Genomic DNA, 267,175 nt, shown 5'->3' with positions numbered 1-267,175 from the left:
ACAAGGGGCAAAATGGAAGCTCTTCTTAAGTATTTTAAGGACAGGAATGAAGTTTAGAGGCCATAATCTAAAACTAGAGCCTGAGATGGGATGGAAGGAAGTTTTACTTTACTGAGAGGGTGGTAGATTAGTGGAGCAGCCTCCCAGCAGAAGTGGTAGAGGGTAATACAGTGAGGGTATTAAACATGCATGGGATAGACATCCGGCTCCTGAATCTAAGACGAGACCAACGACTGATTAAGGTTTGAGTCTTTACAGCAGGAGAAACGGGCGACTAGACGGGGGCCAGATGGGGCCGATCCGCTGGCAGCTTCTAGGCTAAAAGTTATAAAAGTTATTTGACACGTAATAAAAAATTCCGGTTTAAATTCACGCGCCCGGACATGTTCAGGCCGGGGTCACCGGGATGTGGATCCCGTTCGCCACCAGCAGGGGGAGCTACGAGCGCGGCTAAAAAATATATATTTCCCCAAACAGAATCCGCTGAAGATTTTAGACTTTTTCCACCAAATGACTTTATAACCCGGCACATAAATTCCTGCTAATTTATCATCATTCTGAAAGGAGTTCCAAGAATAACACTGGTTGCTATAGTGATTGCACCTGCTGCATTATACTGGAATTTTAATCTGTGATTGTAGGAGGGCGAAACAAACCAAAAATCACACACAGATCCTAATGAATATATTTACTTACTGTCTCTCATCCATCCACATGAAATATATTTGCAGTGAACGTGGGGGGAGCCATCCTGTGTCGGAGACAATGTTGGTGGCAGCGATGGGATCCATAAAAAAACCCCAAAGAGAACGTTCTAATCCGTAATGTATCCAGCACCTTGTTACAGAAAGGAAACATCAAATGTAAATGAATTAGCGGGGATGACGGGATCTTCAAACCATGGTATAGAATATGACAGCAAGCTGTGGGTTTCTGAACCCCCACTTCTTGGGATTTATTGGCTGATGAATGAGAAACAACGTTGCAGACCACCCAAAAATGTTTCTTTTATGCGGTTAGAGGGGTGGCTGTTTCTAAGAAAATTACTTTATCTACCCCGTTTAATTTATAAAGCCGTTCCCTGCTGTTTCTATACACATTATCGGGGCTTTTAGGGCCGTAGAACTCTGCGATCCCCTCATACCCCACAAACATTCTGACCTCCTAGAAAAGAGGGGCATCAGGGGGGAGAGGGGAGTATCACGGGGGAGAGAGGGGCATCAGGGGGGACTGGCCAGACTAAACAAGGACACATGGGAGGTATGCCGATGAGTATATATATTAGATACCTCCTGTGGCCCGTCGGTTATTTCCGTGTTGTCGCCCACGTTGGGTCATCGCGCATGCTGTAGGGGCTGCAGGCTCTGTGCTCGCCGGTGAAGCGAGAGTAACGATAAGTGGATTGTTTGCAGTTTTCTGGGTGGCCTTTCTGGTGTTTATTGTTATTATTACATTTTATTTATTATTATATTTATTTTATAGCAGCTTCCGGAGATTCTATTTCCACGACTTTAACCTTTACAGCCAACTTTGGGATCAATTTATGGGAAATGTACATAAAATCAAAAGGGACGTCATATGGAATAAACAGTAATATAACCCCCAGCGCTGTATACGGTAATATAACCCCCAGCGCTGTATACAGTAATATATCCCCAGCACTGTATACAGTAATATATCCCCAGCACTGTATACAGTAATATAACCCCCAGCGCTGTATACGGTAATATAACCCCCCCAGCACTGTATACAGTAATAACCCCCAGCGCTGTATACAGTAATATAACCCCCAGCGCTGTATACAGTAATATAACCCCCAGCGCTGTATACGGTAATATAACCCCCAGCGCTGTATACAGTAATATAACCCCCAGCACTGTATACAGTAATATAACCCCCAGCGCTGTATACAGTAATATAACCCCCAGCGCTGTATACAGTAATAACCCCCAGCGCTGTATACAGTAATATAACCCCCCAGCGCTGTATACAGTAATAACCCCCAGCGCTGTATACGGTAATATAACCCCCCCAGCACTGTATACAGTAATATAACCCCCCAAGCGCTGTATACAGTAATATAACCCCCAGCACTGTATACAGTAATATAACCCCCAGCGCTGTATACAGTAATATAACCCCCAGCACTGTATACAGTAATAACCCCCAGCGCTGTATACAGTAATATAACCCCCAGCGCTGTATACAGTAATATAACCCCCAGCGCTGTATACGGTAATATAACCCCCCCAGCACTGTATACAGTAATATAACCCTCCAAGCGCTGTATACAGTAATATAACCCCCAGCGCTGTATACAGTAATATAACCCCCCAGCACTGTATACAGTAATATAACCCCCCAGCACTGTATACAGTAATATAACCCCAGCGCTGTATACAGTAATATAACCCCCCCAGCACTGTATACGGTAATATAACCCCCCCAGCACTGTATACAGTAATATAACCCCCCCAGCGCTGTATACAGTAATATAACCCCCCAGCACTGTATACGGTAATATAACCCCCCCAGCACTGTATACAGTAATATAACCCCCCCAGCGCTGTATACAGTAATATAACCCCCAGCGCTGTATAAAGTAATATAACCCCCAGCGCTGTATACAGTAATATACCCCCCAGCGCTGTATACAGTAATATAACCCCCCAGCGCTGTATACAGTAATATAACCCCTAGCGCTGTATACAGTAATATAACCCCCAGCGCTGTATACAGTAATATAACCCCCAGCGCTGTATACAGTAATATAACCCCCAGCGCTGTATACAGTAATATAACCCCAGCGCTGTATACAGTAATATAACCCCCCAGCGCTGTATACAGTAATATAACCCCCAGCGCTGTATACAGTAATATAACCCCCAGCGCTGTATACAGTAATATAACCCCCCAGCACTGTATACGGTAATATAACCCCCCCAGCGCTGTATACAGTAATATAACCCCCCAGCACTGTATACAGTAATATAACCCCCCCAGCGCTGTATACAGTAATATAACCCCCAGCGCTGTATACAGTAATATAACCCCCCCAGCGCTGTATACGGTAATATAACCCCCCCAGCACTGTATACGGTAATATAACCCCCCCAGCACTGTATACAGTAATATAACCCCCCCAGCGCTGTATACAGTAATATAACCCCCAGCGCTGTATACAGTAATATAACCCCCAGCGCTGTATACGGTAATATAACCCCCCCAGCACTGTATACAGTAATAACCCCCAGCGCTGTATACAGTAATATAACCCCCAGCGCTGTATACAGTAATATAACCCCCAGCGCTGTATACGGTAATATAACCCCCCCAGCACTGTATACAGTAATATAACCCCCCAAGCGCTGTATACAGTAATATAACCCCCAGCGCTGTATACAGTAATATAACCCCCCAGCACTGTATACAGTAATATAACCCCCCAGCACTGTATACAGTAATATAACCCCAGCGCTGTATACAGTAATATAACCCCCCCAGCACTGTATACGGTAATATAACCCCCCCAGCACTGTATACAGTAATATAACCCCCCCAGCGCTGTATACAGTAATATAACCCCCCAGCGCTGTATACGGTAATATAACCCCCCCAGCACTGTATACGGTAATATAACCCCCCCAGCGCTGTATACAGTAATATAACCCCCAGCGCTGTATAAAGTAATATAACCCCCAGCGCTGTGTACAGTAATATACCCCCCAGCGCTGTATACAGTAATATAACCCCCCAGCGCTGTATACAGTAATATAACCCCTAGCGCTGTATACAGTAATATAACCCCCAGCGCTGTATACAGTAATATAACCCCCAGCGCTGTATACAGTAATATAACCCCAGCGCTGTATACAGTAATATAACCCCCCAGCGCTGTATACAGTAATATAACCCCCAGCGCTGTATACAGTAATATAACCCCCAGCGCTGTATACAGTAATATAACCCCCCCAGCACTGTATACGGTAATATAACCCCCCCAGCGCTGTATACAGTAATATAACCCCCCAGCACTGTATACAGTAATATAACCCCCCCAGCGCTGTATACAGTAATATAACCCCCAGCGCTGTATACAGTAATATAACCCCCCCAGCGCTGTATACGGTAATATAACCCCCCCAGCGCTGTATACGGTAATATAACCCCCCCAGCACTGTATACAGTAATATAACCCCCCCAGCGCTGTATACAGTAATATAACCCCCAGCGCTGTATACAGTAATATAACCCCCAGCGCTGTATACAGTAATATAACCCCCAGCGCTGTATACAGTAATAACCCCCAGCGCTGTATACAGTAATATAACCCCCCCAGCGCTGTATACAGTAATATAACCCCCAGCGCTGTATACAGTAATATAACCCCCAGCGCTGTATACAGTAATATAACCCCCCAGCGCTGTATACAGTAATATAACCCCCAGCGCTGTATACAGTAATAACCCCCAGCGCTGTATACAGTAATATAACCCCCCCAGCGCTGTATACAGTAATATAACCCCCAGCGCTGTATACAGTAATATAACCCCCCCAGCGCTGTATACAGTAATATAACCCCCAGCGCTGGATACAGTAATATAACCCCCCAGCGCTGTATACAGTAATATAACCCCCCAGCGCTGTATACAGTAATATAACCCCCAGCGCTGTATACAGTAATATAACCCCCAGTGCTGTATACAGTGATATAACCCCCAGCACTGTATACAGTAATATAACCCCCAGCGCTGTACACAGTAATATAACCCCCAGCACTGTATACAGTAATATAACCCCCAGCGCTGTATACAGTAATATAACCCCCCAGCGCTGTATACAGTAATATAACCCCCCAGTGCTGTATACAGCAATATAACCCCCAGCGCTGTATACAGTAATATAACCCCCAGCGCTTTATACAGTAATATAACCCCCAGCGCTGTATACAGTAATATAACCCCTAGCGCTGTATACAGTAATATAACCCCCCCAGCGCTGTATACAGTAATATAACCCCCCCAGCGCTGTATACAGTAATATAACCCCCAGCGCTATATACAGTGATATAACCCCCCAGCGCTGTATACAGTAATATAACCCCTAGCGCTGTATACAGTAATATAACCCCCCCAGCGCTGTATACAGTAATATAACCCCCCCAGCGCTGTATACAGTAATATAACCCCCAGTGCTGTATACAGTAATATAACCCCCCAGCGCTGTATACAGTAATAACCCCCAGCACTGTATACAGTAATATAACCCCCAGTGCTGTATACAGTAATATAACCCCCCAGCGCTGTATACAGTAATATAACCCCCAGCGCTGTATACAGTAATATAACCCCCATCACTGTATACAGTAATATAACCCCCCCAGTGCTGTATACAGTAATATAACCCCCAGCCCTGTATACAGTAATATAACCCCCCAGCGCTGTATACAGTAATATAACCCCCAGCGCTGTATACAGTAATATAACCCCCAGCACTGTATACAGTAATATAACCCCCAGCGCTGTATACAGTAATATAACCCCAGCACTGTATACAGTAATATAACCCCCAGCGCTGTATACAGTAATATAACCCCCAGCGCTGTATACAGTAATATAACCCCCAGCGCTGTATACAGTAATATAACCCCCAGCGCTGTATACAGTAATATAACCCCCAGCGCTGTTTACAGTAATATAACCCCCAGCGCTGTATACAGTAATGTAACCCCCCAGTGCTGTATACAGTAATATAACCCCCAGCGCTGTATACAGTAATATAACCCCCCAGCGCTGTATACAGTAATATAACCCCCCAGCGCTGTATACAGTTATATAACCCCCCAGTGCTGTATACAGTAATACAACCCCCCAGCGATGTATACAGTAATATAACCCCCAGCGCTGTATACAGTAATATAACCCCCCAGCGCTGTATACAGTAATATAACCCCCAGCACTGTATACAGTAATATAACCCCAGTGCTGTATACAGTAATATAACCCCCCCCAGCACTGTATAATGTAATGCCAGTCGGTGTTGACAAAAACCTGGTTTTATCCCATTTTGTTCCAATATTTTATCTGCAGACCTGGAGGCTACCAATTTTTATTCGCTTTTTCCCGATCAAACACCACAGACTTTCATCAGTCAGAGTGTCTGTCTGGGTGATTAAGTCGGTGGCAAAAACCTGGTTTTAACAATTTTTCTTTCCGATAATCTCCCTTTATCTGCAGACCTGGAGCCGCCGTTGCTGTCAGTCATGTGATATTTTGGGTGACTTTCCCGGCTCAAACACCACACTGAGCTGATGCTTTATGGCGATGCTAATGAAGTCCGTTCCTCCATAGACTTTCATTAGTCAGAGAGTCCGGCCGGGTGATTGAGACTGAGTCATTCTATTGTCCTCCACAGGCAGTATGATAAGGAGTCGGGGGGTTTAGTAGATCGGGGGTCAGATAACAGAGCGAGAATCATACAAACGGGGCAAAAACTACAACTGGGGGATAAAAGAAGTTTAGTAAGAGAATGGTTTAATGGCTGCTCCCCCATGGTGGATGTAATGAAGGCGACATTCCTGCGTCAGAGCGCCAGGTGACCGTCTTTGAAATGTTTGCTCGGTGCTTTCTCTATTAATGTCGATTCATTGTGTTCCGTGTGCTTATTAAACAGAAGAGAAACATGATATAAGTCATTCTCTCCCCGTCGCAGACAGCCCATTCATACCTGCAATCAGTTTGTGTTCTTTATGAGCACAAACACTTGTGATCGATGGCCCCATTGTCCTACGACGGCCCGTGGGTTACGTAGACGCGAGTTAACCTGTTAGTGCCTGGGAACGGTCCAACACTTTGCAGGGTGCTGCCACTTCTTGTCATTGCAAGGGTTAACACACAAAAAGACTACTAATAACTCATTCTCGTTATACGTCATTAATAATTCTAATATAATGCAGTCCTTTGATCGGCGGAAACAGAAAAACACGCTAAGAATTTTATCCAATCCAATGAACTCAATTTTCTAGCTGCTGAAAGACCCCCAAACCTTACTTTTTTTGTTGCCCTCGTCCCGTGCAACCCTCAATTCCCATATTAAGGATTAAAATAGCTCCGGGGCAAATCATATATCTGGTGGGGTTAGCATTTGCCCTTCGACTGTCCTAAATTTGAGGACGTGGTCACCACTAGTAAGCACTTTTGTTAGTTGCAATGCTCCAAGTGTCCACAAGGGGGAGACTCAAGTCAGAGACATTGTGTCTGTATATTATATATATGTAATATGTGATTGCCCATTATATATATATATATATAATATGCGATTCCCCATTATATCCGCCAGCCGCTCAGGTCTTAGCCTTTGGCCGAGGGCTAGCAGCCAGTCCCCGGTAGTTATATAACGACGCAGGTCTCTCCGGGTGGTATTTACACAAATTGTTTGTATTCTGGAGGAATTGCCCTTGTGTGAACTTCGTCAGACGCCGATTCCATCCAAATCACGTGTCGTGGCAGGTTTATATATATGAACTATGTAAAGGGCATGGAACGCATGTTCCTCTGCCTTGGCGCTGAGATAAAGTCACGCGGTGTAAGGTACGGTACAGGTAATCAGCCGCTGGCACGCGGCCCACCCTGGCACTAACCCGGAACACCCTCTACTAACATAAAGCCGCTGGTAACAGTAACGAGGCTCCTGGATTACATCAAGAAACAGAACAGGAACCTCGCCGGCCGGCTCCTGCCCTGTCCGCTAACGTCAGATATTTGCATACGGGGACGCACATCAAGGAATACGCATTAACTTCCCAAAAATAGTTAACTAAGCAGGAGTTTTAGCTTTGGCAGGACGGTGACGGCCCATTAACCCTGATAACTCGGCCCGTCCTCTTTAGAATCTGCCCGAGTTCCCAGATAATCAACCCCCCCACCACCCCAAGGATCTGCCCCATTCACATGGAAAATCGATCAAAAAGAACCAGCCTCTTCACCCCCCCGAGAATCTACCCCGCAGTCTCTACACCCAGCACCCTACCCACAAACTCCTCTGTCTTCTGCGCCCGCCGGGACGCCGATCAATAATGAAGAAGAAGTCCGGCCCCGAGCAATGAGGTGTTTGCCCCTGTCCCCGGGATCAGGGCAGGGGTAAAAACAGGGCAGGGGTAAAAACAGGGCAGGGGTAAAAACAGGGCAGGGGTAAAAACAGGGCAGGGGTAAAAACAGGGCAGGGGTAAAAACAGGGCAGGGGTGAAGCAAATCGCTTCTTCGATAGGCGTTGGGGGGGAAGATGAAACAAATAGAATGGTTTCCTGATAATGGATGTCGTTATTCTCTACAAACAATTACAGGATATTTCACACAGCGAAGGAGGTGGACAACAATTCCCATCATCCTCTGAATCGTGGCTCGTAAGGCAGCCGTGAGTATCTCTCTCACACAGTCACCCGTCACATTGTAACAAGCGCTAAAAACAGACAACAAGCGGAATCCCCAGACCCAAAGCCCTGGACAGGTTACATTTTATTGGGTGAGAAAGTGGGATAACGTTTATTTTGGTGAATAAACCAGTAAAGTGGCCGTTAGAGCAGCAAAAGCAGGTTTCCGTGGCCTCGTGGCAGACAAGGGGTTAAGTACGCCGCTGGCCGGAGCCCCGGGTGATTCAGCGCAGACAGACACGGTGTTGGCCGAGGCCAGCGAGATCCCGTCAGCGTTCCGTGATATTATCAGCGCTGTTAGAACAAACAACACGCAACAGGGGAGCCTCCCCAGAACAAAGCCGGGGGCCGCGCCGGACGGGCGGCAGGAACTCGCTGCTCGAGCTCCGGGTGATAAGGATGTGCCCATAAAATCACCTCTTCCCTTCCTGCGACGAGCTGATTTATAGACGTGTTGATAAAATGTCATTCTTCCGCTAGCGTGTGAATGACATGTCATGAAAAACATGCTATGACATCACGTGATTAACCATTTTATTGCCAGAGGAAGGCCAAGGATTACGCGATATGATACTAGCATCTGCCGTATGAGATACATGTATGAGATAATGTTTATGACAGTGTAATAAACCACGCTTTGGACCCGGGACGTCAGCCGGGCCCCGACACCCAGCACGCCCGGCCCTCCATCATTACACGCGGCGTCACCTTTATTGTATACCCCCCCCGATTAGTAATGAAAGTGTTAATAAATATGCAGAGGCCGGCGTTGGTTAGTTTTACGTTTGAAGGGAACCTTCTAATTCCGATCCATGACAGGGTCGCCGGTGACACGTGTCAATAAACACATATATGTACAATGTACCAGGACCCGTCTCGTTACACATTATTAATAAAAGATTCTCTGGGAAGGAATGAGGATCGCGTTCCCTTCCGTGTTCATAACGTGTTCTACATCCTGCGCTGCGAGATCCGCGGTGATGTCATTATCCATCATATTGACGTCCGAGGTATTCGTTACCATGGCGATCGTAGGGCTATAACGTTATTATCTCTGCCCGGGAAATATAAGTGGTAACAGGGTCCTTGTCTGGAAGACTGGGGGTTGCTCAGTTCTATTACTTGGGCATAACCCCGAAATACTCTGTCGCTGGTCCGTACGGAGTGCCCCCCCCCCCGTCAGTCTGCTTCTCTCCGATCCCTAGCAGCTTCAGGAAAGGTTCAGCTTGTGCCATTTCATTACCACCTTTTCCGGGTGGCTGATCGTGTCTGTCCACTGATCTGCCGCTTCCGAGCTGTTGCTGTCGCTGCTGATCCAGACCTGCAGACGAAGAGAATGAAGGATGAAGTCAGGAACATTCCCCCCCCCGACACGAGACGCGGCCCTGCTCCGGCCCCCCTAACCATCTCCTTTAGACTGTAAGCTCTTGTACTTTTGGGAGAGTCGACCTGTATCGGCGGTCTTTCCCCTGTCAAGTTTACTGCACTTTTTTAAGTAACGCCTGTCACATTTACTGCACTCCAGCATAACATTAGAATCCGATTCCTCTCGGTAACATCACACGCTTACCGAACACGTTAAACATACATGTCTAAATACACGCATCTTCCCAGCTCACGTTCCGTGTCCAGAGCGATTCCTGCCGCGTGTCACGTGTCACGTGTTTTTGGGGACAGCTGCACCTGCGGCGATCTGCTCCGAGCCAAGGCACAGAGCCGACTTCCCGTGTTTATTCGTTTTTTTGGGCTTGTGGAGAGAAGCCTGGCTGCTTCCCAAAACGCGTTAGGAAAGGGAGCAGCCGGTCCGTGCCCCCCCCGCCCCCCCCGCCCCCCCCCAACGGCACAGAGGACTCAGTGTCTGCCTGAGAAGCCCCACACAAGGGCCGTAATTAGACTCCGATCCGGACTTTCATTCCCCAGACTGCTTCATTATAAAAGTAAGCGGGGGCCGCCCTTAAATATTCGAGGGGCCGAGGAGCGGGCTTAGGCGATGCGCCCCTTTTCACGCAAACACATTCTGGTGACGCGCTTTGGGCCGCCGCTCACGATCGTTCCTTATAAAAACCCGATTAATATCCGAACTTCTGTTCTTTAGGAGCCAATATTATCCACGCAATATATTTTGGGGGGTATTTCCCCCCCTGGTTTAAAGTTGGGGGGGCAATTTTTTTAAGTTTAATTTAATCTATAATGAGCCACGGCGAGTTGGACAGAGCTTCGCGTCATGAAATTTACAGAAATCTAAGGTTTTTTTAATAGCTATTTTTGGTTGCGTGGGATAGTGGTCCCCCCCCCCGTCTCCCGCTAAGCGCGGATAAACCCCCGCCGGAGGTATCGGTTTGCTGCCCATTGTCACCAAACGTAAGCTAATCCCTGGAACATGGATTTAAAGAACACAATGGATGAATGGGTTACTCTTAAGAAAGCGAAGCGCGTTCCCCTCGGTGTAATTCATACGGCCGGCGGGAGAAAATCCTTTAAGGAGAATCGTAAGACGATCTTCCCTGTTCTTGGAAGCGTTGGAGACGATGAAAGGACGGTCTGTTTCCACCTGAAGTCATGGAAATAAACCGTCGGGGGGGGGGGAGTCTACGGTACGGCGCAGTCACCCCTCCGGGGGCAAAATCCTCGGGCGGGTTAAAGTCACCCCGGCCAATAGACTCACTCGTAGAAGCCCAACGACCAAGAACAAAACATTCCTCCCGATTCTTTATTATTCCGCCCCGATCCCAGCCCCCTCATTCCTACCTGACCGATGAAATGCTTCCGCCGCACCGAGCTGCGACTGTAAAGTTTGACCAGAAAGTTGATTCCCTCCTCTTTCTGCGACACGGGGAAGGTCATGGTCTCCCCCCAGGTGACCCGTCCGCCCGTGGCCTTCAGGGGCCGCGTCTTCTTCTTGTACATCAGCCCCTCGGTGCTGAACATCTCCGCTTTCACGAAGAAATCTGCGGGAGTCACCACAGAACCCGTCACGCTCCGAAATAATTAACCCTTTCAGCGAACGGGGGGGTGGGGGTTAAAAAGCATCAACCCTATCAGTGCCAGCCTAACGGGGGATGGGGGGTAAATCAGCTTAACGGCCTCAATATGAAACCGTACTAATAATGATAGTTTTTAATGTCAAATTCCCAAAATCCTTTTTTTGGATTTTTGCAGCAAATCTCATTGGTACCGGTGTGGGGGGGGGGTCATTAAAAACTTGGACTAAACCCCGGTTCTGATCCCAGTTCCACCTGATCCGCTCAGACTTTGGTTACCGGGCAGGTTAATCCACCTGTACTGCCGCACGTTCAGGAATTCCGATGGGCTGCCAAACGCCATGGTAACGGTGCCACAAACCGCCAGACTTACTCAGACAGAGCGGGGCCGATGAGCCGGGCAGGTTCTGGGCCTTTATGATCTGCAGCTGAATCCTGCTGTTTATTGCTTGAAAACAGGTCCCGATCTGCAGCTCGGCGTGACAGACCTGCGCGGACACACGAGGCGGGGATCAGCAAAGAAACGGTTAAACAGGAATCTTTACGCATTATAGATTTTAGAAGAAAATCTAAAATTATTCCCCCCACTGCTGGGATCATATAGAAGACCCCCAGTTGGTGCTTTTGCTCCCAGTATGTTATGGTTAATATCCCTGCTTGAATGCAGGTGACTCAATTAAGTGTATCTTTAAATAAGGACAAGTCAAGGTTTCCATGGCGACCGGTATTACAGCCATTTGGGTGACACATTTGGCGAGTGGCTGCATAGAATCTTCATGATGGGCTCTTAAAGGGTTAATATTCCAAGTCTCTGAGTCCCCCTCTGTTTTAGTAAATTGGGGGGATTTTTTAAGACGTTCTCCACATCTGGAAGCAGGAATCATAACGGGGTCCATAACGGGGTCTTAAACGTGATCTCCAGAGTGATGCCCCCCTCTCTTCTCCCCCATTTATACCCCAACGTCTCCTGCCAGCCCCCCCACCCCAGTTTCGTGGCCCCCTCTGACTCCGAAAAGGATTAAACGGTTAAATAACAGGTGGGCCTGAAAGACGAGGGATAACAAAAGCTACCCGACGGGCCCGACACGCTGACAATGCCAATCGCCATGACAATAGTCACGGCAAACAATGGCCGCCGGGCCGCCTCGCCGCGTCGCAGCAACATTCCTGCACGGAAGCTGCCGTCCCACCTAGAGAGCCATAAAAGACCGCCGGGCAAACAGCTGTGGGATCCGCCGTGACCCGCCTGCCCCGGGGGGGGGCTCTTATTTACTCTCCCACCACTTCAAAGCTCCTCTCGTCCCCATGGAGTCCCATCACTGGGGGCTGACGTCATGGCAACGACACACAAAAAGGTTTTACTGCGTTCTAAAACGGTGCAAATAATAATAAAAAAAAAGCCGGACTGGTAGACAAATAACGCTTGTGTTTGCCCGGACCCCCGCCGCGCAGGCGCTTCCGTTTACTTTACTGCTGGGGAGGAAATATTTTCTGAATTCCTGTCCAGACGCTACGCGCGCGGGGGGGGGGGATTCACTATGAGGACGGAACGCCGAGTCCTTCACTCACGGACACTTTGGACGACGGCGCCACGTCCAGCCAATACTCCCTCTCGTCCTCGCTGAGGTCGCGCAGGGACACGGAGCACTTGCTGATGGTTCTTTTCCTGGGGGTCAGGCTGAGGACCTTAAAAACGAGGCGCGCCGACTGCAGGGTCTGCAGCTTGATGGCGAACACGAAGGTCTCCATGAAGTCCATGTCCTGCGGGGAAGAGGAAGAACTCAGCGTCTTGGGGCAAACGGGGTAGATTTGGGGGGCAAAAACACTAGGCCGGCGCCTGCGTGATGATGTAAGCATGCCTGCCGGCTGGTTATGAGTGCGAGTGTGTGTTGCTGACGGCCAGCGGCATGCCGGGCACTCTGAGTGTGCCAAATGGGCATTCCGTACCTGTCTGGGGCTGAACTGAGTAAGAAAAGTTACAAGAATAAACCTTGAAGAGTTGCCATGGAAACTTCACATTTTTCTGCTTCCGTGGCAACTCATCCAACAAGCACCACAGAGCCAGAAAGTACGGCATGAGTCGCAAACGGATTTCTTCCTGCACCCCGGAGCAGTTCTACTTTTCTGTCCTTTTTGGACACGGAAGAAACTTTCTGCCGAAATCTATCATAGTTCACTTCTTTCTAGCTTATCATACCCCCCGATCCCTGCTTTAACTCAGGTGACTCTGCTACGAAGACCTGCAGTTACTGCCTGGGATGATTCGTATTGTGACATAAAGTGTTACTTTTACTAAAAGCCCGATTGTCTGCACGGTAACGGCCCGGCGACCAGGATTCCTGGTTCGGGGTAAACAGGAAGTCACTTTTTTTTTCTCTGAAAATACCCCATTACTGAGACTTTAAACGAGATAACGAGGACTTACCAGAGCGCCTTCCTTAGCAGATGACTTAAACTGCACCGGTTTGGGCAACGTAATGATGCCTTTCACGCAGATACTCGGACTTTCTCCGCAGCCCGCCGGCCAACTCAGATCTTTTAACTAAGAGGGAAAAAAAGCCAAAATCCTGCGATTTCCGTTCAATTAACTCCGTCCTATTACTTTTAATTGGCAGCCACTTATTGGCAGTCCGGTATGTGAGTGTGCGCTCTCACTCCCTTTTATACTTGGCTTCTCAAAATTCAATTTTTTTTAGAATTTGAAGTCTAATCATAAAGAGATTCATATAAGGAGGGGGTAGGAAGAAAAGAATTACCCCCCATCTGTGCTACCCCAAGAGCATGGGGCAAACAGGCGGCCGCTGCATGCAAAGTGGGGGGCTTCAATATTTTTTTTTTAAAATTAGACATTAAAATTAATTTAAAAAAATCACCATTTGGTTGAAAAAAAAATAATTTTATTTTTAAATAATTTTTAGAAAATGTTAAATTAATAAAAAATGTCCATCCTGTTGGAAAAATTAATATTCATTTTAAAAAAAATGACTGTTCTGTTGGAAAATTTACAGTCAATGAAAAAAAAGACAAAAAGGAGCGTGAGAAATCAATAAAAGGAGCCAGTCAGGGAGCGGGGTGTGTGTGTGTGTGGGGGGTTGCCGTTATACTTGAACGTGTCCTGGCAGTCATAGTGTTAACCCGGCCCTGGCATTAAGCTTTGTGTAAACTGGCATTAATGTGTAATAAGACACTGCGCTCCGTGAGCGGGGATAAAGAGACTTCTGTGTCCTCACCTGCAGCATGGTGATCCAGATCTGCTCCACGGCCGAGACGTATCGCACTTTGATATTCAGCCTCCCCAATTCCCTCTCGTCCCCCGATAATGTGATTGTATCTGAAACACGCGGTTATGGAGCGGAAAACCCCCCGTTAGTGTAAATACTTCGAATGATGGGAGTTATGGGATTTTTTCATATATGAAATGTATTCAGCCAATAGGAGATGGAGTTTCTGCCCTGCTTATCTTCTATTGGCTGCTCATCCTAATTCCTATTTATTGCCTCCGGCATCACGAACCGGGGGATAAATCGGGGATAAATCGGAGATAAATCGGAGATATATCGGGGATAAATCGGGGATAAATCGGGGATATATCGGGGATAAAACGGAGATAAATCGGGGATAAATCGGGGATAAATCGGGGATACCGCGTCCTTACCCAGACTCCGGTTACTGCCCTGGGAATCCTTTCTGGAGGAGTTGCTGCTCCGGATGCTGGAGACCGAATCGTATCGCTGGAAACACAGAAACCACACAATGTGAAACCCAGAACCCGCCGGCAGATCGGCCCCATCCGGCCCCCGTCTAGTCACCCGTCTCTCCTGCTGTAACGACTCAAACCTTAATCAGTCGTTGGTCTCGTCTTAGATTCAGGAGCCGTATGTCTATCCTGCGCATGTTTAATCCCCTCACTGTATTACCCTCTACCACTTCTGCTGGGAGGCTGTTCCACATATCTACCACCCTCTTAAGGTTACAGGTTAAAAAGCAGAGCATTGCTCCATACCTGCCGGCTGAGATAGTCTGCCAGGTGCTGAGCAGGCGCTCCTTAAATATTACACAACATATTTACCAAGCGATTCATCGTTTAACCCTTTAAGCATCTGCTTTCCGAGGAGTCCTTCTTCTTGCGACAGGTTTAACCCTGTCTTTGCCAAGCTCAACAACTCAGTAAACCCCATAAGCTGCTTTAACATGCATGGAGCGCGCCAGGAATGGGGTGGAAAAACCCCGGACATCTTTACTCTGCAAAGATCCGGACCTGCCTCACGCACTTTGATTAAATAAAGCCTCCTAAAGCCTCCGGTCAGAGTTACTTCGCACATTTATTGTTCTGCATTCCGTCTGTTTCCTGATACAATAGCTGCCATCTCTCTGCAATCTGTACCGCAGGTTCTCGCCGAGACCCGTTCCATGTATACCGTTCCCTTCCCTTATTCTCTCACTGTATTACCCTCTACCACTTCTGCTGGGAGGCTGCTCCACGTATCCACCCCCCTCTCAGTAAAGTAAAACTTCTCTTGCTCTGGTACCTGGAAGCATCGCGTGGGACCCGCCAGATCGTACAGCGAGCTGCTCAGAACCGGAGCGTCGGCCGCTTTAATGCTCCTCAGATCACAAACTGAAAGGTAGACGGAAGCAAAGGAATCACCACGGAGCCGCAAGTCTCTCCCATGCGCAGCCACTACTCCCACAATGCTCAGCCAACCACCCACACCTCCCTTTTTTTGGGATGCGGGATGAGCGTCATGGGAGTTGCAGCTCCCTGCGGACGCAGTCATCGGCCCTCACCTGATCCGTAGAGCCGGGCCGAGCCGGGGGCCGCTTCTCCCCGCCTGCCCAGGTCCGGTGAGATGTGCTGCAGCACGTAGCTGGGGTTGTAGATGACATCGTAGTTCGGCCCCGGGTGATAGAAGGCGGACAGCTCTGCTTTGCGGTCGTTAAAGGTGGTCCTGGCGGACCCTGAAAGCCAAAGGATATTCCAAATTACGTTAGAAAAGCAATAAAAACGCACAGCGCCCCCCCACCCAGAAACCCGGGGGCCACGGGGGCTGCTGGGCCCTAGGAAAGGAACTCATTCAGGGCCCCATATCGCTTCAGTTACAGCCCTCTGAGTGCCAAGTGCATGCGCGGCTCCTAAAGATGTCTCGTAACGTATGGGACGCGCTCTATGAGACGGGCGAGAAGTCTCTGTCCGCCGCCGGCCGCTGTCACTTCTACCTTTGAGCCCCTCCAGGTGAGACGGGCCGGAGAGCGCCCGCGGCTGGATGTACGCCGGTTTGAACGTCGGGACCACGAACGGCACCTCTCGGCCGTCGGCCGGCAGCTTGGAGAGCAGATAATCCTCGCTGCACCCCACCTGTCTCTTTAGAGACACCGAGGACATGGGGGGCAGGTCGACGATGTGAGAACCTTTCCGGGCCGCCTCGGACGGGTCTCTCTCCGCCAGTCCTGAAAAGACAGAAACGCAGAAACCTAGAACCTGCCGGCGGATCGGCCCCCAGCGGCCCCCGTATATACATAGCATTCGGATGAATGAACATTCTACATTCCAGTAGCCATTTTTTAAAATCAGATCATTTTGGGTGATAATCCGGTCCGTTGAGGTCCGTGACGGGCGAAGCTGTTACCCCCCCCCGGGCAGAACGGCAGACGCGGGGCGGCCGCTCCGGGGCAGGAAGAGCTTCTGTACTGAAACTGTTTGCTTTCCAATTCACACAAAGTAACCCCGCAACACTTCGTAAAATCCCCCAATCCCATCACTCCAGCCAGCCGATGGAATAGAAACACAGAACCCTCCGGCAGATCGGCCCCATTCGGCCCCCGTCTAGTCGCCCGTTACCCTCTACCACTTCGGCTGGGAGGCTGTTCCGCTTATACTTAAACTCCCTGATCTTGTAGATCATTAATTTATTATTATTATTGTTATTATTGTTTTATTATTTTTATTATTATTGTTATTATTGTTGTTATTATAATTCTATTTTATTTATATAGCGCCAACAATTCCTGCAGCACTTCTTACAGTCCCTACACTCAAATCTAGATCTGACAGACCTGATACATTAGGCAGCGGCGGCTCGGCTCACGAGCTTACAATCTAGCTGGGTTTTTCCTTGTAAAAGCGTTATATTCCGTATTTTGTTTTCTAAGCCCTCCGGAATCACCCGACCGTCCGCTACAAATACAACGCGCCTCAAACCGACCCCTTCCCGACGCGCACATTCCAGTTCCCTCTCTCGTGTGTTTTGTGAGTGTCCGGCTCACAAGAGGTTAATTTTCGCTGCGAGATGCTCTGAGTGGGCAGCTAGCGGGGTGAATATCTGGGAAGTGCCCCCCCGTGGGATGACGCCCGGGAGCGCGGAGGAGCGGGGTGATGACTGCGCGTATGCACGCACTCCCTTAGTAAATAGATGAGGAGCGCGGAGACTCCCTTCGGACCTTAAATCCACAATTAGTTTGCGAAATCAAACGCCGAGTCATGGGCAGCGCCACGTCCCGGCACCAAGGGGGCTCGTCACATCTCTGACTGGGGCAACAGCATGAACAATATTCCGACAGCATGCCCTGTGATCTACTTTGGGTGGTGGATAAGTGGAACAGCCTCCCAGCAGAGGTGGTAGAGGGTAATACAGCGAGGGTATTAAACATGCATGGGATAGACATACGGCTCCTGAATCTAAGACGAGACCAACGACTGATTAAGGTTTGAGTCTTTACAGCAGGAGGAACGGGCGACTAGAAGGGGGCCGGATGGGGCCGATCTGCTGCTGGTAATGGTATCAACATTTTGTCACAAATTAACCGTTTTAGCGCCGCGCATCACACATTTCTCTGGCACTCCTGGAATATTTATGAATTTTATTATGGGGTGAAGGGAAATCTTGGTTCGTTTGTATCAGTACAACAATTAAAGGGTTAAAATTTTAAAGAGAGTCTATCACCATAGAAACAACTGACATTGTCCAATCAGCAGGGGCATTCCATTGGTTGCTATGGCGTTAAGAAACTTTTCAAACTTTACATTAAACTCACTTAAAAAAAAATAGAAAGATGTGGGGCAATCACCATGGAAACAACGGAATAATACCCCTGCTGACTGCACAAGGGAGGTAGGTGCAAAAAGTAATTCTCCTACGGCGTCTGCTGGGAGGCTGTTCCACTTATCTACCACCCTCTCATTAGAGTAAAACAGTAAAAAAAAAAAAGTTAGCTCCTGCATGCCCCGGCAGCATTCGGCCCGGATCAGAGATTTATTTATTATTTATTTATTTAATGGCCTCTCACCTCTTTTGTTGTCAGCTTGGAAACATCCCTTGCAGCAGCTCTTTATAAACTCTGCAGCCATTATCCATGCGACGCTCCGCTAACCGGGGACCCAGCAGCGGCTCAGGGAGATGGTCCTGGTGATGAGAAGGAGATGGTCCTGGTGATGAGAAGGAGATGGTCCTGGTGATGAGAAGGAGATGGTCCTGGTGATGGGAAGGAGATGGTCTTGGTGATGGGAAGGAGATGGTCTGGGTGATGAGAAGGAGATGGTCTTAGTGATGAGAAGGAGATGGTCTGGGTGATGAGAAGGAGATGATCTTGGTGATGGGAAGGAGATGGTCCTTGTGATGGGAAGGAGATGGTCTTGGTGATGAGGAGATGGTCTATGTGATGAGAAGGAGATGGTCTTGGTGATGGGAATGAGGTGGTCTTGGTGATGGGAAGTAGATGGTCTTGGTGATGAGAAGGAGATGGTCTATGTGATGGGAAGGAGATGGTCTTGGTGATGGGAAGGAGATGGTCTATGTGATGGGAAGGAGATGGTCTTGGTGATGGGAAGGAGATGGTCCTTGTGATGGGAAGGAGATGGTCTTGGTGATGAGAAGGAGATGGTCTTGGTGATGAGGAGATGTTCTTGGTGATGAGAAGGAGATGGTCCTTGTGATGGGAAGGAGATGGTCTTGGTGATGAGAAGGAGATGGTCTGAGTGATGAGAAGGAGATGGTCTGGGTGATGAGAAGGAGATGGTCTGGGTGATGGGAAGGAGACGGTCCTGGTGATGAGAAGGAGATGGTCTTGGTGATGAGAAGGAGATGGTCTTGGTGATGAGAAGAGTTGGACACTGAAGCGACAGAAGGAAATGCTACTCCCTACAAGTAACAGAGATCAGCATTCTGGGTGTGAACAGGCAACATGCAAATAACTCATTGTCCGACTTCTCCACATTCCCAGGAGAACAAGGAATGAGAAGTTCCCGGGCAGGTGTTAGTCACAGCCTTTCAGGAAGGACACGGAGACGCACCGGGCTGGCTCATACGGGGCTTTATTCACTAAGCAGCGCGCTGCAGTGGGATGGAGCATCTCATGCAGGTCTTATGAAGGCGCATCCTGCAACACATGGTTTAGTGAATACCCATCATAGTATTAAACGTGAGAATTCATGTAGGTCACAGGGGCCCCTGAATTAAAGTGGGCCCTTTGACACAGTTTACATTCCTTCTCTGTGTTAGCCTCTACCACTTCTGCTGGGGGGCTGTTCCTCTTACCTACTACCCTCTCAGTAAAGTAAACCTTCCTTCCGTTCCATCTCAGCTTCTGACTCTCTAGTGTTGGATTCCGGTCTCTTTGGAATAATCCCCCCTCCCGTCCTTTGTTAGACCCCTCTATGGGTATTGATGTCCCGGCATCTCGTGTTACGGGAAAGAAGGGTCTGCCACCTGCGCCTCACAACAAAATTAACAAAACCTGGGATTTCCACTTAATATTTCCCATTAAAGGTCCGCGCGGCCGGCCGCTAAGTAACATGGAGCCACCAAAGGCCCACCAAAGGGCCACCAAACATGGACGACAACAATCACAGTTTAAAGCCCAGAAGGCAAGGGTTGTCCATGTTGGTTGGAAACCCAACTTCTCAAGGAGCTCCACCAAGTTCCTTCCTGGTAGAACTGAGCGTTTCCTTCATTTTTTGGTGCTTGAAACTTGTTATTTTTTGGACGGCGAGCACTTGACTCAATAAGGTGACTTTCTGACGCAACCGCCGGGCATCAGATGGGAATTTTCAGAGAACGCGCAGATGTCTACTTCAGACCAAACTCAAAGCCGCGTCCCACGCCAAAGCACACAGTCTTATCAGCTCAAAGCCCAACTTTACGGAAAATAAAAAAAACTCTCAGCTCTCAAATTAGAAAAAAATTCCAAAACAAGATCCCGGATAAGAGGCTGAGATAAGACGTTCCGAGAGGCAACCGACCGGACCCCAGAAACGGGTAGAAAGGAGCTTTATTACCCAAAAAGAAGGGAATTTCACAGAGAAGAATTAAAAATATTATTATTTTATTTATTTTTTTATTATTTTAAATATATTATTATTTTTTTTGTAATAATATTCATTTAATTTTACAGATTATCTGCACTCTACGGTTTCCATGTTTTTAAACATTTTTAAACATGATATGCGATTTAGGGATGGGGGGGTGGAAAATCTCTGACCCCCCCTATCTGCGGGATACTAAGACTCCTATCATGCTTAGACAGCCACTGGAATCATAGTCTGTAGAATATGTTTGCGCATGAAAAAAAAATGGATTTTTCTTATCTTTTGGGACTTTCCGCCGACTTTCCCAAGACTTACGGAACCTTCTAGAGCCCGGAGGATGAGGAGGATTATTTACGCTGCGTGTTACGAGTAATGGGTTAATAACCGGTGTTAGCGCAGAAACTCCAGACGATTAGAGAGCAAAGAACAAAAGACGATTTAGAAGCCGCGGAATGAAATAAACGCTCACCTCTGTCACGCGAGAGCCTCACCCGCCGCAGCGCCGCCGACCAGCCTCCATTTCTGCAAAAAATAGCAAAAAAAAGAAAAAACCCCAAAAAGTTGTTTTTTTCCCTTCTTTTTTTGTATCATACGTAAGCAGGAAACATATTCCTTTCATCGCAAACACTTCATGTCCGGCTGACGGTATCGGGGCAGAAAAGGGAATCTGGAAAGGGAAGGCGGATGAATGTGGCCCCCTCGGCCCTCTCCGGCTCTTTGAAGAGTGACAGCCCCGGCCAGCGGTCTCTGTGTGCGGTGACAGGGGTGTGAGAGACGGAATAAGAGCAGAGAGCGAGCATCACGAACACAGGGCACGGCTTCAGCCGCCGATTAACCTCTTCCCTGCCAGACAGCTGCACACCCATCCCCTGTAAAGCCCATTCACACACGCTCACACTTACCACACACGCACACTAAAGCACATACTCTCATTCCCACGCTTCATATCAATACACGAGATAAGAGACATACCACAACACACTCACCTGAACACGTTCTCACACAGCCACGGAAATTCCATACACTGAGGGGGTGGTGGATAAGCGGAGCAGCCTCCCAGCAGAGGTGGTAGAGGGTAATACAGCGAGGGTATTAAACATGCATGGGATAGGCATACGGCTCCTGAATCTAAGATGAGACCAACGACTGATTAAGGTTGGAGTATTAAAGGGCAGACTAGACGGGGGCCGGATGGGGCCGATCTGCCGGCAGGTTCTGGGTTTGCCCCGTAGTGGGGTAAGTGTGCATGATCAGGAGACGGGAGCAGGTTGGCAGCAGTGTGATAGGGTAAGCGATATGTTTGGGAACGCGCCCGAATCCTCAAATGCCAACACACTATATAAACATGAAACACGCAAAGAACCGTTTACTTCCTGTGCAGAGAAACATGCGCAGCGCCGTGCACACCGACATTCCTCCATCTGTGCATCAAAATAGTAATTCTCGTCCTGCGGGGAATGTGCCCAAACAGCCCTAATCACACAATAACCTCACATTAACCCTGCGAGGGGCTCACAGGTTTTAGGGGACATTCCACCAGTTTTGACTGATCTGGGAACTCAACGTAAGTCTAAAAATACATTCTTTTTTCTTTAAATGCCATGAAATGTACAATTTGCCCGAATCTGACTCATTTTACTGATTATAACCCATAAATGACGTTCTATGTTGTGATTCTGAAGCCGCCTGCTGTATTGGGGATTCTTTCCTCGCACCCTCCGGATAAATCGTATCGTCGGCTCCTTCGTCTTATAGAATAATTGTTTCTGTTTCAGAATCTGGGCATTTACTTTCAGTGCCCGCTAGCGGGGTAACCCGGGGCATGGCAGCCCCCCGGCACAGTCACAGTGATCACCTGCAGCCCATGTGCAGGGACTGGGACCACAGAGACAGGACTGCCTGTAGGCATTTCTCCGAATATCCCACGGATCTAGTCAGGGGAGATTGTAGTGATATATATACGTTATATACCGGTATATATATACGTTACAGGAATGCCCACACACATATACACGCTGCCAGGGACTGCCTTCCATACACAGTCCAGGAGATCCCTCGCCCTCCACCTGCCAGCTGGGACTCACCTGGTGCACACAGCCCGGAGACAGCCGCAGGAGTGAGGCGGGAGGGCAGGAGGGCGGCGGGGCGGGAGGGCAGGAGGGTGGCGGGGCGGGAGGGCAGGTGAGCCCGGGGGGTGTGACTGGGTGTGGGCTGGGAGTCACCTGCAGGAGGAGCAGGCGGAGGGCACAGGGGCAGCACTGCTGGGGATATATGGAGCTACGGGGTCTGGGATTGGGGGTGCTGTACGATTGGGGTGCTGTGTATTTGAGGTGCTGTACGATTGGGGTGCTCTGTATTTGGGGTGCTGTTCGATTGGGGTGCTGTATGAGGAGTTATATTTCACCCCGATCCATATCCTGTTACTGAAATAGCAAATATATTTGGGGTTTCCCCTCATTTTCACTTGAAAGGACTGGAAAGTGTTAATAATTTCACATAATCTGTCACTCAATTCCTTTATATTGGGAAATTCAATCAATTTACCCCGTTTAATTTATTAACCCGTTCCCTGCTGTTTCTATACACATTATCGGGGCTTTTAGGGCTGTAGAACCCTGCGATCCCCTCATACCATGCAAACATTCTCACCTCCTAGAAAAGAGGGGCATCAGGGGAGGAGAGAGGGGCATCGGGGGGGGAGTGAGGGGGGCATCAGAGGAGGAGAGAGGGGGCATCAGAGGAGAGAGGGGAATCGGGGGAGGGAAAGAAAGAGAAGGATGAATGGAGGAAAGAGGGGCACAGAGGAGGAAAGGGGCACAGAGAGGGACTGGCGAAACTAAAAGGAGACTCTTGAGAGGTATGTTACCCTGCCCCCCCCCTGATAATAGTGGCCCATAGTTTCAGATTTGCCGTTAAAAGCACGGTTGCAGGTGACAGCAATGACCACAGGGGTGGGGCTTAATGAAACCACACCCACCAGCACTAAAGCTCCACCCAGATTTTCCTCATGCCCATTTTATCCGTTCTCTCTTTTCTTGATCCTCTCACCTCTGTCTTTTCTCTCCCCTCTCTCCTCCTTTTCCTCCACCCCTTTTTTTTGTTGCCTCTCTACCTACCCTTTTCCTCCTCTCTCATCTCGTTTTTCTCTCTTTTCTTTCTTGTCTGTCCTCTTTCGCTCATCTCATTTCGCCCACAGTAGCTGCCCTTACAGGGGGGCAAATGTAGTCTGAAATTCCCCGAGTAGGAAGCTGCCCCGCGGCTTGGTGGCCAGTCTCGTGCCCGCGGCGGCAGAGCGGTGTTCCCGTGGCCCTTGCTCAGTAACGCGGCCGCCGGGAGCCGCTCCCAATTCTTCAAGAACTTTTAAATGGGCTATTATAAGATTAGCGGGGGGGGGGTATTTACCGGATTGGAAACCTGAGCACCGGGTTCGGCCGAGTTCAAGAAATAAATGCCGACGACGGCCGTTCGTGGAAAGTCCTGCATTAACCCCTTAGTCGCTGGAAGCTTTTTTTACCCCCAAATAATCCCCCCCCCGCTTTTCTTGACCGCCAACGGCCCCATGGCAATACAGAGAATTTTACGTGGCCGGGGGGCATCCGCCAAGACTGGATTATCACCCCCCCATTAATATTAAATAGTTTTAGTTACACCTCGGGCCAGGCATTGTAGTCGCCCCCCGGCTGCGGTCACCTTCATCGTGTTTCCTTTACGTGATGCGATCCGTGAATAACCGGTAATCCGGTGCCGGTCTCAGAATGTTCTAGGAGTTTAAGAAATAAAGCCCCCCCCCCGCGTAACAGATGTTCTTTTCTCCAAGGAGACCCCAAAGACGTTTCCACGAAGCACATATCGCTGCGTTTGGCGATTATCGCTGCGTTTGGCGATTCCTTTCACATCTTGGCCATTGTGTAGCGGGGAGGTCGCGACCTTCACTCCCCGACGGCGGGAACAAGAACCGGCTCCCGGAGATCCGTAAAGCCCGACAAGACGGGAGCTGACGGGGGGCTGATATTAGTACAAGAGGCCATAATCTAAAACTAGAGGTTTCTATGGAATGTAAGAAGGGTGGTAGATACGTGGAACAGCCTCCCAGCAGAAGTGGTAGAGGGTAATACAGGGTATTAAACATGCATGGGATAGACATACGGCTCCTGAATCTAAGACGAGACCAACGACTGATTAAGGTTCGAGTCTTCACAGCAGGAGAAACGGGCGACTAGACGGGGGCCGAATGGGGCCGATCTGCTGGCAGCTCTGCCCTATACCGTCATGTAGCTTTGATTTGGCGCTGAGGCTGTTTCTTATAACATATATATTAATAAAGTTAATATGTTAATAATCACACGAGGCCGAGCGACGGGTCCAAAACATTACTTTTGTTCCTTTTAATAAAGTTCAGCAATAAAAAAAAAAACATTTAAAACATGAATTTTGTTTTTAACAAAATAAACAAAACCTTTAAGAAGTATATCGTTTAAATTACAATATTCCTTTCCCGATGCGACAGCCGCCACGGGCTACAGAAAAAGAAAATACGCAGATCCCGGAGAATTAACAAGAAACAAAGAAATGCAAAAAAAATAAAATAGACATTTCAATGAAAGGGGCGGTAACCATGACTACCTGCCACCGGCAACCAGGACAAAGGGGGGCGCTTGTCACTTTGTAGCGCCGTTTATACAGCCCTTTGATAAGAGCGACGCTGTGATCCAGACCCTTGCGTGTTAGCTGGGGATGATGGGCATTGTAGTCTTTCTTATGCTTTGCTATGGAAGGGGTTCAGATTGCGTAACAGTTCTGTCGGCTCTTATTTAACTACTTAGGTGCCAAGTGGTAAGAAGGCTTTGCCATGGGCTGGAGCTTACTGGTTTTCAAAGAGTTAACGGCGACGTCGTGAATGGAACCCGGCGCAGCGACCGGCGCGCTCAGAAGGAGTACGGCGACACGAAGACGCTCAGCCGGATGACGGAGCTGCCGCGGAAGTTCACCACGGTGTTCACCGTCACCATCTCCAGGTCCAGCACGATGTCCCGCGGGCCCTTGATGGGCCGCGTCATCACCAACGTGGCGCTGATGGGACCCGTTTGCTGCGGGAGAAGCGGGAAGAGACGTCAATTTACAAAAAAAACAAACAAAAACGCAGCTACATGTCAACTAAACGTGCGCGTTAACTCTTCGTGTGCTGGAAATACATTCTGTCAACAGAGAGTTGGGACTCGGCAGACTTCCACCTCTCGGCTGCTCTTTGACTACAATTCCCATTATCATGGAGGAGTTATTATTATAGAAAGGGAAAGCTCTGCCGCGAGTGGCATTTAATGGGTTAAATACCGTAAGATTAAAGGGTTTTACTAATTGTCATTAAAAGAGCAGCAAAAAAATCTATTTAAAAAGTGACTGATTCAGGAGCGAGACCCCCCCCCCGGATTATGACATCACAGCATTGGGGGGCAGCTGTTGGCGTCCCTGTGCTTGGCTGAGGGTGATGGGGGTCCCGGTTCTAGATACGGATTAAAGGTGCCGCGCCGCTCACTCTGCTGAGTTTAATAATCTCCCGGATACTTTATTCATGCTTTTTTTTTTTTTGCCAGGAGACCTAAAGGGTGCAGCCACTGATTGGCCGTTGCCATAGAAACTCAAAAGCTTCTTAAATGTTTCTGTATTGTCCTCGTAATGGAAGCCGGATCCCTGCGTGAAATACGGTAAAGACTCCGACAAACGGCGGGTTGGCCCCCCAAATATCCTCTCTCTTTGGTAACGAGAGGGTCAGAGGCTGAGATGGAATGGAAGGAAGTTTTACTTTACTGAGAGGGTGGTAGATAAGTGGAACAGCCTCCCAGCAGAGGTGGTAGAGGGTAATGCAGTTAGAGGATTAAACATGCGCGGGATAGACATACGGCTCCTGAATCTAAGACAAGACCAACGACTGATTAAGGTTTGAGTCTTTACAGCAGGAGAAACGGGCGACTAGACGGGGGCCGGATGGGGCCGCAGCTCTTACCCTCATGTAGAACTCTCTGCCCTCGTTGCCCGACTTGATCTGGAAGATGTAGTAGGCCCCGGGGTAGCGGGTGGTCGCCTGCATCTGGAAGACGTCGGTGGGCACGGTGCGGCTGGAGACGAGGTCCATGTGCCGGTGGACGATGGTGAACGGCTGGTCTCGGCAGGCCGGGTTCTCCACCTGACACATGCAGCGGCTGCGCAGGACACACAGGGGCTCGTCAGCAACCCGCCTGCCCCCCGAGAGCCCAGAATGACCCCACCGGGGGGGTGACTTTATAACCCCCCCCCGGCACTTACCTCTACGTACATGTCTAGTAAGGACCTGCGCAGTTACTCACTTTTCATTGATCTTAATGTACGGATCCTCGCATCTCACCGCGTCGATGCATTTGTAGGCGCCGGGAATGTTAAAGCAGGTCTGCTGCGCGCTGCACGTGTTGTTCCTCGTATCGCATTCGTCGATATCTGGAAAATGATCGCTAATTAGCTATGGGGAGGATATACGGTCCGTGTCCCTGCTTGAACACAGGTGACTCAGTCAAGTGTGTCTTTTAAGTCAAAGTTTCCATGCGGGCCGGTATTAGAGCCGTTTGGGTGGCACATTTGCTGCGTAGAATCTTGACAATGGGATTTAAAGGGTTAATATTTAAAGCATCCCATGGGGGGGGCAGCTCATTCAGCCGGGGGGGGGTAATTATTCCTCCACCGTATCTCTCTGACGGACGGTTTTGGGCTCGGCTCACCCTGGCAGCTCCGGCTGTCATCGAGAAGCACGTAGCCCGACGGGCAGCTGCAGTAGTACGACCCCGGCTGGTTGACGCACTCGTGCTGACACAGGAATTCCGACACGCTGCACTCATCCATATCTACAACGAGAGGACATACGCCGGTGAGAGGAAAGATGGCGGGATCGCTCTATAGGGGTTCATCTTATACGCAGCCGCCGGCCCCCCGGGGCCACGGCCTGTCATTTACCGCTGCAGTTAACCCCGTCCTCCTCCAGCTCGTAGCCGGGTTCGCAGCGGCACAGGTAGGAGCCGTAGGTGTTGAGGCAGCTCTGCACGCAGGGGTTTTCCGTGACGCACTCGTCCACATCTGCAAAATCAGAGAGTCAATCGGTCAGCGGCGGCCATTCCAGACACACGGCCCAGAAACCGGTTCGGTACCGGACCAGAGAACAGCGTCAGGGCTCAATAAACCAAGAGGGTGGGAGATAAGTGTAACAGCCTCCCGGCAGAAGCGGTAGAGGGTAATACAGTGAGGGGATTAAACATGCATAGACATACGGCTCCTGAATCTAAAACTAGACCAAGGAGCGTGTTTATCTATAGACACCCCCCGTGTTATAACATATTCATGTTCCGCGGGTCGGGGGGGGGCAGCATGTGGCTCGTCACGTACCTTGGCAGGACCTCCCGTCTTCGTTCAGGATGAAGCCCGGGTTGCACGTGCAGGAATAGGAGCCCGGGACGTTGGCGCACAGCTGCTGGCAGTACCCGAAGCGGCACTCGTCGATGTCTGCGGGTACAGAGTACGGAGGATGGTTTGGAGGCAGAGTAACATTTAGTAGTAACAGTAACGTCATCATCATGAACAGAGCTGTCCTAACGTCTCCCGCCTGCGGCTCAAGAACATTTATTCCGCTGCCACGTTTGAGCTGGGAGCTCAGCTCTCGGACTCTACTGAGCATGTGCGAGAAGTGTACTGGGGTATGCTCCCTGCTGTACGTAGCAGCGGAGGGGGAGGAGCCAAATGAGACAGAAGAACGCCAATAACTCGAGAACGCCTGCACCGATTTACATGCCGTAAAATGCACCGGAGTCCGTGCAAAACGCGCTCTAATATGAAAGTAGGAGTTCCTGTACCTGCGCGAGACAATTTACGCAACAATGGCTGCTAGCAATGGCTGCGCATATCCAGCCGTTCGACGCACTCATGTGATCAGGTGGCTGCTGGCCTTAAGGTGCCCGGGCTTCCCCATCATCCCCAGTCCGGCCCTAAGAATCCACAAGAGTATTAAGTATGTTTCAGGCTGCACTCCCTGTCCACAGGCCGCGTCATGGGGTGGGGATCGGTGTGAAGCTTTTACCACTCGGTGACTTAATAACCGCCTCCGAGACATCAGAGGACGAGATTCTTTGAAGTGGCTGCAGGTTCCGCTCCTCTCGCGTTACGGGCAGCACACGGGGTCAGGCGTGTGAGCGTCACTCAGACACGGGATGGCGTCTGCGTTTGATCTCTGCATCATTATTAGCGGAACCCACATTAGGAAAGCCTCAGTCGTTGGGTCTCATCTTAGATTCAAGAGTCATATACCTTTTCCGTGCATGGTAGATAAGTGGAACAGCCTCCCAGCAGAAGTGGTAGAGGGTAATACAGTGAGGGTATTAAACATGCGCGGGATAGACATACGGCTCCTGAATCTAAGACGAGACCAACGGAGAAACGGGAAACTAGACGAGGGCCGGATGGGGCCGATCTGCCGGCAGGTTCTGAGTATTATTATATTGTTATTATTGTTATATATATTATATTGTTATTATGATTATTATTATATTGTTATTATTATTGTTGTAATAATAATAATAATGATAATAATAATGAGATAATAATAATAATGATAATAAAAATAATAATAATGATAATAATAATAATAATAATAATGATAATAATAATAATAATAATAACGATAATAATAATAATAATAATAATAATAATGATAATAAAAATAATAATAATAATAATAATAATGATAATAAAAATAATAATAATAATAATGATAATAATAATAATAATAAAGCCCTACAGGTGACGGTGAAGATGCTCAATGCGCCCTCTTGTGGTCATTTTCAAAACCTACAACTGGATGTTAAACCTTAAATTTGAAAAGGAAAAAAGACATTTTTTGGAGCATTAAAGGCGCGATCGCAAACCTTTAGGGCCGATATGCAGGAAAATGAACTGTTTTCTGCTACAGAGTAACACAGTGAATACACAGAGCGTGGCAGAGAAAGATACGCAGCAGTTATGTGACTTAAACAACGCTGCAGCGACATAACGCCAGATGCGCCTATTTTGCCGCACTGTACCCTAACCACTATTTACTCGTTGGCCCCGACGGCCTGTGCAACATATCTAAATTATGATGTCATCGCAGCCGTTCTTTGATCAGCTCTGACAATCTGCCAGCTGGAATTCTGACACACAGCTGTTCCTGACTGTAAGCAGCATCCACGCTCTCTGCTTTCAGTGTCAACTATTTCCTCTGGGGGCTCCATAAAAAAAATGAAAGCTGAACTTCAGACATTTTACTCCTCGTATCAGATAAAAAAACAATCTTCCGTAAATATTCTTGTTTTCTCTTGCAACCCAGTTGTAGTTTTTGCCCCGTAATATAAAGTTTTCAGGCAGCTGAATATCAGCCGTTTGTAAGATTCTCGCTCTGTTATCTGACCCCCGATCTACTAAACCCCCCGACTCCTTATCATACTGCCTGTGGGGAACAATAGAATGGCTCAGTCTTAATCACCCAGTGGGATTATCTGTCTTATGAAAGTCTATGGAGGGACGGACTTCATTAGCATCGCCATAAAGCATCAGCTCAGTGTGGTGTTTGAGCCGGGAAAGTCACCCAAAATATCACATGACTGACAGCAATGGCGGCTCCAGATCTGCAGATAAAGGGAGATTATTGGGAGAAAATGAGATAAAACCTGACATTACTTTATACAGCGCTGGGGGCTATTACTGTATACAGCGCTGGGGGGTTATATTACTGTATACAGCGCTGGGGGGTTATATTACTGTATACAGCGCTGGGGGTTATATTACTGTATACAGTGCTGGGGGTTATATTACTGTATACAGCGCTGGGGGCTATATTACTGTATACAGCGCTGGGGGTTATATTACTGTATACAGCGCTGGGGGGTTATATTACTGTATACAGCGCTGGGGGCTATTACTGTATACAGCGCTGGGGGGTTATATTACTGTATACAGCGCTGGGGGGTTATATTACTGTATACAGCGCTGGGGGCTATTACTGTATACAGCGCTGGGGGGTTATATTACTGTATACAGCGCTGGGGGGTTATATTACTGTATACAGCGCTGGGGGCTATTACTGTATACAGCGCTGGGGGGTTATATTACTGTATACAGCGCTGGGGGTTATTTTACTGTATACAGCGCTGGGGGTTATTACTGTATACAGCGCTGGGGGGGTTATATTACTGTATACAGTGCTGGGGGTTATATTACTGTATACAGCACTGGGGGGTTATATTACTGTATACAGCGCTGGGGGTTATATTACTGTATACAGCGCCTGGGGGGTTATATTACTGTATACAGCGCTGGGGGTTATATTACTGTATACAGCGCTGGGGGGGTTATATTACTGTATACAGCGCTGGGGGGTTATATTACTGTATACAGCGCTGGGGGTTATATTACTGTATAAAGCGCTGGGGGGTTATATTACTGTATACAGCGCTGGGGGTTATATTACTGTATACAGTGCTGGGGGTTATATTACTGTATACAGCGCTGGGGGGTTATATTACTGTATACAGCGCTGGGGGTTATATTACTGTATACAGCGCTGGGGGTTCTATTACTGTATACAGCGCTGGGGGTTATATTACTGTATACAGCGCTGGGGGGTTATATTACTGTATACAGTGCTGGGGGTTATATTACTGTATATAGCGCTGGGGGTTATATTACTGTATACAGCGCTGGGGGGTTATATTACTGTATACAGCGCTGGGGGGGTTATATTACTGTATCCAGCGCTGGGGGTTATATTACTGTATACAGCGCTGGGGGGTTATATTACTGTATACAGTGTTGGGGGTTATATTACTGTATACAGCGCTGGGGGTTATATTACTGTATACAGCGCTGGGGGTTATATTACTGTATACAGCGCTGGGGGTTATATTACTGTATACAGCGCGGGGGTTATATTACTGTATACAGCGCTGGGGGTTATATTACTGTATACAGCGCTGGGGGTTATATTACTGTATACAGCGCTGGGGGTTATATTACTGTATACAGCGCGGGGGTTATATTACTGTATACAGTGCTGGGGTTTATGCCCAAGGAGGAGAATGTTATATTTTCTAGAAGACTTCCCCTTTAAGAAAGGTCGCCATGGAAATCCATGGTATATATATCACAAAATGTATGTGTTAAAGCACTCGGTGTAAAGCATGTACTTGAGCTTTGGGACCGGCAGCAGGCGCAAGAAAAGTTAGAAAAAATGTCATGTTTTTGGACAAATCTAAAAACTCTGAACATTTCTTTCTACTTTTTAAGAGAAGAGAGGGGAGAGAGAATAGAGTGAAGGGAGGGGGGAGAGAGAGAGAAGAGGAGGGGGGGAGAGAGATGAGAGAGAATAGAGTGAAGAGAGGGGGGAGAGAGAGAGAAGAGGAGGGGGGGAGAGAGATGAGAGAGAATAGAGTGAAGAGAGGGGAGAGAGAGAGTAGAGGAGGGGGGAGAGAGAGATGAGAGAGGAGAGAGAGGGGAGAGAGAGATGAGAGAGAATAGAGTGAAGAGAGGGGAGAGAGAGATGATAGAGGAGAGAGAGGGGAGAGAGAGATGAGAGAGAATAGAGTGAAGAGAGGGGAGAGAGAGATGATAGAGGAGAGAGAGGGGAGAGAGAGATGAGAGAGAATAGAGTGAAGGGAGGGGAGAGAGAGAGTGGAGGGGGAGAGGATTGTGAAATCTGCTGAGAACAGAGGATGGATTTCAGAGTTAAGCGAGATTTCTGGGAGGTCACAGAGCCGCCTTTGTTCCGTTCCCCGGCTGAATTTACTTTCAGATGTTTTCTCCATTATTGCTCCAAACTCCCGACCCGTTCCCAGGAGGAGAGGACTCACGAGGCTTACTTTCACTTTATTAAAAACTTCTTCCTAAGATGCTGAAGACTCTGGAACTCTGGCCCTCCCCGCGCCGGCGCTCATCGCTGCCGGAGCAGAGACCCCGCGTCAGGGGTACCCGGGCTATTATCATTCACTGATCCACATAGCGCCACCATATTGTGCAGCTCTGTACAATGCATTACATAACAAGCAACGCATCGCATAACGACTTACACCGACACAAAAGGTCAGGAGGGCCGCGCTCATCCCGGCTAATAGGATGAGGAGAGTTGTAGTGAAAAAACATCCGCCTTCATAGAATAAAAAAGTTTGATTTTCCAACAAAATATTTAAATTGTAAATCTCATCGATCAGCCGGCTGAGACGTTTTGGGCGATCGGCAAGTTTCTGGTTGAAGGACAGAGCTTTAGAGACCTCAACCCATCCAGGAGACCTCAACCCATCCAGGAGACGTCAACCAATCCAAGAGACCTCAGGCTCATCTGGGAAACCTCAGGCCCATCTGTGAGACCTTAACCCATTCAGGAGACCTCAACCCATCTGGAAGACCTCAATCCATCTGGGAGACCTCAACCCATCTGGGAGACCTCAACCATTCCAGGAGACCTCAAACAATCCAGGAAACCTCAAGGCCCAATTGGGAGATCTCAGGCTAATCCAGGAGACCTCAGGCCCATCTGTGAGACCTCAACCCATTCAGGAGACCTCAACCCATCCAGGAGACCTCAACCCATCCAGGAGACCTCAACCCATCCAGGAGATCCAAAGTCTGTAGGCTACATCAACTCAAAGAAACAGACTGAGGCTGCTTAGAATGTGGAGACTTCTGGTGTTTGACCCGGCGACATTCTGTCTAACACTCGGAGAGTAGACGGGGGCCGAATGGGTCTTACTATTATTATTATTATTATATGTTTTTAAGCGTTCCGATAAAATAGCGGAGCCGCTAGTTCTAGAAGACGAGGTCGCGCTGCGGGAAAGACGAAGGTTTTTTTTTTAGCTCCTTCACTTCTTGAACCATCGATGAAAGACTCCGCTGGAAGCTTCTGATCGCAGAGTTCGGGGGAAGGTCACATCGTAGCTGCTTGAAATTCCAATGAAGCCATAAAACCGAGTTCCCGTCCTCCGCTTCTCTACCCCAAGTAACCGCGAATACCGCCCCGGGGTGGGGTAACCCCAAACTAACCGCAGAAAAAGGGGGGATTCCCAATCTGGCCAAAGTCCCGGACGAATCGGGTCCAAGCAACGGGCGTCAGTTTTGTTACCCGGGACGATGCGATTCGATCCGCGCATGTTCCTGGTCCATGCGCCGTGCCGGGGCATCTGGATCTCATCCCCCCCCCCCGCTGTTTTATAGACGTGTAAAGTACGTGGTGGTGGGGAGAGCGGCTGCATGCCTTCAACCCAACTCCACGCGGCACTCGTCTTTAACCCTTTGGGTGAAGGAACATTCAACAAAACACCGTTCTGGACTAATGGACATTCTTCTCGCTCATATGATCCGCTTTAACTGCTGAGAACAGACTAAACATCCCAGCAAGCAGGGAAAACCCCAGCATATTCTTACTTGAGCACAGGTGAGACAAAGAAACCTACGTTATCACACCTCCAAGCAAGCGTATGATAATAAATCGAATAATCTGGCCGGTAAACGGTGCGCGGGGACAGGCATGGAGTCGGCGGCTTCTCTGAGGGGCCCCCGTTATCCTGCACCCCCCCACATCGTTAAATCCAGATGCATGGTTTCTCAAGGTGAAACATGGGGGGTCCTGGGGCAAGATGGGTGGGCTCAACAGAAGCCAGATTTGCGTGTGACGTTAGATCAGACTGAGCGGCCCCCAATGCCCAGTCCGGGGGCACTTACCTAAACACTGCCCTTCCAGCAGCCAGTAGCCCTCGGTGCAGGAACACGTGTAGCCCCCCTCCGTGTTTATACAGATCTGGGTGGGGTTGCAATGGTGGGTTTCGCTGGCGCATTCATCGACATCTGCAACAGGAAGAGAGGGCGTTAGCGCATCGGCTGCCCCTACTGCCAGAGCCCCCAACTGTCTGACACCCCCAGGACCCCCAATGGCTGAAGAAATGTATCCGGGTCACTTTTTATGGCTACTTAATTACTTAGCAACACGTCAGGTAAAAGACTGAATGAATCCCCACCCCCAGCCACGCCTCCAACCACACCCCCTAAACCAAAAGTGCCCTTCCCGGGGTATTTTATATGTGAGGTGGTTATGGGCTCACCGGCGCACTGACTGTTCTCATCTAACTGATACCCGAAGCGACAGATAAGAGGCCGGGACGGCGAAGGGAAGTTGGGCGCAGGAAGTGGCGCCACGGCGGGCAGGAAGGTGTTGCGGTATGTCGTTCGGAACATGCTGTTGGTCCTGGGGATGCAGAGGTAGCCCCCGTTCTGGTTGACGCACATCATATCCCCCCGGCAGGGGTCGGCGATGGTGCGGCACTCATCCACGTCTGGGGGGAAAAAAGAGGCAAAGCCGGCGTTATTCAATCCATTTAATATCCCTAAATTATCTGCCCCTCCCTCACAATCACCATAGAGACCGGCGTTAGCGGGGAGGAATAATCCCGCAGATATGATGGCTGCTCCCATGCTCTACACATAACGGGGGTTTCCTTCCAGCGGGATTAGCAGAAACCCATAAAGGGTTAACGGATAAAATGTATTCATTTTTTCTGGTTGATTTGTATTTTTTTTCCCCAAAACATCAAACGACAAAATAAAATGAAAACTAATTTAAAACACATTTTTCCACCATTTATCTCCAATTCTGAGTCTCATATCTGGCCCCCCGCGGCCCCTTCCGTGACTGCCGTACCTAAGCACTGCCCGGTGGAGCGGTCCATTTCAAAGCCGTTGTTACACTGCTGCTGAAACACAAGACGAAACACGCACGTTAAACAGTCATACCTGTCAACTGCCCCAGGGTTTTGGGCTCAGTCCTGTCCCGGGAATTATATTATTCCAACATTTTGCCCCAGTATTTGGAAATGTTAACCACTAGGTGTCAGCATAGAGGCAGATGGATCCACAACTCACACTTTAACCCTTTGAGCTGCTCTGCCGCGTGGACGCGCTACGCAAGGAGAGCAATTTAATTTCTACTTATACGGCAGGAATTTCACGCTCATTACCGCCGACCGGCCGCTATTTTCAACCCAACGAGAGGAATTTCACCAGCAAGACTGCGGAGAAATGCTTTGCTTTTTTGGGGTGCGTGCTCTTATGACATCATAAACAGGAAACATGACGACAATAAATATAAATAAAAATAAAATACTGGTGCCGTGTCCAGGATCCCGTTGGCAAAAACAGAGGAATTAAAACCTTATCGCAAACATTACCGGGAACTTATTATTCAGAATAATTGTCTGTTGCGGGGAGGAAGAAGAAGGAAAAAGAAGAAAGAAGAAGAAAGAAGGAAGAAAATGAAGAAGAAGAAGAAAAAAAGAAGAAAGAAGAAAATAAAGAAGAAGAAGAAGAAGAAAGAAAAAAGCAGAACGAAGAAGGAAGAAAAAGAAAGAAGAAGAAGAAGTAGAAGGAGGGAAAAAGGAGAAATAAGAATGAAGAAACGAAGAATGAAGAAAGAAGAAGAATGTGTTTGTTACACAAAGGGCACCCCGGGGTTGTTCGCAGAAAGCAGAGGGCGAGGGTCTGGTTATCCGTGTTGAGCAATTTGTTGAAGATCGTCAGGGATGGATGTTTTTGTTACAGTGAGGTTTAATTTGGGGAAAACCTTAAGATTCTGTAAAAATGATCTATATTTCTTTTTATGGAAACGCGTCCTCTGACAGACCCGGCGCTGATCCTTACCTGAGCGGAGCCGAAATGTGGAAGGTGCAGGCTGAGGGAGAGCAGCGCCAGGATTCTGCAACACGAAAACAAAAGGGTTAACGGCAAAGGGCACAGAACAAAAAGGATCCCACGTTCCGGGCTGGCGGTATCTATCGAACGGAAAATAAAAATGATATTAAAAGCCCATAATGGGGGGCATTCAGTACTTTATTGGTATCGGCATCGGCATTCTGGTGACTGTTCTATGAATGCACTACTCCTTTAACAACCAGACTGTGAATAAATAAAGATACTTTCACTTCGTGATGGCCGCGTCATTTATTGATAAATAACGCTAGTAGCAATTAAAATATTTCTTGCGTTAACGCGCACGTTTTCACTTACTATGTTCTGTAATAAGAAGTGGTTCCCGTACTTTGTGCCAACCAAAACATGGCCGCCGGGGAGCACAATCCAAACCCCAGGCAGGTCTCCAGGGCTGCCAAACCCAAGATGGCGCACAGCCACGTTCCTGTCAGTGTTTAGGGACTCCGCCAACCACAGACGTGATGGGAAAAACCGCCCAAAAACAACAGAAAAGGGGAATAGAAAACTCGATCTAAAAATATAAACCCCTCCCCAGCGGATTTAAAGCCGGCCAATCGTCTGACTGATTCACTCAGCGGTCGAATCATTGTAAATATATTTTCAAGAAATGATTGCGTTCTATCTTTCTGTTATTTGCATGTAAGATGTGACGTCCCGTCAGACGTCGGGCTTGGGGTCGCTGCCAGTAATGAGAGTCGGAGGGGGGCCGTCGGCGGGCCGGTTTAATGGTATATTTTTCTTGGCCGGGCTCCGTGGTCTCTGGTAGTGAAATCATGCGCAGGAATGATTCACTAATTTGTGGAAAAAACCCACAGGAAATCAGAATCATTTTCCACTCCGTTAAACGAGGATCTGGGACTCCCCGCCTACCCAGCCAACGGCCCCGGAACGCACGAGACTCGCTGCCAACGGCCCCGGAACGCACGAGACTCGCTGCCAACGGCCCCGGAACGCACAAGACTCGCTGCCAACGGCCCCGGAACGCACGAGACTCGCTGCCAACGGACCCGGAACGCAAGAGACTCCCTGCCAACGGCCCCGGAACGCACGAGACTCGCTGCCAACGGCCCTGGAACGCACGAGACTCGCTGCCAACGGCCCCGGAACGCACGAGACTCGCTGCCAACGGCCCCGGAACGCACGAGACTCCCTGCCAACGGCCCCGGAACGCACGAGACTCGCTGCCAACGGCCCCGGAACGCACGAGACTCGCTGCCAACGGCCTCGGAAGCACAAGGACCCAGGAATGGCCGATTCCACAGAGACTGAGGTTCTGGACCTGCCAAGCGGACTGAGGTTCTAGTCCCGGGGTCTAAAAAACCCCAAAAGCCACTGTGTGGCCCTGGACCATGGATGGTTAAAGCACCCTGAAGTTATGGAATCCTGCGTCCCACTCCTGCGTCCCGTTCAGAATGCTGGATTTGGACCGGGTCAGACTGGGATACGGATCAACGGGTTCTACGCACCGGATCACAGACAGATCGCTGACTGGGGGTACTGGATCCCCGAGGTGCTGCTCAGGGGATTCCAGACCCCCTCGGACTCGCTGTCACTCCGGATCGCTGCCTCGTTACATGGATTCGCTTTTACATCGCTTTCTTATATTAAAACCATGCTGTAATCTACTGGATCTCTGGCACCCGGATGATCCGATACGAGAACGCAGATACACTAGAAGTTACCCGTGACTCGGTCGCAAGATCCATTTTCACCAGCGACCGGATCACAACATTGTGGAGTGAAGACACCACTGATGGGGGTTATTATTACTAAGTACGGTGATCCTGGTGCAAAGTTTGGAAAGTGGTCTTATCGCCATAGCAACCAAAACTTACTGAGCCGATCCATTGGTCGCCCTGCCGATTAGACCACTTTTTTCAAACTTGTTAATTAATGAAACCACTAAAGTCGCCTCTAAAATGTAAAAAAATTCAGAATAAATAAAAAAAAAAATAATCCCAGATTTGCGGTCACAGAATTCTAAAAAGTATCCATTGTTTTATTGGAATCTGTTTTCTTCCGTGAATTGTGCAAGAAGGGAGCGTTTGCTGAGCGATATTCCGCTGAGAACAGTATGAATGGATTTGGCCGCCCCGCGTCCCCGGTGACCCGCGCTTCCCGTCCAAAACATTCCGGAATATGTAAAGCTGGCGTGATATAGATCGGAGAGGAGGGACGAGGACATCAACGCGGTGTCTTCATTCACAGAGTCGTGTTTCTCGCCATTACCCTGACGGGGAGCCCACCGAGCATTCACCCGCCGGCAGCGCGTGAAATAAAGCTGCTCGTCCCTCTGGCTCTCAAAGGGTTAATCCCAGCGCCCCTTAACGTTCTATCTCTCACACACGCATTGGGTGTAGAAGCGGCACCAAGCTTTAGTTCACAAATCTCAGATAAAGTGCGCACAAACAAAGGGTTAAGAATCCGAATTCTGTAACTGTATCACCGCGTAAAGATTTAAAGAGTTAAATTGCGCCGCTTCTGATATCGGAAAGAGTTTGGGATAAAAACGCGCAAAGAAAGTTACATTTTAAAGGCACAGCGGGTACGGGGTACACAGAAATCAGAGTATGTACAACCCCTGCTTTAATATAGACAGCTAGATTGTAAGCTCTTTGGGGCAGAGATCTATAATTTCACTTCGTTTCAAGCACCTACTCTTTCGGTGTTCTTATAGAAATGACCTCCTGTTTAACAGAAACATTTTACAAAACCACGTGAAAATCCGCCTAAACGTGTTACACGCAGAGACGTGACGTACGCGTTTATAAAACATACGTTCATAGAGAGCACAGAAATATTTACATCGAAACATTCCGGGGACAGCGTCAGGTTTTGTTGTTTTGTCAACAGAAATATTCTAAAAAAAATACGGTAATAAAAAAAAGAACTGCAACATTCTAAAAAAAAATAAACAAAAAGAACTGCAACATTCTAAAAATAATAATAAACAAAAAAGGAACATAAACATTGTAAAAAAATAATAATAATAAACAAAAAAAGAACAGAAATAATCTAAAAAAAATAACAAAAGAACAGAAATATTCTAAAAAAAATAATAAAAATAATAAACAAAAAAAGAACAGAAATATTCTAAAAAAAATAGAAAAGGACAGAAATATTCTAAAAAACAATACGGTACTAAAAAAAAGAACTGCAACATTCTAAAAAAAAATAAACAAAAAGAACTGCAACATTCTAAAAATAATAATAAACAAAAAAGGGAACATAAACATTCTAAAAAAAAATAATAATAAACAAAAAAAGAACAGAAATAATCTAAAAAATAACAAAAGAACAGAAATATTCTAGAAAAAATTAATAAAAATAATAAACAAAAAAGAACAGAAATATTCTAGAAAAAATAGAAAAGGACAGAAATATTCTAAAAAAATAAATTAAAAAAGAACAGAAATATTCTAAAAAAAATAAATAAAAAAGGACAGAAATATTCTAAAATAAATAAATAAAAAAGGACAGAAATATTCTAAAAAAATACAAAAAAAACAGCAACATTCCAAAAAAAAACCTTTCTTTACTGCTAGTGAGTTCTGGATAGAGATATACTGCGGGGGGGGGGGGTGTCTCGGCTGGTGGGACACCTGCTCTATAGCATGTCTGGATCTATAGGAGAATCTGGGTTTTCTGCTGGAATTGCAGATCATTCGGGATTTTCGGTGTTTTCCAGGAATTTTTAGGAGCTGCTTTGGAATAATAAAAGCCGCGGCACTCACCGTAGTGGGAGCATGTTCCTGCCCTGCAGCAAAGTGTGGAGTGAAGCGATGTGACCCGGGGTGGGATGCGTCCGCTCGCTCACAGCCTGGACTCGGGACTGAGGGGGCAACTGCTTGGGTTTAACTCCCCGTCCGTAACTCCGCATTAAACCAATTGCAGCAGGAATGCAAAAAATGAACCCTTCATTTTCTGAGTATGTTAAACAATGCAAACGGGGCCTCGGCTCAGACAGATGGTTCCGATTACTCCGTTCACAAATTGGCCAGACCCCTCACAACAATCTCGGGGTAACTGCCAAGATAGAAGGGGGGCAGGCAGACACAATAAGTGCTTTAACCATTCCGTGGCCAGAAGCCAGCGAGATACAGAGCATTACAGAGCGTAGAGTACAGACATATCACTCAATTAATCAGCAGAGGCAGGCAGTTAGAAAAAAGGGGTATACGGCCACGATAACACCAATATCACGTTTTATATTTAAGTATTTCTTTCTGAATCAGCACGGCAGTGGTATTTATAGACAAAAAAAACCTGCTAATTACATGAAACGCTATAGCAAAACCCCTTTTGGAGTCCTGCACCAGTTGGAAATATTTTATAAATATACAAAAGGAGTGGCTGGGGTTTTTACGCTCTGGAGTCAGTGAGGCTTGTTTGCGGAGAACACAATTTAACCTAATTATATATTAACCACATTAAATACTGGGTCACTTCAACTTTTAGTGAGTTACACATTTGCATTTTTACGGAGGACCGCTGTTGAAATACACGTTAAAAACATAACTGAACCATTAAAGCGATGAAGTGTTGCAAACTTTTCCCCTATGTAGAAGTGATGTAAACGTTTCCCCTATTTCATATTGTTGTAAACTTTTCCCCTATCTAGGGTGATGTTAACTTTTCCCCTATGTAGAAGTAATGTAAACTTTCCCCTATCACAAAGTGTAAACTTTTCCCGTATCTCAAAGTGTTGTACACCTATTTCAAAGTGTTGCAAACCTTTCCCCTATCTGGAAGTATTGTAAACTTTTCCTCTATCTGGAAGTGTTATAACCTTTTCCCTCTCTAGAAGTGTTGTAAACGTTTCCCCTATCAGGAAGTGTTGTAAACTTTTCCCCTATCTGGAATTTTTGTAAACTTTTCCTCTATCTGGAAGTGATGTAAACTTCCCCCCTCTCTAGAAGTGTTGTAAACTTTTCCCTTATCTGGAAGTGTTGTAAACTTTTCCTCTATCTGGAAGTGTTGTAAACTTTTCCCCTCTCTAGAAGTGATGTAAACTTTTCCCCCATCTAGAAGTGATGTAAACTTTTCCCCTCTCTAGAAGTGATGTAAACTTTTCCCCTCTCTAGAAGTGATGTAAACTTTTCCCCTATCTGGAAGTGTTGTAAACTTTTCCCCTCTCTAGAAGTGATGTAAACTTTTCCCCTCTCTAGAAGTGATGTAAACTTTTCCCCTATCTGGAAGTGTTGTAAACTTTTCCCCTCTCTAGAAGTGATGTAAACTTTTCCCCTATCTAGAAATGATGTAAACTTTTCCCCTATCTAGAAGTGATGTAAACTTTTCCCCTCTCTAGAAGTGATGTAAACTTTTCCCCTATTTGGAATTGTTGTAAACTTTTCCCCCTATCTAGATGTGCGCTATAATTTATTTCCTGTATCTGACGTTATTGTGAGACATGTGTGGCGTGTGTCTCGTTGTTTAGCTGCGCTCACATTATTCACTATTACTGATATTCACCAGTATAGTGAACCCGCGTCGATGCTGCGCTTATTCTTTTTTTTTTTTGTAGCGTGGAAATAAAAACACGCTTTAATTTTATTTACTATACAAAATGCACGCTACGGCCCAGAACAGATTATACAAAAGCAAATAATCTATTAACCCTTTCAGTGCCAACAGTGGAAAGGCACATTTTATTTTACAGAGTGAAAAAAAAATGTGCTCCAGTATCATGTGTTTAAAAAAAAAAAGAAAGAAAATTTCACTTTTTTAATGAGAATTATTGTGTAAATTTGACATCTGCCCCATTTCTTGGAAAGATTTCAACTCCAGAGGGGAGAGCGGATTGAGGAGAGGATGAGGAAGGCTCTAGAATCTGGATCGACTTTGCTGCACCTGCGATTACAGACGGGATGAACTTAATTCCTCCCCGCGATCACTGCCGGGACACTCGAAAACAAAGCCACTCCGTGATGTTTGGGGGGCCGTTACGGGCTGGGGGCTCACTATAGAGCAGATCAGGGGTAAATCTGGCAGGGTCAGGGGCAACGTGAACCGTTACACCCTAAAAAAAGCTGAATGCCCAGAAACCTTCTCAAAAAAGCATATATTTTATCTCATTCTGCTCTTTTTCAGGCTCACGCTCGCCCTCCTGTATCAGCCCCCCGCTACAGGGCATTTAATATTAAAGCTCCAGGAGGTGAATATCGGGGTCCGAGGACCCACGGGATCCGAAAACATTCCTATCGCTAACACAACGTGCCGGTGAGGGGGGGGTAATATCCATGCGCGATATCACAGCAAGATCGCTATCGTAACCAAGCACCATTAGCAAAGCCAGACCCCCAGACTGACGAGTGATGGAAGCCAAGACCCCCAGACTGACGAGCGATGGAAGCCAAGACCCCCAGACTGACGAACGATGGCAGCCAAGACCCCCAGTACTGCGGCGACTAACATTTGGGAGCAAACTGTGCTTTTAGTATCCCTGACTATCCCTCTAAACAGCGAATAACTTCATATAAAGAAGCGGAACCAGATCATTGGTGATGAAAGTTACTCTGCTACCCGGGATTTTGGGGTGAAAACCCCCCGACCGGTGCTTTGCTTGTGTTGAGGGGGGGGGGACGCAGCCCAAAAACATAAATTGGTTTTGTTTTGCAGGCTCGTTAGCGAGTCCAAGAATTCCGGCACATCTGGAAGCCATCGCCGGACCCTCTCCTCCCCGCGGTGAACGCCGAGCGCGGGGCCTGCGTGACTTCGCATCCTCCGCTGTCATTTCCTTGGGTCCGGATTAAAGTTCTGTGGTCCGAGACCCCCCCCCCGACGAGGGGCCCGGAGCCACCAAACATATGGGGGTTACGGAAAATGCTGCGGCCTGAGATCATCGGAGACATCACGGGGGGGGGTCTGCAATCAGGGCCAGGGTGAATTTGCCCCTAAGCATTAAAAATAACCCCCCCTTACATTCCACCCCCTGCGTTATCGTGAGCAGTTCCACTAAACGCCTACAGACTGTCAGCTCCGGAGACCGGCGGCTTTTCAGCAACCTGCACGGACATCCCTGCTGAATTTTTCTCATTGGTGCTCAAATTTCAGTATTTTGCCCCAAAAAATACCCCTGTAGTTTTTTAAGATGAAAGATTTTACAGTCCTCGGTCTAAACACATCCCAGAGAGCCCTGAAATAAAGGGCCGATTCCCTGCGCCGCTTAGCGGTTAATCCCCTTTCACCCAAGCATAGAACAGGTGATCTTTTTTTTAGGACCCGAACCCCCTCTAGATTGTAAGCTCCTTTGAGCCGGCGCCTCCTCACCTGCCGAATTATGTTATATATCTATAACTATTGTACAGCGCTGCGGAATATGATGGCGCTATATAAATAATAATCACATGCCTCCCAGACCAGCGCCGACCCGATACTCGGAGAACTGGACCCGTGCAGACCCCCCGACAGACTCCCCCCCCGGCAGACCCCCGACCCCCGACCGCCTCGTTGCATATCTTGATTTTTCACAGGAAAAAGGAATGTTATTTTTTTGATTACGGCGGCTTCTCCACCCAAACCGTGAGAACGTCGCCCCAGCCGCACGTCTTTCTCACCGTAACCCTTCTCGGGGTGAGGCGGCTTGTATTTATAGCCCATTCTGGGGCAAATTTTTTAAATGTGGAGCAGTTGCCATGGGAACCATGAGAACGTTTTTGCCGTCCGCTCCGAATTTGGGATCTTTGCACCAAAACCGTTCTGGTTTTACCAGATTAAGCGAAATTATTTCACCCTCCAGTCGTCTTAATTACCCCCATAATTCCTTTTAGATTTTAAGATCATAAATTGCCCCCCCCAGCCCACCATCCTTGCCTTAAGGCTAGATTGTAAGCTCACGGGCCGGGTCCTCGCCTCCTGTATCTGTCTGTGTAAACGTATCTTTGTTAATCACGCTATAGTTAAAGCGTACAGCGCCGCGGACTATGTCAGCGCTTCATAAAGAATGATGTCGTTGTTAATTAACCCACGCCGTGCTGATTTACAAACGTGATGTGAAAATGAAAACAAAACCCCCCAAAACTAACGGCCGGCGGGGGTGGGGGGGCAGTTTGTCTGGCTCTGGAAGCCGCGGCGCGAGGCCCGTCTGGATCAACCCGTTAACCATTTATGGAGATGCAGAAAGGCCCACGGGGGCCGGTCACGTCGTTCTGCCAACATCCCCATAAAGAAAGCGTTGAGCGGATCTGGCGGCTGCATTGTCTGAGAATGCAACTGGGATCCGAGTCAGCTGGACGCTTTCTGCCGAAAGCCACCCTTTCACTGCCGGAGGGGGAAGGAAAGGGAGCCGCTCGCCTAAACGGGGTGTCCAGAGTCTGAACCAAGAGGAGAAAAAAAAACAAAGTCTGACTCCATATGCAAAATAACTCCTCGTAATTTGCATGCGGAAGCGAATCATGACATCACAGATTAAGTTTTTAACCCCCGCCGGCATGTCGTGTAAACGGCGCTCAGAGCCCAGTGGTATGAAATGATGATGTTTAACAGTTCGAGTGCCAGGCCAGTTAATAAAGTCCTGCCGGCCCCCCCTGCGGTTTTATTCTTAAGGTTTTGCACATCATTAACTTTCAGTTACGTGGGGGGCAGCGAGCATGCGCGTTAACCCCCGCAGAACAAGACGATCCGCGGCGTTCCCAAAGAGCCTCGCATCTTTCTAGAAAACCATGGATTTATGTAGGCCTTAAAAACAGGCTCATCGTGGGGAAAGGGTTAATCCCAGAAATCTGTGATTACAGGAAAATGATGTCTTGATTTCCATTAACCCAAAACACATACGGTTTAAATCATTTGTCTCTACCCCCCTCACAGCGCTGACCCTTATGCAAATTAGTACATAATATATATATAATTCTCTAAACCGACCCCACGGAACCGTTGGGGGGTTTAGAGAATAAAAAGTTTGGTTTTCATAAAAGTTCACAAACTTTTCATACAGTTGCCACATGATATATGAATGAATTGGGGAGGAATAACAGATGAATTCTACACAGTTGAGCTGCAGTGGAGTATCCATAAGACTCAATACCACAGGGGAGGCTCGCTGCTGTGGCACGAGGGGTTAAACCGCCGTCGCCTTCCGCACAGAGCAGGTTGGATTGCAGAGACGGGGGCCGCGGGGGCCGCTGGGTTATTAATGAGAAAAAAATATCATTAATCTGCTGAGAAAACAAACATTTCTGCGGGAATTTCCCGTCTAGCCGACTTAATGCGCTTTATCGCGCCATCGAGGCTCACGGCGGCCGAACGCGAAGCAGCGCAGGTTCTATTCTGAGAAGTCTGTTCATCTAATCGCTAAAAGAAAGAAAAAACACGCTAAAATAGCAGGAAACGGGAACATTAAATACGATATCTCACGTTTCAGGGATTCCGGCCAAAAAAAGCTCCGAAAAAATACGATTATGGGAACCGGAGCACAAAACGGGGGCAGCGCCGGGGCCGCATCGTCTAAACGCCGCCGGCGGGCAGCCGACACACTCTGCGGGGCTTTATTCTCATCCATTAGCAGTTATTTAACATTTTATATAAACCGCTGGGATTTACCCCAAACGGCGAGGAAGGAGATGTGTTACCCCGGGGATCTAGGTGGTTCTAGGGCCGCACTTTAAACGAGACAACCTTAGACCCTGAAGCGTCCCCCAACTACAAAAGTAGCAAGAACATGTAACTACTACCCTCCACCGACAAAAATATCCAGGTGCTCATAAAAAAACCCAATATCATCCAAAAACGTGTTTATTTTCTATACTATAATTTACAAAATCACAAAAATATTCTAAAATTGTTCATACAAAAGTGCCTTAGTGCTTATAATAAATAGTATCATATTATCTTATTAACAATAATAATACATGTTTCATATGCATCACTGCACCCCGGTGCCTTATATTCATATATATATATACACACCGTGTATATATATATACCGTATATAATAATATATATATATATATATACACAGACACACTATATGGCCAAAAGTATTGGGACACCTGACCATTACACCAGCAGGTGCTTTGATGACATCATACACTACATATATCATTATTATTATCATCTTTTATTTATACAGCGCCTACAATTTACGTAGCGCTTAATACAGAGACATTAATATGAAGTCACCCCCCCCCCATTGCAGATATAACGGCTTCCGCTCTCCTGGGAAGGTTTTCCACGAGGTTTTGGGGCATTTCTGTGGGATTTTTGCCCGTTCATCCAGTGGAGCGTCTGTGAGGTCAGACACTGACGCCCGGCTCGCTATCTCCGTTCCGGTTCAGCCCGAAGGCGTTCGGTGGGGTTGAGGTCGGGGGGTCCGTACGGTGAGCTGTAGGGGACATCCCAGGACATTTAGCCGGCTGCCACCTAGCGGCGACTGAACACTTGCTGCAAGCGTTTGAAAATTAAAACCGCTAGAAGCCGACGCAGCCGCTGCATCCACAGCTCACCCCTAAACCCTGTCTTTGGGAGGCAGGGGGTGCTTCGCTATTCTGCGTAAGCAAAGGGTTAAGGATCCTGATTCAGGAACTGTATCAACACAGAAAGATTTAAAGAGTTAAACTGCGCTGCTTCTGAGTGCAAAGAAAGTAGCGTTTTAAATTAATTTCATGCACTCTGCGGCTTAGTAATCCACTCCGGGTGCAGCGGGGACAGAGCACGCTTCGTACGTCTACGTCTACCCCCCGCTTTAAACACAGACAGATTGTAAGCTCTTTGGGACAGACGTCTACAATGTCACTTCATTTCAGGCACCTACTCTCGCTATACATGTTGAGACGAGACGTCCGCGTTTAAGAAACATCGGAAAACATTCGTTTATAGAAAGTACAGAAATATTTACATCTAAACATTCTAGCGACCGTAACAAAACAAAAAGAACAGCTTTAACCATCGCGTGGCCAGAGGCCGGCGTGACACCGAGCATTACTTTCTCACAGCCACGGCCACGACCTTATGATGCGTTTGGGTATTTCAGCCGTCTTTAGCTAAAGCAAAACCACATTTTATATACAATTGTAGCTTTCTTTATTAGCCTAGCAGCAGCAAACCCCTTCTGGAGTCCTGCACCAGTCGGAAAGATTTTCTAAATATACAAAAGAGCGGCTGATGTTTTCCCGAGGAGTTTCCTCGCCATCTACCGGGGAAAGCAAGACAGCCGCTCACGTCGTCTAACTGTATGGTCATATAATAGATTACGTTATAATAATAATATTTAATTTGAGGCCGGAGGCATTGAAACATCGTTTTTTCCCCCCCAGTAGGACAGATAAATCAGGAGTACGTTTTGAATACGGTGGAAATAAAACATACCTTAAATTAATTTTATTTACTATACATATGAACACTACAGTCCTGCAACGATACCGAAATAGTATTTTCCAGAACGGGATTACGGAACCGATATACAAAAAGCAAATAATCTGTTAACCCTTTGAGCGCGAAGGAACTTGGCGTAGTGATGGCCTCCAGCACTCAACGGGTTAAATCGGAGGCTCTGACGGAAGTTGGAAAGAGACAGAGATTGAGAGAGAGAAAAAAAAAAAGACAGCGAAAAATCAACATTTCATTCAGAGAGCAATTAAATATTCTGCATTTAAATATATAAAACTTTTTAGTGGCATTTGTTTTTTTTACCCCTAAAACCGGTTTAAAGGGACAGAAAGCTCCAATACCTCATCGCATGATTACACGGTAAAATAACACTGTTTGCCAGCCGTCCGGGGGGAAATTCTGGTGCGGAGGGCAACTGGAAGTAAAGCAGAGAGGAAAATTGCCCCTCTTCCCGAACACATCTGGGGGGGGTCGGTAACCGTTACCCAGATCAGCAAATGCCCCTCCACATGTTAAAGGAACGGTAAAAGGCAGATTTTCTGTTTCAGTGTGAAGAAATGTGTTAAAAATGGAAGTTCCGAGGGTGCGATACCAGAACGTGAACGGAGGGCGATGTCTACTAAACGGCTGGATTCTGCCCTGTAACGGCACAGCGTCAACATGTATAATACAAAAGGAATGAGGGATTCTACCCAAAATCTGCAAGTCTGACATTTGGCAGGTTTTCCCCCCCTCCACTTTTGTCAATCCTTCGCCAAACCTGCAGAGCGATTTAATAAAGAGAATTCATTCCGAAACAATTCATTCTTTCTTATAAATACAAAATAAAGTCATATAGAAATAAGAAGACGAGGGGCGCGAGAGACGAGGGGCGCGAGGGACGAGGGCGGCGGGTGTAAAGGCAGTTACTGATCTGTACAGAAAGGCCTCTTTGGAATCTTCTATCTACAAAGTCTCTGTCATTAAAGTGCTGAAAGGCGTCCGGCTCGTCTATTGCTTTAGAAGGTCTCTGAGCACGGATCCCGCGCTGCCGTCCGACGACACGGGCAGAGGGGTGAAGGTGGGGAGCGCGTCCGATATCGGCTTTAGGAGAAGGTGCGCGGAGGCGCTCGCTCCCAGCGAGGAGACCGGGACGAGGGGCACGGCGTCCGACCGGGGGGCCAGGAACGGGTTGGAATCTGCCTTCCTGCTCGACTTTGCTGCGCCTGCGTGAGAGAAGACATCGCGATTACAAAAGGGGAGGAAATCCCGTTAATTATTTCACCCGATCGCTGCCAGGGCACTCGAAAAGAAAGCGACTCCGGGAAGTTTGGGGGGGCTTTACGGGTCCCTATAGAGTCAGGGTCAGGGGCAACGTGGAGATTTGGTAGTTTGATGGCGCGAGACTTTTTACGATAAACCTGTAGTTGCGAGCGATCGCTTCCCGCGTTTCCGTACCTGATGCTCCGCCAGCCGTGGCCGTCCTGGGATTCCCAGCTTCTAGAGGAGTGATGTCTTGCAGGGACATCTTGAGAGGCGGAAGGGTGGGAAGCGATTCGGTCTCCAGGAACTTCACAAAGAGCTCTGAAAAGGACTGGAAAGACAAAGCGAGGATCAAAGCGTCTCTTAAACAAGATCCTCGAGCTAAAGACCGTCCTGTTAACCCATCGTGAAACCAGCAGAGCTCAGGAGCGCCTGACGATCACGCTCGGGGGTGCTGGGAATGCTCGCAAATTGCCTGATCTCTTGGGCAGTTTGTGATTCTTCATGCAAGGCCCGGGGCACGGCGTCTGATGATACCCCTGGCAGGTGAATATAACCCAGCGCAAAGCAGCGACCCTCCCTCCACCTGAAAGTAAAGCGAGTCTTAATCCTAACCCTCGCCCCGTCGCAAACTGCGTGACTCGGCCCTCCGTATCGCTATCCACGTTACCCTGTAATACACAGGCACTTACGGTATTAAACATGGAGGAGGAGGTGGGTCTCTGGGGGGTGCTGGGCACACTCTTGGTGCCAGGGGACCCTCCAAACCAGCCGGTCACCCATCCAGTTACACCGCGGCTGTCGTCTGTCAGGAGCTGGAGACATGTAAAGACAACACAAGTGGGACATTCAGTTTTAAAGATGAGATGCAGAATGCTATACCGACCCCGGGTAATGTATAGTTCAATCAGCGAGCCGTCCCCACGTAAATGTACACTTCTATCACAATTCAGCCACAAACTCGCAGTTTATGCAGTTCATTTTCTTGTGATCTTTAAACTTTTCACTTTTTGTTGCCTCCTTACCTCCTCCATCTCCTGTTTATTGATCCCAAGAATGCTTCCCATTAATCTCAGCACCTCGTGACGCTTTTTCTTGGGGGTTTGGAAGTGGCCGATGAACAGGTTTCTCATTAACAACCTAAAAAGTGGGGGGGGAACACTGATTATATTTGCTGCGCGAAATTCAGGATTTTGCTCCAAAACATGCCTCAGTAGTTTGTGAGTTTAAAGATCTTACAGTCCTCGGTCTAAACACATCCCAGAGAGTCCTGAAATAAAGGGCCGATTCCCTGCGCCGCTTAGCGGTTAATCCCCTTTCACCCAAGCATAGAACAGGTGATCTTTTTGGTGTCTAGGACAATAATTTCTGGAATAGCTACCATAAATCATAAAATTCCAGCCATAGCTATATAATAAGGTTCTCAGTAGGGGACACGTACTTGTCGACCTTGCCCTCTGTGCTGCTTATTAAGTTCAGCAGTTTATTCTGCGCTTCTTCCAACATCTCCTGCTTGAGATCACCTGAAATAGAGAGTGGGAGTCGTTACATTGAGCGGGAGCCGGCGACGCGCACCGCAAAGTACGGAACATAAATCGGCTCTGCTTTCCCCGTCACGGATCGCCTCCCAGACCAGCGCCGACCCCGATACCTGGAGAATCAGACCCGGGCAGATCCGAGTCTTTTCTTTGATTACATAATGACCTTGACCATGGTGGGTTCTCCACCTAAAATGTGGAACCAATGGGAACCAATGCTCCAAATTAAGGAACTTGGTGCCAAAACCAACACAGGTAGAAAACATGATGCGCAGCACGTTAAAAGTGCGATATTCTGCATAGAGCTACAAGAAGCCCTTACTCTGCCGCTGCAGCTCCAGCATTTGCTCCTCTTTCAGATCCAGTTGCTCGGTGAGTCGCGCTGCAGCTTCTAACGCGCTGTTTGCTTCATCTAATTGTTCCTGGTAATGAAAAATAGAGGAGTCAGCGACACAGACAGGGACGCGTTCTATAGCGGAAGCAAACTAAGGCTCGTAAGAGGTTCTCTATGTGCTGCGTGGAGTTAATCGCCAGGGGCCACACAGCGGGGTGGAAAAAGAACAAACAATGAACTAAAGACCACGTAACAAGGTAGTCGTTAGACGGGCAGTAATATTAAATATATATCTCTATCAGGATTTCAAAAACAAGTGCGGCTTTGGTAACATCTTAAAAGAAATCCACATCCTAGAGCTTTATGTCCATCTTCTCTCCGTATATCCGCTTGAGCGCAGCATAAACGAAAAGAAATGCGATACAGATCCAGCTCGTGCGCCCTAGAAATTGGTTCCTGGCCTCGTACCTGCAGAGACGCAACCATATTTTCAAGCTTTTCGGCTTGTGCCTTCAGCTCTTTGTTCTGCTTCTTGTGTTTGTTCAGCTCGGCGGAATACATGGCCTTCTCCTCTGCCACGGAAGAAGAAGAAACGGCATTTAGTGTTTAGCTGAACGGCAAACCTTCGGAAACACGGAACAAACCAAAAATACCTCGATCCTCCTCACGCAGGGAACACAACATAAACGCCAGGACACATACCAGGTACTACGCGTCTCATCGGCCGGAGTCACTCACCCTGCTGGAACTGCTCTAGCACCATCTGCAGGTTGCTCAGTGACACTGCATACTGCCTCACTTGTTCTTGGGACATGCGCAGCTGATGGGCGATCTCATCTCTCTGCTTGGAAACCAGGTTTAGCTGTTCTTGCAGAGACTCCACTTGCATCGTAGCCTGAAGACTGAGCGGAACGCAACGGAACAATCATTAGCGGAACGCAGCGGAACAATCATTAGCAGAACGCAGCGGAACAATCACTAGGTGAATCATTTAGCTTTAACAACGGTACAAAAAGACCTGGACTTATAACCAGGGTTCCACAAAGTCCTCCACAGTCCTTTGATCCGGCTTTATCTTTCCAACACTATTAGCGGTAATAGAGGAGTAGTTATCATACCTGGCATTCTGCACGGCACTGGAGGACGTCGACAATTTATTTTCCAGAAGGGACACTTTTTTCCTCAGATCCGTCTCTCGCCCTTCGGCAGCGAGAGCCTCCCGGGTGTACGAATCTTCCATCTCGAGCAGGTGGTGGCGTAACCTCTCCAGTTCCTGGCTTAAACGCTGCTCCTTTTCTCGCAAATGTTGAACCTGACGTCGTCGATCGTATAAAAACTTGGCTTTAGGATCACAGTATCAGCCGATATATCAGCAGATTAACGTCCCCCCCCAAGAAAAGGATGATGGGGATCGCAGTTCCACGACTTCACTTTATAAAGGTTTTATTCCAGATAAACCGGATAGATAAAGCGTTACAGTCACCTTAGCCCCTCACCTCGCTCTGCAGAGAGCCGTTTTCCATTTGCTTCTGTTTCAGGGTCAGCATAACCTGGTCTCGCTCGTGCTGGAACAGAACGGCCTTTTCTTGCATGGATTTCACCTCGTTGAGCAGCTGGTTCAGCTCGCCCGTTTTCCCCTGCATGCAAATAAAAATTCAGATTTCTGGTGACGGTCGATATAAAAGTTTTGCACGGATTATTATTATTTCTCCCCCCGAAGCAGCAAAGACTTTTCCCTGTAGAACAAACCTGTTCTCTTTCTTTAAGAAGGCTCTCGAGCGCCGATGCTTTCTCCCTCATGGAATTCGACTCAAACTCCATCTCGCGGAGCATCATGGAAAACTGCATGTTGGTTTCGTGCAGCGCTTGGAACTCGGTCGCTTTCTCGGCGCCCTTGGCCACGACCTTTTCGTTTTCCGCCTCCAGCTTGCGGATGTCCGTTTCCAGAACGTGCGTCCTTTCCTTAAGGTTGGTGACGGCCTGTTTCAGGAGCTCGTTCTCGTTCTCTTTGTTCCTCAGATTTTCGGTGGCGGAGTTTAATTTGTCACCCTTGGTTTTGATTAAAAGGTCCTTTTCTTTCAGAGATTTCTGCAAAACGTCGTTTTTTTCTTTCAGCTGCTTGATCTCGGCGTCCGCGTCTCTCTGGTCCTTCCGGACGCGCTCCGACGTCACGGCCACCGAGTCCGAGAGCCTCTGATTATTCTCCTGAAGCGTCCGGATCGTGGCCTCCTTCTCTTGCAGCTGGATCTTCAGTCGTTCGCGTTCCTGCAAAGCCTTGGTTGCCTGTTCACCGCTCGGGTCCGGGGGGGCAGCTGACGGAACGCCTTGCCCGGCAGGTAGACCCGACGTACCCGGCTGCAGGCTGGCTGCATCCAACTCACCCAAAATCAGAGCTTTGGCAAGGCTAAGCTGCTCCAGGCTGCGCTGCACGTCCCGCAGCTCTATATTCAACCCTTTCAGCATGGTTTCTTTCTGCTCGTAGTTTTGAACGAGTCGGTCGTACTCCACTTGCAGTTTGGAGTTGGAATCGCAGTCCTCCACCATCTGCTTCCGCAGCTTGTCGAGGTGCTCCTCAAAATGGGCTGACTCGTGCTGCATGTTCTTCACGGTGGTCATCACTTGCTGCTTCCACTCTTCCATCTTCTTCACCTGCTGCTTGAGCTTGTCGCGTTCCTGCAGCAGCTCCTCGAACTGGTTGCTGCTGATGGCCCCGAGTCCGTTGCCGTTGTCCGAGTTGGAGGCCTGCAGAACGGCCAGCAAAGTCTGCGATTTCTGGGTCAGCGCATCGATTTCTATATCTTTCTCTCGGATGATCCGAGACAAGTTCTGGATCGTTTCCTTAAACATTTCGTTGGTGCTGCCCTCCTGGCCACGGGAAAGTCTTTGGTTCTCGTCTTGGAGCTTGAGAAGAGCAGATTCTTTGGCCGCCACCACGTCCATGAGCTTGTGGTATTCCGTTCGGAGTTGGCTGTTCTCGCGGGTCTTCTCGTTCAAAATGGCCAGCACCTGCTCCCTTTCCACGCCGTAGGCCTGTATCTGCTGCTGTAAATAGACAACATCTTGAGAGTAATTCACAGAAGAGACTCGGGCAGACAGACTCTGTATCTCCAAATCCTTCTGCTGGATGATCTGCGTGAGTTTCCCGACGTCCCCTTTCGCCAGCTGATCAATCTGTTTGGTCAAACCGACGTTCTTCTCGTTGAGCGCTTTTATCTCCATGTCTTTTTCTTTGATGCCTTTCACCAGCCTCTCGATCTCCGCTTTGGACAGGTCATGCTTCTCGTTGCCGTTCTCGCCGTTGATGGTTTGGCCCTTGGTGTCCGGCAGGATGACGGTAGAATCGTTTTGGAGCAGCTGCTCGTTCTGTAACTGGGAGCTGATCAGCTCGTTGGTTTGCCGCAGGCTGCCGATCTCGCTGTCTTTTTCCGCCAGCAGTTTCTCGTACGTCTCCACTATCTGCTTGTGCCGTGTCTTGGCCTCGTCCGTTTCTCTGATCTTCTCCCGCAAGGACCGTTCCAGCTGTATAGATTGCTGGCTTTGTTTTTCAGCTGCCGTTTTCAGGAGTTTCAGCTCTTCCTCGTAACTATCCTTGACTTTATTCAGCTGCGTTATCTCGACCTCGAGATCGGTAATGATGTCTAACGTTTTGGGTTCGACCGCTGGCTGAGGTCTACCCTGCTGATCCTTCAAACGCTCGATCTCCTCCTTTAGATGGCTGTTGTCTTCTTTCATAGACGCAAGAGTCCTTTCCTTGTCCTCAACGCTTTGCCGCAGCTTATCACACTCCTTGGAGGTTTCCGAGAGATGTTTAAGGCTCTGCTGTAACTCGCCGTTCTTTTCCTTTAGGTCAAGGACGAATTTTTCCTTCTCATTTATAAGGTCGGTCAACTGCTTCTGTCCTTCTAAGCTGCTACTCAACATTTGCTTGGTCTCCTCATGGTCCTTTTCCAGCTGCTCGAGGATCCTCTTGCTCTCCGCCAGCTCGAAGTCTTTACTTTGATTGAGTTTAACCAGACGCTCGTGCTCCTGTTGTAAGGCAGAGGTGTCCATTTTCCGAGCGCTAGTGAACTCGTCTATGGTGCGCTCGTACTTTTGAGCTTGTTCGAGCAATCTGTTCTCGGTGTGGTTTAGCTCGAGTTCAAGCTGGGATTTTTGCATTCTCAGCGCCTCGATCAGAGTCTGTTTCTCCAGAGCGTCTTTGGCGTTGGCCGACATCGCTTCCTGTAACTGAACTTTCGTCTGTTCTTGAGTGGAAAGAAGCATTTCGTTCTCCATCTTGAGGTCGCAAATTTCCTTTTCGAGGTCTTCATTCGACTGCTTGATCTCCGAAAGCTGAACCTTATTTTTTACAGCCTCTGACTGGCCGTCGTGAACTTGGAACTGGGACGGGGAGTCTTGTTTGTCTGCGGAAAGTTCTTCCTTTCCTCGCTGTATGATTCTCTGGAGTTCTAGGTTTTCCTCCCTAAGGGTAGAACTTGAGGTTTCCAATTGGTTAATCCTTTCAGAAAAATCCTTCGTTTGGCTCGAGAGACGTTGATTCTCCCCACGCAGCTCGTTCAGAGCGGACGTCGTCTGGCGAAGCTCCTCGTTCTGGTTATCTTTCTGTTTCCTGAGCTCAGCGTTTTCTGATTCCAGGCGGGAAACGTCCTCCTTTAGTTTCTGCAGGTCCTCTTTCAGCTGAGCGATGCTCCCGTCGGCCTCAATCCTCTGCTTGTTTAATTGCTCCTTAATTAAAAATAGATGCTGGAAAAAAGGAAAAGATTTAATAAATAAAATTATAATAAGAGAAAAAAAACACAGGGCTGACCTGGATTGGAAAAAGGCACTTGGGCCGTAGTATTACCAGAGCTTCACGGTGCACCTAATATAAATTACCCCAAATCCCTAAAAAACCTTGATGACATCATTATTCTATACGAGGCTACAAAGTTGGGTTCCATAGAAGGCGTTCTGACCCCACTCAGTTGCACGAGACCGTCTGTGGTCCAAACATTAGAAACATATGCTTACTGTCGACAGAGGGGGCCACGTTTTAAACAATTCCGGGAACAGAGCTGTCCAATTATGACCCAAGTTTCTAATCCCAGTACCTCCAGCGCTTCTTGGTTCTGCTTGTCGAGTTCCTCTAACTCGGCTGCCAGCGCCTCCTTTTCCGCAGCGACTTCCGCCAGTCTTAGTTCTTTGGCTTCGAGCTCTTCCCGCGCCAGCCGCGAGGCGACATCAGAGTCCTCGGCAGACCGAATGCGACTCACCTCCGCTTGCAGTTCTTCCTTAAATGAATAAAAACATATTTTTGTCAGAAAAACAAGACTAGCGGGTCATCGTTCTACACGTCTTAAAATAATGAAACCGGGTCTATGGCGTCATAAATCTTGTCATAGCTCTAAAAAGGGCTGGAAAGGGCCCAGAAAGCAGGTCGGCTTCTGTGATGTTCTACGCGGTACTAAACATTCCACCAATAGGGTCACACCGATAAGCTTTTTTTTTTTCTAATCGAGTGTAATAAAATAGATATTTTTCTCCCTAAATTATCCTCTAAAGAGATTGTAAGGGTTCCTTGCGCTGCGGTATTTGGAATGAAGATTGTCGGCTAATGATATAGAAAATCAGCTTTTTTTGTTTTTGGAACATCAGCTCAAAGAGGTAAATAAAATCCACAAAAAAAAAAAAAAACCCAAAACAAACCTAAAGAGCATCTCCCTTTCTAGAATTCCCAGCGCTTGCACCATTTGAAGCAACTGAAACGTATTGGAGTAGATCACCAGCTATTGCTGCTTCGTTTTTAAATTAAAATATTACAGGGAGAAAAAATGTAAATACCTTGTCTTTCTCTAGCTGACACTTTTCGTCTAGAAGAGCTTGTACGGTGCCTTCGAGTTCCTCCACAGCTGTATTGCTCTGCAAAACAAAACACCGGTACGTGTCAGCTCCACGCCTGCCAGAACCCGACGCGCTTCACGTTCCGAGAGGCAAACGTACCCGTTCCGCAGCCTTTAATCCGGTGCCTTCCTTCTGTGCGTCTGAGAAAAAGAATGGATGATATTTTCTTAGAATACTAGATAATAAGTTTAAAGTACAAAATATCCCGATTTTATCAACGTCTCACCGAGCAACGCTTCCCGCAGTCTAATGACTTCCCCTTGCAGAGCGGCCACCTCGGCTGGGCCACCGGGCTGCGATCCCTGCTGCTCCCTGAACTCAGACAGCAGTGCTTCGTAATCTCGGCCCAGCTGGACTTTCTCCTCCATCGCCAACTCGTTCTCTTTTCTCAAGAGGGCTTTCTCCTCGCTGGACGAAGCCAGCTCCCGGCTCAGGTCCGACACGCGACGTTCCAGTTCCTGCATTTTCCGAGCCGCTTCAGCTTTCTCTGTTTCCAGGGCATGGATGGTCTTCTGCATCTCATATATTTTGGATTTCTCCCCGGCACCATCGCTGCCCCCTAGAGACAAAGAGTAATCTGTTACAAATGGCAACATCAGCAGCGCAATGCCTCGCGTCGGCACCACGGCAGCTGAGCCACCATTTACCCGGCTGCCACCGAGCGGCGAGTGAATGCTCGGCACGGACATCAGCTTCAGTGTGAAGAAAACAGCGGCCTCTGAAGGATCAAAGAAGCCAACCAAGAATGGTCGGGGGATTATTGTGTCAGGTAAATGCCCCTCACTGTCTGTCTGTCTGGATAACATTGGGTTCTGCAGCATTATATAGGAAGCGAAGACAGAAACATAGAGTTTGAGAAATCAGACCCATCCGGCCCCCGTCTAGTCGCCCGTTTCTCCTGCTGTAACGACTCAAACCTTAATCAGTCGTTGGTCTCGTCTTAGATTCAGGAGCCGTATGCCTATCCCATGCATGTTTAATACCCTTGCTGTATTACCCTCTACCACGTCTGCTGGGAGGCTGTTACACTTATCTACCACCCTCTCAGTAAAGTGAATCTTGCTTACATTATATCTAAACCCCAGGGCCTCTAGTTTACATTCCCTAATAAAACTATCGTTTATCATGGAAGTGAACAATTGACAGGCAGATGCGGTTACTAAGGTGACACCGGCAGCTCAATGACCGCTCGCTGCATTCTCTGGAAACCTGGCCGCGGCTACACAACGATTAATAAATCGTTATCACTGGCAGCGGGGAGGTGAGAGAGAGCGAGGAATCTATCCTAACCTCGCGCCAGCTGCTCCTCCAGCTCCTCTATCCGGTCTTCGTAGTCCCCCAGCTCGTCCCGGTGCCGCCGCGTGTGCTCGGCAAGCTTCTGGCGATGCGTGTCCTGGAGGGCGGACAGCTCGTGCTGCCGCTCGTCCCGTTCCCGATCCAGTCTCTCCTTCAGCTCCTGCGAGGAAGCGTCAGACAAAATAAAGCTTCACGCGCTTTTAGAATTACCGTCTTTCATAAATAAATAAATAAAAACTAGATTTAAACTGAAATAAACGAAAGGTACGATGACTTGAATACAAAGTCGGACAGGACAGCAGAACATGTGGTACCTTAATGGTATTTCGCAGCATGTAGATCTCGTTTGGGTCAGAATTTTGCAGACCTTGCACTTTTGATGCCTGGAACAAATAAAAAAAAAATTGATTTAAAAAATATAAACATTACGAATGGAGTTTGTTCAGCCCGCTTGTTTTATTTTACGCTTCGGGGTGAGATACAGCAGCCGCTGTGATGTCATCCGTGTAATAAGGCTGGATAAAGCAAACACGAGCTGCAACCGCAAAATATTATATTTATTTAATATTTTTGCAGACCCTGTTAAGGTTCCTCGAATCTGCGGCCCGGACGGACCCCCAAGTCGTAGAAGGGGTGTAGATGCACCTGAGCAAGCTGCTTCCAGTGAGAGAGCTCGGCCTGGAGCCGGGACACTTCGCCGGACAGAGTGTTGATCTCCTGCTGGGACCAGATGACGTCGCCCAGGTCCAGGTCCTCACCCTGGAAAGCCGAGGCGGGGGGCTGGATGCTCGTCATAAAGGGGGACTGCGCGGCCCCCGCGAGGGAGGCGCTGGACAGCTGAGCCGACGCTTGTTTCTTCTGCATTTCGTCCTGGAGGGCGTTCAGTTTGGCTTTAAGGTGACTTATTTCCACCTGAGGATAAACGAGGGAAAAACATAAACGGGATCCCGTCCCATAGACGATGCTTAACCCTTTAAGTCGTAGATGTCCTGTAAATACCCCGCTGGGGCCGCGACCCCCGGATGGATAGGCGGCAGCCGGTCTGTCTTTTTGCCGCGTACCTCTTTTTGCTGCAGCCGGTTCCTGAAATCCAGAGACTGCTGCTTCACCTGAAGCTCGGCCGCCTCGTGCTTCTCCTCCAGCTCGGTGACAAATCTCCTCAGCCTCTCATTCTAAACGAACAAAGAAAAGCAACGCAGAATGAATGGCCCGTCGCGGACAGCTCGGATTCCGCACCGTCCGTCCGTCTGTCTCAGGTACTCGCTCCATATTTACCTCTGATCTCTGTACCCCTTCCAGCTCCCTGATCCGAGCACCGGAGATCTCCACATCCGCAGCAACACCTGGAACACAATAATATATGTGATCGCCTCCAACCCCACAGGAACACGAAGCTGTATCACCCCCCCCATGGTGACACCTCCGTGCCGGCGCTGTCACCAGACACCCCCCCTGACACCTCCGTGCCGGCACCGTCACCAGACACCCCCCCTGACACCTCCGTGCCGGCACCGTCACCAGACACCTTCATGCCGGCACCATCACCAGACACCCCCCCCTGACATCTCCGTGCCGGCGCTGTCACCAGACACCCCCCCTGACACCTTCATGCCGGCACCATCACCAGACACCCCCCCTGACACCTCCGTGCCGGCACCATCACCAGACACACACCCCCCCGACACCTTCATGCCGGCACCATCACCAGACACCCCCCCTGACATCTCCGTGCCGGCGCTGTCACCAGACACACATCCCCCCCCTGACACCTCCGTGCCGGCACCATCACCAGACACCCCCCTGACACCTCCATGCCGGCGCTGTCACCAGACCCCCCCCCACGTGACACCTCCGTGCCAGCGCTGTCACCAAACCCCCCCTCCGTGCCAGCACTGTCATCAGACCCCCCCCGGTGACACCTCTGTGCCAGCGCTGTCACCAGAACCCCCCCTCCGTGCCAGCGCTGTCACCAAACGCCCCCTCCGTGCCACCACTGTCACCAGACCCCCCCCGTGACACCTCCGTGCCAGCGCTGTCACCAGACCCCCCCCCCCCCCGGTGACACGGGCTTAAGTCACGAGCCACCTGTTCTCTAGAAGGATACTCTGTCCCCGGATGCCCCACAGACAGATGCCGGTCCCCGGATGCCCCGCAGTCACTCACCCTCGGCTTCCTCCTTGCCCTCCAGCAGCATATCCTTAGTGAAGCTGGAGATCTGCCCCGTGAGGGATGACAGGCTGCCCCCCACCTGTCCCAGGGACTGCCCCAGGCCGGAGCCCAGGCCCCCGAGCCAGGAAGCCATGGCAGAAGAGTTAGCCGGGAAAACCGAGTCTTAGCCTGAGAGGGATCCGGATCCACGGACCCGGGCAAGATGCTAAGCGGGCTCCGGGTGTCCCTGGGCGGTCGTTTCTCTCAGGAGACACCGAGGCTTCAGCTCTCCGCTCCTCCGGTCACAATAAAAGCTCAACGGCTCCAGGGCTCGCCGCTCATCGCCTATTAAACCATCCCGGCCTCCGCCAACTCAACGGCCGCCATGACAGGGACTTCGAGACTCGATGGTCGGAGCAGAGCGACGTGTCCGGGTTGCGGTGCATGCCGGGATACGGGAGGACTGGGCGGGCGGCAGCTCCACGTGTACCCGGCTGGCAGTCACCCCGGGCACCCGGAGCGTTAAATTATTATTCAAGCGACGGAAGGACCCCTGCGCCAGGGTGTGGGGCCCCTGACATTTACCGGGGCCCCTGCCTGCCAGCTGTTATCGGTCCTTTACTGGATTCACTGATGGGTCCTACACTTACCCCAGGGCAGGGGTTTGGGGGGGCACTTGGTTCCATGAAGCTGGGATAATGATGAGAAAGATACCCCTTTTTACTCAGGGGTGCGATTATAAAAACCGGCCACGAACCTGCTATCCATGCGCACCGGTGCTGAGTCACGCGTGTCTCTTGCCACGAAAGGCAGCGATAGGCAGAGATGATCCAGTGATTACATTCCGTTACCTTCAACATCTCACAGATTCACCCCCCGTCAGGGTAACTCCACGGGAAAGCAGGTAGAAAGGAGACGTGCAAACGGGGCGAAAACTATTGGGACAGGTTTTTTTGGTTTTCCTCCAATCGGAGGAGAGGACGTCACCACGAGCGCCGCCATATTGCGCCGAGCTCATGTTAGAGCGCTTTCAGCGACATCCTCTACCCAGATTCAAAGATCGGGGAGAGGACGTCACCGCAAGCGCCACAATTGCGGTAGAAGTTCCCGCCGGGTTATATCCGAATCGCACAAATCCGTTAACATATCAAAAATGAAAAAAATGATTAAAAATAATAATAAACATTAGCAGGACTCGCGATGATTGATTTTTGCACCAAAAAAAAACTTTTTCAAGAAAAACACCAATTTACTCAAATAAAAAGCATTTCATACTTTTATTTAATAACCTTTGGATAGCAAATCGAACACAGAATCCATGGCTGGACAATCACACGCGTTAAAACGATACAGTGTCTTTTGGTGTTTGTTTTAAGATAAACCCTCATTCATACAAACGTGCCAAAAAATATATTAGCTTTTTAAAAAGTTCCCCGTTAACCCCGAACAGTCTGCAGAGAAGATAAACTACCTGAAACCGCCTTTTTTTTTTTATTATTCCGTTCCGACGATTTCCACGCAGGGTTTCCTTTGAGTGGTTAAAAAAAAATAAAAAAAATAGGCATTTTGGACCAAGACACAAAGTTTCAGGACATAAACCCGTTACACGCAACACCGCGCATGCCTCTGGTACTCAACAGGTTAACGCATTCTGGAACGCAATTAAAAAGAGGTAAACATACGAATCGTTCCGTTTGCAAACGACAATAGAGAGGGCGACACGGGGTCTGCGTTGTACCAGATGAAGACGTGGACATGCGCCCCCCCCATACACAGACCATGCGCGCACGGGGTACATCATTCACTTAAAAGGGACAGGACCCCGGTAACTATACGGCAGACGGATATAATGGTGGACAAAATGACCTTTTACTATTTTATTTATATTATAGACTGAGGTGTAACCCATGCAGCGCCGTCATCACGGGGGGGGGGCTCTGAAAAACGCTTCAACCTCAAACATTTTAAACTGGAATTTAATTTAAAAAAAAAATTAAAATAATAAAGCTTTAAACGTTAATCTTATTGCTCGGCTTCTCCAGAAGTTTCAGGCAGAGGTCAGCAGCCAATCAGAACGGCCGGCCCATTCTCACTCCCGCCAATACAGATAAAATATCTAGAATCCGTATTAAAAAAATACAATAAGTAACATTTTTATCAACTGTCAGATATAGAAATGTTTACTTAAAATGTAGGCTATCCGTAGCATTTAACCCTCGCATTCACCAGCAGGCTCTAAATATCATCTCGAACTAGTAACTCTGTAGTGGCCCCCTATATCTATGGGGGCCGATGCCCTATAGCATCTCGCAGACACACCGAATAGGCTGATCCCGGTTTACAATCAAAATGTGCTGGGGGGGGTAAAATCTGTGCTCAGCAATTAACAGATAGACAGGTCCGGGGGTCTCTGACCCCACTAAAAATGGTGCATGCAACCGCAATAAGAAGCGTAACGCGTTGGTTTGTTCCCCTGGAATACATGGCCGACACGGACAAGAGAACCGCCGGTCTTCGTAAACAGTATTAAAAGCACCGTTGCCCCTTCTGTTGCAGCGGGGGGCAAAATACAGGTCGGATAGCAGTGTTTCCCCCAACAACACTGGGAATGGGCCGGCTGGATAAAGGGGTGTATGCAGAGGGGGTCCGAGCGCACGATGTGATGCCGAAAAGCTTAGTTTGGTCGTTTACAGCTCAGCTGGTTTGGTGAAGCCGGGTTATGCCGTTGCCGGGTTATGCGGTTGCCGGGTTATGCGGTTGCCGCGTGCGACGGAACAGAAAAAGAACGGTCAGAATGCGAGGGTCCGGAGCCGAAGACCACCCGGCTATAAAAAGCCATTCGTAAAACCATCAGGGACACACGGGGGGAGCGCGTCGCAGACGCTGTCATTTCTCGGAGGCGTTGGCGCCGCTCACACCTACATCCAGAGACATTTTCGTGGCGGCCCTCAGCACGTCGTCGTCACTCATACCTGCGCCTGACGAGAGAACAAAAGGGTCACGCATCAACGCCGATAATAAACGGGGAAATCGAGCGCTTCTTGTGGTCCGAGACGGTATGGTGGTCTCGAGACCAGAAGAATGGTGGACTTTCCCAAAGCTCTTTAATTTGGGTGAGGGTCTCTACATCCAGTGGAGTCCCATTCCTTTTCTGACCATCTCAGAACCATCACTGAAACCCCCCGGCCTCCCTGGATTATAATACGGGGGTAACAGGGACTGGAGACCCGGCGCGGAGCGTTCCGGCTGCTATGCTGTGATATAAAACGCTTACCCGTGTCATTTGTTAGCGCGTTACGGGTGTCCGCGTTCGCCTCCGAGGACGGCTGTCCCGACTTGTTGTTGTTGTTCTGCTGCTGCCTGAAAGAAGACGCAATGTCTGGGATGGAAAAAAAAAAACTAAAATCCCTAAAAACGACAGATAACCCCCGCTGCGATCCGCCTCCCGACATCCCCGTCACCTTCTATTTGACCGTAAGGGACCGTATTCAATCTCCCAGAAATTACAGCATTCCCCTTATGATAAATTAAAATAAAATGAGGACGCTGGAGAAAGAATTATATATTTATTACAGTTTGGGGGGGGGTTATTTTTTTGGTCATTGAACGGATCCATAAACCAGAGCGAATTAGAAACGGGGTAATTACTTCTCGAAGTACATCTGCCTCCGCCGCCGCAGCTCTTCGGACGTGAGCGATCCAGGCTCGGATGATTGGGGAACAGCGGCCGACCCGGACTCGGTGAAGTCACTTTGATGTCCGCCTGTTACACGACACGATGGGTAAGAATCGTACGGGAAGCGCGCCGTGACCGGTTATCTCTGCGCCCCCCGCGTGTTACCGAACGCACCTTGCATGCTGAGCTGAATCGCCCGGCGTAAATCCGCCTCTTCGTCCTCCATGTCGATCTGCTGACGGCTGAGGGCGAGGGCTTTCTGCAGGTTCTCCTCGTCCTCGTCCATCGGGACGGGTCTCTCAAACAAGGTGTCCTCCTCCATGGCCGTCTCGCTCGTCTCCAGCCTGTACGTGGGGCAAAGAACCGGGTTCTGGATGGCCGTTTACTTAAAACACGCTACATGAGAACGTCTGGGGTAGAAGACCGCCCTATCCCGTAACGGAGACCTTAAATCCAGAGACGGTTTCTTCCCGCCCAGAAATATTACGATACGCAAGAAGACGTTAAAAGGAAACCCAAGCGTACCGCTGCTCTCTGGCCGCCGAGTCCTCGCCTATCAGTCTGGGTCGCTGGAACTGCTGAACTTGGACCATCTGGAGAAGCTGGTCGGCCTCGCAGTCAGGCAGGTCTCCCTTAACCACAAATATGGAATAACCTGGCACAGACGGAACAGAGCTAAACATAGAATCCGCCGGCAAGCCAGTCCCATTCGGCCCCCGTCGGCCCGTTTCTCCTGCTGTAAAGACTCAAACCTTAACCGGTCATTGTTCTCATCTTAGATTCAGGAGCCGTATGTCTATCCCATGCATGTTTAATACCCTCACTGTATTACCCTCTACCACCTCTGCAGTGAGGCTGTTACACTTATCTACCACCCTCTCAGTAACGTAAAGCTTCCTTCCATCCCATCTCAGTCTCTGACCCTCTAGTGTTAGATTCCGGTCTCTCGCTGTAACTTTTTTCCTCCTTCCCTCCCTTTACGTATTGAAATGTTTCTATCGCATCCCTCTCTCTGCCCTCCTCCTCCAAGCTATCCATAGAATTGTCATATGACAGAAATACACAGACCGGCGGCTCATACATTCACTAAATATATATAAAAAAAAAACAAAGCAGTTGTCGTGATAATGAAACGGATAACAGCCTTACCTTCCTGCTGTAACTGCGCTAGGAAGAGTGCGAGGTATGTGTCCGAGATCAATTCCGGTCCCGTCAAGAGAGAATTCAAGTTAAACCACTGGAGAGAAACACAAAGCATAGAGCAGCTGCATCGGGGACTACAATCCCTATCATCCACACTTTAGGTTTAAGCGCGATTCCCCACATGGTACCAAACCCAGCATTCCCCCCCCCCTGATCTCACCAGAGAGATGGACACGGCCTCCGACCCATACCCCCCCCCCAGAGATCTACAGCTCTGGGTACCAATAACTGTTATATATAACTAATAAATATATATTGTGGTAAAGTGTATGGGAGAGTGGTTGATGGGATATATATATCACCTGGTTACCTCAGCCAGGCATGGTAGCAAACCCAGGTGCTCTCAGGTGAGGCTTCCTAAGCTCGTTACTGGGGAGGAAGCCTTAAAAGAGAGGGCTGTTAGGTTTGCAGAGAGAGAGGAGAAACTGAGTGAAAGAGCAGCTACAGCCAGCGCTGCAGCCCACCAGGTATGAAGCTTTACCCATGCAAAACCTGTTATTTTGCTTTGTGCCAGACCTTGGCTTGTAGAGAGGTATCCGGATGTTTAGTTAGAGCCGGACAGGCTTAGAGTTTGTTTTGTTTATACGGTGCTCTGTGCCTACAGCATCTAAATAAACCCGCTTCACGTTTGAAACCGGTGTGAAGACTGTCATTGCCGCCCCATGCGTGAGCTGTTCCCTACAATTGGTGGAGAATGCGGGCATAGTGGTGCTAGGAGCAACGGCATGACAAAACACTGCATCTGAAATTTGTGGACATTTAAAGGGCCGGAAGCATATGTCCTGAGTGAAAGCTGCAGCACTGTACGGCCCATCCGGCACAATGGAGGAGGTGATAAAGCAGCTGATACAGGCTAACCTGAGACATGAGCAGGCTTTTGAAGCCCAGCAACATGCGCAACAGCAGACTATGGCCCAACAACAGGAAACGAATCGCCTGTTAATGGAGCAGATTGCTGCGCTCAGAGAGACTGTTGTGGCTCAGCCCCAACGAGTGGAGGCAAGCCCCCTTGAGACTGTGGATGTGAGGAGGGCCGTTCAGCGGGGCTTACAAAAAATGACGCCCGACGATGACGTCGAGGCCTACCTCACCGTATTTGAGAGAGTGGCGGAGAGAGAGAGACTGCCAGTTGCAGAGTGGGCAGAAGTGATTGCACCCTTTCTGACTGGTGAACCGCAAAAGGCCTACTATGACCTCGGGGAGCAGGATGTCCGGGACTTTACAAAACTAAAAATGGAGATCCTTGCTCGCCTGGGTGTTACGCCCGCTGTTCGGGCCAAGAGAGTCCACTGTTGGAAATACACCATGGACAAGCCTGCCAGGTCCCAAATGTATGATCTTATTCATCTTGTACGTAAGTGGCTGGAACCAGAATCCACTACACCAGCCCAGATGGTGGAAAAGGTGGTAGTGGACCACTACTTCCGCGCCCTCCCGGCAGAGCTACAACGGTGGGTTGGGCATGGAGACCCCAGAACTGCTGAGCAGCTTGTCAACATGGTGGAAAGGTTCATAGCAACCGAGGACTTCCTCCGTGAGGTCCCTGCAGCACCAACACCTTCCAAGACTGTCAGACCCGCGACATCTTTGGGTAAGAGAGTTCCAGCTGGAGGTGTATGGAAAAATGTGAGCGAGAGCAGGGCTCTAGAGTTTGGGCGAGGGCAAAAGACTGATCCTGAACCCCTGGGGCCCCACAGTCCTAGAAAGGGCTCCCTACTAAAGAGGCCAGGGACCCCCCAGTGCTGGAGGTGCCAGGAGTGGGGACACATAGCCGCCTATTGCCCTCTTAACTCAGAACCCATGGTGTGTGACGCTAGTCGGCGTCAGTCCCTATTTGCAGAACCTGTTTGTGCAGCCATTCCAGAGTCAGAGACTGAGCCACATTTTTGTATGGTGACAATAAATGACTGCTCCGTGAAGGCACTTTTGGACTCGGGTAGCCTGGTGACTTTGGTTCGGGCCGGCCTTGTGGCTATGGACTACGTGCCGAACAAGCACATAAGAGTGCAATGCATCCACGGGGATATTGTCGCTTACCCTGTGGCCCCCATTAAGTTGGTGACCCCATCTGGAACTGTGACCTACGAGGTCGGAGTTGTAAAAAGACTTATGCATCCGGTTATATTAGGCCGCGATTTCCCCTTGTTCTGGGAGTTGTGGAAAAGGGGGAACGTTTCTGCAGCTGGGGAACAAACTCCGGCAGAGTCTGTACCCTTCCCTGTAAATAATGGGTCATGTGAGACGGCCATTGGAAACAATGATACCAGTAAGGGGCATGATGAGAAGGATGTAGGCCCACCTGAAATGTATAGTGAAGGTTCTTTCCCCTTCCAGGTGTTAGCTGGGGAGGAAGAAGAAGAAACTTCCCTACCCGGCCAACAGGTCTTAGATTTAGAAATGTCTCGGGGTAACTTCGGGACCGAGCAAGTGAGAGACCCCACTCTGGGAACTGCACGGTCAAATGTTACCGTAGTAAATGGGGTACCACAGGAACCCGAAGCTGACCAGAAATTTCCACATTTTGCCATGAATGGGGATCTAGTGTACCGGGTCACCAAAGTTAACAAGGAAATTGTGGAACAGCTTCTGGTGCCAAAACCATACCGACACCTGGTGCTGGACATAGCCCATAACCATGTGTTTGGGGGGCACTTGGGGACTAATAAAACACAAGAGAGGGTCCTCCAAAGGTTTTATTGGCCTGGGGTATATGAAGAAGTAAAAAGGTATTGTGAGTCATGCCCCACATGCCAGAAGAGTGCCCCAACACCACACTTCCGTAGCCCCTTGGTGCCACTTCCCATAATTGAAGTACCATTTGAGAGAGTTGCCATGGATTTGGTAGGGCCCATTGTCAAATCTGCTAGGGGACACCAATACATTTTGGTTGTCTTGGATTATGCTACCCGGTACCCAGAGGCGGTACCCTTAAGAAACATGGCCTCCAAAAATATTGCTAGGGAGTTGTTTTACATGTTCTCTCGCACGGGCATCCCTAAAGAAATTCTTACTGACCAGGGTACGCCCTTTATGTCACGGGTCATGAAAGACCTGTGTAAGTTGTTTAAAATCACTCACCTCCGTACCTCAGTGTACCACCCTCAAACAGACGGGTTAGTGGAGAGGTTTAACAAAACCCTAAAGCATATGCTAAAAAAGGTGGTAGAAAGGGATGGTCGGGATTGGGACTGTCTATTACCCTACCTCATGTTCTCTATCCGGGAGGTGCCCCAAGCGTCTACAGGGTTTTCCCCCTTTGAGTTAGTCTATGGCCGACATCCACGGGGTTTGTTAGATATTGCCAAAGAAACTTGGGAGACCGAGGCCACCCCATATAAGAGTATTATTGAACATGTGGCTCAGATGCAGGAGCGAATAGCGACGGTGATGCCTATAGTTAAAACGCATCTGCAAAGAGCGCAGGAGGCCCAGAGCAGAATTTATAACAGATCTGCCAGGTTGAGGGCCTTTAATCCTGGGGACAGAGTCCTGGTTTTAGTGCCCACCGTTGAAAGTAAGTTTTTAGCCAAGTGGCAGGGTCCCTATGAGGTTGTAGAGAAGATGAGTGAGGTGAACTACAAGGTCCATCAACCGGGCAGGAGAAAACCCTTCCAGGTTTACCACGTAAACCTGATCAAGCCGTGGAAAGAGCGGGAGTCTTTGGGGGCGACCCAGGCAGGGGTCAAAGAAGTGGGGCAACCAGTTCCCCCAGTAACAATAGGAGAGGCACTGTCAGTGCCCCAGAAGCAGGAGGTGAGGGAGTTCCTGCAGGAAAACAGACGAAAGTTTTCGGACCTACCTGGCCGTACCCACCTCATAAAACACCATATTAAAACTGAGCCTCACAGTAAAGTGAACCTGAAGCCATACAGGATACCAGAAGCCCGTAGAGAGGCGGTATCCACGGAGGTCAGGCGCATGCTTGAATTAGGTGTTATTGAGGAATCTACTAGTGAGTGGTCAAGCCCCATAGTGCTAATCCCAAAGCCCAACGGGACGTGGAGGTTCTGTAATGACTTCAGGAGATTAAATGAGGTCTCAAAGTTTGATGCGTACCCCATGCCCCGAGTGGATGAACTGGTTGAGAGGCTTGGGAAGGCAAGGTACATTACAACACTTGACCTTACAAAGGGCTATTGGCAGATACCGTTAACTGAGGAGGCTAAAGAGAAGACTGCCTTTTCCACTCCAGAGGGCCTGTTCCAGTATGTTGTAATGCCATTTGGGTTACATGGGGCCCCTGCTACCTTCCAGAGGCTGATGGATATGATTTTGAGACCGCATCGTGATTATGCCGCTGCTTACCTGGACGATGTGGTAATTTTTTCGTCTGACTGGAAAAGTCACCTCTGTAAGGTACAGGGCGTGTTAGACTCCATTAGTGATGCAGGCCTAACCATAAACCCTGAAAAATGTGCAGTGGGTCTGGAGGAAGCAAGATACCTGGGTTATATCATTGGTAGGGGGCTGGTTAAACCCCAGATCAATAAGATTGAGGCGATACAGAACTGGCCTAGGCCAGTAACTAAGAAACAAGTGAGGGCTTTCCTTGGCATAACCGGGTACTACCGTCGGTTCGTGCCCAACTTTGCCTCAATGGCAACACCATTGACAGACTTAACGAAGGGTGATAAGTCAGTGATGGTAAAGTGGAACCCCGAGGCAGAGAAGGCTTTTCAGAGTCTGAAGTCTGCCCTATGTGACCAGCCAGTGCTCGTTTCCTCAGATTTTAGGAAACCATTTCTGGTTCAGACAGACGCGTCTGCTACAGGTTTGGGAGCAGTTCTGTCGCAAGTGGTTAATGGGGAAGAACACCCAGTGCTGTACTTGAGTAGGAAACTGACCCCAGCCGAGGAAAATTATGCCATAGTGGAAAGGGAGTGTCTCGCCATCAAGTGGGCGTTGGAGTCCCTGAGATATTATCTCCTGGGCAGGGAATTCGTGTTGGTGACTGACCATGCTCCTCTGGCATGGATGAAACAGAATAAGGAGAGGAATGCAAGAGTGACCAGATGCTTTCTCTCCTTGCAAAATTTTAGATTTACAGTGGAGCATAGACCAGGGAAGTTACATGGGAATGCGGATGCGTTGTCCAGGGTGTACTGTATGGTTGCTGATGCTGTCCAGACCTCTGGTCTGGAGTCGACGGGGGGGATATGTGGTAAAGTGTATGGGAGAGTGGTTGATGGGATATATATATCACCTGGTTACCTCAGCCAGGCATGGTAGCAAACCCAGGTGCTCTCAGGTGAGGCTTCCTAAGCTCGTTACTGGGGAGGAAGCCTTAAAAGAGAGGGCTGTTAGGTTTGCAGAGAGAGAGGAGAAACTGAGTGAAAGAGCAGCTACAGCCAGCGCTGCAGCCCACCAGGTATGAAGCTTTACCCATGCAAAACCTGTTATTTTGCTTTGTGCCAGACCTTGGCTTGTAGAGAGGTATCCGGATGTTTAGTTAGAGCCGGACAGGCTTAGAGTTTGTTTTGTTTATACGGTGCTCTGTGCCTACAGCATCTAAATAAACCCGCTTCACGTTTGAAACCGGTGTGAAGACTGTCATTGCCGCCCCATGCGTGAGCTGTTCCCTACAATATATATATAATGTAAGAAAAGAAAAAAAGGAGTATAGCAGCACGCGGTGATACCTTTTTTATTGGACTAACATAATATTTAAAAGACAAGCTTGCGAGAATTATCCTCTCCATCAGATCTTCAGACTTTTCTGTAAAATATTATGTTAGTCCCATAAAAAAGGTATCACCAGGTACTGCGATACATTGTGTCTGCTGGACTAATACGGCTAAACTCATTTACATATATAGATATATAGATATAAATATAAATGTATGGAATATATAAATATATAGATATAAATATAAGTATAAATATATGGAATATATAAATATATAGATATAAATAAGTATAAATATATGGAATATATAAATATACAGATATAAATCTAAGTATAAATATATGGAATATATAAATATATAGATATAAATATAAGTATATGAAATATATAAATGTATATTATTGCAGCTTTGTGAAATAAAAAAGTTGCATAAATAAAACAAAGTTGTAAAAACAACCGACAAGAATGCTTTAAAAAACAAAACAGCTACAGTCCAGCCTCTTAATATAAAGCAATTCTCGTGAATACGGCTGCAATGCATACGGGTCGGACCCTTCCACACGCATTACCCCCCCTAAAAGAGAGAATATCCGGCACTAAACACTCAACGGCAGAAAGGAAGAGCACGCAGCGGCCGGGACCTCACCTGTTTCCCCAACTTCCGCACCGTGAACCAGTGCTCTTTATAATTGCAGATGAACGCCCTTTCGTTTCTGTAATCACAAAAATCTCGTTAAACTCGGTGCGTTCGGTCCTGCGCGCCACGCGGACCCCCGGCCCACCGTATACCAAGCAGTATTATTATAGGTTTATTAACAATAAAAGGCAGCAGGCGACTTTACCGCTAATCTTTTAAATCTCCCATCACACCTGTCTTATCCATCACTAATTCATATAGGAATAAAGTAACTCAGGACTTATATTATATATATATATATTATATAGAGCATAAACAAAATCCGCACAGTAGTGGGGGGATTGTGGAAAGGTCTTACATAGGGTCGATCCCAAGGTTCTGATACTCAGGGCTGTTGAACAGAATGAGCTCCAAGCCCCAGACTCTCAGGGCGTCACTTATAACCTGTCGAGAAATAAGTCGGCAAACACGTCAGTCCCGGGGCAACCAAATCGACGGCTATCCCATCCGACGCGCTCGCGGAAGCCTGAGAGCGGCACGGAAGGACGGCAGCTCACCTGGATGGAGAAGAACCCGCTGTCGTCCATGTTGCCAGAGGGTTGCTATGCAGGGGCGAAAAAAAGAATATTCAACACATATTCGATATATGGTATATCCAACGATTAAATAGACATGTTTCATTTATGTGTTCTACATACAAAGGAAGAACCGCAATGTCGGAGAGACGCCGGGCGGACAGACGGCTTTAACCCTTTCTTACCTGCATGAACGTCCGGTATTCCTCGCTCGTTAAGCCTCCCTCGGCCATCCTCATCCTCTCCTGCTCGTCCAGCTGCATCGCGATGGAGGATAACTCCACGGGGCTGAAATACTCTCCCTGCAGCAGGTTATTGAGACAGTGCTGGGCACACAACGAGCCCTCTTGCTGAAAGAGAACACGAAACAAGCATTTTGTATATGGGAATATCCTTCCCTACGCCGCGCATGCTCGGGAGAACCCCCCAGCACGAAGGGGCCGCTGTGTTCTCCCAGTCCCCAGACACATGTGATTTACACATATTACTGTCCAGCACAAGCAAAGCCATGCCCTGTAGTATGTGGAATGTATAAACTCACGGAGCCGAACCAATTAAACACCCCACACGGTACAGGGCAGCACTTTTGCCGGTGCCGGTCAGCCATATGTAATAATGATACGCAGCAGGTTTCCACACTCTGTGCCCCTTTTAGGGTTAAATCCCACACCTAATTGTGGTAAAGTGCCCTGCATTTCATACGGTGTCATGGTAACATGGAGGATGGGGAGAGTCAGCTGGCACCCCCCACCCAGACATAGGAGCCCCCATATACACAGACTGCCCCCCAATGCCCCTGTACTGGCACTGCCCCCTAAAACCACAGGGCAATACCCCAAACAGAACCCCGGCTTCCAACTTACTTTCTCGTGAAATATAGACTCCATGTTTATTTGTCTCGCTTAGCCGACCCCGACTCCGCCCCCTCTTCCATACGTCAGAGACGTGCCGGATCAAAAGCAGCCAATCAGAATGCGGGGATTCTATCATGTGTCCGGCTCACTGTGAATCAGCTGACTAGAGCAGCGTCACGTGATCTGTAGCAAGCCCTATCTGCAGCAGCCGAGCGGCCATGTTGGAATCGGGCAACACTTCCTCAGTATGCCACATACATATATTCATTACATTATTAATCACAGATCCGTTTGTTATTTTTAATCCATGGGGTTGCAGAGATAGTGTTGTCATGGTAACGGTGGGGTGTGAGCTACTTTCAGGATAAATAACTAAAACATCCTGGATAAAACAATAATGAGTGCCATTATTATTATCATTATTATTACCAACAAATTATGCAGATCTGAACAATTTAAATGGGGTGTTAAACACATACATAAATACGCATTAACCCATACAGACATAGCAGGCGTAGAGAATCATTTCATTTAGATTGTTAGCTCTTGAGCAGACCCTTAAAAGCCCACCATTCTTTCCTGGAACTTTTCATAGAAGTACCATAAAACTAGTTGGCAGCTCAAGGGCCCGGGTTCTCAACGGCTTATATGTCTGTATGTATTAATGTATATTTGTTATGTGTGTTTACTGCCCCAGTTATACTGTACAGCGCTGCCGAATTTGTTGGCGCTTAATAACTAAAAAATCATTTTATTTCCCCAAGCATTCCATAAGTGGCACCTAATAAATGATAACACACAACATAATGCACCCCTTTAAATAGAATACCTCCGCCTGAATTCCTTCACCTACAATATCCCTAAGACACGAGACGGACGTTTTTAACATCTATAAAAATATTTCACTTATTCAAAAAGTCACATTGTTGCTAAACAGAAATATTGTAACAAAGACTGGAAAATTAGTTCCTTTTGTACAAAACAAAAAGCCTCGTCTATATAAAGCCAGAGACGGAGTATTTAAGCGAAGGTGAAAACCTGTATAGGGCCAACATAGAAAATATAGTTAAATATGAAAATATAGTTAAATATGCATTTTTTCTTATTAAAAAAGTTAGCAACAAACAAGTTGAATTATAAATGTGTTCCAAATAAGACAAAATAGTTGGGCGATCATATTAAGCAAATAACCTTTGCCTTTTAAAGTGTAAACACTCTTTTATGGAGGATTTGAGTTCCTATAGCAACAGTCTGCCTGTCACATGACAATTAAGCATTCCCCAAACAAAATATGTTTAAATACTCTAAAGTATCTGATGATAAAATTATAAAAAATATAAAATAAAAAAAACGAGAACAATAGGGAAAGGGTACTCATAAATACGGTTTATTTTTAGGGATGAGTACAAACTGCCCAGAAGGCAAACCATTTTATACAAGCGGGTACAACGGCTTTTATCCAGAAAGATTTAAAAATAGATAAATCCCGATTTTTTTTTCTTCTGCTCTTCATCTCCAAGTCACCTCCTCGTTCGGCTTTAGTTCCCTGCGAAGAACGAGAAAAATTAAAACTCCAATTATTTGGCTAAAGAGAACGTGTAATAAAGTTGCATAAAATTGTGTTCCTGTTTCCACGGAGCTTCACCCTAAAATCTTGTTTTATGAATGTAAATGCGACCGAGTTACTAAATGAGATCTTCACGGCCGTCCTCAATGCAATAAATAGACTTCCAATCACGCCAATCGTTCTGTACCAATAAGCTAAGCCTTAACGCGCTTTACGGTTACTCTCAATTCTTAATTGACTTTGTTAAATATTCTCACTGTCACCTATTAACACCGCTACTGACTCTGCTGGAGCTATATAAATTTATGTTATACTGCCCGGGTATCAGGGGGAACTGAGGTTACATCTAGGGGGGCTACTTTAACCAGAGAACCTCTTTTTACCGTCAACCGTATCTTTTAACAGGGAGAAGCAAAAGATCTGCTTCTCGTTGTTCTACAGCAGTACTGCGTTCAAAGACCACGTAGATCCCTTCCGAGGTCCACGCCAGCCATGGCACCCTCTGCATCTATTTCGTGGGAGGGCAAGCGGGGCAAACGAAGACCCCCAGACTCGGCCGCGACACAGTTAACGGCAACCTGAACGTTAATACGGACCCTTGCAGGGACCAAAACTCCAAACCAGAGGTGAAGTATGAGCCATCTAGTTACATCCCTTCAATATCCTAACTATATCTGTATATATAAACCCTCTCTTTAGCCACCTGGGACCCCAAAACACCTAATCTGGACACGTTTTCCAACATGGACCCCCTAAACACCTAATCTGGAAACTTTATCCAACATGGACCCCCAAAACACCTAATCTGGACACGTTATCCAACATGGACCCCCAAAATACATAATTTCGACATGTTAATTCAATATGGACCCCCCAAAACACCAAATCTGGACACGTTACCCGACACGGACCCCCAAAACACCAAATCTGGACATGTTATCCAACATGGACCCCACTAAGAACTTCTTCGTCCAGCTGTGGTCCTCGGACACACCTTGAAACCTTTTTGCCTCTCTGTCCCCGCTTTTTATTCTTTTCCTTGTCTCGGCGCGTGTTATAGAGGTCAGGGTTACAGAGCCCCCTCACCTTTTATACAGCATACTTTTATTTCGGAACGTGGACAATTTCTCATTGTTTCTTCTGTCCAAATACCAACCGATCGCGAAGCCGATGGGGAGAAATACATTAACCCAGTGATCACGAACGAGACCCACGATGTTCACCATGGCAACAGCAACAGCTGCAGATAGAAACAGGATATAAATATATTGATAAAACACAAATAATTGGATATTTTAACCACATTAACCTACATATGGAATCTATAGGTTAGCGTGTGTGTGCAGGTAGATAGACATACATACATACATACATACATACATACATACATACATATAGGTGTCATGTATATAATTGTTAATAAATTAGTAAAAAGCTACAGTTTTCGCACAGATCAAATATAACCACAATTATATGCAGCATATCCTTAATAAGGCCAGTATTTGGAGCCCCATCTCCCCCAGAACAGTGAGGGCCACAAGGGAGCCATGCCCGGGGGCCACAGTCCGTGTGCGGCACCCCACCGAGCCCCTCACCTCTCCGCACCCGGACACCGGCGGCTCTGAGCACTGAGGACAGGCAGAGAGAGGGCAACGGGCGCGACCACTGTAGGGGCGGGGGTGCTGATTGTGGTATAGTCTGTAAGAGGGGTCAGGGTGGGTTTAATGTCCGGGGGTTTATGCATAGGTTGGCACTGTGTGAGGTGGGCAGGCAGCCCGGGACACTACAGATAGATATCCAGACACGCAAAGGAGGAAGGGGTATCTCTAACCCCCTCTGGCGTGAGATGGTGTGTTCCGCGCGCTGGGAACATGGCGCCGGCCTGTGCTGAGCTGCTGGGCTGCGGCCTGTGATTCCGGTACAAGGGCTGGTGCGGATTTTGATCACTGAGAGAGCCGGAGGAGGCACCGCTCGGGCGCTGCTTCAGCAATCGTTTTGACAGGTCGGGTCGTGGAACGGGAGTATGTCGGGGGACATGGTTATTTGGGCACAGGCCTACGCAGGCCGGCTGTGAGTGCCCGGGAAGAGTGGCAGCCTGGCAACGATAGCCATTAGCCCGTACCCAGGGGGTGGGGGGACAGCCTGGCAGCCGGAGCCAAGGGAGTGGGGGGGACAGCCTGGTGGCCGGTGCCCCGGGAGTGAGGGGACAGCCTGGTAGCCGGTGCCCAGGGAGTGGGTGGCAGTTGGTGCCCAGGGGGTGGGGGGCAGCCGGAGCCCAGGGAGTGGGGGGACAGCCTGTCAGCCGGAGCCCAGGGAGTGAGGGGACAGCCTGGCAGCCGGAGCCCAGGGAGTGAGGGGACAGCCTGGCAGCCGGTGCCCAGAGAGTGGGGGCAGCTTGGCAGCCGGTGCCCGGGGAGTGAGGGGACAGCCTGGTAGTCAGGCAATGGGGGCAGCCATTGGTCCAGTCAGAGGGGAGGAGAGCTGGTTAGTTAGTAGTAACTGCATTACTGGCAGTAGGCGTTCTGTTTAATCTTAATGCCAAGGGAGAGCCAGAAAGTGACATCTGTGGAACGCAACAACAAATGGCCCAGGGGCCGGATTGGCACTGGAGGCTCTCTTGCATTTATTAATGCCGGCGTGACTTGTCGGTAACGGGGTTTATGATTAGCTGTCCCCTGTTTGTCGCCCTGAGCTCTTCTTGCTGTTTGCGTGCATTAACAGATTCTAATTCCTTTGGGGATCTAGAACCAGAATTATAAGCTGTCTAGAACACGCAGCCTGGAGCAAAGTTAACATTATTTTTATTTGACTTTTTAGTATTTTTTTTATATAGCGTTCTCTGCAAACATGACGTCCATCATTAAGCTGACGACGCTCTCCGGAGCCCAGGAGGAGTCTGCTCTCTGCTACTTGCTCCAGGTCGATGAGTTCCGCTTTCTTCTGGACTGTGGCTGGGATGAGAATTTCTCCATGGACATCATCGATTCTATCAAAAAGTGAGTTATTTGGGGGTATCTGGTCTAAGATGTTATGCTCGGAGAGTCCATTAATCACTGCATCAAACTTAACGCGCCGCTTAACCCCTTCATGACAAAGCTCGTACATGTACGGGCTCACAGTGCATTGTTTTTAATGGGTTTAAGGACACCCCGTTGTCCTTAAGGGGTTAAACATTTGTCTCTTTATTCATCAGGTACGTGCACCAGGTGGACGCCGTCCTTCTCTCCCACCCGGATCCCCTGCACCTCGGCGCTCTCCCGTATGCCGTGGGAAAGATGGGATTAAACTGCGCCATATATGCCACCATTCCTGTATACAAGATGGGTCAGATGTTTATGTATGACCTGTACCAGGTGCGTCTCCCAGCGACCTCTATGTCACGATCGCCCTATGTCGGTTGTTTTAAGCCTAAACTTGCGCTCGTTTCAGTCTCGACACAACACCGAAGACTTCAACCTCTTCACTCTGGATGACGTGGACTCGGCGTTCGATAAAATACAGCAACTCAAGTTCTCCCAAATCGTGTATTTGAAAGGTGCGGGACGTCTCGGTGACGGTTGCGTTTTTTTTTTGTTTGTTTTTTTTAGTGATTGTCTCGCTTAATAATTTAATGACTTTGACTTTTTTCCAGGGAAAGGTCACGGATTGTCGATCACCCCGTTACCAGCCGGCCACATGATAGGAGGCACCATATGGAAGATCGTGAAGGACGGAGAAGAGGAGATTGTCTACGCTGTCGATTTCAACCATAAGAGAGAGATGTACGTTAAAGCCCATTCGCTTCACATTCTCAGTTAATCTACAGACCTGTGGGTGCTTTGGGGCAGTTTGCGTAGAAAGTAATATTATTTGTGTAGTTAGGGAACTCTTCTGCCCCGCATGTGGAGTCGTTTTAGTCGTCCGTAGATTCTTTTTGCGTTTTAACCATCACTGAGATGATTATGGGTTCCGTTTCAGACATTTGAACGGCTGCTCCTTGGATATGATCAGCAGACCCTCTCTCCTGATCACCGACTCTTTTAACGCCACGTACGTCCAGCCGAGGAGGAAACAGCGGGACGAGCAACTGCTAAGTAAGTAACGGGTTAACGGACTGCGTGTACCGTGTATCTAACACCCCGTCGTCTTAAAGAAATGTCAAAGAACCGTACGTTCCAACCTAAAAAAGGGACGTTCGTATCAAAATCTTTCATTTGCCACCCCAGTATATTATATATACGTCGCGGGTTATATATGTTATATACGTGGTTTGATCGAAGTGCTCGGTAGAGAAGCCGGACAGAGTGATGGGAAATCCTTTGGGGTAATTCGTCCCGCGCGCGTCTTTTACTCTTGTGAGCACCCCGTTGTTTTCTTCTCAGCGAACGTCCTGGAGACCCTGAGAGGGAATGGGAACGTGCTGATAGCGGTGGACACGGCGGGGCGCGTGCTGGAGCTCGCGCAGCTTCTAGACCAGATCTGGAGAACCAAAGATGCCGGCCTCGGCGTCTACTCCTTGGCTCTTCTCAATAACGTCAGCTACAACGTAGTGGAGTTCTCCAAATCTCAGGTGAGTAGAGCTTTTCTAAAGACATCTTAAAATAGAAGCGACCCCCCCCCCAATATGGCGGCGTAAAGTTCGCTATTTTTTCCTCGTTCTCCAGGTCGAGTGGATGAGCGACAAGCTGATGAGATGTTTTGAGGATAAAAGGAACAATCCTTTCCAATTCCGCCACCTCTCCCTGTGCCACGGATTTGCGGACCTCGCTCGTGTTCAAAGCCCTAAAGTGGTGCTGGCGAGCCAGCCTGATCTGGAGTGCGGCTTCTCCAGGGAGCTCTTCATTCAGTGGTGCCAGGACCCCCGGAACTCCATCATCCTCACATACAGGACCACTCCAGGAACCCTCACTCGCTTTCTGATCGATAACCCAACGGAGAGAATCATTGACATCGAGGTAAAGCACTGGGCTTGTCTGTCTGTTACCTGCAGACCTTTCGGGTGACTTTCCCTCCCGAGCCCCCACAAGAATGGGGTTCCCCTTTAACTGGTTAGCCTTTTTTGGGACGAAAACCTGGAGATCGTCATTTAACTAAATTTCCAACTCTATTTAATCAGTATTCTTTTATGCTTTTATAAATATAGATTTATTTTCTTTTTCAAATGCATAGAATATCAGAATGAATGTTACAAAGATATTTAATAAAGCGTTGGAAACAATAAACTGGCCATGTTATAAAGATGATAAAAGCTAGTTTTAGTAGAGAATATCTTAGAACAAAAAAAAAGACTGTCTCTTCTAAGTCAAAACTTATTCAACCCTCCATAGATATGATATATATATATATATATATATATATATATATAGAGATAGATAGATAGATAGATGAGATATATATATATAGATAGATATTTTTTTTTTTTGTCTTTCCAGCTTAGAAAACGCGTGAAGCTGGAAGGAAGGGAACTCGAGGAGTACTTGGAGAAGGAAAGGTTGAAGAAAGAAGCTGCCAAGAAGCTGGAGCAGTCGAAAGAGTAAGCGCTTTATCCCTTCTGCGCGTGGCTGAGAGTATTCCCCGAGCGCGAGAGTCTCTCTTTCTGTCGCCGCTTCCCTAACCCGCCGCTTGTGCCGTTTTTATCCCAGGGTGGACATCGATTCCAGCGACGAAAGCGATGTTGAGGAAGACATCGACCAGCCCACCGTACACAAGGCCAAACACGACCTGATGATGAAGAATGAAGGGAGCAGAAAAGGCAGCTTCTTCAAACAGGCGAAAAAGTCCTACCCCATGTTCCCAGCGCCTGAAGAGAGAATAAAATGGGACGAATATGGGGAAATTATAAGGTGGGCAAATGTGTGTCCGCGCGGGGGGCGGGGGGGTTATACTTCCTTAGAGGTTATAATCCAAGCAGCGGGGTCGCCGGCCGTCCGATTTGTGATCAAGTGAAAAAAGAAATGATGCTGCTGTGAGCTCGGAGATATTAAGGGAAAAGCGCATGTCGCTCCAACAATATACAAATTAAAAGCAAAATCTGTGCACGCTATGGATAAACTTTTTTTAACGTTTTGTTTCAGGCCGGAGGATTTTCTGGTGCCAGAACTTCAAGCCACCGAGGAGGAAAAAAACAAGCTGGAGTCCGGTTTGACAAACGGAGAAGAACCGATGGACCAAGACTTATCCGACGTTCCCACCAAGTGCATCTCCGCGACGGAGTCCATGGAGATTAAGTGCGTAGAGATCCAGCGTAATGCAGATTACGGGTCGTTTCAGGGGGCTGTGTTCAGTTTTTCCCAAATCCAGTTAAGTTTCAGGGTAATAATTTAAAATTCAGTCGTTTTGTACGAGAATACTCAGATTCTGCTGTTTGATTTACAGGGCGAGAGTAACCTACATAGACTACGAAGGCCGCTCGGACGGCGATTCCATCAAAAAGATAATTAACCAGATGAAGCCCCGGCAGCTGGTTATCGTGCACGGCCCGCCGGATGCCAGCCAGGACCTGGCCGAGGCCTGCAGAGCGTTTGGGGGGAAAGACATTAAAGTGTACACCCCAAAACTGCACGAAACGGTCGACGCAACAAGCGAGACTCACATATACCAGGTAACCGGCGACTTGCAAGCATCCGGCAGCCGCCATGCCTTCGGGGAACTCTGTGGGGCAAGCCGTCAAAAATAGGTAGTTTTAGTGCCGTGACCTGCGCGTTACGTCGCCTTTTATTTCTCCAGGTCCGGCTGAAGGACTCGCTGGTCAGCTCTCTTAAGTTCTGCAAGGCTAAGGACACGGAACTGGCGTGGATCGACGGCGTCCTGGACATGCGCGTGTCGAAGGTAGACACGGGCGTCATCCTAGAGGAAGGCGAACTGAAAGAGGACGGCGAGGATTCGGAAATGCAAGTGGACACCCCAAGCGTGGACTCCAGCGCCGTGGCGCAGCAGAAAGTCATAAAGAGTCTGTTTGGGGACGACGACAAAGAGTTCTCGGAAGAAAGCGAGATCATCCCCACTCTGGAGCCATTACCGACCAGCGAGGTGAGTGACGATCTATTCCCGCTCCGGGTAGGATGGGCACCTGCCTCTTAACCCCTTAACGACAATGGCTTGTCCTTAAACCCATTAAAAACAATGCATTGTGAGCCCGTACATGAAGGGGTTAAGATGTGTGCCGTGTCTGAAGTTTGGAGACGTCCCCTTTGTATCTGAGATCCTCGTTATTAATGCGGGTTACGTTGGGACTGCAGCGTTAAAAAGCTGGTCTCTGCTGCCTTCGTCTATACTGCCTCCCCCTCCGCGATGCCCCCCTCGTATCGCCCGCGGGGAGTAACTGGCGTCCGTCCTCTAACGCTTCCCCTCTCTCCCCCCGCGCTCCGCGTCTCTCTCCAGGTCCCGGGACACCAGTCCGTCTTCATGAACGAGCCGAGGCTGTCCGATTTTAAGCAGGTTCTCCTGCGGGAGGGGATCCAGGCCGAGTTTGTCGGAGGGGTTCTTGTCTGCAATAACGTGGTGGCTGTTCGCAGGGTGAGAGGTTTTTATTATTATTATTATTTATTTATTTGACCAATTCCTCCAATTCTTTTCCCATTTTATTCTTGACTCTCCTGACCTGCATATTCTCTATAAACATAAATCATTGATTGGTTCTGCCTGGGGGGGGAGCCAATTGTGTAGCATATAGAATATATAGCAATAATAATACATTAGTACATAGACGAGACCCCCGTCAGAAACAGAACGGTCAGGAAAAAAGTCAATCAAGAGGGATCCTTAAAATTAGAAATGTTGCGAGATGTTAGTTACTGTTTGTTTGTTTGTTTTTTATTTGTTTGTTATTTGATACCGTAGCATAACAGCCCCCCCCCCCCGAAGCTTTTCCTTTGTAATAAAATCACTGTTTTTATTTTTTTCCTCTTTTTTAGACGGAGACGGGGCGGATCGGGCTGGAGGGATGCCTCTGCGAGGACTTTTTTAGGATTAGAGAACTTTTATACGAACAATACGCCATCGTGTGAAGACGGCTCCGAGCGTCCCGGCTGCGACATTCCGCGGGGGGGGGGCTTTTTTTTTTTCTGTTTTTGTTTTTTTTATTATTAAAAAGGAACAAAAATATTTATTTTTATAGAAAATGTAGATGGAAAAAAGTGGGTCCTCGTCCGTTTACGCTGTAATTAACGTTTTCCGGCACGGAGCCGTAAATCAAGAAGTTTTGTGTTTTGTTTTTTTTTATACGAGGGGGGGCCCCCGATTTGTTTTGTCGGTTGTAAGCGTTATGGCGGACGATGCTTGTGATGTTTGTAGACCGTACACGGTTTGTAAAAAAAAGTATTTCTCTGGATCGTGTTCGTGTCTTTCTCCGACGGGGCGGCTGGCTGCCTGAGAGTGATGAGAGTCATGGGGGGCCAAGCGAGGAGCTGGTTTTTGACAACTCTGGGCTTCGGATCCGTGCTCCGCATGCGCAGGGTGTGTTCTACTTCGCTCTGAGCCTTAGGAGGATCTTTAAACAGCATACAGAAACACTATCTTACTATATATATATATATACATATCTATATATAATATACCGTATGAACTCGATTATGGGCCGCACCCTTAAAGTTCGGGGCAATTTTAAAGAAAAAAAACATTTTTTAAGAAAAAAATACACATTAGTGGAATGGTAAAGCAGCATTTTATGTAATGAGCAGGAATGCATGTATTGTAACATTTTTGGTATCTATTATGCAGTTAGCGTATGTTATATACAAACCGAAAATGAAAACCAATAACTATTTTAAGGTTCCCCCTTAATTCATAATGCACATTACTTATAGATATTCCCCTCTGCCCCCCCCCCCCCGATATACACGCTGCATGTCCCGGGTGATATGAATTGCTCATCCCTGCGCTAAACCCCAATTATAGGCTGCGCCCCCGCCTCAAAGACCTGGTTATACGTTATAAAGGTATATATATATAGAATTATATACAGTGAGTGTATATAGAATGATATATAAAGGTATATATATATAGAATTATATACAGTGAGTGTATATAGAATGATATATAAAGGTATATATATAGAATTATATACAGTGAGTGTATATAGAATGATATATAAAGGTGTATATATAGAATTATATACAGTGAGTGTATATAGAATGATATATAAAGGTATATATATAGAATTATATACAGTGAGTGTATATAGAATGATATATAAAGGTATATATATAGAATTATATACAGTGAGTGTATATAGAATGATATATAAAGGTGTATATATATAGAATTATATACAGTGAGTGTATATAGAATGATATATAAAGGTATATATATAGAATTATATACAGTGAGTGTATATAGAATGATATATAAAGGTATATATATAGAATTATATACAGTGAGTGTATATAGAATGATATATAAAGGTATATATATAGAATTATATACAGTGAGTGTATATAGAATGATATATAAAGGTATATATATAGAATTATATACAGTGAGTGTATATAGAATGATATATAAAGGTGTATATATATAGAATTATATACAGTGAGTGTATATAGAATGATATATAAAGGTATATATATAGAATTATATACAGTGAGTGTATATAGAATGATATATAATGTGTATGTGGCTCCCTCTTCATCGTTCCGGACGTTCTCCGGCCCTTTACCCTTTTTTTTTTTTATATATAAAGACAGTAGCTTTGTGAAAACGGCCCCATATTTGTATGTTTTGGTTAAGCTCGTGTAACGTTGTGATTCGTCGGTCCGGTCGCCGGGCGTTCCTGGGTGGCCCCCGGGAGAGAAAAGCTTTAGGAAAATTAACAATTCACACGTTTCTAGCGGTTTTTCTTTTTTTTGTAATTTCTTACAAAATCGAACGGATCTTAAACCCGTGGATTTCATTCGCCCCGAAGACCGCGTATAAGAAGCGTTTATGGGGCGAAGTTTAAAAGTAGCCTAATCGCCATGGCAACAATGGAGCGGTCCGGCTGGCAGTAGTTTTTTACGTTGGTTGCCGTAGCGATAAGACCACATTTTATATTATCTTAAAAAGTAAAACGGACGTTATGAGAAAACGCAAGGGACGGAAAAGCAATGGAAACAGTACTGAGATACTGCCGAGTGTCCTGGGTTTTACACTACAGTCCTGGTTTTCCTGGGGGGGGGGCTTCCAGTCCGTCCCCGAGAGCCCCTTGATTTGACCCTCCTGTAATCAGACTGTGGAGGCTCTGATGTCTCCTGTACAGAAATCATTACATTATGATGACTGTAGTGTAACGAAGCTTTATTTTACTAAAATATGTTAAATATGTGGAACAGCCTCCCAGCAGAGGTGGTAGAGGGTAACACAGTGAGGTATTAAACATGCGTGGGATAGACATACGGCTCCTGAATCTAAGACGAGACCAGCGACTGATTAAGGTTTGAGTCTTTACAGCAGGGGAAACGGGCGACTAGACGGGGGCCGGATGGGGCCGATCTGCCGGCGGGTTCTGGGTTTCTACGCGCGGACAGAATTCCCTCGCTGCGCCGGTTAGTGAGACGCACTTTCTGAATTAACTAAATGCACGTTTTTTTATTCCCAATTCCCCCGTTTCTGGGGGTTTCTAGTTTTTTTTTTTTAACCCCTATAAATCCAGGAGCGGTTCTAAGACGGTAATAACACGAAAAGCACGAAAAAATAAAGAAAAAACTATTTGACAGAAACATAAAAAACGTCCCCGGGGAGAATAAAGCCGGCGAGTAATTGGTTTCCGAGGGAGAGCCGGCTGTCCGAGGAGCCGCAGTCGTGAGTCATCAGCGCCGTGAGCCGCGTGCCTCATCTCACAACGCCGTCATCCCTGCCCCCCCCTCCGGGATCCGCTCGGCCTGTTACCCCCCCATCTATAACCCCCCCAATATAACCCCCCCAAGGAGTTAATACCGCTAGAAGAAAAAAATAATAAAAATGTGCTGAGAAAGAATTTATCCCACTGAAAAGCGATCGATATCAGCAATATCTGCTGGCAGATTCGGCCCCCGGTGGCCCCTCGTCTAATCTGCCCACCCTGTAAAGACTCAAACCTTAATCAGTCGTTGGTCTCGTCTTAGATTCAGGAGCCGTATGTCTATCCCATGCATGTTTAATACCCTCGCTGTATTACCCTCTACCACTTCTGCTGGGAGGCTGTTCTACTTCTCTACCACCCTCTCAGTAAAGTAAAACTCCCTTCCATTCCACCTCAGCCTCCGACCCTCTAAGAAATCACGCGCACAGAATTAAAACTGGGGGGGGGTCAACATTTTAAAGCCCCGTTCAGGGCACGTGATTGGTTGGTGATGGGTGAGCGAGGGGCGTGGCAGGGACAGGGTTAAAATAACACCATAAACCTCTTACATTCCATGAGCTCTTCTCCCTTAAGTGACCGAGGAGCCCCGGGCGGGAGATTATGGGGTCACCGCGTGTCCCACCGCTCACACATCCACTTATCTGCCGCTCCACGCCGCCCGCTTGCTGTCATCTTTCTGTCCCTGGGATGTAGAGTAGTGGGTACAGTTCTGGAGACCCCATCGGCAGAAGGAGATTAACACATTGGAGACAGTTCAGGGGAGGGCGACTAACACAGGGAACGGTTTACTGGATAAAAGCTGTAATTAAACAGTGAGGGCGCCCAATATGGCCGGGGGAGAGAAGAGAGAGAGACGGGGAGAGAGACATTTACATACATTAAGGGGTTAATAAAGGACAGGAGGGAATTTATTCCAAAGGAGGAGAAAAATTAAAACAAGAGACTGGAATCTAACACTAGAGAGTCAGAGACTGAGATGGAACGGAAGTTTTATGTTACTGAGAGGGTGGTAGATAAGTGGAGCAGACTCCCAGCAGAGGTGGTAGAGGGTAATATAGTGAGGGTATTAAACATGCATGGGATAGACATACGGCTCCTGAATCTAAGACGAGACCAACGACTGATTAAGGTTTGAGTCGTTACAGCAGGAGAAATGGGCGAGTAGACGGGGGCCGGATGGGGGCCGATCTGCCGGCAGGGTCTCGGTTTTTCTTTTTTAAGCTTACACCAAAATTTGTCCTTTTTACAGCCATTTTTCTGTTGTCTGAGAAAAAACCCCCCACCTAAAATAGCCTTTTTTTGTACAACCGCATCTTTAAAGGTTTCGTGGGGGGGGGGTCTCTATACTTTTTAGGATCCCTGCTTGAATACAGGTGAGCCAATGAAAGGCAGATGCTGCTTGTAGGTTGTGTGAGTTTCTGCTCCTCTCCGAGGCGTATCGGGGGTTAAAGCCGCATCCACATCATGCTGCGTCAGCGAAAGCCCCCATCTGCCCCTCTAATAGGTTTATCTATGGGGGGGGCACTTTCACGGGGAATGGCTACTAAGCGGTGAGACGGGCTCATGAGACGCCATATGGCCACAGATGTCTCGCGTAATCTCTGCCGTCTCCAGAGACACCTCTAGCGAAGCAGCAGAACATATTCAGCGCCTCCCATCACTCCGAGGCGGCCGGAGGGGCACTTTAGATTTAGGGGGCGGATTTTGGGGGCATTACTGAGAACTTCATGACTTTGGGTTTTCAAGCCTGAGGTTCTTTGCCTCGTTGAAAACGGAGGTCACGTCAACGGAGGACTAAAGAGACCTTCATCTTCTGGGTCCTTCCCGGCCAAAAGGCCCCCAGGAGGGCCACATCTTTTTTGACCCCCTGAAGATGAGTCTTAAAGGGTTAATACCAACTGAAAAGCCACCGAAAAGCCCAATCTGCGGGGCCCGGCTCCATCGGGGGTCCCCAGCGAGCACGGAATGCATAAAACTGGGTTATTAACGTCATTTTCAGTCAAAAACCTGAAAAAAACATCATTTGGGGGCTTTATTTACCCCGTTTCATTTATTAACCCATTCCCTGCTGTTTCTATACACATTATGGGGGCTTTTAGGGCTGTAGAACCCTGCGATCCCCTCATACCCAGCAAACATTCTGACCTCCTAGAAAAGAGGGGCATCGGGGGGGAGAGAGGGGCATCGGGGGAGGAGAGAGGGGCATCAGGGGGGAGAGAGGGGCATTGGGGGGGGAGAGAGGGGCATCAGGGGGGGAGAGAGGGGCATCGGGGGGAGAGAGGGGCATCGGGGGGAGAGAGGGAGTATCACGGGGGAGAGAAGGGGCATCAGGGGGGGAGAGAGGGGGTATCAGGGGGGAGAGAAGGGGCATCAGGGGGAGAGGGGGCATCAGGGGAGGAGAGAGGGGCATCGGGGGGGGGAGAGGTTATCAGGGGAGAGAGAGGGAGGCATCAGGGGGGAGAGAAGGGGTGTTAAAGGGTAAAGAAGGACATCAGGGGAGGAGGGAAGCACAGGGGAGATAAGAGGGGGTGCGTGGAGAGGAGGGGGGCACTGGGAGATAAGAGGGGGTGCGTGGAGAGGAGGGGGCACTGGGAGATAAGAGGGGGTGCGTGGAGAGGAGGGGGGCACTGGGAGATAAGAGGGGGTGCGTGGAGAGGAGGGGGGCACTGGGAGATAAGAGGGGGTGCGTGGAGAGGAGGGGGCACTGGGAGATAAGAGGGGGTGCGTGGAGAGGAGGGGGCGCGTGGAGAGGAGGGGGGCAGGGTTTTGGGCCGTCTGAGACTCTCGTTGGTTAAATTGAAGGGGGGGGCGATGTAATTTTAGGCGCGGGGTAAACGTTAAAAGACTCGCAGCCGTTACCCCAAACCGGACCCTTGTACCCCCGGCCATGTGGGGTCCGTAGCCCCGCGTCTGTTTGTCTCGCTGGATTTGTATATATTTATTTCCCGTTTTAATTAATTTATATCGTTGCCATGGGAACGCGTTGTGAGCTTCGCTCGGTAATCATGAATATTCCAACTTTTAGACCCCCCCCCCCCGCGATCCCCCCCATAAACAGACGGCTCGGCAGTTTATCATTCAGAGAGCTGGTTCCCGGCCAACGCAATCTGCTACCAAACCCACCCTCACCTGGCCACCCACTCCTTCTGGAGTATTCCAAATGCGGATCCGACTCACGGGGCAGGTGGCTTCTTTATCAGCGGAGATCACGGACTCGGCGTATGGGATCCCGGCTCACATATCTCAGAGATACCAGATGATTTCCTTTTAGATGTAAATGTGAGGAAGTTTTACTTTACTGAGAGGGTGGTAATTGTGATCCGGGTTTATTGTGAGTTTTATTCATTTTGCGGATTTTTTTTATAAATCCCAGAAGTCTCTTTTTTTTTTTTCTTTTAGCGACCCAGAAATACCCGGAACGGACTCGATGTAAACACGTGGACGGGAGCCCAGTAAGGATCCGGTTCGGGAATTCTGCACGCTGTGGTTTAAATGCCCCAAATAAGCCCAGCCCACAAGACAGTGTGACCCCTTTTTCCCCGTGTCACTAAAGGAGTAGTGTTCTGTACACAATATTCCGTCTCTGGGAGTTGGTGGGTCCCCCCCCCAGACCCCCTCCTGCCCCTGAGAGGTCAGCAGCCACGTCGGGGATTTTTAAATATGTTCCATGTGATCTTCACAAGACGATTAACGCCGTGAAATACCCCGAAGGGGGGGCGGAAGGTCCAACAAACGGCCGATTGTCTGCCCCGGGACGTCCGCTGACCTCCGTCCTGTCGCTCTCCGCTCATTCTTATTACCCCGTTATATAATATTATCACAGCAAACATGCCCAGAACCCGCCGGCAGATCGGCCCCATCCGGCCCCCGTCTAGTCTGCCCCTCAATACTCAAACATTAATCAGTCGTTGGTCTCATCTTAGATTCAGGAGCCGTATGCCTATGCCATGCATTCACTGTATTACCCTCTACCACCTCTGCTGGGATGCTGCTCTACTTATCTACCACCCTCTCAGTGAGAATGAAATGCTCAGTCCCTCCGCTCGTTACTCATTAAGCAGTATAATATCTCTTCTGTGACTTTCCCGGCGCAAACACCACACTGAGCTGATGCTTTATGGCGATGCTAATGAAGTCCGTTCCTCCATAGACTTTCATTAGTCAGAGAGTCCCACTGGGTGATTAAGACTGAGCCATTAATAAAAACTGGAACTGCGATATGCTTGAAAATTAGTTTTTTTAAGTCAAACTCAATTACAGAACATAATGCGAGTGACACTCACACTCTAACTCCATCCGATAGAATGAATGAGTTGAACGGAGTAGTGGAGACAGTTGGTTGTTTTCCGCCGCCGCCGCTATCGCTGTATCTTTGAAGCCGTTTAACGGATTGTCGCCCGCAGGACGCGATATCAGTTTCCTGAATACATCGTCGTCCGTCGGGCGGGGGTGGGGAGGAATCACGCTGATGATTTCTTCGATTTGTGAACCCAAATTACGGGCAATTTATATGAAAATAGTATTTAAAGAGACAGTAACGGTTAAAAGGTTCCCCTCCATCCATAATGCCCCCCCACGCCATTAAATAGATATATTTGGGACTTCTCGTAAAGATTCAGGTTATATGGCATGTATACGTCTCATCACCCAGAATAAACTGTAATTTAACCCCAGTGCCAGAGAGCAGAGCCTGTTACCCCCCTTGCCACCTGCGGCTTATTAACCCCGCGGCTGCCTCCCGGATCTGAGTCGCTCTGGCGGAGAGGAAAGAAGCGGAGGACGCGTTAACCCCTTCAAGACCAACCCAGCAAACCCTTTCCTCCCATCCATGAAGGGGTTAAAATGGACCCCCCCCCCCAGGGTGCCCACCGATATCTATAATATCCCCACATGGGGCAGTACATACCTTACATAACAGCCCCCCCTGGCTGGGGTATTACAGACGTGTTCCGATGCCCGGGCGCAGGTAGATTTGGGGTGCAGGCAGTCAGTGCTCTGATTGGCAGGACTGGTGGTGGGTGGTGCAGGAGGGGCAGTTTCTGTGCCTGGGTGCAGTCAGTCTCTCTCCCAGGCAGTCTCTCTCTCTCGGAGTGGGCAGTCTCTCTCTCTCAGGCTGGGTGCAGGGGGCAGTCTCTCTCTCTCTGTCTCTCTCTGTCTCTCGGGGTGGGCAGTCTCTCTCTCTGTCTCTGTCTCTCTCTCTCTGTCTCTCTCTGTCTCTCGGGGTGGGCAGTCTCTCTCTCTGTCTCTCGGGGTGGGTGCAGGGGGCAGTCTCTCTCTGTCTCTCGGGGTGGGCAGTCTCTCTCTCTCTCAGGCTGGGTGCAGGGGGCAGTCTCTCTCTCTCTGTCTCTCAGGCTGGGTGCAGGGGGCAGTCTCTCTCTCTCTGTCTCTCGGGGTGGGCAGTCTCTCTCTCTCTCTCTCTCTCTCTGTCTCTCGGGGTGGGCAGTCTCTCTCTCTGTCTCTCGGGGTGGGCAGTCTCTCTCTCTCTGTCTCTCGGGCTGGGTGCAGGGGGCAGTCTCTCTCTCTCTCTGTCTCTCGGGGTGGGCAGTCTCTCTCTCTCTCTCTGTCTCTCGGGGTGGGCAGTCTCTCTCTCTCTCTGTCTCTCGGGGTGGGCAGTCTCTGTCTCTCGGGGTGGGCAGTCTCTCTCTCTCTCTGTCAGGCTCTGTCTCTCGCCGGTCCGAGCTCCGGACTCTCTGACTCTCGGAGGCTGCGATGCTGTGCGGGACCCCGGGCTGCCCCCGCCGCCGCCTGCCTTCCTCCTCCTCCTCTCCCTGGATCCTGCCCTAGGGACCCCGCTCGCTCCCGGGGACATGGGGGGCACCGGCACCGGCGCCTGGACCTGCTACCGAGTGAGGAAGAGGCGGGAGAGGCTGCTGCACCAGGGAGCCTTCATCTGCGCTCTCCTCTTCGTGGTGTGGAGCCTCGGAGGGCTGCAGGGAGCAGGTGAGTGCCCGGGGCTGGGGGGCAGGTAACCCTTAAATGCCTGGGACTGGGGGGGGGGACGGGTAACCATTAAGTGCCCGGTGTTGTGGGGGGCATGTAACCCTTAAATACCAGGGGCTGGGGGGGCAGGTTACCCTTAAATACCCGGGGCTGGGGGGGGGGGCAGGTTACCCTTAAATACCCGGGGCTGGGGGGGCAGGTTACCCTTAAATACCCGGGGCTGGGGGGGGCAGGTTACCCTTAAATACCCGGGGCTGGGGGGGCAGGTTACCCTTAAATGCCTGGGACTGGGGAAAGGAACTCCATTCCTACATTGTCCACCTGCTTTCTGTGTTTAACCCCTTCACTCTCACTAATTGCTCTTGCACCGGGGAGAGGCAGCCCCCCTCACAGGGTACCGGGCAGTGGGGTCACACGGTGTATTACTGCACCCTATAACCCCCTAATGCCCCACAAACACCCCCTGGCAGCTCATCCTCGCCCCTATCCATCTGAATTTAACTCTTGGCCTCCCGGTCAGCTGCCGGAGCGACAAATCCTAAGAAGCTTCACATAAAATGCAGAATGTGCCACCTGTGCTGATCCAGGGAGATCCTGAAAGCCCCCGCTTCTTGTACAGAGTAAAGGTTTAGATGCAGATTATTACTTTGTAACAGTCCTGAGATTTTAGTTCTGCGTCATAAATCTGTGAAAATCTGTTCCAAAGAGCTTGCAATCCATGGGAGATGATAGAGATCCCCGGGAGGCTGCGGAGGCTGGAATCTGACTGAATAATCCCGGTTTTCATAGAAACGAGCGATGTGTGATTATTAAACAATTAGCCTTTTAAACTTTCCCACTCGCTGTGTAACAAACCCACCACACGCTCCCCGCGGGGGCAATGCGAGGAGGAACCCCAGATAATGGATGATTAAATCAGTGAGACGGCTTTCAAGGAATCTCCGTAACCTATACATCATACAGGGCATCCCGCTGATTAACTATACATCATACAGGGCATTAATTTAACTATACATTATACAGGGGCCGGTTCGCTGATTTAACTATACATAATACAGGGAGCCGGCTCGCTGATTATCTATACATTGTACAGGAGACCAGCTAACTGATTTACCTATACATTATACAGGGGCCGGCTCGCTGATTTACCTATACATTATACAGGGGCCGGCTCGCTGATTTAACTATACATTATACAGGGTCAGGTCATAGTTCTGCTGAATCTCCGCGTTGAGAAGCCGTCGCAGGACGAGATGACGTTTGACCTTCCGGTTATATAATGCAGATCGGGATGTAAGAGCTCCACGCGAGTCACGGCCTCTCCCGCCACCCCGCGCCGCGCAGGATTAACCTCCGGCTTTAATTCAAAAATAGACTCTGGGAATCCATTTGGACGCCAGGGAGCTGCTCCGTTAGTCGTGTCTGAATCACATGTTCATTATGTATGAAGTATGACAGAGTAACGGAGGGGCCGCGGTGGAGTTACGGAGGGGCCGCGGTAGAGTAACGCAGTAAGGGTAACAGAGTAACATAGTCATTTAGGTTGAAGAAAGACCCCGGGTCCGTCGGGCTCCAATGCTCTCGTTTCTTTGCGGACGGTTCCTGGCTTCTCCATTCGGGCTCGATGTTTTTTCTGGGTAGTGTAGGACGGATATATTGATACGGTGGGGGGGGTCTCGGCGACGACCCAGAATGACCCAGAATGTCGGGAAACTTAAGAGCAGAACATTCCCCATAAACGGCAAATTAATTTCAAAGCCTCACCCACCACGTGATGGCCCCCATGGGCGGCGAGCCCCGACATACAGCGTCTCCAAACCGAGTGCCGAGATACTCGTTATTCATACGTTACAATAAAAAGCCACCTGAAGACCCCGATAAGCCGTTTGCTGAAATGTTTTCTTTACAGTTCCATTGATCGTTAGATCGCTAGATAACGAGCAATAAATCAGGATGCCGTCCCTTTAAATCACTGACCTGAGGGTCTCAGAACACGAAAATACATTAAAAAAAGAAAGAAATTCTCCAATTTGCAGAGGTTTTATTTTATATAAATATATAAAAAAAATAAAAATAAAACAATATATTTCAGAACCTTGGGATAAAAACATTACCGGGGTTTATTCCGTGTGTTTGGTGTCCGTGTTACAGACAGAAGTCAAATCTTAGTCGGATTTGGCATTTTTTGCAAATATTGACGATTTTTGCCAGGTTTTTCAAGCTGAAAAAGTACAGATCGCAAGAATCAGAGATTTTTAATGACTGGGGAAGAAAATGAAGATTTTTAATGATAAAAAGAATGGAGGGCATGTCTGACCCGAGCGATATTACATACCTCCCAAATGTCCCTGTTTAGCTTGGCCAGTCCCTCCTTTGTGCCTTAAATCCCAATGCCCCTCTCTCCTCCCCCTGATGCCCCTCTTTCCTCCCCCGATGCCCCTCTTTTCTAGGAGGTGAGAATGTTTGCTGGGTATGAGGGGATCGCAGGGTTCTACAGCCCTAAAAGCCCCGATAATGTGTATAGAAACAGCGGGGAACGGCTTTATAAATTAAACGGGGGAAATAAACCCATTAAATGCCCCCTCAAATAGATTGTAAGCTGTTGGGAGCGAGATCTGCTTCTCCTCCTGTCCCAGTCTGTCTTGGCAGATGTTAGTTATTGCAACGACGCCACGGCATCTGCTGGCGCTATATAAATAACCGCGATGAGTAGAGAGCCGGATGCTCGTTAAGTTTAATTTAATGAATCGGCTCCTTAACGATCGCTCTTAATTTGTATCTCCGACGTGTTCAGTGAGGACGTCCGATTAACTCTTCGGTTTCCGGGCTGTATGAGACCGCGGGGGGGGGGTTATAAGCTGACGGTCACGGCTTGACGCGCGTTTCTGTTTTCAGATGTTTCCGGCGATGTGACGTCATCGGTGACGCCGAGGATTCTCCCCGACCCGTGGAGGAACAGGAGGCTGATGGCGTCGGACAACGAGACCCCAGCGAAGAACTGCTCGGAGCCGGGTGAGGGAGCCGTCGCAGTCCGTGCCGTTCTGTGTCCTTGGCATTGAATGTTTAACCCGTTATATACCGTGCAGCTGGCCCGCGAATAATGAAAGAATCGGAAACTTTTAGATTCATGTCGGTTATTTATTTCTGCATCCGGTTGCGTTACGTGGTAGTGGTCGCGTGGCTTGGGGTGCCAGCCTTTGCTACTTAATTTGCTGTGGCGTCTGTGGCTCGGTCAGAAGCCCTTCTCTAGTAACACTTGAGAAATCTTTTCCGTCTGGTTCCAGCGAAACATAAAACGTATTTATTTATTTTTAATCGCGTACAACTTTATTTTCTGACGGGAAGGCTTAATTGTCATGTGACACAAAAGCAGGCACTGATAGGCTGCTGCCATGGAAACTAAAAAATTTTATGATCTCCTTGACATTTAGTGGCGTCTGTCCGAGCCAAACAGAATCCTTCGCCTTTCGGTTGTGCCCCGGGCTGAATGAATAAATAATAATAAAAAAGGCTTTATTTAGTAAGTGGTTGGAAGGTCAGTGAATTCCGTTACATAGAATACCATCATACATGTGATATGTCTCAGCTGACTGTATAACATATGCATCATCGGGGGCTATACATTAGGCTCCTATTGAATAGTGTGGGGGGGGTATGATGCCGGAGGGGGGTCTTCTTTAGTCCGTCTGACCTTTCACCCCGTGTCACATGTTCCAGACAAAGCTCCTTGTGTATAAAATACATTCTTTTTATGTCCCAGAACCGTATCTTCTGCTAATGACACCAGGTGATGTCACACGATACCCGGTGATGTCACACGACACCAGGTGATGTGATGTCACAGGGCTCCTTCTGTAACTATTCCAATAAACAGAACAATCGCTTTTCCTGCACATTTCTTGTTCGGAAACTGGAATTTTAGCAGATTTACTGTAAATCTGATGAGGTCTAATGTAAGGAAGTTTTATTTTACTGAGAGGGCGGTAGATAAGTGGAACAGCCTCCCAGCAGAGGTGGTAGAGGGTAATACAGTGAGGGGATTAAACACCCATGGGATAGACATATGGCTCCTGAATCTAAGACGAGACCAACGACTGATTAAGGTTTGAGTCTTTACTGCAGGAGAGACGGGCGACCAGACGGGGGCCGGATGGGGCCGATCTAAGCTTTTAGATTAGATTTTATAAACGTATTAGAATTTATAAAGGTTTATAATGTGAAAGGTGCTGGAGTTTCTCGCTGTCCCCGTTTGAGTTGAATGATTTTTTTACTGGTTTCCAGTCCCTCTGTCAGCAGCTCCCAGTATCGCCCCGACTCGTGTAATAAAGTATTGGAGGAAGTATTTCCTCCCCGATTACTGCGCCTTCCATACGAAGTAAGAATCGCAGGGAGTGCGTCGATCTATTCCAGAGCTGAACGTTTCTTTTGAAAATACGTATGGTGTGTATAGTGTGTGTGTAAGTATAGTTAATTGTGTGTGTACAGTATAATGATTGTGTGTGTGTGTATAGTATAGTGTGTATGTAGTATGTACAGTATAGTATATATAGTGTGTATGTATAGTATGTTTGTGTATGTGTATAGTGTGTATATAGTATGTACAGTATATTGTGTGTGTGTGTGTGTATAGTATGTTTGTGTAGTGTGTGTATATTGTGTTTTGTGTGTATAGTATAGTGTGTATGTAGTATGTGTGTACAGTATTGTGTGTGTGTGTGTGTACAGTATTGTATGTGTGTAGTATTGTGTGTTTGTGTACAGGATAGTATATGTGTATAGTGCGTGTATAGTATAGTGTGTGTACAATATAGTGTTTGAGTAGTGTGTTCGTGTACAGTATAGTGTGTGTGTGTAAGTATAGTATAGTGTGTGTATATAGTATTGTGTGTTTGTGTACAGTATCTTGTGTGTATGTACAGTATAGTGTGTAGTGTGTGTGTATATAGTAAAGTGTGTGTGTGTGTAGTATTGTGTGTTTGTGTACAGTATATAGTATAGTGTGTCTGTGTGTAGTATGTGTGTATTATAGTATTGTGTGTTTGTGTACAGTATATAGTATTGTGTGTGTGTGTGTACAGTATAGTGTGTGTCTGTGTGTGTGTGTATATAGTATTGTGTGTATAGTATTGTGTACAGTATATAGTATTGTGTGTATAGTATTGTGTACAGTATATAGTATTGTGTGTGTACAGTATAGTGTGTGTCTGTGTGTGTGTGTGTATAGTATTGTGTATATAGTATAGTGTGTGTAGTATTGTGTATATAGTATTGTGTACAGTATATAATATATATATATTTGGTAACGTTCTCTGAAATAAGTTGGTAAATGGTGAGTTGGTTGAATAATCTGATAACGGAAGCGACGCGGTTTATAGCGAGAGTTCAGAGGACGCGGGGGAATCATCTGGGGGGGCTTTATATATCCCGCGTGGGGGAGAGGAGAGAGAGGGAGACGGGGGGGGCATTTAAATCCATAAAGGGGTTAATAAAGGAGAGGAGGGAATTTATTTCAAAGGAGGAGAAAAATTACAACAAGAGAGCAGAATCTAACACTAGAGAGTCAGAGACTGAGATGGAACGGAAGGAAGGTTTACTTTACTGAGAGGGTAGTAGATAAGAGGAACAGCCTCCCAGTAGAAGCGGCAGAGGCTTTTTTGTGTCTTTTTTTAGTTGTTCTGTTTGAATGCAGAGCACCTCGTGTCGCGTAGAGATGGTGCGGCTTAGCAGGACTCGTGTGGCAGATAAAAGCCCCGTGCAATTAAGAGATTACGCGGAGATTCTGCGGGTATTGCTGGCGGATTAAAGCCTCGCGCTCCGGCTCGGGGGTCCGCCAGGCCGCCGAGCCGCTCTGTGACGGGTATGAAGGGATCGCGGGGGGGGGCAAACTCCCTAAATTACAACGGGGTCATTTTCCCCATTATTCACAAATAAAACGACTCGCATAAAATCTGATAAATTCACTATTCATTTTATTGTGTTTTTGAGGATTATTTCCAGGTGTATTTTTTGCCCGTTTTCTGTGTTGGGAATTATCTGCTAAATCCAGAACGCACCACTGGCTGCCCTCTGCCGTTATTACTATTATTATTATTACTATTATTATTATTATTATTATTATTATTATTATTATTACTATTATTATTACTATTATTATTATTATTATTACTATTATTATTTTTACTATTATTATTATTATTACTATTACTATTATTATTATTTTTACTATTATTATTATTATTACTATTATTATTGTTATTTATTATTATTACTATTATTATTATTATTTTTACTATTATTATTATTATTATTATTACTATTACTATTATTGTTATTTATTATTATTACTATTATTATTATTATGATATTTTTTGGATCCGGCTGAATGTTTTTGTCCATCCCAACCTGTTCTTGTTATTTAGGCTTTTTATCGATGTGTGATGTCATAATCTCTTATTTGCTGAGAAATGGGTGGTTTTGGTGAAGCGAAAACCATTTTTTCATTATTTCTCGTCGGGCAGAACGTTGTTTGATGTCCGAGGCCGTTTCTGGAAGGCCTTTCCCCGTGGGATTGGGGTAATTGTATCGGCCCCCTTCTCCTGCTGTAAAGACTCAAACCTTAATCAGTCGTTGGTCTCGTCTTAGATTCAGGAGCCGTATGTCTATCCCATGCATGTTTAATACCCTCACTGTATTACCCTCTACCACTTCTGCTGGGAGGCTGTTCCACTTATCTACCACCATCTCAGTAAAGTGAAAGAAAAAATACTCTTTTCCTTAGTAGCCAACTGGCTTCTCGTGTTCTAGAAGTGTCCTTTGGTTCTCAGTTGGCATCGTTACTCTAGACGCGGATGGCCCCGCCGGGCCGTACGGGCAGCTCGTGGAGATTGCGTAACAATGTTCTCTTCCTTTGTGGCGATATCACCCCGGGGGTCTGTTCGTCTTGGCGCTGAGCTCTGGGGGGGGGGCTTCTTTCACAGTTAATCTACTGTAGCATAATTGGCTCGTTAATAAAAGTATGTTTAAGAGCAAATAAATCCCTCGGTTAACGCGGCGCGGTGATTATTGGCGGCGTGTAACTCGTTCAGACGGCACGTTCCTCCTCGTTATAAATCGAGCGGAAGAAGAAAGGGGGATGCAGTATAGAAGAAAGAGGGCTGGGGAGAATTTACTAAATACCGGGTGGGGGTGAAATAAGTACAGCAGATACATTGTTACGAAATCTAACGATATAAAAGAGACAGACATGCTATACGCCAAATAAACCCGCGCGATAGTGTTTAGAGGTGAAAATAGGCTATTTATGACATCACTGGTTACCCCGTGGGAGCAGTCGTCTTTACTTCCTGTTCTAAGGCTCTGGATGATTATTCCTCCCCATTAAAATATCCTATCCATATTGTTAAGTTGCTCGTTGTTGTTGATTTTTAGAATTTGGCTGGAAATCGGCACATGGGGGGCTTTTTTTTTTTCTTCCGTCGCTTGATAATAGATCCTTGGGGCTCTGATTACAGCCGTTCGTTACTAAAGAAGGTCGGTTGGGGTCCGGGGAAGACCCCCGCGTGATCTCTGCGCAAGGAATGGGAGCGGTCGCACCGGCTCGGCGCTTACTGACTGAGTGGCAAATTCTGCGGCCGGGTGTTGAAAATGAATCGGTGCTGCGAGTGAATTCACTTGGCACGGAATTTCACTTATCTGCAGATTAACCCCTTAAGGACAACGGGCTGTCCCAAAACCCATTGAAAACGATGCATTTTGAGCCCGTACATGTACGGGCTTTGCCACTAAGGGGTTAAAGCCCCCCGTGATGACTCTCAGCCGGCAGCTTCTATTCACAAAGATCGGATCTCTTCCTGCGCCGAATCTTTTGGTTTCCGACAGACCGTTCCTCCGTACGGACCCCGCGCCTCCTATTTATTTATTTATTTATTTATTTTATTATTTTTTTCTCTTTTTCTGCTTTTTTGTTCTCTTTTTTATGAGCTTTCCGCCTCCTCCGGCAGCTTCTCCTCATCCTGCCGGTTTTCAGGTCTTCCAATGTTTCTGTTTTTATTTTATTTTTTATTATAAAAAAATAGGGGGAAAATAAAAAAACCATTTCTAAGCATAAAAAGTCCGGCCCCGGGATAAACCTTTATGAATTTTTCATTTGATGGGGAAACGAAAGCCAAATCCGGAAAAATAATCGCATTTCAGCGACTTTGCCTCTATGATTCATAAACCTGAATAAAACATTTTCAATGCCTTTTCTTATTTTCTATAAATCCCGTCGGGGAGGAATTACTTTTATCTCCCGTCAGCTTCTCAGGTGAACTCGGTGCTATAAAAACCCGACTTAATTACATTGTCTCAAAAGGGATGATTTTACCGTTAAACCGGTATACCGAGCCGGTTAAGTTAAATGAATGCGTTTGGGCTGCTGGGTTGTTTTGCAGAGAATTACAAAAGAATATTAAAAAATATATAGTTTTTCTTCAAATAAAGTAAATAAAAGACTCGATCTTGAGGATCTTCCATTGATACAATGTTATTTTTGATACAATGTGTTTTTGGCATTGATACAATGTTTTTTATTGATACAATGTGTGTTTTCGGGTCATTGTTATGAAAATCACCTTTTTTTGTCGGAGAGGTCGGTAGCGGCAGGGCAGTTTTTTTTTTGTTAAAAGAAGCCCTAAAAAAAGAATAAAGCGGGTTTTTTGATGATAAGGAAGCCGTTGTTCACATGAAGCTTCATCTTCTGGAAAATCTGTTCCAGAAACATTCCAGAGCTGCAGAGACGGAACGAGTTATTCCTACACTTTATACCCTGATAGGAGAATCTCTTCTGGAGCTCCTGTTGGAGGCGGCGGCTGCTCGGCGGCGGAGCTCAGGATTAATGACTCTTCTTTGGCTAAAAAACGTTTTGCTCCTGGCTTTGAGGTTTTCATCGTTGGTGAAGCCGTCTTAACGTCCAGCGACTGATCGACACGGAGAGAACGCGGACGGCTTTATTAAAAGGACCGGCTTGGCAGATACGCTATATGGCCAAAAGTATTGGGACACCTGACCATTACACCAACAGGGGCTTTGATGACATCATACGCTAAATACAGAGACATTAATATGAAGTCATCCCCCCTTTGCAGATATAGCGGCTTCCGCTCTTCTGGAAGGATTTCCACGAGATTTTGGGGTGTAGAGTCTTTGTGAGGTCAGGCGCTGACGCCCGGCTCGCAATCTCCGTTCCGGTTCATCCCAAAGGCGTTCGGTGGGAGTTGAGGTCGGGGGGGGGGATTTGAGGTCGGGGGGGGGGGGTCTGTGCGTTGTGCTAGAGGACATCCCAAGACGTTATATACAGAATAAATCACTTTGCTATAACCCGGTTTGCGGGCCGTAATCGAGGCCGTGGTAGATTATACCCCTTCGGAGACGTTGTCCGTGCGTTGGTTGAACGGCGGTCCTCCACCGAGGGGCTTCCAAGCCGAGCAGCCCCAAAAAGATGGGATTTATCCGCTCGATGAAGTAACGCTCCTCCATCGTCTCGCCCGCCAATGAGTGGGTCTCAGACTTTGAATTTTCGGGTAACTTTGGGCTGTTTTGGGGGCTGAAGGCTGGTTTTGGGTTTCGCAGACGTTGATGAACGCTTTCAATTAGGAACATCTTGTGTTTGGATGAAATTAAAATATATTCTCCCGGCTCGCGTGGTTTCTTGGACTCGTAGATGTTACCATTCACTCTGTTCATCTCGGACAAGTTCCCTTTTTCTTAATAAGATTTTTCTTCTTCTCCTACAAATTGGATTTCCCGAGCAGCTTGGGTGGATCCGACGTCCTCTAATTAAAGGGACCCTTTCATCTTTAGAGTATTTGTACCTTTTAATTACTTAGAGACAGCGACGCTTTGTTAGAAATGTACCCTTCTAATTAAAGGGGCCGTTTGAAAAAAAAAAAAAGTGAAAGTCTTGCCTCGCCTTCAAAAAATTGGGGGAAAATACCAATAATTCTCAGTTCTGTTACCAAAAGGAAATACTTTTTGTATATAAATTGGGTTAAGGATCATAGGACTTGTTAACAGAAAGCGTCATCCTGAATTTACGTAAATGCCCAGATAACTTTATTTTTCTCTATTTTTTTCTTTTTCAATTCAAGAGGGACAGATGTACGTGGAACAGCCTCCCAGCCGAGGTGGTAGAAGCTAATACAGTGGGGGAATTGGATAGGCATCGTTTGGTGAATAAACGGCCTCTCGGTTGGTTTGAGTGAATCTTCCCGCGGTTTCGATCCTCCTATGGGGAAGGTGGCCGCAGACCAAATAATCCTTAAGAAGGACTAGTGAGATTAATAATTAACAGATCCGGCCAGGCGGGGTGAGCGGACATCTGTTCTGTGCTTTTAACCCCGCGCGGTAAGGATGGCGCCTCGTTAACGCTTTCTAACCCAATAAAGAGAACCTTTCTGCTGGGCATAGATTTATTTCTAACACGGACCCCATATCTATAGAAAGACCCTCATAGTGACCCCCATATCTATAGAATGGCCCTCATAGTGACCCCCATATCTATAGAATGGCCCTCATAGTGACCCCCATTTCTATAGAAAGACCCCCTGTTCTGTAACGATGGTTCACGATTTCCTATCCTGCATGTCCTCCCCCCTGTACTGATAGAATGGCCCCCATATCTATCGCGTTACCCCCATATGTATAGTGACCCCATATCTATAAAGCGTCCCCCATATCTATAGTTTAACCGTATATGTATAGTAACCCCATATTTATAGAATGACCCCCCTGTTCTGTAATGGTGGTCCACGATTTACTATCCTGCGCGGCCCCCCCTGTGCTGATAGAATGGCCCCCATATCTTAAGTTACCCCCATATGTATAGTGACCCCATATCTATGAACTATAGAATGATCCCCCGTTCTGTAACGGCGGCCCACTATTTACTATCCTGCACAGTCCCCCTATATCTATAGAGTGCCCCCCATATCTATAGAAAGACCCCCTGTTCTGTAACGGCGGCCCACTATTTACTATCCTGCACAGTCCCCCTATATCTATAGAGTGCCCCCCATATCTATAGAAAGACCCCCTGTTCTGTAATGGCGGCCCACTATTTACTATCCTGCGCAATCCCCCCATATCTACAGAATGTCCCCCTGTTCTGTGACGGTGGCTCATGTTTTCCTATCCTGTACCGGCAGAGACTTGTCACTTAATCGGCCCCCCGTCCGCCGGTGTCTCGGGGGGGGGATTAGGACGTTAAGCGTCGGAAGGGAAGTCTCGCTTTGTGTGATTGTCGGCCGGCGGTGAATCCGTACGTTAACGAGGCTGCCTGCCCGCCGCTGACAGATACAAAGTATCCCAACCGGCCCGCCCGGCCCCCGAGTGTCATCGCAGCCTTCGCAGGAGCCCACACATTGTGTCTCGCTGGAGATGAAGCGTTTACTATTCACAGCCAGTTATTTCTCTCCTGCTAATTAGGAGCGCGGAGGGTTAATCGCTGCGCGTCGTTTTCCTGCGGCGTTGCTGCGTTAGAAGGTTGTTTGTTTGTTTTTCTGTTTGTAAATATAAATATTTTTTTTTTTACTGATTCCCTGGACGCTCCGTGTAAATCTACGTAGAACGTCACAGCGATAAACACGACATCGAAACAATATATATATATATATAGTCTGCCGCAGTGCTGGCCACGCCCCCTCCCACACCAAACGGCCAATGGAAGAAATTCTTCCATCCTCACGTTGGTTGCCGTGGTTACTGAATCTAGGGCATTAACTAGCCGTGTGCGGGAACACTTTATAATTCCAGGTGCTCTGTCTGTACGACAATCGCTTCTAGAACTTCGCTCGGGAATCCCAACTTATAAATAACGCAGTATATCGGCGGGAAATCCCAAAATACTTCAGATTCACCCTGAAAGTTCATGTATTAATGATCTCATGTGCTTGCTGACATGTTTAAAATTCCACGCGTTCCTGTGAAGAACCGGAATAAACTAACTTGCTGACCTCAACATGTTGTCCCCGGTAAACCTCTGGCTGGCCAAGTTCTTTCATGTTGCGTAGCGTTGGAGGAGGTTCTTTAGGTCCATGAGTTGGACCCCCCCCCCGGTACACTGGGCCCACAAACCTACCCTGGTTGGCAGTGTCATACGGGTATTTCAAGGCGTTTGCCCCGGCTCATTGGTTCAAAGTCCTGGTTGGCCCTTGTAGGAGAGTGCGTCAAGAGAATGTCCCATGTTGGTTACAGCCTTGACCTAGTCGTCCTACTAGAAAGCCCCCTCTTTTTGTTGGCCAATGAACGCTCATGGCTGGTGATTTCATACGTTTATTCCAAGAAGCTGGCCCCGGCTTGTTCTCCTAGTGGGCCCTTGAGTAGAGTGCATCAAGAGAATGTCCCATGTTGGTTACAGCCTTGACCTAGTCGTCCTACTAGAAAGCCCCCTGTATATGTTGGCCAACGAACATAGCGTGGTTGGCGATTTCATGTGTTTAGCCCAAGACACCGGCTCCAGCTCGTTGGTTCAATGGGGCGATCTCCTGGAAAGGCTCTGATTGGCCCTTGCAGTTGAGTTCTAGAGATTGTCCCAGGTCGGGATTGTCTTTTAGGTTGGTGGGGTGCTCTACTGGTTTCTCCATCAATTAATGTAAAGCACGGTTTTAACCCTCAGCATCTCACAGACACGGTAGGAACGTATACTGTCTCCACAAAGTGTACTAACCGGCAAGACCAAAAATGAGCCTTTACACAGACAGTGCTCGTTATGATGGTTCGGTACAATTTGTCTGTTTTATCCCCAAAACCCCCAAATCTCATGGATTTGAGAGCGATCATACTCTCCACCAGGAACGGGCGGAACGGCCCCCTATCCTGTGCATATATTTTATTTCCTATGATATTCACCAAACTCGGTCACATCTAACGTTCTGTTTTTTCTCTCTCAACAGCAATTAATGAATTTCCAGAAGATCTGTTTAACATTAAAGAGAGGAGAAAAGGTGCAATATTGCTTCATATCTTCTGTGTAAGTATGAAACGATCCTTTTTATACAATATCTAAAAATACATTTTTTTGGGGGGGCAGAAAAAATGTTAACAAAACAGATGCTTTTTTTTGCTTTAATGCTGGACTTCAAACTCTGACCAACGGCCGGTCCATGGGTCCATTTATCACGCGTATGCTGGAGAAACCCTTAAAAACGTAGGACGGGGGTAAATATTTCTTGTATCTGATAACAGAATTGCACCTGAAATATAAAGCGACGTTTGGCTTCCATCTTGGCCAATCTGGTGGGATTGTCTCGTTGTCCTACGTGGTCCATGAACATTTTCCAATGGAGACGTCCCCCCATCTGTGATCGGGGCTTCCCTACATGGCCACCGCTTGTATTCTACATGAAGTCGGTGGTAGACGAGATGGTTGGCCACATACCAGCGCCACACCTTTGCAGCTTGGGGTCATCCAATATGGCCGCCTTTGTCCTACGCCGTCTTGGAGAACCTCCATCCTCTGAGACGCCTCTTTTAATAATCACCGAGCAGTATGAACATTGATATGAAAAGCCTGGTGTGTCCGTGGCCCTAGGGGGGCCCCCAAGGAGCTAAGGTTTAAGGATATAGCCGTCTTCCTGATGGATCAGGTGGTTCCGCCGAGGTCTCCAGACTAGAAGTCAATCATTTCAGATAATATCCTCGGAGGAGCCGATGCAATATTACAGAAAAGCACAACCAAGCCTAAAAGCGACTGATTTGCCGAATGAAGATGGATTTCCGCGGCGGGGTTATGCCAGATATATTAATTCTGCCGCCGGAAACCTAATTTCCAGTCTTATTGCCGTGCGTGGTGGGGTTTGGAGACGGCCCCGGGGCGACCCCCTCCGCGAGACGCTTCCTCCTAATTTATTTTTAATTACTCGGCTTCTAATGCTTCGGCCGCGGCTTTCGTCAACGGGGACGCAACCTCAGGCCGACGTTCCGCGAAAAGGAGACGGAGTGTTGAGGGTAGACTGGGGGGGGCTGAGCAATTAGGTCGAGGTGGGCTTTTAATCGTCTGGTTTCGATGATCAATGGCTCCGCTCCTTGGCCCCGGCGTGTCATTAGAGCGCGGGGTATCGTTGGAACGGATGACGAAGACGGACCCGGCCTTCGCAGAAGATCAAAGTTGACCCAGTTCCTGCTCCCGCTCGTTCCCGGGGGGCTACATTTGCTTCTCTGTTTAGAAGATCGATGCTAAACTCCCGATGATCAAATACGTTCGGTTTTTTTCATATCCAGCTCGTTTTTTTTTCTCACTTAAACGTATTTTTACAGCGAAGACGTTTCCCGAAGCACATCGCCCCGGATCGCATCGCCGGCGCTCTCACGAGACTTAATAGAACTTTTTTTTTATCCATTCATTGTGTTTTTAAATGAAATTATATTCTTCGTCGTGAAAGTATAAATAGGAGCAGTCGGCGAGGTACAGGCCGTGTGGTAATTCTCGTGTGTTTCTCTCGTAGGCCCTGTATATGTTCTATGCCTTGGCTATCGTGTGCGATGATTTCTTTGTGCCGTCGTTAGAGAAAATCTGTGAGGTATGTAGACGTTCTTTGAATAAATGGGGGGGGGGTTATGTCGTTCCCTGGGGGGGTTAAAAGGGGCTTAACGAGTTATAATGTGATATTACGTTGGCATGCATTTAGAGATTGTGTGTATTGTGCTGCTCCTTGGTTTTTCCAACATGTAAAACCAAGTCAAAGTGTAATGTAGACTTCATCAATGGCTGCCATGTTATAAGGAATTGTTCTTTTTATGATGTTACCGAGGAAGACCCTCTGGGAGGACCAGCCTGGGGGGCCTTGGAAAGAGAAGTGGAGAGGTCTGCGTGAGAGAATTGGAGACCTCTTGGTCTATCGTAACGCGACCAAAGGACTTGTCCAGGGAGGTCACCTCGTGTCTCCGATACTGAGGGGCTGGTCCAGTGAGGTCACCTTGTGTCTCCAGTTCTGAGATGCTGGTCCAGAGAGGTCACGTCGTGTCTCCAGTTCTGAGATGCTGGTCCAGAGAGGTCACTTCGTGTCTCCGATACTGAGGGGCTGGTTGATGGAGCTCCTCTTGTGTCTCCAGCTAGGTCAGGTACCTGCAGCCCAGCAATGGGCTCCCTATGGGCAATAGGCTGAGCAGCCCCTGGTTCTTGCTTGGGTCTCTCTTGTAATACATGGACCATGTACTGAGCCTGCTCCCTCACGTTAAATTGAGAAATCGTTTCTGTTTCAAGTTCCTAAAACCTCCTTGTGATCGCGGGAATCGGAGTTCAAGACGTCAGGGTTACATAAATACTTAATAGTTTAGACATTTTCTACGGCAAGCAACTATATTTTGCCAACGAGTCCTGCAGGATCCATGTATATTGTCATCTATGGTGAGGCTTGTGAACCACGTTGAGTGACTTTTGGTAACCCAAGTTTTTATGTATTTAACACAATAACAGAACAATGTCGCCCGGAAACGGCTTCCACCAGAGACCTCGTTGGTCGTTAATTATTGATATTAATAGATGTTGGATTGAATTTTGCTTGTAGAGGGTGTCGGAATACATTGAAGGACTCCACAATGATGGTGGGGGGGGTAGGTGGGGGGGCGAGCAAAGTCAAGTTTTACCCCAAGGCTTGGCTCCAAGAGTTGCGCAGAAGTCATGGCGGAAAGAAGCCAAGAGGCGATGGGAGCATCCATAGGAGAAGCCTGCTGAGAAGAGGGGTCCTGCTGGCCCCGGGGGGCCCCGCTCCAGACACGTCCGGCCCTCGAGATCCGTCCCATTAAACTGTCCTCATAACCGATCGTAGACATGTTTGAATTGGAGAACAAGTGCCTTATTTGTCAAAGTAGAAATGACTGTGTGTCCCAGGAGCTTACACTCCAAATGACGCGGCGGCAGAACGGATCACGCAGTCTGATTCCTGCAGCCGGATATTTATTGGGTTTTTTAACCTAATTCTGTGTCCATCCCAGAGCCGCGTTTACTGCATAACGATACAGAGCCTTAACGAAGCGCAGCGGGCGTCATCTCGCCTGAAACAAACTCACATTAGGCCTCGTGGCGGCTCTGCGGACAGCAGGGGAGACGTTTCTAGGGGGCTTTAAAACGCTGCTTGTCAGACGGAGCCTAACGAGCCATTTCTGACAATCGTTAGCCCAGAAATGGTAAAAAAATAAAAAATAAAAAAAACAGTAATAAAAGAAAAGCCTTTCTGGGACGCAGAGCTCTGTGAAATGCATTATTCAGAGTGCCCTAAATCCATGCGTTAATAAACCGCGATCTCGCTGGGGATTCCAACACGCGATACGCCGGGAAATCATCAAATTACATTAAAAAAATGTCAAATATAACCCATCAGAGAACGTGGGGTTAAATAACAAGTAAGAATAATTAAGTTTGGTACAAATGGGTGGAAAAACCCTGCTTTGTTAAAAAAAATAAAATAATATAAATCATTAAATATTCCGCACGTTGTATGTGATGACATCACGCTTTAAATGGAAAGTTACAGTTTAGACTGGGAGAGATGATTCTGTAACGGCTCAGGATTCGTTTGCTGTGAGCCTCCTAAATCTTCATTATTGGGGCGGAAAAGCACATTTTTGTATGATAAAATACTGGCTCCATTGTTACTGTAAATATATATTTGTAATAACAGAAAAGACACATTTAGTAACATTTCTAAACATAGCTTGCATTTGTAAGAAACAGAATCGGGCCGCATGCTTCCTACCCGACCGATGTCTTTAGATCGATATAGTGCTACGGCTTGAGATGTGAGACGCGGGGCTGACCCCGCTGTGTAGACCCCCCAGACAGATGCCACCTGTGTGAGCAAGACGTCAGAATCTAAAACTAGATGTAATGCAAGAATGTTTTACTTTACTGAGAGGGTGGTAGATAAGTGGAACGGCCTCCCAGCAGAGGTGGTAGAGGGTAATACGGCTCCTGAATCTAAGACGAGACCAACTACTGATTAAGGCTTGAGTCATTACAGCGGGATATATATATATCACGCCTGCGGACCGCGTGTGTCATGCGTGCACATTTGTAACACACGTTTGGGTTTCGCGTGATGGATCTCTGAGCCGGCAGCCTCTGCTCCCTCCTGCCGCAATCATCCAAACAGATTGTAACGACCTGATATTAACATTTATCTTATAAAAGTATTCAACTAATATTAATATTTATTTATTATTATTATTTTCTACAAAGCCCATCCCCCGGGCTCGGTATGCAGGCAGCCTCCGGGGGGGCAACGCATTCACCCCCCCCGTGAACACGCAAAGGGTTAATGTGTAATAGTGCGAGGGATGTAAAGTTATTTTATGTTTGTTTTTTGATGTATTCGTTGGTTCTCGGTTGTGTTCTGGGTTTGCCGGCTTTATCTCGGGGGGGGGGGGTCGGTTTTCTTTTCGTCGCTCAGGCTCAGGCGATGACAGCCGATGACATCGTGAAATAATTGGTATCGGAGATTTGCCGGAGTAGCAGGGAACAGAGGGGAGGAAAAAGTGACTGTGAAGATCAGCGTTAGGAAAGGGTGGCCCGGGAGACGGGGAGTGACGGGGGAATTTTAATGATTTGGACCACCTTGGAAGAGGATGAGTCTGCCGCAGAGAAGTGGGGGCTTCGCTGGAGACCGCCTTTGAAATGTTGGTTGTACTAAGCTGCCAGATGAGTCCAGCTGTGTGATTAGGACTGAGGCATTCTATTGTCTCCCACAGGCAGTATGACAAGGAGTCGGGGGGGTTAGTAGATCGGGGGTCAGATAACAGAGCGAGAATCATACAAATGGCTGAAAACATCATATTATGGGGGCGTCATCGCGGAATGTTCCCTGTGTAAGAATGAGTCGCTGTGTAAGAATGAGTCGCTGTGTAAGAATGAGTCTCTGTGTAAGAATGAGTCTCTGTGTAAGAATGAGTCGCTGTGTAAGAATGAGTCGCTGTGTAAGAATGAGTCGCTGTGTAAGAATGAGTCGCTGTGTAAGAATGAGTCGCTGTGTAAGAATGAGTTTCTGTGTAAGAATGAGTCGCTGTGTTGGCCGCTCGTTCCATTCCGTGTGGAATCTCCGGCTATTTCTTGTCTTTAGTGTCGATTCATTAATATAAAAAAACCCGCATTGTCTTAGCGGCTCCGCCGGCTAGCAAAGGGTTAACCGCTGTGCTGATCGCCTCGGACCCTCTCGCTGATCTACTAAAAAACGGTTCTAATACTCTTTCCAGCCTGGTTTTGCGGCCGCTCTCCTGGCCCCGAAGCTGAATAATTAATAATTCTGAAATCTGTTTTGTGCGATCGGAGCCAATTCTGAATATTAACCGTTTTTATCCGGATTTATCCCAAAATAACAGAATCCGCCTCTGCATGAATAATTCACTAACATATGTTACGCAAACTGTCTCCTCCGGGGGCTTTTACCCACACGGCCCCCCTGCACCCCCGCCGATAATCTCGTGCGCAGTGAGGGCTGTTAAGCTGGGGTTACCGGGCTGCGCTCGCCGGTCCGAGGTCATGCGCAGCCCCGAGACTTTTGGAACGCGTCAGCGTTTGTGTCTTACAGAGGCTGCATCTGAGCGAAGACGTGGCGGGGGCCACATTCATGGCGGCCGGCAGCTCCACCCCGGAGTTATTTGCCTCGGTCATTGGTGAGTATGGGCATTTTTACTTTAGGGGGTAGTAGATGGGTGGAACAGCCTCTCTTTTATAAACCCAAACAGACACGACGGGTGTTTGTTAAACGGCCAGAAATGGCTGTTCACCGGAGCTTACAATCTAAAACCACACGGTTCATTCAGATATTTATATAAGGTTTGCCTGGACTTCTCCAGCTGAAAGTATGTTCCACGTATCTACTACCCCTTCTGTAGAGCAGCGTATTCTCGCATCGCCCCTCCGTGTCCGGTAACGGTGCTTTTGCGTCTCCAGGCGTGTTCATCACCCATGACGATGTCGGCGTGGGAACCATCGTCGGCTCGGCGGTCTTCAATATTCTCTGTATAATCGGGGTGTGCGGGGTCTTCGCCGGGCAGGTAAGCCGCGCTCAGACATTAACCCTTTATTGCCCCGATGGGCGACTCCACGGAAGGCAGGTGTTTATAGCTCCGCCGCGGGCCGGTACACAGCTCACCGCGTGTTTCTGTGCAGGTCGTCCGGCTCACCTGGTGGTCGCTGTTCCGGGATTCCGTCTACTACACGCTCTCCATCTTGGCCCTGATTATTGTAAGTACCGCCCACACCCGGCCTGCTTCATCCAATGGCTGCCACGGTTTAACCCTTTAGGGACAGTGGAGGGGGCACAAGCTGAGTTGCTCTTACGGAGGGCCGGTTGGACAGCCCTGCTCTTACAGCTGCAGCCTTTAGAAACGTAACATTCATTATTCTTTCTGATGTTTAATGAAAGTAGAATCTTGTAAGAGGTTTTTATGGTCTGTATCTCGGCTGCCAATCGCTGCCTGCTTTTGCGTCACATGACAATAAAGCGTTCCCTGAAAAAATGACAAATGAGGCCAAATGTTTACATGTTCACCCGAGATCGACGCTTGTGACGCCGCGGTCCAAACGCTCTCTGTCCTTTCTTCTCTTCCAGTTTATATACGATGAGATCATAGAATGGTGAGTACCGCGTACCCCCCCCGCGTACCCCCCCCCCCGCGTATCCCCCCCGCGTACGGCTGGGAGTTATAGTAGTGGTTAACCGCTTCAGTCCCGCAGCACGTGATGTATCGGCATTGAGCGGAATGGTAGCGGTAATGGGCGCCTAACCCTTTCCATTCCGAATGGAGGAGCAGCGGGATTTGTGTTGCTCCCATGAAGGGTTAACAGACGTCGCTATTCTTAAAAGTAGCAAATTCTGTTCGTTCCGCTCTGGAATTATTAGTTTTTTATTCGATTTTCTGTATTACTGACGGATTCCTTAACGGAGGGACTGGAATTATTATTATTATTATTATTTATTATTTATTTCTATGGCGCCAACAACCTCCGCGGCGCTTCTTACAGTCCCTACACTCAAAAGGTCGGACGAAACTAGAACCGCAGGGTTACGCTCTAATGCTGTGTATTGATGATTGTTCCTGATCCGTGGGGTGGGGGGGTGGTTAAAATTCTCCTTTTTTTGGTTATTAATTTCCATTTCCCCCCTCTTTTGCAGGTGGGAGAGCCTCATACTCATCATCATGTATTCCATTTATATTCTTATCATGAAGTAAGTGTTTAGAATGTTTTTTTTTTCTCCCTTTACTGTTCAGATTTGCTGCGGGATGCAAATAATTACAGTCACAGCAACACCGGCCTTTCTAAAGACGCCGTTTCTGCCCCAGCTGTTGCTGTGGCGTGCGGCACACACATGGTTAATAGCCACAGCCAATGGTAGAAGGAGCGTCACTGCGTCTCCTGAAAAGATAATCCTTGGGTCGACCAATCAGGGGCTTGCGTGTGAGGTCACATGCTTATCCCTAAAGATTAGAATGGCTTCGTTTGATCCCGAGAACCAGATTAAGGGCCTCGTGGTTTTTAATGAGTTAAATATATGATTATTTTGAAATATTTCGATTTTTTTTTTCTTTTTGTTTGTAAATAAATGGTTTTGTAGCCAATAATTAATAAAATAAAGGAAAATAAGGGAGTAAATAAAAAAGTGACCGCTTCAAGGGGGTCTTATCACCATAGCAACCAGTGGAATGTTACGGATGATCGTTCCGTTGGTTGCTACGGTGATAAGACCACTTTTGAAACTTTTAATACATAATCCCCACGTTTATGATTTTGTAGGATTTCCTACTAGCGCGTTAACCCTTTCAGTGCCAGAGGTATGAGCATCAAGCTCCTTTCTGCCCCTTGACTTGCGTTACCTGGGGCAGGTGGGTAAGGGTGGGGGAGGTTAAGTATTCGGCCCCCCGGGGACGAGGCGGACTGCGTTCTTGCGTTCTTTAGATGTTGGCAGAAGCGCCTGCAGGTGATAAAAGCCAGCAAGAGTATCTGGTCGGCCAGATAAAGCACCGAGTACACAGCTGGGATTTCTTACTCGCTGTCGCCCCCTGCTGGGGAATTTATAATAACGCCAGCCACAAACTGACTATTCCTGCGTCTGCCCCGCGGGAGAGTAACGCGCCGTTTAGCCGACCAGCGCCCGTACAGTAACGTGTAGCCTCGCACAAACAATCGAGAGCACAGAAGTCCATTCTTCACTCGTACTTTTTTTTTTTTAATTATATATAATAATATATTGTCTTTTTAATGTTTAATGCTAAATAGTAAGAGCAGACCATTTTTGTCCTTTTAAGTAATATTCGATGATCTTGAATGATTGCTCCGGGGGATCTTATCGGCGGTTGAGATGTTAACTCACATGTTAAAATAAATAAATAAATAATAATGATAAATAAAAAAAATGTAATTTAATTAAAATCTGAGACTTAACTCTTTGAGGCTTAAAATTCTGTTCTGCATTGAGAAGCGGCTTGGCTTGCGTTTCTCCCACTAAGGGTTAACAGCGTTTTCCGCTTCCGTTGCGAACTCCTAAAGGTAACGACATCCCGTAAATTTTTGGGTCTTATTAATGAAAACCTGAATATTTTTTATTTCTATGCTTTTAAGGCTTTTAACCCTTTCTTGTGATAAGTGACCCCCCCCATAAATGATGTACACGTCGGCTGGTCTTTTGGGGAGTAGCGGGGGCTTCTATATGTTACGGGGTCTGGTGGTGGATTTAGGGGGCTGGCTGGCTGGCTGGGGGTGAGAGGAGTCTGATGTTTTCCGTCTGCCACCCGCCAGATATAACCTGAAAATGCAGCAGCTCTTCACCATCAAACGGATGACGGCCGGCAACGGCTCGGCGGTGGGCAGCGAGCTGGCGGACGGTAATGTGTATTGTGACTTTGTCTGTGATGACCCCTCCGTGCCCCTGCTGTGGAAAGGTAAGGCTAAGCAGACAGGACGGGACCGAATTCTGATTATTTTAACCATTTAATGGCGTTTTCTGCACGCTTAACACTCTGACATAATCAGGATCCTTTGCCGGCTCTCCTGCATCGCTTTCCGTGGCGGGGGAGATGCTTCGATCTCTCTCTCCCGGGATCGCTGCCGGCAGACGGTTTCTTACAAAATGACCGATTTCTCAGTTTCCGTGAAGATTTCCCAATCCTGAATTTTTATTTATTACTATTATCTTATTTTTTATTATTTTATATATTTTATTTTTATTTTATTTATTACTATTATTTATTATTTTATATATTTTATTTTTATTACTTATTACTATTATTTATTATTATTTTATTATTATTGTTTTTTTTGCGGGATTTAATTCAGATTTTCTGTTGCGTTAAACCGGTTTAGAGAGCAACGAATGCAGGCCCGGCTTTGAAAACTTTTTCTGTAATGAATAATATAAATAATATAATTATTAAGCCCGTTCTTGGCTATTTTATTAGTAAATCTGAACAGGTTACGACGTATCTTGTCTGTTCTTATTGCATAAAATGCCAGAATCTGATTTTATTCTTTGAAATTTGTGTGAATATTTCTATAAAACGGGCGCTGCCGTCCCCGGAACCAAATTGGAAGCAAACAAAATATACATTTTTTGTAATAACCGGGCTTCGCGCAGGCGCGGGTTTCGCTGTCGTTCTCCGGCGTTTCCAGAACCGCTCCACACTCTGTTTATTCTCCCCGAATTCCTCCGAGCCGCCCGTAGTCGAGTCTCCAGTCCCTGCCGGAGGGGGGGGGGGAATACGCCGCGTAAGCATTTTTTTGCCTGCGGTGGGAATTCTTTGGCTGCTCAGACGATATTAACGTTAAATAAACTCGCAACCCGACTGTCTGAGCCGCCGCTTCCCGCGCTCGTTTCTGTCGCTAGCGGCCCGAAGTGAAATGCCCCGGCCGCTGCTATGGCAATCGTATGCAGCTGTTCATAAATGAAAGGGTTAACTTTCCCCTTTCTAAGACGTTTCTCCGGGATTTGGCTGAAATTCTGCTTCTCTGATCTGTAACCCGCGATCCGCTTTTGTTTCTTTTTTCTCTCTCTTTTTTTTTTTTTTTTTTTTTTGTTCTTAGTATGTAATTGGCGTGTAGTAACCGTGACGGTTATCATTAATATTTATCATTAATAAATATGACATGAAATGAAAGAAAAGACGCCGGCGCGGCCTCCATAGTCTGCATTAAAAGGATATGACCTCAAATCCCAACGCCCAGCGGTAAGGCGGTGACATCATATCAATCATAAAAAAGACGGCGTATCCTTCCTGCCGGTGGCACGATGACATCATATCAATAATAAAAATGCTGTGTATCCTTCTTCCCTGAAACGCAGTGACATCATACAGATTAGACAATAAAAAAAGACTGCGTAACGCGATGACATCATATCGATGAAGCTTACGCCAGGGGGTTGCGTGTTGCGTGGCGAATTTTAACGATTCTCTTTTCAGGCAAATTCGCTGTTTTCTGTTACTTTACTCTGCCTCCTGTCTGCTTAACCTCCTCTGTGTGCCGTGCGTCTCGCGCATGCCCGCCGGGTCTCTCTGCTCGCTGTTTACTGCACGACTAACCCAAATCCTGCGTAATTCCTATTAAAAAGCAGCAATTTCTCCAAATAATGTCATTTATCCTGCTTTATTCATATCGAGTCTCTCCCGATAAATATCACTCATCCAATCAGATTCATCGATGGGCTATGATGTCATAAAACATCATAAAAGTTAAAGCGTAGCCCTGTCGGCGGGTAGTTGTCCGCCGGGGCCGCCGCGTTGTGGTGATTGACCTTTTTCTCGTGAGTATGTTTCTTTTAACCCTTCGTGGTTCTGTTGAGCAGTGAAGGTGACCCCGCAGTGCCCGCGGAGGAGTTCGGTGGTGATGGTCGATGAGATTATTTGTTACAGTCCTCCCAAGTACCGCTTCCCGGACGCTGGCCTGCGCATCATGATAACCAACAAGTTCCCGCCGCGCACGCGCCTGCGCATGGCCAGCCGGCTCATCATCAACGAGGTGGGTAGTGAGTGCGTGTCTCTGCGCTATGTGTATTCCATACATTATACAGGGGGCCGGTCACTGATTTATCTATACATTATACAGGGGGCCGGTCACTGATTTATCTATACATTATACAGGGGCCGGTCACTGATTTATCTATACATTATACAGGGGGCCGGTCACTGATTTATCTATACATTATACAGGGGCCGGTCACTGATTTATCTATACATTATACAGGGGGCCGGCTCACTGACTACATTATACATTATACAGGGGGCCGGTCACTGATTTATCTATACATTATACAGGGGCCGGTCACTGATTTATCTATACATTATACAGGGGCCGGTCACTGATTTATCTATACATTATACAGGGGCCGGTCACTGATTTATCTATACATTATACAGGGGCCGGTCACTGATTTATCTATACATTATACAGGGGGCCGGTCACTGATTTATCTATACATTATACAGGGGCCGGTCACTGATTTATCTATACATTATACAGGGGCCGGCTCGCTTTTTTATCTATACATTATACAGGGGCCGGTCACTGATTTATCTATACATTATACAGGGGGCCGGCTCGCTGATTTATCTATACATTATACAGGGGCCGGTCGCTGATTTATCTATACATTATACAGGGGCCGGTCACTGATTTATCTATACATTATACAGGGGCCGGCTCGCTTTTTTATCTATACATTATACAGGGGCCGGTCACTGATTTATCTATACATTATACAGGGGGCCGGTCACTGATTTATCTATACATTATACAGGGGCCGGCTCGCTGATTTAACTATACATTATACAGGGGGCCGGATGACTGGACTATACATTATACAGGGGGCGTTGCGCTGATTTATCTATACATTATACAGGGGCCGGTCACTGATTTATCTATACATTATACAGGGGGCCGGTCACTGATTTATCTATACATTGTACAGGGGGCCGGCTCACTGATTTATCTATACATTATACAGGGGGCCGGTCACTGATTTATCTATACATTATACAGGGGGCCGGTCACTGATTTATCTATACATTATACAGGGGGCCGGTCACTGATTTATCTATACATTGTACAGGGGGCCGGCTCACTGATTTATCTATACATTATACAGGGGCCGGTCACTGAGTTATCTATACATTATACAGGGGGCCGGCTCACTGATTTATCTATACATTATACAGGGGCCGGTCACTGAGTTATCTATACATTATACAGGGGGCCGGCTCGCTGATTTATCTATACATTATACAGGGGGCCGGTCACTGATTTATCTATACATTATACAGGGGCCGGTCACTGATTTATCTATACATTATACAGGAGGCCAGTCACTGATTTATTTATACATTATACAGGGGGCCGGTCGCTGATTTATCTATACATTATACAGGGGCCGGTCACTGAGTTATCTATACATTATACAGGGGGCCGGCTCGCTGATTTATCTATACATTATACAGGGGGCCGGTCACTGATTTATCTATACATTATACAGGGGCCGGTCACTGATTTATCTATACATTATACAGGGGCCGGTCACTGATTTATCTATACATTATACAGGGGCCGGTCACTGATTTATCTATACATTATACAGGGGCCAGTCACTGATTTATCTATACATTATACAGGAGGCCAGTCACTGATTTATTTATACATTATACAGGGGGCCGGTCACTGATTTATCTATACATTATACAGGGGCTGTTGCGCTGATTTATCTATACATTATACAGGGGGCCGGTCACTGATTTATCTATACATTATACAGGGGCCGGTCACTGATTTATCTATACATTATACAGGGGCCGTTGCGCTGATTTATCTATACATTATACAGGGGCCGGCTTGCTGATTTATCTATACATTATACAGGGCCTTTTTTGCGAGAGAAGCTCATTGGATCATCCGCAGGGTTTTGTAATTTTTGATGTGTAGTATTTGGGACCCTATATGGCAAAGCACTTGCTGGATACACCTGTGCACAAGTAAAACTCTATTAATTAATCATGAATTGTTTCGCTGCGCTGGAAAGTAAGGCTGCAGAGAAGTTTTGAGGAGGTTTTTTTTTGTAAGCCGAGAGCGGCAGCGGCTGATTGCATAAACCCCGATTATTCAGAGCGCAGAACATGAGATTTACCTAATGGCTTTAACCTTTTGTGCGTTTTGTGGTTATTTATAGCAGGAAAGCAGCTCAGCGCATGCATTACACGGCGGGTGGATTTCCCCTGAGCCGGGCTGACACCCCGTCCCACCCGGGGGGATTCACCTGACTGAAATTAGCAACCCGCAGGGGAGATAATGATGGCAGCTGGCATTAACACTTTCACTCCCACAGGAACTGGACATGAAACGGGCCCACGAAACATTTCAACGCCTTTAATGTACTAAACCCGGGGTCTCTGTCTGTCTGTATCGCGCCCTGTGCCGGGGTCTGTCTGACTGTATCGCACCCCGCGCCGGGGTCTGTTTTACTGTATCGCACCCCGTGCCGGTCCTGGGGTCTCTGTCTGTCTGTATCTCACCCCGCGCCGGTGTCCGTCTGTCTGTATCACGCCGGGGTCTGTCTGTCTGTATCGCACCCCGCGCCGGGGTCTCTGTCTGTATCGCACCCCGCGCTGGGTCCGTCTGTCTGTATCGCACCCCGCGCCGGTCCCGGGGTCTCCGTCTGTCTGTATCGCACCCCGCGCCGTGGTCTGTCTGTCTGTATCGCACCCCGCGCCGTGGTCTGTCTGTCTGTATCGCACCCCGTCCCGGTGTCCGTCTGTCTGTATCGCGCCGGTGTCCGTCTGTCTGTATCGAGCCCCAGCTGTGTGTTTTATTCCCCGCAGAGGCAGCGTCTCCTCCATTCCGCTAACGGCGTGAGCTCGCTGACTTTGGACGGGAAGCAGGAGCTCCTGGAGAACGGCGTCATCCACGAGGACAAAGACGACTTCCAAGAAGAGAACCCGGCCAACTACCTCGTCCCTTTCTCCATCCCCGGTAAGAAGACGTTAAATTCCAGAAATAAAACACGGAGCCCAAAGGTGGCCCTCTAGTCCCAAGAGCTTACACTCTGTGGTCTCGCTTTTCCCAGGCGGCTGCGTGAACCGGTTTAAGTGGGCTTTCTCGTGGCCGTTGATCTGCACTCTGTATTTCACCGTCCCAAACTGTACCCGGCCTCGCTGGGAGAACTGCTTCATGCTCACCTTCCTCCTGGCCACGCTGTGGATCGCCGTCTTCTCTTATATCATGGTCTGGATGGTGAGGATTCCGACCGCATTGCAAAAAAAACTATATTATTGTACAGCGCTGCGGAATATGATGGCGCTACGTAAAACAATAAATAATATTTCTATATAATCGGCCAGAATGCGGTCGCCCCGGAAACGCTCGGAGTCCGGTTTCTTTAATAATATTATATATAATAGGTGACGGTTATCGGATACACGCTGGGGATCCCGGACGTCATCATGGGCATCACCTTCCTGGCCGCGGGGACCAGCGTTCCGGACTGCATGGCCAGTTTAATAGTCGCGAGGCAAGGTACGGTTACGAGTCGCCGTGGTTATCTGCGTCGCGGGTGAGCGCCGGGTCGGGGCGAGAACCTCACCTGGCTGCGTCGCCGGCGTAACCCGCAAAGCAACTTGGTCCGCGGACCCGGCTAACCCTTGCCCTCCCTTCCAGGCCTGGGGGATATGGCCGTCTCCAACTCCATAGGAAGCAACGTCTTCGATATCCTGGTGGGGCTCGGCGTTCCGTGGGGATTACAGACGATGGTTATAAACTACGGATCCACCGTGAGTTCTGCTTTGTTATACGTGCTGCGAAACGCGTTGGGGAAGCTAGAACCACGAATACTCCGTGCAAGTTACTGAATCAGTCACTGGTCTCGTCTTAGATTCAGGAGCCGTATGTCTATCCCATGCATGTTTAATCCCCTCACTGTATTACCCTCTACCACCTCTGCTGGGAGGCTGTTCTACTCATCTACCCCCTCTCACTAAAGTAAAAACCACTTACAATCGCCATTTATTCTCTTTTTAACCGCAGATTCGCTCCTCTTTAATGTAATAAATCTTTGCTGTTCGTTTGCAGGTGAAGATAAACAGCAAAGGGTTGGTGTATTCCGTGATCCTGCTCCTGGCCTCCGTGGCCCTCACTGTAAGTATTAAAATGCCTCTCTTATTGCTGTCGTTGTAGACGGGGATTCTGGGGATTGTAGTCATTTCTGTGTTTCGAGGTCCGGTTCGTGTGCGAGACCCCCGGAGCCCCCGTCCCGAGACCCCCCATCGACTCCTCCGTCTTGTGCCGTTGCAGGTTGGCGGAATCCAGGTGAATAAGTGGAAGCTGGACCGGCGCTTCGGGCTCTACGTCCTCGTCCTCTACGCCGTCTTCCTCTGTTTCTCCATATTGATTGAATACAACGTTTTCACTTTTGTCAACCTGCCAATGTGCCGCGACGACATCTGACGCCGGAGACCCCCGGTCACGTCTGAGACCCCCCCGGCCTCTGCAGCTCCTTGGAAGGTCCCGGTCTACTAAACGCCGCCGCCGCCGACAGAAACTCCAAAACCTGAAGAACGTTAACGGCCGACCCCCCCCTTTACCCTGCTGACAGAGGGTATCTGCTGATCCTTCGATCCGTGGTGGGACGGCCGAGCTGCAGCTTCCGGACCCCCCGTCTTATTATCTATCGTTACAAAGCTCTGTAGCTTCTCTGAATAAACGTGGTTTTTGGGGTTTATGGCAACAGAAATAAACTTGAACACAAATACTGCATAAACCGGCCCGGAGTCCACGTCGCGCTGTATCACTGTCCACGAGACCGCCGTGCCCCTGCGCGATGGCGTCATGGCGTGGAAATCGGCTCGGGGGGGTCTTCTTTTTCTAATATGCTTCTCATTTTTGTTTTTTTTTTCTACATTTTTGGGGCGCATCACGCTATTTTGAGTCCCGAAGTCCAAAGCAGACGGGCCAATCGGGATAAAGCTCCTGAGCCGGGTTTATCGACGCGTCGGAATTTATTTAAAAGCGACTTTATTTTAAAGGGAAAACATCGACCGTCGCGCCCTCCGTCTTCTTTGTCAGCGATCTGCCGGCGACACCGGGCGCTTCGAGCTAAAACATTAAAAAAAAGCACATTTTTAATCCGTAATCCAGGATTCGTTTCTTCGGGGATTTAGGAATAAAAAGAGACATTTTCTGTAACGAATACCGAAGTCGGAATGACAAAGAATGTATCGCTTTGGATATTTTTATGCACGACGTCCGATAACGAATTTATTAACTTTTCCTGAAAACGGGCAAAATCATGTAAAATTCTCCTGAATTCCAGCGAGATCCGTTTATTTTCAAAAAGAAACGGATCTTTTCAGGGCGAGCCGCTGTTTGCGCGGCCGATCCGCTCCCCGGAACGCTTTTTATCTTTTCTATGTATATTTAAGACTATTTTACACGAAGCTCGGTGCGTTTTATTGGTTTATTTTTCTGAAATGACTTCCGACTCGTTTCCCTCCTCCCCGTCCGCCCGCCGCGCATGCTGGGCGAGGGTACTGAAGTCCGCGTTTTATCCGGCAGGACGGGAAGGGAAAGGAATCCGAGGCCGTTTTCCTACCCCCGTAGCAGTCGCATGCCTGCGCCGCCGTGCATGCCGTGAAATACATCGGAGCCGCGCAGAAAATCCGTTATTATTACTGACTCCTCGGGACACGACTCGGAAACGGATGGACGGGGGACCCGTGACCTGAACCCACCTGAGCTCCTTCCACGGGTTTTATATTTGAACTCGGTTTGCTCTGGTGCTCAATGTAAAAATTTTTATTTTGGGGGGCAAATTCCCTTTATTGTGACGTCCCGGTTCCCGGCGTTCCATACGGTGCCCACGGGACGGGATGCGATGCCATCGGGGGTTAGGGTGTTATGTCACGGCGCCCCGTCGTTTCTCCGGGGGGCGACCCTCTGAATATCGGGGCGATCTGCGAAGCCAGCGGAAGGATTTTTATTTTAAAGCAATAAGAGATTAATAAGCGGCTCGGAATCCGTGCTGATAACTGTGTGTATGGAGTGTCACGCTGTACAGCGCTACGGCATCTGATGGCGCTATAATAAATAAAATTATAATATTATACGGTTTAAAAGCTGGCATTGAGATTCATCGCGCCTTCTGCTCGGGTCCAAACTCTGCGGATTCTGCGAACTCCCTGACTTTGACCCAAAACCCCCAGAAATTTACCCGGAGATTTATAAAATGATAGATTCCTGGCCCAATTCCCCTGCCGGTTTTTGGATTTTGTTTTCTTTTCAAACAAATGTGATGATTGGGGAAAAAAATGCTGTTTCAGACTTTTTTACGCAGAACGTTAAGAAATAGGGAACTCTGATTCGGAACGCAAAGGGCTGATAAGGGCCGTTCAGGGGATCGATGATTTTCTGCGCAGACGATCTAATATAAAGTACCCCCCCATGCCCCTCTCTCCCCCCTGATGCCCCTCTCCCCCCCCTGATGCCCCTCTTTCCTCCCCCGATGCCCCTCTCTCCTCCCTGATGCCCCTCTTTTCTAGGAGGTCAGAATGTTTGCTGGGTATGAGGGGATCGCAGGGTTCTACAGCCCTAAAAGCCCCGATAATGTGTATAGAAACAGCAGGGTAAATAAACCCCATTATTCTTCTTCTAAATGCCCCACTCAGTTACACAAATACCCAGCGATGGGGCACAAAGGCACATAAAACCCCCAGCCATACCTCTAACCGCACCCTCTAAAATATTTTTGAAGGTCTGGCTATGACTCACCAGGACGTACAGCGCCGTAGATCATGTTGGTGCCCCAGGAGGGACTGCAGGCTATTCTGCCCCTTTACTCTAATAATCTGCCCCTTCGCTCTGATAATCTGCCCCTTCGCTCTGATGATCTGCCCCTTTTCCATGAGAATACGCCCAGGCACTTTGTAACCTGGTCCCCGAAGCTGACAATCTGCCCCTGTCAGGCTGCCGGTGTGCTCGGTGCATTCAATGTAACTTTGTTTCAACGGGTTAACCCATTAAGTGCCGGATGGTGAGTTCGCCCCCCCCCAACCGTGTGCCCCGGGGCACCGAGCCTTTCCTGTTGCCAATGCTGCCTGTCCAGCTGTGGCTGTGGAGGGGTTAATGCCCCCTCTCCAGATGCTGAGTGCATATAACCTGCCCCCTGGTCCTGCCTCTTCCTGACCCCCTGTGAGTGAGGAGCGCACTCAGCACAGGAAGTCGGACTCACTCCTCACACAGCTGCCCCGGCAGCAACAGCCCCTGCCCCTGACAGCATGTTCGGGGGGCCCCGTGGAGCAGGAAAGGGCCCCCGGCACCCCCTGGCACCCCCTAAAGCATGAATGACCGCGCAGGGATGGAGGCTGCAGCCCGGGAGCCAAGGTGAGAGCGAACTTCTGGAGCTCTGGTGGCTGGAAAGGGTTAATGCCAGCAAAGCAGGGGCAATAAACCCTGCCTGGCATGCGAAGGGTTATTCCATGCAGGGTGTTACTCTCCTTGCACACAAGGGGTTAACCCTAGTCTCCTTTGCATTATCCAGGGCTTAGGGGTTTCTACCTCAAGAGGGGCAGAGAGACCCCCATGGTGGGGGGGGCACTGTGTTTAGTTCAGGATCCCCTACCTATCACTATTACCCCCCCACCTATCACTATTACCCCCCCAGAGGGCAGGGGGTATCTGGCATTTCGCAGCACCCTTCACTGACATAAAAGCTCAGAGTTTCCCGGATCTCACAGGGTTAAAGCCATGTCGTTACACTGTATCGTCTCTGACATTCTGCCAACTTCCTCGGCTTCTTACAAACAGTCCTTCTAAAGAAAGCAGAACTCCTGAAACTTTAGCCAAATATCCCTGAAAAGACTCCGGACGCTGAATCTAAAACTTACAAAACTTTAAAAAAAACTCCCCCAAAAACAGGAAAATTCAAGGGTTTTTAACACAAAACTCGCCAGTCGCTGATCTGACCTAAAACTCTCGTTTATCCTTCAAAAAGGAACTGAATGAATCCGGTGCAAAACGCATAAAATGATATTTTACGTTATTATTCTATAAATTATGTTTAATGTTATGTTAGCAAACTATAAACAAGTCCAAAAAATATTATTGTCTGTGATGTCATAAAGTTAGTTTTGTTTTTTGTTTTGATTCGGCGTCAGAAGCCAGAAAAACCGTAAACGGAAAAACCTTTAAATAATATTAACTTAACAATTTCTATAAACGTTTTAAAATGAATGCTTTTTACGCCAGAAGCAGCCGAAAATCATTCTTTGGAAATAATTCTAAAAAAAAAAAAAAAAAAGTAAATTTTAATTTGTAAATATTGCGCTTGCAGAAACGTTGTACGGCGCTGCGGACTATGATGGCGCTATAGAAATAATAAAATCAATTTCTTTGTGACATCATCATGACCAGGAGCAATGAATCCTTTTGGGTATTTTTCAGGGTTTTTATTTGTAAAATCTACTTTAACCCTTGGTACACCTATCTGCCGTTAAAGGGTTAATTTCCCATAGCAAAGTCTGTTTTGGAGAAAGTCTGGAAATTCTCTTTTTTTACCCATTTCTTTAGGTTTGGGTTCTGAAGGGGCCTTTTGTTTCCGAGGGCTGCTCGTTCACAAGAAACCTTTTGAAAAAAATGTGTATTTTTTTTATTTTTTTTTAAATGGAAGATGGGTTTTACCCCGCGGCCAATCAAAACAGCAGAGGATCCGGAACAAAGCCTCCGTATAGCTCAACATTTTAACCCGTTACGCGCCAGACAGGATTAGCTCACAAGGCTTGGGTGCTGGAGAATAATACGTTTTACTTTACTAAGAGGGTGGTAGATAAGTGGAGCAGCCTCCCGTCCGAAGTGGTAGATGTTTAATCTAAGACAAGGCGAGCGACTAGGCGGGGGCCGAGTGGGGCCGATTTGCTGGAAGATTGTGTTGTGTCATTCCAAGAAACACCTACTTAGAGCCGCAGAGTTCCGCCCTCTGTCTGCCTCCTGGATTTGGAAGGCCTGGCTCCTGTTAAGGGTTTGGCCTGTGGCAGTGAATTGGTTAATATGAATATACCCCCTCCGGGGCTGAATGTCACCAGCCCTCTTCCCAGCAGCGCCATATCTGGTGCAAAACCATTACTGGTGGAGCAATTACTGGGAACGTTGTGCTGGTTTCTGTGGCTTTGCTGAGAGGGTGGTAGATAAGTGGAACAGCCTCCCAGCAGAGGTGGTAGAGGGTAATACAGTGAGGGTATTAAACATGCATGGGATAGACATCCGGCTCCTGAATCTAAGACGAGACCAACGACTGATTAAGGTTTGAGTCTTTACAGCAGGAGAAACGGGCGACTAGACGGGGGCCGGATGGGGGCCGATCTGCCAGGGGGTTCTGGGTTTCTGCCGGTTAGTGATTTCAGTACCGGGCTTTATTCTTGTTGAAGTGGAGGTTCTAGATCAGGGGCATCCAACCTGCGGCCCTCCAGCTGCTGCAGGACTACATCTCCCATAATCCTCAGCCAGGCCCTTAGCTGAAAGAGCATTGTGGGAGATGTAGTCCTGCAGCAGCTGGAGGGCCGCAGGTTGGACGGCCCTGTTCTAGATTATTCTTCTAGAACACCTGAACTCATCATGGATTCCAGAAGGCGTCTGTAGAGGCCGTGACCTCGCTGTACCCGGCAGCTGCCTCCAGAAAACATCAGGGTAATTACACTCCTGCCACCCGATTAACCAGTTCCTCCCCACTCCCCGCCAAATAGCTGCACTCTTAACCCTTTAATGTTTGCCAGCCTCCCCTGGTGTGCAGGAGACCCGGCAGGATGGGTTTATTCCCTCGCCTCCGGGAAGCCTGGAATGCGCTGCGCCGCTGACAGTGTACACACCGCCATTCCCCATCCCTGCCGCGCCCGCCCTGAGTTATCAGCCCTAAACCTGTTTTAGTAAAAAGAGCTGACAGTCTAATCGGCAACTCCCCATTCCTCACAATCTACAGAACTCCAAATTCTTATTGGTCTTAATTTTATTTCTGCGTTTGGGGCAGGAGGCTGATAATTTATTTACTCCGGGAGCTTTTCCACTAATACTGGAATTTGGTTGAAAGCTGCTTTTAAGTTTGCAAGGAAATGGGTGGTGTATAAGTGGAACAGGCTCCCAGCAGAAGTGGTAGAGGGTAATACAGTGAGGGTATTAAACATGCATGTGACAGACATACGACTGATTAAGGTTTGAGTCTCTACAGCAGGAGAAACAGGCGACTAGATTGGGGCCGGATGGGGCCGATCTGTCGCCGGGTTCTGGGTTCCTTGGTTGAAAGGCGTAGCCTGTCTGGTTGTCCTGAGCTTCTGCTTCGGTTGCATGCGCGGTCCGGGCCATTTTAAAGTAATGATGTCATATAATAAATACGTGTGAGGTCAGCATGACAGCCTTTTGGGGACGCTTCTGCTTGCTCCGGCTCCAGATGCTCTCATTAGCTGGCTGCGTTCTCCATTATTTTTGATCACGCGGCGAATGCCAAGCAGCCGCGGCTTCTATAATATTTGCTGTAAAGTTATGGAGCCGGCGGCTGCAGAGAATATCTGTGGCATGCAAAAAAAATCGGCCCCCGTCTAGTCGCCCGTTTCTCCTGCTGTAACGACTCAAACCTTAATCAGTCGTTGGTCTCGTCTTAGATTCAGGAGCCGTATGCCTATCCCATGCATGTTTAATACCCTCACTGTATTACCCTCTACCACTTCTGCTGGGAGGCTGTTCCACTTATCTACCACCCTCTCGGAAAAGTAAAACTACCTCTACATCTCAGCCTCTGACGCTCTAGTATTAGTCAGGCGTCTTGTTGCGCATGTTTTCTGTGGTATAGGTTCGGTGGATTAGAGCGCTCCCGGGGGTGGTTGAGGGTCGGTGGATTAGAGCGCTCCCGGGGCGGTTGAGGGTCGGTGGATTAGAGCGCTCCCGGGGCGGTTGAGGGTCGGTGGATTAGAGCGCTCCCGGGGCGGTTGAGGGTCGGTGGATTAGAGCGCTCCCGGGGCGGTTGAGGGTCGGTGGATTAGAGCGCTTCCGGGCGGTTTATGGCAGTCTGACTGCTTAGTGATCGTTATGCAAAGTGTAAAGCGGGGACCCCTGGCAACGATTTCTGGCCCCCGGGGGCCGAGCCGCGGGTGTCTCTAACACGTTGAGCTCCCGGGGCCGCTGTTTCCGTAGCCGGGATGTTCTCGAGGTCTCTGAGGTTTGCGTTTCCTGTAGCGAGTTTCTGGTAACCGACGTCGTCCTCGAAGCCTCAGCCGTCCACGTCTTGTCTGCAACACCAATGGATCAGCGCAGGGGCATTAGGGCCGACCGCACCGATTGTGCCATGCATTGGTGACATCACACCTGCCCTTCCCAGGGGACATCGGTGACATCACAAAATAAGCAGAACTTTGTTTTGGGAAGAACATTGTTACAATGTTACTGATGGGGGGTTTTGCCCCCTGGCTGCCACTCGCCGGAGTTCAGGGGAGGAATCTGACGGCCGCGCTCCGTTCCCCGGTGGGGCAGATATTATATACATACATATAAACATACATACATACATACACGCACACACAGACATATACACTGCCATTACAGCTTGGGGTCACATAGAAATGTTCTTGTTTTTGAAAGAAAAGCTAATTTAGTCCATTAAAATCACATGAAATGAATGAGAAATCCAGCGCAGACGGGGTTAATGTTGTAAATGACTATTGTGGCTGATTTTTAATGAAATCTCTTCGTAGGAGTACAGAGGCCCTTTATCACTCCCATCACTCCTGTGTTCCGACGGCCCTTTATCACTCCCATCACTCCTGCGTTCCAATGGCCCTTTATCACTCCCATCACTCCTGTGTTCCAACGGCCCTTTATCACTCCCATCACTCCTGTGTTCCAGTGGCCCTTTACACGGTAGTGTATGTATAGTTAGTGTGTATAATAATATATATATATTAGTATCCTATTGTTTATTTCCCTCTCCTTGTGTGACGAGGCGTTACTGTATCTGGTTTCTCATCCGGAAATGATGTATATATTATTATTTATGTATATATATATGTATATGTGTGTGTGTATATATATATATATATATATTATTATTATTTATGTTTATATAATATATAATATATAATGTGGCGGGCGAGTCTTCCGAAGGGTTAAATGGTATGTTTTTGGCGTGTTCGCCCGTGTTCACGTGGGTGTTGGGCGCAGGTAGCTTCCTGAAACTCCAGCACTTTTTTTTTTTTTTTTTTTTTTATATTTCTGGATGTGTTTTTGCCGTTTTGGGCTCCGAGCCGCGGATGTTTTCAGGAAAGGTGCGCTGGCGGAGGAAGCCTCGGACGGGATGCAGATAAGGGCCGTGTCCTCTCGGCACGCAGAGACCCTTACACAGAAATAACAGAAATTCACGGGAAATCCTGAGCACTTCCTGCTCAATGCGCAACGTGATGTCATCGCCAGCGCTCCGAGCCGGGTCTGTCCCCCGAGAAAGGAATTCTTTACATCCCTCCCAGGAGGCCGTAATCTAAAACCGAGAAGCTTCGATGCAATTACTTTACTGAGAGGGTGGTAGATTGGTGGAACAGCCTCCCAGCAGAGGTGGTAGAGGCTGATACAGTGAGGGGATTTGAACACGCATGGGATGGAATACTGTTGGGCTGGGGTTTGATGTCCTCTCGTTTCGTGATATTTCAGCGTTTTACCCTAGAATGGCTCCTGTTTTTGATAAATCTGCGTTTCTTACAGTTTTTCTCAAACTTTTCCATGTTTTTTTGTCTTCTTTCTCTTGATCGCCCGCCCTGTCCTCTCGCCCTCTTCTCCCCCTCCATCCTTCTCTTCTCTCCTCTCCTCCATGGTCTGCGATGTTTTTCCCGGCCGCTCCTCGTTCACCGCCGTCCTCCATCATTCTCTCTTCCAGTCCTCCTGCGGATGCCGCCGACGTGGAGAAGCGACCGCCGGCTGCTGCTGGTCGGAGGATTTGCCCGGCGCTCTCCAGCATCGGCCTCTTAGACAGGCTCATAAAAACCTGCCCCGTCTGGATGCAGCTGTGTATGAGTCAGGAGCAGGCGGCCGACATACTGAAGGGAGAAGCCGACGGGGTACGTTCCTGGAAAGGGCCCGTATTCACTTAACTGCGTTCCTCCCTCAAACATGAAATCTGAACAAACCGCCTGTCCTTTATTTCATAGCTATAGCATAATATTCCCAGAATGCACCTGACCTCCTTCCTCTGATTGGCTGGTCATCTTTGCAAATCCATAACTGGTGCAGGAATCAGCAGGGTAATAATAAGTCTTAATCCTGGTCGGTTTCATTTATTTCTTAAAATCCATTAAAACTGCTGAACCTTATAAAAAAGTTTAGTAGGAGAAATAAAAATATAAATAATAATCATTATAAATTTTTATTTTTTTATGATTTTTTATTTTTCTATTCTGTCCTGTTTCTGACCCGTGAAATGCTGCAGAAAACATGAAACTGAGACTGGAATATTGATGGATTTTGTAATACTTTTTGGAATGGGAAAAAAAATATATTTTTTGTGTTTTTTGGGTTTTTTTGTATTTTTTTTTTTATTTTTTACATATTTTTTCCCATTTTCTGCACACGCCCTTTCCCAGATGCGCAATGCTTTCTAATAGCGAGGAACTTCGCTAAATTTATGTCTGTTCAGTTTGTTTTTTTGCTAAATATATCTTGCGTATCACCAGTCCTTTCCAAATAAGCTTTAGAGAAGTTATTCAAAGGTAGTGGTTACCCAGACAGACCTCTCTGTTGATGCGGAAGCAACACATTTCCTGTTTTCTGCGAGAATAAATAAAAAATAATCGATCGCCCTCTGTTTTAATGGACTTTTTTTGTTAATAAGGTATTCATGGTGACGCGAGACGTGGCCCAGAAGTGCATGGTTCTTCTCGCGCGTTTCGCGGTTCATGAGAAGCCCGCTGTTCTGCGTTTTAACATCAAGGAGGAGAAATCAAGTAAGTTGTTTTTACATATATTTTTTTTTTTGGCTACACATGTGGACATTTAACTAAATGTATGCGGTTGGACACTTTTTTTGTTAGTTTAACAGAAAATTCAGTTTTTATTTTGGTAACAAAGGGCAGCCTATTTTGTAGTTCCACAAATATCCACTAGGGGGGGATGGTGAGGCTGCAATATCAGTAATGAGGAAATTATCAGCGTTGTTATTATTATTAGTTATTAATAATATAATATTTTTTTATTTATATGGGGCCAATAATGCCCACAGAACTATACACGGCCTCCTACATATTTTTGCCATAAAGCAAGGCTGAAAATGAGCAGAAGAAGAGATCCAGCTTAATCCCGGATCGAGGAGACGCGCATGCATGCAGTCCTTTTAGAACGATGTTGCGTCGCATGTCTTCAGGGCATAAAACACGTGATGCGCAGGAAAAGGAACGCGTCACTTCACCTACTAATCTATAAAAAATCACAAAAAACAGGAACCGGGGCATGTGAGAGCGGAGAGCGCCGGGAGAAACCGGGGCGCGGATTCCATGGGAATGGCCTTTATATTATTAGCGATTACAATGTATTTCACATTTAAAGCCACTTCCTGTGATACATTTGGCAACAAATTATAAAGAACTACCATAATTTACCCCGTAATAGAACGGTCGGGGTGTGTGTGTGTATGTATGTGTGTATATTTGTGTGTGTGTGTGTGTATGTATGTATGTATGTATATATATGTATGTATATAATATATATATAAAATAATTTTACACTCACATATATTTGGGGTCTAGCTGTTCTCTGAATCTGAATTATTATTTGGTAAAGTCATCCGTTGTTGGGTGCAAATTGCTAAAAGGCAGCAGGAACATTCCGTTGGTTGCTATGGTGATTGCTCCACTTTGCACAGAGAATTGCTTTTGCTAATATATGCTTAAAGTCACCTGTTTTTTTTTTTGTTTTTTTTCTTTCTCGCTCCTCACTCTCTCTCATTCACTCTCTCATCTCTCTCTCATTCACTCGCTCCACTCTCCTCTCTCATTCTCTCGCTCCTCTCTCTCATTCACTCTCTCCTCTCTCTCTCTCCACTCTCTCATTCTCTCGCTCCTCTCTCTCTCCCCCAGTGATGTGTCTGCAGGGCTCTGCGCTGGTTTTTGAGGAAATCTTCAAACTAATCGGGTTTTACTGCATCAGCAGGTCAGTGCTTTTCATTAACGCTTGGGCGTCCGTACGCTGATCATTGTGTCGGAGGTCCGCCTGTTAGCCCACCGGCAGGTATTGGGTCTCATCTCCCTTCCAGAGATAATGGGAATTGTAGTTAAACAGTAGGCGAGCATCCTTAACGCTTATGTTCAGCTGTCCTCGGATGTCTCTTCTACGTATGAGAAGAGCGCATAGTGTCTCTGGAGACGTTTTACTTTCTGAAGCAGACTGATGAGTTCTCGTGGAGGCCAAACTCGATGTTACCCCTGAGGCGATCTCCCCAGCCCGGAAACTTTATAACGAATGAATATTTGTAAGAGATGCCAGGTTTCTGTTGTAGCGATTATTGTGCAGAAATTCCGTTATTCTCCGCCAAAAATCTTTATTTTACTCCCCCGCGCGGCTGGGATTTCTGGCTTCCAGGTAACCGAATCCCACGTCTCTTCTCGGACGGGGGCGTTAAACGCTTTCACTGATACCCTAACCCATCGCCAGAAAGTAGTGGATCCAGAGAACAACCTCCCAGCGGAGGTGTCTGCAACTATTTCATGTTTGGGTTTTAACAGAGTTAATTTTACCCCCCCCCCTGTATTCATGTATTTTTACTTAAAACATTGATGTCATTTGTTAAAGAAAAAAAAAGGACCTTTCCATACCTGCCTCGTGAACGATACAATGTAACAAGTCTAATATTATAGAATTTTTAATTATATTATTAAAATATGAATACTTAATAAGACTCATAATGATTAAACATGCTATTTTTTAATTAATTAACATTAACGTTAATTAGCAGCAATAACACTAATATTAATAACTAATCATAAATAATTCTTTACGTCGGCCGAGTTTTCCCAGTAGCGGCTCTTTTATAAATGCCCCCCCCCGACAGTCCTTCAGCAGCTTCCTGTAGCCCTCGGCCCCAAGGCTGACGCTTCGTATAACCGGGGGAAGGTTTGTGTGGGACTCGGTGTCGGATGTTGCCATTTTTTGGATAACGTTTACCTCGGTGATGTCTCCTCAGAGATATTCTACCCGCCCCCTTAAAGCTGCCGCACCTGATTGGCCGAGCTCGGGGCATGAGGGACCTCGAAGAAATCTCCAACCTCGGGACAGGTAAATAGATCTGGAATACCCAGAGTCTGGGGCCGGTGTTCTTAGAACAAGCAATCCCTTTTATTTATTTTATTTTTTTGGGGGGGTGTTTTTGCAGGTTTTTGGGCTGCGTCCCTCAAGGAGAAACGGAACGCGAATGTTTCTCGCTCTGGGAAATTTGCTTTGCATGGAAACGCTTGCGGGGCAAACCCTGACCGGCCAACTGCCCCGGACCCGGGCAAATATACGTGCGAGATCGAGGTCTCCGCGGAAAGCGACGAGCGGCTGTGGTTTGTGAACCCGATATTCATAGAAGAATTTGGCAACTCAGGAAACCCTGAGAAACTTCCTCCTGAAAACTGCCTCGCAAACACTGTGGTTAAAACTCCAAAAATTGTCTACAGAAGACCTCCACCGCCTCCTCCTCCTGGTGCGCAGAGCCCTCCTCTCCCTCCTCCTGGTTCGCAGAGCCCTCCTCTCCCTCCTCCTGGTGCGCAGAGCCCTCCTCTCCCTCCTCCTGGTGCGCAGAGCCCTCCTCTCCCTCCTCCTGGTGCGCAGAGCCCTCCTCTCCCTCCTCCTGGTGTGCAGAGCCCTCCTCTCCCTCCTCCTGGTGCGCAGAGCCCTCCTCTCCCTCCTCCTGGTGTGCAGAGCCCTCCTCTCCCCTCCATCCCTCCCTCTTCTCCACCAGCTAATTATAAAACTCCTAACCCTCTTTTAATATCGGTTTCGACAACTTCTGATCCTCTTTTAACGTCATGCCCTCCTACCGACGATCTCCGAGGTTCCTCTTCTGAAGCGACTCCCACTCCGCATAACCCACCTCCCTCGGAGGACGTTTGTGTCCCGTCGAGTCCTTCTTCTGCTTCACAAACGTCCGGTCCGCAGGTCATAAGGCCCCGGAGTCAGCATAAGGACTTATTAAGGACGGCTGAGGTGAACGGTGTTCCTCCTCTTCATGAGAAGATGAAAATCAACAGCTCAGAGGATAAAAAAGATGGTGGAGCAAATGAGGTTGAGACGCCTGACGCTCGCGCCAAAAGCTCATTCCCACCGGTTGTTCCCAGGAGAAGACAATCGGGAAAAGTCTCCGATGGAAACGCAGGTGACCCAGTAGAGCGAAAGGAGATCCAGAGTTCACCCAACGTACAAGGTGCGGAACCCAACATGAAAGAAGAATCCAAAAGTTCACAAGAGCCTCATGAAGAGGAGACTTCAGAGAAGTTGGATGCTTCACCAAGTCAACTGTCGTCCAAGTCCAAGAAGGTTCCTCCCGTTCCACCACCAAGGATAAAGAAATTTTCTTGCAGGTCATCTGCCGTAACTTCTGTCGATGGAAATCCGGTGGCGGAAGGCGGCCGGCCGTCTCCAGAACATCCGCCGGTAACCAACGCTACGGAGGACGGTGGTGCCACCAAGGAAGTGGGAAAGAAACTCGACCGCAATCCAGTTGGATCCTCTCAGGAATTAAAGGGCTCTGATACATCTCTGCATTCCCCGGTGAGCGTGTCCGTTTCTCCGGGGCCGAACGCGGACCAGGACTCTTACTCCACCAGCAGCATGGAGGATGAGGCGGAGAGGCTCAGCAGGCCCTCCATCAAGAAGAGCCATTCTTTTATGTTGGACAAGGCAAAAAACAGGCTGTCCATCGTGGCCATCACCAACGTTCTCACGGCCTTCATGTCCGCCGACAGGAAGCTGCAGAAGAGGATCACGGAGCTGGCCCAGGACGAGGGCTCCTACTTCGGGGATCTGGTCCAGAATTATAAGAGCTACACCTTGGAGATGATGGCGAAGCAGAGCTCCAGCACCGAGATGTTACAGGAGATCCGGCTGATGATGACCCAGCTCAAGAGTTACCTGGTGCAGAGCGCGGAGCTGACGGCCATGGTGGACTGCAGTCTCTACACCGACGAAAAAATAGGCAAGTGGGGTCTTTTGCTTCGTGTTTTTGGGTTTTTTTTTGTGTTTTGTGGTTGTTGAACCATAAAAGAGAGCGATGGAGATGTCTGGTTGGTCCATGATCTCCGCTGCTTGGCACCTTTAGTCATTTTGGGGTTTTTTTTGTGTTGTTGAGGAAACTGTATCCCCCTAAAGAGTGGTGCGTCCATTGAATTGCTTCCCGGTAGAGAAGGCAAAATTCTCAAACACTAAACGGAAAAATAAAAAAAATTCTACTTTGAGCAAGAAGATGTACTTAATTATTATTATTATTTTTAAGGGATATAATGATAAAAGAGAAATTATGGATTTAATAATTATTGGAATTATTTTACTTTCTTAGGAAATGTTAATTTGTTACTTTTCAAGTCACTCCTTTCCATGTTTAAATCCCCTCTACCACTTCTGCTGGGAGGCAGTTCCAGCTATCTACCGCCATCTACAATTACTACCTGTAAGGCATCATTTCTTAGATCATTGTTAATCCTTTTTTTCGTTTTCCTTGCCCCGGGTCAGATGCCATTGTTGAAGCTGCTCTCTGTAAATGTGTCTTGAAGCCTCTGAAGTCCCCGATTGAGTCGTACCTCCGTGAGATCCACTCCAAAGACGGCTCGTTGAGGCTACTCAAGGAAAACCAGCTGGTTATCCAGGACACGACCTCCACGGACCTGGGGGTCACCACCAGCGTCCCGGAGAGCAGCGTGATGGAGAAAATCATTCAGAGATTTGAGACGATGCACAAGACTTACTCCCCGGAGAAAAAAATTACCTACCTGCTGAAGGCTTGTAAACTGATCTACGATTCCATGTCCAGCGGGGGTCCAGGTATCGTCCGTGGGGCTATTATTTATTTATTATTATTATTTATTATTATTATTATTATATGTTATAACCGGTGCAGGAATCAGGGGATGAGTGAACATTCGTGTGTATGTTAACTACTGTTCAAAAGTTTGGGGTCACTGAGTGGTTTTCTACCCATCAATTATCCTTTTAAACTTAACTTGGATCAGCAAACACAACGTGCCATTGGAACACAGGAGTGATGGGAGTGATAAAGGGCCATTGGGACACAGGAGTGATGGGAGTGATAAAGGGCCGTTGGAACACAGGAGTGATGGGAGTGATAAAGGGCCGTTGGAACACAGGAGTGATGGGAGTGATAAAGGGCCGTTGGAACACAGGAGTGATGGGAGTGATAAAGGGCCATTGGAACACAGGAGTGATGGGAGTGATAAAGGGCCATTGGAACACAGGAGTGATGGGAGTGATAAAGGGCCATTGGGACACAGGAGTGATGGGAGTGATAAAGGGCCGTTGGAACACAGGAGTGATGGGAGTGATAAAGGGCCGTTGGAACACAGGAGTGATGGGAGTGATAAAGGGCCGTTGGAACACAGGAGTGATGGGAGTGATAAAGGGCCATTGGAACACAGGAGTGATGGGAGTGATAAAGGGCCATTGGAACACAGGAGTGATGGGAGTGATAAAGGGCCATTGGGACACAGGAGTGATGGGAGTGATAAAGGGCCATTGGGACACAGGAGTGATGGGAGTGATAAAGGGCCATTGGGACACAGGAGTGATGGGAGTGATGAGGCCTCTGTACGCCTATGAAGAAATTCCATTAAAAATCAGCCGTTTCCAGCTACAAGTCATTTACAACATTAACCCCGTCTGCGCTGGATTTCTGATCCATTTCATGTTATTTTAATGGGGAAAATCTGCTTTTCTTTCAAAAACATTTCTTAGTGACCCCAAACCTTTGAACAGTCTGGTGTGTGTATATATATTTTCTTTTCTTCTGTAATGATTATGGAATTGTTTTTGCTCCCCGCTGTGGTTTGGTTTATTGGAATATTTCCAAATCTGATGATAGAATCCGCTAAGCGTTCCGTTTCTAGCCGGATGGTGTAACTCTGCAGAAGTTTCTTGAGAAAATAAAAACAGACGTACTGTTACCACAGCTTCTTGGAGGCAGATGATGTAAAAAAAACAAACAGGTTTCCGACATAGCGGAGAATTTCGAAAGCTAAGTGGGGGATTTCCTCCTCGGCAAAATTTGTTGCATTTTTGAGTCATATCACTGGGTTTAGCGATTTATTATATGGGGAGGAAGCTGCAGCCCCCCTGCCAGCTCCTGCTTTTGGTGAATGAACTTCTTTGCATCCTCATAAACATTTGCTGAATGAATATATCTCCTCTGGGGTTCCTCGCAGGCCGGCCCCACGGGGCCGATGACTTCCTCCCGGTCCTGATGTACGTCCTCGCTCGCTGTGAGTTGGAGTTCCTGCTGCTCGATGTCGAGTACATGATGGAGCTGATGGACCCGTCCCTGCAGCTCGGAGAAGGTAACGAGCGCGTAATCGCGCATGCAGTGCCCCCCCCCACACACGTGTGCTCGACGGCTGCACTCCCTCATTCTACTGCATGGGTTTAACTCTAACGCTAAGGGGTCGTTGCTGCGCGTTCCGTTTCTCCTGCTGTAACGACTCAAACCTTAATCAGTCGTTGGTCTCGTCTTAGATTCAGGAGCCGTATGTCTATCCCATGCATGTTTAATCCCCTCACTGTATTACCCGCTACCACTTCTGCTGGGAAGCTGTTCCATTTATCTACAACCCCCTCAGAAAGACCTTACTTTCACCAGCAAAATTTTTATTTTTTGGAAAACAAATTAGCCCATTATAAGCGGATATTCTGCTCCGTGGTTATTAAGGATGTTGGTGCTGAACGCACTCTGAACCACGTTAATGGTGAGAAGCAGCTGCGAGCGGCGCACGAGAGCCCTCTAGTGACCATACCGGGTTACTGCAAGTGACAGTCTCATGGGGAAAATATTTTCTTGAGCATAACCCCCAGCGCTGTATACAGTAATATAACCCCCAGCGCTGTATACAGTAATATAACCCCACAGCGCTGTATACAGTAATATAACCCCCAGCGCTGTATACTGTAATATAACCCCCAGCGCTGTATACAGTAATATAACCCCCCAGTGCTGTATACAGTAATATAACCCCCAGCGCTGTATACAGTAATATAACCCCCCAGCGCTGTATACAGTAATATAACCCCCAGCGCTGTATACAGTAATATAACCCCCAGCGCTGTATACAGTAATATAACCCCCAGCGCTGTATACAGTAATATAACCCCCAGCGCTGTATACAGTAATATAACCCCCAGCACTGTATACAGTAATATAACCCCCAGCGCTGTATACAGTAATATAACCCCACAGCGCTGTATACAGTAATATAACCCCCAGCGCTGTATACTGTAATATAACCCCCAGCGCTGTATACAGTAATATAACCCCCCAGTGCTGTATACAGTAATATAACCCCCAGCGCTGTATACAGTAATATAACCCCCCAGCGCTGTATACAGTAATATAACCCCCAGCGCTGTATACAGTAATATAACCCCACAGCGCTGTATACAGTAATATAACCCCCCAGCACTATATACAGTAATATAACCCCCAGCGCTGTATACTGTAATATAACCCCCCAGCGCTGTATACAGTAATATAACCCCCCAGCGCTGTATACAGTAATATAACCCCCCCAGCGCTGTATACAGTAATATAACCCCCCAGCACTGTATACAGTAATAACCCCCAGCGCTGTATACAGTAATATACCCCCAGCACTGTATACAGTAATATAACCCCCAGCGCTGTATACAGTAATATAACCCCCCAGCGCTGTATACAGTAATATAACCCCCCAGCGCTGTATACAGTAATATAACCCCCCAGCGCTGTATACAGTAATATAACCCCCCAGCGCTGTATACAGTAATATAACCCCCCCAGCGCTGTATACAGTAATATAACCCCCCAGCACTGTATACAGTAATAACCCCCAGCGCTGTATACAGTAATATAACCCCCCCAGCACTGTATACAGTAATATAACCCCCCCAGCGCTGTATACAGTAATATAACCCCCCAGCACTGTATACAGTAATATACCCCCAGCACTGTATACAGTAATATACCCCCAGCACTGTATACAGTAATATAACCCCCAGCGCTGTATACAGTAATATAACCCCCAGCACTGTATACAGTAATATAAACCCCCCAGCGCTGTATACAGTAATATAACCCCCCAGCGCTGTATACAGTAATATAACCCCCCAGCGCTGTATACAGTAATATAACCCCCCAGCGCTGTATACAGTAATATAACCCCCCAGCGCTGTATACAGTAATATAACCCCCCCCAGCGCTGTATACAGTAATATAACCCCCCCAGCACTGTATACAGTAATATAACCCCCCCAGCGCTGTATACAGTAATATAACCCCCCAGTGCTGTATACAGTAATATAACCCCCCAGCGCTGTATACAGTAATATAACCCCCCCAGTGCTGTATACAGTAATATATCCCCAGCGCTGTATACAGTAATATAACCCCCCAGCACTGTATACCGTAATAACCCCCAGCACTGTATACAGTAATATACCCCCAGCACTGTATACAGTAATATAACCCCCAGCGCTGTATACAGTAATATAACCCCCAGCACTGTATACAGTAATATAAACCCCCCAGCGCTGTATACAGTAATATAACCCCCCAGCGCTGTATACAGTAATATAACCCCCCAGCGCTGTATACAGTAATATAACCCCCCAGCGCTGTATACAGTAATATAACCCCCCAGCGCTGTATACAGTAATATAACCCCCAGCGCTGTATACAGTAATATAACCCCCCAGCACTGTATACAGTAATATAACCCCCAGCGCTGTATACAGTAATAACCCCCAGCGCTGTATACAGTAATATAACCCCCCAGCACTGTATACAGTAATATAACCCCCCCAGCGCTGTATACAGTAATATAACCCCCCAGCACTGTATACAGTAATAACCCCCAGCACTGTATACAGTAATATACCCCCAGCACTGTATACAGTAATATAACCCCCAGCGCTGTATACAGTAATATAACCCCCAGCACTGTATACAGTAATATAAACCCCCCAGCGCTGTATACAGTAATATAACCCCCCAGCGCTGTATACAGTAATATAACCCCCCAGCGCTGTATACAGTAATATAACCCCCCAGCGCTGTATACAGTAATATAACCCCCCAGCGCTGTATACAGTAATATAACCCCCCCCAGCGCTGTATACAGTAATATAACCCCCCCAGCACTGTATACAGTAATATAACCCCCCCAGCGCTGTATACAGTAATATAACCCCCCAGTGCTGTATACAGTAATATAACCCCCCAGCGCTGTATACAGTAATATAACCCCCCCAGTGCTGTATACAGTAATATATCCCCAGCGCTGTATACAGTAATATAACCCCCCAGCACTGTATACAGTAATAACCCCCAGCACTGTATACAGTAATATACCCCCAGCACTGTATACAGTAATATAACCCCCCAGCGCTGTATACAGTAATATAACCCCCCCAGTGCTGTATACAGTAATATATCCCCAGCGCTGTATACAGTAATATAACCCCCCAGCACTGTATACAGTAATAACCCCCAGCACTGTATACAGTAATATACCCCCAGCACTGTATACAGTAATATAACCCCCAGCGCTGTATACAGTAATATAACCCCCAGCACTGTATACAGTAATATAACCCCCCAGCGCTGTATACAGTAATATAACCCCCCAGCGCTGTATACAGTAATATAACCCCCCAGCGCTGTATACAGTAATATAACCCCCCAGCGCTGTATACAGTAATATAACCCCCCAGCGCTGTATACAGTAATATAACCCCCAGCGCTGTATACAGTAATATAACCCCCCAGCACTGTATACAGTAATATAACCCCCAGCGCTGTATACAGTAATATAACCCCCAGCGCTGTATACAGTAATATAACCCCCCAGCACTGTATACAGTAATATAACCCCCAGCGCTGTATACAGTAATATACCCCCAGCGCTGTATACAGTAATATAACCCCCAGCGCTGTATACAGTAATATACCCCCAGCGCTGTATATAGTGATATAATCCTGTATACAGTAAAATGATATTACGGGGTCCCCTGACGCTGTGTTTTGCCTCCAGGCTCCTATTACTTGACCACGACGTACGGCGCTCTGGAGCACATAAAGAATTACGATAAGATCACGGTGACGCGGCAGCTGAGCGTGGAGGTTCAGGACTCGATCCACCGCTGGGAGAGACGGCGGACTCTGAATAAAGCGCGCGTCTCCCGCTCCTCCATACAGGTGGGATAAACCAAGGTATCCGATCTTATTCCCCGCGAGGTCACGGCGCAGGCACGAGGGCACCCCTCACCGTGCGGCACCTGCCCCCTTTTTGCCCCACGGAAGCTCTGACCCTGATGGCAACCAATGAAACGACCTGCAGTTCTGATGAATTAGTTGCTATGGAAACAGAACCACTTCTAATATGTAACCCCTGATGCTGTCGGGGCGCGAGTCGCACTTAACGGCTTTAAATAACTTGAATATCTTCTTCCAGGACTTCATCTCGGTCTCGTACGAGCGGCTGGACTCCAGAAGCGCCACGCTGAGCATCAGGTCGGACACGAGCGTCGCCGCCGTTCTGCAGCAGTGCGCCGAAAAGTTCGAGGTGTCGGAGCCGCGGGGTTACGGACTCTTCGTCATGGTGAACGATCGCTGCCCGCGGCTCGCCGACAGCGCCTTCCCGCACCGCGTCAAATCCCACCTGCTGAAACACGAACAGAAACTGGACTTTCACTTCATTTACAAAGAGACCGGCGCCGGCGACCACGTGGTCAGCGACCTGGAACTGCTTTAACCCCGCGCGGGACCCACCTCTGTAACCCCCGCCGTTCCCACACCAGCTGCGCACGATCCGGATGAAGTGCCGGAATTCCGGGGGGAAGACGAAAGCAAGCTGGCTGTGCTTTAACTCGCGGGGGACTTTTTTTTTATATATATATATATATATATATGTGTGACGTTTGTAAATATAATTTCCTTTTACAAAAGGAGGAAAATATTGGGGGAAATAAATCCTTTACACTGCCACCGCTCTGATCTATTTTGCTTCGGCTTCCGTGGCAGTCGGATTAGCCTTGAAATTGGGGTAAAAATGCTGGAAAACGTCGCCTTCGCCCCGAGGAAGCCCTTGCAGAAAGCCTGCGACAAACGGGGAGTCACAACTTTGACATCATATGTGACATAGCAGAGGCGCTATGATGTCATCAAGCGGATCACCCGTTGGCAATCCCGCGGGAGGTTTAACAAAAAGTAGAAACGTCACAAAGTATTTCGCTGAGACCCTGCGGGGGGGGCGCCTAAAACGGGCGTAATACCAAAGTTAAGCTCCTCTCGTCATAAAGCTGTAGTGGACTCCAACTCCCATCGTGCTCAGTAAGAGGCAACCCCTGGCACGTCAGCTGCTGTTAAGGAAAAATCACCCTCGGCCAGCCCGGGTTTCCACGGTTACTCCAATGTATCTACTTGGACTGTAACTTAATTGCATATATTTATATACAACTCTTTTTGTCACGGAAAAATAAAAACGTTTGTATAAAAGGAAACAGATCCTCGTTTGTGGTGACCGTTATTTTGAAAAGAGCCCCAAGGGGGCCCCAGGGATTACATCGTAGCGTCCATTAGATTTTAACCCCACAGGAATATTTCAGGGAAAATTAGAGTTTTAGGGTTTATTATAGAACTGACTGTGGATTATATGTTGTGGGTTTTTTATTTCTTTTAAACTAAAAATGGATGATTTACAATAAAGTGTCTTATTTAGAAATCAGAAATGATCCCTTGGCATAGGAAGTGGGCGGTGCCTGTATAAACTATTATGGCTTGGCAGCTGTCCCCGCCCCTGAGGAACCCACAGGCTGCCACTCCTATCTCCACCGATTACATTGGTTCTATCCATTTATTTATATATATAGTGTGTGTGTGTGTGAGAGATTATATATATATATTTATATATATATATATATATATATATATATATTATATATATATATATTATATATATATTAGTACTTTGGTGTAGTGGTGGGCTAAGCATACTATTGCTATAAGATGTGACGGAATCTCCAATTGTTATCTTATAGTCCTAGGCTAGTCCTGTATCCATGTGTGTCAGTGTTTTGTGTACCTTTTGCCCTCCTACCCGGTATCATCTGAGGATTCCGGCTCCTCACTCCATCCCCTGTGTTCCTTGCCTTGTTCCTTGTCCTTTGTTGTGCCCTGTATCATGTATGTCTTGTCTGGTTATGTTCCTTGCTCGGTCTCCCTGTTCCTTGCTGTGTTTTGCTGTTACTCTGCTTAGCTTCTGTAACTCCGATCCTGCGCATGATTCTAGTGTTATGTCTCATGCCTGCTCCAGGGTGCTTGCAGGACCCAAGTTTTGTTTGGATTTCCACATCCAGCCAAGTTTAGTTCTGGATAACATCCGCTGCTATGTCAGGGCCCTGGTATGTGGCCGCACAACCCCAGATCCTGACAGGCTGTTGGTCATCTAAAGAAGAGACCTCTGAGGCATTCATGACTTACAAAAAAAAGAATCCATTTTTTTGGACAAACATTTTAATTACTTTTCAACAAGAAGCTGCAGCACAGGATTTGGTAAATTCCATCCCAAATAAGCAGAGAAAAGAATTCTGGGCAACTTTAAAACATTTAGTTTAATATAAACCCCTTGGACATTCCAGATCCAAAAGGGGTTAATACATTCAGCCTATGAGAGACATTGATCTTGGCTCGTTACCGGGCTGACGCCTGCCCATGTGCACACACAAAGGGTTAAACGGAAAATTTCATAACTAAACAATTTAATGCCCGGAGGCGACGGCCGTTAACCAATCAACTCGGGTTTAAAAATCACTCTAATAATTTAAAAACGGTAAAAACTCATGAAAAGAAAAAAAAAAAAGTTCCGATCGCAGCTTCCAAAATCTCAAAGGAAAAAAAAGAGTAGCTAATAAAGAATTTTTTTTTAAAAAAAACATTAAAATAAGAAAGAAGCTCATTCTGTCTAAAAACTATCAACAAAAATAATCAAAATGTAAGTGCCCCGTAGAGAAGTAAGGCTTTAACTCTTTGAGTGCCATAGAGGTGGGCACTTCATTGCTGACCAACACTGGACTTAAAGGGTTAAATGTCAGTAATGCGGGTAGTTGAATGGTCAGAGGACAGGAGGCAGATGGGGGTCTTTACAATCACCAGCTGACTATAGTGTATTCCCAATAGCCCCCCGCTTTGGTTTACGCCGGTTCAGTGGTCCCAGCCCCTGTAAAAGAACTTAAAATTAATTTAGGACTGGTTGTTTTTAACCCCTTGCATGCCGTGTACTTGAAGGGTTATGTCTGTGATGATTTTAGCAGCAGCCGGTGAGGGTCCGCACTCGATCGGTGGTCCGGGAGGACGGTCTCCCTATCAGTACCAGCCCCGGCAGACCTTATCCATGGACCCCTGGATTCTGCAAGTCAAAAAAAAAAAATAATAAAGTAATGAGGAGACCGTTGGGGCCATTATGGGGCCGTCAATATTATAAACTTAATGTAAAAAAACAAAAGGTAACCCGGGAGGAGGGGGCAGATATGTTGTAAATGTTTTCCTATTAAAAAGGGGGAAAAAACCAGAATAATGGGCGGCCGTCCTAAATCCCACCGCCGCGGATCGGATGATCGGTTACCTTTCCAACGGGTATCCAGCTTCACACAGATTGGCCAAAACGTAGAGCTGCCTCATGGCGTATTCATACTGCAGGGAGAGAGTCAAACGTCGTTTCAATTATCAACATATAACAGCGGCAGCAAGCAAACCGGCATCGCTTGTATATCCCACCAGTGACTGTGCTGGCAAATAGCGGAAAACAACCCTAAATCGAACAATCTTAGGTATCTATGGGTTTTTTGCTTTACTGAGAGGGTGGTAGATAAGTGGAGCAGCCTCCCAGCAGAAGTGGTAGAGGGTAATACAGTGAGGGTATTAAACATGCATGGGATAGACATACGGCTCCTGAATCTAAGACGAGACCAGCGACTGATTAAGGTTTGAGTCTTTACAGCAGGAGAAACTAGACGGGGGCCGAAAAAGGGCCATATGTCATACCAGCGGGGAGTGCCAGTTAAAGCACCGGTGTTTGAAGTGTTCGGCGGCACCGATGTAGCAGTCGTGGTCCTTGAGTGGGACCTGATCGTTCAGGAGATCCTCGCTCAGCTCGTTGGCGTCCGTTACCAGGTTCACGATCTTCTTCATAGATTCTTGGATCAATTCCTTGGCCTGAATGAAGAAAGTAAAAGAATGATTTACTTTACCCCGGGGGGGCAATAAAAAGACCCCAAACGCACCCAGAGAAGAAACGTCTGCCCCATGAACTTACCTCTTGGAGAGATCTGATCTCCGACACGATTTTCCTGGCCTCCAGAACGTTGTTGGCGGCCATGAGTTTTCTCTTCAGGATGGCCATGGGCACCTCGGGGCTCGGGGTCAGGTCGAGATTTCCCACGGGGGGCTCCATCTTCATCGGGGGGGAAATGTTTTTGTTGCTTCCCTGGAACTGCTTCACCTTCATCATGGAGAGAGTCTGGGGGGGAAAAAAACAGAATAACGACCCAAATAACACAACAGGTAGATCCCTAGGATCCCGACTCCAAGGGATCCGGTAACCGGAAGCTGAACTCAGAATCGATTGGCAGAGGGAATAACCAATAACATTCAGAGGGATCCAATTGGTTATTAGTCCTTAAAAAATAATGGATGTTAATTACCAGCGGTGGCAATCAATGTAAGAACTCACTGTGAGATGTAAAGGGATGGGGTTTGGCTGAGCTTCTAAAAAAAGTCCTACGATCACTCAGACGGACCCGTTGGCCGGAGATGTTTTTAGAATTACCAGATTTTTTTTCTTTTTTTAATTTCATTTAAAAAACACTAAATCGGGGCGAGGGTCTGCGGGACGAACCTTGTTGCCGTACTGCATGACGTGGCTGGAGTTTGTGTGTTTCTTCACCAGCTTAAACTGCTTGTGAAGAGTTTCTTTGGTCAGATCCTCCTGTAAACAGCGCCAAAAAAAGATGAAACATCCAAAAAGTTAAAACCCCGAGCCGCGATATATATTATAATATCGGTAACGTGTTATTGAGCAGGAAGGGGAGGACACCAAGAGAGCGTCGGGCCCTAATGGGTGCACCCCTAGGGACGCCTGCCCTCCGCCTAGCGATAAAGTCCCTTTCTGCCCCCGATACGGCCGTCCAACTCACCACGTCGGAGTCTTCCATCCAGCTGACGCTGTACAGGTCCCCCAGGTACGTGTCCCGCTCCTTGTCAAAGTAACAGGCGTAGGACGACTCGTGGGGATTGGCCGCTGTGGTCGCGTAAACTGAACAAAAAAAGAAACGCGTCACCCTCACTTTTCCCAAAAAATTGTAAAATTAGCTTTTTTCCCCCTTAATTTCCGGAAGAATATTCCGCGACCGGAGCGGCACGGGAGCCCAGGGTGCACTCTGAATGTTGTGACATTCATGTGACGAGCGCTCTCTCATCGCGGTAATGAGTAGACCGTCACATGAGACCCGCGCAGGGGTTTCTGTTCTGCAATCTGCGGTCAGTAAAAGTTACATACGTTACGATTATATAAATCATTAGCCACGGCTGCACTGTAACACCCATTACTCTGAGTCATAGGAATGATAGTCTCCCAACAGCTGTTTTTCAGGCTTGTTAAGGTCCCGGGGATCGGTTGCATTCTTTAAAGCTAAATCTGATGACATCATACAATGACAACTGTGCAGAATAATGACCTCAGAGTAACATATTCCAGCAGAGCGGGAAGCAAGGCTGGGGAGATGCGTCTGGGGACGGCCCCATCGCTGCAGTCTGGAAGCACCTGGGATAAGTGCAGTTGTATTCCGCTCGCGCATGTCGCCGAGAGGAAGACATAAGGATTTTTTTTACAGTTTGTCTGAGATGACTTTAAGTAGCCGGGGCAGTTCTGCTCAGGGTGCGGCAAGATGTGAGCCGTGCCTCGGATAATACCCCATGTTCTGCCCCTCGCTCACCGTCAATGCTGTTGGGAAGGTGCTCCATCATAGAACCGGATTCACAGGCCTCGATGTAAAACACCATCTGCCAAGGGAAAAAGAAAGATTTGTTATTTCACCCAAAACAACTCTGGAACCGGTATGATGTCATCGTTCTACGACACGCTACTTAAACCTTATCTCACTGCATATTACAGCAGATGTTAGGGCAGCCAACATCCCCAAACAGCTGATCTGTCTCATTTTTGTCCCGCAAACACCTTGCCAGAGCCATCCTATACCCCAAACAGCTTGCAGAGCCATCTTATCCCCCCAAACAGCTTGCCAGGGCCATCTTATCCCCCAAACAGCTTGCAGAGCCATCTTATCCTCCCAAACAGCTTGCCAGTGCCATCTTATCCCCCCAAACAGCTTGCCAGTGCCATCTTATCCCCCCAAACAGCTTGCCAGGGCCATCTTATCCCCCCAAACAGCTTGCAGAGCCATCTTATTCCCCCCAGCTTGCCAGGGCCATCTTATCCCCCAAACAGCTTGCAGAGCCATCTTATCCTCCCAAACAGCTTGCCAGTGCCATCTTATCCCCCCAAACAGCTTGCCAGTGCCATCTTATCCCCCCAAACAGCTTGCCAGGGCCATCTTATCCCCCCAAACAGCTTGCAGAGCCATCTTATCCCCCAAACAGCTTGCAGAGCCATCTTATCCCCCCAAACAGCTTGCAGAGCCATCTTATCCCTCCAAACAGCTTGCCAGGGCCATCTTATCCCCCAAACACCTTGCCAGTGCCATCTTATCCCCGTGTAGACTGATTCAGCATGCAGGATTGGGGAGAGAGTGTGAGCAAGAGTGTGAGAAGCTTTCAAAGGCCCGTTTGTAGGCGCTGAGGTCCCCCGTAAAGATTTCTTACCTTTCTGTACTTTTTATTCTCGTACATATACTGAATGGTTTCAGACAGATTTTTGGCGTAAAGCTGGAAATAAACCGGAAAGGAGAAACGTTAAATCTTTGGCGACCAATAATAACGATCGATAAATTATTTGACGACGATGCAGTAACAGCACGGGCCAGAAGCTGCGTCTCTTTAATCTTTTGGTAAAAGACTCCCAAAACCCCCCGTTTTATCTTGTAGCTGCTTTCCTTTCGTTTTTGTGAATCAGAGAACAAAAAAAAAAGTTAATAAACGGAAAGTTAATAAAGGGAAAAAAATATCGTTTAGGGTCACGGTCAAAACCGCTAGAGTTTTGCTTCTGTTTTTCTGCAGGTGGTGGTTATTTTTTTCATCCTTTGGGTGATAGAATTTCTGGAGTTTAACCCTCAATCCCGGGGGGGGGGTTAGAAATCCACTTACATCGTCATCGGGGAAGGCCAGCAATCCCTCGGCTCCGTGGTCCGTGAAGTACACAAACACGTGGTCATCGGGGCCGCTGTAAGAGACAGAGCAGGTTGCCAAATCCCAGGAGTCTATAACATTCTCGGCCACATCGGCGACTCCATAATACTCTTTTGGGGAAGAAAATTAAACCCCCCCCGGGGGGGTGGGGGGGCGACCTACCTATTAATGACTTTTCCTGATCCTGTTCCTTTCACCGCTTCGGCGTCTCCTTTTAGAACAGCGAGGAAGTTTTCGGGGGTCACGTCCTGAAAGCCGAGGAAACAATGAGTACAGAAAGCCCAGCGCGCTCCATAAACTGCCACCCGCTGTGGGGTGGAGAGTTACTGTGCGACCTACCTCCCCGGTGTAGTCCTTCAGGACGCCTTCATACACGTTAGTCCCGTTGGGGCGGTTAATGATAACGCCTTTGGTTGGATTTCTAGAATATATTACAGGAAGATCCAATAATAAGAGGGTGGTAGATAAGCAGAACAGCCTCCCAGCAGAGGTGGTAGAGGCTAATACAGCGAGGGGAGTTAAACATGCATGGGATAGGCATACGGCTCCTGAAACTAAGTTACATTAAATGCAAATAAATAAATTCAACTGAAAATGCTTAGAAAATCTTGAAACTAATCTGTACCTGTTAAAAAATACAGATATATATAAATTCTCAAATATTAAACAAAATAAAAAAAATTCTATATTTATTAAGACAAATTTAAGGAGAAATTCAGAGAATTTGCAGGAATCGGACGCGGGATTCGTTGCTTAGGATCGTCATTCCTTGTGCCAGAGACTTTTCCTTTGCCGTGTCATACTTACTCGGTGTCGTTCGCGATGTCATCGTACATCATAACGACGATCTGTTCATCCGGAATGCCGTTCCTCTTGACGATCTGGTAGGCGTGACACACGTCGGCCTGCGGAGAGAGAACGGGACGGATTCACTAAACTATGCAATGCGGAGATCCCCGCGCGGACCCCCTACCTGAACACCCGGGCTCCAGATACCTGAAGACTCAAACCTTAATCAGTCGTTGGTCTCGTCTTAGATTCAGGAGCCGTATGTCTATCCCATGCATGTTTAACCCCCTCGCTGTATTACCCTCTACCACTTCTGCTGGGAGGCCGTTCCACTGATCTACCCCCCTCTCAGTAAAGTAAAACCTCCCCCCATTCCAGCTAATCCCAGACGCTGAGTTGAGGACTCCGTAGAAAGTTGAATTGCGTTGTTGGTCGCTGCTACTAACACATGTCATGCGCTGACTTCCTATTCTTGGACCGGTATCACTTCCTTACACCCCCGGCTCAGTCACCGGCAGCCCCCGGCAGTCACCGTCACACGGCTGCTTATCAAACAAACAAAAATCACTATAAAATGTGGCAGTCAGGAGGTTTATTCCGCCGACGCCTGCAGAAATTATATACTTCCTGACGTAAGAAAAAGAGAAAACACCAAAAATCAGCGTTTTCCACTCGAACACATGACTGACGAGGACGCCTCATCACGATATTCAAGATGAACGCAACAGAAACTCTTCCCTGGAAAGGCTGGGGTGGCGGAGGGGGGGTTTAGTAGCCGGATCGATTAATAATCTGAATCTAAGACGATGAAGGTTTGAGTCTTTACAGCAGGAGAAACGGCAGACTAGATGGGGGCCGAATGGGGGCCGATCTGCCGGCAGCAAACACTTTCCAAATGAACAGATATTGACTCATCAAATGTGTTATATGCTTAATTGAGTAACCTGTATTCAAGCAGGGATATTAACCATAACACCAACCGGGAGTCTTTCACACTATCACAGCGGGGAAAGAAAAGGAAGGAGTCGGCTCCAGATCTGCCCCTTCACCCCGTGACTGGGGCAAAAACCCTTTGTGTGTTTAAGGGATTTCATAGATGAGTAAGAGCCCTGGAGATGCTTTTTAATTGGAAAAAATCAAGTGTTTGATTGCAGAACAAACTCCGTAATGTAAAGGTCGCTCCGCAGGGCTCATCAAACAGCGATACCCTTGACTTTTAAATAAATTGGCCCTTAGCACTTCATGCGCACCTTTAAGTGCCCTCACCGGCTCCGGCAATGTTTGTTTGGGCCGCCGTGCCACCGATTGCTTAACTCCTCACTGGTTGTGTTTCTGAAGACTACACAAGGCGCTGTCTGCCGCACCCCCCGGGGTTTCGGGGGTCCCGTCCACTCACGTTCACGCTTACGCAAACAGACCGCAGCCGTTCCAGTGAGTGCCTTCATTGGGTCAATCGTTTTGTCCTGATGAAGACCTCACTAAGGTCGAAACGTTGGCATCGCGTGTTATGGTGTAAATAAATAGTTTTGCACTATTTGTTGCCTAATTATTGGGATCAAACATATTATTATAATTTATATTATTATTTAAATATGCATCACTATGAATAATAATTTGAATATTTATTATTACTATGAATAATAATAATTATTATTTAAATATGTGTTATTAGCATGAATAATAATAATAATTTAAATATGTATTATTAGTATGAATAATAATTATTATTATTTAAATAATAATTACTAATTACTATTATTATTATTAGGATCAATCCCCTGATTCCACCTCCACTACATATTGAGATTAAATATATTTGAGATATTTTTCGTGTCTCGTTTTTTTTAAAAAATTTTTATTGACTTTTATGCAGGGTATTTACGTAACCACGGATACCGATGGGATTTCGGGGAGACAGGAACGCCGAGGACATCGTAGTTTGCGGGAAGTTCAAAGAGAAACTATTATTATTATTATTATTATTATTATTGTTATTCCTATTTATTGTTTGATATAGCACCACGTTCTGTACGCATCACCACGTTCCGTTTCCTGGAAGTGGATATTTGCATATGTTTCTTCTCTGATTCTGCCCCAGCTTGTTATTCTGAATTCCCCTCCTTAACTGAGATCTGCCCCGCTGATATTAGATGCCTCTCGGCAGATATAACATCACGGAAGGTGCCGTTGGACATTAGAACCTGATTATAAGGCTAAATCTATGTTAGGGGGTCCTCGGGCTGGCTGAGAGTTGTGGATGGAAAGTTCTGCAGTGCTGGGGGTCTTGCTGGCCGGACCTAGGGCGGCAGCATATGGGTTAATACCTGATGTCTGTAGTTATACCATCCTCTGGATCCGGCCACAAGTAACACCCAGTGCTTGCCGCTGTCTTCTGGGTCATCGATGGGCAAAGCGCTGGCGACCAGGAGGACCCCGAGCACCGCGGTCACCGGTAGAAGCATTCTCCTCCAACCCAACGAACCTGCGGAGAAAAACACTTATTATACATTTAAAATGCCGTACCCGTCACCGAATCACAAAGCTACTTTTACTGAAATAACAGAGGATAAAGCAGTAGTTTGCACATTATAATAATAAACTTAATTTATTAATAAATAATATATCATATTTTCATTAATAATAATAATAATATTACAAATAAAATGATTGCCGTTAATAATAATACCATTATATTTGTTTTATTACAACATATATCTCATATAATAATAATAATACTTTATTTGAATATATCATATAATAATAATACTTTATTCGAATATATCATATAATAATAATACTTTATTTGAATATATCATATAATCATAATAATAATAATACTTTATTTATTTGAATATATCATTTAATAATAATAATACTTTATTTGAATATATCATATAATCATAATAATAATTGTAATAATAAAAATACTTTATTTATTTGAATATATCATATAATAATAATACTTTATTTGAATATATCATATAATAATCATAATAATAATAATAATTTATTTATTTGAATATATAATGTAATAATAATAATACTAAGTGAGGGTACAAATAAAGATTATGATGGCGACACCTTCAATGGGAAAATGTTATTGGTGCTTGAAACATGACACCGCAACGAGCAGGTATTGAGGGGGCACGTGGCACACAAGGGTTAAAGAAATGGATAGATCGCTAGTCTATAACTACAAGTCGCAGCAAAATGTGTCGACACCAGGAAACCGATCAGCAGAAATCCGCCGCTCATTAGCATGCCGGGGAGTACAGGCAAATATTTAGCGATGTGTCACATGACCCTCTGGCACGGACTGATAACATGTACAAGTTCACGGGAAGTACACGGAAGAAGTCTGTATAATCCCACGCGCTATTTACTAAAAAGGGGGAAAACACCGCTGTACGGAATGAAAATTATAAACACAGAAGCTTCCCCCTCTTAGTAAATCCACCCCACGGCGCAAGTTTTTTGGGGGTATTAAAGAAATTACAATACGGGTCAGGGAGTCAAAGTAGAGATCAAATGCGAGGAGCAAGTGACCCGCAGCAAATAAACGTAACAAAGAAAGATAGAATGATGTTTGTTTATGATGTAAATATTAGGATTTCAGGTCATTGTAGTTTTCTTGAAGTGGTTATGAAATGGAACCGAAAACCTGCAAGAAAAGCCTGAAAGTTTCAAAAAAACCGCTCTGTGATTTCTGAGGAAACCTTTAATGTGAGATTTTGGATTGATGATGCAATAAACGTGCTTTACGGGAAAGCCGCAGGATCTCCGGGACAAGGTGCTCCAAAACGTACGTTTGCAAAACAAATGTCGTCTTTCTTCAGCTTTATTCATTACGAATAGTTTCAAGAGAAGGCTCTCTCTCTCTCGCAAAGAGACAGTCCCGTTTAGTAGACAGCTGGGTGTCTCCTGAGTTTAACTTTAGAAGGTAAATAAAAGGAATTAAAAGCAGATGTTACGTAAGGAAGTTGTGCTTTATTGAGAGGGTGGCAGACAAGTGGAACAGCCTCCCAGCAGAAGTGGTAGGGGGTAATACAGCGAGGGTATTAAACATGCATGGGATAGACATACGGCTCCTGAATCTAAGACGAGACCAACGTCTGATTACGGTTTCAGTCCGCAGCGATATCTGGATCAATAAACTGCTGCCAGCCTAGCGCGGCCCCTCCGGCCCATTCTCACGGGACTCAGCACATTCATTAAAGCCCGTCAGCAGTTCACCCACAGTAGTCCGCTAGGCCATAGTCAGCTCGAGCGGGCAGGCTATCCTGCAGTGCAGGTGTTAATCTGCAGCCATTAACCCTATAGATGACTGTCAGATCACATGACTTTTGAGTCTTTAATCAGTATCCAGAAAAAAAAAACACCCAGAGGCAAGAAGCAATAAACAAGATGTAAGAAGATCCTCCCTCTGACCCGCCTCGGTCACGCTGAATCGTCACCACGGGAAGAGAGATCCCGGATGGGTCACGATGAATATCTCTGCTGGGATCCTGTACCTTTTCCCTTTAAAATACGTGAAGGGTTTAAACAACGTATAAAAGGGAAGGATCTCAGGACAAGGGGCCAGATCCTTAAACCAAAGGGTCAGGGGCTTAGATGTATTATAAGAAGGTTTTACTTTGAGGGTGGTAGATAAATGGAAGAGCTTCCCAGCAGAGGTGGTAGAGGGTAATACAGTGAGGGTATTAAACATGCATGGGATAGACATACGGCTCCTGAATCTAAGACGAGACCAACGACTGATTAAGGTTTGAGGTCTGACGGCAGCTGGTATACGGGCAGGTTACGTGGTCCGTACAGATTATGTGGCAGATCCGGAAGATTCACTTTGTTGGGTTATAATAACAATGTTGCGAAATAAAGTAAGTAAAGTTGAATGTATCCCTGAAAGAAGCAGACAGTTGGGGGTCTACAATAATCTTCACGGCAAACAGCCGCACTTGGTTTAGCAGCGAGATCAGGACCAGGATCCACAGGGATCCAGAGCAATCCACAGGGACAGGTATGAAGAACAGGAAGAACCCGGGGGGACCAGAGAGGGAAACGACTAAAATGTACTGGGACAAGAAGATTAGAAGCTTTATCCATTGGACTGGCCAAGCAAAAACTACCACAGGGACTGCCCAACCAAGCGATCCACTAGATCCAAGATCACCAGAGATCTTCTAAGAGAAATCAGGCTGTAGAATCTCTGTGACAGATCAACACCCTCAAAGAGTGCTGTGATTTACGGAGTGTCATGCAGCCCCCCCTGCCCCTTCATCTTGATTATATGATCTCGTGGACCTCCAAGCTAGTTCAATGTTAATGGATCTTGAAAGGGTCCCTGTACAGCTGATCCCTGGACTTGCGGATCTCTTAATTATGAGACCCTACGCTAGAGGATCCCAAGACCTTCCGATGCACATCAGATCTCTGTGAAACCAGTTCCCCAGGATGGCAGATCTCTGTATCACCAGCTCTCCATTTCTCATATATCTTTATCACCAGATCCATGTACTACCAGGTCCCCAGTTGCCAGATCCCTGTATTACCTGATCCCAAGTCAATACTTCCTTATATTACTGGACTTCCACTTATCAGATCTCTGTATCACCAGATCTCCAGTAATCATCAGATCTCCAGTAATCATCAGAAACCCAATTATACAGAATACATAAACTGTTATCAGATCCCTGTATTACCAAACCTCAGCTATCAGATCTCTTCATATCCCGATCCTGTTATAAGATCTGTTTATAGCCCGATCCCTAGTAATCAGATCCCTTTATTATCAGATCCCTTTATTACCAGATCCCCAGTAATCAGATCCCTTCATTACCTGACCTGTCAGATGCCGGCTGTGGTTTCCTGTCTGTGATCTGCGTGGACTCTGCCCAGACTGCGGCCGGTATGTAGCAAAACACATAAGGGGAGGAGCCCGGAGTGACAGGCAGCTCAGGCAGCCAATACCCGACACAGGCATGCAGCCGGGACAGGGTATGAGTGACAGCTCTCTCAGCCAATCCCCTGCTCAACCAGCCCTATCCCTGGATCACATTGCTCTTGTCTCGTGACCATGACTCACAATGGAGTATTTGAGGAGAAAGTGGCCTCCCTGTTCCCGAAAGAGAAACAAATATAATAATACTATTATTAACATGCATTGCTTTATATAGCACCACCATATTCCGTAGCGCTGTACAATGGGTAGACAGGACATAACAAGTAGTATATAACATAACAATTTGACAATTTTACACAAACAAGAGGTGAAGAGGGCCTGGGTCAAACCAGCTTACAGTCTAATAATAAATAAAATATTATAATAATAACAAAAAAACAAATATAATATTAACCCCTTAAGGACCGGGCTTATTTTTTCTTTTTGTGCCCGAGGTTGTTTTAACACTTTTGTGGTGCTTGTGTTCAGCTGTAATTTTCTCCCCACCCGTTTAGTGTGCCCACACACGTTATATATTGGGGGTTTTTCAGGATAAGATGGGGTTTTTTTCAGATACCATTATTTTGATCATATCATCTTATTTACTATAAAAACAATAAATAAAACATGGTGAAAATTTGAAAAAAACACCTTTTATGACTATTATTTGAAAAATCTTTTACTTCTAGAGATATGTGTGATCAAGGACAAATTCCAGATGTACATGAAAAAGTTATTTCTTAGAACGTATCTAACACATATATATAACTTTAAGAAAGTTATAATTCTTTCCACTTAATTTTTCCACTGAATCTGGATTGATATCTAAGGACCAGTTGGGCCACAGCAACAAGTGGTGGTGAATATAATGGTTTTATTATTCTGAATAGAGGTGAATTTTGTCTCCTTCTATATAGAATTCCCTTCTTCTGGGAAATAGTATATGACATTATAGTATATGGCATTATAGTATATGACATTATAGTATATGGCATTATTGTATATGACATTATAGTATATGACATTATAGTATATGGCATTATTGTATATGACATTATAGTATATGACATTATAGTATATGGCATTATTGTATATGACATTATAGTATATGACATTATAGTATATGGCATTATTGTATATGACATTATAGTATATGGCATTATTGTATGTGACATTATAGTATATGGCATTATTGTATATGGCATTATAGTATATGACATTATAGTATATGGCATTATAGTATATGACATTATAGTATATGGCATTATTGTATATGACATTATAGTATATGGCATTATTGTATATGGCATCATTGTATATGGCATTATAGTATATGACATTATAGTATATGGCATTATTGTATATGACATTATAGTATATGGCATTATTGTATATGGCATTATAGTATATGACATTATAGTATATGGCATTATAGTATATGACATTATAGTATATGGCATTATTGTATATGACATTATAGTATATGCCATTATTGTATATGGCATCATTGTATATAGCATTATAGTATATGACATTATAGTATATGGCATTATTGTATATGACATTATAGTATATGGCATTATTGTATATGACATTATAGTATATGACATTATAGTATGTGGCATTATTGTATATGACATTATAGTATATGGCATTATAGTATATGACATTATAGTATATGGCATTATTGTATATGACGCTATTGCATACGATGCCTTGTGAGACTGCAGCTTATAACCCGTGATAATGACAATGATGGAAAAGGTCTTTTTACCTGTAGATGAAGTTTGACATTATTTGCATCTATTAAAAATGTCACTAATACTCTTTAGACATTATTAAATTATTTAAATTGAGGTATTAGTAACACTGATACAAAGAGATAGTGATATTTGTGTTACTGCTGAGTGGATTGGAAATTTCTTGGTTTGCACTGCACGGGTAATATAGATATTTTGTATTTTGTTTTTACAATAAATAATAGTCGATTGACTATCATGGTAATATTGTGGTCCTACGATAATACTGTCAGCATTTTGTGTATATCCCTAACAATATTCAACATTAATAATTATTATTCCTGAAGTCCTGGTTTTCATGGTGTCTGTGGCAAACCTGCTTATCCGATTCTAACTCCCAGTCGGTTGCAGCCCCCCATCCCAGCAGTGAGGGTCTTATTACCCCTGTTAGCTATGTGGGAACCTTCATCGTCCTTCTACCCAAACTCTATGTCCATCCGGTAATTTTTATCCCTGAGTTTGGTCGCCGCTAAGTAGTAGTGGACACAAGGGTAGGCCGATACATGTTCACCGTCCATTGGACATTTTCCTAAATTAAACTACCTGACGCTCCCCTTATTTTTCTGCTTATCCCAAAACTTCTCTTCCTTTCTGCGGAATTCACCCGGAATTCCTTCTCAGATGTTTTTATTGTCAGTTTTAATGTTATTGATAATTTGCCCCGTAACATCGCTATGGCATCTGCTGGCGCTATGCATTCACAATATAAGATTAACCCCTTTTCCGTGTTACTCCTTGGGGGTTATTTAACCCACTGGCCATGGAGAGTTGCAAAAACTGACCCTGGCCTAAAATTGGCCCATTGTCTTAGTGGCTCAAGCTTTTTCTATATTGTATTGATGAAGAGTCTACGTTGAGTCGAAACGTTGGCTGAATATACAATTTCTGTGGCACCTGATTATGATTTTTTTTATTTTAAAGGATCTCAGTTTATTATTTGATTTTTAACATAACACAAAATAATGTCTGTACCGGGGGGGGGGGGGGGTCCTGTTCTCACTCTGCCCTCCCATAGAACCTGCACCTAACAGCACTTGCTCTGTAGAACCAGACTACGACAGCCACATGACTTGCGTTTCCATGGTTACTCTGCAGCACGCAGGCCTCTGTTTTCTGTTGTTGGAGACTTTGGCTAGAAGGGCTAGTCTCCTCCTTCCTGTCATTCTCCTCTCTATGGTCGTTTGGCCTGCGCCTGCTCGGTTCCCATGGTAGCAGTGCGCTCCTGTCAGGCAGTGTCGCGGACAGCCTGTTTGGGGTCCTGTCATTGCCAGCAGTTCCGGGTCCACGTCTCCGGAGGGGGATGGAGTTGGAAACCGAGGAGAGACCGTAACCGAAGCTCCCTACACCCGGTCCCTGTAGCAACACTGGTTACCGTCTGTCAATACTGGGTATGTGGGTCTAGGCCCCCCTTCCCCCCTGCGCATGCCTGGACTCCCTGAGCTGTCAATCACCCGACTGGCACACTGCCACTGTCATTAGTGTTATTACTGTTGTTATCTTCATTATTATTAGTATTATTGCTTTTATTTTTTAATATTTGTTAGAATTGTTATTGTTTTTGCTATTATTATCAACCTTATTATTTATATTGTGATTCTTATTACTATTATTGTATTTACTATTATATAGTCAACCTTATTATTTATATTGTGACTATTATTATTATTACTAGTAGTATTATTGTTTTTACTATTATTGATATCATCAACCATATTATTTATATTGAGATTATTATTATGATTATTTCTATTATTATTATTATTAGTATCATCAAAGTCTATTTTTATCATGAAAGACACTGTACACGTGTGTATATATTATGTATATTTGCATTCTTGCTAGCAAAATGTATGGATCAAGATCAATTTTACATTAAAAGCATGATTTAATGTCCCGGAGGATTGGATGATGAGCTGTACCTGTCATCATTTTCACCTTGTTAGCTAATGTGCGAACGTGGAGCTGTCTAATAAAAAACCTCTGGTGTTTTTTTTATTATTCAGAGTGTTTTAATGCTCAGATCTTTCTTGAATAACATTCCCGTTTCTTCTCTTCTCCAGGGCATGTGACCGTTTAGACAACTTAAAATCCTTGAAAATCCTTCGTCATGTCTTGGTTTACGGATCTAGCTGGGCGGGCTGAGGATCTCCTGAACTTGGTAGATCAAGGAGCGGCTACAGCTTTAAGCAAGAGTAAAGAAGCAGAATTAATGGGGACTAAGACTTCCGAATACCCCAGCCATTACCCAGAAAAGGAGGAAAGCTCCGAGAAATTCCAATCGCGCGGAAAGTCCGCTTTCATTTCTTCAGCCGCTGAAAACATTAAACATCAGAAGGCAACCGTGTTAGCCGGCACGGCAAACGTTAAAACGGGGCCCCGGACATCCACGGACTCATCCCAAAATGCCTCTGCCAACCTCTCGTCGCACAGGGCTACCAGCCAGTTTGTGAGGAGGAAAAAATCCGAGCCAGATGACGAGCTGCTCTTTGACTTCCTGAACAGTTCCGACAAAATACACAACGGCGGTCTGACTCCTAAGAAGGAAATTATTAAGGAGGGTGTCCCTCTCGCTACCCCTGTAGGATCTGGTACCCTGAAAATGTCTGAACCTGCGGCCACAACCTCTGAAGGTAAAAAAAAAAACAAAAAAAAATGTCATCGAAGTTGACATCTTAAAAGAAAACAGCATAAATCCTCTGTATTTACATTTAGTGCTTGGAGTAAAACATTTTCCATCTCCTGTTCCATGCAGAACAGATATCAACCAAGAACGGTTAAAGAACGTTTGCTAGGAGCAGAGGAGAGGAAGATAAACAGATCCTTTAGTTGCACAATTTTATGGATTTTAAATAAAAAAAAGTTGTTAGCTTTTAGTTTTCTATTCTGCAACAGTAATGTTTGACTCCTGGAAGTACCAATATCTGCTGAAGGTCGCTTTATTACCTGTTTGGAAGGTCAAATGAATATACCTTATTAATGTTTTCTCTTTGTAGAGCAGAAAAATGAACCTCTTTCTGGCAGGTTTGTAATTAAAAGGTTATTTTAGATAATATTTCAAGACTTATTCCTGTTTTCTTCTTTGTTACTTGATCCATTTCTGGAGTCCATGAGTTTACCCCCCACAATGCACAATTTCTGTTCGCAGATTACCTTGTTTTCTGTGATGTTCCCAGGCATTATGGATGCTAATGCATCCCTCTTGGATCATAGGCATTAACCTCAAAGCAAGAATGCCTTATCTGAATCAAGTGCTTATTATTCTGCTTTGTTTGCTTTTGTCTGCCTTCCCTTGCTTGCATTCGTTGATTTATATAAATATCTCCTCTTCTGTTTTCTTAGTTCCCTCAAGTATACCCCACGAGTCGGCCTCTGCGTCAAGTTCTCAGGAGAACGCGGCAAAAGAAAGTAAAGGCTCTGAAGGTGAAACCAACTTAAACCATTCAGCAAGTGGAGACCAAAAATCCCACGAGCTGTCAAATCTTCGACTGGAGAACCAGCTTCTGAGAAATGAAGTGCAGTCTCTGAACCAAGAAATGGCGTCTTTGATACAGAGGTCTAAAGAAGCGCAGGAAGGTAAGCAAACTTCTGATCATCTGCTTTAGAACTTCACAGGCTCCCAAGAAACTCAATTTATGTTGTCTAAGCACATTTAGCTACCCGTAATCGAGAGCTTGGAGGCCAGTGCTGGCCAGAGGTGTTAAGGATACATAGCTCCTTTTTTACAAACGTCTTCTATTACCTTATTTGCCCGGCTGTCAGAGATCAGAGTTCCCCGCATCGGGGCGGCCGAGGAACTCTGACAGCCGGGGAAGGTCTGCGCAATGGACGCAGACAACCCCCGATGCCAACCGCACCTCCTCTCGGCTGCAGCGGAAGTTGTCTATGCGAATCGCGTAGAGCTCTACACGCTACCTGGACTAAGCACCGGGGACTCAGAAGCTCCGATAAGTTTGGAGGAGGGAGAGGGAGGGAGTGTTAAATGGGGGGCATAAGGTATTTCTGGAGGCAGAGTGCTCTATGAAATGCCTTTTAACCTCCTTAATGCCACTCTGCCTCCTGAAATGCCTTTTAACCCTCTATATGCCACTCTGCCTCCCTAAATGCCAGAGTGGCATATAGGGGTATAAAGCAATTCTGGAGGCAGAGTGGCGCATAGGGGGTCAAAAGGCATATCATGGGGCACAGTGGCATATAGAGGGTTAAAAGGCATATCATGGGGCACAGTGGCATTTAGAGGGTTAAAAGGCATATCATAGGGCACAGTGGCATTTAGAGGGTTAAAAGGCATATCATGGGGCACAGTGGCATTTAGAGGGTTAAAAGGCATATCATGGGGCACAGTGGCATATAGGGGGTAAAAGGCATTTCTGGGGCAGAGTGGCAAGCCTGGGGGCAGATGTGCATAACGGGGGGGCAGGTTGAAAAAAAAGGAAATATAAACAAAATATTTTTCTCAATCATAGCTTTTATTAAAAAAAAAAATGTTCACATAGTTTACATGAATTAACATTTACTGGTAAAACTTTTTTCCTATAGGGTCGTCTTATATTCAGGCTTTTTCTTTTTTTTTCATAAATTAATATTCAGATTTTGGTGGGGGGTCGTCTTATAATCGAGCAAATACGGTATTTTGTTTATTAAGAGTTGAATGAAGCTCGGACGAGGATGGACAAATGGAATGGCGACAATTCGAAAAGTGACAGAGTGGCGCGGGAGCTCCGAGCTCAGGTGGGGGATCTTACCGAGGCCATGGCAGCAAAAGATTCCCAGCTGGCGGTCCTGAAAATCAGGCTCCAAGAAGCTGATCAATTACTCAGCAGCCGCACAGAGACCTTGGAAACCCTGCAGAGCGAGAAGTCCAGGTGAGTGGGTCTTGTATGTTTAAATAAAGGAATATTGGTGAAGCGCAGGATCTGCTGTGGCTCTCCCTGTTCTTGGTCTCTTTCCGGCGCCGTATACTTTGTGTGCAGTGCTTAACTTGTCCTCTGAGTCCCCGTCCTCTGACTCCCCGTCCTCTGACTCCCCGTCCTCTGAGTCCCCGTCCTCTGAGTCCCCGTCCTCTGAGTTCCCGTCCTCTGAATCGTGTTGGTTTGCTTTTTCCAGAATACTACAGGATCACAGCGAAGGCAGCAGCCTTCACAGCCAGGCCTTGCAGACGGCGCAGGAAAGACTTCACGACGCAGAGGCGGCTCTAAAACGGGAGCAGGAAAGTTACAAACAGATGCAGGTAAGATGATCTGATATAGAATGTACGATATGAAGCTTTGCTATACACAATATCCACTAGTTATTCATTTCTTTTCTTGGTTTGGAAGAGTTGGGTCCTTTATTTAAGTAAAAAGTATTTTCAGTTGATTTCTGTAAACATCTGTTGTGGTTGGTCTGGATTACCAAAAGTAGGTGGTATAAATTCTGTTCAGGATGATGATAATAGTACATGGACACACATAATTAATCCACGCTGTTTATTTTAGAATGAGTTTGCGGCTCGCCTGAGCAAAATAGAGGTGGAGCGCCAGAATCTGGCCGAAGCCATTGTTTTAGCGGAGAAAAAGCATACGGAGGAGAAGAGAAGAAGCGATGATCTGCAGCAGCAGCTGAAAGCAGCCAAGGCGGCAGCGGACTCGGCGAAGCTAGAAATGGCTGACTATAAGCAGAAGGCCACGCGGATTCTGCAGGTGAGGGGGGGGGGATGTATCGGCACCGACTCAAATAATGGAGTCTCTGTATCTGAAACAGTACTGTGATAATACACAACGAGACGTCCTCATTCCCGATTCTCGTTCTGCTAATCTCTCTATGGCAGTACCGTCTGTTATCCAAAGCCAATTAAGAACAGCTGAAGTTTATATTAACTCCCAACTAACAAACTGTCCCATATATTATTTTTAGGTATTGCTACTGCTGGTATCGACCATACATTATAGCCCATACAGGCTGCTGGCTTAAAGTGCTTGCCAGACATGGGCCTTGGGTAACGGCTCCTTTCCCTGGGTCATAGTTCCATAACTGATTCATTCTTCTTCCTCTGGTTACATCGGGAGATCCTGGAATCTGTTTGGGTCTTAAAAATGATGTCGAGAAAGCCAGTCCCTAACATACAACAATTATGTCTTTCCTCAGTCAAAGGAGAAACTAATTAACAGTTTAAAGGAAGGATCGGGTATCGAAGGCTTGGACAGCCACACAGCCAGTGCGGTGGAACTGGAGGAGATGAGACACGAGCGAGACCTTCAGAGAGAAGAAATCCAGAGGCTCATGGGGCAGATCCAGCAGCTGAAGGCAGAGCTCCAGGTGGGGCCCGGGGCAGATCTTACTGCTTCTTGCCTCCTAACTTAACTATTTATTTGCATATTATGGATTAGTCTGTTTAGCCTTATCAAATTTACTTGAACACACAGAATTTTTATCTCAGCTCACAGTTAACTTTTAAAGAATTAGGAGTTATATAGTTTCCCCTTGTAACTATTTCTCACATTACATACAATGATTATGTTTAGTGATGTCGCCAATTGAGTTTATTCATCCGCTTTCAGGACATGGAAGGCCAGCAAGTGAGCGAAGCAGAGACAGCCAGGGAACAGCTGCAGGATCTCCAAGATCAACTTGCTGAGCAGAAGAGATCCAAGCAAGAGATCGAGGCAGAGCTGGAGCGACAGAAGCAGGTAATGGGCATTCCTAGACAGGATCCCGTGTCTGAAATCGGAGGCTTAACTGTCAGGTAATAAAGTGTCTCCTGGTGGATGCATGGAACAGCCTTTTGGGAGAAGAGGTAGAGGTTAATCCATTGAGGGAATTTAAACATGCAGGGGCGAGACTATGCTGAGTAAAGGAAAAGGACACAAACTAAGTAAACCGTGAGCTGTTATGGCGAGTTTTATGGAATCGAATGGCTCTTATCTACTGTCAGATACTGTATCCCTGTCACCGGAGTACAAATTGAGTGTCATCACACAATAGCATCTTTACATATGTTCCTTCGGCAGCAGCAAATTGCTGATCTCCAGAGATAGAAGGTTAATTCTTTAAACATCTATCACATTGTTCATTAATGTAATTTAATTTACAGGAATTTCAGTACATACAAGAGGAACTTTACAGGACCAAGAACAGTCTGCAGGGCAGGATCCGAGACCGGGAGGATGAAATTCAGAAGCTCAGGAATCAGGTAACTGCAGACTAGAAGTGCTTTGGGGGGGGGGTTTAAAATGTTTCTGGACCTTGCACATTATCTGGCGCTGTGGGAGCTTTAACCTGTTTAATAACAGCTCTGCTATTCCTGCAGCATATATATCCTAAAGTAATCTCTTTTATAAAGGAATCTGTAAGGACTTTCAGGAGATGGAGACTAAAACCTAAAAAAATAAATGGTGTTTTCGTTCAACAAAGTAAAATCATATTCTCACCTGCACAGGGTCTCGGACACCCTACTGACTGAAACTCTGCATCTGGCTGTTAGGATGTTAAACAAGACGTAGAGTTAAAAATGATCAGACGTGATGGCAAAGATCGTTCGACTGCAGCGTTAAAGCTTGTGGTCCTACTTGGACAGTGTGAGGACATTGATTATCGTCTGCAATTGATTATCGTCTTTCCCTGTGTCCTCTATCTCCCAGCTAACCAACAAGGCCTTGAGTAGCAGCAGCCAGACGGAGCTGGAGAACCGGCTGCACCAGCTGACCGAGACTCTAATCCAGAAGCAAACCATGTTAGAGAACATGAGCACCGAGAAGAACTCGCTGGTGTACCAGCTGGAGCGACTCGAGGGCCAGCTCAAGAGTGTCAAGGGCAGCAGCGGGAGCGGAGCCTCTATCAATATGCCCGGAGGGGACAGCGCGGAAGGTAAGCAAGGAGGTGGCCTACCGGTCTTCGTCTTTCTTCACACTAATGTCATACTCTAGTTCGCTTTATAAACAGCTGACCGCATAAGTTATAAATTCAAAATTAAACTGAATCTATCGTCCGGTGCCCTAAAGCGTCGTTTTATTTCCCCAGGTGCCCGCGTGAGGAATGTCCCGGTCCTTTTCAGTGATTCGGACCCAAACGTAGCTGGAATGTATGGAAAGGTCCGCAAAGCAGCGACCACCATCGATCAATTCAGGCAAGTCTTTTAAACTCTTCACGTAAATATAATAGTGACATCGGACTATGAGCTGTCATTGCGTCTTTTAGGATCCTTAGAAAGGGATCCATATTTTAAACAAGCACAAAATAACCCAAAATCCATGTTATAGAAGTAATTTATGCAATTTTATGCCAAGAAAATACGCTAAATAGTTTTTACAGAGTGTTTCCTGCATGTCTTTCTGTTTTGTTTTATATCATTAATATTACATCATTTTCTATATTTTTTTATATCCCCCTTTCTGATGCTGGTAGAAATATCATACTAACGCTGAATTTATTTTCTGCAGTATCCGATTAGGTATTTTCCTCCGAAGATATCCAATCGCTCGGGTATTCATTATTATCTACATGGTAGGTATATATATACACATTATAGCGGTTGGGTAGAAACTGAAGCGGTTAGCCTTAGAAATTGCCCCGAGGGTCCCTCCGTCATCTCACTACAGCCCACATCAGCTTCCATCCCAGGGGTGGAATAAATGTATAGAATAATCTCACAGATCCAAGCACACTAAGCGACTAAGATGGATATGTGACGATGTGACAGATTCTCTGTAGCAAAAACCATCCTAAACGTTCTAATCGTTATTACCTGGATTTACAAATGTTATTTCATTGTGTTTTTTTTAGGCGCTTCTGCACCTCTGGGTGATGATTGTTCTTCTCACGTACACCCCAGAAATGCACCACGACCATCCCTCCGGCAAATAGAGACCAAGCCAAAGAATCTCATCTTCTTCAGAGGTGCCACATTTTCTCTGTTTCATAGAAACCCTTACAGACTGACAGCTGATCGCATCCCTCGATAAGCAATCTTATTCCTCTCGTCTATCATATGTGCTCCGGTGGGGGGGTTATTAGGTGGTACGACGGAAGGGCTACGAATAGACCGGTAGGTGGTCGGTGGTGGTGGTGGTATAAATTCTGCTGCATCCGTGAGCATCGAATCAGTACGCAAACTATAATTCCAAAGGCGAAGGCTGGTCGTCATTCTAAGGAACTGTCCAAAATGTTATTTATTGTCCTGGCAAACTATTATCACATCTCACATGTCATGACACTGACCCATTAGGCCCTTCGCGGGCCAGGGCTGCGCTCGTGTCTGAAAGCCAAACCGTTAACAAGATTCTCACAAATGCGGAAGTTTTGGGTACATTGTGTAAATTATCTATCATCAGGGACTGGAAATGTAAGTAAATGAAATGAAATATATGGTCCCGCTATGTTTCCCAAATTGGTTTTGCACTTGAACAGATTTTAAATGTAAATACAAAGTTTTTTGTTGCCTCTTTAACCGGATGAAATAACTGTCAGGCGATTAGTGCAATCTTTTTTTTTTTTTTTTTTAGTGAATATCTTAAAGTATGAATAAAATATAAAATCTACATTTCTATCGCATTTTGTGACGAGGCATCTTTATTTTTAGCGTTGCTGTGTGTGTATCTGTCACGTTGCTGGAAATGACTGCTGCGAGTTCTTTAATTGTCCTCCAGGAGGTGCTATACGTCCGTCTGTACGCAGCCATCTGCAGCGGCCGCATTTTCTCGCCCTGCAGCGAGCACGGATAGGTGAACGGTATTCAGAGGATGACGATAAAGCTACATTATACCAAAAACGTGTCCGTCACCCTTACCTTTCATAGTTTCTGGTGGTTTCCGTCCATCCGCTTATTTTATTCTGTTACAGCGAACGCAGCACGGGGAGGAGAAATGTGTTTTCTCTGTACGTTTTATCTCGGTTGCATCCAGGTTTTTCGCGGAGTGCCGTGCCGTGCATGTGAAACAGCAAAGGTGCAGAGAATCATCAAATCAGGATAAAAGGTCTTATATTTACAGACTCCTTTCATGAAATGTTTCAATGTATCACCAGTCTTAAAGCATCCCAAACACCCCCCCCAGCTGCCATTAGTTTGACTACATTAGAGGAATCCTAAAACTGAGCTTTAACGGTGGTGCACGACTCCCCTTTGTGTAGCGCAAGAGGAAGAGATACCCAGTGTGTGTCTCTACCTCCTCGTGGGAGGAGTTTAATTAAGCTTATCCCCTCCCCAGAGGATCATCGCAAGTGCGCTAGCATTCTCATCACACCCAACGCCTTAAAGCCCGGGGCATTTCGCCAGTAGAAATCGACAAATGCATATTAAATGGCGTTTCTCTCCTATTTTCGAGGGGCCACTTTTCTGGAATACTGTACTTAATATCTAAGGAGAAATTTACATCAAACAGTCCAAGTATTATTATTTTTTTTTTAATTTTTATTTATCTGGTACCTTTTACCCGGAGTAATCATTAATTATACACATTAGTATTATTATTGATTTTTTTTTAAAGTATCTGAATTTTATTAGCCATTTCCCGTTAAGGAATTGCCAAAACTGCTCTATTATATTTTTTTTTTTAAGTTTTAATTAAATGATTTTCCTTAATACTGCCCAAAAACTGCCAGGTGATGATCGCCCTTAAAATGTGTACTGCGAGGCGTTATAATCTTGAAACTGTAACTGGTCTTAAACGTGTGTTTAATTTGGGACGTTCTGGCCCTCTTCAGTGTTGTAATATTCTTTGAAATGAATTAGAAATGTAAGATTGGTACGGCCAGATCCCTTCGCTTTTACCAAGTTTCATCCATTGCTTTGATCGTAAATGTCCTACTATTGGGTCTTTGATGGTATAAATACACAGGGACACATGTTCTTTTTTTGTCTGTGTTAAAAACAAGCTGCTCGGAGATAAATCTAATAAAACATATTTTCAAAGAAAACCATTTCTATGTTAATGTCATCATTTTGTTTGTAAAAAGAAAGGTGTCTCCCACTCGTGAAGTTTTAAACGGTATTCGATGTCGTACCAAGTTTCTCTGTGATCATCAAAATATACGGCCTCGGTAAAGACCACGCGGAGTTAACGCGCAGCGATGGGATCCGATGCCGGCAGCGAGCGTTCTCCGTACAGCTGCTGCCGACAGCGTCCCGTGCGGGGTGGGGGGGGATGGGTAGCGGTGTTGCTGGTGCCAAACCTGACTTATTTGCTTTGTCTTCTGTAGGAGAGGAGCTCTAATGCCTCGTGGATACTGTAGAGGTATTGTGTTTTCATTGTAATGACATGGATAGTTTCTGTGAATTTATTATTATTTATTATTATTATTATATGCCTAACATTCATATTTTTGCTTCGTTCAGTAAACCCAACATGGTCTCATCTTACTGCACCGTATGTAACGATTGAATGCCCCGTTGAGGACCATTCGACGGATGAAGCCTGGGTAGGAAGCGTTTTGTGAGCTCGGCTGTAACGTGGGGTCTGTGAGCGAGGGAATCGATCCCGTCTATCACCCCCCCCACACTGATAAAGGGTAATAAGAGGGGTCGTTCTCGGAGAAAGCATAAGAGGGAACGTCATTATCCTCATTACTGCTCAGAATTCAGAGCTCTGCAGAAGCCCCGTCCGTCTTTCACGCCATCGCGCGTCTTCTGAACACATACCAGCCATGTGGCACTATTTATTATTTTCAGTCCCTCTTTAGAATCCAAACCTCTGGCATCCAATCACAAAGGTTCAATTGGACTAAATTGGCTGAAAATAATCCACTCGTCCCCAACGTGAACTCGGCCGTCGACTAAATCTGGGAATTTGCATAAAAACTTCCCTGCGTACATTCGACAGGCGAATTAACAAACATAGCGTTAGATTTCAATCTGCCCAACCTGACAAGCAATCGCCGGCTCGACAGACAAGCCTGACCGTTCACTCATCAGCTAATGGACTCCGTGTCAGCTCTCTACAACTGCAGCGTAACCCCTACCTCTGTATACAGTAATATAACCCCCCCAGCACTGTATACAGTAATATAACCCCCCCCCAGCGCTGTATACAGCAATATAACCCCCCCAGCGCTGTATACAGTAATATAACCCCCCAGCGCTGTATACAGTAATATAACCCCCAGCGCTGTATACAGTAATATAACCCCCCAGTGCTGTATACAGTAACATAACCCCCAGCGCTGTATACAGTAATATAACCCCCAGCGCTGTATACAGTAATATAACCCCCCAGCGCTGTATACAGTAATATAACCCCCCAGCGCTGTATACAGTAATATAACCCCCAGCGCTGTATACAGTAATATAACCCCCCAGTGCTGTATACAGTAACATAACCCCCAGCGCTGTATACAGTAATATAACCCCCCAGCGCTGTATACAGTAATATAACCCCCAGCGCTGTATACAGTAATATAACCCCAAGCGCTGTATACAGTAATATAACCTCCCCAGCACTGTATACAGTAATATAACCCCCAGCGCAGTATACAGTAATATAACCCCCCAGTGCTGTATACAGTAATATAACCCCCAGCGCTGTATACAGTAATATAACCCCCAGCGCTGTATACAGTAATATAACCCCCCAGCGCTGTATACAGTAATATAACCCCCCAGTGCTGTATACAGTAATATAACCCCCCAGCATGGTATACAGTAATATAACCCCCAGCACTGTATACAGTAATATAACCCCCAGCGCTGTATACAGTAATATAACCCCCCAGCGCTGTATACAGTAATATAACCCCCAGCGCTGTATACAGTAATATAACCCCCAGCGCTGTATACAGTAGTATAACCCCCCAGCGCTGTATACAGTAATATAACCCCCCAGCGCTGTATACAGTAATATAACCCCCAGCACTGTATACAGTAATATAACCCCCAGCGCTGTATACAGTAATATAACCCCCCAGCGCTGTAAACAGTAATATAACCTCCCAGCGCTGTATACAGTAATATAACCCCCCAGCGCTGTATACAGTAATATAACCCCCAGCGCTGTATACAGTAATATACCCCCCAGCGCTGTATACAGTAATATAACCCCCAGTGCTGTATACAGTAATATACCCCCCAGCGCTGTATACAGTAATATAACCCCCAGTGCTGTATACAGTAATATAACCCCCAGCGCTGTATACAGTAATATAACCCCCAGCGCTGTATACAGTAATATAACCCCCAGCGCTGTATACAGTAATATAACCCCCAGCGCTGTATACAGTAATATAACCCCCCAGCGCTGTATACAGTAATATAACCCCCAGCGCTGTATACAGTAATATAACCCCCCAGTGCTGTATACAGTAATATAACCCCCCAGCGCTGTATACAGTAATATAACCCCCAGCGCTGTATACAGTAATATAACCCCCAGCGCTGTATACAGTAATATAACCCCCAGCGCTGTATACAGTAATATAACCCCCAGCGCTGTATACAGTAATATAACCCCCAGCGCTGTATACAGTAATATAACCCCCCCGGCGCTGTATACAGTAATATAACCCCCAGCGCTGTATACAGTAATATAACCCCCCAGCGCTGTATACAGTAATAAAACCCCCCAGCGCTGAATACAGTAATATAACCCCCAGCGCTGTATACAGTAATATAACCCCCAGCGCTGTATACAGTAATATAACCCCCCAGAGCTGTATACAGTAATAAAACCCCCCAGCGCTGAATACAGTAATATAACCCCCAGCGCTGTATACAGTAATATAACCCCCCAGCACTGTATACAGTAATATAACCCCTCCAGTGCTGTATACAGTAATATAACCCCCCCAGCGCTGTATATAGTAATATAACCCCCCCCAGCGCTGTATACAGTAATATAACCCCCCCCAGCGCTGTATACAGTTATGTCGTTCGGTAACACAACCTAGTCGGGGTGTTTGTCTGGTAGATTGGGGCTCAGAGACTGGTAACCAAAAATCCTTAAATATCCCTTTCTGTTGCTGCTTGGTAACCGCATTAAATAGACGGCGGCCGTTTAGAAAGCTGTAGCCGTGGTACGTGGAGCATCGCGTGTAGATAGCTGTACTTACGGCGGTGTGGAGAGCTGGGTGTCGGGGGGGTCACCCTCTGCGGCCACTTATTTGTTGTTGTTAGTAGCCGAGGGCTTTTCCCAGCGGCTCGGTGGTTTCGTTGGGACCGGATAGAAACGGATACTTTGTGTCAGTAAGAGCTTCGGTAAAACATACTAACTGAGCTATAGATTTGTTTTCTCTATATTATTCGCTTTTCTGCACAAATTTGTGAAGTTTCGCAATCGCCAGAAAAAACCCATAATCACGATATTTTAAATCATTTGTTAATTTCGCCAAGTTCCCTCTATTTTTATCGGCCCCCAGCGGGCGTCAGCCGTCCCGTGCACCGGAACAAAAGAATGAATTCCACAAAGATGGAAAAATAATCATTCTGCGGCCGGCCGCTCGCAAACCGATCCTTTATCCTATAACAGCGATGAATTAGAAGCGATCTCCGCCGGGCTCTCGGCGCACAAAGGAGCTTTTTCCTCCCCAATTTCATTGAGTCCCCCAGAGGAGAGCCGGCTTCGCGGGATGTTTGCTTTTTTCTTCCGTATTTTAGGCTATAGATTTTCTGCCTTTTGAAAGATGGAGATTCTAAAAATAGATTGCTAGCTCTGTGTCCAACATTGCCATGTATGGCAACTGAGAGGGTCTAAAAACAAGGGGTCTTAAGCTACTTTGGGCCTGATAGAACCACAGAACCCGCCGGCAGATCGGCCCCATTCAGCCCCTGTGTAGTCAGCCCCCAGTCATTGGTCTCGTCTTAGATTCAGGAGCCGTATGTCTATCCCATGCGTGTTTAATCCCCTCACTGTATTACCCTCTACCACTTCTGCTGGGAGGCTGTTCCACTTATCTAAAAAGACCTGTAGCCAAGGGCACCCACTGAGTTGTTGGGTACGATCATTGATGCGCTCGTGTGTATTTATTAAATCTCAATAATTAGTTTCAAATTCTCTTGTCTTTTCCCCTTTAAAAGGTCATTTTGTAAACCGCGTAGCGTGCCGCAACCTGCCTGTCCAACAATCGGCCCCCGGCTCAATTACCGCACGTAAATGTCATGTTTACGCAGAGGAGGACAATGGGAGCTGCGTTTATCGGACGTATTTATCTCGACATAATAAGCTGAAGTTCCTTATTCCGTCTTTTCACGGCCCTGATCTGCAAACAGCCGCGCGGAGATTATTCATGTTCCGGATTTGTGTTTTTTCTGAACAAATGTTGGCTCTCCCTTTGTCTCCTTTCTTCTGGCAATCAGGTCGGCGTACGAGTCGAGACCAACTCAATAAAAACGCGGGCCATAAAAAGTGGCCGCCGGTATCGCTTTCCGATAGCAAAGGTGGGAACAGAAGCCTTTATTTATTTTCCTTCCCAAGAATCGGTTCAGGAAATTGCCGACATAAATTACCGAATTACCAGCTGTCCCCGGCCGCCGCTCAATCTCTTAATGAGGTCCAAAAAATTAAATGTTTATTCAACGTCTTTTTAATAACTTTTCTTTTCTTCTTCCATCCTAACCGCTTATAAACACAATAAATATCCCTACAGCCTAATGTTATAAGATTACCACCCCGCCACCCCAAAGATTGTTTGGGCTCGCTTACAAATGTTCTTGTTTTTGGGAAAAAAGCAGATTTTGTCCATTTAAATAACATGGAATGCTGTAAATGATTATTGTAGCTGGAAACGGCTGATTTTTAATGGAATCTCTTCATAAGTGTACAGAGGCCTTTATCACTCCCATCACTCCTGTGTCCCAATGGCCCTTTATCACTCTCATCACTCCTGTGTTCCAATGGCCCTTTATCACTCCCATCACTCCTGTGTTCCAACGGCCCTTTGTCACTCCCATCACTCCTGTGTCCCAATTGCCCTTTATCACTCCCATCACTCCTGTGTCCCAATGGCCCTTTATCACTCCCATCACTCCTGTGTACCAATGGCCCTTTATCACTCCCATCACTCCTGTGTTCCAATGGCCCTTTATCACTCCCATCACTCCTGGGTCCCAATGGCCCCTTATCAATCCCATCACTCCTGGGTCCCAATGGCCCCTTATCACTCCTGTGTTCCAATGGCCCTTTATCACTCCCATCACTCCTGTGTTCCAATGGCCCTTTATCACTCCCATCACTCCTGTGTTCCAATGGCCCTTTTATCACTCCCATCACTCCTGTGTTCCAATGGGCCTTTATCACTCCCATCACTCCTGTGTTCCAATGGCCCTTTATCACTCCCATCACTCCTGTGCTCCAGTGGCCCTTTATCACTCCCATCACTCCTGTGCTCCAGTGGCCCTTTATCACTCCCATCACTCCTGTGTTCCAATGGCTCTTTATCACTCCCATCACTCCTGTGTTCCAATGGCCCTTTATCACTCCCATCACTCCTGTGTTCCAATGGCCCTTTATCACTGCCATCACTCCTGTGTTCCAATGGCCCTTTATCACTCCCATCACTCCTGGGTCCCAATGGCCCTTTATCACTCCCATCACTCCTGTGTTCCAATGGCCCTTTATCACTCCCATCACTCCCATCACTCCTGTGTTCCAATGGCCCTTTATCACTCCCATCACTCCTGTTTTCCAATGGCACGTTGTGTTCGCTGATCCAAGTTTAAGTATAAAAGGCTAATTGATGGTTAGATTTATGTTGCAGCCAGAAATTTCATTGGTTTCCAGGAAAACAGCTCAGCGACCCCAAACTTTTGAACGGTCGTGTAATTTCGTGTAATTTTGTGTTATTTTGGGTCTGTTTCCCATTTAATTGTGAAGCTTTGAGTAAAGGAATTAGGACTTAAGCCAAACTGGGTAATGAATGAGAAAGCAGAGACTTAAGAAGAATGCTGGGACGATAACCCTAGAGGTGCAGATCCACATAGAGCCTTGACATAGGTCATAAGCTTCTTGTGATCGGTGTCACAGTCCTGATTTCAGTCCCAAGTCCCGCAGTTTTTGATCACCCTTCTGGTGTCTTTAAAAAGGATTTCCTACCATTCTTTTCTTATTCTTTGTAATAAGTTTTCAAGTTCTCCATCTGGATGCTGCTCAGTAAAGTCAGCGGAGTTCTTGGATATTCAGGAAAAGATTAATTTCTGGCAACAGAGAATTTGGCCGAAACCCAACAAATCTCTCCCTTTTATCACGTTAAAGAAAGTGAGAGACCGAAGAGCGGCCCTCGAGGCCGTCAGCTTTCATTAAAGAAAGAGTCCTTCTGCTTGACGAGACCCGCGGGACCCCCGACCGCTCCAGGCGAATCCCATTTTGGCCGGAAGGATTTCCTTTATCGTTAGAAAAATTCTCTTCCGCCGACCAATAGAAGAAGAAGTGAATGCGGCCGGCGTAACGGCATCTCCCGAATCTCCCGACGGACACGACAGCCCCCGAGATCGGAACTCGGCAGCGATTGCGTCACGCGTGTAAATATTTACCGTCCTCCGGGTATAACTGTGGCACTTACGGGGTTAAAAAATGATGGGAGACACCCCCCCCCCCTTAAAGCATAGAAGCCGCTGTCGAAACCTTCGGAAGAAACTCCTCCGAAAAAATGTATTACTTATTGATTCCTATAGCGCCATCATATTCTGTAGCGCAGTACATTGGTTTACTGGGGGTCCATCTCTTTGAGACCCCCCCATTCAGTAAATATAATATAATTGCTGCCCTTTCTCGTTCCGAGGTCTCGAGGCCAGACTTTGGAAGACTTAAGGACCTGAGAAGCGGCATCTAATAACGTTCACCCGGCGCCCTCCGTCAGCGGCGATTATCTGCCGACACGAAACCCTCGGCGCTCGGGCTTTTACCCGGTAACCAGGCAACAAGACCATTTATTCCCGATGCCCCTGAATGTTTGAGCTGAGTCGCGGCTCTGCAGAAAAAGGCATTTTGCCATAAATGATCCGACTTGTAATTTAACGCGGTCGGGGGTATAAAGTAGTTAGAAATCGTGGGTTTTTTGTTAACCACCCCGTTAGTAAATGAAGGTATTAATGCCTTCCATCCGCTTCTAGCCTCGTAACGCAGAATAGACGTTCTTATATTTGCAGGAATTCCCCGGACTGGAGAAAAAAAGACTTTAAAGAAAAAAGAAAGTAGTTTGGCGGCTGGAATCCGTTTACGCGGCGGCTCCGAGGTCGATGATGCCTGCTGGGGTCGCTGGTGATTTTTGGAAGACCCCCCCCCCGGAGTGACGACCCAGCGCTTTACAGGTAACTTAATAACCCTGATAATCCATCAGGAGCCTAAACTTACATGTGATAGCCCAAAACCCGTCACCGTGATAGCCCAAAACCCGTCACACTGATAGCCCAAAACGCGTCACTGTGATAGCCCAAAACGCGTCACTGTGATAGCCCAAAACCCGTCACTGTGATAGCCCAAAACCCGTCACACTGATAGCCCAAAACCGGTCACTGTGATAGCCCAAAACCCGTCACTGTGATAGCCCAAAACCCGTCGCACTGATAGCCCAAAACCCGTCACACTGATAGCCCAAAACCCGTCACTGTGATAGCCCAAACCCCGTCGCACTGATAGCCCAAAACCCGTCACACTGATAGCCCAAAACCCGTCACTGTGATAGCCCAAACCCCGTCACTGTGATAGCCCAAACCCCGTCGCACTGATAGCCCAAACCCCGTCGCACTGATAGCCCAAAACCCGTCACACTGATAGCCCAAAACGCGTCACTGTGATAGCCCAAAACCCGTCACTGTGATAGCCCAAAACCCGTCACTGTGATAGCCCAAACCCCGTCGCACTGATAGCCCAAACCCCGTCGCACTGATAGCCCAAACCCCGTCGCACTGATAGCCCAAACCCCGTCGCACTGATAGCCCAAACCCCGTCGCACTGATAGCCCAAACCCCGTCACACTGATAGCCCAAAACCCGTCACACTGATAGCCCAAAACCCGTCACTGTGATAGCCCAAAACCCGTCACACTGATAGCCCAAAACCCCGTCACACTGATAGCCCAAAACCCCGTCACACTGATAGCCCAAAACCCGTCACTGTGATAGCCCAAAACCCGTCACTGTGATAGCCCAAAACGCGTCACTGTGATAGCCCAAAACGCGTCACTGTAATAGCCCAAAACGCGTCACTGTGATAGCCCAAAACGCGTCACTGTGATAGCCCAAAACCCGTCACTGTGATAGCCCAAAACCCGTCACTGTGATAGCCCAAAACCCGTCACTGTGATAGCCCAAAACCCGTCACACTGATAGCCCAAACCCCGTCACACTGATAGCCCAAAACCCGTCACACTGATAGCCCAAAACCCGTCACACTGATAGCCCAAAACCCGTCACACTGATAGCCCAAACCCCGTCACTGTGATAGCCCAAAACTCGTCACACTGCTAGCCCAAAACTCGTCACAGCCTGGGCTCCACCAACCACAATATTCTCAGCATCAAAACAAGTAATGGAACACTTTAGATCAACAAAGGCCAACGTATGTATTTCACGATAATGACTTACCGGACGCCACGCGCTACATCCGCCCCATATCGCACACATATACACGCCGCCACCTTTATCACCGATCTCCACGGGAACCGACGCGGTTATTAAAAAAAGCGAAATAAAATGTTTATTAAATCAAACACTGTTTATTGGTCCCTGTCCGGGGAACGCAGTTTATCTTTTGTGTAAACGCGTTTAATGATTGCCGTAAAGAGACTCAACCGCAAAGAATTAATTAGCAGAGCGCCTCGTGTTTAATTAATCATCAGTCACGCTCTGTAACGCATTTTATAACAAGATGTACCCGGGGCAGGAGGACACAGAATCTGCTTCCTACAGATATATCATATATTTATTATTCATATAAAATAAATAGAAGATATATTATATATATTATCATATATAACATATTTATTATATATGCTAATAAATAATATATATTATCATATATAATATTTATTTCTTATATGTAATAACTATATATAGTATAATATATTTATTATTCACATAAAATAAATAGATGATATATTATATATATATATTATCATATATAACATATTTATTATATATGCTAATAATATATATTATCATATATAATATATTTATTTCTTATGTAATAACTATATATAGTATAATATATTTATTATTCATATAAAATCCATAGATGATATATTATATATATATATATATTATCATATATAACATATTTATTATATATGCTAATAAATAATATATATTATCATATATAATATATTTATTTCTTATGTAATAACTATATATAATATATTTATTATTCATATAAAATAAATAGATGATATATATTATATATATATTATATATAATATATTTATTATATATGCTAATAAATAATAATAAATATATTTATATTTATTATTTATTATCATATGTAATAAACATATATGATATATATATGATATATATTATCATATATAATAAATATTTTATCATATATATTATATTTATTATATATGATAATATATTTATATAACAAAACAGGTTTCCGTTAATATATCCGTAGATCCCGTTGTACAGCGCTGTGGAATATGATGCCGCTATATAAAACAAATATTATTTTAAATAAAAAAGTAGCAGTATTCTAAAATATTGTAAAATTATTTTTGATGAATATTTAAAATAATGGAATTTTTTTCCTATTGATCCTCTTATTTTTATTTATTTTTTTCTCTTAATCGTCTAATGTTGTTTTTATTTTAAATAACGATATTTATATGTTAAAAATATATGTTTATAAACAAAACACGATTGCAGTAAATCCCGGCCAAGGTTCAGGTATATTCCGGAAAGACGTTTTTCGTGGAATAAACGTATTTTTTTTCTGTACGGTTCTAGATTTGTGGATTTTAAAGCCGGGGTAATCATTTCTCTGGAATTTTTTTTTTTCAGTGATTCCATGGATTTTCCAGATAAAAGTTAATTTTAGTAAATCCCCGCGATTTGGAAATGAACACACCGTGCCGGGAGATGATACGCAAGGTGAGCCGGCGGCGTGCGTTCCCGCCGGGTATTAAAGGTCAGTAGCAGGAGGATCCGCCGGCGGCTCGTTCCCGGGACCAGCCGCTCCGTACTCCTCGTTCTTTCTTCTTTTGATTGACAGACAATCAGGTTTTTAACCTTGTTTCCTGCAACCTGCCCTTCTAACCCCACCTGGGATCATTGCTAAAAACCCAATTGCCCCCTGGGTAAATAGATCAGCCATAGATACATAGTATCTGCCGGCAGATCGGCCCCATCCGGCCCCTGTTTCTCCTGCTGTAAAGACTCAAACCTTAATCAGTCGTTGGTCTCGTCTTCAGGAGCCGTATGTCTATCCCATGCATGTTTAATCCCCTCACTGTATTACCCTCTACCACTTCTGCTGGGAGGCTGTTCCACTTATCTACCGCTTTCTCATCAAACATGGACCATGTTCTCTCAGACAGACTTCCAAATGTATGATCTGTACAGATTAAAATAAGCTACCTATATATATATAAATTTGGGGTATATCATTTTGGGGTAAAAACACCCAACACAGAGCCTCCATTATACGTAATTAGCGCTCGGCCGGGTGATTTTATTTGTAATAAAGTGCCGTGCGAACGGGGGCGGTAATTAGGACGGACAGCCGTGATCTGCAGGGGAGGAATAATCTCTCCCGCATTAGAATGAATTGAATGAGGTGTAACGGCTGATCGGCTCCGAAGCTTTATTTTATTATTTTATTTTTGCCCTTTTTGTGTTGCGCAGAGTAACAGACGGATGAACTCTGCGGGGGGGGGGGATATACCCCACCCGGCACGGAAAGGGTTAACATTTCCATTTAATAAACAAAAAGTTTAGAACGGGTACAGCGGGTGTATTTCTGGCTGAGGATGGTGGGAGTGCAGCAGATTGCCCCGGGGCATGGAGGTCTCTGGCAGTGAAGGGGTTAAGGGAGGATGTTTGCTTTCTGTATCTCATCTCATGGGAACAGATGGTCGCCTCACACTCCTCCTCACTACCTTCCCTACCCTCCTCGCTACCCTCCTCACTACCTTCCCTACCCTCCTCGCACTCCTCCTCACTACCTTCCCTACCCTCCTCGCACTCCTCCTCACTACCTTCCCTACCCTCCTCGCACTCCTCCTCACTACCTTCCCTACCCTCCTCGCACTCCTCCTCACTACCTTCCCTACCCTCCTCACACTCCTCCTCACTACCTTCCCTACCCTCCTCGCTACCCTCCTCACTACCTTCCCTTCCCTCCTCGCACTCCTCCTCACTACCTTCCCTACCCTCCTCGCTACCGTCCTCACTACCTTCCCTACCCTCCTCACTACCCTCCTCACTACCTTTCCTACCCTCCTTGCACTCCTCCTCACTGCCTTCCCTACCCTCCTCACTACCTTCCCTACCCTCCTCACTACCTTCCCTACCCTCCTCGCACTCCTCCTCACTACCTTCCCTACCCTCCTCGCACTCCTCCTCACTACCTTCCCTACCCTCCTCGCACTCCTCCTCACTACCATCCCTACCCTCCTCGCACTCCTCCTCACTACCTTCCCTACCCTCCTCGCACTCCTCCTCACTACCTTCCCTACCCTCCTCGCACTCCTCCTCACTACCTTCCCTACCCTCCTCGCTACCCTCCTCACTACCTTCCCTGCCCTCCTCGCACTCCTCCTCACTACCTTCCTCACTCCTCCTCACTACCTTCCTCACTCCTCCTCACTACCTTCCCTACCCTCCTCGCACTCCTCCTCACTACCTTCTCTACCCTCCTCGCTACCTTCTCTACCCTCCTCGCACTCCTCCTCACTACCATCCCTACCCTCCTCGCACTCCTCCTCACTACCTTCTCTACCCTCCTCGCACTCCTCCTCACTACCTTCCCTACCCTCCTCGCACTCCTCCTCACTACCTTCTCTACCCTCCTCGCACTCCTCCTCAATACCATCCCTACCCTCCTCGCACTCCTCCTCACTACCTTCTCTACCCTCCTCGCACTCCTCCTCACTACCTTCCCTACCCTCCTCGCACTCCTCCTCACTACCTTCCCTGCCCTCCTCGCACTCCTCCTCACTACCATCCCTACCCTCCTCGCTACCCTCCTCACTACCTTCCCTACCCTCCTCGCACTCCTCCTCACTACCTTCCCTACCTTCCTCCTCACTACCTTCCCTACCCTCCTCGCTACCCTCCTCACTACCTTCCCTACCCTCCTCGCACTCCTCTTCACTACCTTCCCTTCCCTCCTCACTCCCCTCCCTGAGAGCCGAGGCCGGGCACTAAAGACCCCCGTAGTGCTTGATTAATAAAATCCTAGATAAGGAATCAGTTGATGATCGGCCATTGTTATCACACCCGGGTATTAAATCTCCCGGTATGTTATGTAATGTAATGAGAAAGGGCGACTCTTCTTAAAGAGCGCCCCCCCTACTGCCCAATTCAAGGCGGCTGGACAGAGGAAAATATTAAACGGGAAAGTGACGGAAGGAGGTTTTACTCTAATGAGAGGGTGTTACATAAGTAGAACAGCCTCCCAGCAGAAGTGGTAGCGGGTAATACAGTGAGGGTATTAAACATGCATGGGATAGACATACGGCTCCTGAATCTAAGACGAGACCAACGACTGATTAAGGTTTGAGTCTTTACAGCAGGAGAAACGGGCGACTAGACGGGGGCCGGATGGGGCCGATCTGCTGGCGGGTTCTGGGTTTCTGTCTAAGGTAAAAATACTTTGAGATAAAACTCTCATCACTCTGAGCCGGACAACGCTTTGAAACTAAAATCTGCTTCCTGCACAGACCCCCAGCACCTGCCCAGTGCAGCCGTTTAGCAATTAGAGGCCTAAACAGACGAGGCAGGCGATCTTCAGTAACTCGCTCACCTGCTTTGCTACGTTTAGATTCAGATGCCTATCACTCCCAGCCGCGCCACCTGACCAGAGCCTCGGGGGGATCCTTTACAGGCTCCTTTAATAACTAGATCTAATAAGGTATATATATATATATATATATATATCTCTCTTCAATCTGAGAACCCGCGAGGTTCCGGGGCCCGGGGGGGGGGAGACCCCCAACCCCCTACCCCCAACCCCCTTCCGAGCCGCGTGCGAAATACGAGGGATTTCAGTGGAAATCTGTGAATTATTCATTTTCCACGTGAATTAGAAATGCATTTTATTAGAGAGAAAAAAGCGCAAACCGGAACACTTTGTCCTCCATTCATAAGAAACAAAAGCTTCGAGAGACGGATCGTGACGGCAGCGAGAGAGCGCGGACCCCCCACCCCCATCGCTGCCGCAAACCCCCCCCAAATACTCCTTTCCAACCACGTCGGGGCGCAAAAAAACAACAAATTACCCCCAAATCCTCCGAATTTAAGGGTTTAGGAATTAAAACGTAGAATTCTGTCCTTAATTCTTATTAAAGGAGCCAGAAAAGAGCATTAAAAGAGAACCAGGGAGAGGACACTCGATGGGGAGGAATAATCATTAAGAACAGAGGGTTAAGGCGGCTGATCTCGGGGGGGGGGCGACGACCCAATTAACGGGATTTAATCGTTTCTCCCCATTCCGCGGGGACGTTATCGGGGGGGCTCGGAATCCGCGTACGAAGCGGCTCCTATAAACTGCTGAATTACCCAAAAACAGGTAAATTTCAGTGTTTGGGTTTTTTCAGGTTACGCGTCGCTTGGTCCGCTCCTTCTGATTGGCCGATGTCTTATCTCCGCGGGCGATCAGGGGACGGTTTCGTTTTACGCGGCTCCGCTCCATTATGGATCTGTCTCCTCTTCACCCGATGCATCTGATAAAGCCGGCCGTCCGGCCGGAGACGCCGCCTGTTACCCGGATTCGCTGTAATCGCCCGTAATCTCCGGGGGCCGGGGGGGGGACACGGAATATTATCTCACGCCTAACGCCGCTCGGGCAACGTCAACTAAATGGTGTTTAAGGACACGTCCGAGAAAAATCATCCAGGATAGAACTGGTTAAAATATAACACAGAACCTGCCGGCAGATCGGCCCCATCCGGCCTCCGTCTAATCGCCCGTTTCTCCTGCTGTAAAGACTCAAACCTTAATCAGTCGTTGGTCTCGTCTTAGATTCAGGAGCCGTATGTCTATCCCATGCATGGTTAATACCCTCACTGTATTACCCTCTACCACCTCTACTGGGAGGCTGTTCTACTTATGTAACACCCTCTAATTAGAGTAAAACATCCTTCCTTTATTTGGGGGGGGGTTGTACCCGAGACCTAAACTTATTTCATGTACAATCTTTTAAACCAGAGCCAATAACAGCTGCCCCAGGTGAGGCAAGGGGGGGGTCCGCTTGAGCTGCCCTCTAGTAATGCCCCTCCGGCCCCCACCAGGTTCCGAGGGCCTGGATTACCGTCCTACAGAACAGCAAAGTTAATATTTATTTTATTGCTTTCAGAACGGGACACATTGTTCATCTTATGCTCTTAATAATGTTCTGTGCAGCGAAGGGTTAAAGCGCCGTCGCTGTGGTTCCATTAAACACCATTTTTTTGTTTTTTTAACAGCAAAACAAAGCGTTAACCATTTGAGTGCCGCCGTCGCCCCCATCTGTTTTTCTTTCAATGAATGAGTTAATGGCACCTGCGGATACGCGCGATAATGAATGCCCCCCCCCCCCCGGGTCCATCTGTCACCCCGGCAGCCCTTTTTATATGTTGGGGGTCTGTGTATAAGATTCAGCTTGCGGCCCCCTCCGGTGCTTCTGAGACGATGCAGGGCTCCTCTGCAGGAGCTGCTAGTCCCGAAGGCTTGCACTCTATCTGACGTCAGTAGCGGGATTGTTCCGTTTGTCTGTAAACAGGTTGGGGATTCTCCGCATCGAGCCGTCGGGACGGGATTAGTATCATCGCCCGTCCGTCAGACCGTCTGCGGGGTACCGAGGGGTCTGTGATTAACCCCCCGCTGACATCTCTCCAATAGCAGCAGCTCTGGACTCTCCCTCCACCTCCCTACTACACCATGGGTACAAAGGAGGAGGGGGGGGGCTGTGATGTCATTTCCAGCAGGGCTGTATATAAATAGGGCAGGCAGTGCTGCAGTGCTTAACAGAGAAAGCCAGGCACGGGAGAGGCAGGTGACAGAGAAATAACCCCCCCCCCGGACCCCTTCCTGCCCCTGCGTGGGGCATTTTCTTGGTTCTGTTATTTTCATTTTTATCATTTTTTTTCTCTTTAAGGTTTTGGCTCCAACAAAAGGAATACGTCGGTGAAATGGCAGCAGAAATGCGTTTTCTGGGAGTGATCTTCATAGCCGTGCATGCGATGCGAGGTAAGATGCGGCAGGCGATGCGGGGTAGGATGCGGCAGGCAGTGTGGGGTGAGATGGGGGGTAAGATGCGGCAGGCAATGCGGGATAAGATGGGGGGTAGGATACGGCAGGCGGTGCGGGGTAAGATGGGGGTAAGATGCGGCAGGCAGTGTGGGGTAAGATGGGGTAAGACGCGGCAGGCGATGCGGGGTAAGATGGGGGGTAAGATGCGGCAGGCAGTGTGGGGTAAGATGGGGGGGTAGGATGCGGCAGGCAGTGTGGGGTAAGATGGGGTAAGATGGGGGGTAAGATGCGGCAGGCAGTGTGGGGTAGGATGGGGGGTAAGATGCGGCAGGCAGGTTTCAGCACCGTGGACAGCAGCCACATCCCCCACGCAGCATCCGCCGAGCTCCTTCAGATGACCTCGCAGGGCTCATCCCCAAATAGGATTAACCCCGGGGTTTCCATGAATATGATTATTATTATTATTTATATATCGCCGTCATACTCCGCAGCGCTGTACAATGTGTTATTATTATTATTTATATATCGCCGTCATACTCCGCAGCGCTGTACAATGTGTGTTATTATTTATATATCGCCGTCATACTCCGCAGCGCTGTACAATGTGTGTTATTATTATTTATATATCACCGTCATACTCCGCAGCGCTGTACAGTGTGTTATTATTATTTATATATCACCGTCATACTCCGCAGCGCTGTACAATGTGTTATTATTATTATTTATATATCGCCGTCATACTCCGCAGCGCTGTACAATGTGTGTTATTATTATTTATATATCGCCGTCATACTCCGCAGCGCTGTACAATGTGTTATTATTATTATTTATATATCGCCGTCATACTCCGCAGCGCTGTACAATGTGTGTTATTATTATTTATATATTGCCGTCATACTCCGCAGCGCTGTACAATGTGTTATTATTTCTGTAGCGCCATCATACTCCGCAGCGCTGTACAATGTGTTATTATTTCTGTAGCGCCATCATACTCCGCAGCGCTGTACAATGCGCAAATAACAGAACAGGAACAACAAGCTAAGGAGAGCTCAAAGGAGCTTACAATCTAAACGCTCTGACCCAAATCTGAGCTTCCAGACCTGCAGCCAAGGTCACCTTTTATCCCAAATCATCCACCCGCTGATTAATCCCCAAAATACAGCGCTGCGGTATATGATGGCGCTATAGAAACCAATCACTCATAATAATCATGAAATATTTAACCCCCCCCCCCCGGCGGCAGGGAGACCTCGGACTTCATCGCTTGAGGTTTTAGGGATTTTTAATGAATAATAAAGGAAATCATGAATTTGGTGAAACGGGGATTAAGCTGTTTTTCGGGAAATGTTTTTCAGCGATGTCCCTTCCGGTGTCGAGCCCGGCGAGCGAAGGTGACACGAAGGTGAGTTCATGGACGCCAGCCGCGCTTCTTTACTAGAAATGAGCTGAAAATGTATAAATAACACAAAAAAGACAGGTTTTCAGAAATGTATATTTATTCATTTTAAACAATAACATTATATTCTAAAATATTCTGTATATGTATGGTGTGTGTGTGTATGGTGTGTGTGTATATGTGCTTATAGTGTGTATGTATAGTGTATATATATACTTATGTATAGTGTGTGTATATATGTGTGTATGGTGTATATATGTGTATATATATGCTTATAGTGTTTATGTATAGTGTATGTATATACTTATCTATAGTGTGTGTATGGTATGTGTATAGTGTGTGTGTGTATATATGTGTGTGTGTTTGTATATACATGTATAGTGTATGTATATACTTATCTATAGTGTGTGTATGGTATGTGTATAGTGTGTGTGTGTATATATGTGTGTGTGTTTGTATATATATATATAATATATATGTATGTATGTATAGTGTGTATATGGTTTGTGTGTATATATATATGTATGTATGTATAGTGTGTATATGGTGTGTTTGTGTGTGTATATATATATATGTATATGTATGTATGTATAGTGTGTGTAAATATGGTGTGTGTGTGTGTGTGTGTATGTATAGTGTGTGTGTATATATGTATGTATGGTGTATATATATGTGTGTATTTGTGTGTGTGTATATATATATATATATATATATATATATATATAATATATATGTGTGTGTGTATGTATGTATGTATAGCGTGTATTTGGTGTGTGTGTATGTGTATGTATAGTGTGTGTATGTATATATATATGTATGTATGGTGTGTGTGTGTATATATATATATATAAATACCTGACTACTGTAAGGTGGTTTTGTGTTCAGTGTTTAATGTACTAGTTACTAATATTGATTTTTGGGGGTCCTTTATAAGAGGGGAGGGAGGAATCCAGTATTTACCCTCAAAGACCCTCTGAATGCCCCCGAGACAGGACGGTGATTACGGAAACCCGATGTATAACGCAAACACTAATAATGATTATCCCCGGTGATTGTTTCCTCCTCGGCACACCAAGGGGTTAATATATATATTTTTGTTTTTTAACTGATATTTATGAAATACATTGTGTATACAGTATGTATGTGTGTGATATATTATATATATATATGTAGTATGTGTGTATATAGATAATCTATGTATATATATGTGTGTATATGTGTGTATGCATATATGTAGATTTTATATATATATATGCAGCATAGTGAATAACCCCCAGATCTGGCGGGGGCCGGTTGGGGGGCTGCATTTCCCGAAGCCCCCCCCCGTTTCATTCATTCGCCTGTCGGGTTTTGCGTGCATGAATTCGCAGACTGCCGCGTCAGCCGAACGGCGGCTTTACGTTAATCTCGCTTCATTATGAGTCACCCGGCGCTGGAAGCCGAGACCTTCTTGGCTCTCAGTCCAAGCTGTAAGGGTTTTATGATGTCATAGAGAGCGGTATCGGGGTTCTTTCATTTTAACCCTTATACCTCCGGCCCCACGTGACGCCAGGAAAACCTTTATTTCATGTTTTAAGCTCAGTATTAATATTTGTAATAATAATAATTTAGAAGCATTTGGCCATCGAATCGAGGCGTTCCCTGCCTAAGAATCTGTCGAGGCTCTGAGCCTGACCCAACATTTCATCCCCTACCACCTTCTCTAGCAGGCTATTCCACGCATGCACAACTCTTTCTGTTAACAAATACTGTACATTGCTTTGTTAGCTTTGGCTGATTGTGGGCTCATAATTTATGACAATGCTCTGCAGGTCATTAGAACTCGGATCCAATGCTCTGCAGGCTATTCCCGCTTGTATATAATGCCCCGAAGCCCCGCGCTGCCAGCACCCAATGCTACCGCAACGCTCTGCAGCTTGAAATTAGAAGCCAACCTGCTTCTGACTGCTGACCGCAGGATATCTCGCCCTTTACGTCTTTGGTTACGGCGTTTGCTTCTCTGCAGGTTCCTCTTACTGGGGCGTAATACTCTGATTAAACCAAATATTACGTTGATTTATCAGCTGGTTCAAATTTATATATATATAGAATTTATTTTACTGAGAGGGTGGTAGATAAGTGGAGCAGCCTCCCAGCAGAAGTGGTAGAGGGTAATACAGTGGCTCCTGAATCTGAGACGGGGCCGATCTGTGTTTTAATCTGATTTTCAGTCTTTACGGCCGCGCTCAGAATTTAGAATCTCTTTTGACTAAAACGTTGAATTATTGATTGCGCTTCTGGAGATGCGGCGAGGAATTAGAATTGAGAGATTGTTTCTGCTTATTTTTCTTGGAATGATCTGGTTTTTGGGATTCTGTTACTGGCTGATAATGTGAGTAAATTGCCCCCCCCCCATTGGGGGGGGACCCTCAGGTGGGATCCGCGTCTCATCGCTTCCTTCCTCTCGTTGTTCAGGTGATGAAATGCATCGTGGAAGTCATCTCGGATACTCTGTCCAAACCCAGTCCTCTTCCCATCAGCCAGAGCTGCCTGGAGACCCTCCGCAGAGGTACGTTCATGCGGAACATGCGCGGCCCGACCGCTTATCCCTTTACGCGTTTAACCCTTTTATAGGAAAATATATATATTTTCTGTGTTACTGTTGCTGATTCCGCATCACCTGGACCTCTGCCAGGCGGCGGTGCAATACGGTCACCAGAGATGACTATAGCTTATAGCACCCCCCTTAGTATTTAAGGCCATCGTTGGTATTACACCCACAGCGAATACAATGTATCAGAACAGATGGTTTAGAACGGGGCGTCCAACATGCGGTCCACGGGCCAAATGTGGCCTGCGAGACCTGGAGGTGCGGCCCGTGTAAGATTGGCAGCCAGGGCAACCGATCTTACGCGGGCCGCACCTCGAGCCCTGCTACTTACCTGTGGGAGGGTCTTCTGTACTGCATAGAGGAAGCGGAACCTAGCAGAGTTCACGTGACATCACATGACTCTGCTCCAGTCCTGCTTCCTCTGTGCAGTACCAGAGAACGCAGAGGGAGGCTGCGCCCCCCTGCTGAAGTCTGTGAGCGGCATCGAGGAGCTGCAGTGCAGGTAAGGGGGTGGGGAGGGTGTTTGAATGAGTGTATGTGATGGAGGGAATTAATCTGTGAATGAATGAGTATATGAATGAGTGTCTGTGTGTGTGTGATAGCATGGGTGTGTAAGTGCTGGAACCTAGGCATGATGGGACTTGCTGTTAGCAATCACACTCCTATCATGTCAAGTCAGCTAGTACATGCATAAACCTAGCTAGCTGCCCCCCTTGTGTATTGATGCTGCCAGCAGTATGGGGTCTGCACATCACTTACAGCCACCCTGTACCAGCGTGTACTGGCTGACTTGGCATGATAGGAGTGTGATTGCTAACAGCACTCACACTCCTATCATGCCAAGTCATATTGCTAATTTTCATGTAGTGCAGGTGGGGCCCCGTGAACTGTTCCTTGGGGGCCACTGTAAGTCTCCAATCCTAATTAACATAGAAGGGGCTTCTGTCTTCCCAGTGGTCATTGAACCACAACAACTCCCATCATTCTTGGCTTGCCGTCCACCCTGCGAGCCGTTTAGACGCAGAGCCCCCTTTCTGAGGGTTTAATGGCCGTAACGTTTGTGTTTGTTGCAGATGAACGAATTATCTCCATTCTGCGGCATCAGAACCTCTTAAAGGAGCTTCAGGAACTGGCAGCTCGAGGTGAGAAATTTACCCGACCCCATTATGTTTGTGTTGGAAATTTTACCGGCAAGTAGACCTGAACCTCCTGGCAGATCGGCCCCATTCGGCCCCCGTCTAGTCGCCTGTTCCTCCTGCTGTAACGACTCAATCCTTAATCAGTCGTTGGTCTCGTCTTAGATTCAGGAGCCGTATGTCTATCCCATGCGTGTTTAACCCCCTCACTGTATTACCCTCTACCACTTCTGCTGGGGGGCTGTTCCACTTATCTACCACCCTCTCAGTAAAGAACTAGACTGGGGGGGTAGATAACGGGCAGGCGTTCTGCCGACATTTTGGTTTCCCTGTAATATTTTTCCATTAGCCAATTAACGTCTCAAACCGCGGCTCCAGACCTCAAGATGAAGCTGAGGTGACGTCTGTGGCCTCCACGGGGACCGTGAGGTTAACCTTTTCAGTGCCAAGGTGACGTCTGTGGACTCTGCGGGGACTGTGAGGTTAACCTTTTCAGTGCCAAGGTGACGTCTGTGGACTCTGCGGGGACGGTGAGGTTAACCTTTTCGTTACCAGATGGGGCGTGTAAGGCTTGGAATCATTGTTTTGTTCAGCGTGTTTGGTGCGGGGAGGGTTAACGCTGTGTAGCTTGTGGTTATGTCCTCTGAGACGTCCCGGGCTCCATTCCAACCCTGGAGGCTCAGGGGCCGTGGCATCGTCATGGCTCAGGGGGCCACCGCGTCGTCATGGAGATGGCAAAAGCTGTTTATAGCAAAGCGTCAGCTCTGCGTCTCAGACTTCATCTCTCCTCTCTGGCAGGCGCTAGGTGATACGCGGCCTCTGCTGGTTAATATATGGGACTTTATCATTTTTTAAGGCCAGTATAGTGCTGTCTTTATTGTACTGCAAAATACAGTGGAACAGCCTCCCAGCAGAAGTGGTAGAGGCTAATACAGTGAGGGGAGGTCCGGAGAGATTGTCCAATCAGTATGTATGTGTTGTGCATGGAATGACTGATGTGACCTCATAGACGACGTCTAATTGTTCTGTGCACGCGGATTAATGGTATTTAACAATCCGCGCTTAGCAGATCAGCGCCTTTAGAACAATCCTGGATAGAACACCGAGTGCCGCGTCTCATCCGGCGAGTCGTCTCGGAGCCTCTTAACGCGCCTCGGGTACGACGTTACCCGCTTTCACAGCGTTTAATCCTCCCCGGTAGAGGAGAGGGGGAACGGTCGGGAAGCGGTAGGATTGAAGCCACGGAAGAGCCGCGTCACGGATGCCACGCGCATGGAGGGTCTGTAGGAGAATAGGGTGGTCGAGCGCGTCGAAGGCGGCTGAGAGGTCCAACCAGCGTTGCCTGCGAGGAGGTCGTCGGTCATCGCAGTCTCTGTTGAACGCTGGGGCCGGAAGCCGGATTGCAGAGGGTCGGGGAGAGAGTTGTTTGTTGGCTGGTTGAAGGTTATGGGAAAGAGGAGAGGTGATTAATGCAATGATAAATGTTTGTTTGGAGAGATGGAGGGCCGATGTGTAGGCACGGAGCATGAGTTTGTAGTGAGTGAAGTCTTCAGGCGAGTGAGTCGTCCTCCACAGGCGCCCGGCGGTGCGTGAACACCGTTGAAGGAGACGCGTCTGAGTGGAACGCCACGGCTGAGGTGGACGGCGTGGGGGATTGCGTACGGTTACAGGGGCGACCATATCTAGGGCTGAGGCTAGTGTACGGTTACACCGAGCGGTGTCCGGACAGGAGGAGGATGGACTCGGAGTGGCCGTCGTGTCTCTGTAAGATGGAGTGTTGAGGTTGTGGAGGTTATGGTAGGTTTGTGGTGGTTTCTCGGGGGGGGGGGGTTGTGGTGGTTTCTCGGAGGGGGGGTTTGTGGTGGTTTCTCGGGTGGGGGGGGTTTGTGGTGGTTCCTCGGGGGGGGGTTTGTGGTGGTTCCTCGGGGGGTGTTTGTGGTGGTTCCTCGGGGGGTGTTTGTGGTGGTTCCTCGGGGGGGGTTGTGGTGGTTTCTCGGGTAGGGGGGGTTGTTTGTGTGTTATGTGGAGGTTAAATGTAAGCAGGCTGTGATCGGACAGACAGACAGGAGAGTTGGAGAGCTGAGATGTGGAGGGAGGGAGAGCACAGGATCGATGTGGTGTGGAAGCAGCAGGTGGGGACGGCTCTTCAGGAGGTGCATTGAAGTCCCATGGGATTAGTGTAGGGATGGAGGAGGAAAGAAAGTGGGGAAGCTTGGCAGCAAAGCGAGCAAAGACATGTGAGGTGGGCCAGGGGGCCGGTAGAGAGAAGGTCAGACAGGGTGGGTATTGGAGGTAGACACTGACAGGTGCAGTGAGGAGAATACCGACACCACCTCCACGTCTGTCTCCAGGCTGGGAGTGCAGCAGGGGTGTTGGTGTCTGAGGGTGTCAGCCATGTTTGATAGAGACGGATAATACATGGGACTGTGATTAATGGGCAGTGGATGCCTTAACCTGTCAGTGCTTAGTGGTTGGGTTATGGAGACGACAGACAGGTGTATGAGTTAGGGGTGGGATGATAGATGGGATGGAGCGGTGAGGACTGTAGAGGGTTTGCCTAGGGGTGGTGAGGCTGCAGTGATTGTGGGAAGGGGAATAGAAGCATGTATGGGGTGATAGTAGGGTAGGAGAGCAGCATGCAGGTGGTGTTGTGGCTTACCTGTTTTCTGTCGTTCCCTCCGTTTCAACTCCTGTTTTAACTCTTATCTGTCGACTGTCCACTTAAAAGAGGCCACGCAGCTACAAGGCCAAGCAAGGCCCAGGAATACATAGGGCCGGCCTCACCGGTCGTCAGAGAAGTTAATTGCTAACAGGAGGGAGACGTCCACACCCCGGGCTACAATTGCAATTAGACTAGACTACATCCAGCTGAAGGTAACCCTTGGATCGGAGCAGGGTGTATAAATATACATAATACAGACATAACATGGCAAACACAGCACAAGATGAGGGTTCATATGTGTATACATCACCATTCATAAATATATCAAACAGCCTCCCAGCAGAGGTGGTAGAGGTTAATACAGCGCGTGCATGGGATAGACATACAGCTCCTGAATCTAAGACGAGACCAACGACTGATTAAGGTTTGAGTCTTTACAGCAGGAGAAACGGGCGACTAGACGGGGGCCGGATGGGGCCGATCTGCCATCACATATTAGGTCTCTCTGAATTGTCTGATGCCATCACATCTTCTGAGCAGGAGCCACAGAGAGGGTGCAGAAGAAGAGCGGTGTGTTTGAGGACGAACCTTCAGGAGTCCTTGAGAGTCAAAACAACAAGCCCGAGGCATCCGGTGAGTGTCGGCGTGACCTACGAGTCCAAACAAACACCCGGATCCTCTTTCCAGCGACCTCGTTGCAGCTGCCTGTTTGCATGGAGTGTCTCCTCACACGATCCGCTCTCCAGCGGCCAAAACTGATACAAGGATTAGTGATTGATTCATTATCCAGCTTCAGATCTTCGCGCCTTCATCACGAGCCTCTGCGAGTAAGAGCTGTCGGAAGGCTCTCCAGTTGGCCAACAAGTTGATGTTGGCCATGAGCTCCGGCCCAGCCAAGCCGTTGTTGAGTTAACATCACATTTCTGCCCCAATTAACTCTTGACTTGATCAGTAAATGAGTTGACTTCACGTTGCTTCAGTGAATAAACAATTTCAATCATTCGTCAACAAACATTCCATATTCTGCCCCATTCACTCACCACCTATCACAGCATAGAAACCGCATCGATACAACGTATCACATAATAATAAATCTCTCATTAACACAAATAAATATGCAACGTCCTCATTCTAATCCAGCACGTTACATTTTCCTTTTTATTTCTTTCACAATGAAAGGCTGAAAGCGATTAGTTTGGAAAAATTTCCTAGGAGGGGGGGGGTAGTCCAAGTTTTGTCAGCAGACATTAGGAAACTTTAGAGAATCACTCGGCACATCTTATCTTTTACAGATATATCAGAGGAGATCACGGAGACTCCCAAGACTTCATCGGCCGAAAGCTCCTCGGAGAGCCGCGAGACAAAGAGACAGACTGAGGAGGAAGAGGAGGCTCCGGAAAGCAGCCGGGAGGAAAACATCGCGGACGAGCTGGAAAGCAACGACATCGACAAGAGAGAGCCAGCCGCCGCCGACGAGGACATAGACAACCACATCACAGACCACATCAACGACCAGGACCTCCCAGCAGAAGACAACACAAGCGATGTCCACGACTCCGAGGAGAAAGAGGCAGCGGCCGAGAACAAAACCGAGTCCGGCGAGACGGAAGAGACAAGAGACACCGAGAAAGCCGATTCCAAAGCAGACAGCGAAGAAGCCGAGACCCAGAGAGATGACGGTACGTTCCAGAAATACACAAAATGTTACCGATGGTTACGCTGGAGAAGGGGGAAGACATTCCGCACTGCACGCAACAATAACTACTCCAACTCTAATCGTTAAGCCTGACGGGAACGATGACGGTACCACCAACCCTGTCTCCAAACAGAATTCCACTCTAATCACAACTCCTAACATAAATCTGACTTTAAATATAACTTTAATCTTCATCCCAATCAGTAGACCCAGAACTACTAAATAAATAAATAGATATAAATAAAGATAGAAATCACCCCAGCCCCTGTGCTAATCGAGCTGGACCATAGACGTTACATCTACACGGTACGTATGGATGACATCATAAAGCTCGTTGCATCACAGCTTCAACTCGTTGTAACTAACTATTTAATCCAAGTTCATAAACCCCATGGAGATAAATAAAGACGGAACCTTTTTCCTGTATTCTGTAGGAATTCCTGGACTTTATGGGGGTTTTTTTTTTTGTTTTTTAAGTTTGTCAATCCCGTTATGATTCATTTCCTAGAATCGATGACGGCTCCAGAGGAACACGAATCGGAAAAAGACGAGACCTCGTTAGACAGCGGTAACAGCAAAGACGGCGAGCGGTTGGACGGCGGGAACTCTCATTACCACGAGCACAGGAGCGAAGAGGAGACCTCGTCCGCCGAGCTGGACGATTCCAAGCGATTTAACAAAATGGACGAGCTGGCGAAGCAGTTGACCTCCAAGAAGTGGGCCGAAGAAAACGGCAGCGAGGAGGCCGGGCTCGGGTCCAAGGAGTGGAAATACGACCCCGGAACCCAGGAGAGCGACGAGAGACGTCCGTGGCAGCACCCAAGAGGTGACGGCGCCGAGAGCGAGTCTCAGACCGCAAAGAGACCCGATCCAGAAGAGAAGAAAGAAGAAGAAGGAAGCGCCAACCGGAAGACCGAGGTGGGTTCCAGCGCTATAGATACATTTAATTAGCACAGCCGGCGAGAGATAACGGGGACGATGATTATACCCGAGTTAGCGTTAGTCACAATGTTTCCATTTAGTATCCGTAGTTATTGGACGTTTTAAAGGACAAAGAGAGCGAATAAGTGGGAGGCAGGAAGACATTTCATTCCGTTCAGAATTCGTGCGAATGAATTAAAGTTTCCCCCGTAGTAAACCTCCTCTGCAGAGAGTTAATTGGGAGATGACGGCGAGGGCGGCCGGCGTAATTATCTCACCTCCGCGTTTCTTCTTCTTCTCCAGGATCAGGAGTTGGAGAGTCTCGCCGCCATCGAGGCCGAGCTGGAAAAGGTCGCACACAAACTTCACGAACTAAGAAGGGTTTGAGCCTCAAACTTCTCTGGGAATCTTTCCGACGGCACCTTCTTTCCTCCCCAATTCAATCTCTCTGCCAGAGAGGCCAAAAATCACACAGCATATTTTTTTTAGATTTTTTGGGGCATTTTCTGCAGGATTCTGGCAAATCACACAATAAGTTATAATTTATCAATCACATTACACACGACAGGGCGAAGTCAATAATTCTCTAAATGTTTGTGAAAACTCTGTTTGTTTTAAACAATATCTGTGAATTACCAAATACTTGAGATTATCGGGCAAAAAAGGCCGAGGGAATTCCAATTTTTTTTTTCACATTAATTTTTTATGCTGAATGCTTTTTTTTGGGGGGGTTTAAATGATTTTCATTAGATTGACATATTGCAATAACTTGTTACCTTTTGATTAAATGTGGGAACATGGGGTATATTCTCTATATAAAAATAATTACAGGGAAATAAAATGCAGGATTTTTCCTCTGTCTTGATTTGTCTTTATTTTACAATAAAATATAATTAATAAAATATAATAAAATATTAATTTGCGGAGCACATTAACCCCGACAAGACATACATTTCTGCACGTTGCAAAATTGAATTTCCTTTGTCTTTTCGAGAGCATAAAAAGAGCCCCGAAATGTATTTTTTTTGCTGCTAGGGCAATCTAATATTTCAACCTATAAGCACACTATGAGAACAGATCTAATTAATGTAGACTGACAAAAAAAACAGGTTAATTAATTACGATATGATGGAGACAGTGTGTTCTAAAAATTAATCATTCTTTAAAAAAAAAATATTTATTATAAAAATTCCCCAATAAATATATTGGTTTGGGGGATTTTTTACAATAAATATTTATTGTTTGTAAAGAATTAATGTTTTTAGAAGACATCATCTGTGGATTAATACATATCGTGTGGCGGCGGCGGGCGCTCCTGTATCGGGTGACCCCGCTTTTGGCTTCGCAGACGTGGAACAGAAGAGCCGACAGCTGGAGAAGCCGGTCCGTTCGGCTCGGAAGCTCGTTGGAATAATCATTAGAAACGACTTGTTTTTTCTCTAATTCATTCATATTCACCACTTTCCTAAAATATCGCGTTCGGGGCACAGGACCGCGCCGCGTTTCTTTACGAAGCCAAACGAAGAGCGAGAGCTATCGGGTTATGCGGGCGCTTTCACCACGTAGAACATTACGATGAGAGATAATGACGCCCGGATAACGACACCGACCCAAATATCTAACCCATTAATTTGGTCAAAAAACCCTACATGTATATTTATTTAGTACATACTTCATTGTTTGGATACAATTAATTAGGACTTTCTGTTTTGATTTCCTATTCACTTACGTGTCACAGATGCCATGTCCGCTAAACTGCGCTGCGGGGAAGACGACGGGCGTTCCTCCGACACGTCAGGCTGCCAAATATTAAATAAAAGAAAAAAAAATTAGTAAAATAACTTGCTCCATAACTGTATCATCTACAAGCTTTTTCACAAACAAACGCATAGAAAATTCTCGGGAGATGATTGATATATATAAAAAATACAAACTTTGCTGAAACTTTTATGCTGGAAAAACGACCGACCCGGCAACGAGATGAAAAAGCGAATCCAGGAGTCTCGGTTCAGAGGCGCCAATCACGACCCACGGTCTCCATCTGTAAAAAAAAACAAAAAAAAACGGGGGGGGTCGTTTCCAGCATTCACCAGATAAACCCCAATTCTTCATTTCAGCTGAATATGGAATGAAAGTTCCTGCGCGACCCGACGATCCCGATCTATATTTATGAATTCACATCATTTCACAAACCCAGATCTAACTAAATATGTATCACCCCCCCTTTTTTAATGTTTCTCCATCTGGCTCCCTAAAGCTGATCCTCGGGTTACCAAAGCGAGAAGGAACATGATGAATAAATAATAACAGTTTCACCGAATTAAACCCAGCACATTATCAAATATGGTTATTTACACAAAGTTACGAAACAAACGCACAACCTGCCCCCCAGTGGCCCCCGTTTCTCCTGCTGTAAAGTCTCAAACCTTAATCAGTCGTTGGTCTCGTCTTAGATTCAGGAGCCGTATGTCTATCCCATGCGTGTTTAATACCCTCGCTGTATTACCCTCTACCACCTCTGCTGGGAGGCTGTTCCACTCACCTACTACCCTCTCTTAAGGGGGTCAGTATATGGGGACATAGTGCCGCTGGAAACATACATATTGAAAAAAATATTAGTCAACTTAGTAAATAGTTTCAATATTTTTATTTATCAATAACCAAGACCAGTGCATTTTTTTTTTACAAAAATCAGAATAAAGCATTTTTTTTTCAATTTTTTCATCATAAACAATGAAAATCAGGAAGAAATTAAAACCACTATATAATTAAGTTATATATTGTCATTTACAGAAGATGCTAGTAGCTTTTATACAATTTACATAAGATGCATTTTTAGAAAGTCGCAAACATTGGCAAGTTAAAAAAAAACAAAAAAAAACAGGAAGAATAATTCAAAAAAAATACTACAAACATATAATCTATATAGGAAATTAAACGTAAATATCAATTTATTAATTAAACTTTAATTTCTGGGTTTTAAGACTAGGAATTACATAAAGAAATGCTTGCGTTCAAACAAAATAGCAAAATAAAATTCTAAATTAGAAATTCTATTTACTTCTTTATCTGAGAACAATTTTTTATTTCCATATTGTAAAAAATATTGGTATTTTTACTGTATTTATCATAAAAGTAGACACCTAAAAGTCAGTGGTATTTTCTCCCCTCTAATTTTTTCAGAAAACGAAACCTCCTATTTTTATTTAGTAAAACAGAAACTAAGAAATGTTTTTCTTTTGTTAAATTACAAATATTAGAAAGGAGGAGATCGGAAACCTAATAACAAATTTACCCCAAAAGTCCAAACGGGTATAACGCTCCCAAAAATAAAACAATGGAAATGGAACCAGAAAAAAAAAAAAGTATGTTTTTTTTTGCACATAAAATAAAAAATAAATAATACAATCAAAGCTCACATTTTTGATGGGGGGGGATATGAAAAAAATTAAAATAAAAAATAAAATAAATATTTAAGAAATGTTTCAAGAACAGCCGTTACCGAGACAACGTGGCGAACAATTTTATGTTAATATATTACTGTAAAATGACCCCGGAATATAACTTTAATAATATAAATCCTAACAATGCAGAATTCTTATAGCATTTCATGTATTTCTCTTTAAAAAATAAAAATAAAAAAAATAAAAAATATAATAATAATAAAAGTCAATTCTTTTCCTTTAGCTGTATATTCTTTACTAGAATTATTTGGAACATAAGACTTTATCCAAGGCATTTTGAACTCTGAAAATAGCCGACATTTATTTTGTGTATATAAGAAATAAAGATTTAGAAAATAATATTTTCTCCTGAAATTTGGTTTGTAGAAATGCGATATAATTATATATATATTAAACAAAAAACTACAATGGGTCGTGAACTCAATTGTAACAAATTCTATATTTTGGAGTGAAAACCTTTTTAGCAAAGTATGCCAAATGTTTCTTTCCCGAACAGGAACACGGTTGGTTCTAAATTCATCCTTTTTTATGTAATTAACAAACTTATGACATCATGACACGGTTCCTATAACTTCATTCTGTTTTGTACATTAAGGATATTTACCAAGGGCTGATCTCAGGGAGCTTCTGCTGCAGGAAGGGCTGAGCTGACCTGTATAACGTATAGGTAATGTATAGTTCAAACAGTATGCCGGCCCTGTGCGATGTATAGATCGATCAGCGAGCTGACCCTGTATAATGTATAGTTCAAACAGTAAACCGGCCCTGTGCAATGTATAGATCGATCAGCGAGCTGACCCTCTATAATGTATAGATCAATCAGCGACCAGGCCATGTAATGTATAGTTCAATTGGTGAGCTGGCCCTGTGTAATATACAATTCCATTAGCCAGCTGGCCCTCTATAATGTATAGTTCAATTGGCGAGCTGGCCCTGTATAATGTATAGTTCAATCCGTGAGACAATGCCCCCCAAAAAAGCTTAAAAACTATAAATTATACAGGACAGCTCAGCCCTTACCAAAGAAATTCCTGGGGTCACCCCTTCGAGCTGAATGTCCAAATCTGACGTTTTCACAGAAATTTCTGGCTTAATTAAGAGATCAGAGCAGATTAATACAATTTTGGTTCAACGGACGTAAAATTCAAGAAAATGGGGGGGGCCTCTAAAGATTATGAAATAAAAATATAAAAAAGGTAAATAAAATATTCTATGGAGCTGAAAGATAAATTTTTTAGAATTTGACATTTAATATTCCCCGGTATATCATTTGAGGTTGATTGTTAATGGGGTAGAACCCCCCCCCCCGAGACCCCGGTTATTAATATATTTATTTTACAGATTCCTGCCTCTTTCCTAAACCGTTGAAGATATATTTATAGCAATCTATCCCTGTTTGGCCAAATAATAACAACAATAAAAATATATCAAAGGTGTAGGGAGGACCTTACAGCGGCTGACGTTCCGGGGCAAATATAAAGAAAGTGCGATCCGCTAAATGATGCGTTAGAACCCTGCACGAAACGCAAGAAAACTGCAAAAAAACAGGCATTTTCTGTGTTACGGCCCGATCGCGGCCCTTCCGAATAATGTCAAATAATAATAATAATTTCTAAATATCAAGACTATAGAAGAAAAACACGACTTTCTTCCTCGGCCGACGCGGAAACCGTAAGAGCTAACAATCAGAAGGGGAAACAAAGCATTTCCATTCAATTCCAATGAATTTTCCTTTCTTTTATCTCTTCGGAACGGAGATTTTTGTTCACAGTACGAAAAACGGCCACGAAATAAAACTAAAACAACAACAAAAGGTCAACTTGTGATCCCAGGAACAGAATAACGAGAATATCGAGACCGCTGAATATTATTATTATTATTAATACGTTAACGACTCGGGACAGACAGAGAAGCCATTTATCGGGGCTCGTTCCGGCCGTCCCATGTATTCTTTCTTAAATCTGTTACTTTTAGAAAGAAGCGGAAATCATCCTTTTTTGCAGATATTTTTATGGTATTTAGCAAAATTGGATCTCACAAAAAGCCTCCAATTTTTTTTAGGGCAAAAAAAAAAAATCCACGTCTGTGGTCCGCGGTCCGATCGGCTTTCGAGCGAGGGTCCGAAGATCCCCCGCCTGTTCTCTGGGAAGCTCAGGAATGACAGTAGTATAACTCAATCCCCCCCCCCCCGGGATAAAAAACGAAAACATGAAACCTGTGAATCTTTACCATAAAAAAAAGGTTATTTTGGAAGCCGCCACGGGGAGTCGGAGCAAAGTAACTACTTGAATTCACTCTGTAGAATGTCAACTAAAATCAGTCTGAAAATGGGGAAAAACTAAACAGAACAAGCAAAACACCCTAATAGCCCCCCAAAAATATTTAAAAAAATAACCACAGCGGCTGGGCGGGGATCGGCTGGAAACGCCCCTTCGGACCTCGCACGCGCAGCCCAATAAGTGCTGAGATGCCTGTAAGACGGGACTTATTTCCGGGACGCGGCTTCAAATAAGAAGAAATAAGAAGAAACACAACGATTAGCGGAAAACTTAAAAAAAAAACAAAAAAAAAAACCGAGGAAAGGCGGGAGAGGAAACGTAAAGTAAGTCATGTGATCAGAGAGCTGCGTTTACAGGAAATCGGTCGTCAACATATCGATTTATCGTAAAGATTGAAACTTTTTTTTTTTACTACAAGGAATTTGGGAAATTTAGGTTTTTTGGTTCTAGAAACTTCCGCTTCTCAGGATTTCTGTTGTGTTTTGTTTGTTTGTTTTAACACTTTGTGTACCCGCAGCACAAAAACGTGGTTCTCGAAGGGGCCATGAAAAGTGGCATTTTTTTTTTTTTACCGGAATGGGAAGGATTTTCATACCAGCGTCCCTTTAACCCATTAGACACCAAACGGTGCATCTCAAGACGCGATGCTGGTCCTGAAATGTTTGCTCGGACTGTAAAGTTTAACTCTCTCCCGAGAGATGGAAAGTTGTTGGATTTGGACCGGAGCCGCACAGCGCTGCGCACACAACGTGGAAAAGCTGTACTGCCCTCTTCGTCCTTTTGGAATTATTTTTTTTTATCGCCCGCGGTCCTTGGCGTTTATTGAGAGGAGGCCTTGGTGGCCAAGGAAGCCACGCAGTGCTGCTGGAAGCCCGGTGACATGGCCGAGTTGCACCCGAGTCTCTGGCTTTGCAGTTTGACCGCGCTGTTGGCCTCGTTCTCCGCCACCCAGGGGTCGATCCTCGGCACGGGCGAGCGGCACAGACGCTCCCCGAGGATGCTGGCCGTCTGTTCCGGTTTGTTGGCGTTCACCTCCGGGCGTTGGAGTATGCCTGCGATGTGATTCAGGAGGTCGCTGAAGAACTCGGGGACTCCCTCATATCCTGGGGGCCGAAGACAAATAAAAGACTCATAATAAAGTTACTGAGAAGGCACTCTGGGGCTGCAGCTTCTCTTTCAAATAAGTACACTGTGATACACTCATACTCGACAAAGGAGGAAAGAGGGGCATCGGAGGAGGAAAGAGGGGCATCAGGGGAGGAAAGAGGGGCATCGGAGGAGGAAAGAGGGGCATCGGAGGAGGAAAGAGGGGCATCGGAGGAGGAAAGAGGGGCATCGGAGGAGGAGAGAGGGGCATCGGAGGAGGAGAGAGGGGCATCGGAGGAGGAGAGAGGGGCATCGGAGGAGGAGAGAGGGGCATCGGAGGAGGAAAGAGGGGCAGTGGAGGAGGAAAGAGGGGCATCAGGGATTTAGGGACCAAAGAGGGACTTGTTGTCGCACAACAGGGACAATGGAAGATATAATAAAGGAACAGGCTTCTTCCGCCAACCTGTCTCTGCTCCGGGATAATAAATCTTAACATTCTGCTCAACCCGAAACAACACGGGAGGGCGATTAGCATGCGGTTACACGGTGTCAGCGTGCGCGGCTGTCACATTCATTTTAATCACATGCATTAGTTTCGTGGAACACAATGCTTTATTCAGCGCGGTAAAAGGTCGCGCACGCGGCTGAACGGCAAGCGGATCGGGAGACGGGGAAACGATTACAGGGAGGGCAAGGAGAAAGAGACAGAGGGACAGGGAGCGAGACGCACACAGAGGGGCTGAGAGAGACAGTCTCCGGGCGGCTTAACGGACCCCACAAGAAGATTCACTGCTCTCTAAGGGCAGGTGTGCGAGCGGAGCCACGGCCGTTAGAAATCCCAGCTCCTTGCGGTCCTTCTGCACACCCCAAAGGACATTAGCGAGGATTTATATCCACGGGGCCAGCTCTACCAGGGCTAATGCCTCACCGCGGCCGGCTCTACCAGGGCTAATGCCTCACCGCGGCCGGCTCACGGCCTCTACCTTCAAGTCTCCTATCCTTTGAACTTATTTTATAACGTAGAGAATTAAAATAAAGAGGAGACTTCAGTGACATGTATGACATCACACGCACACACAGACAAGGGGTGTCGTACCTGGGAAAGCGTTGATATCGATGACGGCGTGCTGCCCGGTCTTGTTGTTTATTATAATGTCGATTCCAAAGAGCGAGACGCCCAGCGCCTGGCGCAGCGCCTTGGAGATCGCTCGGATGACGTCGTCGCTCGGCCGCTCAAATACGCCTTCCACTTTATCCAGCTAAGAGAGAACAGAGACGGTTTAACGGGGGCCGGGGGGGCCACTCGCCCAAAGCAAAGAGCTTAAAGACTATGGACCAAGAGCTAAACAATGGAGGCATTGAAATGGGGCATTAGCGACGGGATATTGGGAAGAATCCGGGTCTGGGTTGGGCAACCTGTGCCCCCCAACTCTACCGGGGGGTCTACCAGTCGCACCCGGGCCTTCTCCCCAACCATGTAATCATTGCACCTTTTTCATTTTGCAATATTTTCTGCCCGCATAAAAGTTCTCATTGTTTTCAAACTCCCAACAAAAATACTCAATTATAGCATATAATATTTCTATAATATATATATATAATATTATAGCACCGTCGTGTTCTGCTGCGCAGTACAATGTACAAGAATCAGAGGTGTGTAACCCCCGTCATCGCGGACTGCTAGCCCGCCGATAATATGATTTAGCGCATGGAGTCAGACTATACGTATCCCATACATCTGCGTTAGTCAATCGGGGCCGTTTCCACTCATCGTGTGAGAAGCTTGCGCTCTAATATGAAGACTCACCGCTGTTAGTACCGAGGACGACTCCGGTTTGGATACGTTGTGGCTGTTAAAGAAGATGGACTCCCTGTCTGAAAGCAGAACAGAAAAGAACTTTACAGACAGGGGGAAAATTCTGCTTCTGAGATCGTTTGCGGGTTGGTTGGTTGTCCAGGGAGCGGACAATTAACATATCGATAAACGCTCAGAGCGTAAAGGGAATCGGTTACTGTCACAGGGAAGCAGGTTCCACGGGCGTTCGCGGGTCACTTACGGTATAAATGTGTCTGAAAACGAACAGCTTAAAAACAGATTTTTAGTTAAAGTGAAGAAGCTGAACATGCGCCGTGTTAATACGCGGAGACAGTTCATGCGATGCTCGAGCAGCGGAGGCTGGGGGCCATTAGGCATTTAATGGCCACTAATGAGACAAATCACTTTTGGCGGGTCATAAGTAGTCATTAACGATGGGAGTCTCAGCAACACAGAACCTCCCAATGGCGACCCGGGTCACCCGCTCAGGACAGCTGGTAGTTATGGGACATTCTGCCCCCGGTTTTTCTTATCTTTCCCACATCCAGTTGGCTCTTTTGTAATCCCGCTTCCGGAACGTAGCAATCGCATTCGTCAAACGTCGCGCTGTTTAGTTTTCAGACACATGTCTAAGCATGCCCCCCCCCCTTTGAACGAAACCCTCCCCATGAATCTGATCTAAAGGAACTTTTCTAACAGTGAAATCACAAACAGAACGTTAAAAGATTATTCCGGCGAGGGGGTATTTAACGCGAGCCCTCAGGACACGGCGAGGGGGTATTTAACGCGAGCCCTCAGGACACGGCGAGGGGGTATTTAACGCGAGCCCTCAGGACACGGCGAGGGGGTATTTAACGCGAGCCCTCAGGACACGGAGGTCCCTTCTTTAGACAACGATAAGTCTAAGGCATTAAACATTTCAGGAAGCAACGCAGCTGCCATGCTCCCAGCGGCCATCGGGTGGCAGCATTGCCAACAAAATCAACAGACGAACAAGGAGGGGGTCCGGCAGATCGGACCACACACCCCATTAACCCTTTCACTCACACAATGGTAATAAACAATAAATCAAGCGTACAGTAACGTTAAGCAGCTTTTCTGGGGCTAGCGTAAATTTGCGGACCGCCAGCAACGTTTCCCGACGGTCACCCCCCCCCGATGAGTTTGACCCCCTTACCGGATTCTCCCGGGGAGAAGTTCTTCAGGGACGGCCGCTCCACCACGGTGTAGGAATCTCCCACCACAAACACTTTGTAGAGGACGGCGTTGTGGCTGATGAAGCTCTGGATCACGCACGGGGGCTGGATCTTGCGCAGACCTTCCGCGTTAAATATAATCGCCATCTACACACAAAGTAAGAGCGATCAGTCACGGCAACGCCACCAGAGACCCCTAAACACAGCTCTTAATTAACCCCTAGGGCAGGGGCGTCCAACCTGCGGCCCTCCAGCTGCTGCAGGACTACATCTCCCATCCTCCTCAGCCAGCCCCTTAGCTGAAAGAGCATTATGGGAGATGTAGTCCTGCAGCAGCTGGAGGGCCGCAGGTTGGACGGGGCGTCCCTAGGGTAAGAAAGAGGGTACAAAGTGTACTGCACTCAAGACTCACAAACACATCGGCTTTCAATAACAAGGACTGCGTTTGAGAGGCCAGGCTTGGCACACCTGTCGGTACTCAAAGGGTTAAGAGATATTGGGTTATTTTTACGTTAAGAATTCCATAAGAGCAAAATAAAGATTTTTTGCTCAAAATAAACGCGCGGCGAGAGCCAGGATCTAAGAATAAAAAATACTTGACTTCTGGGCGATTAAAGAGGGAACCGCAGGCCGCGTCTGGGAAGAGGGGAGGCCGAGCGAGACGCGGTAACATTACCCCCCCCCGGACTGTTACCCTAATGCCCACCGAGTGGGAGAGCGGGAGTCACATGTGAAATGTTAAACGGTCACATTATCTGACGGTAAGAGTTTGATCCGTGGGAAGCGAGTCTGGACCCCAATATGGAGGCATGGGAAAAAAAGTCTAATCAAAATCTGACATTCAAAGCAGGAACGTTGAGGTCTCACTTACCTCGTGTGAGTTGGTGCCATGAGCTACTCTCGTCTTACAAACTAGAAGCAAAAAGAAAGAGGAAAAAAGATCAGAGGAGCCAAAAACACCTCCGAGAAGCGGCCCAGGAAGTGCTCAGGAGCCGCGTGCAAACGGAAATGTCTTCCCCCATATGGTACGAGTTCCAAACCCCGCGTGAGGCTGAGGAACACTTGCGCAGCCATTAGCTATTTTAAAACATGTGATGCGATGAAATGGACTGCTGGAATCCACAACGGAACATAAAACTGAAGTAATGAAGTGTCACAGACGTCAGAAACGCGTCTCGCCCCGCGGCGTATCAGCTGCCCCCGCATTTACACGAATATTTCACAGCGTAAGGGCTCAGTCCGTACATCACGGCTGCCGGGGACACTTGGAAGAGTTTTAAACACTGGAGCGAGTGTCACGTCAAATCTGACAACGGAGAACGTTCTTCGAACGTCATGAAGGCCACCCGCGTCTTCTGGATCAGTCCCTGCAAATCGAGGACGTGCCCCAAAATTCTTACATACACAGAATAAACCCCCGGGGGTCCCAGATTACTTTACAAACCTGGGGTCCTCCAAAACATTAAGAGCCTGTACAGCCCCCCCCTTTGAGAAGAACCCCTAGGTTTCAGAAGCCTTAGGCAGAAATAAATAGATTTGCCCCATAGGGTAATTTACCCCCCCCAACAGAATTCAGATGCATGTCAATACGTACTGAACGGGAAGGCCGGTCCGTTCTTCTCTATAAGCTTCAAGGTGTCCTCTCCGCACTCCGCCATCAGCTCCATGAACGGCGGGGAACAGATCCGCTCATCTGTAAGGCAGAAGGTACTGGAGTTTAGGCCGTGTTCCCCCCCAGATACGGTGTCAGCCACATTGGGCTGGAAACGGGGGGCTTCGGTGGAAAGAGATCACTCCTAAAACCACCAACATGTTCTGAAGCGTCGTGCGATGAACACGCAACCAAAATGGTGGTACAGTAAGCCAAGACACAACAGGAGAGCAGAGCCCTGTACAATGGATACCCAATAAAGCAGACATGTCCCAACGTCCCAATCTCTCCACATAAACCCAACGACGTGATAATAAGGCGGTTCTCAAATATTTGCGCCAGGAAACTTTAAAACACTTTGAAGGACCACCATCGGATGTCACAGGCATGGCTACATATTAACAGAGCGATGGGGAGAACATAACACGAGATCGGTATTTCCCTTTTCTCTTTGGCGTTTGTCCAGTTAAGGAACATCCTTGTGTCACCCTTCGAACCATTCTGAGGACCCCCTGGAAAGATCTCTCTGGGTGGTCCACGATAGGAATCTTCCGTTGCAGTTGGGCCAACATTAAGTTACAAAAGCTTTTCAGGACCTCAGAGGAGTCTTCTTGGGATGGAACCTTGAAGAAGAAACCTCTGAGGTCCCAAGGCTTGCCCGATAAATGTATCAATGTCACAGAGAGACTCCGCTGGCTCCTGGGCTACTACGGCTAGGTCAGCCCTTCTTATGAATGTGGAGCCGGGGTTGGTTCTTGGTCTGTTAGCAGGTGCTGCTGGTTGGGTACAGATGGAGAATCCCAACCAGAAGAACCAGAAGTAACGGGAGTCACGAGGAATAAAAATGACCGATAACCAAACAAGTCCTACATTTAATGCCTTAGCGACCAGACAATGGTTGGCCAAACACACCGTGCTCCTGGCGTTCCTTGTACGGTGAGGGAAGCCCTCGAATGCATCGCACTGACGTGTTTATGATATCCGGCAGAGCGCGCGTTACATGTTTATGTCTCCTGCCCGCCGGACGGTTCCTGTAAAAGGCATCAAGCGCTCCGATAAACAAATCGCTGCGATCCTCACACAACAGCCAACTCCTTCCCAACAAACACTCCGCTCCATGAATCTCTCACTCAGGAGGCTCTGCTGTCTCGCGAAAGAGATTATCCCTAAAAGGTCTCGTGTAATGTATAATTTACAACCTCCGACATCAAGCGAGAGCAAAACACACTGACAAAGACACCTATTACTGTATACAGCGCTGGGGGGTTATATTACTGTATACAGCACTGGGGGGTTATATTACTGTATACAGCGCTGGGGGGTATTACTGTATACAGCGCTGGGGGGTATTACTGTATACAGCGCTGGGGGGTATTACTGTATACAGCGCTGGGGGTTATATTACTGTATACAGCGCTGGGGGGTTATATTACTGTATACAGCGCTGGGGGGGGTTATATTACTGTATACAGCACTGGGGGTTATATTCCTGTATACAGCGCTGGGGGTTATATTACTGTATACAGCGCTGGGGGGTTATATTACTGTATACAGCGCTGGGGGGTATATTACTGTATACAGCGCTGGGGGTTATATTACTGTATACAGCACTGGGGGTTATATTACTGTATACAGCGCTGGGGGGTTATATTACTGTATACAGCGCTGGGGGTTATATTACTGTATACAGCGCTGGGGGTTTATATTACTGTATACAGTGCTGGGGGTTATATTACTGCATACAGCGTTGGGGGGTTATATTACTGTATACAGCGTTGGGGGTTATATTACTGTATACAGCGCTGGGGGGTTATATTACTGTATACAGTGCTGGGGGTTATATTACTGTATACAGCGCTGGGGGTTTATTACTGTATACAGCGCTGGGGGTTATATTACTGTATACAGCGCTGGGGGGTTATATTACTGTATACAGCGCTGGGGGGTTATATTACTGTATACAGTGCTGGGGGTTATATTACTGCATACAGCGTTGGGGGGTTATATTACTGTATACAGCGTTGGGGGTTATATTACTGTATACAGCGCTGGGGGGTTATATTACTGTATACAGTGCTGGGGGTTATATTACTGTATACAGCGCTGGGGGTTATATTACTGTATACAGCGCTGGGGGTTATATTACTGTATACAGCGCTGGGGGGTTATATTACTGTATACAGCGCTGGGGGGTTGTATTACTGTAAACAGCGCTGGGGGTTATATTACTGTATACAGCGCTGGGGGGTTATTACTGTATACAGCGCTGGGGATTATATTACTGTATACAGCGCTGGGGGGTTATATTACTGTATACAGCGCTGGGGGGTTATATTACTGTATACAGCGCTGGGGGTTATATTACTGTATACAGCGCTGGGGATATATTACTGTATACAGCGCTGGGTGTTAAATTACTGTATACAGCGCTGGGGGGTTATATTACTGTATACAGCGCTGGGGGGTTCTATTACTGTATACAGCGCTGGGGGGTTATATTACTGTATACAGCGTTTTATACAGAGGTTTCCATTGGACCCCCCCTTCTGTGTAATACTGCCACCTACTGCAAACAGCAGGAATCACATCTTAGAATCCAATCAACAAAACACAGCTTTGCTATATCTTTTTACCAAAAAAAATCCCAATTTCTCCCCTGGAAACGGACGCCGCAAATGCACTTCTAACAACAAACAGAACCAACCTGTAGGTCTGGGAATCACAGAAGCTGCTGGCTGCTAATGAGCTTCCTACAGAGAAGGTGGTGGATAAGTGGAGCAGCCTCTCAGAAGAAGTGGTAGAGGGTAATAAAGTGGGGGAACATGCATGGGATAAACATATGGCTCCTGAATCTAAGACGAGACTAACGACTGTTTCGGGCAGATCAGACGGGCCGAATTGGGCCGATCTGCAGACAGACTGTAGGTTTGTAGGCCTCTGCGTGCATCTGCTTTTTAAAGGTACGTTTTAATTAAGGAAACTCGTGAGAAGAGCGCCGCTGGGCAATAATGATTTTAGTGCAGCGGGTATCTAGGTCACCCTGACTGCGCGTTTCGCTCCCAGAGCAGCGGGCCGGCACTGATTTCTGTACATGCGCGTGCATCGCTCCTAATGAGGCAGGTTGTAGAAACGCACGCCCCGAGGATGGGGATTTTCCTACCACAAACATATTTATTACACAATACGGAGCATCAAGAATCCTGCGCTCAGCTGTCAGCCGCTTTATCTGTAAAGGTTTCCTAAAAATAGTTTTGGAAAGATGATTCAGCACAGAAAGCGATGACATCACAGGAAATAATACCACCCAGCATCTTATTTACCCAACTCCCCTGCAGCTGTAACGACTCAAACCTTAATCAGTCGTTGGTCTCGTCTTAGATTCAGGAGCCGTATGTCTATCCCATGCATGTTTAATACCCTCGCTGTACTACCCTCTACCACCTCTGCTGGGAGGCTGTTCCACTTATCTACCACCATCTCAGTAAAGTAAAACTTCCTTCCGTTCCATCTCAGCCTCTGACCCTCTAGTGTTAGGTTCCGCTCTCTTGTAACTTTTCTCCTCCTTTGGAATAAACTTCACTCCTGTCCTTTGGGTTTAAACGTCTCTCCCCCCATCCCCGTCTCTCCCCCCATCCCCTTCTCTCCCCCCATCCCCTTCTCTCCCCCCATCCCCGTCTCTCCCCCCATCCCCTTCTCTCCCCCCATCCCCTTCTCTCCCCCCATCCCCTTCTCTCCCCCCATCCCCTTCTCTCCCCCCATCCCCTTCTCTCTCTTCTCTCTCCGTCCCCTTCTCTCCCCTCCTCTCTACCTTCTCTCCCGTCATCCCCTTCTCTCCCCCATCCCCTTCTCTCTCTTCTCTCTCCGTCCCCTTCTCTCTCTCTCTCTCCATCCCCTTCTCTCCCCTCATCCTCTTCTCTCTCTTCTCTCCCCTCATCCCCTTCTCTCCCCTCCTCTCTAGTCATCCCCTTCTCTCCCCCATCCCTTTCTCTCTCTTCTCTCCCTTCTTCCTCCATCCCCTTCTCTCTCTCTCTCTCCATCCCTTTCTCTCTTCTCTCCCCTCATCCTCTTCTCTCTCTTCTCTCCCCTCATCCCCTTCTCTCCTCTCCTCTCTACCTTATCTCCCTTCATCCCCTTCTCTCCCCTCATCCCCTTCTCTCCCTTCATCCCCTTCTCGCCCCCTTTTTCTGTTATTTGTCTTATTAAATGAGTGAAGATGCTTTGTTTTTCTGCAGTGGATACAGGGAGGATGTTTCGGGCAAACAATGTATCTCTTCTCAGCTTTTATTTTCAGGGTAAGAAGCAACACCCGATACTTTTTATGTAAAAACACCAGAAAGAATGTATAACGCGGTTAGAAAACGCAGAACATTTAACCACAAAACGAGTCCTGACATAAACAAGATCATAAAAGGCGAAGAAGCCGTCGGTAAAGATAAAGGGTCTTTATAATGCGCTCAGGGGGTATAGAGTGCAAGCTCCCGGGACCAGGGCTCTCGTCTCCTTCTGTAACTTTATTGAATCTTACTGTCAATTTTAACGTTATTTGTAATTTTTTCTGACATTTTTACTTAACAGCGCTATGGTATCTGTTGGCGCTATATAAATAAAGGCAAACAGCGACCTGCTCATAAGGCTGCACCCAAATAGTGACATCAGGAAAGAACCAACCCGCTTTATTTTAAGTAACTCTTACTTCTATCATTCCCACACCTGTACTCCACCTGCAGGCATTCTATTCTATGTATCTACTACCCTTTCTGCAAAGAATGTACTCGCATTATCCTCCTGTCTTCCACCCTCTATGCCTCTACTGCAGTGTATAGACCAATGTTTCTGGCAGTGAAGGGGTTAATGGGACTGGCATATTCACAGGTTCAGAAGGTAAGTCCCGCCCCCTCCGTGCGTGTTTAGAATTTGGGCCACGGGGGCCGCATTTCCCAGAATCCCTGCAAGTCGCAGCCTGTCGCATCTCCTCCGTCTGATGCCGGCGGGTCCCATCGCGTTAACTCCTGCTCTGCCGCAACGCGTTGCCGATGCTTGGGGGGGGACGGGAAGAATTTGCAACAATGTATTCATATAATATAATAATTATTCTAACGATATAATATGTATTAAGCTCCAACATATTCCGCAGCGCAGTACCATTTAACTATGGGGGTGGTTAATAGACAGCATAATACCTTTACAGGTACAGGCACATCAAGAGTTAAGGACCCTCTACCTGTGAGCTTACAATGCAGCCTTACGGCACTCATACAAGGCTCCTAGGAAGAATGGTGGCCCCTGGGGGCCCTGCACGTGAGTTTACAATCTAAAATCTGTGATATTATTTGATATTTATTAATTGCCCAGTGAATGATTAAAATTCTGCCCCCCCCCCATGAGAAGAGATATGAATGGCCAGAGAGTAACCGGAGATCATGTGACTGCCATCTGCTATTAACCCTCTGACTGCTGCACTCCACAGGTCAGGGTAGTGAGAGGCAACAGTGGCTCGGATGGGGCAGTTATGGGGGGGGGGTCAATAGTAAAGTTGTGCCGAGTATAAAACATTACTGAGGGGCCGCTACGCTTGGGGCAAAAATATTTAATTTGAGAAAATATCAACCTACTAAGAAAAAGATTTTCGCTTGTATTTATACAATTTATTATTTATTTTCGCTTGTATTTATATAATTTATTATTTATTTATTTTCGCTTGTATTTATATATTTATTATTTTAAATAAAATTTGTGGCACTGACCCTTTGTTTGCCAGAAGGGCCAGGGAAGCAGAACGGATTAAGAAACATTAACCGAAAATATATCCGACTCTGAAGGGCTTAAGTGTTTAAAAAGCTGTGGGTGGTAAAAACGTTAAAGGACGCTCTCTCTTATACCGGAGCGCAGTACAAGCTGTCACAACACTGCATGCGCTGACACTCTCTGTATGCATAACTCCAGCATTTACGAGACAGCTCTGCACTCTAAAGCCCATCTGCTCGGTTTAACGACTTTTCAAGTCCCTTTAATTCCAATTTCTGGCATTTTTTTCACACCTCGTAAAACCTCCATAAAGCGAGCGGCTCCGGCTCCCCGGCAGAGGAGGTCGTGGCATTAACAGACGGCGATGCCCTAGCGCTGGCGCGTTTCACTGCCCCCCCAGACGCATTTTACCCCGTAAGGATCATTTGTACGGAAACACGTCGTCAGGGGACCACAAATAATCTTTTTTTAACGTGAAAAAAATGGGACCCAGCAAAGGGAGAAGTTCAAGCCTCTGGCATTTAAAGGGTTAAGAATTATCCAGTTATGATCAAACGAACGGTTAATATGTTTTTGCAAGCCTTTGACGGCGTCACAATGTTTCTGTTTAAAAGGATCGGCGCCCCCCCCGCTCCCCCATACGTAGAACTTAATTCACTATAAATATCCCAGTTCTATTTATTTTATTTGGCCCCCGTAATCTTTCCCCCAAGCCTTAAAGGGACATTACCTTTTAAATATATACACGTAGAAAAATATACATTTATACACCGTACTGTCTAACGCGGCTTTGTTCCAAAATCTCTCGAGTTCAGTTTACTTTATCCTCTTTGTTTTTTTGGAAATTATCTGATCCCCGTCTCGTTCTATTCCCCAAGAAAGATAAACCGAGATACTTTGTTATGGTTCGGCTCCTTCAAATGTTTTGCGCTAAAAGGTCCCCCGAGAGCGGCGCTCGGAGACTCCGGTTTATCCGGATCACAAAGATCGCAACGGCTTTTCTTAGCACGGCAAAGACTTAGCTTTACAGAATCTTCTATCCGGACCGATCCAGAAAGAGTTCCAACTACAATTCACGTTGTTCTTGAATCTAATTTATTATTTAGGTCACATTCCATTACAATATATCTATCTATCTATCTATCTATCTATATCATCAAACCCTTATCTACCCGGCCAGCTCTGGTTTTCTGTAAACTGTAAAAGCCCCAGGTATTGAGAAACACTTGGGAACGGCCCTCTTGGACACTCAGCGTCAACAGTAAAATCCTATGTATAGTTTCTGAATATTGGTAATAAAGCCCCTTCTCTCGTATGGGTGATTATTTGTCTTTAGTCTTTACTTTGTCTCATTCTCATCCTACACGCTGCTGTTCAAAAGTTAGGAGTCACTTAGATATTGGGTATTGAAAGAAAAGAAAATTTTGTCCATTAAAATAACATGAAATGGATGAGAAACCCAGCGCAGATGGGGTTAATGTTATAAATGACTATTGTAGCCAGAAACAGCAGATTTTAATGGAATCTCTTCATAGGCGTACAGAGGCCCTTTATCACTCCCATCACTCCTGTGTCCCAATGGCCCTTTATCACTCCCATCACTCCTGTGTTCCAATGGCCCTTTATCACTCCCATCACTCCTGTGTTCCAATGGCCCTTTATCACTCCCATCACTCCTGGGTTCCAATGGCCCTTCATCACTCCCATCACTCCTGTGTTCCAATGGCCCTTTATCACTCCCATCACTCCTGTGTTCCAATGGCCCTTTATCACTCCCATCACTCCTGTGTTCCAATGGCCCTTTATCACTCCCATCACTCCTGTGTTCCGACGGCCCTTTATCACTCCCATCACTCCTGTGTTCCAATGGCCCTTTATCACTCCCATCACTCCTGTGTTCCTATGGCCCTTTATCACTCCCATCACTCCTGTGCTCCAATGGCCCTTTATCACTCCCATCACTCCTGTGTTCCAATGGCCCTTTATCACTCCCATCACTCCTGGGTTCCAATGGCCCTTTATCACTCCCATCACTCCTGTGTTCCAATGGCCCTTTATCACTCCCATCACTCCTGTGTTCCAATGGCCCTTTATCACTCCCATCACTCCTGTGTTCCAATGGCCCTTTATCACTCCCATCACTCCTGTGTCCCAATGGCACGTTGTGTTCGCTGATCCAAGTTTAAGTTTAAAAGGATAATTGATGATTAGAAAACCCTTTTGCAATTATGTTACAGCCAGAAGTTTCCTTGGTTTCCATGGAAAGAGCTCAGTAATCCCAAACTTTTGAACGGCTGGGTATATCGGACATCATTTTCACTTCCAAAAGACAAAAGGTGTCGGTGCAGACCGGGTGTTCTCTAGAATTATAGCTAAAAATGTTCACAAATCCCTGTAATTAGCAGCATCCGAGATGTTCTTGTTGGGAATTCGCACGCGGGGTAATTGGCAGGGAGTTAGAACCACAAAGCCGGTTCCGAAACGCCGTCACCCTCCAGCTATAGAACTTTCTTACTTAAATATAACCGGCAGACGCAGAGCCCGGGGCCCCGCCGCCGCCACAACACGGCCCCTAACAGCATTACCAATACAAACGTAAAGAAATAATAAAACGAGAAATACATCGGGTCAAGGCGGGGAAGGGAATCGGGAGCGCGGGATTCGGTGTCCTTTAGCTCAGCGCGACATTGTGCCAAAATCAGGACTGTTCTGTGGAATGCAGGGCACTTGGCTCGATATAATTTGGGTTTATTACTAAAAATCTTTCTATCCGCCATCCGTCGCCCTCAGCAGCGATCTACGCGGCGAGAAGTGCTGCCGGCTCACTATCCGTGGTTATTCCGCAGCTCGCACGGCAATGGCGGTGCAGGGGCCCGGTTTTTATCTGCAGGAGCCCAGGGGCCGGCGTCGGAGAGAGGGCTGATTGTATGTAATAGGGGGGCTGGGAGCGGAATCCGGGGTCTGTTTCCAGTACGAGCTGGGGGGTTTATCACTACTATTTACACCGACTGCCACGGACAAAACAATAAATCAAAAGTATGATGCGATGGTGAACCGGCCCCGTTACCAAGCCCTGGCGCATCGTTAGTTAAAAGGCATTATTATTATTTCTATCAAACATTCATTCATTGTATTAGAATTATTATTATAAAACATGTGCTGAAATAATAGGTTTGTCCCTCACAGGCATCCTTCCACGACCAGCCTCATACACTTTTATGTTTGACTAGAGGGGCCGGATGGGGCCGATCTGCCGGCAGGGTCTGGGGTTTTAGGCTGATTACAAGCAGACAGATGAGATCGCATTTATTTAACGTCCTGCCTGGTTTTCCGGTTAGGGAAGCCGTTCACCCCAAATGCAACCACGGGAAGACACGCTTATTAACACGCACAGCACACGCTTATTAACACGCACAGCACACATAATGTGGCGCAGGAGCGATCCAGCACAACGCCAGCCTATGAGCTATGCACAAAATCAAACTAACATGACAAAAATAAAGAAGATTATATATATATATATATATATACACACACACACACACATATATATATATTATACACACACATACATATATATATAAACACACACACACAATATATATATATACAAACACACACACACATATACACAAACACACACATATATATACACACACACACACATATATACACACACACACAATATATATATATACACACACACACACACGTATTATACACACACTACTGTGTAAAAGTTTGGGGTCACTGAGCTGTTTTCATGGAAATTTCTAACCATCAATTAGCCTTTTAAACTTAAACCTGGATCAGCTAACACAACGTGCCATTGGAACACAGGAGTGATGGGAGTGATAAAGGGCCACTGGAACACAGGAGTGATGGGAGTGATAAAGGGCCACTGGAACACAGGAGTGATGGGAGTGATAAAGGGCCATTGGAACGCAGGAGTGATGGGAGTGATAAAGGGCCATTGGAACGCAGGAGTGATGGGAGTGATAAAGGGCCATTGGGACCCAGGAGTGATGGGAGTGATAAAGGGCCATTGGAACCCAGGAGTGATGGGAGTGATAAAGGGCCACTGGAACACAGGAGTGATGGGAGTGATAAAGGGCCATTGGAACACAGGAGTGATGGGAGTGATAAAGGGCCATTGGAACACAGGAGTGATGGGAGTGATAAAGGGCCACTGGAACGCAGGAGTGATGGGAGTGATAAAGGGCCACTGGAACGCAGGAGTGATGGGAGTGATAAAGGGCCATTGGAACGCAGGCGTGATGGGAGTGATAAAGGGCCATTGGGACCCAGGAGTGATGGGAGTGATAAAGGGCCATTGGAACCCAGGAGTGATGGGAGTGATAAAGGGCCACTGGAACACAGGAGTGATGGGAGTGATAAAGGGCCATTGGAACACAGGAGTGATGGGAGTGATAAAGGGCCACTGGAACGCAGGAGTGATGGGAGTGATAAAGGGCCACTGGAACGCAGGAGTGATGGGAGTGATAAAGGGCCATTGGAACGCAGGAGTGATGGGAGTGATAAAGGGCCATTGGAACGCAGGAGTGATGGGAGTGATAAAGGGCCATTGGAACACAGGAGTGATGGGAGTGATAAAGGGCCATTGGAACACAGGAGTGATGGGAGTGATAAAGGGCCATTGGAACACAGGAGTGATGGGAGTGATAAAGGGCCACTGGAACACAGGAGTGATGGGAGTGATAAAGGGCCATTGGAACGCAGGAGTGATGGGAGTGATAAAGGGCCATTGGAACCCATGAGTGATGGGAGTGATAAAGGGCCACTGGAACACAGGAGTGATGGGAGTGATAAAGGGCCATTGGAACACAGGAGTGATGGGAGTGATAAAGGGCCACTGGAACGCAGGAGTGATGGGAGTGATAAAGGGCCATTGGAACGCAGGAGTGATGGGAGTGATAAAGGGCCATTGGAACGCAGGAGTGATGGGAGTGATAAAGGGCCATTGGAACACAGGAGTGATGGGAGTGATAAAGGGCCATTGGAACACAGGAGTGATGGGAGTGATAAAGGGCCATTGGAACACAGGAGTGATGGGAGTGATAAAGGGCCATTGGAGATTTCTAAGTGACCCCAAACTTTTATACCGGAGGGTATATATATATATAGTTAATATGATGAAATTATTACATTTCCAATAAATAACATTTTGCCGGCAATTTAAATGCCGCTCGGATCTTATTCGTGAGAACGCACAAAGGGAGAGCGCAGACTCCGACAGACCCTTGGAATGTAGGGACTGTACGAAGCGCTGATGGGATTGTTAGCACTGTGTAAGTAATAGTTTTGAAGGTTAGCACACGGCGGTAACGTTTAACTCAATGCCGGTTATGTTGACATAGAGAATTTTGAACTTTAAGGTCCCTCCCGAGGCGGCTGCTTTCTAAAGTCACCAGATCCGGCCCGCGTGGGCCAGCGCCGGCCAAAGACAGGATTGCGTTGGCGAGCGGCGGGTCAGGTGTGAGGAGTCTCCATCCTAAACAAAGCCATGTTACGTTATTCTGCCTAGAACGTGTCGAGCGCTGTGTATACTGCACACAGAGGCTCCACGCCGGGGGGGGCGGACGGGCGACATTCCTCCAGTCGGAAGCTATAAGAAAAATCTCCTTTGAAACCCAGAACCTGCCGGCAGATCGGCCCCTTTCGGCCCCCGCCTGGTCTGTCTGCGTGGATATGACCATCCCCCGTCCAGCCATTCTTCTGATCCCGCTGAGTCCGGCAGTTTAATTCTCGGATGCGATCCCTACCTCCGGAGCTCTACTACACCCCCAGCACGTTCACACAAAGCCTCCCATCACGCGTCTCTAATACAGCGGCCCCCGCGGGGGTCTCGCGGGAAGTCACAGGGCAGGGTCTGCCGTTTCCTGGGGAGGACTGAGCTCCCGGGGTCCCACAATGCCGGTGTTCCGTAGCGCTCCCTCCAAGGCAGGGGCGTCCAACCTGCGGCCCTCCAGCTGCTGCAGGACTACATCTCCCATCCTCCTCAGCCAGCCCCTTAGCTGAAAGAGCATTATGGGAGATGTAGTCCTGCAGCAGCTGGAGGGCCGCAGGTTGGACGCCCCTGCTCTAAGGAGAGCAGTCCGTCGTTTAAAGAGTTAAGAGAGCGCTCTGTGCGGGATAGGAATAAGAATGAGGCTTTCTAATGAAAGGGTATTTTTAACAGTTTATGTGCTGGGCTGCATCACCTTAAAGGGAGCCGCGGCCCGACCGGACCCCCTATAATAGTCTGGCAGCCCCCAAAGAGGGCTCACTTGGGGTTGAGAAGCCTTAGCGAGAGTCAGGGCGAGTGTTTAGCGCTCTAAGGGCGATACAATGTAATCGGGTCGTCTCAGGGCGTGAGGAAGCGGCACTCGGCTTACAATAAGAGCGTTTGAAAGGCTCATTATGTTTATGGTGATTCGGGATGCGGAGCCCGGAAATGATCAAAAATAAGCTTTTTTTTTTTTTTTAAATCACTGCTTATTCTGGATGCCCCCCCCAACCCCCCATACCCTGGGGTTTTGCTGCCTCCCTGAAAGGAACAATAAGATCGGGGGGGGGTCACTAATCCTTTTCGGTTTGTGCGGGGTGAGCTTCGTCCAAACTACGGAACCCAAACAGCAACAACAAACTCCTCCTAAATAATACATTTCTGGGGGTCCCTGCTACGGCCCCCTGTAATTTCACCCCAATTGTTTCTTTCTCTGGGGACTATTGCAATGGACGGCGAGGTCCGCGGCGCTCTAACTTCTGCATTTAGGGGACTCGGAACATCGGCTCAGACGATCCGGATCCCCAGGACTGGGTTTGGAAGCTCGGGGCTGCTGGCAGCTTACCTTGCATACAGGACTCGATCCTCCGGATGAGTTCATAAGACTTGAAACGGTCGAGCAGAGTTCTAATAGCAGGTAAGGGGTCAAGGATGATGGTCTCAGGGTGGGCTTCAATGTAATCCTGTAACCGGAAGATTACCAATAAGAAACAGAAGCAAAAAAAAGAGGGGGGGGGCATCTGGTAAGGAAGGCCCTGATCAAAGGAGCTTACAATCTAGAGGACCATGCATGTTATGAAGTTACATGAACCGCGCAGTGGAAATCAGGCCCCGGCGGCCCCCGCATGGCCCTGAGCTGCCCCCCCCCGCGCAAAACACAAATCCGCCAAGCCGGAACGCTTAATGAAAATGTTCCGACTATTATTTTCCCGGCAAATCCCTTTTTCTAAAGCTCAGCAATCGTTTAACCTGCTTGGAGCGAGAGTGAGATTTACTGCACGTTCCAGAACCCCCCCCCCGCCGGCAGATCGGCCCCATCCGGCCCCCGTCTAGTCGCCCGTTTCTCCTGCTGTAAAGACTCAAACCTTAATCAGTCGTTGGTCTCGTCTTAGATTCAGGAGCCGTATGTCTATCCCATGCATGTTTAATACCCTCACTGTATTACCCTCTACCACTTCTGCTGGGAGACTGCTCCATGTATATACCACCCTCTCAGTAACTGTATCGAGGGGAGCCCCTAACGATGTCCGCACTGTCAATGCACGCCCTGCTTTGTAATTAGAGCAGAGTGGATTATATATTCTTGTTTTATTTCATATAAATGAGACACTTTGTTACTATACAGAGGCAGATCCCTAAACCGGATCCTTCTGAATCCCTCCCCACGATCATTCATTCACCCTCGCTCCACCTTCAAAAGTAGTAGTGCACGCGGGGGGGGGTTGGAATAATCAACCCAGGTTGGGGGGGCTAGCATTGCCATTAGGCGTTAATGACGGGGTGGCTTGCTGGCGATGCTGTGGGGTTTGTAAACGCGAAATAACCAGGAACACAATGCAAATCACGGGACACTTTGCATCAATGTTACAAAATGTCAGAGGTTACAATTCCTTTGTTTGTATCGCGGAGTAAAGTGGGATTAACAGGAGATCGGAGCGTCCGGTGTGAACGGTTTGGGGCCGTAACCGGTAGCAACAGGAGCGGATGGGAGGGAGAGAGGAGATGCGATGGAGACATTTAAATACATAAAGGGATTTAATAAAATGACATTTATTTATTCCAAAGGAGGAGGGAAGTTACAACAAGAGACCGGAATCCAGCACTAGAGGATCAGAGGCTGAGATGGAACGGAAGGAAGTTTTACTTTACTGAGAGGGTGGTAGGTAAGTAGGACCGCCTCCCAGCAGAAGTGGTAGAGGGTAATACAGTGAGGGTATTAAACATGGGGGGGGTCTGCTCTAAAGACATTATAGATCGGACTACTTATTAACCCCCTCTGTACCAGCAAAATAATACAAGAACGGACTGCAAATCCAGCAAGTGAGCCAATAATCAAAAAATTATTAACGCTGCAGTTCCACCATCGCTGCTGAAACTGGCATTTATTTATATTTTTAACTAAATGCAGCGTTAGAATTGTCACTCCTGGTAAATACCAAAAATGATATGATTTATATAATCCCCCCCCCCCGGGCACAGTGATCCGGCGAGGCTGGTCACATCCCCGTGCTGTCTGCGGAGTACGCGCATGTTTAAGAGACGCTCTCCTACCTGAAATCTCTGTACGATCTGCACCGATTCGTCGTCGTTCTGATCGGCTTCCAGAATGACGTCCGTCAGCTTGTGGATGATCACGTCCAGCGGACCCTGATCTTCGATGGGTTTGGCCAGATCGAGCTGAAACGAATCGGATACTTTGCGTGAAGACATCGTCATTTTACAAGAAGAAGAAGAAAAAAAGTGCCAAATATATTAGAATTATCGTATAATATAATACATTATAATATATATAGAATTCTGCCGACTTCCTCTCTGTACCCGGATCCACTCCGCTACGATCTGTATTTAAGAGAACACGATGGAGAATCCCTTTAAAGGTCAGGATCATGCGCGAACCGGAAAGTGTTTAAAAATAAAAAAAGAAAGAAACAACAAACTTAAGACAACGTTTTGACAAACGAGTCCCGTGGAAAAATAAACATTTTTATTTGACCTTTAAGTTACAATCCTGTCGTTTAACACTTTGTTTGCTTTGGGTTTTTTTCTCGATAATCTTCCTTTATCTGCCATCCTATAGGTCGCCGGTATATCCGGTCACGTGACATTCCGGTTACATTTCAAAACGCGAACGGATTACGGGAAAGCGAATGAAATTCCACTTATGCTAATGAAGTCCTTTCTCCATAAACATGAACTAGTCAGAAGGTCCCTCTGGGTGACTAAGACTTAGGCATTCTTTTGTTTACCAGAACACACACACATTTATATATATATATATATATATATATAATGTGTAAATGCATTAAAAGGGATGTTTGAACCGTGGGATAAAGTAAAATGTAAAAACCCATTTTTAGTGGGGCGTAGGGGGGGGGTTTGTTTCCCAGCTGGCAGAGGGGCTTTGAAACGCACTCATGAATACACAGAGCTGTTTATTTTCATGGAATGAAAGCGATTGAACGAGAGCCCAGTCTTTAAACACTGAGATCCTGATTTATGCGCGCGTTCCAACACTAACAGCCCAGAGATCAGCGCATTTCCCTGGGATCCGAGCGCTGCCTGGCATCTTCCCCCAGAACGCCCGCAGCCGAGGACCCACGCACACTCGGACCTATTAGGGCTGAGTGTGAGTGCGAGTGTGTGTGTGTGTATAGTTAAGCCTTTCAACTCCGAGTGTCTCGCTATCAAGCAGTGTAATTGTTACGACACCGAATTTAAAACGTTTCTTCATGAATGCTTAAATACGCGGCTAAAAGTGACAAAAAAACTCTCATACCTAGACTGTAAGCTCTTGGGAGCAAGGCCTGCCCGCCTCACCTGCTGTTTCTAGAAGCCGAATTGTTACGATGTATACTACTTGTCATGTCCTGTTTACCCATTGTACAGCGCTATGGAATATGTATCAGCAACTTAACAACAAGGGGGGTGATAACGGGGAGGAATAATTATGCGGATAAGAAGGCTGCTCTCTTGCTTTACATTTATTACTGCATATATTATTTAGCGTATAGAAATTGGATTTGGGAAAATGTTATTATAATTTGCTATAATTAAAACCATTATAACTAAGTAGACCTGTCACCTACGGGGGCCGGCAGGGGCCAGAGGTGTTGAAATGGTCTCTTCTTCAGCAGCCAGACCGAAGGCCGGGATTTCGCAATCGGCGTGCGCGGCCGCGGACATTTTATGGCAGCGCGCGGTGTTTATGTTCCCGCCGGCGTCTGCGTTGGCTCTCGTGCGCTCCGAACGCGCTCGCTGACAGCAGAGATCCCCGCGAGACGCATGCATTTTATTCTCGCCGGGGCCGGTGAGGAAGGGCCACAGGATGTTATCGTAACAGGAAACAGAATAACAGATAAAGTGCGGACTATTCGTCTACATGATGTCTGTCAGCAGTCGCCCAAAACACGGATAGAAGAAACATATACTTTCAACATCCAAAACGACACAGAGCGGAACTTTCTCCTTTACAGATTAAAAACGTTTTTTAGTTTATAATATAGTATTTCTGATGTACTATAAGACGCGCAGAGTCGCACGCAGTATATATATATATATAAGGATATAACAGCCAATGAGAGATTACATCGCTGCTCTCATTTGCAAAGCATTCTAATTTAGAACCCAGATACACGAACATTCTAACCCCCAAAAAAACAAAAAAAAAATTCTCGTCTGCTTGGAACATCGGAACTAAAGTGTCGAACACGCCGTCTATCCCATGCATGTTTAATACCCTCACTGTATTACCCTCTACCACTTCTGCTGGGAGGCTGTTCCATTTATCTATCACTCTCTCAGTAAACCGTCCTTCCGTTCCGTCTCAGCCTCTGATTCTCTAGCGTTAGATTCCGGTCTCTTGTTGTAACTTTCCTTCTGTCCTTTGTTTATTCCCTTTTTGCATTTAAATGTTTTATCGCACCCTCTCCTGCTCTTCTCTTACTGAATAATGTATAAAAAAAAACGCCGGCACAACACAAAAAAAACCCAAACACTTGAAATCCGAGTGCGGAATGTCGTCCTCTTCCAGGGGTTTAGTTACTTTGCCGTCAGAAAGGTAGGAGAGTTAGCGGGAGATCTTTGCCTATCCAGAGCTTAATCGACTCTATTAAGCGGTGAAGTGGTTAATGGCTGACACTTCGCAGAAGTAGGAGATCTGGCACGGCTCAGGTTGGCCACCGCGTCCCGGAGGTTCTTCCGGCAGACGGGATATTATGAGGTCAGCGACGAGTCATCGCTGCCAAACTTATATGTGCTAAGTGCACGGTGTGGGCCTAGCTTCCGGAACGGGGATCCTGAAAGCTTTTTAACCCTTTAAAGATCATGCTCGGGAGATGAGAAAAAGCAGGTTAGCAGGAAGGGGGGGGGGCAGGTTACAAGGAATCCGCGCTCTAGTGCTTAAATTAACAAGAAACACGCATAGGCCGGGGGTCTAACGACTCGGGGGTCTCTGTCCGCGGTGTCATGTTTGGGAAAGCTGCTCGTAGCGGCAGGGAATGGATTAAGCGTCGCAGGTTAATCATCACTACAAAGAGAAGCAGGACTGGATCCGTTAACGGATACTAATTTATTAGTATGGTATATTTTATTATGATTGTATAATATGCCGGCATTTTTTTCATAAATTGGGGTTGCAATAAGGATTGTTAACGGCCAAAAGGGCGCAGAGGGAGGCTCCTGAGCGACGGAACGGTCTGCCTTCTGAAAATCAAGATAAAACGGAACAGCCGCTATGCGCCGATCGCCGTACCTGGACCATGCGCTGAACTCGCCTCCCGGCACCACCCGGAACACTATTTACTATGTGATAACGCGCCGCGGAACAGCGATATAATTACAGCCGCGATTAACAGCTGTCAGAGCGCATGGTGATGGCCCACGGGGACAGCCTCACCCAAAACTCCCACACGGGGGGGTGCAAACTAACCTCTTTTATGGGGTCTCCCCTCAATCCGCATGGATTAGGAGCGCCGCAATAGGGGACTGCGGAGACCCTTTAACTGCTATTGCGCGGGTGCCGGACTGTACAGCACACAAGCGGTTAAAACTCCCAGCTCTATAACGCTGAACAGCAAGAAAAACATTAAACATGAGAAATATTGGCGGATTTAATTTTTTTTAAAGGTAAGTTGGGTGTAGTTCTGGACATAGACACACACACACACACCTATACATATACACACACACACCTATACACAACTATACATAGACACACGCACAAAAACACCTATACATATACATATAGACACAAACACCTATACACACACACACACACAACTATACATAGACACACACAAACACCTATACATACACACACACACAGATACAAACACCTATACACACACACACAGACACCTATACATACACACACAGACACCTATACATACACACACATATACACGCATACATAGAATTCTCAACTAATATTCCATGTGAAATCAAACTGTTTAATACGCCGTTCTATACAGAGTGTGATCATCACACCGCATGGATTCTACGTACTGGAAGACAGAAATGTTGGGGACCCCTCCTCCCAAATCTCATCACACGCCCGACGGGCCAAAGGATGACGAGCCCGGCGGGTGTCTGAGAATCGGCGAGTCGCATGCGCGTCACGTGGAACCGGCTGGAACACGGAGAGATCTCAGTAGATTTACACGGCTCGCAACGGACTGCATTCCGTGACTCGCTGAGATAAAACACAATGCTGTCCAAGCATCACCTTTCACAAACACACAGATCGTGCGACATCCGCCGCCCCGCAGACATCCCAGTTTAAAAAGAAGAAATGCCACAGCTTCCAGTAAGACTGCCTTCCACCAAACGCGGGGAGCACAGAGGAGAAAACGTTACAGGAAGGAGGAAAAGAAATTAGATTTTCACAAATATCTCTACTATTTACATACGGGCCGCACAATAATTCAAAATACAAACATAGAACCTGCCGGCAGATCGGCCCCATTCGGCCCCCGGCCAGTCGCTGATTCTCCTGCTGTAACGACTCAGACCTTAATCAGTCGTTGGTCTCGTCTTAGATTGAGGGGTTTAATCCCCTTGCTGTATCACCCTCTAGCACTTCTGCCGGGAGGCTGTTCCTTTTATCTACCACCCTCTTAAGTTCCATGGGTTATCTTAGCCTTGTGCGACTAAAATATTTTAACAGCATGCGCCGTTTCCAACCATGAACTCAAAATGTATGATTTCTAAAGTGATGGAAACGCGAAGGTCGGGATAATATGTCGGTCACAAACCTCACCGGTCTCTTGGAATCCACAGACCGGAGGAAGCTATGAGCGATGTATTCCTGTAACGAGGTTGTTTTGTCTGGGAATCTTTCACGCTCGGCCGAAGGAAAATATTCCTGAACACCGAGAGGAGATCAAGATGGACAGACAGACGGACGGGGGTTGTTTTTCCAATGAAGGCTAATGGATCTTAAGATGTGCGGCTTGGGGGAGAGAAGAGGCGAGAGAGAGAGAAGAGGCGAGAGAGAGAGAAGAGGCGAGAGAGAGAGAAGAGGCGAGAGAGAGAGAGGAAGATGGGAGAAAAGAGAGAGAGAGGGGAGAAAAGAGAGAAGAGAAATAGAGAAGAGAGAGAGAGGGGATGTGATGGAAACATTTCAATACATAAAGGGATTTAATAAAAGGAAGGGAGGGAATTTATTTCAAAGAAGGAGAAAAGTTACAACAAGAGACCGGAATCTAACACTAGAGGATCAGAGACCGATATGGAACGCAAGGAGGTTTTATTTTACTGAGAGGGTGGTGGATAAGTGGAACAGCCTCCCAGCAGAAGTGGTAGAGGGTAATAAAGTGAGGGGATTAAACATGCATGGGATAGACATACGGCTCCTGAATCTAAGACGAGACCAGCGACTGATTAAGGTTTGAGTCTTTACAGCAGGAGAAACGGCAACTAGACGGGGGCCGGATGGGGCTTATCCTAGGTTTCTGACGTCTCGGCCGCTCTCGGCGTGACAGAGGGATTCTGCCGTTCTCGATGTTCTTTACCAAACCCTGAAGAAGTTCAGATGTTCGCAATCAGCAACTAAACAGAGCGAAGCAAATGTTCCTGCGCAACATCAACTAAATCACAGGGGACAGCGAGACAAACACGATTTAAGCCTCCGGGGCCGCGACGATAAGCAGGACGAGGAAGAACCTTTCCGTAGCACCGTCGCGGTCGAGGGTCTTGAATCCATCTCGCTCCGGCTCCTACGGGTCCGGCCGGCACAAACCCTTCTAGGTTAGAACGAATTCCGCTCCGGTTATTTTGAATTAAAAGAACGCAGAGGAGCGAGAGACGGAATTCTGCGCCAACGCGATGTTTCCCGGAGTTCTATCTGCCTTCCGCAAGGTTCTCATACGCAGGATACCCAACAGATGACACGGAACCGAAAGGTCCGAGCGGGAACGTTATCAGGAAACCCAAACCTGGCACCAAACCCAAACCCGGCACCAAACCCAAACCCAGCACCAAACCCAAAGCAGGCACCAAACCCAAACCCAGCACCAAACCCAAAGCCGGCACCAAACCCAAACCCGGCACCAAACCCTGCGGCTCAGACACAGAGGAGAACAAGCTTAGTTAAATCGGTTATTATTTATTGGTTTATATAGCGCCGTCATACTCCGCAGCGCTGTATAAACGCTCTCATGCACATATTCTTTCAGTAGTTTTGTTTTTTTCTCTTATCTTTTTGATCCAAACTATTATTTCTACATTTAAAGACACGCAGCATGTTACGGGCTCAAACCAAACATCTATCACGCCCGTGTTATAGCAAATGCATTGCTTTACTTACAGGGTCATTAAAAAAATTACAGATTTTAACTCATTGGGTGCCGAAAAGTTATCATAATGCCCCCCCCTCCAAAAAATATTTCGAATGCTCTGGTTTGATTCGAGTGATGGGAGTTTTAGTTACACAAGGATTTGCTAAATATAATATATACCGTATTTGCTCGATTATAAGACGAGGTTTTTCCAGAGCAAATGCTCTGAAAAATACCCCTCGTCTTATAATCAGGGTCGTCTTATAATCAGACCTCAAATAGGTCTGATTATGAGACTAAGATCCAGATCCCCCGCAGCGATGCAGAGGACCTGGATCCTCCTGTGTTAACCCCCCCCCCAACTTACCGGTGATTCTGAGTCCCCGGTGCTTAGTCCGGGCTGCGTGTAGAGCTCTACGCGATATAATCACGTAGAGCTCTACACGATACAATCGCGTATCGCTCTACACGCTGCCCGGACTAAGCACTGGGGACTCAGAAGCACCGGTAAGCTGGAGGGGGGGGGGCATAACACAGGAGGATGCAGGGGACCTGCATCCTCCTGTGTTATGCCCCCTCCAACTTACCGGTGCTTCTGAGTCCCCGGTGCTTAGTCCGGGCAGCGTGTAGAGCTCTATGCGATTCGCGTGGAGCTCTACATGCTGTCCGGACTAAGCACCTGGGGCTCAGATGCAGGGGACCTGGACCCTCCTGTGTAATGCGCCCCCCCAACTCAGAAGCACCGGTAAGTTTGGAGGAGGGAGAGGGAGTGTTAAATGGGGGGTGTAAGGCATTTCTGGAGGCAGAGTGCTCTGTGAAATGCCTTTTAACCCCTTTTAATGCCACTCTGCCTCCTGAAATGCCTTAAACCTCCCTACATGCCACTCTTCCCAATAATATGCCTTTTAACCCTCTAAGTGCCAGAGTGGCATATGGGGTTAAAAGGCATATCATGGGGCACAGTGGCATATAGGGTTAAAAGGCATATCATGGGGCACTGTGACATTTAGAGGGTTAAAAGGCATATCATGGGGCACAGTGGCATATAGGGGGTATAAGGCACTTCTGGGGCAGATGTGCATAACTGGGGGGCAGGTTGGAAAATAGAAGGAAATAAAACCAAAATATTTTTCTCAAGCATAGCTTTTATTAAAAAAGTGTTTAAATGAATTAACATTTACTGGTAAAACTTTTTTCCTATAGGGTCGTCTTATATTCAGGCTTTTTCTTTTTTTCCTAAATTAATATTAAGATTTGGGGGGTCGTCTTATAATCAGGGTCGTCTTATAATCGAGCAAATACGGTATATATTATATATATATATATATACAGGTGAGAAGGGTATATATACATTTATATATTATATATTTATATTATACAATATGTATGTATTTATGGGGGGAAACAGAATAACTTGATTCCAAACAATGCAAGTTGGCTTAATCTGAAATCTCGCTGCTTTTTCAGTAATTGGATATAAAAGGGTCGTTCTAACAAGGAAATCCCTGAGGACTAAACGCATGAAAAAGAATAAGTACTTTAAATGCATCAATTAATCAAAAAATAAAAAGAAAGAAAAAGAAACTTATGTCAAGGAGAAGCTGCAGCTCCAGAGCAACATCTCCTCCGTGGTCTGACATTTCATACCACTGACTGGCTACTTGCGCATGTGCACAGGAGATCTCGTTAGAGACCCCCAGAACACTGATTCAGGGGCGCACCACGTGGCAGGAGATGTGTTCTGCCGGGGACACGGCGGGTATTTAAAGGGACCGCGCAGGTATTAAATGCGTTAACGTTAAGGCCTCTTAAAAGAATCTGGCCTTCGAGGACCAACCGTATTCCCCACAAATACAATAAATATTTTTATTCTCTACAAATACAATTAAATATATATATTTTTTTTAATTGTGTAACTTTACAAAAACGAAACCATGAAACGTTTCCCAAGAAGGTAAAAGTAAAATCCGCGCGAGCGACACAAAGAGGCTTTCACATGCCGGAGTTAATCAGTTTAGCGAGAATTCACCTTTAACCGTCATTAACAGATTCTCAGCGCCGGGTGATCCGAGGACAGACGGGATCCTGCAGCAGGACACAAAACCGATCTAATTGCTCAAGGGAATCGAGTAAGACACAGGATCTTTCAACTAAAAAAAAAAACAGATTCCACCCCAAAACGGTCTTCAGGCACACAGGTGGCTCTGTAATTATCACAGCTCGGTCTGACACCGGCCGGATCGCCTGCGGTCATCGGAGGAGATCCTGAAGGCATTAAATGGGATTTCCAAAAGCTACAGCAAGAGCGTAATAAGCACAACGGCTAAAATGGCTCATACGATGTAATTATTTCTATGGAATGAATTGTCGGCCTTTGGGAATAGTGATTTTGCTGGCGTGGTTCCGAAATTTGGGGGAGAGGGGGGTGCGCAGAGGCTCCGCCCCTTTTGAGGAAGCGCTCCGGTGAACGAAGCAAGAAGACAGTAGAGCCAAGGAAAGAAGCGAAGCCGTCAAAAAGGAGACAGGGACACTGAAGCGGTCGGCGCAGAAGATAGGAAGACATTGAGAGCGAGTAAGAGCGAGAGAGTTAGTGAGAGTGAGAGCGCTTGAGTGAGAGATTTACATTTTCTTTGAAATGACACCAAACTTATAAGGGTGAAGCGACTTAAAGATACAGGGCGCGTCCTACGCCAGTTGGACCTCTTTTGTTCTTCTACTTTATCCACGTTATCCGACGAGGTGCATTTCCCAATTCCGGTCCCTATGGCCTTTTCAATAAATCTCGACAGCCTCGACTTGTTCTGTGCTGTGAAACTTTAGCTGGTGGCAAGACACTGACCTACATCCACGCCACCCGGATATCGGCCGGAGTCTTTGTGAGCCGAGACCAACTTGGCACGCAGATAAAAATAAATCATGTCTCGGAGAAGGGGGTTTCGCCAAGTCACTCGGACCGATCGGATCCTGACGTCTGCGGGCTTTTTCCGGCTCGGCATTTGAAGCGTCTCACGTTCTCCCCGATGCCCCGCTCGTAAGCTGTTACCATTAATATTTCATGTGAAAATAAACCATCTCCGATGTTTCAAGAAAACAGCGGTTCCCTGGCAACCGAAAACGTGACGATCCTTCCCCGTTGGATCCGAGGCACCGTTCCTGATCTGTAAATACCCCACGAGAGGGGTGGAAAACGACGGGCCCCCCCCGTCGGTGACACGGAGATCCAGAACTAAATGTTCTAAACATTCCCCTTGGCCCTCTTTAATAAATTTCTCTGCAGCACTTCTTTACTGCATGAACAGAACAGGTGACAGCAGCTAAGCCAAATAAACTGGTATTTTGGTTAAAATCAGTTACCGATCATCTTGCGTTTAGGGTTTTCCGGTTCCCGTAATGATTATCCACCGTGCCACCGGTGTCGCCTCCTTTATGAGTTTGCTTCCATCGATCGATATTGTTTTACGACCGGAGAAGAACACCAGGAATTCATGAAGTTGGGTGGCAGTTGAGTGCAGCTGCCCCTTATTGGGGCTACTGGCCTCCCCAGCGCCCCAAAACTCTCAATGAGCTGCCTGGGGAGATCAAAGGTCTCACTATAGTATCGCTTCCACTCAAACCAACGCGGATATCAGGTCTCCACGCTATGGATTAAGAAGTCAGTCAGCGGTGGTGGAAGAGAAGGAGGTCCTTTGTGGCTCTCTAGGTCTAAGAGGGTGACTGGGTCTGACTCAGATATGACACCGTGAGACACTCACACTCAGCAAACATTCTGCGCTCCTAGGAAAGAGGGGCACCGGGGGAGGAAAGAGGGGCACAAGGATTTGGAGACCATGGAGGGACTAGACAAACCATACAGGGATACTTGGGAAGTGTTGTGTATATTTATGGGTAGAGTAGTAAACGTTTAATGAGACCTATCCCACCAAAAATTAACCATATTTTATAAATTTCATAAAAATAGCCAATAATCAAAGAGCACACATCATCTTATCATGAGTGACAATCGACCCGCCAACGCTTTAGTCATCGACGGCTTATTAACCGAGGCTCGGCCAGCCTGGAATTTGGGAGCGGTAAGCACACAGGGGCCGGGAGAGCCTCGGGTCGGTTATCCGCGGGTTAATCATTATGAATCAACACTGGAGATGGCCTTTAGACCGTACCTCGCTTCAAGCTCTCCGCCAGACTCTCACCAGCGGCGGAGCTGGAAAGGAACACCTTTTGGGGAAAGTTAAGACATTTTTCGCTAAACCCGCATCCCCCAGAACTTCTTCTCGCCTCGTCGGCTCTCATTTTTCTAGGTGCTTCTCATTAGGAATCAATACAATTATTGTCCATAATTACACGGATCTCGTTTAGAATCGCGTGCCCCGGACCTAAAGCGCGGGGCGTCTTATGAGGACGTCCATCGGACCAATTGGGGCTAACCGTGGGTAACCAGATCTCCTTCATACCAACCAATAACCCTTCAGCCTTTCTTGCTAGAATCTGAACAATGTAACATTGTAGCCAAAACGCTTTGGGCGCTAAATGGTTCCCATCATTGGCCTCCTAAATTACTAACGAAGGCCCTTTGGGATAAATAATACGGATTTTCTTCAAAATACCTGTTTCTAACCTAGTAATTTAGCTTAACCCCCCCACACAAACGCAAGTTTAACCCTTACCTACCCTACCCAAAAGAAGGCAATCCCCGGGGGGGGGGCAATCCTTCTCAGTGCCAAAAGGCAATCAGATTTCTCCTTGGATCAAGAAGCTCTAAAATATTAATGTTTATTCTATTATTTATAGCCCTAGAGGTTCTGCTTTTCAGAAGAAAAAATAAAAACATCCAGGCCCTTTTTCTGGCACAGAAACTTGTCCCGTATTTATACACAAACTTCCCCGCCCCGGTCCTTATTACCATCGCGGGAACTCGAAATACTTTCTAGGGTCTCCACGTCGATGTTTCTTGAATAACTCGTTTATTTCAAGTCGAGGAACATTTTTTACAAACTTGATAAGCATGTAGCGATAATTGGTTACATATTTTAAAACAATAAAAGACAAAGAACCAAAAAATTCACAGAACTCACCTGCACGACCTCGATTCCTCTTTTCCTAGAAAGATAAAAAATATGGCATTACATAAAAGTATAAATATATATAAATATAATGGCAGATGTATATAATTAAAAGCGCAGGGGGTATAGAAATGAAATCTTATCTCCACAAACCAGACTATTACCCATGTTATGGTTTTTCCATGGTACAATAAGCGCAAGGGGTGGTAGATAAGTGAAAGAACCACCCAGCAGAAGTGGTAGAGGGTAATACAGCGAGGGTATTAAACACGCATGGGATAGGCATACGGCTCCTGAATCTAAGACGAGACCAACGACAGAAATAAAATAATTTATTAAGCCTGGCCTAGAATAATTTAAATATTTGCCTTTTTTTCTTATTTTAGTGATTTGATGACATCATCAACCTGGTAATGGCTTCCAGCAGCGAGAGGGGGATCTAAAAAAACAGGAAAAAAGGCCCAAATTAGGCTGTCAGCGGCGCACGGGGAAGTGAAGGAAGTGCGCGCACGGGTCAGAGTGCCGGCTGGTTACCACGACAACCAAACTAGGCCTCGCTGTGAGACCATCGGCTGAGGCTGCCCTCCTCTGCACCGAGTGCTCAAAGCAAAAAAGAAAACGTTGCCCTCTATAAAAAGTACCCCCTTCTCCGACTGATCGCATCCATAATTACCCCTCCAATCACCCAAAGTAGTGTATATTTATAACGTAGGAAGTAATGAACAACTTTTACAAGGGGGAGTGCAGATGGGCCAGAGGTTTAGATTACTGAGAGGGTGGTAGAGAAATGGAGCAGCCTCCCAGCAGAGGTGATAGAGGGTAATACAGTGAGGGTATTAAACATGCATGGGATAGACAGACGGCTCCTGAATCTAAGACGAGACCAACGACTGATTAAGGTTTAAACGTTAATCAAGTTAATTGTGTAAAAAAAAAAAGTGCATGAGCAGTAATATCGCCATGGTTACAGTGGAATAAATTTCTAAAAAAACATCTAAAAATAAAAAAGCTGCAATTTTTATAGAAACAGTCATGTTGTTCCCCGATTTCTGCGGCTGAATCCAATCCCTTTGCCAGAGTCTCTTTCTAGAAATGCCGAACGGAAGCCTTACAAGGTCTCATCGACTGCTGCGGATTCACACAAACCGGGCGCTCTATCACCCCGGGTTCATTCAGCGACCTGGCTATAAATCACACATACTGCATTTACTATTTTTTTCTTCCTTTTGCCCAAATGTGTGTATGAGTGAAATGAATATCAGTGTGTAAGCATGAAGGAGTCAGTGTAAGCCTGTGAATGAATGAGCGTCACAGTGTAAGCACGCGAATGAGTGAATGTCACAGTGTAAGCGTGAGAATGAATGAGGTAATCTGTTACCACCCTCTCAGTAAAGTCCACAAAGTCCACTGCTGATGCAAATAAGAGGTTTAATTGTGTTTTTAAAGAGGTGTCATTACTGTGGAATCCCTGCGGGGAGGAACAAATATTATCTCAGCAGAGGCTTCCTTCTCCACCTCGCTGATAGCGATATCCCAGGATCGATTGAGCGCACAGGTCAAGTTCAGACGAGAATAAAGTCATTGTCTGCGTTATCAGCGACTCTGTGTTTTCAGACATTGGAGTGGTAATCACCCGAGCGAGTTTACCGAAGGCTGCCAGATAACAACTGCAAATTTACTCAAACGCAGAGCGATCCAACGCAGAATTTACTCCGAACCCCGAGATTCCGGGTAAACGTATACTTCCTCGTGTGCATTAAAGAGTGAATAGCGCCAGAGAACAATGGGAGGTTTACCCGTTTACAGGAAGTGCCTAAACCGGTCAAAAAAAAAACCCACTGCAACACCCATCATCCTCAGCCAGACGCAGCCCACTGTTCCAAAAAGGGCCGTCCCCATCGTCAAATTATGCTTCTTAGTAAAAAAGAAACTTCCGTGACGACGGGCCTTAGCGGGTTTTTAAAGGGCTCAGGATGACTTACAAACAAAATAGGGTTAAATAAAAAAAAAATGAAGGGTCTCAAACTGCCCCTCTTGATGGTTCTGTATACCGGGGTCAATAAAAGCGCTACCAAAACACTGCAAGAATCGCACTTTTTGGCATTCACCGCGTGCAATTCTTATCTCCTGGGCCGTAATTCATAGAATAGAAGCCCCCAAAACGCCAGCGGCTCGGTATACGATCCATACGTTCCCGAGCGACACGCCAAGCGGGTTACCAGAAACATAGTATCTGCCGGCAGATCGGCCCCATTCGGCCCCCGTCTAGTCTCCCGTTTCTTCTGGGAGGCTGTTCCACTTATCTACCACCCTCTATCTAGGTAACAATTTAGCTTAGCAGCTTCTCTCAAGAAACTTGGACAGTGAAGAAGATCCAGATTTGGCTCACTGACCCCCGAAGGAAAGATCCCGCGCATGGCTGCGCCTCGCAAACACACTCAATTTAAGTTTACATGACAGGTGCAGCCAAACGGCCGCGGGGTTATGTAAGCGGCGGCCGGAGGATCTTTATTCCACATTAGATACCTAAAGGCTACACAAACACAGATGCGTTCCATCGGGAATATACTCTGTGCTGTGCAAACTGGATTAGCAGATTATCCTTATGCTGCGGTAAATAGCCTTATTTAAAGAGACCGCCGCACTAAACCGTGTACAGCGGTGGGGGGAGAAATCGCAAGTGTGAATGCAGCCGGATCTGCCATCAAACCCACCGGAATTAACCCGAGGACACCAATAGCCGAGGACAGACACGTAGAGAAGTTTGAAACACCCATAGCAGGAAAGCTTTATCTTCGGGGGGCTCTTCGGGTCTCACGCGGGGTTAAAAGATTAAAAACTCAGCCTTCCTTAAAAGCCATAGAGGGCGTTCTGCGTGTAGCTATCGGATTAATTAAAACCAGAGGGTTTAGATGTAATGTGAGGCACTTTTACTTTACTGAGAGGGTGGTAGATAAGTGGAACAGCCTCTCAGCAGAGGTGGTAGAGGGTAATACAGCGAGGGGATGAAACATGCATGAGAAACAGGTGGCTAGACGGGGGCCGGATGGGGCCGATCTGCCGGCAGGTTCAGGCCCTGATTGGACAGCCGCTCTTTGAAGAACGAGGTCATGTCGCCATATTTTCCCAGGCGCGAGTCTCTCTCAAACGCAGAATTTGAAAAGTCTCTCACCTTAGCAACCGATAGAACGGCCCGGCTGATTGGACCATTCTATGGTTGCTATGGCAACAAGACCATTTAAAGTTTAAATAACTTCTCGTACATAATCCCCAGTCTCCTCTGTTGTGGCACCGAAGGCAAGGTAAAAAAAACAAACAACAAAACAACCAATCTGATGGGAGGCAACAGCGCCTTGTTACCCCTTAATACCCCTCTACAGGTGGCAGAATCCACCAAATACCCCCAGGCCAAGCTTTAAAGAGACAGAACCCAAAACACCCAAAAACCTGAAAGGCAATCAGGAACGCCGCTATAAATGAATGAATTCCATATCGATTGCTCATATAATAAGTATATTTCCTCGCATTTAATAAAAAAAGCGGCAGAATATGAAGGCGCTTATCTGATTAACCCTTAAGGTTCCAGTTTGGATCTGAATAAACACTTTATAGAGGGGAGCGATGGCCTAAATCCCGCTCAGACCATACAGATCCACTCGGCAAGTGACACGCGCCCCTTGACATAACCGCCAAAGGGTCCAAAACATCAGCACGAGAAAGGGTTAACAACTATGTAGGGGTTTATTTTAACCCCTTAACTGTGAAAGTAATCTTCTGACAGCTACACCACTGATACATCAATGGGTTAATTCACGATCGTCATCAATATCTCCACCTTACTGATCGCTGCTTTCGAGACATCCCGAGACATCCCGCTCTCCGCGGCGTCTGGAACCGTTACGCGGATCACCGGCCCGCCAGGACGGGCTCAGCGTGTATCCCCAGATCCCCGCACGTACCTGCACAGCTCGGCGAACGCCTGGAAGTTCAGTTTCTTGATCTTTTTCTCGCTCAGCCAGTAGCCGACCCGCTTCCCCTTCAGGAACGTCTGCATCTTGTCTGAAGAATCGGCAAAAATCCGGTGCGAGCGGCCAGGCGAGGATCTAGAACGTAAACAGATACCGATAGAGCTGGTTAAAGAGCGCTGGGGATCTCGGCAGAAAAAGGGTTAAAAGGATCCGGTCCGACGAGGGGCAGCAGGTAAAATGCATCCAGACACAAATTCTGCATTTGGTATCGGGAACGCAAGTGCGCTATCTCCGCGAGTCACGGGGACTGCGTGCGCAGGAAGGGCTTCCCCCGAACTCCACCACATTGTACTGCGCTAAGGAATACGATGGCGCTATATCAATCAATAATAATAACACACATTGTACCGCGCTAAGGAATATGATGGCGCTATATCAATCAATAATAATAACAACACATTGTACTGCGCTAAGGAATATGATGGCGCTATATCAATCAATAATAATAACGACACATTGTACTGCGCTAAGGAATATGATGGCGCTATATCAATCAATAATAATAACGACACATTGTACTGCGCTAAGGAATATGATGGCGCTATATCAATCAATAATAATAACACACATTGTACTGCGCTAAGGAATACGATGGCGCTATATCAATCAATAATAACACACATTGTACCGCGCTAAGGAATATGATGGCGCTATATCAATCAATAATAATAACACACATTGTACCGCGCTAAGGAATACGATGCCGCTATATCAATCAATAATAATAACGACACATTGTACTGCGCTAAGGAATATGATGGCGCTATATCAATCAATAATAATAACAACACATTGTACTGCGCTAAGGAATATGATGGCGCTATATCAATCAATAATACGGTAATAACGACACATTGCACAGCACATTGAGATGGGGCCCCTGGCAGGATCGCTCTTGGGGCCCCTGGCAGGATCGCTCTTGGGGCCCCTGGGCACGCTCCCTGCTGATGTTTATATTTAAAAAGCACCGATACATTGTAACACAAAGTGCATCCTGCTGGGTTAACCGCATCGGTGCCAGGGTGAGCTGCAGGAAGCCTGCCAGGGGAAGGCTGCTGATCTCCGCTCACTTGCAGCACGCATGGCAGGGATGAGCTGGGGGTAGGGAGGGCTGTCACCCGCTGCACATGGCTCTCTCCCCACCCTCCACTACTGACCTGGCCAGCAGATGCAGAGTCTGAAGCTCCGGTAGCTCTCCGTGTCGCTCCTTCTGGAGATCTGTCTCCCGCTGTCTCCCTCCCTTCTCTTGATGACTCTGCTCTCCCTCCCCCTCTCTCAGATCTCCATTTGCTAAACGCTGGGTCCCTCCCCGGCCGTCTCTCTCTCTCTCTCTCTCCCAGGCTGGGAGGGCACGTGAACTGGGCTCGGGATTCCGCGATAAGGACACACCCTCGGTAATAGCTCCGGGCCCCGGCAATGCTCCTCATTCGAATTATCCGTGCAAACAGGGAGGCGCCGGCAGCGCAGAGCACACCCCGCCTGCCTCTACGGCTAGGAAGTGAAAGGAGGAAGTTCCGCTTCCGGCCAGCAGAGGGCAGCCGGGAGACTCAGAGCCCTGCATGCATTCACCATGTGCCTGCCTGCCACTGGGGCAGCTCATTGAGAGAGAGAGAGGGGCACCCAGCCACCCACCATGCGTTACCCACCATGCGTTACCCACCATGAGTTACCCACCAAACTGCCCCCAGAAAGCAGCTCTGCTCCATCATTTTGTATATAATAGATCTGTATTATTCAATCTTATTAAAGATCAATTAAATGCAATTCCATTCATTTATTAACGCCCTATCATTTTAATATACAGGGATATTCCGGGGCGCTGTTACAATAGGGGACAGTGAGAATATTTAACAAATACAATTTCAAATTGACAATAACTGTAAAGCGCAATAAAACATATTGGGAGAGAAGGAGAAGCGGGCCCTGCTCCCAGGAGCTTACAATCTGTTATAATACTAATACACGTCATTAGCGCTAAGAGGTCTGCTGTCGCAACGTATAGATTTATTTAATGCTTTAAAACCTCAAAGGAAATGTCTTCATCTTCAGCGTCTTTAATGTTACCCAACAAAGGGTGTCATCGAGCGATGCGCAATCACATTCTGCGTCCGCAAACGCTGCGGTTTCAGCGATTTGCCTTTTCTTCTATTTATTCATAAAGCCCGATAGTAATGGATACAGATTCTTTAACATATCATGGACCAATCAGAAAGCGACCCTTAACTCGGGGGAGTAAAAGCGAGCCACTTCCTACGTAATTACAAGTCATGCGGACATCGGAAGGGAGCATCAACGGCCACCAGCGAGGGTATTAAACATGCGCGGGATAGACGTACAGCTCCTGAATCTAAGACGAGACCAACGCCTGATTAAGGTTTGGGTCTTTACAGCAGGAGAAACGGGGGCCGGATGGGGCCGATCTGCCGGCAGGTTCTGGTTTTCTATCAGCTATTAAGTAGAACGCATCCACCTTCTGCTCCACAAGCTGATAAAAGTCGGCATCGGTAACGCGGACACAAACAGGGCGAGGGCGCGTAGCAGCTGTGCGGTCGTCGCATTCGGATAAACGCGCCACGTCACTAAGTTACTGAACAGAATTGTTGCCACAAACATTTCCATCTATACGTTACTGGTGATTTACGACTCGCCCCGGTGTCCAGATCCCCACAATACCAAATACCAACAGAGGTAGCGTGACGCCGGCGGCAGAACCCGGCGAGATCCCGAGAGATCCCACGAGATCCCGCTCCTAGCTGTCTGTTTACCAACATTTGGTTTGTTTTATTTTTCAACAAGTTTGTTGCTTCTTTGTTGTCCATCTTCAGGCCACCGAGCGGCGCATCCAGCTGGTATTTACTAAAAAGAAGTTTTATAAGAGAGTGGAACCCAAAATACCAAGAAATGGCGGATCAGAGAAGTTTCAGGAGAGTTTTCCCCTCTGCCTCCGACTCTCTCTCCTGAACTCTCTCCTACTTTCTTCAGCTCTAATCAGACTTTAGACCCAAACAACGCAGATCCCCCCCCCCCCGGTACGCGTTTTATAGACGGTGAGCGGGGCTCGGCGAGGTTTCTTTGATCTTTACATTTTAAGAAGATCTTTAACAAGCTGTACGGAGAATCTCCTGGCCGCCGCGTAAACCCACGCCGAGCGTCGCAGCGTCCGGGGGGGCCGAGTCCTGGAAGCAGGTTTACGGATCGTGTTTATGAATAATAATAAAATCTGGCCGCTAGCGTCACATGGTGCGGATCACGTACAGAGGCCTTTTTACACCCACTTGATATGTACTTTGCGCCGGCGTGTGTAATGTTTAACCCGCCAAGCCCTGCAGTGTGCTCTGCTCCAGATATCTCATTGGCAGCTAACCGCTGTCCACTGAATGCAGGGAATCCCATTATTTACTGAGAGGGTGGTAGATAGGTGGAACAGCCTCCCAGCAGAAGTGGTAGAGGGTAATGCAGCGAGGGTATTAAACATGCATGGGATAGACATACGGCTCCTGAATCTAAGACGAGACCAGCGACTGATTAAGGTTCGAGTCTTTACAGCAGGAGAGACGGGGGGCCGACGGGGGCCGATCTGCAGTTTTATATAATGCCACTACGTTTCTTCACTGCAGGGCAAAGTGCTCCAGTCAAAATAATTAAAACATTGTTATTAAAATGTAACTTGTCTTCTGACTGGTTACATCAATGTACTGGCGTGTTACACGCCTAATTGCATGTGAAGGCATGTCTGCGTGAAATATTCCAGTAACCGCAGATATTAGTAATCCTAAAGTGCACGAGTTCGGAGGATTCTGGTTTTTAATGCCTTGAAGTAATTGGATCAGGAGACACTTTAATGTTAAAGCCACTTACTGCTATCATATTAACCCCTTCACGACAAAGCCCGTGCATGTGCGGGCTGACGCCGCGTTGTCATTAAAGGGTTAAACGTTTCTGGTGTCGGGTTTTTCGTTAGAGATCGAGGACGTCCGTCTGTCTTCGGCGTCCGTCGGGCTCGGAGGGGATGCTCTTTGGAGAATCGTAAGGAACGCGCTTAGCATGATCTGAAAAGTATGAGTTGTCACCATGGGGGAAACAACGTTTCCACCTCGAGAAGCCTTCATCAGGACCAACAACGAAATAAAAGCAGGGCGCGATAAACGATCCCGCTGTCATGTAAATAATAAATGTGTTTCCGACGGCGGATTCTTTTTCTTACTGCATTCGCCTGTTTTTTTTGATGGTTCTGGTAGTTTAGATCATCGCTAGTTCTTAAGGGGTTAAATGACACCCCTGTGAAACCTAATCCTGATGAATGCAGCGAAGCCGGTTCCAGCCCAAACGCTGCGCTCTGTGTCGGGACTCGTAGCCCAGACCGGGACAGCTTATCTCCGACGGCATCGTTCTTTCACTGGGTAGGAACATGGATAGTTTACCACTCGCATACCCGGGTTTTTTGCCCCTGTCTCGGGGTGAAGGGGCAGATTCTCGGTGGTCACACAGTCTGACTCCTTCCCATCCCCCCCCCTGCTGGGATCATATATAAGAAGACCCCCAGTTGGTGCTTTTGCTCCCAGTATGTTATGGTGGATCTCCCTGCTTGAATGCAGGTGCCTCAATGAAGCGTATCTTTAAATAATGACAAGTCAAGGTGTCCACGAGGGCCGGTATTAGTCATTTGGATCACACAATAGAAGCTTCACCATGGGTTATTGAAGGGTTAATATTTAAAGCACCTCAGGGTCGGCTCCTTGGTACAGTAACCCGTCGGTAGGTGCCGGATCCGCTGAGTTCACCCGTTATTCCAAGTCACAAGCTCCGGGGTCCACGGGTCAGGGGCCACGCTTTTCACACGATGACGTTATCCCATAAAGAAGAGGAAGCGCGCCGATATCTAAACGGCAGGGAAATAAATCTATAGAATGACCCTCGTTATCTGAAAAAAACTGAAACTTCCCATTAAAAGGGAACCAAAAAAAACCCCAACTGAGATGACGTGAGAAACGGGGTATATAGGGGCGGAGCCGGGTATAGAGGGGCGGAGCTGGGGTATAGAGGGGCATTTCCCATCTTAACATATATATTTCTAGAAATAATAGACAATCAATGTTCGGGGCAGTAGAACCGTGCGATCCCTTCATACCCCGCAAACATTCTGACCGCCTAGAAAAGAGGGGCATCAGGGGAGGAGAGAGGGATATCAGGGATTAGAGGGACTGGCCAAACGGAAAAGGGGCACTTGGCGGTTATGGACATCTGTTAATCCTTCCCTATGCTGATCATTTTATAGCAAATTTACTCCCAGTTTTACCGATAGAGATAAAAGATGTATTTTAACCTAATTCTCGTTCCTTTTCTATCTTTCTTAATCGAGGTTCAGTTCCACTTTGTCGTTAGAATTTCATTTTTTTTTGTTTTATGACTGTGATAACAGTCATTCCCAAACTTTCCTAGAAATTCAGTCTTTGTGGTTAAATTTTTTTTTTCCTGCAAGTGACACTATCTGTAAAAAACAGAAGAAGCCGCGGCGACAGACGGGGAAGTTCTGTTACTAATTCCGACCCCGAGCAGAGAGCGCAACGCAGCGAAACGGACAAACCGCGCGCCTAAATAAACCAAAAGATGCTACAAACATGGCCGCTACACCCCGGTAACACAACCGCTCGCAGGGTAACGCCAGCAGCACTCCTACTCCCATCATGCCTGTCCGACCCCCAGCCGCTTTACAAAGGTCACAAGCCTTTTTCCTTTCTTTTGTGAAGATATTGGTAACTTTCTGTTACTCGCTGCCGGTTAAATCCTCCTCCTCCTGTGAATTACCGCCATAAAGACGAATTCTTTCTCCTCTACCTTTATTTACGGCTTTCTGGCATAAGAGCCGAACAGGTTATTCAACCCGCATTCAGTCTGCAGGGGGTATTAAGAGAATGCAGAGGGGGTTCACTGCCTGAGGGCAACATTATCTAAATAAAAGTTACCATAGACAGTTAGAACCCGCCGGCAGATCGGCCCCATCCGGCCCCCGTCTAGTCGCACATTTCTCCTGCTGTAAAGACTTAAACCTTAATCAGTCGTTGGTCTCGTCTTAGATTCAGGAGCCGTATGTCTATCCCATGCATGTTTAATCCCCTCACTGTATTACCCTTTACCACTTCAGCTGGGAAGCTCTTCCACTTATCTACCACCCTCTCAGTAAAGTCAAATTTCTATCCCATCTCAGTCTCTGACCCTCTAGTGTTAGATTCTGGTCTATTGTTGTAACTTTTCTCCTCCTTTGAAATTAATTTCCCTCCCTTTATGTAGTTAAATGTCTCTCTCCCATCTCTCTCTCCAATCCCCTCGTCTCTTCTATGCCCTCTCTCTTCTCTCCACATCTCTCTCTCTCTCCTACCCCCTCTCTCTTCTCTCCCCGTCTCTCTCTCTCTCTCTCTCTCCTATCCCTTCTCTCTTCTCTCCCCTTCTCTCTCTCTCTCCTATCCCTTCTCTCTTCTCTCCCCTTCTCTCTCTCCTATCCCTTCTCTCCCCTTCTCTCTCTCTCCTCTCCCCATCTCTCTCCTCTCCCATCCCCTCTCTCTTCTCTCCCCGTCTCTCTCTCTCTTCTCTCCTCGTCTGTCTCTTCTCTCCTCTAAGCCATACCAGCCTCTGGTATACGACCAGGTGTTATAACTTCCCTGTTCTCAGTTTTAATATTAAAATTATATTTTCTATTAACTATGAGCTTTGAGCAAATAAAGACGGCAGATCTGGGGAAAGCCGGGGGCCCCGGGCTCTGGGGATCAGCGTCTTGTTGCAGATATATATATACACCGGTATATACAGGATATAAATGCCATCAGTCCGTTACAGTAAATTATTGATTCCTATGAAATGCCGGCGGCCATCTTTCCATCGTTGGATCGGCCGTGATCCCGCACTGCCTCCTGCTGTTGGTTCTGTGGCTTCTCTTACTTGTTGATAAAAAACACAAAATGTGTATTTCCCGTGAAACGGATACAATCCGATTACCCTACCTGGAACTCAGGGGTTTTGCCCCAATCTCAGGGTGAAGGGGCAGATTCTCGGGGTCACACAGTCTGACCCCCCCCCCCGCTGGGATCATATATAAGACCCCCAAAAGCTTTTGTGGCCTCAGAGGTCTCTTCTTCAGATGGAAATTTCCATTGGATTGGATCTTCATGTGTACTGTCCTGAATCTAAGACGAGACCAACAGCTGATTCAGGGCTGAGTCTTTACAGCAGGAGAAACGGCGAATAGATGGGGGCCGGAGGAGGCCGATCTGCCGGCAGGTTCTGGTTTTGATCCCCGACGCGTTTCTCCTGTGAGAAGGGAGATGTTTGCTCTTTTTTTGTTTCTTATTTATGGAAATAAGACACTAAAACAAATAAAGCACTAAAGCCCTAATGTTTGGTAGTTTGGGTTTGCGGGAATTGGGAATTGGGGCAATTTCATGGCGACGCGCCTCTTTTACCACCAGCAGGAAACGGAACATCTTTCACCAAACTCTTGTGTTTCTGCTTCGCTGGATCTCTGCGCTTTTATTAGAAATAAATATAATAGATAAATATTATTTCACATACGTGTAGGAAACCTGTCTCTCCCATTCTCTGCCGGCCGGTGGCGCTGGAGAGTCCTCAAGCCGTTCCAACCAGCGCCTAAACTCTGTGGTCTTCAAAACGCTTCCGGTTCCCTGGAGAGCGACGTCATTGGAAAAGAGCCGGCGGAAGCCATGTTGAAACAGGGAACTGTTGAGGCCTAATGCGATGTTTAATGAATAATCAGCGGAGAGACGAATTCTTCTGGGTATGTTTGCGACAAATAAGCCGTCCTTTTATATCGTTAGACAGCTGAGCTTCCGGCATGGCGGGGCTTAGAGATGATTGAAGGAGTGGGACATGTTTGTGCTTCCTGTTACTGGTGTTTATTTATGTAAATTTGTTATTCTGGGTATTTTTGCCACACCCAATATGTCCGTCGTGGACTCACGGTCAGCTGACCGCTTCCGGTATAGGCGCCGGATACAGGCGTCACACGGCTGCAGTCAGGTGAGAGGGGTCTCGGGGGCATCCCCGGGATTGGAGTCTAGAGCTCCCCACAGACAGGTGAGGAGCGTGGCGTCCCTGGGAGAGCAAGAGTGGGTGGGCAGAGAAGGAGCTGCCACACAGGGGCCACCGTGGGCAGAAAGCTGTGACATATGGCAGACAGTGGAGTGAGTAAAGCCCCAGCTTTTGGGGTACCTGGAGAGCGGGGGTCCCCAGCTTTTGGGGTACCTGGAGAGGGGGGGTCCTAGCTTTTGGGGTACCTGGAGGGGGGGGTCCTAGCTTTTGGGGTACCTGGAGAGGGGGGGTCCCTTTGAGAGGAAAGGAAGGGACCACCACTTTGAAAGAGAGAAAAGATGGGCTTGTGACAGCGATGCTGAGTTTGAGCGGTGACTTTGTGACTTCAGGTTGGCAAACAGCGGAAGGCTTTCCCCGTGGGTCCCGGCAGCGCGTTTTACTCCGTTAGGACCCAGTAAGACTTCTGCTTTTTTTGTGTGTTCGTTATACCACGAGACGTCGTCACGAGACGGCTGATACCAGAGCATCCTGTTTGAGGTCGTTTGCCGCGGCTTTTTGTCGTCGTGGTAAACCGTCGCTGCTCCCTGCGCGATCTCCGCCGAGTAACTCCGCGTTTGCCACACAAGCAGAGGGGGCAAAAATTTCCTACATCTAACTTTTTCTAGAGCAAATCACATGGCCGGTGGGCTGCAGTTAAACGCTGACTATAGGTATAAGAGTGCGATGTTTGAGAATGAGTCAATAGGATGTTTTTTTTACCCATTGTGTATTAATGTTGTTGTTTTTCTTTTTCCTCCCCGCTGGCCACGCTGCGCCTCCAGACATAGAGCATGGAGAATGATGAATTTCCGCCAGAGGATGGGATGGATCGGCGTCGGCCTCTACCTCTTTTTGAGCGCTGCTGCCTTTTACTATGTCTTTGAAATCAATGACACCTACAACAGACTGGCCCTGGAACATGTGCAGGTAAAGCCTCAGGAGTCTCTGAGCCGGACCTCGTGGGCGCTCTCCCTGAAAGCGCGTCTGCTCTCCCTGCCGTTCTGGGTCTGGGCCGCCCTCTTTCTTATACCCTATTTCCAGGTGTTCCTCTTCCTCTACTCGTGCACGAGAGCCGACCCGAAGACCGTGGGCTACTGTATAATCCCCATCTGCGTGGCCGTCATCTGCAATCGCCACCAGTCCTTCGTGAAAGCCTCCAATCAGATCAGCCGCTTGCAGCTGATAGACACTTAGATCTCGCCGAGCAAGAAGTATCATATCGCCCGGGAAACGGACATTGACTGCTTTTTTCCTTTTATTTTTAACTCCTTTTCTGCTGGTTGGGCCAGCAAAGCAATGCTGTTTCCAGGGCCGGCTGTCCGTCCGTCCGTTCTCGTGGGGCCTTCGGACTCTTTGGGGTTTTATTGGAATTATTTCCCTTTGCTGCGTCACAGGAAGCCTTAACGATTAATGTATTTAAACCTCATCCAAAAAACCCCACGGAGCGGGGGTCCCGGGATGCCTCTATGCACTGCCTTGCTATAAACCTTTTGCGGGATTTAAAATAATTTAATCCAAGATATCATTTTTTTTTTTTATTATTATGAAAATAATTTCTGAATTAATATTTTCAGATCCCAGCGCGTTATCTGTGATTATATTCACAAAGTCAGGACAGGAAAAAAAAAAAAAATAACCGCGGTTATTTAACCGCACCGAGACTTTCCTGATGGGTCTGTCTGTCGCAATCGTCGCTATCAGCTTTAATGATGAATTTCGGCTCAGAGTTATCCAATATCTACTTTTATGTCCTAAAACAGTTTCGCTCTGAACTGAAACTCCAGTCCTTTTCTTTCTGATTCTAGAGGTAATTAAAACACCATGCAATTACTCATTCCAGCAGATAAGGGGTTAAAGAATCTTTGTTACAGAAAAGTTTTCTTTCTTTCTTTTTGAGGATCACCTTTTGACTTTGGAGTAGTGAAGAGAGGGGCCTTGTTACCTGGACAGTCACTCGCACTCAGGTGTGGCTCTCCATTAAGGAGATCTGTCCAAGATACATCTTAGATAGTGCTGGGTTTGGGTTGCGGGGGTCTCAGATGGTGAATGCCGGGGAAGCAGCCGGAACGATGTCCAGGTCACTTAGTTTTCTAAATTATGTGTAATATAATAAAACATAAATCGCACATTTTAGAGTCGGGCAGCCGGTAGTTCGGTGAATGGAGCGGCGTTGGCTTTGAGGAATAATTTTGGAACCGGCGACAAAGTCCGGTTCAATTAACAGAACGTTTAGCGCTGGCTGAAGGGAGCTTTGAGATAATTAAGGAAGCGTCTCTGTGGTCCTCTGCGGGTTTAATGCGGAAGAACTGAGTTCGCTGGCTCCAGGCGGAAGGATAATTCTGTGTAGGAAGCGACAGGAGGTCCCTGAACCAAACTCTCCGTGGGGTGGGAGGTCACCTCGTAGCAAAGCATTAAAACCAGGAAGATTAGACTCCCCTCCTTTCCGTACAGTCCCGGCTGTTACTATAACTCGGTGATATCGGCTTAGGAGGGGTTATTATGGAATCCGGAGGCTGCCGGAAGGTGCCGTGTTTCCCGAGCCAGCCGCATGATTCAGCACGGACCGCTGAAAACGGGTCAGAATTGGTTCAGAGGAGAAACGCTCCAGGGCTGGCTGCTCACGATATAAAGTTGAATTGGTCAGATGTTTCAGCCAACCCGCAACGCATGGCTTAGTGAATAAACGCCATTGCTGACGCACTAGATCCTTTGCGGGAGCCGCACTGTGCCAGCTACTACTAAACTCACAGGTCACTTAGTGAATCTTTTCCTCTGCTTTCAAATGTTTTAAGTGCCAAACAGAGCGCTGGATCTTCCTGTCCCGGAAGCTTCTGTCCCTCGTATCCCATCTATGTGAGCTGCGGGGCCGCTTTCAAAGAGATCAGAAAACCGATGCAAACAAAGTCATTTCATTGATTTTCCTCGCTGAAGTAATCTGTCGGTCGCTGTGTATCTGCACGGGGGGGTGGGGGGTCTTTAAATACTATATTGTTTAGGGACTCGAACGGTACCGGGAACCACTGCCAAATATAACGCTCTACTCATTTATCAACAACGCAGCCGGGAAAGAGATTCACGATCCAAAGTGTGCTTTTATTTGGGAATTGTCACTAATTCTTCTTGTATTTTGGGAGATTTTCAGTTGTTATATCATGTTTTTATCCTATTGTTTTTTTAATCGTATAACGCGAGGATGAGCGGACGGCTGTAACACCGATAAAGTGTCTCGATGGAACGGAAAGCGTCCTCGACGTGCGACAGAAACCCCAGCGGGGGGTTTGGGGTTCGGAGCGATTGGTGTTTGTATCGAGGAAAGTGCCGAATGTTATCGTGTTGGTTATTTGCTACTTTATTACACTGAAAAAGGAGGCTTTTTACATTTCGTTTAAATATAAGATTGTGAGGTTGTGGGGAGATAAATTGCACTGTGATACGAAAAATAAAACTTTTTTTTTTTTTCTACTTGGCTTCTTGTGCATCGCCGTAAACAGTGAAATACAAAAAAAACAAAACGGTAACCGAGCGAAGAGGCTGATCTACTAAGCAATGAGTACCTGCGCTCCGGTCCACGTCTCTAGAGCCGTTTATCCGCTGATGTTTGAACCGCGACCCGCGTAGGAAGTATCGGCGCTGGGGCTGAACGTGTCTCGGAGCGTCACAGATCGCAGATCGACGAAGAGGAGAAGTTTCCAAAGCGCTCTCATACACCCGGCATTAACAGCCTGCCTGTGTCTCTCCCTCCATGCAAACTGTTCCTGCATGCAGGAAATGGATGTGATGTCACTTCCTGCATGCTGGTGTGATTCACGGGATTGAATGAGAAGATGAGATGGGGCGACGCTGCGGTCTGGGCTGCCGCTGCGGTTCAGGGCGACGCTGCGGTTTCAGGGCTCCCGGTGATCAGAGACACAAACAGCGGGGAACAAAAAAACAACCAAAAAGCCAGATTTATGAACGACATTCGACTTCATTGTAATAAAGTTACAGAGATCCCCCTCCAGCCGAAGCGCAGGAACCAGCAGCTGCCGTGTCTGGGGGGGGGGCTTTATAGTCCAGGAGCCGCCGGGGTGCAGGGGGACGACGCGCATGAACCCCGTTTATACATCCGCAGCCTGCACGTTCAAATCATGGGCAGTTTTTTAATTCCGGCCACGGACCCCGCGTCAGCTGTCCCGGGTCTTTGACCTTTTTGTAGGAGGCCCTTTAGAAGATGTTCCATTCCTCGAATTATCTTCATCTCCATCATCCTCTTCCTCCTCATCATCATCATCATCTTCCTCCTCGTCTTCACCTACTCAGAAAGAAACGTTTTCAGGGGCAGAAGAGCCATCGATTACGCCGACAGCCAGGCACAGCAAATATACATAAATATCCCAGACATTTCTAGGTATCCTGGCAGGCTCAGCTAGAAGGCCATTCCGTGTATGTACTACCTGTTCATCAAGAAAATATATCGGCAGATGGACTGAATTATCGGCCCTTTCACTACAGACCTCCTGGCTCCTGCTCTTATTTCCTGTTCTGAAACCATATGAAATGTTATAGCCATCAAATCAGTGACATTACATACCCTGCAGAGGGGGCAACTACCCCACCTGTGTCCCTTCCTACGCTCAGGATCACACCCCCTCTTTTGCAAAGTCTTTTCCTGTCTTGCCACCAGGAGGTGGTCGTTACCCGTCCTCGCCTCCAGTGAGCTGAGTGATTGCTCATGATTTGCCCCAGGCGCGGTTATTATTACCTCTCCCCCGCGGAGCTGAGTGGCTGTTATTGTTTATCCCTCCCCAGCTATTATCGCCGCTACCCCGTCCCCTGACCTGCGGACTCCTGCTCGCCGTCTCCCGGGCCGTTCTCTCCCTTCTCCTGCAGGACCAGCTGGCTCAGCACGGCGGAAACTTCTCCCTTCAGCTGCTCCAGGCCGCTCAGCAACCCCGGCAGGCTCGGCTCGCAGCTCACCTGGAAGGGGCGGCGGGCTCCATCCCGGCCGGTCAACTCAGCCCGCAACTCCATGCTAAAGCTTGTCTCCGCCACCCTGCGTCATCAGCCTGCGACACTGGCAGCCCGAGCACCGGCGCCATGTTCGATTCGGGCAAAACAAACACAGATCACGTGTCCCCATCCTGTTCTTTCAGGATTCATTGGCTGAGCCTGGTGAACCAATTCTCACGTGATACGTTGCTAAACCCTCAATAGCAGGGCGCACCCGGGGCAAATTAACCTCTTCAACTGCCGGAAAGATAATAATATCTGGAATAAGCACATTTTCAATCCGTTTTATGCTATAATCTGTGGGTTCTGATATCGTGACATGAAATTGACATGTTTACAGGCAGCTTCGTACCACGTGCGCTGATTCTGCCGTTGCCCAGCAACATGGAGACGCTTCGTAATATCAGCTCCGGAAGCAGGTGAACGCGAGGAGAGCCTAGCAGCAGAACTTCCGACCGCCGCTCCCGGAAACACCTTTATGACACCATTGGCCTCCCTCGCAGCTTCCGCCCGCCGGCTCCGGACGTAGATGCTTTCCCGTCCTTCTTATAATTATAGAAATGGCGGCAAACGAGCAGGGAAGGAAGAGAAGCGCGGAGGAGGAGGCGGCGGGCGCGGATGACCCGGTGCTGTCTCTGGTGGATGTGCTGGAGGAGGACGATGCGCTGCAGGATGAGGCTTGCGCGGTGCTGGCCGGGAGCGACGCCGAGAAATGCTCTTACCCCGAGGTGCGGACAAAGACTATGCTCTGACTAGTCACCCCTCTTCGGGGCCACAGGGGGCCCCCAATATCCTCTGTTCAGCCATAACACCAGCATGGAGTTCCTGCCATCCCTTTTCTACTCATAATGTTTACAAGGGGTCCGAACGGGTTTTGCCCATCCATAATACTAACGTGGGGGTCCTAACTCCCTCTCTCCATCCATAATACTAACGTGGGGGTCCTGACTCCATCTCTCCATCCATAATACCAACGTGGGGGTTCTGACTCCCTCTCTCCATCCATAATACCAACGTGGGGGTCCTGACTCCCTCTCTCCATCCATAATACTAACATGGGGGTCCTGACTCCATCTCTCCATCCATAATACTAACGTGGGGGTCCTGACTCCCTCTCTCCATCCATAATACCAACGTGGGGGTCCTGACTCCCTCTCTCCATCCATAATACCAACGTGGGGGTCCTGACTCCCTCTCTCCATCCATAATACCAACGTGGGGGTCCTGACTCCCTCTCTCCATCCATAATACCAACGTGGGGGTCCTGACTCCATCTCTCCATCCATAATACTAACATGGGGGTCCTGACTCCATCTCTCCATCCATAATACCAACGTGGGGGTTCTGACTCCCTCTCTCCATCCATAATACTAACGTGGGGGTCCTGACTCCCTCTCTCCATCCATAATACCAACGTGGGGGTCCTGACTCCCTCTCTCCATCCATAATACCAACGTGGGGGTCCTGACTCCATCTCTCCATCCATAATACTAACATGGGGGTCCTGACTCTGTCTCTCCATCCATAATACCAACGTGGGGGTCCTTAAACCCTCTCTCCATCCATAGTACTAATGTGGGGGGTCCTGATGCCCTCTTGCCATCCATAATACTATCAGCAATCTCCTCCCCTTCATGAATAATTAATATACCAACCTCTCAAATCACAGATTAACAGCACTGGAAGGGAAACCCACCGGCAGCCTGTGCTGCAGCCGAGTCCTTCTGCCCTCAATTGGTTACGTGTAACCTTTTGTTTCTGTGATCCCCTCTGCCCAGCGAAGTCTCCAGTCCCGCCGCTCAGTGGCCATCCCTTGTTGTTTGTTTTTAGGGCTACGTGAATCGGCAGGCGCTGTACGCCTGTAACACCTGCACGCCCGACAAAGAGGAGCCGGCGGGAATCTGCCTAGCGTGTACTTACAAGTGTCACGAAGGACATGACTTGTTCGAGCTTTATACAAAGAGGTAACGGCTGCTTGGTTTCCTAAACCAAAGACCCTCGCTGCCTGAATGTCGATGAAACCTAAACGCTCTTTTTTTATTCCCCGCAGGAACTTCCGCTGTGATTGTGGGAATAGCAAATTCAAGCAGCTGGAGTGCAAGCTCTTTCCCGTACGTATATCCAATCCGTAACTTAGTTAGTTTGAGCGGCACGCAATATTTATTCTGCCCCAAATACCGTATATCTGGGGGCTACTGCCGGAAGCAGAACGATGAATATTCATTGATCATCCCTTATAAAGAATTTTCCTGATGTTTAGGGTTCTGCCGTTACGTATCGTTGGGATGAGCTGCGTCTGCCGGCGGATATGTCTCTAACGTCACAATGCGTCCCCAGCCCCTCGGTGAACGCACGCCTTACCGGAGAATTCATTTTTTTTTCTTTGTTTTGCTTCTTTTAGGAGAAGGAGGACGTTAACTCTTTAAATAAATATAACGCAAACTTCTTCGGCCTGTACTGTACGTGCAAACGGCCATATCCTGACCCGGAAGATGAGGTGAGTGCTGGACGTGAACTCATCTGAAGCTGGAGCCGGCAGTCGTCTTGCGTGTCTGTGACATATATGTCTGAACTACGCTCTTCTTAATCCTCAGATCCCGGATGAAATGATCCAGTGCGTGGTCTGCGAGGACTGGTTTCACGGAAGGGTACGCTCCATCGTACTGGTTATTTGTAGACGTTTTGGTTCCGCTGTCTTGTCTGCCCTCCCTTTAGTCGTCCGTAACACAAATCTTTATTCTGCTGCAGCATCTTGGAGCCTCCCCGCCGGAACACCTAGAGTTTCAAGAGATGATATGCCAAGGCTGCATGGAGCGCTGCGCCTTCCTTTGGGCTTACGTGCCACACTTAGCCGGTACGTCGTATTCTCCATTCTAGTCTCCTATCGGAGACGAGTCTACGAGGTCTCGATCCCTGTTCTTCTGTTCTGGGTATTGACTTCATGTTTATAGTTTGCCCAATAGAGATCTGTGTTTTCCAGCCATATAAAGAATGCTTATTCAAACATTTTGTAACCGTCCATTACAGAAATGAAACGTTCCTTTGATGATTCTGTAGCTGACTTACTGTATATTTTCCAGTTCCCGCTGTAACTAGAATCACCCCTACAGAGGTGGACCATGAAGATATTAAGGTGGAAGATGGGTCAGAGGAGGACGTTAAGGTCCAGAACGGGCTGGATATTAAGACAGAAGAACAAAAAGCAGAAATTGTGAGTCACCCCAATATAAAAGAAGAGGAGGACAAACAGAACAGTCCGTCCACAAGTGCCGCCTCGGATCAGGTAACCCCAGGACGGATCCCTCTAACTTCTCGCCTGTGAATGTCGCCGACGTATGGAAGGTGTTTGGGAAATTGTAAATGCCTACGCAGAATAACTTAAACTGGATGGACGTTGTGTTTTGCACAGAAATCTGCCAACGGCGAGGACTCAAACCCCACGAGGACAGAAGCCAAGCCGGAAGCGACGTGTAAACTGCAGGCGTACAGAACGCAGCTGGGATCCGCGGCAAAAACCGCCACGTACTGGCAGAGCAACTGGCGCAGGAAGCTCTGCAACTGCAAGGACTGCATGGTATGGCGCGGCACTACTCACGGATCAGCTCTGCCGCCACTGCTAGAGGTAGAAAGATAGATATTAAGTTATTCTTCTCTTCGGCTCCTTGCAGAAAATGTACGCTGAGCTGGAATTGCTGTTTTTGGTGGATGAAGGCGACACGGTCCAGGCGTACGAGAATAAAGGGAAAACCAACGAAGCCCAAGAGAGGAGAGACCCCCTGATGACTGCGCTCAGCGCCATGAACAGAGTGCAGCAGGTGGAGCTCATCTGTGGTAAGAATGCTGCGCATGTGCGACACAAATGCACAAAATACAGGAAGCCCGTATTCTACTGAAAAAGCTAGAATTGCTGGGCAGATCGGCCCCCGTCTGTTCTGTCCTCTTCTACTGCTGTAAAGACCCAAACTGTAATCAGTCCTTGGTTTCCTCAGGATAGCTACACTCCAAATTCACGTTATTTCACCCCAGTGTCACCCCCTTTATACGTGCAGAAAGTGTTAACAGGAATTGTTTTCCTCCCCCCTCCAGAATACAATGACTTGAAGACAGAGCTAACAGACTACCTGAAAAGGTTTGCGGAGGAAGGAAAGGTAAGACTTTTATTCTATTTCACTGCCTCGCATGCGCCGTTTACAGTAGGAATCGAGCACCTTTTTAAATTCTTATTTCAGAAAAAATACATTCAGTAAAAATGCTTGGAATTGTATGGAGGTGGAATCATCTATGATGGGGTTTCCTTTCCAATTTTAATAGCGTCCCTTTTTCCACCCCGCAGGTTGTGAAAACAGAAGACATTCAGCAGTTCTTTGACGATCTGAGGTCCCGGAAAAGGCGGCGCGTGGAGGGAATGCAGTATTATTGCAGCTAAATCCAGCGCTTGCTCCAGAGAAACGAGCGTTTGATTGTCTCATAAACTCGAGCTCCAAACCCATGAAGTTTGTCCTGTCTTCTTAAACTTCTGTCTTAAAAATAAGCCATCTTGTGCCGCAGACGCGCGTTACTCCCGTACGGTACGCATCCTACCCTTTAGTTATTAAATGGTATCCACGTCATGCGCTCTGTAAAGGCCCGGGGGCAGGAGAGGCACACCGACTCCCATTAATCCAGCATGATTTCCCTCCCTCTCTAGCGAAATAACAGATTTTATCCGGTAACTGCCCCCTCGACCGGTTTCTTCTCTCTTGTAGAGATAGCTCTGCCCCCCGGCTTGTGAATTTTCTGTATAGGAAATTGCCAGCGGCGTTGAAGAGGCCAGGCTGTATCAGTTTGGTGACTGCTGCTTACGGCTTTTAAACTAGACCATGACTTTTTCTTTTTCTCACGTAGTCTGTAAATCAGGATTTTCGTTTTTTTTTTTTTTGTTCTTGCTTTGGAAATCACAATAAAATACTTTAATGTTAGTAATTCTGTTATTTAAGTTTTATTTAAATGGGAATCTAGTGAGCAAATGCTCGGCTAGTATATGATTCGGTCACAAGCCATGGCTTAAGACACAAGCTGTGTCCGCCTAACGCAGAGGGGCTGTTTAAACGTACTGCTGTCTTACAAGCAGGACCTTCTTTACCTAATTATCAGGTTGTCATCAGAGCCTTTAAACGTACGGACGGTAAGAAGCGCTGCGGGAATTGTTGGCGCCGTGTAAATGACAGTTGATTAGAGGGGGGCTGAGGAGGGGCGGCGACTGCTCCCTAAATTTTTGGTTCACTTTATGTTAAATTGATTACATTTCTGAAGTGCGTGCGTAGGTCAGCCCTGCACAATGAAAATGCATTCAATCGAGACTGGCAAAAAATAGGTAAGTTTAATGATATCAATAATAACAAGAATAGGCTACAGACATTATAAATACAAAATGTTGAAAAACTTAGCGGGATGGAGAAAGCGGTTTCCCCTAAAACGTCAGGGAATCGGCTCGCGTCGTGTAAATGCCGAATGGACAATACCTTTATCGCAGGACAGTTTCTCCATACACTCTCCCAGCCGTGGGCCACAGAAAGGGCCGATCTACGGTCGTTACAGGCAGGACTTATTTTCCTTGGGAACTTAATGCAGTGAACGCCTTTCTGAGGTTGGCGAGAAGGGCTGAGAAGTTCTTGGTTTCTCGCACTTTTTGCTGATATTCGGCAATGCAGTCCAGCGGGGGGTCGCACCCTGTAACTGGAAGCAAAACTCAGAGTCAGACACAAGAACCCATCGGTTGCTCTTTATGGAGGGCAGGGATTGACAGAAATACCTTCATACTCTCCATCCTCATTAAAGAAAATGATGCAGGAATATGGCTCATCCAGGTCTTTGGGGTTAATGCATCTGAAGACAAACTGCAGTTTATCGCCTAAAACCAGAAATGTGCATAATTAGATCTGTAAAGTGTAATCCGGGTAAACATTTTATAAAAGACAGAGGAGCAGCGGAAGAGTTGGTCATTCAGAAAAGGAAGTCAGACACCACACTGAGCTGATGCTATTCCCCATAGACTTTCATTAGGCAGAGAGTCCAACTGGGTGATTAGGACTGAGTCACCCGTGCCACCCCACAGGCAGTATGATAAGGAGTCGGGGTGTTTAGTAGATCGGGGCTCAGATAACAGCGAGAACTCATACAAACGTCCAATGACATTATGCAAAACCTAGAAATTAAAGAATCGCACAATAAATTTAATCTGATACCCATCAGAAAAAAAAATGTAACAATCACAAAGAAAAAGGAAATTAGGAGCGCTGAGACGATTAAGATCCTGGGGTTAATACAAGAAGTTACCCCCTCCACTACGGACATTTACCTCTCAGTTTCCGGATCTCGAGCCCAAGACGTTCCTTGAACAAAGTTGCCGATTTTTGTAGTTCCTTTAGCCTGTCCTTATTGGCTTTTTTGTTAGCCAAGGCCACTGAAAAACAAAGCGGCCCCCCCCTTTAATGACCCCGGTAACATTACAATTACAAACGCACCAGTCCCGTAGACTTACGCTCTCTTTTCCGATGTAATTCTTCCTTTAACTTCTCGATGTGCTCGGTCAAATCTCGGTGCGTACTTTCGTTTTCTTTTATTTTTTCAATCTCTTGTAAAATTTGCTCCTGCTTTTCCTCGACGCGTTTGTTCTGCAGACTGATTTCTACGCAGAACAAAGAGAAACCGAATGTTAATTAACTGACAGCAGGATCTCAGGCACGTCCCCCCATAATCCCTTTCGGGTGGGTTTAATGGTCCCCGTCCCAGAGAGGGTATAACATGTTATTCTAAGGAGAATAATCGTATAGCAAATAAATAAAAAAATAAACGTAAGAGGGTTCCGAACAGCCAATGGGAGATCAGCATGGCAGAGATGCCTTCCTCCCATTGGCTGAGCCGGATTTAAGGCATCCTACCATTTCTAAATTCCAGGACCTTGTCAGTCATCAGCTCTCCTTCTCTATATTTTTTGGACCAGACATCTGGGGACAAAAAAACCAAAACATTACATTAAAATTCTGTAGCTATGTGTCAGAATTCCAAAAGGTCAGCCCCCCCCCGAGGGGGTCATCAGCTGCTGACCAAAAACAATGACAACAAACCTGTATTTTAAAGCCGTTTCTGATGTTCTGTAACGACTTATTTTCAACAATATTAAGTGTTCTTCGCCCGGCGTTCTACAATGTCACATAAATCATATAGAATGACCCAAAAAACGCTTACCTGTTAATTTTTTCAATGATTCTTTGTACGGATCCTTTATTTCCTGGATGGTGACGTCGTCGTTACTGTTGATAAATTTCGTCCGGAATTCCTGCATGTACAGGTTTAAGCTCTGCTCGTCGTGGATCTTCGTCCCGGCCATTGCTTCGCTGCAAACAACGGGGTGTTTACAGTTTCTTATCTGTCACTTTCCCAAAACCCTGCATTTTAATACAAATGTGTTCTCTGCTCCTCCAAGCCTCTCGGCCTGCCTCATCGCGCCCACCGATCACCCGCCAGCGGAATAACTGTCACTAACATAGCAAATAGCCCCAAAACACCAGGCAGATGTCATGTGACGTCGCTCCACCAATCAATGGGATGGGTGAATTTTCAGTCCACCTGTGTCACGGCTAAACTGGCTTTGCAGAGTGAATGCAAATCAATGGCATTAATATAAATAAATTATAAAATGGGACATGTACCCCCAATAAATAATAACATGGATAAGGCTCCTTTAGCGCATGCGCCCTGTCCTTATTGCTCACCACTGCTTGGTGCATCCGCGTATTGATTCCCCACCCTTGGCGCACCCCCCTACTGCATACCCGGGGCGCCCCTTTACGGCTCCCATCCCCCGCTTACCGTCACGGTCCGGCCCGCTTCTGGCCGCCTCGAGCTCCGCTCTTCCTCTGTGTTTGAACGTTGCCGCTCGCGCTCAGTGACGTATATTCCCAGGCCACACAATCGAAAGCCCGTCAAACGCTCTGCAGTCAGACAGAAGCAGCCGAGCGCCGAATCCACGCTGCGGAAGTAAATGACACGATAGCAGGAAATGCCTTATTTATCGGTTTATACGGCGCCACCATAGACCACAGCGCCGTACAAATCAAAACTGAGTGTATATTCTGGAAAGTAAAAAATACTGGTAGTTAAAGATTTGTGAGGACGCAGCCAATGAGCTTACAATCTATCCTTATGGCACTTTTTATACAAAGCCCCTGGAGGGAATGGTGGGTTCCCGGATGCCCCGCTTATTTTCTTAAAACCCGAAAATCCCCAATCCACCCCTTGTGTATTATTTGCCCCGCCGCATCTCATTCCTGGGAGCTCGCACTCATTGCTGTTCACTGAAGATGGGCAGCTGCTAGGAGTATAAAACATTCAATGTGGATTCACTTGCACAGGTTGCGACGTGGTCTTATCGCCACAGCAACCAATGGAATAGTCAAATCCTGATTGTTTCACTAGTTGCTACGGTGATAACCTTTGTAAAAATGATATGTTGTAACATGGGGGGCATCATATCCACATTAACTTACGTAATTCAGTAAAAGTAAACTTGTTGTTACAGGGTCTTGTCGGGTAAATATAGATTTTAAAATCAATAAAACCAAATGAAAAGACGTCTAAACGGTCGACAAACACTTCAACAGCACGATCCGTCATCTGATGTCCCTCTTGCCGTGCGGTACGCAGAGAGAAAAGCACACAATTCCGCTCTCTGTATATTCTAAACGCTGAATGCAGGGAGAAAGCCAAATCCTGTTATTTTAGGGAAGAATTAGTTGCTGACCATAATACACGTGAAACGGCGCACCACGGTTTAAACGCAGGAGAGCTGACCAAAACTCGTTACCCAATCAGAAGGGAGTGTTTGACGACAGAGAAACAGGTTGTGTGTGTTTTCTGGCACAGCGTATTGATTTTGTTTCCGCGCTACTATGCATTATAGACAACAGGCTAATGTCCCAGGATAAAAAAAAACCACCAGAACGCCTTGGTGAGATTCTGTATACACTGCAGAGATCCCCTCCCCAAGTCACGTATGACATCATTATGGCCCACAAATGGAAACCTTGACAAATGTCACTTTATGCCAGGAAGGGGAGTTGCTTCTGTCACAAGCAGCCGTGACGTGGAGAATTTGTATCTCCCGATGTGTGCGACGACTCCAGGGCAATGCAAGAAAAAGTCCTTTACAAAGAATACGATTTCCCTGGACCAAAAATTCCAGTACAATCACAAAAGTTTATAATAAAAACAGACAAAACATTTTATTTTACAATCATCTTTATTTACAAGCTCTCAGAGCAAAATGACAATTTAGACTCCCTGAGTCAGTCATTACAGTGAGATGATATCCAGCAGGTGGTCGCTTAACGGCTCCTTGTAGTTTCTTTGTAAACAAATATGCCCATCGCATCAATAGCAAATCCACCGTTACCCTGGAAACGCTTCTACGTCATAATACGAACTATGTTTGCAAACAAGTCAGACGTGCTTCAAATATCTGCAGGTTAACCCAGCAGCGGAACCACAGGCCGTTCCCAACCTCAACAGAGGGAATGACTGCAACGTCTGCACGTCGTCAGCTGAGAAAGGAAAATATAAATATTATAAAGTGAAAAAGGCTGTGGGACAAAACACGACTATATAAAATGAAATCATGGCAGGTTTACTGTTCTATGATGTAAGAGCAGTGATATCACAGTTGGGCTCACCTGAGCAACTAACACAATATTCACTAATCTCTTTACTCTGCCTCCTGTTCTTACGCACCTGCGTACTAAACGGTGCAGGCACGCCTTTGTGGGAGGGGCAAACACCTTATCATTAGAATATTTAAGAAAACTAGCAAAATACAAAGATTGTCGCCAGATTGTTTTAGTCACTTGATAGAAAATGGTTACCTGTGGTGCAGAGGACATCTGCCAGCTTCACAGACAAGGTTTTCCCGCTCAGTAAGGCGTCATTTTCTCATTGAGGATACACCTGCGTAACACAGAAAAATAAGCGTCAGTATAGAAAGCTTTGGAGTATCCATACTCACGGATCAGAGCTGAAGATCACACGCTAGCCACTGTCAGAACACAGACATGTTAGAGCATCCATGATGGAGGACGCACTTATGAGGAGCCTCAGTTCTTTTCTCTCTACCTCCATTTCTTACGTGCAAGCGCACAGGAGACGCCAGCACGCCTTTGTGGGAGGACAGGTGTTACGTTAGGACCCCATTCTTACAGCGTTACTCACCCAATCAGGGTCAGCGATCTCGGAACCTATCACGGTTTCCAGATTTCAAGTTTTTGTTGGGAGCGGTGAAAATCCCTGCAATAATAATAATATACATTTATATAGGTTACTGTATAGAGTTACAGGTGGAAGTATACAAACCAAAGCATAATCATTAAGAATAACTGTAGGGGATCTGAGCTGCTCCAGCACTTTATACTCTGCCGATAACCGAATTATTGATTAGCTTTAATTCAAGGCAAGGTAACTGATTAACCCTAAAGATCCCACCACAGCAAATCCCTGCAGTCTGTAATGGAAATGAGTAGCTTTATCTGTATTTAATTTCTAGTGACCTTCTAATAACTATATCTGTATAAAAAGTGTAACTCTCAGGGAAAAGGTCACGAGGCCATTTACCGAAATGCGCATTATGTTCCTTAAATATATTAATTTTCCTCACGAACCTCCAGCAGCCATTGTCTGAGCACACATGAGGGGTCCGCGAAGTTTCCTCTTCCACCTGAAGGCGCACATGGCCGGATGGCACTGGATCCACTCGCCGACCGTACCCCTAACTCGATTCAAGAACCTAGAAAGGGGTATTACGCACACTTCCGGCCTGTTAAGACATCATTTCCGCCAATCGAAGGCACTCTTGTCAGTGCTGCAGCTCGTTTGTTTACTCTGTGCTGTGACAGGTGGAACTAGTCACGTGACACGCTGCTTTGTTTTCATCCGCAAATAGGCCGCCCCAAAACGTTGCGGTTCGGCCCCGGTACCGGGTCCCAGCCTGAACGGTTTTATCAATATTATGAAATGTGTATTCGAGTTTAATTGAATAAAACTTGCTGTGCTCCCCTTTTCTGTGTTATTTTAGTAACAGCATGTTTCATTACATCATCACCGGGTCCTGCGCTGGCGGTGTGACGGCACCATAACAACGTATTACAGTTTACACCCTTCGTCCATTACATTTAATCATATAGCGCCAGCAGACTCCATAGCGCTGTTAGTGGACAATGAAAATAAGAATTTAAATATAGTTAACAGGCAGAAGGAGAGGAAGGTCGCAGGAGCTTACAATCTATCGGGTGGTTGAGGGTGGAAGGGGAACAGTAGGAGAGAACTGCTTGAGCGAGGATGGGTTGATTGTGTCATGCGAACCGGTTTAATGATTCAAAACTAATCAAAAAGCATTATTTGACAAAAAAAGTGCATTTTATTTACCCCTTACTGCTAATCGTGACGCCAGCCTAATTCATGGAGTCATAATCCGAGCTTGAGTCACGGTGGATACCGCCAAGCAGATTAAGTACCTGCCTTGAGTGCCTTTCTTTGTAGTCACGTCGTAGAGATACGAGGAACCATATAGGAATACCCAGAATGCGGCTCTGGGGAGGAATTAGGAGATTGATAGATACATTGTTTGAAAGGACGGCACCGTGATAAGATAATTAATTCATCTCAGGCTCAATATCGTCCCACCTGCTAAAATATAAAAGCATCTTTCAATAAAACATTTAAAAAGTCTTAACGACAATGCTATAAAAAAAGAAAAAAGGCTATAGTAGAATCGACAGCCTCCGGATTTTAAATCGACATTCAACAGCCGTCAATAATAATAAATATTTATACATTTTAAAACCAATAATAAAATAATATTTAAATAATAATAATATCCATAGCAACCAGAATATTTATAGTTGAATGAGAGAGACACACGTAGAACTTTCTATTCAAGCCATTTATTCTGAAATGCCAACTATATGCAGGATAAAGTCCATGTTACATGCTTGTCAGTAACAGTAGAAAAATAGAACCAGTGAAAACCTTTTTGTACAACTGCAATGGTACTCAAAAGAGAGAGGGGGGGTTATACAATGTATCACACGAGACAAATTCAAGTCTGGAAGTACCTAAATAAAAATACTATTCTTTAAAAACTCTGTACAATTGGATCATAAACAAACCTTACAAAGTACTGGTTTATGCAGGTTGTAAAAAACACTTGCATAGAGCGTTAAATCAGTTCTTAGAGCTTTTCTTTTTTTTGTTTTTTTTTCGTAAATTCGGAGCCTTAAGCGTTGAAGGCACTTGGACTTTATAACAGGAAATGTAAAACTGTCATTTACCAAAAGACTTTCGAACGGAAACAGAAGCCCCTCCAACAGGTACATAAAACACGGCCCTCCGTCTAAGTCACAGATTTCACGGTCATTCCGTATAACGTTCAGATGACGGCGATATAACTCTCAGGGAGATCCGTGGAAACTAACGGGTTAACGGATCAGCTGCCCCTTTGTATGTGAACATGCATCACACGCTAATACGCCGCATGCGGGAGGCAGAAGACACGAGTTCCATGAAGAAAAGACACGTTTTGGAGGAATCTGGAGCAGGTTACAGAGTGCTGTGTAAAGAATGTTATAAAGATACTAAAAAGGAACAGGATCGAGCAGTTTAAGGAATATCTACAGCATGTGAGGGGCAGTAGGGGCAGTAACGGCAGATGAGGACCACCGCCAGCGGAGCCTTTACACCATCTGGGGCAGGTCACCCCCCGAAACCCGTCTGCATGTGTGAGGATAACCCGAATCTCTCGTCTCGATCAGGATAGTCTCGTGCCTACCCCGAGCAGAATGTTTTGCCCCAGCGCAGGCATTAGAGGAGCCCAAGCAAGTTTGGAAGTCTTAAAGCACCAAGAAAGATGGGCAGACCGACCGGCCCCCGAGCCGGTACAATGCAGCTATGTATGAAAAGTGATAACGGTGGACCGTACAAAGGGTCTTATCACCATAGCAACCAATGGAATGGTCCCTTCTGCAGGATGATTCCACTGGTTGCTATGGCGACAGGGCCCCTTTTCAAAGTTTGCACCATGAATCGCATTATAAGTCGCTGCTTTAACGTCACCTGTCCCCGCAGAAGATCCCGCTTTCTGCTCACGTACGTTCGCAATAACGCCTCAAAAAACACGGAATTGTTTCCAACCAAAGGAACGCTGACCTTACTCCAAATAACCCCCTGAATCCCCTGTTTAGTACGGAATGCGTATTAGGTATGCATCATGCAGGGCTGCAATCACGTGAATGGAGCCCTGCAGTATTTGACGGTGACTGTCGCATGCCGGTCCCCCTGTTGCACGTCTCATAGCCGGATATCTCCTGGTGTTGGAAGACCGACGCACGTCCTGGAAGGCGCCGCGTATCTTTTTGGTCGCTGTAACGTGAAGCAGTAAACCTCCCCGATATCCCCTTCCCCCACGCGGCCGTTCTTCGCGAGGGAAGGCGTTTACGGATCTCACGCTTGATGTTTTTTGCATAAAACTTACAAACTATTGTAAACTCGTGAGAACGGAATCAGCAGATCCCTCGTTACACGACGGCCGGGCCCTAGAGACGGTGTGGAACGGGGCTGGTGAGGGTTTATAGAGTGTTTTGGTATAACGTGCTCCAGAACGCCCGGTCTGGTAATGGAACGCCAGGATATTCTGACAGCGGAAGGTGACGATGCTCTCTAACCAACCCGAAGCCAACCGGTTAACCGCAAACCGCAAGTATTAACCCAAAATGAACCCTCTGAACCGGACCTGTCCATCCGAAGCTCGCGCCTCGTCTGACAGGAAACGTGGTCGCCGAGAGCCTGCGCTGAAGTAGCTCTTGGTCCGAGGTGTATCGTGGTTGTTTGCATAAATCGGCAGTAAAACTGCCTAGATGTACACCGAGACAAACGTACTAAACAAGATGGCACAACGGAAGGGGTTAAACAAACGAGAAATGGGAAAGAAGGGGCAAACATGCAGGTAAGTACCACAGACGATATAACGGTGTCGTTACCCGCGCCATGACTCCGGGTATTTAAAGGCTTTTACCAACGCCAAGCGACCGTACGACCGACAGCCGAGTTACTTCCAAGCAGGTTTCCGTGTATTATAAAAAAAAAAAAAAATGGAAAAATATCCTTTAACCCTTACACAGCCTCAGAAGAGCCAAGACCCACCTTTACGAAATCATTCAGAGAATTACAGGGGGGCCGGTGACATCGGATGCATTTATCTGCCACGTTATAAAGCTGGAATATATAACCTAAAAGTATCGCACAAACTCACATCAGTCCACAAAAGTTCCTGCCATGCCTTCAAAAACCACAGAAAGCCACGCATCAGAACAGATGACCTTCGACTATCCTGCAATTTATTTCAGCCCCAGAATACAAAGCGTTAACCAATACCTTTAAAATAAGCTTTTTTAAGTGTTTTCCATAACTTTGTCTACTGCATAACAAGCCTACGCACATACAACGCGGACACGAGGATAACTAGTCATAACTACGCGCCATGCGCGCTCTCGCCCGGACGAGCGCCACCTCACGCGTTTCGCTACATCAATCCTATGTACAGAGGGAACCGTCGGGACTCGGCTCGGGACTCTTCTAACACACAATTTGCACGAAAGTCTGAATATTACGAACGGGAAAAGAAAATATATACAACACTAACCATTTCCAGATTGTCGAGAAGGACCTGATTGTCAAAGGAAGCGATTCTTTGCCGTTTTTCTTTATAGATTCTGTTTTCCGAATGAGTATTTTGGGAGATTTCACAAAAACTACATAACAAAATGTTCACGTACAGCAACACGTCACCGCCAACGAACACTTACTTACACCGGCTAATTCACACGTCAAACGGCGTGACCCAAACCGCACCCGAGCCACCCGGGAAAGGGAATATAATACACGTCAGCCGCAAACCGGGCACCAGATACCTGCAGCGTCCATACGCAGCGGGGGCTCCTAGCCGGAGGAAAGCCACCTCCGCGTGGGGGGCCGGCGGCTGCTGCGACCCAAATCACGCCTGTCGGGCCGGACACGGACTGAAGCCCTTTAAGGTTTCTAGTTCAAGGTTTGGAAATAGTTTGCGTGCCGGCGAAGACAAACCTCGCGCTCCGGCATACAAAGGGTAAAGGCAATGCAGCGATGCTAGCACCTCTCAGAGACGGGGTACGCTGCGGAGGACGGGGACGCGCTCTGCTCCATGCGTCCGCGCATCGAGCGGCACACCGCGGGGGGAATCTCTCGGCATATTTACATACGTGGCGATAACGTGTCTTTTATCCATAAGGAGGGAGATTAAGGACGGCAACAGCTGAGCGACGGGAGGGGGGGGCTGGTCTTAAATGGCATCAGTTCTTGTGCACTCAGACCTAAGTAATAGTTCTGCTGATTTTAAGGGGAAAAAATGCAGAAAAAATATATAAATTATGATTTCCTACGCGTTCAGGAGAGACCACAACGCAGGCAAACAATCCCCGGGTACGAGGCAGCTTTACGCAGAAATGGGTCAAAACCCACAATATCGCTTACTGGAAATAAAGTTCACAAATAACTACAGCAGCCGCCTGCAATCCTTTCCAGCATAAAGGAACTGTTACTGGTATTTATTCACAATAAGCCCCCCCCCACACACACACACGGATGCGCTTGCAGACCAGCGACGTAGAACAGAACGCTACAGGGGGGGGGGCACGTCCGGCACAGGATTAGGAGCTTTACGACAGGCTGACGCCGTAACACACAAAGCATCTCAGAAGCACTGCGATTGGTATCTAAACTTTAAAGGCAACTCCGAGGTATATTTTGGTCAGAAACAGAGGCTGCCCAAACTGTTTAACCCAAGAGTCCGAACCCCTCAGGTAACAGTGAAGTTACTACTAAAGAAAGTACATTTTCCACCTCGGCGGAGCGGCAGTCCCTCTTCCTTTCATACTCCTGCAGTCAGGAACAGGCGTCAGACTCTCTTATTGCTCCGCTACAAAAACAGCAATATAAAAGTGTCTTTTTAGTTACCCGAAAACTGCAGAAACTCCAAGAGCCCCCCCATTGCTCCAAACTTTTGGTCTCTATGAATGCCTCCCTTCTACCCCCCAACCCCCTGAAGAAGAAAAAGCAAAAAAAAAACCAGACTGAGAATAGCCTTGGTTTTTGGAATTTTGCTACGTTTTCTGCCCTGCTCAGTCCAAGCCACAGATTCACGTCTAACAAATACATACGTTTCAACGGCTTTCCCAAAATAACGCAAAGTGCTCTCTAATCTCATCAGGTGCCGCCGGCTGTAATGGGGGTTTTTTTTTGTGGTTGGCTGCCAACTGCTTACTGTACTTTGTCTGCTCGCCCAGCAATTCCGGGGTTAATTCTTGTTCCTGTGTTAAATGTGGGAAGAATATGACGGCAAGTTTTTCGCGTGTAACAATCTCACGGATACCGATACCCGGATCAAGTTTAAAGAGGAACTGTCACATCTTAGAGGAAATAAAGTACAAAAGTCAGCTGTTTTCATTGAACCAAAAAAAGGGTTCAATTCAATTTGCTGATTTAAGTTTAAAAGGCGAACACAACATGCCATAGGAACACAGGAGTGATGGGAGTGATAAAGGGCCATAGGAACACAGGAGTGATGGGAGTGATAAAGGGCCATAGGAACACAGGAGTGATGGGAGTGATAAAGGGCCATCGGAACACAGGAGTGATGGGAGTGATAAAGGGCCATAGGAACACAGGAGTGATGGGAGTGATAAAGGGCCATAGGAACACAGGAGTGATGGGAGTGATAAAGGGCCATAGGAACACAGGAGTGATGGGAGTGATAAAGGGCCATAGGAACACAGGAGTGATGGGAGTGATAAAGGGCCATTGGAAAACAGGAGTGATGGGAGTGATAAAGGGCCGTTGGAGCACAGGAGTGATGGGAGTGATAAAGGGCCATTGGAACACAGGAGTGATGGGAGTGATAAAGGGCCATTGGAGCACAGGAGTGATGGGAGTGATGGGAGTGATGGGAGTGATAAAGGGCCGTTGGAACACAACCGGGAACATGTAATCTACTTTCTGGACTCTAGCAGACTGCATATGAATCTCAAGTGCTAGAAAATGTTTATACCCTCCAGGTTGCCCCCAAAAGCCATTTTTAAGATCAGTAAGATGGGGTTTCCATATGCAGCGCTGGTACTTTCTTGAATCTATAAATAAGTGAAAGTTATATATTATATATATTAGAAGAAATGGCACATTGATCACCTGGAACGTGGCAGCTCCTCTTTAAAGCTTAACCATGCTAAGCAACTAATGAAATTCTCCAAAAACAAGCAATTCATAGATTTGCCCACCTAAACGCATGACGCTTTCCGAGTCTCGTTGGTATGGATGGAGCCCCAGATCACACAAAACGCATTCAACGAGTTCTAGAATCTCACCGCAGCGTTTAGGGCTGTAATACAAGACGTGGACGGCGACCGCACACCACGGCGACGATAAAGTTATCAGATCGCGTGCAAACCGCGAGTTAACCCTTCGAACAATCACGGTGCTGAAGAGACTGTAACAGAGTAATACGCCAAGGTGCTCTTTGGATTTGTCTAAAATAAAATGACATTAAACATCTTCCATTCCTCACATTAAACCCGCTGAATATCGTAATACGACGCGAACAGATCTGAAGTACACGGAGTAAGAACAAAAGCAAGAAATCATTCAGGGATGCAAAGCAGAATCTGAAATTAGGAGAGAAAAGTGCAAGCTCATTTTTTTCTTAGAAGAAAAAAACACACAAAAAAAAAAATATATACAGAAAGGATTTAAAAAGGAAATTCATCAAAAGCAGCACCAAAAAAAAAGGAAGCGTGCGGCTTCTGATTCAGCATGGAACAAAAAAAAGGGAACAAATTGAGGAGACGTTCTGAAGAGCGGGTGATCCCCCGGCAACGGCGCTGCTCACGCTGACTTGTAAGAAACGTATCTATCGAGTTAGAGGCACAGAGAGAATGTCGAGAGGTTATATTTAAAGAGCGGATTTTTTGTAAAGAAAGTCCGATTTGTTTGGAGACCTCCTCTCCCTGCCCGCCGTCTCCTCCCGTTCCAGTTCCATGCTTCTTTGTGCGTTGCGATCCAGCAAGTCGCCGTCGACGATTCTCCGGAAGGATCGCTCGTCCTGCAAGTCGGAGCCGTAGGCGGAATACGAAGGTCTAGCAGACGTCAGGCCGTAAGTCAGGTCCGTTTCCATTTTTGTTCTACCGCGGCCGTGATGAGTGCCGTGGCCGCCGCTCTCCTGCGCGGCCAGGGCCAGGTCCAAGCGTTGAGGAGGCTGCTCTAAGACATCGAGGTGTAACGGTTCAGGCTTTTGTCTGTGTGGATGACCCTCTTGGGGAAACAGATATTCTCTTCTCCCATCCTCCTGCTTCTTAGGCGAGATCTGGTTTGATAGGTAAACAGACTTTAACGCGTTGGGAGGTGGCTTGCTGTGGCTGTATAAATCGGGGCCAAAATACAGACCCTGTGAGGCCAACGGAGAATGTCTGCTTTGGACTGGGGTTGACGGCCTACAGGCAGAGTTGGAAAAGTCATAGAAGTTGGGGTACTCCGGCTGGCTCTCTCTCGTTTCCATCTTTTGCTCTACGATCTGTTTCTTCCGGGAGCTCGGCATGTGCCTGCTCGGCATGCAGGAGAGGTGCTGGGGAGGACCAGGCATCATGTCAGACACTTGGTGGCCGATCTGCGTATCGATTGTTAATTCGGGAAGCCTCCTCTCCTTTAGGGACATTGTAGATACCCCCATGGCAATATCCGGCATGAACTCATTCAGAACGGGCTCTCCGCACTAGCAACAAAGGAAAGATGATACAAAAAGGTTACTTTCTGACTCTGGGAGAGCGAAGTCCTCCGCACACAGGGGCTTAATACTAAAAATTTACATCTTTCAAGAAAAAATATTTAGAGAAGTGATTCGATACCTCGAGGTTCTCCAATTATAAAGTAATAATTTGTAGAATTAACCACACATCATAATACACTTCTAGGGTTTTTTTTAGGTGTACCGATTTTACCAATTTGTGGAGAATTCTAATATTTTAAGGCGACGACGTTACATGCTTATAGTAATCATCGGTTTAAATGCTAGCTTTCGTAACCTCTTTAATGTACAACAGATCAGATCGCCAAATAAGATTTTTGAACCAACCAGAAGGATCTAACATGCAAACCCAACTAACCCTTTCCTCCCAACAGAACCTCAGCCCCAAATCCGGCGGCAGATACTGGAAGCAGAGCGTTGGGTCCTCTGTAAGAGTTTTGGAAACATATACATATACATATATACACACACACATATATATATATATATATATATATCTCTCTCTGAGGCTATATTAACGGTCACGCAATATCTTACCGCTTGCTGTTCGGCAGCCATGGCCGCTGCCGCCGCTGCTACAGTTTGCCTCCCGAGTCCGGTATTGTTAGTGCAATCAGGCGGTGCTGCTTTTACACCAGGTAAGTAGGCAAGCGGTGTAGCTTTGGGGACCGTCCTGGAGTGGAAGAGGGAATGATTGCAAGGGTATGAAAAGGAGCGGGACGGATGCTGGCTGGGCACCCTGTGTTTCCAGCTCACTTTAAACTGATTATGTATCGGGGTCACCGGGGGGTGGTAGGGGGGAGGCGGAGGGGGTAACGGTGGATGGAAGGCCACGTAAGAGTCAATGTCCGTAAACATGGTTTCAGGAGCAGGCGTGCTGTTTACGCGACATCGCCCAGGCTGTCGCACTGCTAGAAGCGGGCTTTCATCCCCAAATCGCTCATCGGGGAAGAACTTGTGGGGATTCTAAAAGGAAATAATAAGAAACAGGGGTTTGAGTCGTGTTTACATTAAAATAAAAACAAAAAAAAATACACGCTGGCAAACATATTAAAATAAAAAAGAAATAAAGGGAAAAACTGCCTGATTCAATGTACGAGACACTTTGTATTGAAGCGTCACCGTTACACCATTACAGACGAGATGCTACCAAACGAGAAAATGAAATATTTTATAGTCTGTATGCTGTGGGCACCGAGACAAAAACCTTAACATTCTGAAAGTATTTTGCGCCAGAGGAAAACGTAAAGAAATATAGTTTCATTGATCCGTTTCCCAGCAGAATATATCGTGCCTGAATACACTTCTACAGCCTTGTTACAGCGACGGGCCGGCATTAACGTAAGCGGCCATGTCTGCTAGGAAAGGGGAGTGCGAGACCCAAGTGCGCCGTATTTACGTAGCTTTTGATGTTTTATAGGGTGAAGCGGCTCTACCTGTAACAGTTCTGCCGCAGAGTCCGAAAGACTGAATTCTCGCAGGACCCGGATCTGGATCTCGTAGCTGACGGTCGCGCCCTCCCCGCAGTTTAAGGCGTACGCGCGCTGCACCTGCTCCGTGTGACGCAGCTCCTGGAGACGCCGGATCATGTCCTTCACGACACCAAGCGGAGGAACTGGGGACAAAAACAGAACCGCAGAGATTTTACGACGTCCAATATCACGGGCAGACCTACACCGCGGCAAATAAACAACTGGATCCACACGACGTCCGTGGAACTGCAGACCTGCACGCACTACTCCCCAATATCGTAATAAAGATTAAACCCCTTTTAACCCTTTCGTCATTTGAGGATTATGTTGCCATTTCAGCACTTACACCGAGGCAAACACCAACGAGCAGAATTTCAGTCTTAGGTTTGTCATTTACCGCCACATTACGTGCTGCTTCCAACTTATCTGTCTGCAAACTGCAATTAACCCACGAAATACCGAGCACAGAAAATGGGGTTTCAGGGCAATCTGTTTAAGCAATAATCAAGTGTCTAAAGTCATTTACCTGGCACCTCATTTGCTACGACAGTGGGAGGGCTGGCCTGGCTGCTGCTCATTTGCTGGTGGTTAATCATGTGACAGCACTGGGGTACCGCATTGTTAACCATATAGAGCGTGTCCGGGACGTTGGACATCCGGACCATCCTCAAT

At 47.0% G+C, this 267,175-nt stretch overlaps 17 protein-coding genes and 1 long non-coding RNA gene across 29 annotated transcripts in view; 7 read left to right on the top strand and 11 right to left on the bottom strand.

The window, feature by feature from the left end:
• Positions 1–9,529: 9,529 nt before the first annotated feature.
• TC2N (tandem C2 domains, nuclear) lies at positions 9,530–19,019 on the bottom strand. Its single transcript, XM_053475025.1, has 11 exons — positions 18,694–19,019; positions 16,627–16,857; positions 16,198–16,368; positions 15,939–16,027; positions 15,065–15,140; positions 14,640–14,740; positions 13,835–13,951; positions 12,979–13,170; positions 11,783–11,897; positions 11,177–11,376; positions 9,530–9,749 (listed from the first exon to the last, which is right to left on the bottom strand). Exons 1-11 carry the CDS (start codon positions 18,752–18,754, stop codon positions 9,639–9,641), a joined length of 1,464 nt encoding a protein of 487 aa, XP_053331000.1. The 5' UTR covers positions 18,755–19,019; the 3' UTR covers positions 9,530–9,638.
• Positions 19,020–25,095: 6,076 nt separating this feature from the next.
• FBLN5 (fibulin 5) lies at positions 25,096–40,421 on the bottom strand. 2 transcript variants are annotated; one of them, XM_053475026.1, is made up of 11 exons: positions 40,243–40,421; positions 36,440–36,494; positions 35,445–35,496; positions 34,849–35,079; positions 34,472–34,594; positions 28,115–28,231; positions 27,689–27,808; positions 27,457–27,579; positions 27,052–27,178; positions 26,712–26,907; positions 25,096–25,797 (listed from the first exon to the last, which is right to left on the bottom strand). In XM_053475026.1, exons 1-11 carry the CDS (start codon positions 40,386–40,388, stop codon positions 25,636–25,638), a joined length of 1,452 nt encoding a protein of 483 aa, XP_053331001.1. In that variant the 5' UTR covers positions 40,389–40,421; the 3' UTR covers positions 25,096–25,635. The 2 variants fall into 2 exon arrangements, with proteins under 2 accessions (XP_053331001.1, XP_053331002.1); XM_053475027.1 differs by having other exon boundaries at positions 35,445–35,493.
• An 8,263-nt stretch (positions 40,422–48,684) lies between these two features.
• Positions 48,685–60,676, bottom strand: TRIP11 (thyroid hormone receptor interactor 11). The gene is made up of 21 exons (XM_053475018.1): positions 60,284–60,676; positions 59,396–59,463; positions 59,182–59,292; positions 58,766–59,032; positions 58,435–58,503; positions 58,115–58,280; positions 57,051–57,383; positions 56,924–56,964; positions 56,765–56,842; positions 56,035–56,214; positions 52,694–55,687; positions 52,441–52,581; positions 52,063–52,256; positions 51,683–51,846; positions 51,413–51,516; positions 50,933–51,032; positions 50,514–50,595; positions 50,098–50,212; positions 49,765–49,887; positions 49,268–49,403; positions 48,685–49,035 (listed from the first exon to the last, which is right to left on the bottom strand). The coding sequence occupies exons 1-21, from the start codon at positions 60,420–60,422 to the stop codon at positions 48,821–48,823; spliced, it is 5,820 nt and encodes a 1,939-aa protein (XP_053330993.1). The 5' UTR covers positions 60,423–60,676; the 3' UTR covers positions 48,685–48,820.
• Positions 60,677–63,121: 2,445 nt separating this feature from the next.
• ATXN3 (ataxin 3) lies at positions 63,122–72,917 on the bottom strand. 3 transcript variants are annotated; one of them, XM_053475235.1, is made up of 11 exons: positions 72,849–72,917; positions 72,171–72,335; positions 71,968–72,012; positions 71,769–71,854; positions 71,420–71,486; positions 65,094–65,181; positions 64,470–64,680; positions 64,119–64,288; positions 63,917–64,031; positions 63,543–63,628; positions 63,122–63,246 (listed from the first exon to the last, which is right to left on the bottom strand). In XM_053475235.1, exons 1-11 carry the CDS (start codon positions 72,870–72,872, stop codon positions 63,155–63,157), a joined length of 1,149 nt encoding a protein of 382 aa, XP_053331210.1. In that variant the 5' UTR covers positions 72,873–72,917; the 3' UTR covers positions 63,122–63,154. The 3 variants fall into 3 exon arrangements, with proteins under 3 accessions (XP_053331210.1, XP_053331211.1, XP_053331212.1); XM_053475236.1 differs by having other exon boundaries at positions 64,470–64,599; XM_053475237.1 differs by lacking the exon at positions 64,470–64,680.
• A 1,288-nt stretch (positions 72,918–74,205) lies between these two features.
• NDUFB1 (NADH:ubiquinone oxidoreductase subunit B1) lies at positions 74,206–143,666 on the bottom strand. 3 transcript variants are annotated; one of them, XM_053474742.1, is made up of 3 exons: positions 143,663–143,666; positions 75,493–75,646; positions 74,206–74,385 (listed from the first exon to the last, which is right to left on the bottom strand). In XM_053474742.1, the coding sequence occupies exons 2-3, from the start codon at positions 75,630–75,632 to the stop codon at positions 74,349–74,351; spliced, it is 177 nt and encodes a 58-aa protein (XP_053330717.1). In that variant the 5' UTR covers positions 75,633–75,646; positions 143,663–143,666; the 3' UTR covers positions 74,206–74,348. The 3 variants fall into 3 exon arrangements, with proteins under 3 accessions (XP_053330717.1, XP_053330714.1, XP_053330716.1); XM_053474739.1 differs by lacking the exon at positions 143,663–143,666 and adding an exon at positions 76,002–76,066; XM_053474741.1 differs by lacking the exon at positions 143,663–143,666 and adding an exon at positions 76,003–76,058 and having other exon boundaries at positions 75,493–75,641.
• CPSF2 (cleavage and polyadenylation specific factor 2) lies at positions 76,245–82,430 on the top strand. The gene is made up of 15 exons (XM_053474724.1): positions 76,245–76,408; positions 77,240–77,402; positions 77,600–77,759; positions 77,836–77,941; positions 78,038–78,167; positions 78,364–78,479; positions 78,768–78,955; positions 79,050–79,340; positions 79,818–79,918; positions 80,028–80,228; positions 80,460–80,612; positions 80,761–80,986; positions 81,112–81,414; positions 81,766–81,900; positions 82,299–82,430. The coding sequence occupies exons 2-15, from the start codon at positions 77,254–77,256 to the stop codon at positions 82,389–82,391; spliced, it is 2,352 nt and encodes a 783-aa protein (XP_053330699.1). The 5' UTR covers positions 76,245–76,408; positions 77,240–77,253; the 3' UTR covers positions 82,392–82,430.
• On the top strand, positions 90,853–119,669 carry SLC24A4 (solute carrier family 24 member 4). 2 transcript variants are annotated; one of them, XM_053474726.1, is made up of 17 exons: positions 90,853–91,141; positions 94,037–94,153; positions 104,071–104,147; positions 105,622–105,696; positions 109,699–109,783; positions 110,064–110,167; positions 110,283–110,357; positions 110,725–110,750; positions 111,289–111,342; positions 112,911–112,996; positions 114,952–115,124; positions 117,971–118,121; positions 118,216–118,382; positions 118,550–118,664; positions 118,806–118,918; positions 119,217–119,282; positions 119,439–119,669. In XM_053474726.1, exons 1-17 carry the CDS (start codon positions 91,009–91,011, stop codon positions 119,589–119,591), a joined length of 1,770 nt encoding a protein of 589 aa, XP_053330701.1. In that variant the 5' UTR covers positions 90,853–91,008; the 3' UTR covers positions 119,592–119,669. The 2 variants fall into 2 exon arrangements, with proteins under 2 accessions (XP_053330701.1, XP_053330700.1); XM_053474725.1 differs by having other exon boundaries at positions 112,911–113,053.
• On the top strand, positions 122,349–140,140 carry RIN3 (Ras and Rab interactor 3). Its single transcript, XM_053475449.1, has 10 exons — positions 122,349–122,522; positions 128,044–128,224; positions 128,995–129,106; positions 130,235–130,307; positions 131,338–131,429; positions 131,527–133,329; positions 133,863–134,171; positions 135,566–135,697; positions 139,421–139,584; positions 139,841–140,140. Exons 1-10 carry the CDS (start codon positions 122,479–122,481, stop codon positions 140,138–140,140), a joined length of 3,210 nt encoding a protein of 1,069 aa, XP_053331424.1. The 5' UTR covers positions 122,349–122,478.
• GON7 (GON7 subunit of KEOPS complex) lies at positions 127,362–246,203 on the bottom strand. Of its 3 annotated transcripts, XR_008355473.1 has the most exons (3): positions 245,953–246,203; positions 245,092–245,426; positions 127,362–127,388 (listed from the first exon to the last, which is right to left on the bottom strand). XR_008355473.1 is itself a non-coding variant. In XM_053474737.1 (2 exons), exons 1-2 carry the CDS (start codon positions 246,143–246,145, stop codon positions 245,299–245,301), a joined length of 321 nt encoding a protein of 106 aa, XP_053330712.1. In that variant the 5' UTR covers positions 246,146–246,203; the 3' UTR covers positions 245,083–245,298. The 3 variants fall into 3 exon arrangements, 2 of the variants coding, with proteins under 2 accessions (XP_053330712.1, XP_053330713.1); XM_053474737.1 differs by lacking the exon at positions 127,362–127,388 and having other exon boundaries at positions 245,083–245,426; XM_053474738.1 differs by lacking the exon at positions 127,362–127,388 and having other exon boundaries at positions 245,083–245,408.
• LGMN (legumain) lies at positions 142,536–153,479 on the bottom strand. 2 transcript variants are annotated; one of them, XM_053474727.1, is made up of 14 exons: positions 153,376–153,479; positions 149,859–150,016; positions 147,553–147,650; positions 147,085–147,166; positions 146,908–146,993; positions 146,704–146,779; positions 146,263–146,325; positions 145,377–145,443; positions 144,579–144,697; positions 144,281–144,370; positions 143,699–143,902; positions 143,428–143,598; positions 143,009–143,076; positions 142,536–142,792 (listed from the first exon to the last, which is right to left on the bottom strand). In XM_053474727.1, the coding sequence occupies exons 1-14, from the start codon at positions 153,455–153,457 to the stop codon at positions 142,750–142,752; spliced, it is 1,407 nt and encodes a 468-aa protein (XP_053330702.1). In that variant the 5' UTR covers positions 153,458–153,479; the 3' UTR covers positions 142,536–142,749. The 2 variants fall into 2 exon arrangements, with proteins under 2 accessions (XP_053330702.1, XP_053330704.1); XM_053474729.1 differs by having other exon boundaries at positions 153,371–153,447.
• On the top strand, positions 156,392–165,061 carry GOLGA5 (golgin A5). Its single transcript, XM_053474743.1, has 13 exons — positions 156,392–156,659; positions 157,332–157,901; positions 158,611–158,844; positions 159,914–160,133; positions 160,375–160,498; positions 160,746–160,949; positions 161,395–161,565; positions 161,808–161,936; positions 162,341–162,439; positions 162,888–163,113; positions 163,267–163,372; positions 163,686–163,749; positions 164,029–165,061. The coding sequence occupies exons 2-13, from the start codon at positions 157,379–157,381 to the stop codon at positions 164,107–164,109; spliced, it is 2,181 nt and encodes a 726-aa protein (XP_053330718.1). The 5' UTR covers positions 156,392–156,659; positions 157,332–157,378; the 3' UTR covers positions 164,110–165,061.
• CHGA (chromogranin A) lies at positions 181,333–192,811 on the top strand. Its single transcript, XM_053474731.1, has 9 exons — positions 181,333–181,352; positions 181,455–181,546; positions 182,905–182,951; positions 185,400–185,493; positions 186,609–186,677; positions 189,874–189,966; positions 190,626–191,012; positions 191,538–191,947; positions 192,254–192,811. Exons 2-9 carry the CDS (start codon positions 181,489–181,491, stop codon positions 192,335–192,337), a joined length of 1,242 nt encoding a protein of 413 aa, XP_053330706.1. The 5' UTR covers positions 181,333–181,352; positions 181,455–181,488; the 3' UTR covers positions 192,338–192,811.
• On the bottom strand, positions 198,196–234,285 carry ITPK1 (inositol-tetrakisphosphate 1-kinase). The gene is made up of 11 exons (XM_053474732.1): positions 234,214–234,285; positions 232,988–233,131; positions 229,041–229,065; positions 217,745–217,870; positions 216,039–216,156; positions 203,386–203,484; positions 202,663–202,703; positions 201,773–201,938; positions 200,587–200,654; positions 199,876–200,038; positions 198,196–198,796 (listed from the first exon to the last, which is right to left on the bottom strand). The coding sequence occupies exons 2-11, from the start codon at positions 233,080–233,082 to the stop codon at positions 198,513–198,515; spliced, it is 1,185 nt and encodes a 394-aa protein (XP_053330707.1). The 5' UTR covers positions 233,083–233,131; positions 234,214–234,285; the 3' UTR covers positions 198,196–198,512.
• LYSET (lysosomal enzyme trafficking factor) lies at positions 240,757–242,653 on the top strand. 3 transcript variants are annotated; one of them, XM_053474736.1, is made up of 2 exons: positions 240,757–240,842; positions 241,918–242,653. In XM_053474736.1, exon 2 carries the CDS (start codon positions 241,934–241,936, stop codon positions 242,327–242,329), a length of 396 nt encoding a protein of 131 aa, XP_053330711.1. In that variant the 5' UTR covers positions 240,757–240,842; positions 241,918–241,933; the 3' UTR covers positions 242,330–242,653. The 3 variants fall into 3 exon arrangements, with proteins under 3 accessions (XP_053330711.1, XP_053330710.1, XP_053330709.1); XM_053474735.1 differs by lacking the exon at positions 240,757–240,842 and adding an exon at positions 240,995–241,084; XM_053474734.1 differs by lacking the exon at positions 240,757–240,842 and adding an exon at positions 241,051–241,141.
• A 418-nt stretch (positions 246,204–246,621) lies between the features above and the next one.
• On the top strand, positions 246,622–251,086 carry UBR7 (ubiquitin protein ligase E3 component n-recognin 7). The gene is made up of 11 exons (XM_053474730.1): positions 246,622–246,852; positions 247,955–248,088; positions 248,175–248,235; positions 248,526–248,621; positions 248,719–248,772; positions 248,873–248,978; positions 249,235–249,407; positions 249,534–249,698; positions 249,793–249,955; positions 250,211–250,272; positions 250,458–251,086. The coding sequence occupies exons 1-11, from the start codon at positions 246,685–246,687 to the stop codon at positions 250,548–250,550; spliced, it is 1,275 nt and encodes a 424-aa protein (XP_053330705.1). The 5' UTR covers positions 246,622–246,684; the 3' UTR covers positions 250,551–251,086.
• A 385-nt stretch (positions 251,087–251,471) lies between these two features.
• SPC25 (SPC25 component of NDC80 kinetochore complex) lies at positions 251,472–254,095 on the bottom strand. The gene is made up of 7 exons (XM_053474733.1): positions 253,976–254,095; positions 253,352–253,500; positions 253,045–253,110; positions 252,645–252,791; positions 252,462–252,566; positions 251,916–252,014; positions 251,472–251,839 (listed from the first exon to the last, which is right to left on the bottom strand). Exons 2-7 carry the CDS (start codon positions 253,491–253,493, stop codon positions 251,709–251,711), a joined length of 690 nt encoding a protein of 229 aa, XP_053330708.1. The 5' UTR covers positions 253,494–253,500; positions 253,976–254,095; the 3' UTR covers positions 251,472–251,708.
• A 1,421-nt stretch (positions 254,096–255,516) lies between these two features.
• LOC128504618 (uncharacterized) lies at positions 255,517–257,020 on the bottom strand. The gene is made up of 4 exons (XR_008355474.1): positions 256,813–257,020; positions 256,367–256,441; positions 256,024–256,105; positions 255,517–255,705 (listed from the first exon to the last, which is right to left on the bottom strand). It is a non-coding gene; the product is annotated as an uncharacterized LOC128504618 (long non-coding RNA).
• A 7,045-nt stretch (positions 257,021–264,065) lies between these two features.
• The window catches only part of BTBD7 (BTB domain containing 7), a 14,051-nt gene continuing 10,941 nt past the window's right edge, over positions 264,066–267,175 (bottom strand). The window contains exons 8-11 of the mRNA XM_053474723.1: positions 267,030–267,175; positions 266,468–266,646; positions 265,569–265,997; positions 264,066–264,998 (exon numbers count right to left, since the gene is read on the bottom strand). The exon at positions 267,030–267,175 is cut by the window's right edge and continues 44 nt beyond it. Coding sequence (XP_053330698.1) covers positions 264,183–264,998; positions 265,569–265,997; positions 266,468–266,646; positions 267,030–267,175 — 1,570 coding nt within the window. The 3' untranslated portion in view covers positions 264,066–264,182. The remainder of the gene's footprint in view (positions 264,999–265,568; positions 265,998–266,467; positions 266,647–267,029) is intronic.

This window comes from Spea bombifrons, chromosome 9 (assembly GCF_027358695.1).
Source record: "Spea bombifrons isolate aSpeBom1 chromosome 9, aSpeBom1.2.pri, whole genome shotgun sequence".
NCBI lineage: Eukaryota > Metazoa > Chordata > Amphibia > Anura > Pelobatidae > Spea > Spea bombifrons.
Note: the sequence above shows the minus strand (reverse complement) of the source record. Positions and strands in the feature narration are given on the sequence as shown.

Coding starts and splice junctions, on each gene's coding strand:
- TC2N (XM_053475025.1), bottom strand. CDS start 18,754: ATGGCTGCAGAGTTTATAAAGAGCTGCTGCAAGGGATGTTTCCAAGCT. Junction 16,858..18,693: donor CCAAGCTGACAACAAAAGAG/GTGAGAGGCCAT, acceptor CTGTCTTTTCAG/GACTGGCGGAGAGAGACCCG. Junction 14,741..15,064: donor GGGCAGTAACCGGAGTCTGG/GTAAGGACGCGG, acceptor CGCGTGTTTCAG/ATACAATCACATTATCGGGG.
- FBLN5 (XM_053475026.1), bottom strand. CDS start 40,388: ATGCGGAGTTACGGACGGGGAGTTAAACCCAAGCAGTTGCCCCCTCAG. Junction 28,232..34,471: donor GCTGGAAGGGCAGTGTTTAG/GTAAGTGCCCCC, acceptor CTGTACCCGCAG/ACATCGACGAGTGCCGCTTC. Junction 27,580..27,688: donor GGACGGGGTTAACTGCAGCG/GTAAATGACAGG, acceptor CTCTCGTTGTAG/ATATGGATGAGTGCAGCGTG.
- TRIP11 (XM_053475018.1), bottom strand. CDS start 60,422: ATGGCTTCCTGGCTCGGGGGCCTGGGCTCCGGCCTGGGGCAGTCCCTG. Junction 59,033..59,181: donor ACCGGCTGCAGCAAAAAGAG/GTACGCGGCAAA, acceptor GTTTATCCTCAG/GTGGAAATAAGTCACCTTAA. Junction 55,688..56,034: donor AGAACCAAGAAGCGCTGGAG/GTACTGGGATTA, acceptor CCTTTTTTCCAG/CATCTATTTTTAATTAAGGA.
- ATXN3 (XM_053475235.1), bottom strand. CDS start 72,872: ATGGAGTCTATATTTCACGAGAAA. Junction 71,855..71,967: donor GCGGGTTCTTCTCCATCCAG/GTGAGCTGCCGT, acceptor ATTTCTCGACAG/GTTATAAGTGACGCCCTGAG. Junction 64,681..65,093: donor AGCGCAGTTACAGCAGGAAG/GTAAGGCTGTTA, acceptor GAGTCTTTACAG/CAGGAGAAACGGGCCGACGG.
- NDUFB1 (XM_053474742.1), bottom strand. CDS start 75,632: ATGGTGAACATCGTGGGTCTCGTTCGTGATCACTGGGTTAATGTATTT. Junction 74,386..75,492: donor AAAAGTATGCTGTATAAAAG/GTGAGGGGGCTC, acceptor CGTTCTTCGCAG/GGAACTAAAGCCGAACGAGG.
- CPSF2 (XM_053474724.1), top strand. CDS start 77,254: ATGACGTCCATCATTAAGCTGACGACGCTCTCCGGAGCCCAGGAGGAG. Junction 77,403..77,599: donor ATCATCGATTCTATCAAAAA/GTGAGTTATTTG, acceptor TTTATTCATCAG/GTACGTGCACCAGGTGGACG. Junction 79,919..80,027: donor AAGCTGGAGCAGTCGAAAGA/GTAAGCGCTTTA, acceptor TTTTTATCCCAG/GGTGGACATCGATTCCAGCG.
- SLC24A4 (XM_053474725.1), top strand. CDS start 91,009: ATGGGGGGCACCGGCACCGGCGCCTGGACCTGCTACCGAGTGAGGAAG. Junction 115,125..117,970: donor GCCGGCTCATCATCAACGAG/GTGGGTAGTGAG, acceptor TATTCCCCGCAG/AGGCAGCGTCTCCTCCATTC. Junction 118,122..118,215: donor CGTCCCTTTCTCCATCCCCG/GTAAGAAGACGT, acceptor CGCTTTTCCCAG/GCGGCTGCGTGAACCGGTTT.
- RIN3 (XM_053475449.1), top strand. CDS start 122,479: ATGAATGACCGCGCAGGGATGGAGGCTGCAGCCCGGGAGCCAAG. Junction 133,330..133,862: donor CTACACCGACGAAAAAATAG/GCAAGTGGGGTC, acceptor GCCCCGGGTCAG/ATGCCATTGTTGAAGCTGCT. Junction 135,698..139,420: donor GTCCCTGCAGCTCGGAGAAG/GTAACGAGCGCG, acceptor TTTTGCCTCCAG/GCTCCTATTACTTGACCACG.
- LGMN (XM_053474727.1), bottom strand. CDS start 153,457: ATGTGTTTTGCTACATACCGGCCGCAGTCTGGGCAGAGTCCACGCAGA. Junction 146,326..146,703: donor TGGCCTTCCCCGATGACGAT/GTAAGTGGATTT, acceptor GTTTATTTCCAG/CTTTACGCCAAAAATCTGTC. Junction 143,077..143,427: donor TTAACTGGCACTCCCCGCTG/GTATGACATATG, acceptor CTCTCCCTGCAG/TATGAATACGCCATGAGGCA.
- GOLGA5 (XM_053474743.1), top strand. CDS start 157,379: ATGTCTTGGTTTACGGATCTAGCTGGGCGGGCTGAGGATCTCCTGAAC. Junction 158,845..159,913: donor GTCTAAAGAAGCGCAGGAAG/GTAAGCAAACTT, acceptor TTGTTTATTAAG/AGTTGAATGAAGCTCGGACG. Junction 160,950..161,394: donor AGGCCACGCGGATTCTGCAG/GTGAGGGGGGGG, acceptor GTCTTTCCTCAG/TCAAAGGAGAAACTAATTAA.
- CHGA (XM_053474731.1), top strand. CDS start 181,489: ATGGCAGCAGAAATGCGTTTTCTGGGAGTGATCTTCATAGCCGTGCAT. Junction 185,494..186,608: donor CCTGGAGACCCTCCGCAGAG/GTACGTTCATGC, acceptor TGTTTGTTGCAG/ATGAACGAATTATCTCCATT. Junction 189,967..190,625: donor CAACAAGCCCGAGGCATCCG/GTGAGTGTCGGC, acceptor TATCTTTTACAG/ATATATCAGAGGAGATCACG.
- ITPK1 (XM_053474732.1), bottom strand. CDS start 233,082: ATGCAGACGTTCCTGAAGGGGAAGCGGGTCGGCTACTGGCTGAGCGAG. Junction 217,871..229,040: donor GAGGAATCGAGGTCGTGCAG/GTGAGTTCTGTG, acceptor GATTCGTTTCAG/CTCGATCTGGCCAAACCCAT. Junction 203,485..216,038: donor GATCGAGTCCTGTATGCAAG/GTAAGCTGCCAG, acceptor TCTGCCTTACAG/ATGAGCGGATCTGTTCCCCG.
- LYSET (XM_053474736.1), top strand. CDS start 241,934: ATGATGAATTTCCGCCAGAGGATGGGATGGATCGGCGTCGGCCTCTAC.
- GON7 (XM_053474737.1), bottom strand. CDS start 246,145: ATGGAGTTGCGGGCTGAGTTGACCGGCCGGGATGGAGCCCGCCGCCCC. Junction 245,427..245,952: donor CGGCGAGCAGGAGTCCGCAG/GTCAGGGGACGG, acceptor CTTTCTGAGTAG/GTGAAGACGAGGAGGAAGAT.
- UBR7 (XM_053474730.1), top strand. CDS start 246,685: ATGGCGGCAAACGAGCAGGGAAGGAAGAGAAGCGCGGAGGAGGAGGCG. Junction 248,236..248,525: donor TGGAGTGCAAGCTCTTTCCC/GTACGTATATCC, acceptor TGCTTCTTTTAG/GAGAAGGAGGACGTTAACTC. Junction 248,979..249,234: donor TTACGTGCCACACTTAGCCG/GTACGTCGTATT, acceptor TCACCCCTACAG/AGGTGGACCATGAAGATATT.
- SPC25 (XM_053474733.1), bottom strand. CDS start 253,493: ATGGCCGGGACGAAGATCCACGACGAGCAGAGCTTAAACCTGTACATG. Junction 252,792..253,044: donor GGTCCTGGAATTTAGAAATG/GTAGGATGCCTT, acceptor TGTTCTGCGTAG/AAATCAGTCTGCAGAACAAA. Junction 252,015..252,461: donor CGAGATCCGGAAACTGAGAG/GTAAATGTCCGT, acceptor TTCTGGTTTTAG/GCGATAAACTGCAGTTTGTC.